The sequence below is a fragment of the Podarcis muralis genome, chromosome 11, assembly GCF_964188315.1.
Source record: "Podarcis muralis chromosome 11, rPodMur119.hap1.1, whole genome shotgun sequence".
Lineage (NCBI taxonomy): Eukaryota > Metazoa > Chordata > Lepidosauria > Squamata > Lacertidae > Podarcis > Podarcis muralis.
In genome coordinates, this window is record NC_135665.1 from 25,380,861 (window position 1) to 25,604,059 (window position 223,199).

At 42.5% G+C, this 223,199-nt stretch overlaps 1 protein-coding gene across 2 annotated transcripts; it reads right to left on the reverse strand.

Annotated features, from left to right (window-relative positions):
- Positions 1 to 13,086: 13,086 nt before the first annotated feature.
- Positions 13,087 to 176,974, reverse strand: FER (FER tyrosine kinase). 2 transcript variants are annotated; one of them, XM_028749596.2, is made up of 20 exons: positions 176,861 to 176,974; positions 168,069 to 168,164; positions 167,352 to 167,618; positions 165,168 to 165,341; positions 164,640 to 164,739; positions 153,141 to 153,324; positions 149,941 to 150,078; positions 146,792 to 146,911; positions 145,088 to 145,210; positions 143,921 to 144,110; positions 110,888 to 110,980; positions 105,997 to 106,200; positions 97,327 to 97,449; positions 83,627 to 83,683; positions 77,401 to 77,516; positions 74,724 to 74,818; positions 54,661 to 54,784; positions 33,096 to 33,250; positions 25,215 to 25,337; positions 13,087 to 20,702 (listed from the first exon to the last, which is right to left on the reverse strand). In XM_028749596.2, exons 3-20 carry the CDS (start codon positions 167,556 to 167,558, stop codon positions 20,557 to 20,559), a joined length of 2,472 nt encoding a protein of 823 aa, XP_028605429.2. In that variant the 5' UTR covers positions 167,559 to 167,618; positions 168,069 to 168,164; positions 176,861 to 176,974; the 3' UTR covers positions 13,087 to 20,556. The 2 variants fall into 2 exon arrangements, with proteins under 2 accessions (XP_028605429.2, XP_077792276.1); XM_077936150.1 differs by having other exon boundaries at positions 110,876 to 110,980.
- Between the last annotated feature and the right edge of the window lie 46,225 nt (positions 176,975 to 223,199).

A 223,199-nucleotide genomic window follows, 5' to 3' on the forward strand; every position in this document is an offset into this window, starting at 1 on the left:
CATTAGCTAAAGTGCTACCTCAGGTTAAGAACAGTTTCAGGTTAAGAACAGACCTCCAGAACGAATTAAGTGGTATTTGTATCCCGCTATCTGCCTAGGTTGCCCCAGCCACTCTGGGGTGGAAAAGAGGTTTACACATACAAATAAATTAAGAGCCAATAATGAACCCAGGACACACTCTCCCCTGCAAAAATGAACAAATAGTCCACTTGGTACTGCTAAAATCACTAAATAGCTTTTTTTTTTTGGGGGGGGGGGAAACACGTGAAATGGACCGGTAGCTGAACTAGCTCAAAAGAGCAGGCAGCCTGGTATTTGTTTCTCTCAGTGCCAACATCACCTACTTCTCCAGGCAGGGTGTCAAAAAAATGCAAAAGCTCTTTGTCTCAGTAGCTTAAAGAAGAGAAATACAGGGCACTGCGTCTGGAGCCCTAGTATGCTCCTCAGCCTGCAAGACCAACCACTGCCTTTATTTGCCTGAGGACAGCGGAGCAGTTTCCGCATGCTGCTTGGAAACACAAATACCTTCTGCTGTTTCGGAGCTATATATGGGAGGCCTATGCTAACGTCAGTTTCAAGTCCCTTGACCACAGGAAATCTATTGTGAAGCCATTTATTTTGTGCTGCAAGACTCTTGAGTGTCAAATTGCTGCTGTCAGCCCTGTAGCTTGCAAGATCTGTTGCCTTGAGGCAAATGCTGTCACTGTGCACCCCAACCCCCCCCCCCCCGACAGGCCTACTCATCGACTAGCTCCAGCAACTTCCAGCTGGGGGAGCGCGACCCTTTCAGAAGCAACTCTGCTGTTGTTGTTACGACTCTCATGTGCAAAGCAGCCACACAGAGATGCCTTTTGGTTGTGTCTGTCATTTTAAGAGATCGGGCTGATTTCCTGCACAGCTTTAAACGGCTCAAGAGGTTCCAGAGAAGCAAGCAAGCAAGCAGCCGATATTCAAATACCTGGAGTGGGTGAGATGATGGCAACAGGAGGTTAATGCTGGTGTACCAGGGCGGTCGCAGTTTTGGAATCTGAATGAGTAGTTAACCAACCTGTTTGTTTTTGTTTTTAAAGCCTTACATAAATGTTTTGCGGGACTTTTCTCCCTCCACCGCTGGCTAAAGTTCACAGAGCAATAAAATGCCAAGGGTTTGGAATCCAATGAAGACTGCACCGCCCTACCAATATATATACAGTGGTACCTCGGGTTACATACGCTTCAGGTTACATACGCTTCAGTTACAGACTCCACTAACCAGAAATAGTGCTTCAGGTTAAGAACTTTGCTTCAGGATGAGAACAGAAATTGTGCTCCGGCGGCGTGGCAGCAGCAGAGGCCACATTAGCTAAAGTGGTGCTTCAGGTTAAGGACAGTTTCAGGTTAAGAACAGACCTCTGGAACAAATTAAGTACTTAATCTGTGGTACCACTGTGTGTGTGTGTATATGTGTGTGTGGTGTGTGTGTGTGTGTGTGTGTGTGGTGTGTGTGTGTATACCATATTTTTTGCTCTACAAGACTCACTTTTCCCCTCCTAAAAAGTAAAGGGAAAGGTGTGTGCGTCTTATGGAGCAAATGCAGGCTGTGCAGCTGTTTCAGAAGCCAGAAAAGCAAGAGGGATTGCTGCTTTCACTGCGTAGCGATCCCTCTTGCTGTTCTGGCTTCTGAGATTCAGAATATTTTTTCCCTTGTTTTCCTCCTCCAAAAACTAGGTGCGTCTTGTGGTCTGGTGCGTCTTATAGAGCGAAAAATACGATATATATATATATATATATATATATTTGCTTTCGTAGATTTTCACGGGTACAGGAATGCAGGTTTTGGTGTCCTCGGGTGTCTTCCCGTGTAAAAGATGGGGTGTCTATATATATATATATATATATAGGGGGGGAATACCACAGGACACTGTTCTTTAACTGATAGGTTGGGACCCCCTGGGTCAGGGCCTGATTCAAGGTGGGTCACAACAGCAGCACTAAACACCATGCAAATAAATGGCAAAATATTAGGAAATGGGTCCCCAAATGCATGTTTGGGTTAAAAGTGGGTCCTGAGTCTGAAAAGGTTGAAGTCTACTGTGACAGGACATGTGTTATCCCAATCTGTTAACACTTGGATGGTCAAAAAGCACCCCACAGGCAGAAATCAATAGATTTCTGGGGATATATTCCCACCTCAAGCCCTTTTTGATTTTGGGCACCTAAATCTGTACTGCTGGAGAAGTGCAGGCAGATAGCGATCCAATTCTAACATTTAAACACTCCAGATATACAAAGAACTTGATACGTTGACAGAGTCCAAATTTTACCAGCCCTTACAGTGTGTTGAGTCCCACTGCCTGGAAGTTAACTCCCCCAGGAGAATGCCAAGGGTCGCAGGCTTAGCAAAGAAACAGAGGCTGGATCTACACTGACCTGTTTCACGTTACCTCAGGTTACATATGCTTCAGGTTACATACACTTCAGGTTACAGACTCCGCTAACCCAGAAATAGTGCTTCAGGTTAAAAACTTTGCTTCAGGATGTGAACAGAAATTGTGCTCCAGCAGCGCTGCGGCAGCAGGAGGCCCATTAGCTAAAGTGGTGCTTCAGGTTAAGAACAGTTTCAGGTTAAGAACGGACCTCCGGAACGAATTAAGTACTTAACCCGAGGTACCACTGTATATCATGCTAAAATGTCACAGGCCATGCTGGTGAATTAAAAGCATTTCATACCTTGTTTCTTGGTAAAAATGCTGTTTCTTTACTGCCGGTTCCTGGTTGCTCTGCAGCTCCCTCTGGTGTCACATATTAATAATGCATTATTAACACTAAAAGCAGAACATAATGTGTCCATCTACAACCCTTAAACCTTCCTTAATGTTATAAAGCATGAGTGTAGATCTGCCCAGAGACAAGACTAAAACATTTGTATTACTTTTTAGCTGGATACCTAGTAGGCATTACCCTCCACTGCATGTAGAGTTGGGAGGAGCTAGACTGCACACTGGACCTAAGATCAGTGTGCTATGGGGAGGCTATTGTGTTCTGCCTCTTGAAGAGATGACACAACACACTTTGTTTAGCTTCACCATTTGCCTAATGGCTCGTGGCTACTAGGAGGGGAAAACACATTCTGTTTGGCTGTGGGCAGAAGAAAACAGCTTGAATGTAACCAGTAGAATAGAAAAGACTGGTGCCTGTGGACTGTTGTTGTTTCAGGCTAATTGGTAATAATAATAATAATAATAATAATAATAATAATAATAATAATAATAATACTGTAATGGTAAATAATTTATTATTTGTACCTCACCCATCTGACTAGGTTGCTCCGGCCACTCTGGGCAGCTTCCAACGTATACAAAACATAATAAAACATTACACATTAAAAGGCTTTCCTATATAGGCCTGCCTTCAGATGTCTTCTAAAGGCATGTAGTTACTAATCTCCTTGACATCTGATGGGAGGGTGTTCCACAGGGCAGGCGTGACAACTGAGAAGGCCCTCTGCCTGGTTCTCTGTAACTTTGCTTCTCGTAGTCAGAGAAGCACCAGAAGGCCCTCGGAGCTGGATCTCTGTATTCGGGCTGAACGATGGGGGTGGAAACGCTCCTTCAGGTATACTGGGCTGAGGCCATTTAGGGCTTTAAAGCTCAGCGCCTGGCAACACTTTGAATTGTGCTCGGAAACACTGTAGGTCTTTCAGGACCGGTGTTATATGGTACCATCGGCCACTCCCAAGAAGCAACGAAGTTCAGCTTTCAAAGGGATGCCCTACTCTGAAATGGGGAACCTCAGACCTGAGAGTTGGATGTGGGTCTCCAGGCCCCCCTTGGGAGTCTACCCAGGCCTAGCTGTAGCTCCTCTCCTGAAGCCACACCTCTCACCGCCCCTGCTTTGTGTCCTCTTTAAGTGTTTAGGTCTGGCTGGAACATGTCCTTGAACTTGGATAATGTCTCTTGCTTGCTTGCTTGGAAGGATGGAGGACAGAGTGGGTTGCCTTAGTCTATGTACAAACTAGCCTATGGCACAACAACAGAACCCGTTGTTGTTGCTTCTTCTTGGTTCTTACTGTTACTGGGATGTCCCCTTGGGCTGAAATGCCCCCCCCCCCCAATCTAAGCTGTAGCTTTGGGAGAGCATCTGCTATCCTTAACGCTAGCACAGTTGTCTAGAACATTTTTCACATCCTCTTTGCTCAGCTTGCATCCAGATTATCACAGTTGCCCTGTAAGTTTCCAGCACATTCCTTTTATGTGAAAAGCAGCCCTGTTGTTGGGGGCGGGTGGGGAGGGGGAGAGAAGGATGCTCTGGAACGTCCTACTGCTCAAGAAGCGGGGGAGTGTGAAACGCTGTCAAAAAAGAGAATAAAATTGGTTGGTCTTGGCAACCCATAGCGGACGAACCGAGCCGTTTTGCTCGTCTGGAGCTCTGCGCCTTGCATTCATTTGGAAGCTAAACAAAATTCGGCTGTGCTAGACAAGGCATGCCTTGGTTTGTCACCGAGCCTCAGCTTTGGTTGGCTCTGTTAATGCAAAGACATTGCTTTTAATACAGGGAAGGCTATAGATTTCCCCCTTACAGGCTTCATACAAGCAGTGGGGTGCGAGGATTAACTGATCTCACAATTAGAGCAGCACCAACGGCAGCCCTTGTAATCTCCGCTTGACTGAATGTCACACATAAATAATGTATGCGCATTTCCCTGCTCTTGTGTCATTTGCAGCCCGAGAGTAAGGGAAAAAAGGCATTCAGGACATTTCTTTCAACGGTTTTCTTTTTTATCCTTTCAATCAGGACAATGCGGCAGCATTCCAGCAGGCTTAACAATAACCAGGGGCATCTATATTTGGACCTTTGGCTGAATTCAGGCAGGGAGCGAGAGGGTGAGAACAAATTAGCACTTCAGAGTCTCTGCCAGCTTGGGTTTTATGAGATCGACTTACCTTCAGGGATTTCACGTAATATCCTTATGACTGTCGGAATAATAAGCTGACGGACGTGGCTGACTTCTCTGTATCATTCTGCACAGCGATGCCAGTTCAGGAGACCCAATAATTGGCTCCCTTCTTATATGGGACGCTTGTCAGAATGCATTTGTTGTTCCAGGAATCTAATCTAAATAGCTTTATGAAGAGTGAATCCGCCTGGATCCGAGGGACAGGAGCATAGACACAAGTTCAATGGAACTTATTTTCTCTCCTGGAAAGGCTGCCAAATCTATTTCTTTTAAACCAAAAGTGGAAATGAAACACCTTGACTAGTACAAATTACAATTCAAACTGATTGTTCAAGACTATCAAAAGGAATCTTCTATCTCGAATTCCAGCTTTCGCAGCCCCATGAGAAAATGAAACTATGAGTGACAGCCACTTTAGAGAGGGCCAAGTACTTCTAATGGCATTACTTTCCCATAGAATTTTATGTTCTCAGGCATGATCACTGATAAAAAAACAACCAACCCAACTTCCAGGAACTGTGTACACAGACTTGCCTTAAGCAGAATAAAGTCAGTATAATTCTTCTGTCCCCCCTTTTTTTAAAGCAGAAAGGCATTATAAGTGACCCAAAGAATGTAAGAAGAGCCCCTCTGGATCAGACCAAAGGCCAACATCCTGTTCCCCACAGTGGCCAATCGGACATCATAGGAAGTCCACAAGCAGGACATGAAGGCAACAGCCCTCTCCTGCTCATGACCCCCAGCAGCTGATATTTGCATGCATGCTGTCTTGGATCCTGGATGGAGTACACAGCCAACATCACACTTCAGGTCAAAGGAGACCTCAGACAAAGTTACCTGCCCTAAATAGAGGTTGCTTGGGAACTTCCTAATATTGATGTTGCCTTCTGCCTTCCAGTTCATAAACTGGCTGTATAAGATAAGCATTTTTTACTTGAGAACAAAGTTGGTTGCTCATCACTTGAACGATTCTATCATGAAAACCTAAAGATCAGAACTCACAACAGACAAGAGTGCTGGATATCCTTTTCAAATACACCCTGAAACATTTATTTCCCTTGGAAGGTATGTGATGGCTTTGCTTAAGCTTGCAATTATTTGAAATATGAATTAATCATTGGCATATCTTATTAACCTCAGTTAACACCAGCTTCTCCATCAACCTACGCTTGCTCAGGTGACCTTTATTTAAAAACCAGTTTATTATTCCAGAACTCTCTCATTCCTAGAACATGATGGATGTGCCTTCCTATCAACATTGCCATATTGGTGAATCTTTTTCTTGTTGATATTTTGATCTGGCACATCTGATCGAGCCTGGCAAAGTTACCGTATTTTTCGTTCTATAGCACGCACCAGACCATAAGACGCACCTAGTTTTTGTAGGAGGAAAACAAGGGAAAAAAAATTCTGAATCTCAGGAGCCAGAACAACAAGAGGGATCGCTGCGCAGCGATCCCTCTTGCTGTTCTGGCTTCTTGGATAGCTGCGCAGCCTGCATTCGCTCCATAAGACGCACACACATTTCCCCTTACTTTTTAGGAGGGAAAAAGTGAGTCTTATAGAGCAAAAAATACGGTATATCCAAAATGGAATAGCCTTGGCACATATGATGGAATTACACTAGCTGACAAGGAAGAAACCTACAAAATAAGTGGAGAAAAAGCCTTTGTCGGAAGCCCAGTGAGATGGACAACCACTTTGGGCAATCACATAATTCCCACCCACTCCTCCAACATCTCCCACCTTGAAAAGGAGTGCTTAGAGCAGTGAAGGATAAAAAATTTAGGGGTGTCTAATTTCTCTGAAGGGGTGGTCTTAATTTACTTACCTGGCTGCAAGTCAGTAGTCTTTCTTTACTGTGTAGAAATAAGTTTGTAGGGGGTAGGCAAACTATGCAGATAAGACCAGATCAGAGTAGCTCTATGGCTTAATGCAATGGGCAAGGCTTCTTAAGTCCTTACAGTATTAAGGCAAAAAGCCTGCACAACATATGTCCCATCTTTCTAGCCCTGTAACGTCTCACAACTTTTATTGCTTTTGCCATGTCCTTTGGTGTGACGAAGTTGTGCCACACTAGGAAGCATTAAGTGAGCTCTTCCCAAGTTTGCTTGAGGTTATCTCTTGGAGAGAGATTATGGACCCTGCTGATTCTATATGGGATCCTTTCCACAATCTTGGCAGAAATACCATTTTCCTAACTTGACTTTCCAAAGAGCTGTGCCCTAAAGGTAATAAGACAGAACACCGTGTTATACTCTTTTACTTTAATACACTGCAAGGGAAACATAATTTCAGTTCTGTGGTGCCTGTCATATTTCTGTAGATTTAGTAAATGGCATTGCTCTGATAACTCTACAAACACTCAAGAATATAAACCATACATCTGGTAATCTGTAAAGTCAAGGTTTCTGATCTACTTTTTCCTTGTCAGTTTATCACAAGGATGGGGGAGGTTGTTTAATTTTTTAAAGCTTTCTTGAGCTGATGTAGTAATTTGTCACACCCGAAGTGTCGCGATTAACATCAAGGTGACAGACCACTTATTTTAAATACTCTTTGAACCCCAAATTCAATAGAAGGAAAAACAACATTGTTTTTCTCTTCAAAACACAACAAGCCTGACCTTTACTGTGTTTTGACATGCACTTTAATTCCTGACAGTTAAATTTAAGGACAAGGAAACTACTGACTGATCAGTAATTCATAAAATTTTGCAAAGGAAGCACACAAAGGGGTTAAATAGCTGTGTTGACTTTTTTTCTCATCCTTGTAAACACCAAGAATGGTGCAAGTTTGAAGAAGAAAAGGTCACTTTTGTCATTTTACCCCACCTTCTCTCTCTCTCTCTCTCTCTCTCTCTCTCTCTGTGTGTGTGTGTGTGAAAGGAAATCATCTCTTGCTTTCATGTGACTCAGAGAAACAGCTTAAATTGTGTTGCCAATGAACACCCAACATAAGCCCCTTCCTAAGAAGACAAAGTTGGCCAGATGTCTCCTAGGGCCTAAACTTGCTGTTAAAAAAAAGAAGTCTTTGTGTGTTTGTCTGAAATGCAAATAGAAGCTTTTGGGGTATTTGAGAAATCATGGCCACACCCTAACTTTTAAAGGGCATGACTCCCTCTGAATAATCCTGGGACCTGTAGTTTACTCCTCACAGCTACAATTGCCAGCACCATTAACAAACAGATCCCCAGGATTTATTGGGGAGACTCGGGCGCTTTAAATACTTGGATTACAGGAGGTGGGGAGGGGCACTTCCTCTCTCCTTGCTGTCTGGAGAGTCAAACCTTCCCTATACCTGTGTTAGTTACATCTGGTATGGTCCTTTACCCTGGAAAAAAGGTAAAGGACCCCTGACAGTTAAGTCCAGTTGCAGACGATTCTGGGGTTGCGGTGCTCATCTCACTTTACGAGCCGAGGGAGCCGATGTTTGTCCGCAGAGAGTTTTTCTGGGTCATGTAGCCAGCATGACTAAGCCACTTCTGGCGAAACCAGAGCAGTGCATGGAAACACCGTTTACCTTCCTGCTGGAGTGGTACCTATTTATCTACTAGCACTTTGACGTGCTTTCGAACTACTAGTTTGGCAGGAGCAGGGACCGAGCAACGGGAGCTCACCCTGTCGCGGGGATTCGAACCGCCGATCTTCCAATCGGGAAGCCCGTCTCAGTGGTTTACACCACAGTGCCACCCCTGTCCAAAGGGTGAACTGCTACAATGCCAGTATGATTTCTTACAGAGAGCATGTTTTGCTTATATTTTTGTTTTAGATTTAACTTCTCAATAATAAGCGCAGGCACAATTTACTCATTTCTCCTGCACCACCTTACTCCATTTTATAGGGAAATCCCTATAAAGGTTAATAAATTCAGATTCTCATTCAGATTCAGAACTCCTTCAGATTCTGGAAGTGGGGACAAGAAGTGTATGACCATAATTATAGGATCTATAGAAACAGCTTGGCCTCTGATGATACAGACTGAGGGGGCTTAAAACACCCCATACCAATTACTTACCCAACCTGGCTTTAATAATGGATTTCTTCAAATAACTCCTAAGCTTTACACAGATTGCTTTTCTAACCAAGGGTCTTTGCAATGACCGGGTTCATAGATAACGTTTTCAGTTAATTAGCCAGAAGACACAAGGCTGTTTCCTATTGGGGTAATTTATCACTATCACTCGACATTTCCTAGGCCAATTCACAAACACTGATGTAGTCCTCTTGGCTTAATAGGACGACCTTACAACAGGGCAGGTGATTTATAACTGGTCTTCCTTGGCTCTTTAAACAGAGCCTGTGGATGAAATATCAACGCAAGGGCTTCCTCTCCAATTTCCATGCAAATATCTGATTTCGTTGCTGGCTGCGTGGAGGTTCAATTTTGGCTGCATCGTGGATGTTTCTTCCAATTGCTACTTGTCCATGAAGAATGGTATGGAAGGTATGGAAGGGTGAACAGCAGGCATGTCCATCAAGCATGGAGGATGCAAAGGGCAGGAAGTAACTCTTCAATTAAATGCTTTTGGGCGTGCTTTATGGGTTGATCCACCTGAGGTATCCCTGTATTTTCTTTTCTTTTCTTGTTCTTACCACTGGAGGAGCAATAGGCTTCTTTGAAGAGATCAGGTGCCCAACTCCCACATTCTCCCTACCAGCATTGATTTTACAGGGCTTATGAACGGCATGCTTAGATGACTTGATCTGGAGTCTAATTGGTTGCAACAGGGTGTCAGTGATGACACAAGCTAAATCTGTGTAGCAGATCACTGCCCTCATCCACATTTCCCTTTGATAAATCTTTATCAGCTCTATGGCTCTCCAAATTTCTGTGTTATCTGAACCGCACTTCTATCTGATTCAGTCCACATGTCGGACACAGTGTTTATTACAATAAGGTTACCAGGTTTTTTTCAATGAATCCGGGGACACTTTTCAACTTCAATGGATTTTGTATGGGGGCTGATTTGTAAATCCGGGGACTGTCCCCGGGAAACGGGGACACCTGGTAACCTTATATTACAAGCTCTCCATATCTTCAAGGTTTGGGTGTCTGCTTAGGACACCAGAGGGAAGTTTTAAAATGCAGCCACTGCACCAAATAATCATAACACATTCCGCATGGGGATTTTAAATTTCCCCAAGTTATGAACTACTGTCATTTCCACTATTTCCATCTTCTTTTCCTTCTGCTGCCACCACAGCTAATTAGCAGGGACTTCTTGGCAGGCTCTACTTCTCCTGACCTTTAGAGGTTGCAGGGTTTGAAAGAGAGAAGTTGTCCCCAGTTTTTCACAATTTTGCCCATTATTATCCAACAGCAAAGTCAAAACAGTCTGCTTAAAAGCCTTGTTTCAAAAAATTCTTCCTATTAGAGATTTTCTCAGCTGGCTGAACCGCTAGTCTGCTCTAGCTCCAACTCAACATCCGTTCAAGACTCAACTCCGTCAACTTAAGGGTCAGGGAAGTGGACCAGGAAAGGACAGGGGTGACCCAGGGCCTGGGATGGCTCATAGGCAGCACTTTGGAGAGAGACAGCAACTATGAATGAAGGGCATCTAGGAGATAAAGTCAGAAGTGAGGGAAAGGGTCAGCAATGCAAGACAGACTGGAGCTCAGATAAACCTTAGACACTGAAGCTTTGTTAAAACACGGTATTAAAAACAGAGTAAAACGACATACACTTTCAAAAATAAGGTGGGTCCCAAAAATATACATCTCAAGTGTGAAAAGCCAGGGTGAAGAGCTGCACCTTCAGCATTTTCCAAAAGATGTATGATGAAGGTGCCAGATCTAATTCTGTAGGAAGGGAATTCCACAGCTTAGGGGATACCACAGATAAATCCCTCTCCTGGGCTGTTACATGCTTCTGAGGGTGGAAGAACAACCAAGAGGGCTCCTTCTGCTGATCTTAGCACATGAGAGGGTCTAAAAGGAAGAAGGTGGTCTTTCAGGTGTTTTGGGGTATGCTCAGTGGTGCTCACTTCTCACTTCACTTGAGATCCTCATTTAAGCAAAAGGAATTCTAAGCACTTTCCTCATTTTATGAGCTTCCCATATTCAGTATGAAATAAAAGAACAGCATTTAGATTGAACTTCAGAGTGCCCAAAGTGCTTCTCTCACCTTTATACCAACCTTGGCAGCCAAGTAAATTACTCTAAATGAAACAGAAGGATGAAGGATGAAGCTAAGAGATAAAAAGTTGGCCACACCTTAGGGGGTTCATTGCTGAGGTTAAAATCTGAATTGGAGCCATCCTTGAAGTCTTTTTCATCTTTAATATAGGGAAAGTCCTTTATTCATCTTTTCTGATCTCAGCCATATTTGAAAAGCAGCAAAAATCCATTAACATCCCCCCAGGCATAGCCTCTTACTAAGAATTTCCTTTCCATCTTCCAACCAAAACTTCAAAACTTCATGGCTTACATCTCAAACTCTTTAGCCATTTCACTCCACCAACACCATGCAACCAAGTCATTAAGGTTTATTTACACAATGTAAGGGCTGGTCAGCAAGAAGTAGGTGAGGGAAGCAAAACATGCAGGGGTTAAAAGCTACAGTCCCCAGCTCAAAAATTTCACATCTACCACTAGCCTAGACACATAATAAAATCCACCTTAATTTTTGCTTCAAACACCTAAGTTGGATGAAGATCAAAGGATTTAAAAAGCCTCATTAGCCTAATAGAAACATTATGTACTTCACGTTTCAGAGATTGTGATGTGCAACCAAATACCTGGGAACCAAAAAAGGGATTTCCACCCATCATCCATCACCCACAGAAGAAGCTGGAGTTGAAAAGTTGTCTCCTAATACTGTTCTTCATTGTTTCATCCATCTCTAGCGTTTTACCCTCGAAACTATATATATTTTTTAAATCAACAAACTTCCAGCCCTGAAAATCCCTTGGGATTTTATATAATTGGCTAAACTGACAGCAAGCATTAGAGTCAGAATAAGACTTCAAGCAGAAAGAAAGCAATGTGGGCCAAGACAGTCTCAAATATTTAAAAGACGCTGGGGAGCTCCGAAATGTCGAATTTCGGAGACCTCTGTCACAAGAAAACAAAAACCCTTCTTCTGAGCGGGGCTTTTAACCAGGATTAAAGTTTACAAAACAAGAGCTGAGCCAAACCTGAGACCTTATAGAATATAAAACATTTCCCAGTGTTGAATAAGTAAATATTTTAGCATAGAAAACGCAAGACTGACCTTCCTTCGTGGACGAATATTTGCAAAGGTACTGCAGCATAGTGTCCTCAATCTGTTTTTGATGAAACCCCTTGGAAACACTTTTTAAAATAAAAAAAAATAAGAGTTTTCTCCGTAACGTTGCTTCTCTTTTTAAACTCCTTACAACGGCATGTTATAACTAAAGTCGGTGTGTGGTTTAAAAATGAAGAGATGAGCTGTCACTGGATATGATGGTATTGTTGTGGCTGGAATTTAATCCCGACTGGCATAGCATCTACCTGCTATGTTGCTATACAGGTCAGTGTGCTGAGGTTCTGTCTGACTCCTGCCCTGACCCTTTTTCCATTGAGATTCCAGAAAGGAGTGACTACGATACTGACCTGTAAGAAAACCCTAAAGTCTCTCAGGTGAGCCCAATAATTTTAGGGGGAAAGAACAAGGTCTGCAATCTGCTGGCTACTCATCCCCAGGTTTATTGTACTGGAGGTTTCAAATTTGGTCACACAATAGATTTATAAAAGCAATATAATACCATTCATTTTATTCTCAGCCTCTTTCCTAATACAGTCGTACCTTGGAAGTCGAACGGAATCCGTTCCGGAAGTCCATTCAACTTCCAAATCGTTTGGAAATCAAGGCGTGGCTTTCAATTGGCCGCAACCCACGGAACCCACGTCAGATGTTCAGGTTCCAAAAGAACGTTTGCAAACTGGAACACTTGGTTCGGGAGCCAAAACGTTCCGACTTGTAGGCATTCGACTTCTGAGGTATGACTGTACTCTACAACGTAATATTTGTTCTCTCATAATTCCTCCGCCCTCCCCAACAGCAAATTCTGAGAACTGGGTGACTAGCATTTATTAGTGTTTGTATAATGTACAATTTATCTAAATGAGGAAGAAAAAGAGTAAAATTAACCCCTGAGCATCAAACAAAATTTGAGACACATCCAATACAAATATTGTACATTTATTGAAAGAATACAGTAAAAAAAAAGAGGTCTTGCTGACCTGTTAGTGGTAATTGGTCCAAAGAGAAAGAGGCCATTCAAAACTATTTGCAGATTTTCTAAGAACACAGAAGATCCCTTTTTTTATATAAACAAAACAGGCTAGGAAAGTGAAATAAGGTTAACTTCAGTTCAAATAGGAATATAAAAAAGGCAAATAAATAAAAGATAAAATGTAGATCTGTTAAAATTACAAAGAACAGGTAACTAATAAGTATACATAAGCTATCATTTTGACTCTTGTTAAAAGCCAGGAAAGCTTCCCTTTCCTCCCTTTTTTTTAAAGCACCTGTACTTTTTGGGAAGATGCAACCCTTTCCAGTGTTATGTATTATCAATGTGTTTCACAAATATATTATTTTTAGACAACAAAAGAGCATAAAAGGTGCTTTACCTGATATTAAACCTGCTGGTGCATATATTGGCACTAACTAAAAAAAAAAAAAAAAAGGAGAGAAAAAGACTCAAAGCCACACCAAAATACATATATGTAAAAAGCTGTAAACAATTGCAGCGTCTACTCAATATATCTAAAATTATTCTACTCTGGTTTGACAATGAGCCCCTATGACCTTACTCAACTTCATGGGAACAGCTAAAAAATTAGTAAACCTAGTTCTGGGCTGTCAAATCAACCATGGGGGCGGGGGTGGAATCCTCCTTGCCTAGCCATGTGACCTTGCAATTGCTTTAGCATCAAAGAGAGAAAGGACTCAGTTCTAATAAGCACAGGCATGAGTCACCAATCTTTGTGAAAGAAAGTTATGGTGGAAGAAGGTCTGCTGCAGATGGCACAGAGTTAAACCAGTAATATGTTCCTGGTATTCCCCTAAGACCAGCCGTGGGATAACATACGGGCAGGATTTGACTGTACATAAAAATCTTGATTATCCTGCTTGTCTATACAGCTGGAAGCCTGTTTCTTTCTTTCTTTTCTGCCTTGTACTTCTATGAATACTCCCCTCCTCCAAAAAAAGAATAATTTCCTGTGCTATTCCTTGATACATTTGAGATCACCTACTCTGATATGTTTCTTCTGGCTCTTACATTTCTCACTTTGAAGATGTACCTTCCTTCTGTAAACTAATCACAGCATTGGCCTCCTTTTCTTGCTTTAGAAAGTTGTTTTTCTTACACGCAGCTCCCCTTGGTTTGGATTGTTAATGGCATTGCTAGAGGGCTTCTCCGTCTTCCCTTGATGTACTCGGCGCCCTATTTCTGCAGAACGAGGAAGTCTGTATTTTGCAATCAGAGCTAAAATAACACCAAAAGATACAAACCTGCCAGTAATTACAGGAGTTCGGCTGGTCCCCACTTCCTAGTGATAAACCTATCACATGGTTTAGCTGTCTTGCACATTTTATCCACCCTTTTTGTCAAATTGTATTTTATGCAGGTTCTGCAGAACATACATAGTTGATTGTATGATGCAAGGCCCCAAAGTTCTATTTAAAGAAACCGTTACCTTAGCTGGACAATTCCTCTGCAATAAGGGAATCTTTTGTAAACCTAAGATTAACTGTTGAGGGCATAGAAGGGTAGCTGCACATCATATTTTCATTAAGTTATGCAGTTTTCTTCCAATATTATTTTCCGTGCCGATTCTATATTTATTTATGCATTTCCCATAAACAATCCAGAATATTTAGGTTAAGGGTCTTTAATATATGTATCCAGATTATGTATTTGGAAATACAGGCCAGGATTAAAAAGCAAACAAACCTACAAGACTAGTTCCATTCGCTTAATGGATCTTGTGCTTATCAAACTGCAGCTTCCCCTGCTGAACAAACAAACTACTTGTCAAAATGAAAGTTTTGACAGCAAATTGCAATGCAATCTGGGGCTCTTAACTGATCAACGAAGTAGCCTGACTCAGTGTCCACAAGCCCCTTGGGCTGTGCCTCCAAGCAGATCTTCAAATCCCAAGATTTAGGAAGCTAGTGTCAAACCAAAACATTACATTTCCTGGAGACCATATATAAAAGGTTTAAAAAAACTTTGCTGACTCCTTTGACGTAACCTTTTCTACTTTCACAACATGTGGCCTGACCTACCTCAAGTGACTATCTGCAGAAATCAATCCCAAAATTCCTACAGGAATATATTTTGAATGAAGATGCAAGGGGCGATGGGATAGGATTCCATAGCATTCTGGACCCTGCACCAAGGTTAATGGTTTGGAGTTAATAACGATCAATCACTACTGAAGGAGGTTTCGCACATAAGATTTTAATGAAAAAGTTTAGGGCCTCTTCACACATTGGAATGGGTAGCATCCAAAGGCTCCCTTCCTTTAGAGGAAAATGCCTTCCATTGGAAGAAGGGAAACTTTGGATGCAATCCAGCGTGTGTATGATGGCAGTAGGTTTACAAACCCATGAAAGCTAAAGCTGGGACTGGCTGTACCTTTCTTCCAAGCGCACATATACAACATATGTAGCAGGCCTATTATTGTCACCAAAAAATGGGGGAAGAAGAAATGGCTTCAGAAAGACTGCTGCCTGAAGCAAGTACATTTTGCATGCCAGCAAGATGGTAGTTTTCTGCATATAAGGCAGCAAATATTTTTGATCCAAGATGAACATTTTGGAAAAAGCACCCTAAAAAGTGAACATGCTGTTCATGCTTATCTTATCGTATCAACTGCTGCATGATGAGTTTTAAAACTGTAAGGTCATTTAAAGCCATCTAGATCTCCTTTACTTTTGCTTTCTTTCTTGTTGATAACTTTCTTCTGAACACAAGAAAAGTTCTTTTGCTTACAAATGCTGCCTAACATGTTGCCGGCTGTAAAGGGAAGGAGAGATGTAACTTTTAGCTATGTACACTCTGACCTTCTGCACATTTTTCAGTGTTTCAAGATCTAACGTTTTAACATCTGAGGAGAGAAAAGAGCCACGTCTGGGCAAGAGTTCAACCAGTTTCTGCCTTAGGTTTCAAGAAAACAGGCGCTGGTGGACGTGCATGCAGATAGCTGAGCTCAGAAGAAAAGTAACACAAGGCCACAAAGAAAACCCCAAACTTATCAGAACAAATATTTTCTAAAACTAAGAAGTGGCAAACTTTAAAAGTATGGTTTTGTGCTTCAGGGTTTATTGGCCTTCTTGCGCTCAAAAATGATCTCTTGTCCATTTACGGTAATTATTCAGAGTGAAGTCGGATTTAGGTATCTCTCTTTGTTTATTTGACTGACAAAAGGAATATAATTATTGTGGTTAATAGAGAATCTGATTTTGTTATTCAAGGGCCAGATTGCTGTATGACAAAACCCCAAAGTCCTGTTTTCTCATTCAAGTTAAGAAAGCAATCTAGTAAGAACTAAAGCTATATGCTACATTAATAGTATGCTTAGAATAGGGTGTTTAGGGACTGGCCATAGTTCTCTAAAATAATAATAAAAAATCATTTTAAAAACCTCCCTCGATTTGGATTGGGACCATGGCACAAGGGAAAGGAAGAATTAATCCTGCTTTAGCTCACACTATTTTCCTTTTGAAAGTACATCCTACCCCACTCAGCTTCTGTAGGGATGAGAGAAGAATGAACTCTTCTCCCAGAGTCCTAATCCAGATCAGGGTCCCCAATAAGTGCTTTTTGTAAAGAAAGAGGCATGGGAAGTCAAAACACCTTACATTGCACCTATTCAGATATTTAAAAAACACATATTGGCCATGAGGAAGAGCCATCACAAGCGATATGAAAGAAAGCTATGTCTCTGATGAAAGCCCTTGCATACCTCCATGTTTTCATCCAGCTAAAAGGGGTGGGGTTAAAAGTTCTTCTTGGTAATTTTTTGAAAGCAAAATGAACTACAAAAAATGTTAGCCAACAGCTTAAATATATAAAAACAGCCATGATAACAGTCTGTGCTTTTTATTACTTTCTTTCTGTAACTTAGTGCCAACATAATGCCAACCAAGGTCACCAGCCAATATGGTCAGTTGATAACCCAGAAGATAAAAACAGAAACACAATAAAACAACTGAAGTGTTTTTTCTTCTTCCTTACAGCTGTTTTCTAACCAAACAAGCCAGTGGCTTATTGCATAAACAGTGCTGTTTGGCAACATTGTTCTAGTATCTGCTTCAATATTTATAAAAGCAAAGAGTTGGCATTTGCTGCATCTATAAATAACTTCATACATCAAATGAAAGGCTTCAAATATTTGGGGACTATAGTACATTGGAAAATTACTGTAAGAGTGAGGACAGTTAAAGGTTCCCTCACACTGTGTTTTTGAAGAGAGATCTTTGTAATATTGCACATTTCAGTAAATGTAAGAAGCCTTTGATTCTCCTAATAGCAATTTATTTGTTTGTTCAAGATTCTAGTTCCATTCAGAATTTGCACTATAAACTCCTTTTTAAAAATCATATTTATTAAAAATGAAAAGTGACTGTGGCAAAGAGGCTCAAATTGCCAAGTTCCAAATTGCACTTTGTGCTGTATCTTTTTAAAGGTTTATTTGTGAAATGCTAACGTGGAAGCAAACTTGCTTCCTAGATAAACACAATTACAGCACTTACAAAGGCCATTAATGTACACTGCTACGGAACGATATAAATGACAATATTTATTTCATATTGCATATTCCCAAGAGAGAGGGTTGGGGTGTGTGTGTGTGATTCTAATCTTGTTCTAAGAGACTAGTTATTTAAATCCTGTAACAAACAACAATTTTATAATAATGCAAAGTTTTTACTTCATTAAGAAAGCAGCTTCAAATGCAGTTTCCCCAGCTTTAATAAACTTCACTGAGCAGGGGTGCATTAGACAGCCTCGTTCTTTTGACCAAATCCTTGCAACTAATAGTTTATGTCTGCATGCATCTGGAATGAATTTAACTTCCTAACATACATAATTCCAACAGGCATTGGCAGGTGTCTTTTTCTAAGAGAGTGATTCACAAGATGGTGTGAAGAAAACTGCCAGTACACTACACTTACTTTTTTTTATCAGTCAACCAACAATATCCCATTAGTTAGTGATCTTCAGTTGACCCCTGATTTTAGGACAGCCAGAACAAATTCTAAATGCTACTGGTATCCCATGTTTGGAAAATGGTTTTCAATTTGAGCAGCAGTCTGACATGAATTGCAAATCTGCTTACATAAATGAAATATAAATAGTGTTTATCCTTTACATCTGTACAAGAACAGGACAGAAAGTCCTGCTAATTGAATTAAGACAAAGAGCTGTCCTTTTCATTGCTGAAAGACAAGAGTACATTCAGAAGACTTTAAAGAAATGGTATAGTCTCTCGTATATAAAAATATTAACACTTAAGACAAAAATTAAGAACACAGTGAATAAAAGAAGGTACATTCTTGCCCTTACGTGAATGCATAGATGAAGACCTAAAGCTAGGTGATTGGTGGTGTTTTCTCCCTTGTGGTGATAGCATTCAGACCTTGTGCATTTTAGATAACAATGCCAATGAATTAAGGCACACTGTTGTGGATCCCTTTAGGGTCACCATAATGAACTAATACAGTATTTCCTATTTGTGTTGAACAAAGATCAGCACATGCCCACTGCTAAATAAAGAAACTGCCAGGCTAACCTATGCAACACTGTATTTTCTTCCCACCCCCTCTCCTTCTCCATTAGATTCTGAACTCATTGACCTGTCCTGGTGTAGTAAGGTGTAATAAGGCAAGAATCACCTGGAAACCCCTGTGCTAGACTGCTAACAAGTCCATCTACAATGGACTCCACTGTTTAATCCAACAATTAAAGTTATCATCATGTTAATGACATCAACTTTTCTAGACTACAAGTATACTTTACCTTGCCCAACATCACCACTCTGTACTATCACAAAAACACACACACAGAAGAGCAAATGTGTTCTGGCCAGCAGGGTCAGCCAAACAGGTAACATGTAAAGCAGTCAAAGACTTCACCTACATCTTGGTCCTACTGTACAAAAGAATACCGTTTTGAGGCTCAAAACGCTTTTTAATTTCCTCATCTCCATTCCCCTGGGCTGGAAACGATCAATGTGCCGACACACTGTGGCCATCATTTTGCTGCCTCTTCAGCACAAGTTGAAACTCCTGCAACAAGACTCATCAAGTGAAGATCCAAGAGGTCAGGATCATACCATCAACTTACACAATAGCCCGGAAAGGGTCTAATTGTAGGAGACCTTGGAAATAATATGTTGATGCTCATTTGTCATTTTGGAGTTTGCAATTTGTCAACTGAATAAACCCAGCAGAATCAGAGCATAATTAGGGAACTTAACTTAATGTTTCGACTTTGTAGTTTGTTCAGTGTGCCAGATACTATATACAGAAGGTAACATTTCCTTGTTAGTTTCCCCGCCATTAGGATCCCACCCCCTGCTCTCTGCTACTGAAAAATACATTCCCCCTTTGGAAAGTGTACATGAAATACATTTCTTCCTTTTTTCTTTGCTTCAGCTGCATATTGAACAGGAACATCAATTCACAAATCTTCCAAAGATCAATTGAGTAAGTCACTTCCCCTTCCCCATCCAAATTCAGTGTTACTGGTTACCTTCATGATATGCCACTCTCCTTCTCAAACATGTTTCTTGCAGACAGCACTTCTGAATGCACACATTCAAGAACAAATATGCACTGCTGCAGCTCATCCTTCTGAAAAACAGATCATCTACAGTGTTTTCCTGATAGATGCATCATACATAAGGCTCACAACTGGATTTATTCTGTGCTCCACCCCCCACCCCCCATAACAGCCAGACCATATAGATTTGCGCTTTGTGAATTGTGCCTACTTTTTCTTGGTTTAAAAAATTGGAGGGGTATAGGGAATATTTACTGTCATGAAATATCTGCTAGAAATATATGCATGCAGTTCCATTCTGTAATCAAACTGTTCAAACAAGATCTTTTAGAGTAAGAATACACATAAATCCAAGGCTGTGTTAGCTGGTATTTTTGTTTGTTTTCAGAGCATTATATTGTATATTCTTTTAAACGGAGGTAACAAAAATGTGCCTGCCTTTGTGCATAAACCACCTGGCATGCACTGTGTGGACTTGGAATCAAAGCAGAGGTAAAGCCCAGAAAAAAAAGATTAGGGAGTTATCTCGCTAATAGAAAGCAGCCAGAGTTCTTTTAAAAAAACACAAAACCTATACACATACTATATGTTGTCTATTTACATATAACCTAAATGACAGCATCACTGTGATCAGATATAAAGCATTTGGCAGAGCTCTCTCTCTTTAACATAGATATCTTTGACATTTTCAGCCTGGCACACTTGAATACAAACCGTTTTTTTTTTTTTTGTTTTTAAAAAAGAATTCTAGAAGAATATTGAAAGAAATGTATAAAAGTGTAGTGTTCATGACATAAAATATTACTTTTCTGGGAAAAGAGAAAAGAGTCCTCTAGTTTTGAGTCCTGTTAACTTCTCATGAGGCCACTTTCTTTTTCAATGCAGAGAGCTCTTTGTGAATTTCGCTGAATTTCGGTCTCATTTCAGGATTGTAATCCCAACACCGTTGCATTATTTTATAGATTTCCTCTGGGCACTTCTGAGGTGCTGACATTCGATAGCCTACCGTATTAAGAAAGACATGGAAAGAAGATGACCATTGAGAAGCAAAAGGGGGGAAAAACCACAATTAAAAATTCAGTGACAAACCAAACTTCCTCAGACTTGATTCACGAAGAATATTTGTGTGCTGGATTTGAATACATTTAAAGAATTTTCACACCACACCAGTCTGCAAGACTGGAATATGAATGGCACAAAAACCTGATTGAGAAAAATGTTTCATTGTCTGGGCATGTAGATCATTTTGTTGCACCAAATATTGGCTCCATGTTCTTAAATCCATCTGGCAAGACCCACAAAATGGAGGATTAATACAATCAATAGATGGTTTTGTGGCACCTTAAAGACTAAGGGTTGTATTTAACGTAGTGGTTAGTAGTGCTTTGTGCAAGCAAAGTGACTTTCACTTCTGCAGCAGGATTCCCCTTGCCCCCTGTTCATCCCTCAATCTGTTCTAGGTTTCTCTCCAACTTTCTGAAGCAGATTTGGAGATGGTGAAAGTCCTGTTTTGCAAGCGGAAGTCATTCTTCTCACACATTTATTTAGTTGACTACTGCCCTAACGGTGTGCACTGTCATTTCTGAAAACTGGCTCATAAAATACGTATCGCCAGGGGTGATGTGGACCCCTCCGATTTGGGGGCAGTTTGCAATTTATATAACAAGACAATCTTATAGTTGGCACATTCCCATTAATTATGAGTTTATTTGGCAACATTCATGATTATTTGATATGTTTTGTACAAATATGAACCTTGCATTCCACTATGAAATATATTTTATGCCACTCATTCTTTTTTAAGCTTTCTGTTACAGTGGTACCTTGGTTCTCAAACTTAATCCGTTCCGGAAGTCTGTTCCAAAACCAAAGCGTTTCAAAACCAAGGCACACTTTCCCACAGAAAGTAATGCAAAATGGATTAATCTGTTCCAGACTTTTCAAAACAACCCCTAAAACAGCAATTTAGCATGAATTTTACTATCTAACACAACCATTGATCCATAAAATGAAAGCAATAAACAGTATACTGCAGTCACACAATCAATCAATCAATCAGTAGTTGAACTAGGTTCCACACAGTCACAAAAACAAAACAAAAAGAGCTGCAAAAACAAAAATGCAAAATAAATAGCAAAAACAGACAGACCTCAACTCAACACTCAAAATGGAAATGTGGCACTCAAAACAGAAGTGTAACACTCAAAACAGAGCATTTTCGGTTTCCAAAAAAAGTTCAAAACACTTAACTTCCGGGTTTGCAGTGTTTGGGTTCCAAGTTGTTTGAGTACCAAGGCGTTTGAGAACCAAGGTATCACTGTATTAATATGATTCTTATTTTATTATCTTGTAAGTTTATTCTTCTCATGGCTACCATTATTATTAGCTTGATGTCTTGTTTGTTTTTGTTTACTGTAAAATACTGTATTTTTTGCTCTATAAGACTCACTTTTTCCCTCCTAAAAAGTAAGGGGAAATGTGTGTGCGTCTTATGGAGCGAATGCAGGCTGCGCAGCTATCACAGAAGTCAGAACAGCAAGAGGGATTGCTGCTTTCACTGCGCAGCGATCCCTCTTGCTGTTCTGGCTTCAGAGATTCAGAATATTTTTTTTCTTGTTTTCCTCCTCCAAAAACTAGGTGCATCTTGTGATCTGGTGCGTCTTATGGAGCGAAAAATACGGTAAGTTTTCTTTAGAAATTCCACCCTAACAAATTTATTATGGCATAAGCTTTTGTGGACTACAGTACACTTCATCAGTGGTATGAAATATTATCCTCAGTTACAGGTATGCATACACAGGACTTTTTTTGGCGGGGAGGTGGTTAGCATTAGGCTGTAAATAGTAGAGGGTAGCGGGAAATGAAATGCAGAAAAGTACAATGATAATTACACAATTAACTGTGGACATTTTTTACTTTTTATTTAGTGGTTTCATGTTAAGCCTCCCTTTGAAGTTCCTTTGAACTGGTATGGCCACTTCAAGGTCATCTACAGAGTGTTCTGGGAGGCTAAAATGACCACCCCCTTGGTTGTTGTGTTTTAATATTGCCATTTCGGATGTCCATTTCATCTTTTGTGTATTGACTGCTCTGCTTATTAGTCTTTAAGGTGCCACAAAATTGTTTTCTGCTTTTCCTGTAACAGACTAACCTGGCTACCCCTCTGGATTAAAATTAATGTTTACCTAAGCGTTAATTGGAATTTTGGGTTCTTTTGCTGCTTCCTGATACAGGTTTTAGCTTCTGATATCATTATCTTTGGGGACGCAGGTGGCGCTGTGGGTAAAAGCCTCAGCGCCTAGGGCTTGCCGATCGAAAGGTCGGCAGTTCGAATCCCCGCGGCGGGGTGCGCTCCCGCTGCTCGGTCCCAGTGCCTGCCAACCTAGCAGTTCGAAAGCACCCCCGGGTGCAAGTAGATAAATAGGGACCGCTTACTGGCGGGAAGGTAAACAGCGTTTCCGTGTGCTGTGCTGGCTTGCCAGATGCAGCTTGTCATGCTGGCCACGTGACCCGGAAGTGTCTGCGGACAGCGCTGGCCCCCGGCCTCTTGAGTGAGATGGGCGCACAACCCTAGAGTCTGTCAAGACTGGCCCGTACGGGCAGGGCTACCTTTACCTTTACCTTTATCATTATCTTTACATTGTGACTGCCTGCCTTTCCTTTGGGGATTTATTCTGAAGTTTTACTGATTTCATCTGAACAACTCTCAGGAAAGTATGCACAGGACTGCAGCCTTAATCAGACCTTCACCTTTCCTGATGTTTCCTTATGCTTCCTGCTCTTTCTTTCTTCTAGCTTCAAGCATTTCTAATCAGGTTTCTCTCTCCTACCCAATCTCATTCTGAATTTGACTCTTCTTGCACACAGCAAATTGTTTTCTTTCCTCAATCAGCTTACAGCACCTTTCCCCTGCTGCTCAAACATGAAAAATCTTCCTAGGAGGCAGAGTCACTGGTCACTCTAAACTAACTATGACTGGCAAGGCTGGAAGGAACAGGCTGCATGTTTTATTATCTCAAAGATAGTAAAAAAAAGGTAAAGGTACCCCTGCCCGTACGGGCCAGTCTTGACAGACTCTAGGGTTGTGCGCCCATCTCACTTAAGAGGCCGGGGGCCAGCGCTGTCCGGAGACACTTTCCGTGTCACGTGGCCAGCGTGACAAAGCTGCATGTGGCGAGCCAGCGCAGCACACGGAAACGCCGTTTACCTTCCCGCAGTCCCTATTTATCTACTTGCACCCGGGGGTGCTTTCGAACTGCTAGGTTGGCAGGCGCTGGGACCAAACAACGGGAGCGCACCCTGCCGCGGGGATTCGAACCGCCGACCTTTCGATCGGCAAGCCCTAGGCGCTGAGGCTTTTACCCACAGCGCTACCCACGTCCCCCTCAAATATAGTAAACTGCTTCAAAAATCTATGGGCATATTGTTGATTTTTGCAATGAGGATCTTAAGGAAAGGATTAGTAATGTGTTGGTGAGTTCCACCACAAAAGGACAGTTCTTTTAATGAGGCCCAAGAAGTAGCAGCTTGATGGAGGTAAGGAAGGTGGAACTAGAATTCCCAATGCCTGAGGAACAAGACTCATGCTGATATGTGTCCCTCTGCCAAACTGAGCTAGATCCATTTATCCCTTTCATATCAGGTCATATAGACATTTAACGAAGAAAATGCTAAAGGAGATTTAAATCAGTTATAACTAACTTTATTACACAGAGCATTCTGTTCAGGTAGTTTGTGTGCCTTGGGCCAAATTCATACATGCTATTACCATCACGGAAGCCACTTCTATCATGATGAAATCCTAGGTCACAGGAGAATGCAACTGAATTCTGGACCCAAATGAACAGAGCCAACTAAATAGGTCCTTCCCACCCTTTCAGGTGAACAATTCGCATTCCGCTAAATGTATGTGTGAATAAGATGTTAAGTTAAGCCACATATCATTCTACGCTATTCCCACTTTGTATTTTCATTACTTCTCATTTTTCTGACCTGACCTACACAATATTTGAATGACATTGGTCCAGCTGGAGGCTGCACTTGATCAACATCACTAAGGGTCCTTTGCCTTAGATTTTATTTAAAGGTATTAGGGAAAAGGACCACAGTCTTGTGGCAACTGAAAATCCAATAAATTTATTGCAACATAGCTTTCTTGAGCCAGAGGCCAGCTCCTCATACGCTTCCCATATTGAAACCAGCTCCTGGATAGTTCTTATGGCATAAAGTTTTTAATTATCAGACTTTTAATTATTAGTCACTGGCCACCCATTTCTACAAAACAGAAATCAAAGACCAAAATAATCAGCTAACACAAAACCTTCTGTAATGTTTCAATAATGTTATTTCTCATGATGATCTATCCCTATTTGGAAACTTCGTAGTTAGATTGGAATTTCTTCACATCAGAGACCTTTGCCCTGAGTCTGATACATCCAAGGCGCACAAAGCATTACAAAGAATTCTTAGTCTTCGATGGAATTAATCATAAATGGTGTGACATGCAGCAATTACCTTTCTCCACTTGTTCCCGTGCTTGCTGATTAGTCATTCCTGGGTATGGACAGACACCTAAACTGAAGGTCTCCCAGAGGAAAATTCCATAACTCCACACATCACTTTCAGATGTGTATCGCCCTACCAGAAAAATAAAAATAAAAATAGAGAGAGGATAGGCAATAAGGAGATGGTACAGTAATTCTGCCAATACATGAAATGCTTACGTTTGAAGCTGTGGTAAGTTTACAGTGGTCCACAGTTGTGCCAAAATAAAAGACAAGGAAACAGATGACACTAGGGAGCCTGGTTAGTTCCTTTGCATCTATTTTGCAATCTCATGACTGGGCACATCCTTGCAAATTATGCTATGTGTATGTGTTCTCTACTTGGGGAATCAGATCCTAAATACAAGACATTAAAACATCCCTTTGTTGCCGGGCATAGGCAAACTCCAGAGGTTTTTGGACTACAATTCCCATCATCCCTAGCTAACAGGACCAGTGGTCAGGGATGATGGGAATTGTAGTCCCAAAACATCTGGAGGGCCGGGTTTGCCTATGCCTGCTTTGTTGCTTTTCGTTGATGTGTACATTTTTTTTTAAAGAAACCTCTCCTGAAACCAGCGATTGTACTTTATCAAAGTAGGGATGGAATACTGCCCTGCAACATTCTCATGATGAATAAGTGTATTGGTGTATCTGGGACATGGTCTTTCCTTGAGCGTCAGACATCCCAGTTTCAGAAATAACATGAAAGCTAGCAGGTGCACATGGCCCTGGCATGTTCCTTTCATGGAGAAAAAACCTTGGGCTTGTCAACCCCTTACACAGAATATTTAGCGTGACACAAGTTCTCCGTATACAACTGTGAATGCACAGAACCTACTTGTGACAGTGGGTACCTAGTGCTGCTATCAAGGACCTTTTCTGGGGTCAGTTTCGCCTTATGCAATAAGTTGATGAGCACAAGATGCTGCCAGCAATGCATTTGACCATGTGCCCCCTGTCCCTCTTGGCTTATCAAATCTAGCAAAAGGGGGGGTTCACTGTCTGGGTCCAGAGTGTGGTTAACACTTTGCTGCAAGAGGGGATGGGTGGTCCCTGCTGCACTGAAAGAGGCAGTGGTACAACTAGCTCCTAAACAAACTGGCTCTGGACCCACCCGGATTACAACAGCTATCAGCCTATCGCCAATACCCACTTTTTGGGGAAGGCGGTGTCCACAAAATTTAGAAGCTAGAGGACTTAATGTATTGCCATTAATAGCAACTGATCATGCATACACAAGACTATGAAGCACAGCATATTTTTTTCTCTTATTCCATTTTTAAAAAAAGTTATGTAAAATATATTTCCAGAACTGGTTTTGTTGGCATTTTGAATAATCTCCGGAGAGGTATATATCCTCAGCACTGCAGAGCAAAGCAGCCAATGTGGTACACACCAGATATTAATTAATTAATTAATTAATTAATTAATTAACTCCTTAATGCCAATATAGGCTTCCAAGGAATTTACAAGTTTAAAAACTAATTACACAGGCATTAAAATATAAGCACCCATAATTAAAACACACAGTTAAAGTACACACTAAAACAATCCCATTAAAACATTAAAGTTTAAACCGTAAGTAAAATATGCAGCAAAATGATTCCATTAAAACAACACGATAATTAAGAAGGGGGATCTAGGTTCAGAGATCAGTGAACTGCCAGTTTAAACAGATGTATCGTCAAAAGCCAGCACAATGCCAATAAGGATAGGTCTTCTTGTATTTCAGCAAGGGGTAGTGAAAAGGCAAACATCATTCCTCAAGCTTTAAATTATAGGCTACGCCAAGACTAACCAGGTTTCATTTCTTCCAATAGCACCTTAAAGACCAACTAAGTTAGTTCTTGGTATGAGCTTTCGTGTGCATGCACACGAAAGCTCATACCAAGAACTAACTTAGTTGGTCTTTAAGGTGCTACTGGAAGGATTTTTTTTTTTTTTTTTTGACTATGGCAGACCAACACGGCTACCTATCTGTAACAGGTTTCATTTGTTGAGCTTGATGCCCTTACTCCAAGCATCCCTGATCACTGACTGTGCTGACTGGGGCTTATGGAAAGTTGTAGCTATGCTACCCCTGCACCAGAGAACCAGCACTTTAACATTATGTATTATTTTTTTACATTTCTATGCCGTCCTTCACCTGAACATCACAGGGCAGTTTACAATATGAAAACACAGAAATACATACCACAGTAACAAACAAAAACAACGCCCCCCCCCCCGCTCCCCTGGCAGTTTAAAAGGCCACAGCTTGCTGAATTAGCCATAGGCTTGGGAGAAGAGGAATATTTTTGCATAGCTCCTAAAGATATGTAACAAAGGCCCCAGGCGAGCCTTTCTGGGGAGAGCATTCTGCAAGCAGGGAGCCACCGCAGAAAAGGACAATTTTTGTGTTGCCGCTGTCTCAAGGAGGAGGCACATGAAGAAGGGGAAGGTTTGTTCTTGTTATGTATTTTGTGTTTTTGTCTTGTATTTTTATGCTGTGACCCACCCTGAGATCTTCAGATGAAGGGAGGTATAAAAATTTAATAAATAAAAAAAGACAAAAGATGATTGCAGATCCAGGTAAGTTTATGTGGGAAGAGGCGGTCCCTGAGGTATTGCGGTCCTGAGCTGTTTAAGGCAACAGAGCCTCTTGTGGCTCAGGGTCAGGTGGGAAGACCCTCCCCTAAGTCAATGACAAGTGAAGGAATCATCATCCCTGTGCTCCACATTGAAACCAGCTGATTGATTGAAATCAATCGATTTGCACACCATTACATCAAAATCAAATCAGATACAAGGTGCTACCCACTGTTGTCCCCCCTTAAATCCTATACTGCGGTTAAATGACACGCATTTAGTTAGGGCCAGCATTCTGAGTTGATTTGGGGGTTTCACCATCTCTATAGTACACCACAGAGCCTCTTATACTTCCATAGCAGACATTATGGCATCACCTGTATCTTTGAGTCATCTGCCTGCAATTGCTATGGGTGCTTCAGACAATTTATTTGATTGCTGCCATCATATCTCCGCAGAACAGGATGGGACTGTATTGATTAGAGCCCTGGCTTTAAGTTCAAAGTCTAGAGATGAAGCATCCAGCTTCTTTGGAAAACACTATTAGATACCAGCTGTGAAAAGGTCAAAATTCCTGTACACCTATTTTGATTCCCTACAGTACCCTCCATGAGGGAGTTTGCCCATAGCTGTCAACTTTCAGATTTGAAAATAAGGGATCAGCAGCCTCGAAAATAAGGGATCAGCAGCCTCACCTGTCCTGGGGACAGTCTACAGGATATCTAACAATCCAGGATAGTAGCGGGAAGCAGCGGGAAATGGTGCTGGAATAAGGGAATTTCCCGCAAAAAAAAGGGAAAGTTGACAGCTATGAATTTGCCTTCTAAGTCAGCCAGCTTGTCCTCTTCTTCCACAGCAGAGGTCCTTTTGAAACCAGTCACATAAGCAGTGGAAGAGTGGCAGGTGCACGGAACAACCAAGAGACTACCTATGTGACTACCTATGTAACCAGTGCCGGATTTATGTATAAGCTAAACGAGCTATAGCTTAGGGCCCCACTCTCTTGCCCCCCCCCCCAATTTCACTATTAATATACTTCTTAATTGTATTTCAGTTCAACAATTACTTTGATAAAATACCTATTTTGTTATGTGCAAATGGCTGTAGATACCTATTAGGTCCATAAATGACCATATAGCATATATTTAACACAAAAAAACAGTGACAATTTGTTGTTGACAACAGACAGCTGGACATATAAAGGGCCCCATAACCTTCAGTAGCTTAGTGCCTCATCAAACCTAAATCTGGCCCTATATGTAACATATAGTAGATGCAAGATTTTTCCACCAGGAGCACTTCAATCTTACCCATGGCTGCTCCAAGGGCAATGTACTTGTGCTGGTCATGGAACCAACTACACTTTGTTGTGTGATGTTTTGTTTGACCTGTGGGGGGGGGGGGGCGTGTCTGAAGAAGCAAGTTCACATGTCCGTAAATATTCTTGATGCTGTGAACCTCATCTTCTCTTTCACAAATTGCAGGTACCTCACAGGTTGACATATGATCGCAACTAGGAATGTTCATCAGGTTTTGTACTCTTTCCAAATGAGGAGGGGGAGTGGTTTTTTCAGAATTTACAAGGCATAACTGGACCCGATTTCCTGCTGAAAAATGTTGGAGGGTATGCAATCTTTTCCGCTTTAGAGTTTTAAAATCTCCCTTGTCACCCCTGCCTCTAAGTACTGAAGTTTTTTTCCCCCCAGTGGTACACTATTTCCAGCTGCTAAATATTTAATATTTTAAAGACGAGGTATGTTGCTCATTACCAGCCTAAATGAAATACATATAAATGTTACTGACAGCTGGGGTTATGCTAACTGTTCTGACCTCAGAAAGTTCTGTTTGCATTTAAAACTAAATATCATTTCATGCTGTTTTAAATTAGGCTACCAGGTTGATAAAGAGCAATTATGGACATTCGCTGTGCTGCTGGTAGTGTGATTGTTCTTGTAAGTCTGCATATATTCTCCTTTTAGAGCTTGGCATCTACTAATTTAACACCTTCCATTAAAAACATTTGGGGACACTAGTTATAAGTAATACATTTCTTAGGTAAGTGTTAGTTATCTGGACTCAATTACCTTTCTCAGCAAGGCCCCCAAAGCATGGCAATAATATACTTGCGTGGTATGCATTAGTGACATAGAAAATTGATAAAGCTATGCTAGAACCATGAGAATATACAGTGGTACCTCGGGTTAAGTACTTAATTCGTTCTGGAGGTCTGTTCTTAACCTGAAACTGTTCTTAACCTGAAACACCACTTTAGCTAATGGGGCCTCCTGCTGCCGCCGCGCCGCCGGAGCACAATTTCTGTTCTCATCCTGAAGCAAAGTTCTTAACCCGAGGTACTATTTCTGGGTTAGCGGAGTCTGTAACTTGATGTGTATGTAACCTGAAGCGTCTGTAACCCGAGGTACCACTGTAATGAACAAAGTTATACAAATGTTCCGAGAAAACTAAGAATCACAAAAGCACTGTAGTTTGGACCAGGGATATAATATTGTTTAGAACATCTCAAAAACAACTCTAAGTATTTGGGTCCATGTCTTCAGCTTTGAAATCCCTCAAAATGCAACATCATGTAAATGCTGATCCCTACATTTAATACATTGAACTGCTTCCCATAGTACAGTTTTACTCCAAGTATTGCTCCTGCAAGTCAGTCATGTGAGTAAAAACATAACATTGGAAATGTGTCACACATAGTTATAACTTGCAAAGAAATGTGTATTTAAAATCATTCCCTAATTAGATTTTATGAAAGCACACTTGAAAGTGCACACTTGTAAAAACTGTAAAGGCATTTAATGTAAAAAAATGGATCTGAGTTCCCTGAACTCTTAACCATAGTTAAGAAATTAGGATTGTCCCATTAACTTATACACGCTTTGAACACTTATGAATGCTCTTCCTTCCCCATTCAGAATTAACCAGCTTCAAATCCTCGTTTCAAAGTCTGATTTAAGGTTTGCCACGGTTTAACACTAACTTCAGTGCAAATACAACTAGGGATAGCATACAAAATTGAACAGGATAACTCCTAATATTGCCCCCTGCCCTGATTCATCATGAAACTACACACTTCCAAAGCACAATCTATTTCAGGTTGAAGTAAGGGATGTGCATGTATCCCTAGACATAACTCAATACCATGGTTAACACTGAAATACAAATTGCTAACAGTACAGAATATTTTGTCTGTGTGTGCATGCACACACAGTAAAATTCAAGTGTCTCTTTTGGTCTATGAGCGTGCATATTTCTTGTTGATAGAGACTCTTTGCCCTTGACAACTGTCTGACAGGTTCAATGGGCACAGCTTTCTATGGCACAGAGAGACACCAACCTTTAACTTTGTTGTTTCTTAAAATCTACACTCTTTCTCTCTAAAAAGAAATTTGAGTTCTCCTACAAGTTTAATGGAAAGCAACTAAATGGTACAAACGTGTTCCTATGCAGAGGAACACCCTAAAATAAACCATTATTTGGTAACTATTAATCAGTTCTTTATTACCCCATTCACAATACTAAAACACACATGCTGTTTCTTCTTTTCCTACTTATTAAGAGTGCCCTATTCCTCCATTCTCACTAAGAGCACTTTGGCTTATTCTATTTTTGTGACCAACTGATCTCGTTATAGGCAATTTTCCTCTTTATAAATAGTGCCTTTATTTATTTTGAAAAAAACAACAGCAGGAAGGTCCATAAGAGTGCTGCGTAAGTAACTCTAAAAGGTTTTTGTGGGGGGCGATTTCGGTTTCTTTCTTTTCCTATGACAATTCATGAGCTGCTAACACAAGTAGTAAGGTAACGGTAAAGGGACCCCTGACCATTAGGTCCAGTCGTGGATGACTCTGGGGTTGTGGCACTCATCTTGCTTCACTGGCTGAGGGAGCTGGCGTACAGCTGCTGGGTCATGTAGCCACCATGACTAAGCCGCTTCTGGTGAACCAGAGCAGCGCACGAAAACGCCGTTTACCTTCCCGCTGGAGTGGTACCTATTTATCTACTTGCACTTTGATGTGCTTTTGAACTGCTAGGTTGGCAGGAGCAGGGACCAAGCAACGGGAGCTCCCCCGTCGCGGGGATTCAAACCGCTGACCTTCTGATCGGCAAGCCCAAGGCTCTGTGGTTTAACCCACGGCGCCACCTGCGTAGTAGTTTCAAGAATAAAAGTCTGAAAAATCCATTGCTAATTTCCTACTCATTTCTATTTACTTTTATTCTACGTATGTTCTCATTTAGTTAAAGTTTATCTAATCAGGATAAGTTACAAGGAAATCTACTACAAAGCTCTAGCCACAAAGCCATAGTGTTATGGCTAAACTTGCATTTAATCAGTTTATTTAAAAGATAAATATACCCTATTTTTCAGGTGATAATCTCCTAGAGCTGCTAATGTTAAAATGTTGATTTTTTTTTTTTATCCAATAGTATCACATAAAAACAGAACAGGAACAATCAAAGATAAAAACTATACATGGTATCTACATCAAAGATTTGAACACACCCACCAAACATCTAGGGTCCAAAGAAATATAAAGTACATCAGAGTCAGAGTCTGCTGAGACAGCCTGGGGATAGCATTTTATAGTCAGGGTACAACAACTGAAAAGGCCCTATTATGCTCCTAAACTGCCTCACCTCCAAAGATAAACTACAGAAGGCCCTCAGAGGCAGATTATAGTAGCCAAGGAGGCTTGTGTGGAAGCAGCTCGTATGGAAGTTTAAAATATGGTAATTATTAGAGATGTTTAATTATTTTGATGAAGCATTCCCTTAAGGGAAAGAGGTGGTATCTAATTGCAGTGGAGTAGCAGCGTGTGTGTGTGTGTGTGTGCGTGCGCACACTAGGGGGCATAGTCCAAGGGCATTTTTTTGAGGGGGTGCAACCAGGCAACTCCACGATAGGGTCCCTCATTGAGGGAAGCAGTGCCTGGGCTCAGCCAATGGGAATGGGGTAGCAGGGGCTCCTTCTCCTTAGGGCCGCCCTTGGGTTGGCCAAGAGGGAGGGGAGGGTACAGTCACCAGCTGGCTGCAGCTCCACTCGTAAACCAGGTCTGACCTGGACACTTCACTGCCCCTCTCCTCTGCTGGGCTCCGGTGCGTGAGTGCACCCCCAGGTGACACGGTTTAATTGTGGTGTCCTAGTTTCTGAGAGAAAGGGAAATCTTAAAATATCTTCTTGCAAATATTTGTACATCTCCTTTATATTTTCAGACATCACACAGCATATTTTGGACCAAAACTGTTAGCAACAGTATTCCCTTACCATAGTTTAAAGCCTCTGGAGCAGTCCATTTGATGGGAATCTGTTTTAATCCTGAAGATGAATATACTCCATCATCTTCTTGACGAGACATTCCAAAGTCGCTAATTTTCAGGACATTGTTTTCGCCTACAAGGCAGTTCCTTGCAGCAAGGTCCCTGTGTGGAAAAAGATGCAGCTTTCATAAATACAATACAAAACAATAATGTACTTTTATATTCAAAACCCAAATCTGCTTGAGCAAGAATGTTTCCTCCCATCCATTCTGTTCTGGGAGAAAACTTCATCCACCACTGGGAATATAAGATCACAAAGCATAATGGCTCCTGGAAAATAAAATATTTTTACTGAAATAGTAAAATAAGTGCATGCAAGGCAACAGAGCACTGTGACCATGCTGCCCTTGAGGGTTATTATTTCCAGCAGAGTGCAGGCCAGTAAATGAGATTTGATGTGGGGAGATAGCATAGCTTGAAGTCAAAGTCTTGTTCTCGGAACTGCCAAGGGTAGAGAAGAGGCAGGGGAATCATATATGATTTAGGCTCACACATGCTCCCCATTATACCAACTGATTGCCAATGAGAAACAAACTCCAAAGCCCAACCCATCCCCCCTGCAACATTCCCAATGTAGCTTCTGGTTTAAAGATGGTGTCCTTAGCCTCTCCTTAAGTCTTTACGGGTTTTGGTAAGGCATAGCCTTACCTGCCCCCCCCAAAGGCTAGAGCTATGGAAAGAACAAAAATTAATCATTTATTAGCAAATAGCTCACAAAGTATTTTAAGTAAATTTGTTTCAACAAATAATACTTGTCAGTTCAAGTCCATTCAAAAATATACCAAGTTGAGTCTATATAAATTGATGGATTTCCTTCTCAGTCACTTAACCCTCACAACAATTCTTAGGTGATACCTTAGGCTGAGAGATAGTGACTGGGTTCAAGGTAATCCAATGAGCTTCACAGCTGCATGGAGAATTGAACCCAGACCTGCTGGTTTAACAGCAGGATAGAAATACAGGGAGAACATAACCCATATCTCCAAGCGAAACAAACAGACATGAAAAGTCGCCTTGGCTCAATTCAATGGGCTCGCTCGCCTACTTGCAAGAGCAGGAAATCAATTGTTTCAATAACAATCACAATGCTGACACCAAACTCAAGGTTACAATTCTGCACCTTGCTATTCACACATGAATTGCATTTCACCTTCTTTCAGGAGCTGAAAGGACTTGCTTCTTCTTCCATTATAATAACAACCAGTGCTATTTTTCGAGAAAAAGAAGTGCTGGAACTCACCATGAATGCCTCTCTTGTTCTCTTATAATGGTAATGGCGTCTACCTGAGAGGTGCTGGAACTGAGTTCCAGTGAGTTCTGGCTGGAAAAAAGCCCTGATCACAACCCTGCTCTTTAGTGATAGAACATTGGCACAAGGTTACCCAGAGAGCTTCATGGCTGACTAGGGGTATATAATTTTTTTTTTTAAACTTTGATATCTGTTTTCCTAGCTTATAAGATCTCTCGATGAGCCAGTTAGAATGACAGATAAGAGGAAACTCTATATTCTGATGTATATTATAGTTGTAATTTTAGTGGCAGCATATAATATATACGTGCGTGAAATTTCTCTGTAAATTTATTACTATAGTCTGCCATCACCCTTAGGTCATCTCTAAGCAGAATAGACATTTACCAAGGTCTGTTTTGTTTTAGTTTTTCCTTGTGTGAGCATACTTAACTCTTCAGATGTTCATTCAAATAACTGATAACTGAATGTGTGACAGAGAAGAGAGAGAAAACAAACAGAATGTTGTGGCACTCAGCAGCACCATTATTTAGTTAATTATTTCTAAAACGTGTATTCTGTCTTTTGGTGGCCAATTGGCATTCCCAGTGAGCCTTACAAAAGAGTAAGAAGAAACATATTGCAAAATAAATAAAACCTCACAGGATAAAAACCCAATCTAGTGAAAACTCGCAACAGCTTAAAAGAATTAAAAACTTGCTGCTTGGATTTGTGGCCAGGTCTGCAGTCGAAGTATTTTCACATCAGAGCCTCACAAGCTCAAATCCTTTATCATTTCAAGGCTGCTCTCACAGTTTCAAATGCCTTTGAGTACTGTGCTAGTGAAAAGTGAACTAAAATTTAAAAACGAAGGCAAAAAGGCTCAGTATAAAGCCGCCTGCAATAGTGAGACTCTTTTCGGCCCACTCTTAAAGGTATTATAAAAGAGCTTATATTTCCATTTGTTTATGAGCACAGCTGTCCAAAGGAAAAATAACATTAAACTATTTTGAACACAAGCATTTAATGTAGAGAATTACAGTTGTAGCATTAGTAGTCATTCCTGAGAAAAGGATTTATGAAGAGTTTGTCATTTGCTTTTAGCACAGACAGATAATTTGCTAGCAGGCAGGTTGCTATGCATAAGTAATGAATTGTGTCTTTGAGGATTATTAAGATTTCTTTAAGGATTATTAAGATTATAAATTATACAGGCTTTTAAATGGAATGTTATTTATATGCAAGCTGGGTACAAGCCACAGACCTATTTCTGTTGTGCTTTCTTGGGTGTAAAACTGATGTTGTTCTACTGAAAGGCAGTAAGAGTCATACTGGTTTAAGTATTGGCACGAAATTACCATCAGGGCAACAGATATGCACATTTTGAATAAATGAATTATTGAACATTAGAATGCAATATCGTGGTTACTATGGATTTACAAATCACTCACTCAAAGGAAGACTTCTTGACAAACCCAACAACCAGAAAAAGCAGACACAAGAATTTGAGTCTCTGTGCAAAGTCACCATGCATGACAATATCCATACTGAGTGACTGCCCCTCTCAATGACTGTATAACGTGTATACAAGTTCCACTTCAAGGAGGGATGATGGGCAGTAGAGAATCTATACCATCCAAGGCAAGTTCTCAAGCACTGTCAGTGGCATTAACCTATTTGGGCAAAAGTCGGACATGCCAGATAGGGACGCGGGTGGCGCTGTGGGTTAAACCACTGAGCCTAGGACTTGCCGATCAGAAGGTCGGCAGTTCAAATCCCTGCGACGGGGTGAGCTCCCGTTGCTTGGTCCCTGCTCCTGCCAACCTAGCAGTTCAAAAGCATGTCAAAGTGCAAGTAGAAAAATAGGTACTGCTCTGGCAGGAAGGTAAACGGTGTTTCTGTGCGCTGCTCTGGTTCACCAGAAGCGGCTTTGTCATGCTGGCCACATGACCTGGAAGCTGTACATCGGCTCCCTCGGCCAGTAAAGCGAGATGAGCACCGCAACCCCAGAGTCGGCCATGACTGGACCTAATGGTCAGGGGTCCCTTACCTTTTAGGACATGTCGGCAGTAATAGCAACTGGTTGCATCATGGGCTGTGAATCTGCATGGATGCTTACATTGCCTAGACTGGGACATATTGAGGCAGGAAGTATATTTTTCCATGGAAAGAGGGATTGTTTGTGGGGCAGGAAAGAGGGATTGGTTGTGGGGCAGGGGACACAGAGAACTGTAGCTCTGTGAAGGGGACTGGGCTCTCTCAACAGCTCTCAGCACCTTTAACAAGTTACAATTCCCAAAATTTCTGGGGAGATGCTATGGAGTGTTTAAGTGGCATAAGAGGGTTTAAAATGTCTGGCTGTGGCCCCAGTGTGGTGCGGTGGTTAGAGTGTTGGACTAAGACTGGGGAGACATAGGTTCAAATCCCTGCTCAACTATGCAGCTCTCTCAGTCTCAGCTAACCTCACAGGGTTGTTGTGAGGTTAAAATAATAGAATTGTAGAGTTGGAAGAGTCCTGGGGTATCATCGAGGCCAACAGCCTGCAATGTAGGAATCTTTCTGCCCAGTGGGGGACTCAAACCCACGACCCTGAGATCAAGAGTCTCATGCTCTATGGACTGAGCTATGTGGGAGACAGAGAACTGTGAATGTCACATTGAACTCCTTGGAGAAGACAGACTAAAAATGTAGCCAAATAAATCATATTTTTTTTAATGACTAATAGATAATGCAGTTAGACTAATAATGTCAGTAAAGTATTCAAAAATATATTCTTATACATTGGCAGACCTGTTAAGAATGAGGCAGTCGCTTGGGAGAATATATCCTAGCAGTTATTTTCAAGTTGTTTTGATGGATTTTGTATCACTTCCATTTCAATCTATAATGTGATTTTCTTTGTTTTTACACACAAACACAAACACACACAGTGTGATATCACTGCTGACTTTACAATAAATTTCTTCTGCCCTTATGATTGTTTCAATGTGCTGGATCGAAACATGAGACTATGTTATGAATAAAGACCTTTTTCCTATAATTCATTTATGTTTCGAAACAAAGGTCTGCAATTCAATTTCTTCTCTGTCTCAACATATTTCTTTTCTGCAGTTTAAAAAACATGCCTTAGCTTTGTCCAATTTCAATAATTCAGCACTGTGTTTGATAAGATTTTATTTTTAGCTGTATTATATGAAGATCCAATCTCAGATATGGCATATTTCCTTCCCTGTGGTGATGCGAGCTGAGGACTTTGTTTACCTGGCAAGTTCATAACCAGACAGTCCTTGATTCTAAAGTCTTGAATACTCATTAGCACTTATTTCATGTTTAGGTTCATGATCCATGTCTGCTATTCATGAAATGTTGCTTCATATGCCAAACCGCTGATGATGCATACTGATCTGAGAAGACCACTTGATTAAGTACTCTTAGCAATAAGTTCATTATATAACTTCCTACATGCAAAATGGGGTGTGTGTGTTTATTTTATCACCCTTTTTGCGAAAGTCTCTGAAAGATATTCTGAGCAATCTTTTCTCTTTATAGCATTTCTGGTCAAACCAAGGGGAGCGATTAGAGGGGGTAACAGATGCAGGCTTAGCTATTGTACCACATAAGTCTATTACTTGGAAGTAAGCTGCTATTACTACCTTAATAGAATGTGAGTTAGTAAGGGTTGCTCTCAAATGTAACATTTTGTCAGAGTCCAGGAATTTGGCAATCAGCCCTTCGAATTGCGAGGACCATCTAATCCTTTTCAGAATACTATGAGAAGCCTGATCTGAGTTACCAGCTTCAAGGTCTTTTTTGCTGGGTCACATTGTATAGTCAGAAGTAAGGGGGAGTGGTCACTTTCTGTACCGAGTCCAATAGAAAAGAAGTTAACATCAGAGTGTAGATTTAGAGAAAAGGATACAATAATCAACTACACTATGACCCCTTGACAAGATAAACGTGAACTTATCGTCACCAGGTTTAAGATAACTACATTATGGGCAATACAAAATTCCATAAATTTTAACCCCGCTCTGTTAGTTAATCTATCCTTAAAGGAGCAGGGAACAGACAGTGGGGTAGGTATTTTATCTCTTCCTTGAAAGCCCAATTGGGATACAGTATTTTGGTTGTTGGCCCCAATTCATGCATTTAAATCACCCAAATTAATAAATTGGGGAGGTGAAATTTTTTGGATACAGTGAACATAACATCTCTCAGCATGTCCCAATTAGCAGTTAGAATTTCGTGGATTAAGTACCGTATTTTTTGCTCCATAGGACGCACTTTTTCCCCTCCAAAAATGAAGGGGAAATGTGTGTGCGTCCTATGGGGCGAATGCAGGCTTTCGCTGAAGCCTGGAGAGCGAGAGGCATCGGTGCGCACCGACCCCTCTCGCTCTCCAGGCTTCAGGAAGCTATCCGCAAGCCTTGCAAGGCTTGCGGGCAGCGCGCGAGGCTTGGGGCGGCAGCCTGCAGCCCGAAGCATGGGGAGCCCTCCGGAGGGCGCCCCGTGCTTCGGGTAGGTGTGTGCAAGGCTTGGGGCGGCAGTCGCGGCGGGGGGGGGGGGGGATAAATTTTTTTTATTCATCCCCCCCCCCCCAAAAAATGAGGTGCGCCCTATGGGCCGGTGCGCCCTATAGGACGAAAAATACGGTACTACACTGCTAGAAGCTCCATACAATAAGAAATGAGATATTCAAATTATAAACTACCACTTTTTTTGATACGCAAAAGTGGTGCCTGTTGGTAATACTCAATTATAATCTATTATACAACCCACGTTGTGGTGGTTCCGGTCCTATTTGGATGGAAATTTTCAGAGGATGATGCTTGGGGAATGTTCTTCAGCTCCTTGGAGTCTTCAATGTAGGGTTCTTCAAGGTTCTGTTTTGCCGCCTATGCTGTTTAACATCTACATGAAACCACTGAGTGGGGTTATCCAGAGGTTTGGAGTACATTGTCAGCAATATGCTGATGACACACAGCTCTGCTTGTCCTTTACATCTGCAGGTGTGGCAGTGGATATGGTGGACATGGTCTTCCCTCGGTAATGGACTGGATGAAAGCCAGCAAACTGAAACGTAATCCAGATAAAACTGAGGCACTGTTAGTGGGTGGTTTCCTAGACTGGATGGCTAGGAGGATGTGTGCTCTTGATGGGGTTACACAGTTGGGCTATCCCTGTCCTGACAGGGGTGGAAGGCAGTCTGCACCACTGAGGTCACTTGAGCCTCCAGAGAAAGCAAAGCATTTGGCAGCAATGTCGTTCACCGGGGCAAGATGGTTTGAGTTTATTATACAGATTCTGGCCAATTAGGTTCCAGGCAAAATTCAAAGTGCTGTTTTTGACATATACAGCCTGGAACAGCTTAGGACTGCAACGCCTCCATCATCATCCTCTGAGGCCCCTCTTCATGTGCCTCCTCCCTGAGAGGTCCAGAGGGTGGCAACACAACAATGGGCCTTTTCTGCAGTGGCTCCCCACTTGTAGGATGCTCTCCCCAGGGAGCCTCGTCTAGCATCTTCCTTACATAACCATAGGCACCAGGCAAAAACATTATTCTGTTCCCAAGCCTTTGGCTAATTAAGCAAGTTACGGACTTTTAAACTATGAAGGAGGTTGTTGTTTTTCCTGTTATTATGGTATGGGTTTTTTTTTTAAAAAAAATGTAAACCACCCTGTGATCTTCAGATGAAAGGCAATATAGAAATGTAATAAATCATCATCGTCATTGTCATCATCTGGAGGGCATGACATTGTGTAAAGAGAGAGTAAAAACTCACCCCAAAATGATTCTTTTCTCCCTATTCCTATGTACAAGACAGCCCTTTATGCCAAGGTTCAACATTTTGTGCTCAGTCTTTTGTTTTGTTCCCAAGTACACTGAAAAATCACTGCCATCCATATAGAAAATCCAAACATTAGCTTAACACTGCTCACTGTTTTGGTAAAAACTGAATGGAAAGTCTGTTTCAATGACAAAACAAACAATCATTTTGCCAACACAATCCCTTTGTTAGAGAAGGTCAGATATTCAGTTTAATACCAAGAGGAAAAAATGGCTATCAGCACTCACATTCTCAAAAAGTGAGAACAATGTGTTTTCATTCAAAGGTGATTTCCACCTAAGGTGAAGCATTTTTAGAGTCCCACTCTGAGTCTACTATACTGTGATAACATGAAAGTTTTAACATCTGCCAGAACGCAATTTGGAAAAGTATGAAGGTCAAAGGAGCTTGATGAAAGCACCTAAAAAGAGCTCACAGACTCAAAACAATCCTAACATAAGTTGGTCATTGTATCCTTTTTCTATCTCAACGATGTGTGATGGCAGGGATAAAATAGCAAAGTTAGCTGTAATAGTTGGGCTTGTTGCAGTTGCAAAAGATTACTGCACATTGGGAGGCATGAGTAATCAGAGTAAGAGAAGCCCCCTAACGAAAAAAGGCCCTAAATTGCAAGCGTTTCGAATGTCCTTATGATTTTTACCACAATGTTGGCAAAAAATATATCTTTGAACACTTTTATTGCATCCTGATTAGGCTTGAGTTGGAGTGATGAGAATTTTCTTTTAGAAAGCTACTACAGATTTTAAAGAACAAATTCTACACCCAAGAGCGATAAAGTATTGTGCAGATGGTGCAAAGGTTAATGGAAGCATTACAAAAATTAATCAATACCATGAAAGACTAAGTTCCAAATCACAATCAAAGTCCAGCCTCAGTTCAGAACATGAAAAGATAGGATCAGGGTTACGTATGGATAGGTTAATCAAATAGATGCAGTATTGACAACTTGGGTAGAACATCTTATTTCATGGAAACAAATATAATAGCTGGGGTGGTTCTCTACAAGAAAAAACAAAACAAAAAACCTTGCAAATGCTTTGTAGAACAGCTGCTAGTCACTAGCATACAACATAGCTAATGGTACTACCTATCATTTTATCACTTAAACAGCTGCTTGAAGATGCTCCAAGTTCATTATTTCACATAAACCACTCCTCTTCTAAGAAGCTCAGAGCAGAGGAGATGCAAAAGTAAGCCATTCTGTGTACCTTAGGTTCAGCAGTGAAACTCCAGAATGCTGTTTGAGACCATTTTCCAGGCCAGCCTTCACCACCTCAGTGCTTTACAGCTGATTTGGACTACTACAACCAGCAGCATGGGGCTGTTGGAAGCTGTAGTTGAAAACATGATGAAGGCTGTTCTAGGCTGTAGAAATGAAGGGGAAACTCAAGGAAGGAAGAACAAACTATAGGAAATTCCACATTAATGAAACAATTTGAAGGTATAGCTTTGCTAAGATTAACCATACATGGAAAACATCTTTGGGTAGGAAAATTATGGTGTAAAAGGGAACTACAGTGGTACCTCTGGTTACATACACTTCAGGTTACAGACCCCGCTAACCCAGAAATAGTACCTTGGGTTAAAAACTTTGCTTCAGGATAAGAACAGAAATTGTGCTCTGGCAGCGCGGCGGCAGCGGGAGGCCCCATTAGCTAAAGTGGTGCTTCAGGTTAAGAACAGTTTCAAGTTAAGAACGGACCTCCAGAACGAATTAAGTACTTAACCTGAGGTACCACTGTATAATATATAAGAGTCATAGAACTGTTTAAGTTGGAAGAGGCCCCAAGGGTCATTGCTACAATACAAGAATCTCAGCTAAAGCACCCCTGGCAGATGGCCATCCAACCTTTGCTTAAAAACCTCCCCCTTTCCTTTGCCGCTCCCTCCGTCCCTCCCTCCCGCTTCTGATTCCTTCCCTCAATACCCTTGTTGTTGTTTTCATGAGATGTGGGATACCTCCATCTTGCTGGCCCTGGAAGCAGGCCTCTCCTTCCCTGTTGGCTGTCCCTAGGCAGAGCCAGAGCAAGAGGCTGCCTGGACTTGGCCCATCTCCTTCCCTGCCTGCTGGGGCCACAATTCTGAAGCCCCCTCGGTGAGGCTATGCAGACTCCAAAGGAGGTGAGAGGGGCGCAATAAAGGAGCCCGCCCTGGAAAAATTGCTCCTTGAGGAGAGGGTGTGTGGAGGACACTATATTCTTTCCTTCCTGGGAATGCCATGCGCACGCCTCCAAGGTTAGGCAGTGGCCAGCACCTTCCTCGGCAGGCACCCTGCCTTGCTCTGCCAGTGAGGGACGGTACTGGTATCCACACCCCCAGTCAGGTGTGTCCCCTCCCAGCTCCATCACAGCCAGGGTCCAAAACATTTGCATCCCTGACCCAAATCCCAATGTTAGTATCTTCCCCATATGCCCTCTCCTTGTGGTGCCCAGGGGCCTGGGCTCTGATCCTGCCCCATGGTGGGTGGTGACCTGGCCTTTGGGGTGGACCCTAGGGTAGACCTCAGCACTGGAATTGTGAGAGTTTTGTTTTCATACTAGAAAGTGGAAGATGTTGATTTATAGTGTCACAAATGGGGAAGGTATGTACAATACAATTTCAATTAGAGTATGTACTGCAGCAAATAAGAACAAAGGACAATGTATTTTCTTAGAACGTGCTATTTCTAAGTATACTCATCACGCTGCTAACAAACATTATTCCCATTTCATTTCTATTTTTCAGTTAGGACAAAACATGCCTAATATGCCATAGTACTTTGAAACATTAATTCCTTTGGTGTCCTGTTGGCCCATTTTTTTTAAAATATTAGCTTATTAGAAACATTTGTCTGGCAGAGTCATAGTTATGCCAACATTTTGGCCAGAATTCAGAGTATGCTTTATAGAGACTAAGCAGCCTTTGTTCTTTGAACGCAGAAAACATTGTTCAAGTCAATATCTTTGGGTAAGAACTCTTCACCCAGTCTGCAACTCTATGCAAAGCTTTCTTTCAATAGCTTGTCCTGACGTAATAATATAAATTGGTTAACTTTGATATTCATACACAAATGTGTTGGTTGCTGTTTTATAAAATATATCAAAAGCAACCAGCTAATTAATTCTTACAGGTTAGGCTTAACTTGCCAATATACATCCTACCTACAAGATCAATAATGGCTAAATGTGGTCTTCCACATCTGAACCCACAGATTCTTTTGCATATCAAAAATTACGTTGGTCTCCTTAAGACAGAAGTGGTTGGATCCAGACTTTAAATAAGCAGAGTTCCACTAATGGGGCATTCCCACAGGCACTTGGGGGTTGACTGGGTGGGTGGAAGACACATTTTCCAGATACCTCCTTCTACTTGTACTCCACCAGCTGCTCCCAGAAAGTTAGGGGACAGTCCAGAGCAGCAAGGGAGACTGCACTGCACTGCAGTTCCTGCAAATGGAAGGAGCCTTCTGTTTGTGGAAAGGCATGCTTGGGATCTAATAATATTAACCATTTCCAAAATTAAAATTTGAAGCCTATTATTGCTGAAGAAACTAGGTATCAACTCAGCCAATGAAAGATTCAGAAGAAGGGGAAACATGCTGACGCTTCAAAAGAATTGAAAAGGATTTTTTAAAATATTGCAGGAAAGCAACTATTCATAAGATATCCCAAGGCCAGGGTAAAAGACAAATTACCCTGGATACAAATTAAAATTTAAGAAAACTCTAACATATGCAACACTGTTCATCAATTGGTCAATCTTCTTAGAAATGTAGCTTAATCTCCTTCATGGGAGACTAGCCCACTTCTGATCTCTTTCCATCCAAGTATAAACCTGCAAGGGAAATATGATCCCTAGCCTCACATACTTTCTAACCAGCGCAATTCCCTGAACAGCAACTGTAAATATTTGGGAATGAGAATGTTACTCTAGAGCAAACAAAATAACCATAGTCTAGACTTCATATCCAATATTTGCTATCCCACAACTTGGCTTACAGGAGAAAGATTACAACATTCTTGTCTTATCTTTCAATCACATTTCCTTGTTATTTTCGCCCCTCTAGCAAGACAGGCTGCTTTATTTCTCTCTTGATAAGTTCATTCTAAAACCATCAGCTTCTCTGAGGTCAATAATAAGTGTTCTCATCCTAGGAGACTAATTGTTCAACAGGGTGAAAGGCACATTTTATGCAGCCAATCAATATTATAGCTTTTAACATAAGCATTTCTTTCTAAGTCCCAATTTGTTCTCTTTTTGTAGATTATTTCTTCATCATCACCACATCATGCTGCGTGACATGAGCACAGTGCAAGCTCTCATTCAAACAAGGGAATTTGGGCTAGAGTGTGTATTTAACACACAAGCACACCCCTCTATTCTAAAGAAATGTTTTGCATAAGTGTTAATCTGTTTATGCAAAGAGTATGCACAAGGAAAAGCACTGCTCCACATGCAGGTGCTTATCTTTGGATCCCAGCCATGGTGTCAGGCTGAGAAGCACTCGGCATGTAATCTGAAAGCCAGGTAATGCACTGAAACTGAACAGACACCTGCAGGAGCAGACAGGGTGGGAAGACATATGGGCAAAGTAGATACAAGGTAAGGAGGCAGGCAGGATCTGCAGTCATAGCTATAGAGTTGAGAAGTGCTCAGACCAAAGAGTCAGATGAAGATTCTGGGGATTTATTGGCTAAGCTCAAACCGCATTGGCCAATTACATCACCAGGAAAACCGCTGAGTCAGCCTGGGCATGTAAAAATAAAAGGCTGCAATATTCCATTTGATTGCACCTCAAAGCAACAAACAGCAGTTACAGGTATAGAAACTCCCTCACCTGATAAAGTGCCACAGTAATGCCAGGAAGGAGTCAGAATATTGCTGCAAGAATTTTGGGCTCCAAGTCCCATAGTTAAGAGTAGATAAAGATAATATTTTCTTTCAGAGAAATTATTAACTAATACAACATCTCATTGCCACCATGGAATTGAGGTACTTGTAACCTTTTGGACAAAAAACAACAATTCCAAAGCTAATATTTTGACGTCCTCATTTCCTTCAAGCAGGTTAGATAGAAATTCTAGTACAGAATAGTTTTCTGTACAGAAAATTAAGCTACAGGATGTGGCACCTGAGAGGAAGAGCTGACAATGTCTTCATTGCAGTTGTAACAAAAAGGACATTAAGTATGAAAATGCAGAAAATAATTAATTCTCCAAAATGGCTAAATGTCAAACAGAGAAATGTAAAGGTTAATTTTCCTAAGGAAATACACTGGCAGATAACACAAACCTTTTCCAGTTCTAACACATTATGAGGGCACAACCAAAAGGAAACAAAACCCACAAATTAATTTAATTGATTGAAATTATCAGATACAAGCCTTTCCCAAGCTTAGTTAATGTATATTCACCATGTTTTTAGACAATGAAAAATAAAGAAGGAACACGGGAAAGATTTGTTAAAGAGTAGCATTACAGGAATAGGACCATTCATAAACCACTATCAAAGTCTGGGGTCAATAAAGTATTCAATAAGATTTACTTCAATTCCATTTAGCAGATTAGCGAGCTAACACAGAAGTATTCTCAGACAGACCCTCTTGGAAGCTTTTTGAAAGGAGATTATTGAGTGAGGTATGAAAGAGTGTCATCACAAGTGGTATACACAACCAAAATATCAATTCAGGAATTACCTTTGCTGGACTGAATGGCAACAAAATGTCTTTGATTAGAGAGGGTGGAATGTGAAGAACTGAACACGAACTACATCCCCTTCATATATTAACTAATTCAATAATACACTGTTTTTATCAAGTTGTCTTTTGGGGTAGAAGAAACAAATTGAATTCCTGCTCATTGTTTAAGACAGACTATGATTATTTTATAAAACAGGAAATGTTCAGTTAGTTTGGTTGGTTTCCCAAAATATTTTCAGTAGAAACCTCAATTATTAACTAACAAACTAAGGGATGCAGGTGGCGCTGTGGGTAAAACCGCAGTACCTAGGGCTTGCCGATTGCATGGTCGGCGGTTCGAATCCCCGTGACGGGGTGAGCTCCCGTCTTTCGGTCCCAGCTCCTGCCCACCTAGCAGTTCGAAAGCACCCCTAAATGCAAGTAGATAAATAGGTACCGCTTTACAGCGGGAAGGTAAACAGCGTTTCCGTGTGCTGCACTGGTGCCGGCTCGCCAGAGCAGCTTCGTCACGCTGGCCATGTGACCCGGAAGTGTCTCCGGACAGCACTGGCCCCCGGCCTCTTAAGTGAGATGGGCGCACAACCCTAGAGTCGGACACAACTGGCCCGTACGGGCAGGGGTACCTTTACCTAACTAACTAACTAACTAACTAACTAACTAACTAACTAACTAACTAACTATATACCATCTGAAGATCACATGATAAGTAAAGGTAAAGGTACCCCTGCCCATACAGGCCAGTCTTGCCAGACTCTAGGGTTGTGCGCTCATCTCACTCTATAGGCCGGGAGCCAGCGCTGTCCGCAGACACTTCCGGGTCACGTGGCCAGAGTGACAAGCTGCATCTGGCGAGCCAGCGCAGCACACGGAACGCCGTTTACCATCCCGCTGTTAAGCGGTCCCTATTTATCTACTTGCACCCGGGGGTGCTTTTGGACTGCTAGGTTGGCAGGCGCTGGGACCGAACGACGGGAGCGCACCCCACCGCGGGGATTCGAACCGCCGACCATGCGACCGGCAAGTCCTAGGCACTGAGGTTTTACCCACAGCGCCACCCGCGTCCCTTCACAGGATAAGATTACAGTATAAAAACACAAAAGACACTACATAACAACCAGAAATACCCCTGACATATTTAAAACACCATAGATTGTTCAATTGGGCAAGAGGAATGTTTTCACCTGGCACCTAGACATACGTAATGACAGTGCCAATGAACCTCACTGGGGAAAGCATTTCACAAATGGGGAAGCCCAGAGAAGTCCTGTTCTCATGCTGTCATCCTCCAGACCTCTTGCGGACAGGACACATAAAAAAGTTCTCAGATGAATGCAGGGTCTGGGTTGGTCCATATGGGGAGAGGGGTCCTTGAGGTACTGCGGTCCTGAGCTGTTTAAGACTTTATAGGTCAAACCAGCACTTTGAATTGGGGCCAGAAACTAATTGGCAAGGCAGTGCAGTAGGGCCAGGATAAGCATTATATGCTCAAACCAGCTTGTTCCGATGAACAACCTGACCGCTGAATTCTGTACCAGCTGAAGTTTCCAAACCATCTTCAGAGGCAGCCCCACTGCTTTAAAGTATCGCTGGGTGTGCAAGAGTAGCAGCTGTGTTGAAATACCTGAAAAGCCAAATTCCCTTCTGAAATAGTTTAAGAAGATAGTGCTAAGGTATGCCAGGATAAAGCGGGTAAGCAACCCTTGGGGTAATGGGACCACAACTAAAAGGGAGCATCAGTGTGGGAGAAAGTGATGCAACAAAACCAGAAATGTACCACTTTGTCACAAATCCCTTGATGGGGACGGGGGAGAATGCCTCAGCACTATGGTTGGAATGAGGTTTTTTTTAAATAAGACCTTACAGTGCTAAGTCAGGCTATTAAAAAAAATTCAAATAACAGCTTTGTGAAATCGAAGAGTCTAGACAAAATGTCTGATAATAGATTCTCTTCCATGAGCCGCGACATTTATAATAATGCAAAGGAAGTAAATCTTCTATCACACACCTAGAGACTCTATCCATCTCTTGTTCTCTGACCTTTAAAATGTGATTATATATAGAAATATATCTCATTATTCAGACCCACTTTAGTCATTCTGATAAACATTTTGAACAGGAGTGAAAGAAAATAATACGCATAGGCAAGCATTCACCTTTACTTGAACTGTGCGCTTGTCTTTAGTCTAAGAAACTATCATCCCTAAGGCAAAATGCAGTGTAATTATTTTGTATATAAGTAATCATCCTACATCAGTAACAATTATCTTGAAATATGGTGTCAACCTGCCATCGAGGCCCCTGCCATGAATACAAACCACACACCGAGTCCATTATTTCTATAAGATACAAATATCAATCTTTTAAAACAAGCTAGTGTGAAAGGAATGTTTATGTCTAATCAATTCCACGTTTGCCCTTATTGCTGGCAGCTTGATCCAATGGATCTGCTTAAGCTGCCACAACTTAAAAACTGTGGTTTGTGCAATATTAGAAGGGCTGGGGCTGGGGGTTTCTCCCCAGATTAACTGGTGCTCAAGAAATGACTGCAAGCCCCATGCAATATGTACTTCAAGGTGAAAATCAAGTGCTAAAAGGCGGCTGCATTGCAGAGTTTGTGCCTTAAGTGGGTGGAGTTGAGAGGGGAATGATTGCAGCTGCAAAGAACTAATGATAAATTTATTCTATGAATCTTGCCTTAAAAAAAAGGATTTCTACATTGGGAAGAAGATTCATGAGATGTCATATTGTATGTAGTCAAAGAGGACCTGGGGACCTTGTTGCTCTCCCAAGATACCATGGGAAGAGCATGAGGGTCTAAAGCCGTGGTCCCCAACATGGGGCACATGCCCCACAGGGGGACAATTTGATTTTTAATGAGGACAATTCCAATTCAAGAATGAGTTACTAACGGTGAATGGCCTTTTAGGCTTCCTCCACGTGAACAGGAGTTCACTTTTTGAATAATAAGAATTATATGTCACGGGGGGGAGGGCATCAGGATTTTAGATATGCTTAGGTGGGTTGGGTACCACTGGTTTAAAGAATTGTGGGCTCTCACAAGAAGGCCCTGTAGGCAAAGTTGATATAAGACTCCAAAAGAACTGAATGAAATATGCAGATTAATGTATTATAGGTAGCCATGCATTTCCCTGGTATAGACGTTTTTTGCTAGGAGGTTGATGCAGAGGGGATTCCAGGGATAGAGACCATAAGTACCCTGTCTCTCCCATCACTACACCATGCCTATTGTCCATATGCTCATAGCTGTGCCATGACTTAAGAGCAGGTCACAGTGGACCAACTAAATCAGGCCTGATCCCTGCAGTACCAGTAGTGTTGGGATTGGGTCCAAGAGCAACCACAAGTTCGCTTCCTATTAACTGAACTTTCTCTGAATTCAGTTTAATAAATCTGAGTTTGACAATATGGGAATGATTACTACTGCACTTAGTCTGAAAAATAAAATATGATTTAACAATGCACATTGTTACATAATGCACGATGGCAAGTAATAATTTTTTAAAAGTTATATTTATGTACCCAACATGTTTTCATTCAGCCATGGATCTACATTATGGCTCTTCTGCAGCCAAAGGGGTTTTTAATGACTCAAATTGCAAATATGATAATAGCAAATCTGCCTGTTCATGCAATTTATGTGCGAAATGATTCCCTATATTCAAGGGAGAAGGAAGGGGAGGGGAGGGGAAATATTACTCTAGAGAATTAAAATTGCTCATTAATGATCAGATGTTATTCTGCTACCTCAATGTCTTAAATGGTGGGGAACTAAGCACTACTGGAACTGTATTAACAGAAAAACTCCATCACATAAAATTTACATAAATAAAGGGCGGGGGGAGACAAAGAGAGAGTTGAGGTAGAAGGGAAGGAGAGCAAGAAATTAAGTGGTATGCTTAGTTTATTGAGAGGCAAAACAAATGCTTTTCTTCAAAGTTATGTTAAACTGCATGTTAAAAATGAATCTACCCTGGCAACTTATTATAACACAACTCTTTCTCCAAGACATAAAAAAGGCCACAATATTGCAATGTCAATGTGATGAATAACTATGGATCCATAACAAATGAAATGAAACAGGATAATGTTCACCTGTCTGTGACCCTTGGTGGATAACACTGCTGTCAAAATAACACTCTATGTAATGTGCTTCAAAGCACAAGAGACAGCTTGAAAACTAATAACTCAAATAAAAAATGCCCAAGAGCACTGTGGAATCTTCCACATACTCTGGTTCAACTCCAGTTATGTCTTGAAGGCCTGTCTGTAGTTTTGAAGGTACATTTAGATGAAACTGTGTGAGTGAGACCCCAGAAGCCTTTGGGGAAATATAAGCAATCTAGACATGATCTCCTGTGCTATGTCTGTACTGGGTAAATGTGAATAGAGAAGCCAGGTAATCTGCAGTCTGTAAAGATCAGGGATATATATTTTATATTTCACTCTTTAGCTACACTAAGATACTTAGAATCATCAATGAACCGTTAACTGTACTAAAAAGCTGTAATCATTTTCAAAGCTTGGGAGCAAAATGTGCACTAGAAAGTGACTCTAGATGGAGCTATCCATTGTACCAAAAAAACCAACAACATTACCTGAATCCTTTCTAACTTGGAAGACATTCTTCTTACACTGTGTGCTCAAAACAGAACACACAGTCCTTCAAATAAAGCTGACGTATACTGCATCAACTACCCGTTCTAGGTACACGTAGATTGCATGTATGTAAATACAGTGGAACCTCAAGTTGTGGATGTAATCCGTCCCGGAGGCACGTCCGCAACTCGAAGCGTTCACATCCAGAAGCGCCGTGTCTGCGCACGCGGCGCGATTTAGCACTTCTGCACATGCTCAAAACATGATTTAGCGCTTCTGCACATGCGGCGAAACCCAGAATTCCATAACTGTCCAGTACTTCCAGGTTGCCGTGGGACGTAACTTGAAAAGACGTAACCTGAAGCGGACGCAACATGAGGTATGACTGTAAAGACTGGGGAGCATCTTCACAAATGAGGACCTTGCTTATCAGTTATATTAGCAATTTCCCATTAATTATATTAATTCCATTTGGGATTAACTGAAGATATGAGCTCCTCAAATCATTTTCTAAAATATTATTTGAACCTCTGTCTTGATGACGGTACGAATATGCTCCAACTTGCCCAAAAATCATGATTTCAGCCTAGTAGTCTTTCTCTCCATTTCTATATAGACAAGTAAGTGTGTGTCTGGAGGAAAGGCACTTTGAATAAAGAGGGCACCCTTGAAGTGATTGCTTTAGTCTGCTGAAGCAAAAATAATAATAAAAAAATAAAAAATGGGGGGGAATCTTTTGGCACCTTCAGACTATATTTGGCATCACCATTTGGTATCCTGCCCCATAATACTGTCCCACCAACATATCAGAAGTTCTGCAGCTAGCATGAAAGGAACCCCATCTCCCTCACCCTCCACTCCCCACCCCTTGCCTTCAAACTCCACCCCACATCTCTATTCCAAACCCACCCACTATCCTCCAACTATCTCCTGTTCCTAAAAGACCTCAAGTCTCTGTAAAAAAAAAAAAAGAAGGTGTTGTGCACAATGTAGCAGGCAGTGAAATAAGAAAACGCTCACCAGTCCATGCAGTGTAGTGGATGGCAAGTGCTGCTAGCTAATGTTGCTGCTCCTCTTCTACGTGGTCATGTTGCCTTTGTGCCAGCCTGCATGGCATCACTGAGCATGTGCGGCCAATTTCCTGTGTATACCTGTTGGGCTCTCAGTTCCACCTCCCTATGCTGCACACTGTGAGGAAATGCATGGCAGCTGACAGGCAGCACTGCACTCGACCCAGGTGACTCCTTTAGTGGACCAACTCAGAGACAAGAAGTGGGCATGGGCTAACCAGGCAGCAGAAGTGGCAAGCACCAGGGGAAAAGCACACCCACCCACCCACCCATCTTCTGAGGGTGATGCCAGGGTCCAAACCTGCACCACAATATCTGTGGCTAGAGGCACTACTACTGCTGTCAATTAAAGCACCAACTATTTTAAATGTGATTTTTGTGGATGACAGCTACCTACTTCATTTGACTGGCGTTTTCACACAAAAAAAAGGGACCAGCATCCTGAACAACAGAACAAGAACAAATCTTCTATTCATTTGAATCTATGGTTGTGGCAGTCTAAGAACTGAATTAGGGTGCTAATGTGAATCTGAAAACTATCCTGAATACCTATTATTTGGGGGTGGGTTAATTTTTATAAACAGTTCCAGAATATTTTGTGGAAGGGCTGTTTATTGTTCATCCTAGTCAGAAGATCAGTAGCTCAAGCATAGAGCACATGCTTTTCATACAGAAGGTCCCAATTTTGATCTTTGTCATCGATCTCTAGAGACAGCCGGGAAAGACTTATATCAGAATCTGTGGAGAGCCACTCCAGTTTATATGGAGGGGCAATACCGAGCTACACAGACTACAGTAATGGTCTGATTTTGCATAATACATGTAAATATGTGGTGAGACAGCAGCTGCTGCTCATCTCAGAGTACAGCCCGACTCACACTAACCTCTCTCCACAATGCTGCATATACAATCTCTTTCATGTACAAAAGCAACATGAAAACAGTCCTTCTTAGGTGGTGGTAGTGTTTTCATAATATCCTACAATACTGATCTTTAGAGTGCAGAAAGGTGCCAATAAAAGCTGCAAGAGTAACATAAATGCAGACCTGGGTGCCTGATGCAAGTGATTCATGGTTTCAGGCAGACAGGTGGGGAACCTAGCAAACTGAAGAGAAGTGGTTTCAAATATGGCTGCTTTTGTTAACAAAACAAAAACAAAAAGGATATTTGTTTCTCAGTCTCGTGATTCTTATCTGAATGAAGCCAGTTTCTAACTCATTGTTATTTAGCGTTCCGTCAAACTTTGGACAAACTCTGTTGAGTCCTAACCATGGTGTACTGAATCAAGCCAACTTCAAATTGTTATGTGAAGGTGGTGTGTTTCAATAAATCATAATTAAGAATAGCTTTAAGTTTAGCCACAATGTGGGGAAGAGGGAATGTGTGCTCAGGCTTATTAACATCAAAGCAAACCATAGTTTCATGCAGGCATAGGGAACCTGCAGCCTTCCAAATGTTACTGAATATACTCAGTAGCTCCACTGAGTATTGCCAATGGTTAGGGATTATGAGAGTTGTAGCCTAAAACAAATGGAGGGCCACAAGTTCCTCATCTCTTCTTTAATGTTACGTCCCACTCTAACCTCTTGAATTCATACCTTAAAATTCTATGTCAAACATCAAATGAGAAATTTATGTAGAAAACATAAACTTTTTCAGCTGAAATTTCACAAATTACAGAAGTCTTTGTAGGGAGGGACAATTATGAACAAAACAACAGTAACCTTCTAGAATGTAGCAAATAGTATAGGAGTCTCTTTTTAGGAAAGAAGGTTTAAGTTGCCCTAGGAACTGCAGAACTGAAGGGAACCACATTCTGCAATATACTTCCCAGAAAAAAATATCATGGAAAGGGTAAGTTGAGACTGACCCCAACTATAGGCTATAAAAGACGCATCTCTCTCTCTCTCTCTCTCTCTCTGTGTGTGTGTGTGTGTGTGGAGGGGGGGTGCTTTCTCCCTCTTTACCAGAAAAAGCCACCTCCAAGTGGTACCAAACAGAGGCACACTTTGGCCCCATTCACTGGCCAGAGGATTTCTGTGTTGTAGGTTTTGTTGTGGTTTTGCAGTCTTGAAGATCAATCATTTGAAAGGGAGGCTACAAAGAAATAAAATCCAATTGTCTCAGGTTTGAGCACTGGTGTTTCTCAAGAGAAACAATGAACAACTTTATTTGAGGCAGGGTTTTAATTTATTAAGTCAATGACCCACAGTCTCTTACCATACGTTAAACTATGTTCTTAAGATAGCATTTCACGTGAAGCACAGCTTGTCCTCACTGACAAGGAAATATGCAAATTATATATTCAATTCAGATGCCACACTAAACTAAATTTATGAGCCTGAGTTCTGAAGGATGCATAATAAAAGCAGATAATCAACAATAATAAACAATGGGTTGCTTGATGTATGTACCTATGGTTTATGTTCTAAACTATGGTCAGCACAAAGTATGATTTTGTCAGGAAAAAGCAGCAATGCAAAAGCAAGCTGCAGGTGTCTGGAATGCAAAACACAATGTTGATGTCTGGGACTGTACTATTGGAAAAAGGGGGCAGTCTATTCAGTGTACTGAGCACCGGATGTTAGCTCAGAGTGTCATCTGACCTGTACTGGAAGTACAGGGGCGGAGTCAGTGTGGTCTTCTGCTGGAGACTGGAGGGTACAGACATGTTTCTCTGTACTGCTGGAATGACAGAAATAAAGAGATGTAAATAGATTTCTGTCTGTCTCTTTTCTCCTCCCTGAGGGAAGCAGGGAGGAGGGAGGAGGGTGTGTCCCTCTCACGTTGAGTGGGATCGCCGATTTGTGACCTTGCCTGTAACCTGCCGGGAGACGCAGCTGGGAAGGTCATCAAGGATCTCGAGCCGAGTGCCTGGTGTGAGGCCAGTTACCTCTGACTGCGGCTGAGAATCCTGACAGATTTGGTGTGCTGTCACAACTGTGCTATACATATTTATTATTTCACAACTGAACCCAGCCATCCATTTATGTTACTACTTAAATATTCACACACTTGTTTAGATATTCGACTGATCAAACTGTAAGGCAGAACATCTGAATTGATCTTACCTGTGTATACAGTTTTTGGATTCGAGATACGCCATCCCAGCAGCAACATCTAATGAAAATTTCACTAGCTGCTTGGTTTTTAGCTCATCCTTCTTCTTTCTTAAAAAAGAGAGGAAATCACCTCCTAGAGAAAGAGACAGATGGACAATGAGACATGACAGGGATGATATTCCCATTTATCTCTCATTAGCAATGCCTGGCTGAACAGAAGGTATTACACTTCAGCTGTGTTTTTCAACCAATTTGTCTGAGGCTAGGGTAAAAAACAACCTGAAAATGCAAAGAGCATATTATTGCCAATATACAGCTTCCTTAAACTGCCCTAAATATTACTCTGCCAGAAGGCTAAAATGGCACATTGTACAGCAACACTTCAGCAGTGGTATATCTGGGTAGAATGCTTGATCTCACATCTCCTGTACATAAATGCAATGTATAACTTGAAAAGGAGAGTGCTATTTGCTGGGGATGATTAAAAAGAGGTGCAGTCAACACCTGGTCACTTAAACAAAAATATGGCAGGGTGGGTGGGAAAGGTTGGATCCAGAGTTGCATTTAGTAGAGTTCTACTGGTGCTGGGGAAACTGGGTAGGATATTGTTTTTGCCAATTCCTCCTTCTCCACTATAGCCCCCCACAATCCTCTCCAAGGTGTTGGGGACGAGGTGTTATTGAAAAGCATGACAGCTGATGCTGGGAGGTTGCGGGAGGAAGGGGACATTGGCAAAATGCTATCTTTTTCCTTCCTCCAAAGAGGAGCCTCTACTGGATCCCTGATCCCCCTTCTCTCAGAGGGGCAAGTCTGGATGCATCCTATGAATGTGACAATAGGCTATTTTGCATAAGGGGTGGTTTCATAATGTGTAATAATTAGGAAGCCTGGGGACACAGGAAGCTGCCTTATACAGAGTCGGCCTTTGGTTCACCTAGGTCAGGGCTGTCCAACAGGTTGATTGCGATCTACCAGTCGCTCAACAACTTTGGGTCTTCCTCCCCAGAAAAAGCTCAACAACTTTGGTCAATCCAATGGATAGATCACTTCCAGGTTTTTTTATAGTGGGAGTAGATCGCAGTCTCTTGGAAGCTGGACTTCCCTGATCTAGATCAAGGTTTCAAGCAGGAGTCTTTCCTAGCAATGCTTGGAGATGGCAGGGATTGACTAGGACCTTTTGCATGCATGTGTGTAGTGTGGCATGCACTGACCCTTTACAGGATAAAAAAAACCCCAAAGACCCATACAACTAGCTTTGTTTCCTTAAGTGCTCTTTGTTTCTTAAATAGCAGCCTGCCAAGGCTCCTTGAAAACATGTCTGGATATAGGAGGGATTCTCAAAAGCAGTTTGTGATAGGGTATTGAGACTGTTCAAAGAAAAATGTCAAAAATCCCATTGGGTGTGCTCAAACCCTACAGGGTCTCTAAAGTAGTTCTTTGGATCCTAGCCAGGGTATCCACTTGCATTTTTATACTGCTCCACCCCAAAGGCTCACTTAGAACTGAGCGAACAAAGCAGAGACAAGGATAACCCCAAAAGACTGAATGAACATTATCTTGAAGAACCAAGTTCACAATGTAACTCGTAACTTAACAGGCAGTCGTAAAAATAACGGCACAGACTTTCACATCTTAAAGCACACAGGCTGTTGTTTGTGATACCGGCCCAGCCGTTATTCTATTCGACGCTTGATTAATTTCAGTGAATCTCTGTCGGGTGAGTTTCGTAGTTTTACACAAAAGCATTCCAATTCCAGATCAGATTTTGGGTGTTCTTACATTACAAGAAATAAAGTATGAAATTATTAAGAGATGGGTTTATTAACAGCAGACTCAATCTTCTAATGCTATAGCCCTCAGATAAGCTGCCGTATTTGTGAGAGGGATTAGCATCTTAATTGACAATTCCTGAGTTTGTGTGGGGTTTTTTGTTTTGTTTTTACCATGTCTTCCAAGGTTCTGGGCTTCTTTAGATAGAAGGACTCAAGAGGTGATGGCTTAATTGCATGTTCTTTAATTAAAGCTTTATAGAAAAACAAGCCAGCCTGCTTAACCCTCTGATTGTTTGCTCACCTATATTGTCTTCTGACAACAGTATGTTATCCATTTTTTTCCTCTGGTAATAGTGTTTTCACAATTCTGAATCATACTTTACTCAAATCTTAACACATTATGGCATTTCATAAAAGCCTGAGAGTAGGTGAATAAAATTCAAACTGTCGTGGCATGAGTCAAACCTATCCCCCCCCCCCCAAAAAAAGAAGGCTCTTATACAGAACCTTCAGTGCACAATTATGATGTACTAAAACAGATATGAGAAGAATTGTTTTATAGCTACACAGGCTACATCTACATAAAACATTACAGCATTTGTGGGGTTATGAGATTGTAAGACAGCTGACAGCCAAATGGCATTTGTTGTTTTTTGATGGTAGTGTAGAGAAATGGTCTTCTTCAGAAGTATCAACAACACTACCCACAAGAGTTTCCCCACCTAGTGATAATGTGGCACAGTACCATGTAAATAGCTTCTGCTAATAAATACAGTTACCACATCTCACTTTTGTGCTGTAAGATGTTCAAGGAAGACAGTTACTAGCTTTACCGTCTGCTGAATGGGCAAGCACAGCAGGTTTAACGCTGCCAGCCTTCATGTCATATTTGCAAACATCTGTGTAATGCAGAGTGGGTCTGCCAACAGGCCTAGTGCCTGAAGCCAGCTACCCATAGGGCACATCCTTCGGGATCCTGCCATCTTCCATTCTATGGACATGACCAAGCCAGTGTAGACGTCATCGAGACAGAAGTACGAACATGCTGGGGGTGTGGGCTTGGAAGAGCACATCTTTGTTTAAGACTCTGCCCTGCCATGTGATGCCCAAAAAATCTTCCTGATGCAGCGCATATAGAAGGCATTGAAGCATCCATACTGGTGGCTGTAAGTTGCCCACAACTCACTTCCATAAAGCAATGTGCTCAAAATGCAAGCCTGGTAGGCCTTCAGTTTGATAATGGTTATTAGCATCACATAGTCCCATACCCTTTTTATTTTTTAGGATTTTTAGTATTCCGGATACAGTGGAGATGTATAATTTAACTTATAACCATGCAAGGAAAAATATTCTGCATGAAAATTGATTTCTTATAAATAGATGGTTTTAATTTGGGGAACATGTAAGACGATACTCATTATTTTCTTAGCTTCTGCAATTAATGCACATATAATTGTACCTCCCCCCCTTTCACATTATTCTATAATGCACGGAGGGAGGGGCATTACTTTTTCTTTTTTTAAAGCACACATTGAAAATAAAAAAGAAATTATCAAGAATGAAGTATAGGAAAGATAGTGTCTAGCTATAATTTCTAAAGTAAACAGAAAAGGACCCTTTTCAGATATTATGTTACTGAAGTAAAATTTAGCAAGGTAAGTATGAGAAATATTTGTGGTTGCTGCTGTTTTTTAATTCTAACAGTTTCAGGGTTTTATTTTGAAATAGTTGTCACTTGCCAGGTAGCTGAGACACCCATATCCCTGATAAGCTCTTGGAGGAGATGGAGTCAGGTCTGTGAAGTTTTAACAGGGCAGGGGATGCGAGGAGGTCTGTTGGTCACAAGCTGTTACCTACCTGCTCGGTGGGACAAAGCATAACCAATTAAAGCTTTCCAGAACCTACTCTGCTTTCTCCAGTGGGAGAAGATGAGAGTACCTCCTTAAACGACATACAAGGATGCTTGGCACTCTGTTCTCTAAGGGAACACAGAGGCTCTGGGAGCTTCTGAAAAGCTCAATGATATATTTGCCCCACAAAATAAATCTTCTGTAGCTTTGCCAGGTCAGGAGCATCCCTGACCCTGAGACCTAGGGGCAGCACCAGGCATGCATGCACACTCATAACACCTTTTTCCTCTTGAGCCCATCCCAGTTCTTTTTCTTCCTCTCTGCTCCTTCCAACAACTGAGCCCTGGAGACAGAACTGTGACTGGAAGAGGGGGCGGAGGGCAGAGAATATATGCAATAATATGCAGCCAGCTCCTGCCAGGCTGAAGCTTGCAAGCTGCACACATACTCTTCTTAATGAAAACGTTTTTTAAAAGGTGTTCTTGCCCACCTGGAGATTCAAGCCCTCCTGCTGTCACCTACTGTAGGCAGGCAAATCTGGAGACTGCAGGTCAGGCCCTAGCAGTCTGGCAACCCTAATCAACAACTTTTCAAAAACAAAGAGTTCTATGGTACCTTAAAGACCTATAAGTTTAATAGTATATAAGATTTGATGCATGCATTTGAAGAAGCAGACTCTGATCTGCAATCTGTTGGGCTGTAACAAATTGGTGTGTCTCTTCTTCTTGCAACAGACTAATATGGCTACCACCCTGTAAATCTATTTTTTAGTAACTTCACTAAATCAGGAATGTACACAAGACATGTCTATGAGTAGTGTTTCAGTATTTACAATTATAACACTATAATTAACAAGGAGGTAACAAAGCCAGATCCTTAGTCTATTAAAAATTACTATTATAATAAGGGAGAGAAGCAGACAATGCTAGATCCATAGCCATTAAAACCAACTGTGCTTCCTCTATCTTCCCATTTATTTTGAAAGGTATCTGTATCCAGTTGTTTATTCCATTTCAAAACACTTTTCAGCAGAGACTACAATTTATTTGTTCAATACCACAGCTAGAATATTTGAGGGAACAAAAATGAAAGAATAAAATGCAAATCTTGTTATGTTCAACTTTTCCCCAATCCCTTTAGGAAACCATAGGTTAAGATTAGTTTCTAACGAACTATGACTTATCAAGAGAGATGTTTTCCCCAAAACACATAGCTTGCTTTAAAACAAGTGTCTTGTTTCAATAAAAAAACAGACATTAAAAATAAAATCAGCTGCAAAGTGGAAACACAGAGCCAAATCCCCAGAACAGACAACCGTAGAAAATTACATTTCGAGGGAAAGGTGGGCAAAGCACTAGAGGGGTTGAATATTATGGTTTAAAGTGGAGTCAAGTGTTTTAATTAAAACTGAACACTATTCCTGCAAACAGTGTCAAGCTAAAAGAGGATAAATTTCAACGAAGTGTGAACACAAGTCAGGGACGAGAAGTCTTGTTATGAAACCTCCTAAGTCATCAGGGATCTCAAAACAACTGGTATGTTCTTGCTTTAAAAGAGATGGAAAGAGATTTTACTTTAATGGTGAGGAAGCAAGGCATTTCATTTAAAATATTTATACTCCACTTCCTTACCAATTAAATGAAGTTAAAACCAAAATCTAGCTAAAATACGTCTGTTTGGGAAAATGTTCATATACCGTAACAAACAGGCAGACCCCACTCCTCCTGAACTCCGTATTTCCATCTGAAAAGCCTTCACAGCCATAATCTCCTAAGCAAGATGACATGTCACCACTGTGTTGTATTTTCTCTTCTGAGCAGAGAAAGTGATGTCTCTTTCCATCCAGCAGAGAATCAAGAGAAGGGTGATGTGATTCACACTCCCCCCCCCCCATCTTAATAGGCCAACAGTTCCCCTGTGTATGTCTCTCAGATGTCCAGGAGTGTGGGGTGGGAAGCATTCTCGCCTGATTGGCTGGTTCTAACTCCTCTCCCCTTCATACCCTCTTGCTGGCACCCAACAGAGATAGATCAGTATTTTGGTAATACCTCGTCTCTGGCTTGATAGCCCAGAGTAATTCTGTCTTCTACTAACTGAACACAGGCTTAGCCTGAAAATGATGTTCTAATATGTGCTGAAGTGGCTACTTTAGGATTTCTGTTTAGTAAGTGCTATAGTCAGTCATTTCATTTTATGGCCCCATATTCAATCCCTGGGAATTTCAGGATGGACTGGGAATGTCACGAATGAATTAACCCTGGAGAAACACTGTTGGCCAGTGTAGACAACATTGAGCTACATGGACCAATTGCCTGACTCAGTATGGCAGCTTCCTATGTCGCTGCTGTTATATATTTATTTATACGTCACCTGTTTCCCTGATGGGACTCAAGGCAGATTACATATAAAAATGAGAACCGCCAAAAACATAGGAAAAAAGGAGAAAAAAGATGGATGCCCCATCCATCTCTTTCTGTGTGCTTAGTTAACCCTTTAATACATAAGGAACTGCTTGAGATTTCTAAACAATTCCCAGAAGTCAGGGAAACACAAGCACTTCTGAGCATACACCAATTGGGTTTTGTTTAAAGTGGCACGGTTCCTTAAAGACGAGTGATCAATAAGTAAGATGTGCCCCTCTTTAGAATATTGAGTACAATGTTGATTGTTGTGCATGTCTCGTAGATTTCTGTTGCCTGAAAAGACTGCAGCAGGAGTGGAAAGCCTAACAAAAATTGCTCCCCATGGTTGCAACTTGTCCCAGGGGTCACTTGCTTTGTAGAATTTCTGCATCCTCAGCCTAGGACAATCATGCAAGTGGCCAGCTAAACTTTCTGCATAGGTAAAGGGAAAGGACGCAGGTGGAGCTGTGGTCTAAACCACTGAGCCTCTTGGGCTTGCTGATCAGAAGGTCAGTGGTTCGAATCCCCGCGACGGGGTGAGCTCCCGTTGCTCTGTCCCAGCTCCTGCCAACCTAGCAGTTTGAAAGCACACCAGTGCAAGTAGATAAATAGGTACCGCTGTGATGGGAAGGTAAATGGTGTTTCGGTGTGCTCTGGCACTCGTCACATCCTCTGTGTGCCAGTAGTGGTTTAGTCATGCTGGCCACATGACCCGGAAAACTGTCTGTGGACAAATGCCAGCTGCCTCGGCCTGAAAGCAAGATGAGCGTCGCAACCCCATAGTCACCTTTGACTGGACTTAACTGTCCAGGGGTCCTTTACCTTTACCTGCATAGTCTTCTTTTAAGTTACACTCAAAACAATATAATTTAACTGAAAAGGGGAGTGGGGAGAAGAGCCACTGTAACATTAGCTGAGAATCCTCTTTTTAAACTATTTCACAGGAACACAGGGTTCAAAAAGCACATAAAAATCAAGTTTTCTTTTACATTTATGAACACAGCTGAAGACACTGATTTGCACCAAAACAGCACAGCAAACTGTTTACACACATTTGGCTCTCCCCCCCCCCTACACTGTCAACATTGCAAACTCTGCTGCTTGTATGGAAAGCAGTATCAGCTGGAGACTTCTAAAAAAATGCCAGCGTAGGGGGAAAATTCTTAATGTGTGAACTTTATAACAGCTGATAAAGAATTTAGCATTACAAAAAATATTTTTGTCAGTAATTCATAATAAAGAAACCACATTTCTGCCACATTTTCTGATACAGGAGGGAAGGAAATACTTTCCTTAATGCAGAGTTAACTGCTCCTAGGAATGTACTGATACCAGACTAGGAGGAAATCCACATGGACAGATGGCCAACACCAGCTGGACATGAATGGCTCTCCATGTCAATGTGCCATAAGATCAACTTACTGTTGTTGTTAGAGAGACAGTGAGCTGTGTGTGCCCATGAAGTCAGTACTTCTTCCCTTGGGCTCTTATCACCCTAAAGCAGTGGGGCTCTCAACTGGTGGTTCATGGACCCCAGGAGGTCCACATAACCCATCCAGGGGGTCCATGGCACCATTCACATAACAAAAACTACCATAGAGATATCAAAAGTAGGGGGTCCATGGCTTGACTTTAGAAAAACAGAGAGTCTGCAGTACTTAGTTAATTGGGAACCACTGGCCTAAAGGAACAGTGCAAAGAATCAGTTACTATGGTCATTTTATTTGCAGGTGAAAGAACAGATCTACAACTTGCCTGAGCTCCTGGATTCAGGCATGGTAGTATCAGCAAAAAAGCAGCCATCGAATGTATTCTTATTGTGACATGAACAGCAGCTTCCTGACTAATTGCAACTGTTTCTGGGTCCAGGTGATGCAACAGTGGAGAAGCACTGATGAGAAAGACTGTATAGAAATCTACCATGGTAACATAGCTACCAGCCCAATAATGCTCTTTGTCTGGCGTTATAACCAAAAGGCAGAGGACCTGTATCAGAAAGAGGAGCATGGAGGTGCTGGTGGGGCAGAGAAATCGGGAAAGCAGATGAGATAATTTTCTAGGTTGAATTTATTAAATTAATGGAGCAGAATTTTCTCTCTATCATATGTAGCCTTATTGCATCACATTGTAGATGCTTCACTATTTCATTTCAGGCCATCCTTCACTTTGCAGCATAAATGCCTCAAGAAAATACTGTTTTATAGGATGCACAGAAAATGTTTTATTCTTAAGCGTTGTTATAGGGGGCAATCTAAAAAAGTAAAGAAATAGTTTATCAGGGTTCCTTCTATGTTTACTTTATTATCTTAAAATAATCTTAAAATTTTTTATCTTAAAATTATCTTAAAATAATTATCTTAAAATGTGTGTATCTGAAGAAGTGTGCATGCACATGAAAGCTCATACCAAGAACTAACTTAGTTGGTCTTTAAGGTGCTACTGGAAGGAATTTTTTTTGTTTTATCTTAAAACATGATTTCATTTATATTAGGATATGCAAAATGTTATTTGTTCTATTCAGTCATGATGTGGCATTATTTATGGATGTAAACAGGTAATTTACATGACTAAAGTGCCAAGTATAAGACATGGTGTCAATTCCTTTTAGACCCTTATAATGTTCATGTCTAGGATGTGAATTAACACTTAATTGCCAACCCTTTAACAAACAAGGGATTATTCCACTGGTAAATTCACACATTTATAGCATTTGTAGAAAAATCCCAGTAATTCATCTTCATAAGGCACAGACCGCATAAATACTTCAAAGCTATGCTAAGAGGATTTCACTCCAGCTCTTTCAGTTCATATCTCTAGCTGTGCAAATTTCTTTGCCTCCTTTTGAAAAACAAGCCTTCATATTGCCATCATGTTACATTTATTTGGAATACATGTTGTGAAGATACCATTTACAATATAACAGCAAGCAGTAAGGATTTGAAATGGCCCATTTATACAGAATAACAATCTATATTGTTTCTGAAATACGGCTAAGTAACTTGATAACAAGAAACTAATAACATCTATTGCAAACTGGATTCAATGGCTTGCATCCTATCTCCCATGCACAGAGCTCTATTCACAGAAAGGGCTGTGTTGCCCCCCCCTTCCCACAGCAGGCCCCTGAAAAATCTGTTTCCAATGCTTGGTGGTCTGTTGGCAACAGAATGTGTTTGCATGTGAGGAGGGATGCAGAAGGAAAGGGATTCAACAAAAAGAAAAGGGGGCACCCCTGCATGAGAGGTTTATTTCTGTTTGCACAGGGGATCTCTGGATGCAAGGAAAGTATTCTAGATCTCACTTGCTCCATGGAATCTCACTTGATTTTCAGGCAAGGTCTCGCTCAAAATCAGCATGATCTTACCCAAAATCAGCACTGCCGCTGGTGGCGCTTCTCCACCACTGGCAGAGGTGAAAGGGAAGGGGCACCCGCAGGAGAACCATTGTGGGGGCCTCACCCTGACCTCCAAGCTGGGCCGGCTCTGCCCTTAACTGTCACCAATGGGTCTTACACATGTAATGATATGGTGCCTTGGTGACTCGTCACAAATCTAAACCTTGTCCCAAACAGGTGGAGCCTTAGAGGTAGACCGAGAGCAGTAGCTTAAAAAGGTTCATTCCTCTTCTCAACCTTTGCTGGAGCAAATTGCTCACTTGGAGCTATCTGTGGTCCCACAACTTCTGACCAGCTTTGCCTCTTTCTCTGTGGGATCTGGCATTGGATTGGAATATGACAGTAGATTATATGTGCAAAAGAGTCAAAGGAATTAACCCTGACATCCTTCTCCCCACTACAAAAACCTTTAATTAGAACTGAGAGTATGCATATTATATGAACTATGCCTACTGGCCCTTCAAGGGATATGCCTGATTCTCTTTAAAGGAGTAAACATGCTCCATCACTCAGGGAGCAACCTAAAAAATATAGTGTTAAAACTTCTCATTTTAAAAACTAATTCTGGCCTTTAAGGTCTGCTAACGAATACAAATGTTATCGTTTCTCAAAACAACATTTACTGAAGGTATCAGTTAAACTAAAGAAAACAGACAGGCTATCGTTTGCTTCCAATGTAAGTGTTGAGTAACCTTTACCAAGTGAGAACTCCTAAGCAGAGCAAGATTAAACTGTATTGTTAAGCTGTGCCTAATGAATTTATCGATTACAGTGAATACTGCTTTTTCAGCACTATTGAAATTACTAAGAATTCTCTTACTTTATGAGCAGAACTTTCTATTAAGGAGTTTCACTCATTCAAAGTGTTTCTAGTTTTCTGGAGGGAAAGAGCCTACAAAGTAATTTAAAATGCCCTCCGTGTTGATAATCATTTTTACATTTACCTTCAACAAAGGGGGGTAGAAATCAATTTTTAAAGTTACATAACACTGAAAAGCATGTTGTATTGCAGTGTTAAGTATAATTTCCCAGCTAATTATAAAAAACTAAGTACATGCCACATCATACCTGTCAGGGGCTCAGGAGCAGAGGCACAGGAGAGGGAGGAAATAGAGACCGAAGGGGAGGAATCTGAAGGAAATGTTAGCGATGACAGCCGTCCGAGGTCTCTGAGTCTCTCCAGCGACTCGGAGGATTCACAGAAAGGGGCTCCCATGGTCAGAGCAAGGGGGGTGCCTAGGGGGACACCCCAGGAAGAAGGGGCAAGAGGGGACTCAGAGAGCAGCAGTTGGAAATCAGGACCAGCTTCTCCACCAGAGCGCAGTAGGGGGGAGGAGTCCCAGGCATCGGGATCAGGCGGCGCACCGCCAGCGGGAGGACATGAGTCAGGATTGGCCACACCTCCATCGGAGAGCGAGGAAACGGTCAAAAGGAAGGTCGGAGACTGGGCGCGCGCGCCAAGTTCAAATGTACAAGAGGGCGGCGCAGTGGGCAGCCCGGATAGGGAGCCAGGTCCTAAAGCCCGCCGAAAGGAGGGAGGAGACTCAGGGGGGTCAGCGTCAGCGTCAGAAGAGTCCAGGACGGAAGGGACCCCGGGGGGTAGAAGGACCCAGAGGAGAAAGGAGAGACGGAAGAGGTGGAGTAAGGTTAGAGTCTTAAACTGGTGTACAGGGGGCGGAGACTCAGATGGAGCTTCGCCGGTCTAGCCTCTAAGACGTAGAGCTGGGGCGCTCCGGTTTGGAAATGGAAACTGTACTTCAATAAAGACTTTTGTACATTACTGCCGGCTAGCGTTGGTCCTCTGTGAGCTGGGACCTGGAGCCAGCTCTGACAATACCCAAAACAATCAAGTTTAGACGTGATGAAAAAAATAGCTTTCCTCCAAATGGCATGTTCTATTCCTCTAGTATTGATCGAATTTCTGCTCCAAAGTTAGCCTTAATATAAATTTGCCATTTGGCAAAATTCTGTTTGCACAAACATAAGGGAATGCAACAAAAGGTCTTCAAAACTCACAAACTCACTGTTAAAGAACACACACACACAGTAGAGCATTTTGAATTTTACAGATTTTTAGGGAACACAGCTGTCTGTCCAGAGGAAGAAAAGCATAAAGTAATTTAAGGCAATGTTAAGTAGAAAATATGAAGGAAATCTGTTTAACGATTTTGCAAAAGAAAACAGGAGTAAAAAAAGTAGGATAATCTTTATATGCCAGTACTTTGAATGCATTTGGGAGTTTTAAAAAAATGACTGGCTTGGTCAAACATGTTGAGTTGCCGGGGGGAAACAACTGGAAATTAGGTTTAAATCTGTTAGGTATGTGTTGTTGTTTGTTCCGTGGACTAATGGTGTTGTCTTGCTGAAAGTCACAAGCATAAGAAAAGCCCTGCTGGATCAGGCCAAAGGCCCATCTAGTCCAGTAACCTGTTCTCACAGTGACCGTACAGAAGCCTAGCTTTGCACTAACTGCTAATATTACCTTGTTTTGGAATTTACTGTATGTTGTTTTGGTCATATAGCCTATATGCTAAAACAAATATACCAAACTTCCCTGTTTGTGTGTAAAATCTTTAACTTGTACTGAAAAATGTCAACCAGCTCTGGTTTAACCCCAAGGTACAGGTTAATTAAAACTGAAGCTCCCACTGAGCTATCGTCTAAGAAGCAGTATGGAGGATGACTCCAGGAAAGAGGACATGTTTTTTCATTGGGAAAAAGGATGTTCTACGATGAAATCTCAGTAAAGGTGTGAAAGCTCACAACCAAAGCTCAGGTGTGGGGAAAACATAACAAAAACACTGATGACTTCCAACTCCATGTATTGACGCTTATCATTGTGATTCTTGTACTGCAACATAGACGAATGACAAAATCAGCATTTTCAAATCATTTTTCTAAGGCTCTTGGAAGCTTTTCAGGGGTCTCTCAATGAAAATATCACTAATGGCAGATGAGTTTTCCCTAAAAGACAGGATGAACACTACTCATCTTCCAATTCAAGGGGGAGTGTTGGATGTGATCTTAGCAATGTTCCTGGTTGATGTGGGTCAACGGAAGACCTAAAAGACCTGGTGTGCATCCTGCATGAACTGGGTGTGCACAAGACCCAGAAAGTGCATGACATTCAGAGGCTTCTTCAGCAGGAAAATCAATGGAGAAAGTGATTTCAAAAAGCAGAGAATCTGAAAAGCACTAAGGGACACGGGTGGCGCTGTGGGTTAAAACACAGAGCCTAGGACTTGCCAATCAGAAGGTCGGCGGTCCAAATCCCCGCAACGGGGTGAGCTCCTGTTCCTCGGTCCCTGGCTCCTGCCAACCTAGCAGCTCAAAAGCATGTCAAAGTGCAAGTAGATAAATAGGTACTGCTCTGGCGGGAAGGTAAACGGCGTTTCCATGCGCTGCTCTGGTTCACCAGAAGCGGCTTAGTCATGCTGGCCACATGACCCGGAAGCTGGCTCCCTCGGGCAATAAAGCGAGATGAGCGCCACAACCCCAGAGTCGGTCACAACTGGACCTAATGGTCAGGGGTCCCTTTACCTAAGTTATGGAGATAAAATGTAGTTGCCTAAAAATCTGAGTATTTAGAATACAAAATTGTGTGCAGGCTTTGGAGCCTAATCTTAATAAAATACAGTCCCTATTTTGCCATGTAAACTATGATATAGCAGCATAATAAATTGCAACGAGAGTCACATCTCATCTCAGTTAACATCAGCTAACATCTCAGTTATCACACACAGTAACATTGCATTGACCTATCCAAGAGTCAAGTGTGCTGTATTCCCATTCTTTTGAAATCCCAGGTACATGGCAAGCCCACAGCAAGTGACAACATTAAGGAATTAATCAGATATCATATCATGAGAAATACAAGATCTAAGCAGCCAATGGGGCAAAGCTACCATCCATAAGATTATAACTGCCTGTCCTTAAAGACAGGATTGCTTCTGAATAAAAGTGTAGAAAATCAAATGAACATTGTTCTAAAAGCTATATCCCATTGATTGGAACAAGCCAGGTTTCTAAAAACACGTGATAGCTACTCCTAAGTATTCCATAATCAACACTTTCTGAACAGAAGAACATCTTAATATTGTTCCAACTAAGCTTTCCATTTTCCTGAGAACACTTCCCACGTTTCATTCTGCTTGATGGGTTAAGTGTGTCTTTTCAACATTCTGACAAATGGTACAATGATTCATGGAATTTTACTCTGCCTAGCTAGAACAGATAACTGTGTATTTGAAACAAATAATGTGCTAAAAATGCTCCAGAGTCCTCTTCTCATGTACTGCCTGACCAGTAGTTTTCTTTGACAAAGCACAAAGAAAATCTCTCTCAGCAGGATCATACATTTCTTTCCAGACAGGAATATGAAATTCTACTGCTCTCTAGTCTCCAAGTGCTGAAATTGTGACTCGGCTACATACCTGAGGGGGTGGGGAGATTATTTGTGTTGCCATTCGTGTCTTTTGTCTTTGTGTGAGGGTATTTTTGTCCTTCACATAATAAGTATTGCTTAGTTAGCTAAAGCAGGCCTGAGAAATGTGGCATTTTAGTGCCTTATTATTGCAGAGCTACAGAACATTGCAAAAACATTTTCAAATGGTATTTTCAGTGCCAACTCATACGGCAACCTCCTTTCTAAGAAAAACGAGTGAGTCGATGCATGCAACAGCCAGTGCCATTTGTCTGTCAGAGCAATAACATCTATATTTTAGTGCCCCTGTATTCCCTTAATAGGCTTGTAGGCTCTGGCATCACTTGCAGGGAAATGACACCCAATGGAACATCTCTCTCCATTTTGCTCTGTGAACTATGACTCAAGACAGGAATAGGGAATAGAATCAGCCCCTGGATTACTGTATTTACTCTTAATGAATTATTATTTTTTTTTTTTTAAACCAACAACTCTGAGATCTTTCTCTTGGGAGAAAGTCATTTTAAACTCTAAATCTCTGTCAGCAACTCCACTTAGCTGTGATATTAACTTAGCTCATGAGGACAACAGTCCAGCGGTTAGCCTGTGATACCCAAGGTGTTTGGTTTTTTCGTTTTTTGTTATTTTTGCACCTCATAACTGAAATGGTAAACAAAGTTATCCTCTTATTGCTTCACAGAAGAGAGCCTGGATTCAGTGTGCATGTGGGTGAGACAGAGAAATATTAGACCATTAGCTTCGATATCTAGAGGGCTGGATAGGCACTAATCAATTTCCACCACAGGTATCCGAGCAAGAATGCACAGAGAATAAAGGCTGCTGGGGAATTTTCTCTCTCCTCACCAAATACTTAATACTCCCTACTGTTTCTTTCCTCACTTGTCCAAAATATAAAGAATGCCACTAACATGGAATCCAACAGCGGTGTTATAGAAATCTGGTAAAGCAGTAACTTCTTCTACCCTCATCATTTGTGTATTGAAAACCTCAAAGCCATTGCTATTAACATAATGACATTTTCCAAAGCAGCTGGGTCTGGAGGCAATCTGCTGCAGACAGAAGGGAGGAATGATAGGAGAAAATGCAGTATCCAAGTTCAACAGTATCATGAGCCTGAAGAGGTTCAAAAATGACTTGAGTAGCTCTAAGCAACCCAAGTGTAGTTTGTCTACACAAGGGTATATTTTAACTAATGTGTCTGGATCTTGAGAAGACTGCAGGTACAGACTCTAGCTAAGGCTGCTGAAGCAAGTAATTTGCAATGTTTACATGAACCCAGAAAGGGGAAACGGGGTCTTATCACTATATTCTCTTTCACTTTCATGCACCCAAAGAAGTACAACTGCACAATGAGCAGCCTTACTTGGTGAAAACTATTGCAAAGTGCTATCACTACCATGAGTCAAATAGCAACACTGTTGAGAAGCTGAGTCGTCCGAGTCTAATACTCTGAGAATATAGTTACAGGTAGGTAGCCGTGTTGGTCTGCCGTAATCGAAACAAAATAAAAAAAATCCTTCCAGTAGCACCTTAGAGACCAACTAAGTTTGTTATTGGTATGAGCTTTAGTGTGCATGCACACTTCTTCAGATACACTGAAAGAGAAATCACCAGACCCTTATATATAGTGAGAGGGTGGGGAGGGGTATTACTCAGAAGGGTGGTGGGAATGGGTGATTGGCTGATAGGTGTGGTAAAGCTGTTGATGACTTTTAATGACTGCAATTGGTCTTACAGGAAAAAGCACACCATAAGCTGAAAGGCTTTAGTTTAAGGCACTTGCCTGTGAGTCTGCAAGTTTCCTTCCAGAGGTTGGCTAAACTGCAGTGATGACACGGAAGATCTGAGGAGGGATGAGGAAGCACAGAGATGTGGAAGTTGGAACTGGGAGAAAAAGGCTGGAGTGAGAGTCCAATGTCATTGATATGAGGACAAAAAGGAGAGAGGTGCGAGAAGCAGGAGGGGGCTAGAGAACAAGTGATGGAAGTATGAGGCAGCAGAAGCGGTGATGGAGAACACGGTACTGAGACAAATGGGGACCTCTGCATGCGTATGTAAAAAGGGGAAGATTCCCCAACCACTGTTTCAACTGCTATGAAGTCAAAATGTTCTAGGGCTTGTAGCAACTCTTGACAGGAAGGCCAGGAGGACTTCTTGAACATGATGGTAGCCCATCATTAGGTGACAAACTGGAAGAGGGGCTCAGCACACAGAAAAGCTGCCTTCTACCGCCCATTAGTCCATGTAGCTCAGTATTGTCTACACTGATCAACAGAGGCTCTTCAGGGATTCAGACCGGGGGCATTCCTAGACCTACCTGGGGGCATTCACCTCTTCCTAAACCTGAGGCAAGACAGAAGAATTACATTTGGAATAAAGTTTTCTCTCCCAGAAACTGCTAGTACTATGATTCCATTAGTTCTGTCTTTGTATATTTTTTAAAAGAAAAAGAAACAAGCAGCAGCTCTCAAATTGGAGAAGGTATTTTTTTTCTTTTAGTTCAGCCTTTTTTTACTGTATAACCTCACACAAAAAATAAGTAGTGGTATAAGATACAATAGCCTAGCCAGAGGAGAACGATAAAAATGTCAACAGTTTCTTATGGAGTATGCTAACAGGCTTTGAACTCATGCAATGTGCAAATTGATATATCTGGCTCCCATTTCAAACAATTAATGATTATTCACCATGATAATAAGTGGTCAGCTTATGCTCTCTCATCCTCATTTGTTTTGGAATATTAGGCACCAAATGAAACATTAGAGCAACCAAACAAAGCATTGTGGAATACTATTTTAAAGTATCCACAAATGGCTAATGCTGTATCAGCAATATTTTGATGGATGAAATCAAAAGGAATAAGCTTTGAAATATTAAAGCTATAAAAAGCACACTGGCATGAATTTTGCAGTTATATGCTGACACTAAAAAACAAACCAGTGATTCAGTAGGGGCTGCATCTATATTAAACCATATGAAAACCATACACATTTAAAAGCTACAAATTAAAAACAGTATTATGTGATTGGTTCCCGGCTAAAGGGCACAGAAGGCAGAAAAATGGTTTCAAAATACATACCCTAAAATATTTCATTAAGAGGATCCCTACTTCTTCATCCTTTCAAGAATACTTTTTTTCTGTCCAGTCCACCTTAAATTTAGTACTTCTTTGAGAACATTATAATAAAGAAAAAACACTGAAATTGTGTCACGAGTCCCCCAGCTCAGACAGATACCTCAGCTGTATTTATGACCTTATAGGACTACTCTGCTTGTGGCAGTTCCTTGCCACTGCAACTCCTGACAGATCATCTGAATCACTTGCTATGAGTAGAACTTTGCTTGGCATCTTTCAAACCACATTTATGATTGCTGCCATGGGCAAAATGGCAGCTTCTACTTACAGAAAAAAAGGCTGAGAATATCTATTTGCCACCAATAAGAGAAGGGACTGGGCAAGGAGAAGCATGTGCCACAAACAAAGCAGCCATGTGCTCATGATCCTAAACAGAGTTGAGGGCAGAAACAATTGAAGTCACACTGGCTGAGAAGTGTCGTGTTTAGAGAAAGATGGCTGCTGAGTTATCATTTCAGCTACATAGGACTGAAACCTGAGCAACTGCTTCCTGACCCCCATCCCTCGCCGTGCTCGTGTCCTCTGTATGTGGAAGCAGTTACAGTCCTGGGAGTTGCTTGCTTTCTGGTTAACTCTGCTAGGCATGCCTTGTTCAACTCTTACTCCAGTTCCAGGTTTCTATCTGATTTCCTGGATGCAGGTGCATGTTTTCCTTCTGTGCCCTGTTGTCACCTTGATTCCTGAGACTCTTCCTCAGGCCTCCCTGCTCCCAACCTCGGCTTGTTCTATTTTAACTCTGATCCTGCTGCCTGCCTCTTGGTTTTAACACTTTTTACCAGTCTCCATCCCACCTTTCTGCAACGTTTTTTTTGACCTTCAGATATTTTGGACTACAACTCCCATCACCCCAGACGATTGCCAAAGCCAGCTAGAACTCTTGGGGATTGTAATCCAAAACATCTTAAGGGCACAATGTTGGGGAACGTTGGGTTTCAGTACGTGAAATCCAGCCCTGCCTCCTGCTTTTTGGTTCCAACTGTTGCACCCTTAAGAAAGTCAAGTCACAATGCTGCAGTGACAGCAGAAGCCATGCCTGGCACAATTCCCTTCTCAAGGCTCTAGACCAAGCAACCACTTCCCTTGCCCTCCATGTTTCTTAAGCAAATTACCTAGCACTCACTCTCACATCATTCAGTTCCTCCACACCATGCGGCCCAAAGACTAGGATGCGGTTCCTTTTTCCTAGTCTCATTACTGTAGCTCCCTTTTGCCTCAAATGCTTTATTCCTCTGCCCTTCCCCTTCCCAGCCCAAATCCAACTATGCATCCTTCCTCTAGTCTCCTTTTCTCTGAGCTTCTCCTTGGCTTCTCTGCACACTGGGATGTTTTCCATTCCACAACCAGCCCCTGCCGAAGCATTTAATCCAGTCTAACTGAAAACGTTTCTTACACAGGAGCTGGACTGCAAGATGAACATTCCATGTCACCATACCACCTTAGCCAATCAAAGGCAGATGCTTCATTGCCATAGGAATAAGATCATATAAATTGGAAGTGACAAGGTGGCTAGCTCTCATGCTGCCCTCCAGGCTTCCGCGAGTTCTTCAGATCTTTTTACCAGACTATTTACACTAGTGGGATGAGATAAAAATACAAATAGTTGTCATTAGGGTCTAACATCTTGCTGCTTTTGGTGGAGGGCAGCCTTTTCTCTTTTAATGCTGCATTCTTAGAGGAGAAATGAAGGAGCCAGCTGCAAGCCATGCAGCCTGGTGAGAAGCCCAGCCCCAGACATGCCAGACTGTTATATAAACTGGGCTGCTGAGGCAAGACTTGCAACTACTGTAGTAGCAAACACTGGGTAAACTTTTTCTCTTTTTTCACAAACCATTCATTCTTATTGTGCCTTTGTATTTAAAAGTATCATTCATTATAGTACTGAATCTGATTACTTGACTTTGTCCTATTTGAATTTGCTTGATATGTTTTGTTATGAACTCCTTGTTTATGATGCTGTATTTTGGTATTGATCATGATCTGCTTTGGTCATGTGTATACCATAGAGAACAAAACATAAAAAACTAGATTAACCCTTTAAAAAAAAGTCAACTCAAAACTGATACATCCAAATTGTATAAACCAGGAACCCAGGGTCTCTGGATGATGTTGGTCAAAATTCCCCATCATCCCTGACCATTGGCCATGCTGGCTAGGCCTGATAGGAGTTGGGAGTCCAGCAACATCTGAAGGCCTATAGGTTCCTCACCCTTGGTATAAACACTTACCCCGTGTTATAATTCCACCCTGGTTTTGCACTCAGGAACCATATGGAATATTAATCTTGTGAGTGATATGGCAACAGCATATTCTCCACAGTTCTCTCTCCAAAAATATATTTTTGTTAGCAAAAGGGGCACGAGGTTCAGCAAAGATTATGAGACAGAAAGCAACTGACCTTGCTTCCAATGACAACACCTCCTCACCTGTAAGTCAAAGTGAGGGGGGAAACTTTGGGGCGGGGGGGAAATAGACTAGTTAAACTAGTCAACAATATTTGTGCACCAAAAGCATTGAAAATACATGTAAGCCCAGGGATGGGGATGTAGCCCAGGTGCTGCTTGACTACAACTCCCAATATCCTTGACCATTAACCTTCTTGCTTGGGACTGATGGGAGCTGGAGTCCAGGAACAGCTCAGGGAACACAGGTTCAGTATCTAGCCTAACCCTAATTGAGAACTTCCCTGTTCCTTTTAAGTGAAAGTGAGGTACTGAATTACTGATTAATTTAATATTCTAGAATAAGACTTTTACTTTTTGCTCTTCACATATGTATTCAGTATGTGGAATGAACATGGAACATCAGATTGCACATATTCCCATGATTCATACTGATTTAAAATGGGATGTGCCTACAAGCTATGACTTTGATACTGTCTCCACCTGCTGGTAAAAACAAAATTATTCTTTGATTCTGAAATAGTGTGCGGATATCAGAGACCTTTCTGTCTCTAAAGAGCAGATTATTTAAACTGAGAAGATGCAGAGGAAGGACAATGAGTATATCCAAACAAATGGGGAGGATTAGAAACCTGGGTACTACAAGAATGCTATAAGAATAAATGAACACATTACCTGGAACAAGCTCCATAACGATATATATAGGTTGCCTTTGAGTGCAAACTCCTATAAGCTTTACCACATTCGGATGGTCATACTGTTTGAGTATTCTGAAAAAGGGGTACAAAGGTTTTATCATGTCATTGTATCAACTTGATTTCAGTTATGTAGGAAAAAAGTTACTGAGCATCTACATGACTAAAATAAACTCAGATGAGTTTCAGTAAACACGAAAAGAATCACATTGTACAACTGAAACCACCTCTTACTAAGAAAGATGGTAAAACTAAAGCTCTTCTCAGTGACAACACACATGAAAGGGGATCATGAGCATGTAGTCATTTACTTTATCCAATACGTTTCACATAAAGAATCCCAGGGTAACTTTAAAAAAAATTAAACACAACCATAGCACAATTTAAGCAAACAGGAAAATACACATCATAAATATTTATACAGGTTCACTCATACCATCTAGAACCAAACACAACCAGATTTCTAGAACGTGCAGGGAAATCTACTTGAGTGCAAAACACTCTCCACTGCACACATCTGCCCTGAACATATGGGAAGCTGTAAGGGGCAGTGTGAAAAAGGGGTGGGGCTAAAGTTGAGACTCTATAGTCCCCTTTAGATTTAAGTTACCCCACCATGCAAGTGATAGGGCTAGAGTGCCATTTATTTTAATCAACATCTACCAGACATAAGTACGTACAAGTAAAAATAGATAGAAAGCAATAGGCAGAAAATCCTGGAAGACATTCGAACATTTCCATGAAGACAAATGGCATGTGATCACTCTCCAGTTGCAATCAACACCTGTGCCTTCTACCATCTTAATCATTTTAAAGATGTGAACAGAGAAGTTACACTGATTCATTTTCAACTTAAGCTCCAAAGAGATGTTCTCATTAACAAATTAACAAGCCGTGTCATGATCTAGCTCCTCATATAGTTCTGGAAAGCCCAGGTGTACAGTTATGCCCCCCCTTCCCCAATGCTAGGAGAGCTCATGATTGCAAGAGCCAGGAGAACAGGGCTTCAAGCTGGTATTAGAAAGCAGCAATTTACTACCTGAAGATTGCTCGAAACCTTTTGAGTCAATCGTCATCAGGATATAGCACGACAGTTTGTACAAGTTACCAAATGGCTACTCTTTTTTTGCACTACCTTAATGCTTGCCTTTCCCCTTGCTCTTTGAAGTTCTGGTATTGTTCCTCTGCCTCTTCCATAAGACCCAAGGCTACACACACTACTCAAGTACCTCTTGATACTTCCCATACCTCATGGCATGGACAAGTAAATCCACTAGTAGTACAGAGGTATATATCCCAATCCATCCCACCCCTCCTCTGCTTGGGAGTGCTGCCACTAGCATAGCACATCTTCATAGCAATTCTACAATTCTGTCCTCTACAGGGCTCTCCTCCCCTAACAGACCCCCCACACAGTCACACACTTGTTCTTACCATGAAGTCTAAGCGCATGCAATCTACACAGAAAGAGCTGGGCTGTTGGATTCCTGGGTGGAGGGCAGAGGACTTTTGCCTTGCCAAGGAACAAAAACATTGGGGCTCTATGCATACAGAGCAGCCAAGAGTGGCACTGAGTTAGATGTCCATGGCTGTTCCTCCTTGACTCCCAATGTACTTGAGAGCACATGGAACCTTTATACCAGGGATGGGGAACCTGTGGGTCTCCAATTCTCATCCTCCCTACTGATGTGCTGGGTGGAGCTGATGGGAGCTGTAGTCCAACAACATCTGGAGGACTGCAGGTTTACCATCCCATCCTTTATACCATGCCTTCCACATTTGATTTGGCAGGCCGGGGTGGGGAGGGAATGTAACTAAAATCACTAAAGATCTGGAGAAAAAGATCCAAGACTGTGAGGAATAAGCAGACCTCAACCAACTGCTTCTCCCACAGGCAAGGCTCAGCTCAAATTCACATTTTATCCTGTCAGTAGCCCTGGGAGGTTCGTTCTGCAAAACTGTGCAAGGATATGAAACCCAAGTCTCACAAACAGCTACCTAACAATTATACCGCAACTGTGGAAACTGTGGCTGAGTTTAAACCTAGAGAAACATTAAAGGTTGTATAATATTTCAGCCAAGTACGGTTTTGAGATAGTTTTCTAGGTGGTTTATCCTTAAAGAAGTAAAAAAAAAACCCCCCCAAAAAACCCACAGAAAACTGTAAGATGTCAATTGAGCCTCAGTAAATAATTCATAATGAATAATTGCTATAGTTCCAGGTTTCTTAGCAAAAAAGAAAAGAGAAAGAGAAAGAGAAAGAGAGAAAAAAGAAAAAGAAAAACCTATGTAGTCCAAGTTGTTTGTAAGGGTAAAAGAGTTTAGTGATGTCACTTACTACAATATTGCCCCAGTAAAATAATCTAACCTGGAATGTTTTCCATTGTATGCATATTACACAATATGGAATTTCTATCAACAGTTGATGGTTATTTTCACCTTTGATATATCAGATTGCATATGACATTTTACTTCTTCCAGGGAGAATTAATTCAGGGAGGGCCTCCACCACCACTGCTAATTTGAAATATATTTTGAAGGGGAAAGTATTGATTAGTCTCAGACAATCTAGGAACTGTTCCCTGTTTTAGAACTGCATTAAATTTAGGTATGTAATGGATCCCAAGTGCACATTTATTCACATTTACACCACTCACCTGGCCTCTGATAAAAACTTTATTTTCAGCTCCTGGGGAAGGTCTTCTTTACATGTCTTTACAGCAACTGGAGTTTTATCTTTCAATATTCCCTTATATACTTCACCAAAATTACCCTGAAATTGCAGATATTACAAATTGTCAGTAAACAAACTTAATGGCATTCCTCAGCAAAATAAAGTTCCACTGTGCAGAAAATATCACAGCTGTGTCAGTTAACAATATGCTTATATAAGCTCGCACAAGGGTTAAAGAAATAGATACTTCCCTTTTTAACTTATGGGAAGAAATGTTACTTTAACGTTTTTGAAAAGCCGATGAAATCAAGCTCAAGGCTTTAGTCAAACACTGCCTTTATATAATGAATGTTTAATGCCTTATAGACTGAACACCCCATTAATTTTGTACTTCGCTCCATCCAGTCATCTACCACGGAAAAAGCAACTTAGCAATGTTTCACAAAAGATTTTGACACAAGAGTGGGAGAAGCACACTTCATTAAGGCAGTCTCTTCCCCCACTGCACCTGCTTATCTGCTTTGCAATGCCCTCTCTTCCCTTCCCATCATCACTTTTCCTCCTCTGTAGGAAGCTAAGCATAGCAGCCAGCCCAAACTCCTTTTCATGACTTCAGAGGGGGAAGTATATGACTAGCCCCAGTCATCTAGCTTCTGTTTATTGGAAGAAGAAGAAGAAGAAGAAGAAGAAGAAGAAGAAGAAGAAGAAGAAGAAGAAGAAAAACATTTTCTCCTAATGGTGGGGGGGAAAGAGAGGAATCCAGCCTCAGTTAGGGCAGTGTTTCCCAACCTTGTGCCTCCAGCTGTTTTTGGACTACAACTCCCATCATCCCTAGCTAGCAAGACCAGTGGTCAGGGACGATGGGAATTGTAGTTCAAAAACAGCTGGAGGCACAAGGTTGGGAAACACTGAGTTAGGGGATCCTAGCGCTCCTCTTTGCTCTCCCTCTTCCCATCAGGGTCTCTTCTGTTTAGACTTCAGCTGCTTTCAGATCATCAGTTTTGTAGGTGGGATTCAAGCACACGCCGGCATGTTCATGTTGCACACTTATGGAACAAACCCACTTCCATCTACCCCCCCCCCAAAAAAAACCCCACTCAGAATTTCTCCTAAACATAATGAGAAAAGGGAATGTAATGTGTGAATAATTGCTTGATGCAAAATCAAATAGCCTCCCTACAAACTTGCTGCAAAGAGTTCAAGATGAACTCTCAATAAATAGGATGCCTAGAAGGAGGTTTTGCGCAAGGGTTGTGATTTACTGGGACAGAGTATGTTTGGAGCCACCAGGGGTGAGCTTTCCCATCTGCTCTTGAGTACAAACCCTCATAAGGAGCTGCTGCTTAGAAGGTGGCTGCCTAAGGAGTAGGGACCCTCTCAAGGAAAGTTGCTTTGCTTTCTTTGACATTTTGGGGAGACTCCATTTTGCTTTAAGGCAGATGAAAGGGTGTGTTTGGATGGGGGGGGAATGTAAATATGCCACTAATATATTGTCTTAAACTTTTGTAAATTGTGTTTTATTGTGTGGGTTTTGCATTTGCTTTTCTTTGAGAATCTCCTTGGGGGTCTTTTTCACTGAAAAGTGCCACAGAGAATTAAAACATAACACATAAAGGGTTGTAAGTGGCAATACTGCTACCGCTAAAATGAATGGCAAGGCAGGGGCTGAGAAGTCTAAATGCCCCTCTCTTTGTTGGTGGCAACTGGGATGTGGAATCTGCTACCAAGTAAAAATTAAGGCAGAAGGTGTGCCCTGATTTCTAATAATTTAGCAAAATGCTGAAATTAAGGTTACTTAATAGTTTGTACCAAATGGAACAGAATTATTGTCCATCTGTCATTTCCCTTGGCTGATGCTTCTTGGACAGTTATAGCTTTTTGCAGAATAGCCAGGAGGTAGAGGGGATGACATCTTAAGAGCTATCAGCTTAGCTGTCAATTGCTCTTCATCCAATACCTACGCATTTCACTTTATACTTGGGTGTAGCTGATGGTCCTGCAGGAAGGAAGGAATAGGACTTACAAAAATAACTGGATTTCTAAGTTGTTCAGGAAGTTTGGTAGACCTGCTTCTATTGACATTTGCCACAGGATATGGAATAATTAGGTAGAGGAGCTGAAATAACACAACTTGAAGTAATTTAATCACACCGTGAAGTCACTTTAATCTAAGCCATTCTAGCCTTGAGGTACATGATCCAGTTTCGTCCAAGACTGAGGAGGCGGTATTTTGAGGAAAAGAACATGGTGGTATGGATGATTTTAAGTTTCTTCTTTTTAACAACTTAGGCCCAGTAGTCAAGGGACCTGAGTGGCCTGGGAGCTACAGAAATGCCTCTCCTTCCAGCATTGCAAGAATATAAGAAGCCCTGGATCCCAGCAGGAGCTTACAGGTCAGGTCCTGCTACGGTGGCCATGTGTCCTACTTCATACAGGACTATCATCTATTTGAATGGATGTCAGGGGCCAGTCCTCTGTTTAGAAGGGAGGACCTTTTTCTGCCTCCCACTTTCAGCTACTCTCTGAAGACTGGAGAAGAGACCCTCTTAAGAATATTAAGAGGGAGAGGGAGGGGAATGACCAGACCATGTGAAAAACGAACATAATATTTTAGTTGCAGTTCATTTATTTTCAGCTGTGTACTCCTGTTATTTAAAAAGCGTGCCTAGATATTCTGTTGTTGTGCCCATAACTAAGGTGCCATTTAGCTCCTAGCTTTCATATCTCAGTTTCTAACACTGTTCACAACAAGTGGAGAGGAAATGACTGTTTCAGCTGACATTTCTGGCAGGCCGATATAATAGGAGGTTGTTTCTTGTTTTCTATATTGTGCTGTTTTATTTTAGGGTTATTGTTTTTTAAAAAATGTTTTAATTCTATTTTAGCTATGGCATTTGGGTGTTCCTTGTACCAGAGATGCTCAACTATAAAAATGAAAAAAAAATGTAAGTCATCCCTTAACTCAGATGAAATAAGCTTCCTAAGGCCACATCCAGAGAGGTATCATGAGCTGGTCTTAGGCTCACATGTTCTGTTGCGTGATCATCCCAAGTGGAGAAACCAAGAGATCCCATATTTATTTAACTGTAAGGTAAAGGTCAAGGTAAAGGGGCCCCTGACCATAAGGTCCAGTCGTGGCCGACTCTGGGGTTGCGGCGCTCATCTCACTTTATTGGCCGAGGGAGCAGGCGTACAGCTTCCAGGTCATGTGGCCAGCATGACTAAGCTGCTTCTGGCGAGCCAGAGCAGCACACGGAAACGCCATTTACCTTCCCGCCGGAGCGGTACCTATTTATCTACTTGCACTTTGACATGCTTTCAAACTGCTAGGTTGGCAGGAGCAGGGACCGAGCAACGGGAGCTCACCCCGTCGCAGGGATTCAAACTGCCGACCTTCTGATCGGCAAGTCCTAGGCTCTGTGGTTTAACCCACAGTGCCACCCATGTCCCTATGTAACTGTGGGATCACACAATTGAGTTTCCCCTGCATTATGGGAAGGCTGGCCCTACCATGCAGTAAGGGAAAGTGATTTCAGGTGACACTGTGTCAAGGTTCTGGTGGTGGGGAACAGATGAAAGCTGTAAATGGAATCTAACAAGGTGGGGGGGGTTGGGTTGGAGGGAAACACCATTTGGCCTCTACCTTCAATCCACAAAAAATCTTAAGGTTGGCACTGATTGGGAGCAAAGGGAGATATGCAGAAGAGGAGGCATATTTCCACTATTTCTCCAAATACAATCCATGGGCATAAATGAGAGGATCCTTACTTTACCGTCCAGGGGTCCTTTACCTTACTTTACCTTACCTAGTCAACACAGACATTAATAACATGGATGAGTAAGTAGAAATTATGCTCAGCAGATCTCCATATGATGTCCAAACAAACCTGAAAACATCCTACACATGCAGAAGCCTCCCACTGTCTTGTGTGAGAGAAAAGTACAATGGGAAGCTGCTGTGCATGCAGTGTGCTCCCAGCATTTGGCTCACACACAAAAGAGTGCAGGGAGTTCACAGGCCAGGCTCTGTGTTGCAGCTGTACAGCACAACCCAAAGAAAATTAGGCATCTCTAATTACCATTTAATTACGCGGGTGGCGCTGTGGGTAAAAGCCTCAGCGCCTAGGGCTTGCCGATCGAAAGGTCGGCGGTTCGAATCCCCGCGGCGGGGTGCGCTCCCGTTGCTCGGTCCCAGCCCCTGCCAACCTAGCAGTTTGAAAGCACCCCCAGGTGCAAGTAGATAAATAGGGACCGCTTACTGGCGGGAAGGTAAACGGCGTTTCCGTGTGCTGCGCTGGCTCGCCAGATGCAGCTTTGTCACGCTGGCCACGTGACCCGGAAGTGTCTCCGGACAGCGCTGGCCCCCGGCCTCTTAAGTGAGATGGGCACACAACCCTAGAGTCTGTCACTGGGAGCTCACTGGGTCGCAGGAATTCAAACCTCCGACCTTCTGATTGGCAAGTCCTAGGCTCTGTGGTTTAACCAACAGCGCCACCCGCATCCCTTAAATGTATTAGTTTACTGTTAATTATGTTGCTTTGAATGTATAGTTTATATTTGACTTTCTTCCATAATGTTTTATTCAGGATTGTTTTAGCTGATGTTTTAATGTGTTGTAAACAGCTTGGGGACTTTGTTCTTAAAAATAAAGTGGTATAGAAATGAATTATTAATTATTATTATTATTATTATTATTATTATTATCATCATCATCATCATCATCATCATCATCATCATCATCATGTGCTAGTTACTGGACACTATGTGAGTTCCTCCCCCTAAATTCTCCTTTGTCCTGCAGCTTCCAGCAAGTAAGTTTTGCCCCTTCATTGTTTTGATACTGGCAAGAGCATGCTCTGCCTGGTGGGCTTGAAGGTTTATAAGCAGAAGTTAAATGGCCATCTGTCATGTATGATTTAGTTGTGATTCCCGTATTGCAGGAGGCTGGACTAGATTATCCAACTCTACGATTCTATGATGGTATGAATTTCAGAAAACAAAAACCGCAGAAGGGGGTGAGTGAGGGGAAAACATGTGCTAAAACCTAAAAAGCAAATAGCAATGGTGAAAAAGGAAATTATGTAAAGATATGAAACTAATAATGCACAGCAGGTTGGGAAGCTGTTTTACTTAAAAATGATTCCACCAAAATTAACTGCTCTAGTTTACTGATCTGATTAATATACAATATTTTTCCATCTATAAGATGCCCCCTATTTTGGGGGGGAGGGACGTGGGTGGCGCTGTGGGTAAAAGCCTCAGCGCCTAGGGCTTGCCGATCGAAAGGTCGGCGGTTCGAATCCCCGCGGCAGGGTGCACTCCTGTTGTTCGGTCCCAGCGCCTGCCAACCTAGCAGTTCGAAAGCACCCCCAGGTGCAAGTAGATAAATAGGGACCGCTTACTAGCGGGAAGGTAAACGGCGTTTCCGTGTGCGGCTCTGGCTCGCCAGATGCAGCTTGTCACGCTGGCCACGTGACCCGGAAGTGTCTCCGGACAGCGCTGTCCCCCGGCCTCTTGAGTGAGATGGGCGCACAACCCTAGAGTCTGTCAAGACTGGCCCGTACGGGCAGGGGTACCTTTACTTTTACCTTTATTTTGGGGGGGACTCCAAATTAAGAAAATGGGGAGGATTGCCCGGAGTTGTTGAGTTTTTTGGGGGTGGGGGGAATTGCCGGAAATTGCTGACAATCGTACACGTCGCCGAGGACACACAGCCACCAAATCACCAGCAGCCCTTCCAGCAGCCACCAATCACCCACACTATCACCACTTACAATCTCCTCCTCGTGGCTGCGACCAATCGCCCAACTCCCTTCTGCACTGCCCATGTATAAGACAAGGGCTAATTTTAAAGCTAAGCTAATTTTTTAAATTAAAAACCCTCATCTTATAGACAGAAAGTACGGTAATATTTGCATTACAAAACAAAGCTATTTTAAAATTATTGATAACGTAGGACATATTTTTTACTCAAGTTAAGCACTTTTCTATCCTGCTCATGCTTAAACCTCTCTCACTGAAGTAGGTCTTAAAATCTGCTTAACTTTGGCTGGGTCTATTATATGACAATTTTTTAAAAAATTGCAATTCTGCTACAAAGCAATGTTATTATATACTGGGTGGTGGAAGAAGCCCACCATCCTCAATATCACAAGTATACTCCAAGGCTAAGGTGTACTTTTCCTCATTAAGAACAGATGTTTACTTACTTTGCCCAGTAATTCTCCCAGTGTGACATCTTCATGATTGAGAATCCATTTTTTATCCTGCAGCAAGAAATACACAGCAGTGTTTAGTCTACAAAATACTGCATTCCTATAAAACCTCTGTGAGCTAGCAGGAATAGACCTATAGGGATGATTCAGTGAGACTATTCAATCAGCAACATGCTAAGAACATAATCTCAAGAGTAAGCTGCTACTACACAATAGGATGTTAAAAGCATGCTACAGCAAATTTCTATCCAAAAATTAAGGCTTAGGTGTGATATCATAACATACAAAATTGCATGCTTTCCTTTATTAAATTCAGGGTAACTCTACCACTGTTTTTTAAAGAAAGTTTTTCTTTTTAAAGAAAAGGTTATGTAAAGGAACTTTATGGAAAAGAATATATTTTTAAAAATTAAACGCTAGTCAACCTAAAAATGACCTTTCTCTGGCACATTCAGAAAACGGGTTCTTTCTTCTACAGATGAAGAAACTGAGTGTTAGCATCTGCTAAACATACATGAAGCAAGTTCCAGTAATATCCATTAAAAAAAAAAAAAACCATCAATGGCAAGAGTTTACACTAATGATCACATGTAAACATTCTATTATGGAATATGCATTACATGACAGTAGTGGCTGTTAGCCACTCAAGCACATCAATTTCATCTGGCACAAATCTCTTTACTTCCAACATTTTCCTATTGGCCATTATTACCTTTCCATGTAAATATCTATTTAACAGCTGGACACACATGAACAAAAATTCAATATATAGTATGACACACTGAAACACATATTTTGGAAGCATCTCTTCACTAGGCTCATAGGGGGAAATGAGGTTTGGAGAGAGAGAGAGAGAGAGAGAGAGAGAGAGAGAGTGAGTTTTGCTGGTTATGTTTGAAACCTCATTTATAAAACTAATCATATCAATTAATTTGAGCAATTCTCTATTAAAGAGGATACGGTGATATTTATTTTGACAAATATAATTTCAGATATCTATTGTTGAGACATATATTTGCTATTAATAAATGATATTTGTATTTTGAATCACTAAGCATCTTTTGACAAGTTTGCTTATTCCTTATGAAATTATTTGTTTCTCATTTATTTGAACCTAACAGTTTCATTTCCAAGATGGATCATTCTTCTGATACCCAGAAGCGGATGTCAGAAGCCAAAGACCTTTATACAATCAAATTAAGTTGGGAAATGCAATTCATACTAATTCACAATTTGCTGATGATAGTCGGTAGAAGATATGGGGAGCATTAATTACACTGTTACTTCTGCTGCCTGTCTCAATAGCATTAAGTACTCCTAGGCCACTAGTTCCTGGTTAGGGGCACTACTTAAAGTTGTTCCAAGACTATTTAGCAGAAAGGTTTCAGAAGGTGATGCTAGGAAACCATCTAGCCTCATGGAAATTATTCCAGGATGTTACAGGATTATGTCTTGTCCCCCATGATGTTTAGCACGTACATGAACCTGGTGGGTGAGACTGTGGGGGAATTTGAGGTGCAATCAGTGATCACCAGGAATATGAATAAAGTCCCCTTAAGTCAAGCTGAGAAATGAAATTCATGGACTCTTAAAAGGCCTGCTCCAGCAGAAGGTGAGTGTTTAAAGCCCTTGAAGACCTTTGGAGGCTGTAAGTGATTCAAAATGCAATTGTAACAGCAAAGATTCTGGTTCAGCGTAGCTTCTGGGTCACATTACTCCTGCTTCAAAACAAGTTCACTGGTTTCCAGTTTGCTTTCAGGTTCAATTCATAAGAAGGTTATAGGCCCTTTTAATTTAAAGCTTCAGATATAAACCTGAACAAAAAGTGTTAGAATGAACTTTAGATGCAATCCCAACTTATCCCGTTCAACCTTCAGAAGCATGTCAGTAGACAACTTTTCCCAAGGGAATGATTCTTAAAGAGCTGCCATTCTGCATCAAGTGTCTCAACAGAAATGTCACACAAAGGAGAGGCTAACTGCTTTTAATTAAATACTTCAGAGAGAATGAGTTACCATAAGAATTAGAGCATTCACCCTCCCTACATAGCAATTTTGTTTCAAAGTCACTCAGAACCAGGAAGGAAGAGAAATAAGACCGTTAGCATTGAACAGGACAGAAAAGCTAAGAGTTGAGAACTTGTAAGTAGAAAGACTGCTGTCGACTTTGGTCCAACTGATTCTGCAGGTTTAAGTAGTATTTCAAGCAGTACCTGCAAAAAAGTAGGATCTAATTTCCAAGAGCATGACCAGCCCTGATGCAACAGATACGTGCATAACTGTTGCTGGCATCAACTAACATTAATATTGTTGAGAACTACATTTCCTGACTCCACAAGTTCACAAGATTTTTAAAAAATAAAAATAAAAAATGAATTGTGGGCTTCTTTTTTTGCATTATTATAATGCAGCCCCTTTAAAATGAAGAACAGTGCTTCCTAGGTCAAAGGTAAAAAGCCTCTCTCTCACACACAGCAGTTTTTAACGGTATCTTTAGTAGGTATGGGATATGTAAGGTAAAGGGACCCCTGACCGCCAAAGTCCAGTTGCGGACGACTCTGGGGTTGTGGCGCTCATCTCGCTTTATTGGCCGAGGGAGCCGGCGTACAGCTTCCGGGTCATGTGGCCAGCATGACTAAACCGCTTCTGGCGAACCAGAGCAGTGCACGTACAAATGGGATAAAAGAAAAATACAGTGATACCTTGGGTTACAGATGCTTCGGTTTGCGCAATTTCAGGTTGTGCACCACGCCAAACCCAGAAGTACCGGAATGGGTTACTTGCGGGTTTCGGCGCTTGCGCATGCGCAGAAGCACTAAACTGTGCTTTGCGCACGCTTAGAAGCGCCAAATCGCAACCTGCACGTGCGCAGACACGGTGCTGCGGGTTGCGAACATGCTTCCCGCACAGATCACGTTCGCTACCTGAGCATCCACTGTACAATGGGATATGTACTTTCCCATTAATTGCTATGTAGCATTTTCAAAAGCGAATAGCACCTATTTCTGTCCTAATGTACTCCTATTTCAAGGACACCAATGGTAGAGCATCTTCAATGTTCCATGTTCAATCCCTGGTGTCTCCAGGTAGGGACAGGAGAAAGATTCCTTACTGAGCTAGAAGGATCAACAGTCTGACTCAGAATAAGGCAGCTTCCTCTGCTCTCCGGTGCGGTAATGAGGCCAGACCCCATCACGTATACTTTTCCTTACAGCAGTCACTCTGTATTCTTTTTTGCTCCATCAAACTGACTAGAACTCTATAAAGTCAGGAAAGAATCAAAGTAACCTCCTTGAAAAAGTAACAGGAACATTTTCTTTGAAGTATTAACCTGATGATCTCTTAGATTGGCAATGAAAATTGCAAAGAAGCGAGGATGTACTGAAATGAAAATAAATGGATTTTCATATATTTCCATGTTTTAAACCACCGGTGAATGACTTTTTAAAAAATACTGACAACATGGCATTTCAAAGACTTGTTTATGAAGAATGTATCTGATATATAATCCTTCAGAGGAATAATTAAACAAAATGGCACTATAAACTGCAATCAAATCAGCTGTCAGAAAGTGTTACCACTATTTATATTAGCACATTAATCATTACCTGTGTTTTTCTTCCCTTTTGTAAGCCTTTCAGTCAAGACTGCTTTATTATACAAGCTTTGCACATTTGTTTCAGTCAAAATTTTCAACCCCAGCAAATATCTCCATGCTAAAGGATTATTCAGAATTTCATCTGCTTCCACAGTAATGTTCTCATGTGTGCTTAAAAAAACTCACTCTATTGACTTGTATATGCAAATTTTGCTGCCTTGTTAAAGTCGGTTTCACAAGTCCTCAGTAACTGAATGCTATTTAAATGGTCTATAAATTAATTCCATTATCCATGAGTTGTCTTGAATAGGAAGCCCACGTAGGCATTCTATTTTATATGCATGGGTTGATTTTAGGCCCACAAAATTACAGTGTAGACTTGTTTTTTTCTTTAAAAGTACATCTGCTTCTCTAAGACCGCATAATAATATCCCTTCTTTCACTATAACTACTAGAAATTAATCAGAATAACTACAAAGTCTAAATACAAGGCTCTTCTTTCAGTCTGTCTCTCCACTTTGATCCCATAAACCAACTTGGCAAAGTTTGTATTAAGATGTTTAGTGCGGCCACAAGGCATTATTTAAATCCCAGAACTGAGTACAAGCTTGAGCATGTATTGGTGTCACTGCTCTCATTCAGCAGCTTCAAGCTGACAGAGAAGCACAAATAATTGTCCATCATTAGTCAGACAACCTCTATTTGGTTGGTGACAACTTCTTATTGTGGGGAAATGTACAGGCAGTTATGAGAAAGTGGTCATTAGGAGGCCAAAAGGAGAATAGCAAATTGACAAGGTGGACTGGGTTGACAAATAAAAAAAGTTAGTGATGGGTCAGAATTATGCCACTGGAGAATTAAAGAAAAGGGGGAAAGGTGAGGGTGGCAAGCTGAGAATGAAATGCTGGAAACAGATATGGGCTTTGAAATGGGCAATTCATCCATTTTTCATTATAAGAGGAATATAGACTATCTTTTCCGGCTGTCTCCACCTGCTCCCTGGCTTTTGGAATATGGGCACTGCCCTTTTAAATATTTCCCTCCTGATTTATCAGGCAGAACCCCACCAACTCTCAGCATAAAGAAAGAGGAGAAGGGCTGGCATAGGTGTTGCCCAAAAGTGCTTTTAGGAGCAAGATTTGTGACCAAAGTTGGAGGACAGAGGACTGAAGTACAGGAAGGAAAAATGAAAGGCAGAAGTGGTGGGACAGCTGTAACAGTCAAGACAGGAAGTGACAAGGAGTTTTTAGTGGTAAGACAGAAATGAGTGGGCTTCTGCAAAAAGTTTTAGGGAAAGGCAACATGAAGTGGCAACAGATTTCCAATCCTTTGCTTCCAAAATTTAAAGCCAAATCCAGGTTTGTGTGTTTGTTTATCTGGTCAACAAGGTGGATATGGAGAGCAATCAAGAATGAGGTAGCTTACATTCACTGATGAAAATTTCAATTGTGGACATTTAGAATTGGCAATGCTGACAAGCAGGACAACACACACCAGACAATTGGGACAAAGGGTTCAGGAAGGGATCAACAACCTTTTGCTCTGTTCAGCCACATGAGCTCTGCACTACTCTGGAAGATTCTCCCTCCCCATAGTGGTCGCTGCCAAGCCACATAGTTTGGGAAGATCCTCTGGTGCTCACAGGAGAATCTTCTGTGGGGTGCAGAGGGCAGCAATGGAGGGGAAAGGATGGGGAAGTCTGCTTCTGCAAGCTTTCTTCCACTGCTTTTAAGATCATGCATTGACATAATTAGCTAAGAATCCTTCTCTCCAACCCAGGCCAGTGACTCTCAATAGGAGTAATACCTGTGGTAACAACTAGCAGAGATCAAACCTCAAAATACAGCTTGTTATTCTGAAAGTTCCCACCCAGTTCCCTTCTATCATTCAGCCATCTCAGTCATTCTCTCAGCTCTCCCTACAGCCTAGACATTTGCAGCTGTTCTTCCCTAGATCAGTCACCAACTTCCTATATTTCTCTAAATATAAGGACTCTAATCAATAAAGAACGTTCAGTCTCATTCATTCAAACCTACAGCGGGAATATCAACACCAGTACTGTGATCCAATAAGTTGCTAATGGGTCAACTTGACTTTCTGATCTTCAGTTTTGAGATTCTGCTTTAACAGAGTATTGTGCTCTTTTTTTAAAAAAAAAATGTTAATTCACTATGGTTTCAAAAGCTGATAGGTTGGTTTGTTTGTTTACAGCCAAATTGAGAGGGGAGGGGGAAGAGACCACAGAAGCCTTTCTTCCAATAAATGAACACTTTCCTCTAAATAATGACTTCATACTGCATTACAGAACCTGCACAACTGAAAAGAAAAGGGAAAGAATAAGGATATCAGAAGGCAACATGTATAGCTTCTTCTTTTTCTAGTTATCTCTTCCCCTTCACAAAAGGTAATTTAAAAATGGCTGCAGAGAAATATATTGAAAATAGGTTTTTGCTTCCACCTTCCACTGAAAATAATTTACTGTAGGGCCAGCAAAAAAATCACATAATGAAAGAAAAAAGAAAAGTCAATCTTCCATTTTCAATATTGGAAACAATTACACCTAATGCTTTTTTATGGACATCAAAACCATCACAGCACATCATTATTCATCGAAAGTAGGTATTCAAATATCATTTGTCAAAAGTTGCTGAAGCAGAGGAAGAAATGAGGGTAAATAACAGATGCGTACCTGTTGATACAATCTGTGACGATGGAAATGAGAAATGATCTTGTTAGGAAAACTATATTTGATGCCACCTACAGTAGTATCTCTAAGAGGGCACATGAATTTCATGAATCAAAAACTCAATGTCTGAGGTTTCTCCGATGAAGTGCAAAAATAAAGGTAGATAGCAGGAAATGTATTTCATAAAAATGTATGTGTTATGAAGAGAGATTCAGAAAAGAAAATCTTTCAAGGACTCTCAACAATTCATGGCACTGAAAAAACTGCTTCAGGGACCGCTCTGCATCATCATCATCAAGCATCTACTGCCATTATCTTTGTCTATTGCAGAAGGAATATGAAAATTAAGGTGCAAGCGATACCTTTACAGTGGCATGCATTAGTTATTTCCATCTAAGCATTATTTCATAAAGAGCATTGTGAACCCCAACTTCTAATAGACCAAAGTACAAGTCAGGTTTTAGGGTTCTGCCCACAATGCCCCAACTATACAAGTAACTGGCACCAAAATATGAAGTCTAGGGTGCCTGGCATTGTTGCATCCTCATTTCAGTTGCTGAGGCTGGTATAGATATGTCCTAGTGGACAGAGGTTTTATGGTGCAGTGATATCTTGGCCACATTGTGCCATGTCCAAGTTCAGATATCAAGTAGCTTTTAATCAGGTACAGCATGAAACTCTGTCAGCAATGAGGACCCACTAGTTCCCAAGGTCTGAGGAAGAGGACAGGCAGCCTGTTGTCTCCATTAAGCAAGGTAAGAGCATGCCAGTTTTAATGTTTTCTCCCAGAAAAGAAGAACAGCTGGCTAGGTGTGCAGAAAAACGTTTGTCAAGCTTTTAGAAAATATGGGCAGCTAAGAAATACATGCCTAAAAACTCTTGAGTAAAAGACCACAAACTAGGCACTTCAAACTGAGCTGGGGAAACCTAAGAGAACCATGCAACAGGGAACCATACAGAAATACAATATTCCTTTTCTTAGCCTTGGTGTTTTCAAGCTGAAATCAAGGGCTGGATAAATAATTGCTTAGTAAATGCAATATTAAGGTCTCCCACTTCACTTGTTACCGTCTACCAACTGTGAGGGACTACAAGTACCTGATGTCCAACTGCCAAGTTCACTAAGGGTAGAATCCCAGGACCAAAACAGCACCCGAACAAACCCTTTCCTTTTGTTTCCTTCCTAATAACACATATACAATTTCGAAACTGGATAGACGAACGCAATGCTTTCTATTTCATAGGAAAGACATTTCATTTGATTCCTTTCTCAGACCCTGGAAACTCCTTTTGAAACAAACGTAATCATTTATTTCACTATATTTCATTTTAAGTTTCCAAGTAAAAGTGCCCAACTGTTCGGCTCCATTGTATAATCAATGGGAACATAGCAGCAGGCTAATAACAAAGGCTATTGCAGAACAGTATCTTTGACAGGTTAAAAAGAAGGCAGTTTTAAGTGAAAAGTTCAAAAGCAAACACTTCACCTTCCTGGCTCTATTGTTTCCATTACATTATGCTACATTCTATATTGAAACGGCACAGGATAGAACACAGTCAAGTTCTTTTTTTAAAAAAAAGCACACTTGCCAATCTATTGTCAAGCCCTTATTAGGGGGCTCAAGGTACTGAAGCTGGTTCCTGATGCAGGACTACCAATACCAAACGTTCCACATTGTACTAGGTAGGCCTACAAATATTTCATAAGCTGTCTTATTCTTTTTGTTGCATTTGTATATAAAAATAAAAGAGCATTCCCTCTCTCTATCCCCTTCCTCCAATTCACAACCAAAATCATTTTTTTCCTATAACTACAGTTCTCCATCTTCTGCACAGACAGACATTTGGGTGTGCACAGCACAGACCTGAATGTGGAACAGTTCTGTAGAAAAGCAGACACTATATAGTTGCCCTCTTGGCTGACAAGCTTTCTATAAGCGCCAGATAGAAAGCACTCTCCCACAAGGAGAATTTTCTAGTCTATCTGTTCACAAAATCTTTCTGTGAATGAGGCGTGTCCCCTCTTACTACTGGCTGATTTTGTGGGGGGAGCATTTCTAAGAAAACTCTGGCACTTGGAAGATTTAGGGAAGAGAACAGGAAAAAAATATTTTATTTTACAACAAAATTGGCAAAACTAATGGTGTGTTAGAATTCTTTCAGGAAACAGTTAACTATATATGTTGAAATTGGTGGATGCCACAGGCTTCTAAACAAGATGGCAAATGTACAGCTTATATTTACTTTGGTTCCTTAAACTAATTGCAGAGATGTTACAGCTTAGGTCTTAATACTTGGGTTCTGAAACAAGTTGGTTGTTGTTTAGTTGTTTAGTCGTGTCCGACTCTTCGTGACCCCATGGACCAGAGCACGCCAGGCACCTCTGTCCTCCACTACCTCCCGCAGTTTGGTCAAAAAACAAGTTGGTACTTTCTGTCAATTTCCCAACCTCCTATAAATCTCACTCCTGTAATGTAAACAAGATATTCCACAGACATTTTGATGTCGTCAACAAATTTCAAAATAAAAAATGTTTGGTACTGCTACCAAAAATAATGTGTATGTTAATCTAATTGAAAAACTATTCCCTGAATCTGATTTCTTTTCCTAGATCTTAGTTTTGTGAACATTAAAGATGAAGATATCTAAATTTATTTTGAAATGTATAAAGGTACATTGATATTAACTTTTAAAAAGTATCCAGGATAATTTAATATCAGCAGCACTTTAAGGTCAAATTAGAAAGCCCAAACACCAGTTGTGCTGAAACAGACTTTTTATTATTTAAAACTATTAGCATATACACTCTGGGGCTAAATGGTTGCACCAGTAACAAATTAAGCAAGTAATGTTGCCTCCGAACACTACAAATAAAAAAATACTTGTGCATCTTGTTAAATGTCCTTGTCCCTGCAGATTTGGACTAGGCAGAGCATATTGTAAGACTGTTATTTGGGGCATAATTATAAAAGTTAGCTGCAAAAGGTAAAAGGTAAGAGAAGGTCAAACTAATTAAGCAATAGGTTTTTGGTTTGCTTGCTAAATAGCGTTATTTCTGATGCTCCTGTTTGACTTTCGCTTACCAAATGGTTTATTATATGCATAAAAAGAAGAATCATAGAACTGTAGAATTGTAATGTACCCAAGGGTCATCTAGTCCAACCCCCCTGCAATGCAGAAATCACAACAAAAGAATCCCTGACATATGGCAATCCGCCCTCTGTTTAAAAACCTCCACTGAGATTTAAATGCCAGTTACTGCTTTATAGCTCTACAGATAAAAATGAAGAAGGTCGCTGGCAAATTCACATGAATTTCAAACAGTATGTTAACACAGAAATAATCTTCCCTGTTCTATATGTCATATGCAGCAACCTTCTCCCCAAAGCAAATATGTATGAAAATTCTTTAATGTCCCATAACAGCATGGCCACAATGTAGTAGCTTGGTTATTCCTGTTGGGATTGTAAAGCAGGATACAATTAAAACAAATAAATATTACAACTGGAAAAAGTTACAGAAGTTTTTGTATCCATTCTTCTTTTGCTGGGACTACTTCTTCTTTCCATTTTTGGGCAAGTAACATTCTTGCCACTGTAGTCACATACATGAATAAATTTCTATACAGTTTGGGTAGTCCTGTTCCTATAACTCCCAAAATTATAATACACCAAAAATACTTCCTTTTATATGGAAAGCAACAGTTTGGACAAATCTCTTTGCAGGGTGCTAGTGACACATACGTATACACCCAACCTGTAAACTGATGCTTTAGGTCAGTACTTTGGTGGTAATAAAAATACTGAAAAGTAAAGTGTCAAGAATGGAGAGGCTGGCTCATATGGGAAGAATGCAGTTTTTCAGGAAACCTGATCCCAAGTCCAGAGGGCTTTGTAAATAAGAATCAGCGCTTCGATTTGTGCTCAGAAGGCGATCAGCAGCCAGTGAAGCTGTTAAAACATGACGGTCACTTGCCCCTTGCAACATCCTAAACCAGTTAAAGCAACCCTACAAAAAGTGTGTCTCAAAAGTTCAAATGGAATGTTAACTAATGCATGCGTCACCACAGTCAATCCGACATCTCTAGGACCAAGGACAGTTGGTAGAATAGCCTTAAGTTGTACAAAAGTACTCCAGCGCAGCACCAACACAAGGTTAAGGTCAAATCCTGGACTGCACCGAGACCACAAACCAAAGCCTTCAAGGAGAATGCAACCCCAATTCAGGCCAAGCCATATCCCTTTTTCCTGGTCAGACTTTCTCCTGACACCTCTATCTTGTACAGATAAAGCTTCAGTTAGTATGGACATCTAACAAGAGAGGGCAATGGAAAAAATCTGAAGAAAACTTATTAGAGTTGCTTCCCTGCTTCCCTCCCAGATATGCGCGCAGGTTCATTTCACTTTATCAGCTGTTCTGCAGAGGACCACCAGAGAGTGCAAGCTTCAGTCTGTAGGAATCAGCATAAACAGTGCCTTTACTCCATTCAGCTTTCAGGAATAATGTGATATGTGTGGTATGGAAGCAGACAAGCTAAATTTGATATACTGTACTGGAAAATTAGGTGAGAGAGAGAGCCAGCAACGAAGGTGCATATGAATGCAGACATGAGTTAAAAGTTTCTCTGTGCAGCATCTGGAGTGGAATCCTATGAAGTTTCATGTGCAAGCTTTGGAATATCTTCTCCTAGAGAGAAACCCGTTGCCCCTCTTTATGATTTCCCACCATCTCACTTTTTTATCAGCAGTCTTCTAGCCTACCAAGCTAAACATTGTTTTATTGCAATGGTGTTGCAAAATCTGGGAGACAGCTTTTGAAAATTGGCTTACTTTTTATGCAGGACAAGAGTGAGCATTGTGGAATAGTGGAACCCTTTTATAAATATTTAGATTATTCAATATAATATCCAACCTTACACTCTATTTTCACTTATAGAATGTTAGAGGATGTAATTTATTGCTTATATAATTTCCTGCTATATAAGAAATAAATAAAACAATCCCTCTAAGGACACTAAGTTTCATTATATGTACTATTTTCCTTACACTGTCTTACTGGTACCTTGATAATATATGGTTATTTTTCACATTTTCTATTTTGGGGGTTTAATTATCTGCATCATCATCAGGAACATTGACAATATCTCTATGAATATTTATGTGGTAGCTTTTGTATAAGGATTGAAAATTAGACTGGCTTTGTACGTCTTCATATTATACCACATTTTATTTTTCTAACGAATAAACAAAAGTAAATACTTTTATTTATTTGCTGGGTAACACATCTGGTTGACCACTGTGACAATGGGATGCTAGACTATATGGGCCACTGGCCTGATACAGCCAGCTCTTTTGTTCTTACAACTTTATGCTGGTTTTTAGGGTGCTGTATTCGTGTCTTTTAATTTTTAAATTGTTTTGGGGGCGTTTTTGTTTTTAGAATTGGTTATAATACCCAAGCATCACTGCTGTTTTGAAATGTACATTTGGGTATATATATAGAGAGAAGTAAAATAAACATGCACTGCAGTGCTGCCAGCAAACTGTGCTGAGCTTGTATATCAGATCAAAAATATGGGTTTCATAAAACAATTCTTCATGAAATAAGCCCAGTATTTCCCAAGATTCAAGCCACTTGCTCATAAATTGTTGAAGAGTCCAAAGGTCTGTCTGTCCTTTTAAAACCTTCTCTACTAAAGTCAATTAAAATAGTTATAATGATGTGAACAGAAGGAATATATGGCTATTGGAGAGAAGCTTTTCTAAAATGAAATGAAATAAAATTAGGCACCTGTATACATTAGGTATGGCAAAGGGTGGGAACCTACACAGTCTGTATCCAACGTATCAAGCTACAACTGATGTGACAGCTACAACGGTCCTTGTACCAGGAAGGCCTGACCACAGCAGTTCAGGTACTGACGACTTAAAGCTGGATTGTTGCGATGCACTCTGTGTGCAGCTTCTCTTGAGCTCGATCTGAAATCAGTGGTTAGTGCAGAATGCTGTAGCACAGTTGCCGGCAGGAGTGAGGCTCTGTCTGCATGTAACAACTCTGCTTAGAGCGACACCGGTTGCCCATTTGCCAGCAGGCCAAGCTCAAGGTGTTACTATCAGTATATAAAATCCTTATCAGCTTGGGACCAGTTTGCTTGCGGGATCCCCTTACCCCACTTGACTGCTTCAATCTGTGAAACTGATACTGATACAGGTGACTTGTAATATTTGCTCTGCACCTGTAAGAAACTGCTATTTTAGTGTGGCAACACTGACACATTGAAACTCCCTACCTACTGACCAGTGTCAGAAACTAAGATATGAAAGCTAGGAACTAAATGGCAGGTTAAATGGTTATGGGTGCAACAACGGAATGTCTAGGAGCGCTTTCTTATAACAAGAATACAAAGCTGAAAACGAATGAACTGCAGCTAAAATGTTATGTTCATTTTTCGCATGGTCTAGTCATTCCCTCCTTAACCCCCCCCCCTTAATATTCCTCAGAGGGTCTCCCCTCCAGTCTTCAGAGTAGCTGGAAGTGGGGAGGTAGAAAAAGGTCCTCCTTTCCTTCCACCCTGCAGTTTTAATCTGAAATCTTAGGTGCAATACTGCGCCCAGAGCTCAGAAACTGTTCACGCTAATGAAATTCCCTGTCACAAAATGAGCCTAGAACAATTGGAGTTTCGAACACGGCTACTGACATCAGGCAGGTGCCTCAACTGTACTCTGTTCAGTGGCTGTTTAAAACATCTTTCTTTATGCAAGCTCATCCTGATATGTAGAAGTTTGATGTGCTTTATTTCATTTTAGTGACCATTGGCTTTAATAATCGTTTGGAATATTTTGAATAACTGTTTTACCAATCATTTTAATGTTTTGTTTTTTATTTTTGTAAACAGCTTAGACGTTTTCTTACAATCAAGTGGAATTTAAATTTTGCAAAATGAGTAAGAAAATAAGAAACTCAGATTGGAAAGTAGGCATGTGGATTAGATCACACTTCTATGGACTTTTCCTACCATGGTCCACTCCTACTTATGAGGCCGTAATTGTTTTGTTTGTGTACTACATTTTAAAAGTGTGGATTTTTTAAAGGATTTTGCCTAACAATATGTAGTCACATTTGATGGAGCAAACTTAACCATCTACTCATGTTTTCAGAATGCTGAGACTGAAATGCTAATTGAAATCGGAACTGCAATGTGATTTATTCAGATGAACACAAGTTTTAAGATACTGCAGTATTACAGAAAGTAATGAATTAGTTATCTATTAAACCTACTGGGAGTGAAATTCACCTACCATAAAACACTGAGATGTCATATTGAGAATTGCAGGAAACTTGGGAGGAAAGTACAAAAAACACCATACAAAATTGAATCATATTTATTATTAAAATAATTTTATACACATACCTTAACAACAGGATTCAGCAGAACGACACCTGATTTCTTTGTAATCACCTGTTTCGTTGTGTAATGATGTTCTATAAGCTGAGGAATAGTTGAAAACCCCGTCCCTTCAAATCGATACTGATTCTATAACAAAAAGAAATGAAGAGGAAATACAAAATTTTAACAGAACTAACTTTTACAAGGGATAAGGAAATGTCTGCCTTTTCCATTGTTGTTAGGTGGATGGTATTTCAAGGTGCTCGGAAACAGAGTAAAGGGTTCAGACCCATGAAGTTGAACATGTGTAATTTCTGAATTACAAAAGCACGGTGTAACAGGGGTTAAACTAAATTTCAGTTCTACTGGTGTCAAAATAAGAATATGAATAAAGGAGAGTTATTTTCACTAAATAAACTTAGTTATATTTACATACTTCTGCTCTATTTTAAGACAAATACCTACAGTGGCTGATAATTGAAGCCAAATTGTAAATTGATTATAGTTTAAAAGATGAGACAATATTTACCGTATTTTTCGCACGATTGGACGCACCGGACCATAGGACGCACCTAGTTTTTTGGGGGGGAAATAAAGGAAAAAAATTTTCCCTTTATTTCCCCCCCAAAAGCAGGTCAGGGAAACCGAACCAGGTCGAGGAACAGCGGGATAGTGGCGCTGCGCCTCCCTGCTGTCCCCCGAGCTTGTGGGGCTGGCTGATGTCTGCCTAGCGCGCGGGGCGCTCTGCTTCAGGGCGCCCCACCCGCCGGGCGGCAGGCTGCTATCCGCAGCTTGGGGAGCCTTGCGGGGAACTGCTGCAGGGCTCCCCACGCTGCGGATGTATGCCTGGCGTGAGAGGCGCTCTGCTTCAGGGCGCCCCACCCGCCGGGCGGCAGGCTGCTATCCGCAGCGTGGGGAGCCTTGCGGGGAACTCCTGCAAGGCTCTCCACGCAGCGGATGTGTTCCCGAAGCGCCGGGCGCTCTGCTTTCAGGGCGCCTGACGCTCCGGGAAGCAGGCTGCTATCCGCAGCTTGGGGAGCCTTGCGGGGAACTGCTGCAGGGCTCCCCAAGCTGCGGGTGTATGCCTGGCGCGAGGGGCGCTCTGCTTCAGGGCGCCCCACCCGCCGGGCGGCAGGCTGCTATCTGCAGCGTGGGGAGCCTTGCGGGGAACTCCTGCAAGGGTCCCCACGCTGCGGATGTGTTCCCGAAGCACTGGGAGCTCTGCTTTCAGGGCGCCCGACGCTCCGGGAAGCAGGCTGCTATCCGCAGCGTGGGGAGCCTTGCGGGGAACTCCTGCAAGGCTCTCCACGCAGCGGATGTGTTCCCGAAGCGCCGGGCGCTCTGCTTTCAGGGCGCCTGACGCTCCGGGAAGCAGGCTGCTATCCGCAGCTTGGGGAGCCTTGCGGGGAACTGCTGCAAGGAGACCTTGCCGGCGGAGACCTTGCCGGCGCCCAGAAGCTTGGGGCGCGCTGAGCTCCGCACGCCCCAAGCTTCGGGATTAGCGCAGTGGTCCGCTAGCCCTGGGAGAGCCGCGCGACGTCGCGGGGCTCTCCCAGGGCTAGCGGAGACCTTGCCGGCACCCAGAAGCTTGGGGTGCGCTGAACTCCGCACGCCCCAAGCTGCTGGATTAGCGCAGTGGTCCGCTAGCCCTGGGAGAGCCGCGCGACGTCGCGGGGCTCTCCCAGGGCTAGCGGAGACCTTGCCGGCACCCAGCAGCTTGGGGCGCGCTGAACTCCGCACGCCCCAAGCTGCTGGATTAGCGCAGTGGTCCGCTAGCCCTGGGAGAGCCGCGCGACGTCGCGGGGCTCTCCCAGGGCTAGCGGAGACCTTGCCGGCACCCAGCAGCTTGGGGCGCGCTGAACTCCGCACGCCCCAAGCTGCTGGATTAGCGCAGTGGTCCGCTAGCCCTGGGAGAGCCGCGCGACGTCGCGGGGCTCTCCCAGGGCTAGCGGAGACCTTGCCGGCACCCAGCAGCTTGGGGCGCGCTGAACTCCGCACGCCCCAAGCTGCTGGATTAGCGCAGTGGTCCGCTAGCCCTGGGAGAGCCGCGCGACGTCGCGGGGCTCTCCCAGGGCTAGCGGAGACCTTGCCGGCACCCAGAAGCTTGGGGCGCGCTGAACTCCGCACGCCCCAAGCTGCTGGATTAGCGCAGTGGTCCGCTAGCCCTGGGAGAGCCGCGCGACGTCGCGGGGCTCTCCCAGGGCTAGCGGAGACCTTGCCGGCACCCAGAAGCTTGGGGCGCGCTGAACTCCGCACGCCCCAAGCTGCTGGATTAGCGCAGTGGTCCGCTAGCCCTGGGAGAGCCGCGCGACGTCGCGGGGCTCTCCCAGGGCTAGCGGAGACCTTGCCGGCACCCAGAAGCTTGGGGCGCGCTGAACTCCGCACGCCCCAAGCTGCTGGATTAGCGCAGTGGTCCGCTAGCCCTGGGAGAGCCGCGCGACGTCGCGGGGCTCTCCCAGGGCTAGCGGAGACCTTGCCGGCACCCAGAAGCTTGGGGCGCGCTGAACTCCGCACGCCCCAAGCTGCTGGATTAGCGCAGTGGTCCGCTAGCCCTGGGAGAGCCGCGCGACGTCGCGGGGCTCTCCCAGGGCTAGCGGAGACCTTGCCGGCACCCAGAAGCTTGGGGCGCGCTGAACTCCGCACGCCCCAAGCTGCTGGATTAGCGCAGTGGTCCGCTAGCCCTGGGAGAGCCGCGCGACGTCGCGGGGCTCTCCCAGGGCTAGCGGAGACCTTGCCGGCACCCAGAAGCTTGGGGCGCGCTGAACTCCGCACGCCCCAAGCTGCTGGATTAGCGCAGTGGTCCGCTAGCCCTGGGAGAGCCGCGCGACGTCGCGGGGCTCTCCCAGGGCTAGCGGAGACGTTGCCGGCACCCAGAAGCTTGGGGCGCGCTGAGCTCCGCACGCCCCAAGCTTCGGGATTAATGCAGCGCTCCGCTAGCGGTGGGAGAGCTGGGTCTCCCACTGCTAGCGGATAGCTTCCTGAAGCCTGGAGAGCGAGAGGGGTCGGTGCGCACCGACCCCTCTCACTCTCCAGGCTTCAGCGAAAGCCTGCATTCGCTCCATAGGACGCACACACATTTTCCCTTGCTTTTTAGGAGGGAAAAAGTGCGTCCTATGGTGCGAAAAATACGGTACATTTGCCCAGTTTGAATACGCATATCCTAGCTTGTTGTTGTTGTTTAGTCGTTTAGTCGTGTCCGACTCTTCGTGACCCCATGGACCAGAGCACGCCAGGCACTCCTGTCTTCCACTGCCTCCCGCAGTTTGGTCAGGCTCATGTTTGTAGCTTCGAGAACACTATCCAACCATCTCATCTTCTGTCGTCCCCTTCTCCTAGTGCCCTCCATCTTTCCCAACATCAGGGTCTTTTCCAGGGAGTCTTCTCTTCTCATGAGGTGGCCAAAGTATTGGAGCCTCAGCTTCACGATCTGTCCTTCCAGTGAGCACTCAGGTCTGATTTCCTTAAGAATGGATGCGTTTGATCTTCTTGCAGTCCATGGGACTCTCAAGAGTCTCCTCCAGCACCATAATTCAAAAGCATCAATTCTTCGGCGATCAGCCTTCTTTATGGTCCAGCTCTCACTTCCATACATCACTACTGGGAAAACCATGGCTTTAACTATACGGACCTTTGTTGGTAAGGTGATGTCTCTATTTAGCTTACTAAACCATAATTTAGCAGCTGAAAGTGAGCATCAAGACAATATACTTTTCCGGTCATCCCTTCCCTGTACATTCTCTAAAACAAGGAACTATGGTTTAATGTCAATTTACCAAGCAGGATCTTAAAGTGCCATATTCATATGAGAAAGCTGATTTCCAACTTACTAAACTATGGTTCAGCAAACCAAGAAATGTTTAAAACTGGGCCCATGTAAATATATTTTCTGTAACAAAGATTAGTAGAAACTATATAAAAGGTAACTTATTAAGATCCTTCGTATTTGAATAACCTGAAATATAATCCCTTATGAATGGAAAGCAACGTCATTGTTAAATGATGTTCAATAGTCAAAAACTACCAAATGGAGCAAGAAATAATGGTCCCAAATTATTAGTTCTTTAAAACCAACTTTCTCGTTTCCAAATAAAATAGAATGCATCTCTTCTAGTATTGTGCTATCCAACCGGATGTCAATGGATAATGTCTACATGTGGAGTTTAGTGAACTGCGTATATAATCAAAGAGGACATTTTTGGCTTTAATCTTTTTCATCAACCCAAGCAGCTGGGTAAAAGGACTAGCAAAGTATTTAATAGTTTGCTATCCCTGGAAACACACTGGAGATTTCACAGGGAACTAGAAGATCAAAACACATAGGAAGGTTTCTCTTGTCACCAAAAATGAAAATCAAAATTTGGAGGATGTCTCTCACAGTTGTTTTCAGAAGTCTCTGCATACAATATAAATTATGAAAGAAAACTGCATAAAAGGCCTCAAACAAGGAAAGTACATCATTATACATAATATGCTTTCAGTAGTGTTTCCCACCAAGAAGTATTGCTTTTAACTGTTGTTGAAACAGTATGGTCTACTAACAGTTTTGAACTGGCTCAGCCAAATTCTTTCATTAATGCAAGTCTTTGAGACTAATGCTGAACACTGGTAAAAGCAGCTTCACTCCCTTGCTCTGCACACAGACATACAAACCGATTGCACAAAAAACCATCACGGTGACACACTCTAGTATCACAGTACTTTCCATGAGTTTTTCGAGGCACAGGAAGATGAAAATTAGCCATTTCTGTTAGTGATATATTACCGCTTTCTTTTAGTGACATATCCCCAGAACTACAGAGTTATAATCCTACTCTGGCAAAGACCAAATTCTTGAGATATCAGAATATTATCCCCCCAGTTGTGCTGCAGCCTGCGGAAATGCGGAAGTCTATCTACCAAAAACTGGGGAGGGCATTTTCTGTTGTGGCATCATCTCACTGCTAGAAATAAGGAAGGGACCAATTCTGCTGAGTTTCCAGCTCCAGACTTGTTCACCCAAGCTGGTTATTGATACCAATGTCATAGAATATTGTGTGGCTACTATGGATGTTGTTATTTCTAATGTTTTTATTGTATTTTAATGGGCTGCTTTTTAATGTATTGATAATGTATGTTTTGTAATCCCCCTGGGATTTTAATGAAGAGCTGTATCAAAATGTTTTAAATAAATAAATAGAATACTCCATACTATTTTTCAACCATTCATTTAAACAGGGACAGGCTTTGCATATTGCTTTATACAAAGGTACCATGAGTGGCGACAGCAAGAGACTTGTGATGTGGTCTTCCACAACTTTTATTAAAGTTAAATAGCATTTGATTCAGATTGGGACTGCAGTGCTGCAGGAGGGAAAGGTTTAATCCAGTTTTCTCCTAGCATGGATAATCGTCAGGGTGATGGGAGTTAGTCTAAATCATCTGGAGGGCACCAGGTTGCATAAAATTAGTTGGGCCCTTCCCCTACTCCATTTTCCCCAATGAAACCTGTGCTCTAAATGTGGCTAAATACCCACAAAGCATTTCCATGAAGGAGCGTCTCCACCCCATCGTTCTACCCGGACACTGAGGTCCAGCACCGAGGGCCTTCTGGTGGTTCCTACACTTCGAGAAGCCAAGTTACAGGGAACCAGGCAGAGGGCCTTCTCGGTAGTGGCGGCCACCCTGTGGAACGTCCTCCCATCAGATGTCAAAGAGAACAACAATTACCAGACTTTTAAAAGACATCTGAAGGCAGCCCTGTTTAAGGAAGCTTTTAATGTTTGATGTATTAGAGTATTTTAATATTTTTCTGGAAGCCGCCCAGAGTGGCTGGGGAAGTCCAGTCAGATGGGCAGGGTATAAATGAAGAGAAGAGTTTGGATTTGATATCCCGCCTTTCACTCCCCTTCAGGAGTCTCAAAGCGGCTAACAATCTCCTTTCCCTTCCTCCCCCACAACAAACACTCTGTGAGGTGAGTGGGGCTGAGAGACTTCAAAGAAGTGTGACTGGCCCAAGGTCACCCAGCAGCTGCATGTGGAGGAGCGGAGACGCGAACCCGGTTCCCCAGATTACGTGACTACCGCTCTTAACCACTACACCACACTGGCTTATTATTATTTAATTATTATTATTAATAATAATTATTATTACTACTAAATAAATTATTATTATTATTATTATTATTATTATTATTATTATTATTATTATTCCATGTCCCTTCCCTCAAAAGCAAACAAGAACTTGGGAAAGTGATTTTTAACAGGAAAACAGCACAGGGGGTCGGGAGTGGTTTAATCCCTCCCATCCGTGCAAGAATCACATGCTGCTCTGAAAAACCGATTACACTTTTTCTTAAATAGTGAGATATCCAGTCATAGACCTCCTACCATCTTTGGCTTGGCCCCTTTTTTGAAGTAAATACCACCCCATGGTTCTGTGCTCACAATTAGTGGTGGAGATTAAAATTCCAATTTTGCCCATAACCCAGCATGATAATAGCAGAAAGTTGCATCCTTTCATTTTCCATCTTCTGAGGGGAGCATACTATGAGATTTTGAGTGTGTTTCCTTAGACTACGGAGAACAGTTGCCATATCCCACACCGATATTCTCAAAATGAAAACATACTTAGCCCCCCCCCCCATGCTTTTTAATATGATACAGATTTTCAAGCCGTTATCAGCTCCTCCAGTTTGACTTGATCAGTTTTAAAATACATACTGCGCCAAAAAAAATTTGCATGCAACACTTCTGAAGCCTAACTATGAACCCTTAGAGCGGCACTATTCATTTCCACATCTTACAGGAAAAGGTTTTGTTTTGTTGTTAATACAACCCAAAAGGGCATTTGCAAGTCTTTCTCCAACTCTAACACACCTGTTTACAATTACAGCCCACGTTAACTCTAAAAATAATCTCTGTAATCAGCACGACAGTATGCAGCACAGTTATCTGCAGCAACTTAACACACTCTCTTGGCTTCTAGCAGCTCCTGAGGAGTTGAGTCATATAATTACTTTATAGGGCTGAAAACATTCCAGCAATACTTTACGGAAGTGTGATGAAAATATGGGTCCACGTAAGGGCAACTATGATCTTTATCTGAAGTCCTGTAAGCCTACACATAAATGGAAAAGGGGCGAGTCAAAGGATATGGAACAATCACTGCAATACTCATACTCTAAGGGCAGCCAAAGGGACGTGGGTGGCGCTGTGGGTAAAAGCCTCAGCGCCTAGAGCTTGCCGATCGAAAGGTCGGCGGTTCGAATCCCCGCGGTGGGGTGCGCTACCGCTGCTCGGTCCCAGCGCCTGCCAACCTAGCAGTTCGAAAGCACCCCTGGGTGCAAGTAGATAAATAGGGACCGCTTACTGGCGGGAAGGTAAACGGCGTTTCCGTGTGCGGCTCTGGCTCGCCAGATGCAGCTTTGTCACGCTGGCCACGTGACCCGGAAGTGTCTCCGGACAGCGCTGGCCCCCGGCCTCTTGAGTGAGATGGGCGCACAATCCTAGAGTCTGTCAAGACTGGCCCGTACGGGCAGGGGTACCTTTACCTTTACCTTTAAGGGCAGCCAAACCATGGCTCACCCTTGCCTTTAAAAAATACTTGGATCACCTGCTTGATAACGTAGAATGTGCAGAAAACACCGCATCAATCCTCGGTGTTCTCTTGTTTTCCTCAAGATAAGAAAACAAACTTAATTATATCATTTCCCCTTCCTTTAAGGAGGAGTGGGAATGAAAGAGAACATGTATAATATATCATTGTCACAAAGATGGAGCAAAATTGTTTTCTATTGCTCCAGAGGGCAGGAACTAAACCACAAAAAGACTTTGGGCTAAACATCAGGAAGAGTGTGAGCTATTCAGTGGTAGAACAATGGTGTACTGTCCTTCCCGGACATCCTGTAATAGTGAGCTAACAGGAAGTTTCACTAAATGACATATGAGGATCCCCTCAGCTCTATGAGACAGTTCTGAACTTCTTTTTGTCACCTGAAAGTGACAATAATGTGCAAATTGCAGCAAACCATGCCCATGCCCCTTCATAGCCTCAAGTTCCCTCTTATCTGAATGAGGATTGTCAGATCTAGTAATTACCCACTTATTTTGTTCAGACAGTGTACTTTCGAATGTAAGATGCTGGGGGGGTTGGGGACCAAGAACACAAGGATGTTACCTCCTCACAAGGTTTCACAAAGGCTGACTACAGTTGGAAACTGAATGTTGGACTAGGCAGAGGTCTTAGGTCTGATCCAACAAGTCAGCTCTAATGGTTTGGGTGGTGGTGTTTTTAAAACACAGATTTCAGCCGACACTGCTTTCTCATCCTCAAGGGGCACCGAATAAACATCTCTCCAGGAGGCTTGGAAATAACAGTGCTCTATACAGGACTTTTTTAAAAATCTAAAACAAAATGCACTGTTTTTGATACCTACTAAAAACTTCTTTTGCTTAGAAAAGTCTACTCAGAGACATAATTTTATCACACGTTTGTTTTTAAAACAGTTTATTTTTTCTATATGTTGTTTCTTTTTTATTATATCTGCTTGTTTTTAAAGTATGTTGATTTTATTGCTATTTTTGATGAATGTTTTATGTTATTAAGAAGCATTATCAATCTTCTAAAATATAAATAAATAAATTTCACACCATACAACCATTAAAAAGACACAGGCTGTGCCACTGAAAAGGGGGGGGAAATCACCACAAACCTACATCAGCATATTGTATGATGAAGTGTCTCCGTTGCGCATCTGAAAACACAGAAAGGACGTATTCACCAGGCTTGCCATGACTCTCTCGCACCAAGAAGTCTCCTTGCTGCTTTAATAACTCTTGAGCTTCTATTCTTGGGATTGCACCATGATACCAATCTTGGTCTGCCAGAGGTTTCTCACTGGTTGATATTACATCAAAGAACTTGTGGGAAAATATGAAAAAAGAATGAAGGTTAGTAAATATAGGTTGTGTACATTATGCTTTCATTTAAATTGCAGTAGATATTAAATAACTGCTCTGAAAACTGTACATTTATTAGTGAGTGAACTAAAGTGGGCATAGCTAACCAGCTATAGAACCAAGCAAGTTTTTGTTGCTGTTGTTGCCAAGTACTTACTTTCAACGTAACAAGCAGAGCCATGCATCAGAGAAAAGTTGAGAAAAAGAAATGAAAGAAACATCAAGTGGTGCAAATCATATAAATGCTATTTAAAAATAAAAAACAACAGTGTTTTACTCAGGGCTGTTGAAACGTTCTTACAGTGAAACATTTCCTCCCTTTCTAATGCATTTGATTTCTTTCTTTCTTTCAGGATAGGGTCAATTGTCTAATAATTTGTGCTTCCTGTTTCCTAGCCACAGCAAAACACTTAGCTCTCCACATCCAAAAACTCCAAGCAAATAAGCCACTGACATTCAAAAAAATTCAAAAGCAATTACCACAAACCCATCATATTTCCTAATGCCTTAAACAGGTTATCTATCTATTCTCATAAAAACGTGCCCAGTTATTAAAATCTTAAGACATCATCTCTGAGAGAGTCCATCTGAGGGTAAGGACTTTTTGTTGATGGCACCTCATCAGCAGAAAAGGATTTTTTGTTGATGGCACCTCATCAGCAGAAATTCTTCCCTATATCCATTTAGCTGGTATCTGCCTTAATGGTTTTAGGTAACAGATTAAAACATTTCCATTTACCCAGGCATTGACAGCTTCAAATTTTAATTGTGCTTCCATGTTTCCCCCCCAGTTTGCTCGTATATATTGTTACTATTCTCTTCTATCCTGCCGGCTTTATTTATAAGATTCTTTTAATTATGTTGCAGATCATCCTGAGAAACACTTTGAAAAGAATCAATCACAGCATAAACACATAGCTACTCCTCTGAAAAATTTTAAGTCTGTTTAAACAAAAACAACAGAGTCTTTTGGCACTCTAACTATCAACATATTTATTATTACATATGCCTTCAAGGACTGGACTATAGACCACTTCATCAAATGAAAGAAGCATTAGCCTTGCGTCTTTGTGTCAAGCCACTAAGATGTGTCTTACTCTTCAAGGCAAGGCAAACATTTATCACCATCACCATGTGAGAAGCCGATTCTTATTTGATTAGATCAAACAAAATCTTTCTGGCTATGACAGTCAGCTAAACCCTATTGAGACATTCCCTCCTTGAAATTAAGACTACATGGAAAGTGTTGGGGCATATTTGTTGGTCATGCTCTGGCTGTTGTACATGCTACTCGTCCCACTTCCATGCTGTCCATGTGTTGGGGACTCATCTGTAAAGAGGAAGCCTCTTGGCAACATATATGCTTCCCCTGTGGTTAGGTACCCTTTTGAGCAGTATCCCTTACTGGGACCCTCCTCTAATGCATGCACAGGAGGGGTGGAGACAGCAGGGAACAGGTCTAAAGGTGAAGGGCTAGCTCATGAAGCCCTGTTCTTACACAATGGTACCTAACTTGCATGGGGAACGATGCCCAAATAGGGCTTGAATCTTAGAAGGAAACCAATCCCTAAAACCCAACATATTTTGAATCATTTCCCCTGAAGTTTAAGTAGGATACATCTGATTCAGATTAGTGAACAGGAAGTACCAAGATCCCAGGGTTCACAAAAACCAGCATCTCTGATGTGAATTGTAATAATAATAATAATAATAATAATAATAATAATAATAATAATAATAATAATTTATTATTTATACCCCGCCCATCTGGCTGAGTTACCCCAGCCACTTCAGGTTACTTATTCTCCCTTTCCAAGACCTGCATGTAAACAGGAACTAAATCTGGGCCCATTTGAGAGCAAAAGCTCTACCACTCAGTCTTTTCCCCTAAAAGGAGTACAGAGCATTGGCATGGAAACTTCCTTGTATCAGCTGAGACTATTTGTCCATCTGGCTCAGTACTGTCCAGCAGTACCTTTGTATGGTCCTAGCAGGAGACCTTTCCGATTAGCGGCTTAGTCATGCTGGCCACATGATCCGGAAGCTGTACGCTGGCTCCCTCGGCCAATAAAGCGAGATGAGCGCCGCAACCCCAGAGTCAGACCACGACTAATGGTCAGGGGTCTCTTTACCTTTTAAAGCTCTTAGCTGGAAATGTCAGAGATTGATGCAAAGCATGCACTCTACCAATGAGTTATGGTCCCTCCTATTAGAAATGTCACAACTGAACATGAAAAATGCTGAGCAGTTTCATAGTGAGATATATAGCCTGTCTATGAGGGGCTAAAACATATTAAGAAAGAGAGAAAAGTATTAAAATGCTTCTTTCCCTCTTCATATAAGATGAGGGGCAAGAATACAAGATCAAGTTTTCTTGAAGGAATTACCACCTTGTAGCCTTGTAACCAGTTGATAAAACTAAGTGAAATGCAGTGAATTGGCTTCCCCCTGCTGCTGATTACTCAGTTGTCTCAACCTATTTGTCTTGCTCATATCCAAAAGCAGTTTTGTTTTGAGTCACTTTTTTGGGGAGGGGGTTCTTTTTCAAATTAGCCATTCTAACACAAAACACTTTGAAAGGAAAGCCCTGCTCTCCATTGTCCATTTTTGTACAAAGATACTCAAATGCTTCCTTAGATATCTCAAATGACTTACCGTATTTTTCGCTCCATAGGACGCACTTTTTTCCTCCTATAAAGTAAGGGGAAATGTGAGTGCGTCTTATGGAATAAATGGCGCTGCGCAGAGAGGTAGAGCTGCGCAGCGCCCCTTCAGCGAAGCGGGAGAAGGAACGGAGCCCCTTCTGTTCCTCCTCCCGCTTCGCTGAAGGTGCGCTGCACAGCTCTCCCTATCTGCGCAGTGCCTCTCCTTCGCAGGAGAGCCGCTGCGCAGAGAGGGAGAACTGCGCAGCACCCCTTCAGCCACACGCCTGCCTGGAAGCCGGAGGAGGAACAGAAGGGACTCCTTCGCAGCGAGGCGCCTGTCCTGCAAAGCGGGAGGAGAAACAGAAGGGTCTCCAGCTTCGCTTGAAGGGGCGCTGCGCAGAGAGGGAGAACTGTGCAGTGCCCCTTCAGCGACGCGCCTGCCCTGGCTTCTGTCTTAGCAGCGCACAGCCTCTTCGGGCAGGGGGAGCTTTCATCCTGCTGCCCTGAAGAGGCTTGGCGCGGTTATCCCAGAAGCCAGAACAGCCACATGGTATCCCTCTTGCTGTTCTGGCTTCTGGGATTCAAAATATTTTTTTTCTTGTTTTCCTCCCCCCCCCCCCAAAAAAAAAAACCTAGGTGTGCCTTATCATTTGGTGCGTCCTATAGAGCGAAAAATACGGTAAATCCAGGGGAAAAAATTATGTCATTTGGTGAACAAACTACAAAAACTGCAGCATAAAATGACTTGTCTTTTCAGTAATTGGACTGAGCAAGAGGGATCAGCCAGGTAAATTCTGTTGTTATCAGTTATGCATATTCAAGTAGGTGAGTTTTCACTGTTTTGCAAGATGCATATTTTTAAAAGCTCCATCCCAACAGGGATTTTGCCCTATTGCATCAGAAGCTTTCTTCTTATTCCACCTTGGCCTTTTGTTGTACTCCAAACCATATTCCTCTTTCCCGATAAATACAAATAAACCTCTGCCTGAGCAACGGGCCACATTTAATGCCTCCTGTACTTTCAAATGCTTGATCCAAATATCAAGGATAAGAGCAGCAAAGAGTACCAACTCAGCAGCGAAATTCCCCATGAAGGTTATTCCAGTACAGTACAGAAGTACTCAACAAATGCTCTACCCACATCGCTGCATGACAGGCTCTCTGCTGAATAGCCACCATCACATAAATGTTCTACCTGCCATACCTAATAGCAGAACTGGCAGGTGGTGGCAACCTGTATCTGCAGAATAAGTTCCTCAACTGAAAGCCACAATAAAGCGACATATCTAATTAATTAGGAGCTGCCAAAGGACTCAAAACAGGAAGATTGCACATAACTTATTTTTAAAATCCAATAACTTTAAAACACTTCCACATTTCCAGAACAGCACATGACAGCCAGTACGCTGCAGTTGGAGTATCAGTCTAAGACCAGGAAACCCAAGTACAAATCCTCTCTTTACCTACTTTTTCGATGACCTTGAGCAAGTCACTACCTCTCTTTCAGTCTAACCTGCCTCATAGATTCGTTGAGAGGATAAATGGGATGGAGAAACATGAATACTATTTCTAAGGAGGGATGATGACCACAATAAATCAGAAAATGCTTTGGCTACTTCACCATGCTAACTGTCTCATGTTAGGACAGGGATGGGGAATTTGTAGTCCTCCAGACATTGCAGGACTCCAACTCCCATCATTCCTGACAATTTGCCACACTGGCTGGGGCTGGTGGGAGCTGCAGCCCAACAACATCTAGAAGGCCACAGGTTTGCAGCTGGTGTGTTACAGAATGGTCAGGCCTTTTCCTAGAGTTGCTGGAATTGACATTGTTTTGGCTTATACAGCTGTACCTTTTTCTTCAATGCTACTACCAGCTAGACAACCAACCACTTTACATGTTAATATTCTTACAGCAACTACCAGAATGTTATGCACATAGTGTAAATAAGTTATTTTCCTAAGGAAAAAAGAATGTGAGAATACAGTACCTGTGGACTTACCGATGAAGAGCCCAACATAGACTTTGGAGATCTTATCATTCCAGCAATGGAGTGCCGAATGGTATCAAACCGGGAAACTTTATCTTTCTTATCCTAAAAAACAAGGAGGAGAAAAGCAGACCATTAGAAATTAAATCAGCTATCCTTTGTAGATTAAGTACTCAGTGCTAGGTGGGGTTCCTGCTTTATCAATAGCACTGGGTAAAATAAATTATGAAACTTTGGCAACTTCAATAAAAACTCCCTGCCTGTTTAAGCCATAAACTTTAATACTTTTTCACAGTTTAAAAAGCAGCATGAATAAGTCTAAAATCTAACACAATTAAATCGTGTTTCCCCTATTTCTATTAAGAGTCACAAGATGCACTCAGTCCCTTGAGTGTATGGCATTGGATGGAACAGCAAAGAATTTACTGTCATTCCTATAATGGGAATGTTTGCACCCCATTAAATTTCCACAGAAGGTTTTGCTTTCTTCTTGTCCGCCATAAACAGATGAAGATCTTCTGTGCCATTTGTGGAACTTCCTCAGAGCAGAGGGAGCTATAATTTAGTGAGCTTGTAGAGCAGTGTGAATCTGGAATTGTTAAATGATGTGCTGTTTTACAATAACTTTACTGTCATTATTGGCTTTGCAGAAGCATAACTATGCACCTTGGGCCCTTAATTTGGACAAAGGCAGGTTCTACAGTCCTCTGTTTAAGCAGCCACTAACATCGGTAGACTTTAAAAGGAGATCAAAACCATTCATGGAGAAAAGGGTTACTGAAGACAACTAGCCTTGAGAGCTGGGTACTATCTCCAGTAACAGGGAGAGCTGTGTGCTTATTCTGCATTATGGCCTTACATTATGCATTACATGTTATAGGACAAGTCAAAAAATACAATTGGCATGTTAAGGTTTGATAGAAGTAAATTCAGTAATAGGCACTCCTGTGCTTCTAATAGCTCTAACACTTAATAACTGTTTTGGTGACTAAAACACAGCTTGATAAACAAAACTATATGCATACATATAAAAAAGAAGCCACTAACATTAAATATATTATCATTATATGATAATATATTTCAGGATGTCAGTCTCTGGTAAATGGCACCTTGTACCATCAAATGGCAATGCAAAACCCAGTTACTGGCACTAAATAAAAATATAGAAACATCAACTGTTTAAATCAATGCCACCTCACATTCCTGTTACACATAATTGTATAGGCCTAGGTACTTTAAGTGTATAAAGCCCTAAAGCTACTTTCTGTAAAAAATAAAAAAATCACACTGTATGGCCAAGGGTATAGAACTGCTAAGAATAAGGACACACCAAAATAGAAAAAAGGCTATTACATATGCTTGAAATACATATGCATTCAAATGTTCATAAAATTAAATGAATAGCATTAAAAAAAAGTTTTCTGTAGCTCACATTTCAGAACTGTGAATGGTGAGTGACACATTACTTACATTGGCAATATCACAGCTTGACTTATTATTTACAGTCATACCTCGGGTTGCAAATGTGATCCATGCAGGAGGCACATTCACAACCTGCAGTGCCGCGTCTGCGCATGACGCGATTTGGCGCTTCTGTGCATGCGTGTGATGTCATTTTGTGCTTCTCCGCATGTGCCGAAACCCGGAAGTAACCCGTTCTGGTACTTCCGGGTTCAGCGTGCTCCGCAACCCAAAAACACGCAACCCGCAGCGTTCGCAACCCAAGGTATGACTGTACTAGATCTTTTAATGCGGGTTGTACAACTGGTTCTTACATTATAATTTACAGTTTGTGGAGAATAGTCTCCGGAGAATATTCTCACCTTACATCACTATATATGCCTAAGGCTGTATCTGGCAGTACCATTTGTACCCACATAAATCAGAAGCAAGGGGTTGTGGTCAGTGAATCTTTGCACCTGGAAGACAGCACACTTCCTGGAACATCCTGTTTTGTCCACAAACTGCTACCACACACTATGCAGGGAGTCACCTACCACAACCACAAGTTTCTTCCTCCTCTGAGGAGTGGCAGGAATCATTCTGTACACTGTACCTTGTACAGCCACCTTGGCGTGTTCTGAGGTCTGCAACTGCTTTACTTGCTCCCCTGGCCCAGAATCAGAAAATAGCTTCCAAGCAGGGTAGGCCTTTGGGACCTCTAATCTGGGCCTATTTCTTCCAATTCCTGCATTCAGGCCAATATAACAAATCTTCCCTTACTGTCTGTTGGAGCATATGTGGATATTATTGGGATAAGTTACAAAGGTAGGAGTCCTGCGGCTTGAGAACTTCCTACTCTTTCCTCTCAAGTTGCTTTTTCCAGAATGCAATTCCCTTTCCCTGAGATAATTTCCTTGGAAAGTAGCAAGTGTGTTATCAGCATATTCATCCACTATCAGTAGCCTTGTATCTGAAGGGGTTAGGTCAAGAATGAAAAATGACTTCTCCAAGTTCATTTCCTGAGTGTTCATACTGGTGTGAAAACAGGTATCTAAAGCACCAATCTTGATCGATGTCATTTAACTGATTAGCCACTGAATCTGACAGGGACATAGAGAGTTCAGACCTATCCCCATCTTTGCTGTACCTCACCAACTTGAGTTTCCTTGCTGGTAGGCCCCCTCCGCAGGGCAACAGCTAGAATTCCTGTCTCCACTAACCCAACCAGTATACCAGTTATGGCATTCAAACCAGAAGCTTCCTTTTCCAATGCATTCATTCTGCTAAAGATTCCCTCTGATGTTTGTTTTGTCAAGAGACACTGGTCTCGTAAAAGTTCCCACAATGAAGCACAGGATATTACCAGAGATGACAACAGCAGATGCAGAAATTAAATTCTGCATCCAAGTAATCTTGAGGCAGCATCCAACTCATACCTGTTACTTCTGCAAGCAAAATTCTCACAAAATAAAATGTCTTCCTCCTTTTAAACGGTATCATGTCTACACAACATGTCATATCAATTTTAAATTACAATCTGTCCGATAATAAAAAACAGGCTGCTCTGAGTCCACTGGTGGGTCGATTTTATATCAATGGATTAAATGGCTACTTTAAAAACCGCTCACTGCATTACCATGGATACGGTGCCTAATTTTGCCTCTAGGTCTGCCAGGACTTGGGATGATCAGCTCATTTCACGCACCTCAGGTAATGACAAGATAAAGGGTCTTCTTCAGATAAACGAGTCATGGGGATTAGCAGCAGCTAAATGACTGCTTCTCATATCACTGAGGGGGAAAGGGACAAAAAAACGATGTGTGCATGCTGATGAGTTTTCCTACAAATTCATCCCAGTAATGCCTTAATTTTACATTCACTAACATCCCCCCCCCCCCCCAGAAATGGGCATCTACAATGATGGTCCTAGCTCTTCTGTTTTGCCTGGAGTCATTAAACACATACATTTATTTCATTTACAGATATTAAATCCACTCACTTCATTATTTTCCACACACGGTAAGCAGAGAAGTTGCCAAGGGAAAAAAAATGCTACTAGATCTTTGTTCAATACAGGGAGGTCAGTTAAAAGCTGCTGCCAAGACAGATACAAAACGGTAACTCTGCATGAAACAGATTGCATCATGTGCATCCAAGCTTATCAGCTAAGACAGGTATTCTAATGTGGCTATTTAGCAAATGGGTCAAAAGAATGTTAAGAGTTCATTGAGGGGGGGAATGCTAGCATTCTTATAGCATCCCCCATGTTCTTCACAGCCATTGAGAAGCCTGATATTTGAAAGTATGTGGCCAAATTCCATGTGTTAATACAGATAAGTGTGAGTTAAGTGATTGGCCATCCCAGTCTGTCCAGAAAGATGCCATGCTCAACAGTATAAAAGCCACTGAGAAATCAAGTGCATGGAGCAAGGTTGCACTCCCCTGTCCTTCTCTGTATACAGACCACCCATCAGGGGGATGATATGGATTTGGTCCAAACCCACACTGGCATGGATCCAAATCATCATCCAGGATTGCCTGCTGTTGTTCCAGCAACAACCCTCTTCAAAACCTTCCCCCAAAAGGAAGAATTTGAGACTGGAAAAATGCATTGGGTGCTTGGCTAGCTTTTTTCAGTAGTGGCCACACCACCACCTCCTTTAAAGCAGCAGGCATCACCCCCTTAACACAAATACGGTAAGTAGTCACCACTCCCTGGACCCAACCCCAATCATCACCACCATCACCACCACCACCAGCAGCAGCAGCAGCAGCAGCAGCAGCAATACAAGACCTGTCTTTCACCATGTCCCTTGGTAACCACAAATTAAATCAAGGAAGAAAATCACAGAAGGAAATGTACAAAACAAAGAGATAGACATAAAACAGAGCAGCCTTCAATAACCTGCCAAACTTTATTACGCCCTCAAGCTGTCATTTAAGTTTCTGCCAAGTCTCCCTAAACTCGACTCGGCTTCAGCAGTAACTAGTTGCTTGAGAGATGCTGCCTTCAAGTCCTGATCCTGCAAAAATGACATGGTATGTCCAGGGGATAACACAGTCTTGACACTTCCAAAGAGACTGCATGCAATCAGTAAAGTATACAGTACTCGTGGAAAATGTAGTTGGAAAAGTGCTAACACAGCTTAAATTAATATCAACATTAAAATACAGCTAGGAACTAATTTTTCACAGGCTTTGAAGATTAAAATGAGTAATGACTGGTAAATTCCCCCTCCCCACATGTTGTTCAGAGTTGGCTTACTCTTTCCACTTCTTCAAAAAAAAAAAAAAAAAAGCCTCAAGTGTTAGCTTGGGTGGAGAAACTGAGATTTCTCTTTCAGCATGTAATGTTGGAACATTATGAGCCACAGGGATCTCTCCATCAGCCTTCCCTACAGTCTTCCTGTTCCCTAAGACTTATCTTTGCCCAAAAAAGGAGGAGGAAGAGGGGGGAATCACTAACATGCTGGAGCAGAAGCAGAGGCTTCATCTTTGCAACACAGAGAAACCATTGTCACAGAGAAGAATGGGGAATGTATGTTCCCGTGCCTTCTGGATCAATTATTAGGAGTAGTGGACATTTTTCCTTGCTCATTGGCACTGACACACCATACAAACACCCAGGTCTTAAGAGATGAGGCCTCTACCACCAGCCCTCTCTGCAACTCGTCCCCCACCTTAGCAAGAATAACTTTGGTAAGGGTAGACAAGAGGCAGGAGGACTGGCTGGCAATAGGGAGGACTGGCAATAGAACCCGCAACAAACTGGAAGGAGAATTGGGCTTGCCTCACAATGAGTTCAGAGTTTCACAGCTGCAGGAATTAACTCCCCCCCCCCCATCCCAAAGTCACACTATAATTAGGCATTGATGGTGCACCCTTCCATAGTTTACATTATGCTTCTGGTTGGCTACTGTGGGGAAAGAGTTCTAGACCCTTGGTCCAATCCAGAAGAACTCTACTTATGACTTCAATGGCATGTAGCCTAATTTATACCAATATTATGAAAAAGCTGGACAGCTTTTCAAGAAGCTTCCAGATGGCACTCATGCTAACATTTAAAAGGCTGAGTCACCAAACACATTCGGGATGCTGAGAAGACAGTGTTCCTGAAGGCCAACTGTTGGCTTTTTAAAACCAGCAGCTTCAAAATGAAAGAATATGCTTGCCAATGCATACAACTTCTTTGACTAGAAATAAATACTTGAGATGAAGCCACACCCAATCTGATGATGCAGTGCACCATCAATAAAATATGCCTTGTAAAGGACTGATTTCTAATATTTTTATCACCTTTTAACAACAACAAGAAGAAGTCTCAATGCACTCAATGCACCCAGGAAAGGAGAGTGACACACCTGGCACTTTCCTTGGTATTATATCAGTAAAGAATGTACACAAGCTCATTACAGAATACAACATCTATGGTCTCCCATATAAGACAGTGTGCACACATCAAATGGTATGATCAATCTCCCACTCTTTTCTTCAAGCTAGAAATTATGTACAACTACAAACAGCGACAACCAGGCCAGAGGAAGCTTGAATATGCAAAATCTGGTTAAAAGTACTGAACTCCAACAACACATGGAGTTAACTGGATGCAAATATGGCACTATCCCTTGGATGAACTCCATTTACCAAGCAACACAGTACGCAAATCCTATTTATAACACATATCTAAAATTGAAATGTAGATAAGCACTTCAAAGTGACACTAATATCATTTCAATTCATCCACCTAATGTACTTAAATGTTCTTTCCAAAGCAATTAGCAATTAGAGCTCCTTCTAATACTTTCTCAAGGTACAGAACATACAAGAGGCAGTGTGTTATAGCAAACAGTGTTGCATCTGGACTAGGGAGAGCTGAGTTCAGATTGCTGGTCAGCCATGAAACTCGCTTAGGTGACCTTGGCAAGTCAATGTCTCTCAGTCCAATTTAATTTACAGTATTTTTAGGAGAAAAATTTTCCCCTGATAGGGAAGTTGTTCCAGCCCTTTAATTATGGTTACCCTTTCCTCAGTATTGCACACCTGCGATTATCCCAGTATTTTTCTCCTAAAAATATTTAATGTTTAGAGCTTTTAGGGGATTTTTTTTGGGGGGGGGGGAGGCAAATAAGAAACCTGCTAAGAGGCATATAAAATTATGCATGTGTGGAAAAAGATATTTTCCCCTTCTCCTCTTATAATACTAGAACCCAGAGTCATCAAGTAAAAAACAACAACAGTGACAGATTCAGGACAGAGAGAAATAAGTTGTTCTTCACACAGCGTATAGTTAACAGAATTTGCTATCACAAGATGTAGTGACAGGCACAAACTTGGACAGCTTTAAAAGAGAAATAGATATCAAAGGCTATTGATAATGATGGTTGTCTTTTCACCATGGCTGTAGACCTCTGAATATTGGAAAAGAGCCAATGTAACACCAATTTTTAAGAAGGGATCTGGTAGTGGGAGAATCCTGGAAATGACAGGCCGGTTAGTTTAACATCCATGAAAACTGGTGGAAAGTATTGTTAAAGAAAAGAATTAGCAAACATATAGAAGAACAATCCTTTTGTGCCACTGTTGTCGTGTCCTGAGCAAAGGAACAGTGGGACCGAAGTGTTCATATTCATAATAATGCAGAAAGAGCAACTAAAATGATCAAAAGGATGGAAGGGGTGCAACATTTGGTACTCTTCGGTTTACAGAAAAGGTGGCATGATAGATGCTAACAGAATTATGCATGACATGGAAGAAGTGGATAGAGGAAAAATTCTTCTTTCTTTCTCATAACACCGGAACTACTGGACATCCAGAGAAGCTGAATGTTGGAAGATTCAGACAAAAGTGCTTCTTCATGCAGCACAGTTAAACTATGGAGCTCGCTCGCTCAGGAGGCAACATGGATGGCTTTAAAAGAGGATGAGACAAATTCATGGATTAGAAAGCTAATGAATGGCTACTAGCTGTGATGGTCATGTTCTGCCTATACAGGTGCTGAATACCAACTGCTGGGAATCACAAATGGGCAGCGTGCTGTTGCACTCAGGTCCTGTTTGCGGGATTCCCACAGGCATCTAATTTGTCACTGTGACAATAGACTGCCCAGACCAGATGGTGCGTTGGCCTGATCCAGCAGCTCGTCTTACGATCATAAACATGAGTTGGAGACCAATATTGCACTCCTGTCCAACTTGTGGTCTTCACAAGGACACCCTGGGTTGGCCATTGTTAGAATAGAATGCTGAACTTTATAGGCATCTGGTCTGATCTAGCAGGAAACTTCCTTGCATTCTTATAACAATGTTATCTCCAAGTCAATTATACGCAAATTATAAAATGCTTAAGTAATATGTAGGAAAACACATAGGATTTTAGATGCTAAACTTGCCCAGGACAGCCTTTGATATTGTAAAGACAATTGTAGACAGATTAGATATTTGAATAATCACTCAGGGTAGCCATTCATGTGTGCTCCTGCATCTTCCCAGTTGGAAAACTTCTCCAATATAATCAGAACAAAAGAAATACATCTGATGTTATTTCAAGGATTATGATCTCTCCAACTTGGGGGATTGCTTTTTTGTATGTGTAATTCATGTGAAAGAGAATGAAATCAATTCCTCAGTTGTTTGTTTTTTCAATTTATTTGGGTTTTATTTTTTGTCCTCACAACCATTACCTCACCCACAATGAATTTAAATTGTATTATATTTCTTATACATTACTGCCTCTGGAAAAAAATATCCTAGGTTGCACAAATGGGGGCAGCCTGTTCAGCTACTGAAGGAAATGAGGTTCCTCTACAATATCAGTTTTGCACAAGCATCATGGGAGAAACAGATAACCTAATCTTAAAAGAAGCCTATACACTACAAAGGCAGTACCTCATTTCAATTCAGGACAAGTCATGTATGTTGCAGCATTTATTTGCACTAGCTCACATTTGGTACTAAATTCAAGTAACACAATATAGCTGTTAAAATACCAAGAGTATTTATTATGTTTCTTAGCCCGACAGCATATATTTTAGGTGAGATACAATTACACAGTTTAAAAAGAATTGAATGCAGACACCAAAATAATTAAATCAAGAAAACTGAACCAAACAAAGACATTGCCAGACCAAACATTATAGCTACAGTAATCACAAACTTGGAGGAACAGGTCAAATCCCAACTCCCATTAAAAAAACAGTTAAATGATCAGTATCGGAAGTTCATTTAAAAGATATAAAATAGTGTAAAAAGCATTCAAAAATATTACAATGCTTAGGATTTTTTTTTAATGGTCTTTGCCTGGCACTGAAAAGACATTGTTGATGGAGGTGAGCCTCTCTGGGGGAACATTGCACAAATGGGGGATGGAAAGGATTCCAGTTTTGCAAAGAGCTCACAAAACACTACCATTTAATTCATATATTTATATCTTGATGCATGATCCATTTTTTTTGTATTGTACATTCTTTACATTTTTACATCTTACTATTTCTGTACCCCCCATTCTTTTAGCTTATTACATCTGCTGGCGGGGGGCGGGGGGGGAGAGAAAGTGAGCTGTCTTGAGTCCAGGGGCTAGTAAATCTTCTATTTAAGAGAAGGAGTGGTTCCAGCCCTAGAAAGCCCTGTAAAACTTGGGACCTTGCTATCAAGAACCACCTCTTTTCCATATATGCTTTAAGATAATCTACAGCAGGGGTCCTCAAACTTTTTAAACAGGGGGCCAGTTCACTGTCCCTCAGACACTGTTGGGAGCCGGACTATAGTTTGAAAAAAATATGAATGAATTCCAATGCACACTGCACATATTTTATTTGTAGTGCACAAAAAGATCCCTATCTGGAACTGCTGCCAGTCAGTGTAGGCAATACTGAGCTAGGTGGAACAATGGCTGGAAACTTGCTTAGGGCAAAAGGGTAGGAGGCTGAGGACATCTGGAGATTTTATGAAAGGTCCTTACAACATAATGCAATTTAGTCCCATATGATTAGGCAATTATAAATAAACGAGTCTCTCCCCCCCCCCCACCCTGAGAAAAATGGACTCAGATAAACTGGTTTGTGCACTCAGATAAACTGGTTTTTGGGTAAGATACTTTGGTCATAATAACAGGCTACATCCAACTGAATCCTACTTAGGGCAGATCCTTTGAAATTATTGTCTGGATTTTTAATTCATTTCAGTAAGTCTACTCTGAGTAGGACTAGCATCCGAGTAAGACTAGCAACCGTGGGGGGGTGGGAGAGAGAGGTGTAAATTTACATAGTAGGAGGAGGGCAAATGAGGGCTGAGAGCAAATGTGAAAGGTGATTCTCAACAGGGTCCCTTCCAACTCTACAATACTATAATTCTAGGGCAGTGATCCACCCAGTTGGAAGTGATTGCCCAGAGTTGTTGAGCCTTTTGGGGGAGTATTGGCCACAGTTTTTGAACTTTTTTTTTAGGGTGGAGTGCCAACAGTTGTTGAGCTATTTATGGCAGGGATTAGCAGGAGTTTTAAAGCTTCTCTTAGGGGGAAGAGCACAAAGTTGTTGAGCTTTTGGGGGTGGGATTGATTAAAATACTCACCCAACAGTACGCAACCCTCCCTCCTTCCCACGTTAAGCCGCAGACACGGGGAATAGAGGCTTTCACAGTGGCGGAAATGGGACAAAGCATCGGGGGGGCACGGAGTGATCGATCAGGAGCACACACGGGATCACTTTTTTTAACACTATGCATTTCAGGGTTTGGGTCCTGAGTTGAGGGAGCTTTTGCTTCTCTCCTTCCCTCCCCCTGCCTCCTTCCTGTCCTCTCCCTGCCTGTGGCCAGCGCCAAACACTGCTCTGTGGGGCTTTCGGCGTGGTGCCTCCTCTGAGGAGATCCGCAAGTAGCAGAGGGGGCTGCCAAGGTAGAGGCTTGGATCAGATGAACACTCACCTCGTTTGTTCATGAGCAAGCCCCTTGGAAATTACCCTGGTTGCAAGCGCATTTCAGAGCTTGTAATGGGGAAATGGAGCAGCGGAGATTCTGTGCCTCCTTCCATTGAGAATAAGGCGGAGGTGCTGGCTCTTCCCGGGCGGGGCGGGTTCAGAACCCTGGTGGGCCGGATATGTCCCACAGACCTTAGTTTGAGGACCCCTGATATACAGGGTCCCTTTTTAAGTGCCTTCTCAGTACAGTCATAAAAGATAAAGGGAGCCTTGACCATTAGGTCCAGTTGTGGCTGACTCTGGGATTGCGGCGCTCATCTCGCTTTATTGGCCGAGGGAACCAGCGTACAGCTTCCAGGTCATGTGGCCAGCATGATTAAGCTGCTTCTGGAGAACCAGAGCAGCGCACAGAAACGCCGTTTACCTTCCCGTCGGAGCGGTACCTATTTATCTACTTGCACTTTGACGTGCTTTTGAACTGCTAGGTTGGCAGGAGCAGGGACCGAGCAACGGGAGCTTACTCCGTTGCGGGGATTCAACAAGCCGACCTTCTGATCAGCAAGTCCTAGGCTCTGTGGTTTAACCCACAGCGCCACCGCATCCCAGCAGTACAGTCATACCTCGGGTTAAATATACTTCAGATTGAGCGCTTTCGGGCTACACTCCGTGGCGACCCGGAAGTAACAGAATACGTTACTTCCGGGTTTCGCCACTCATGCATGAGCAGATGGTCAAAATGACGTCACATGCATGCGCGGAAGCGGCAAATCGCGACCTGCGCATACGCGGGTGCTTCAGGATGCGAACAGGGATCCAGAACGGATCCCGTTTGTATCCAGAGGTACCACTGTACGAAATACAGAGGGGAGAAGGCCTTTACAATTTAATGGAGATATGTAGATACAAATTAACAGATTGAAAAGGCTACTAAAAGGAATTGGGTTCACAAGTCAAGCTGAAGCGATTTTATCTTGCAAATAAAAGTTTCAGTTGTGAAACGTATTAGCCACATTAAGGATTATATAGTCATGAAATGAAATCATTGGTTCATGACGTTGACATCTATTGGAAATACAAACATGGCAGTTGAAGAGTAGAGAACTGTTATGAAAACATTAAAACCAGTTGCTTCCTTGCAGGGCTAGCTCCCTGAACCTTCAAAACTTAACACCAGCTTCACTTTTCAGTCCTTAACTAATGTAATGAGCTCATACCCTGATAAAGACAAAAAAATATTATCAGACAAGGTGATCTGTAATTAGTTACCTTTTTATTTAAATAGCATTGTTAATTTGCCATTTCCCCCCCAAAAGCTTTCTACAGTTGACAATTTTTAAGTCTGTCACATGCAGAAGTGTCTAAACAAGCTTTAAAACTACAAAGTTGACTCAGTACATCATATACGCCAAGAGCAGAAAAGCATGTTGTATTTGCTAACTGGAGACTGTGTTGAAATGAGCTACCTACAAATCAAACCTGACACAGCACCAAGATCTCCTAGAGAACGAAAGGGCGATTAAAGAGGATTTGAACTGAATAAACATTGCTTTGCCTGTGCACACCCTTGTATCCTGTGGTGCAATGGATCAGTGTATCTGGCTGTTAAACAAAAGGTTGGTGGTATGAGTCCACCCAGGGATGGCTGTGGAAACGATTCCTCCATTGCGAGGGGTTGGATTAGATGACCCTAGGGGTCCCTTCCAACTCTACTATTCTATGATCCCTGGTTGTTCCTGCCTGGACTATCTTGACACTGCCTAACAAAGACATCCCAGTCATTTCTCCAATAACTCCAATGTAAAAATATGATGGGCTACTGTAGAAAGGCAGACAAGGTAGAAAGAAAAAGGAAGATGCAGAGGGAGTTCGGAATGTCACCCACATACAGATTCATTTTCTTCCTAGTATTTTCATTTATTCTCCATAGGGTATAGTATAGTCATTCACAATCCTGACCGTCATTCTCAAAATCTACTTATTGGCCATAACCCAGAAAGCTATTTCAGCATACCTATGGGCTTTAGCCTGCCAAGTCAGGCTTCTAATTACTTATTTAAATACAACATGGATCTCACATCAGGCTGCTATTAAAATCCTGTCCCTACAAGTCTTCAAAGGAGGTTTGTAATGCGACAAAGAGGAATGCTGGACAGGAAACATGAATACACAGACATGATGTGACATTAAGCTTAGTTGCAGGATTCTCTGGGCTATGGCCATTTCGTTTCATTTTCTCTGTCATCAGAGCATTGCCAAGCTTCAGTCAAAGACATATTAACTACGTCTTGAACATCTTTTAAATCCAACAGAGACCAGAAATGCCTCCGTAATGTTTTAATGCTAGTGTCAATGAGCATAAACATTCACAACCTTCACATTACAGTATTATTTATGTATGGGTGTGGGTGGCTATATCATACATACACAGTGGTTAACACAAGGAAACAGGTAACTGCCATAGAAATGGGAGCATTTCCATTTACTGAAACATTCTCCTTAGCCCATGGAATAGCCTCCTTCTATAACATTTAAGAATTCATTTTTTAAAAAAACTTGCTGCATATAAGAAAAGGACTGAAAATAGTGTGGAAAGAAAACCCACCACCTGCTTTATTATAAAGGATAGTATTCAACACAGCACTAATGTGAACATACCATCAGCGTAATAGTTTCTCCTTGCACAATGGAACATTCTCCTCTCCCTGTGTATCCCCAATCCTCCAGAGCAGATCTGAGGATGGCAAAGGGAACCCGAATTGCGGGGGTGGGGAGGGGGAGGGGGGAAATTCCATTGCACCAGTGCTAATTTTTGTGTTGAATACCAAATATACCAAATATTTTGTTGAATATCACCTAACGAGACTCTAGGTAATAACAACAAACAGCCGATGTACATAACCGTTATCTTACAGTTTAAAGATATGCATATTTAAGCAAGAGGAATAAAACCTAAAAAGATGCAGTCAGCTTCTTAGCACTACTGAAATATTTAATAAGTATCCAAATACTGCAGAATATCAGTTACATGCGGGGTAGCAGAGCTTTGTTCCATGAGCTCTTTACTTGCGTTCTAAAACTACATTTTCAATATGAAAAACCTACAGCCAATTAAGGTGCCTTTGCAAACATCATGCCTCCAAGCTACCTGAAATTACCACCTTCCCTGTGAATATTTCCGCACTTCACAAGGAAGAAGTTTATTAAAAATCTAGTTAGATATGACTATCTTGCAGGTCTACCTTCTGCTTAGAAACTCATGTGGAGAGATACTGAAAATTCTTTATCTCAGTAAAACAGAAGCCTGACGGAATTAACCCTGATCAGCTTTTGGCGAGATAGGGAAGGAAATGCACTCTTAACCAGTTTAGCTTTTTACATTAACTGTATTAAAGGATAAATCTTACCCTTTCATACGCTGAAACAGAAAGAGATATGCAGACTGAACAGATTAAAAACCAAGGTGGCTGTTTCTGTCAGGCAGTCAGCTCAGCAAGACTATGAATACATACTTCATCAAGCGGTCTATTTGTAATAGCCTAGATGTACAATGTTTTGTTACACTCTGATTTCGTATCACCTGTAACACGCAAGTCCCAAGATTTTGAACTGTGAACTGAAAAGGAGAAACCTGGATGTGCAGCCCATCTATATTTGTTTACTCCTGAGTACTAGGGACCGATCCTTTAGGATGGCAAGCCCTTCTTTGTGGAATCATCCCTGCCGACTTTCAGGTGTCTCCTGAAAACTCTGTTATTCAAGCAGTCCTTTAGAACATGAATTTCTTTCCCCCAAACTAGTTATTTATTGATCCAATAGTAATTTTGCATGCTGTATACCCCCTTGCTGTATTTTTATAAAAGTACAGTCTGTTAATGTTGGAATAAATACATAGTTTGTTGATGTAAGTATAGGAATTTTAATAGTAACTTTTTTAAAAAGTGTGATTGTTATAATTTCATATCCTCATACAATCTGGTGTTTTAAGTTGTCAGTCACATGACCTCTCAGCCATGGACACCCTTGGATTTTCTGCTTCGACTCTACCTTGCTAGAACATAAAATGCCTTCATTCCTATCCCTACCATCGATTTGTTTCTATGCAGCAGAAACCCATTCTATTCCCAGAAAAGCTATTGCTCTAGGCATCGAGATCACCTAAAATATTCACAGAGGAGGTTATATATATATTCTGTGTATTTGCATGTTTGTTGCTTACACCCACATTTCCTTAGGGAGAAACAATGGTATTCACAATTTCACCATCATCACTCCAGAAAGAATAAATAAAAAGCTGAGGTATATTTATTTAAACATATCTGCTGATGGTTTTGGTGTGATCTTGCTACCTTAGGAACATAAGTTGCTCCCAGAAATCCAACTGTGCTATCATATGCTTACAGCAGAAGCTTACTGCCCTGCAAAAGTAAAAAACTACACACACAGACAGACAGACAGAGAGAGAGAGAGAGAGAGAGAGAGAGCGCGCGCAGGGGGTGGGGGGGAAGCAAATGAAACAAACCTATCAAAGTATATGAACTTCTTCAAAAATTCTGCATTACCTCCACATTCTTTTTAACACGGTAAGTTCTTTCCCTGCATCATTTGAACCAATAAGCTAATGGCCTGAAGAAAAATGGTCAACTGCCCTGGGATCCTTTTTGGGAGAAAGGGCAGGATTGAAATGAATTAAAAAAAAAACAAGGGCCAGAGCTCAGTCCATCTCTTTCCTTCAGCATTTAAGGCTGCCATCCTAGGCACACGTACTTCACTGTGAAATCCAATTAACTCAGAGGGTCTTACTTCTGAGTAAGCATGCCTAGGATTGCCATGTATGTGACCTATAGCTAGGGATGGGGGAGAGATTTTATTTTGTTTACATTTTAATGAGAAATTACCCAACATGCACCAATATGCAAACTGAAAATCAGCCACCCTTTGATATTCACACTTCTCCAAATTTTACAATGCAGTTCTCCAACCAAACTAGAGGGGTTGTATTCAATGTTCTCTGCCCATCACCACAAGGGTTCTTGAGTGTATTTTAATATTGTGTCACAGAAGAGTCCAAAACCATAGTTGTGCTAGAAGAAATTCACTATGCAGCTGATGGTGCACAAAGTTACTAGCAAACTGCTTATACATTCAACAACATTTCACTGGCACAAAATATTTCAGTAGCAGAACAAATGTACTGACTTTACCTTACCACTACATTGGGTACAATCAGTGACTACAAGAATGCATTATATGAGGAGAAGTTGTGCATTAAAATGCAAGTACTGGTGAAAATAACAAAATGTGTATTATGGAAGATGGTTTTCAGGTCTGTGTATTAGACAAATTGCATACAAAAATGTGTTTATTAGGAGAAATCCACATTCAAATGTTCAAAAAAATTTTGTTAAGCAAATTGCTGCAGAAATGTGGAGAACTAAAGTTAAGATTGAAAAAAAAGAGAAATGAGGGAACCAAGTCTATTGTCCTCCATGTTTCTCACATGAGCTTATATCATAGTTCAGAGAGCAAGCAGTTTTATATTGAGCATTAAAATTATATATGAGTTTTCAGGAAACCATTTAACTAATGTACAAACATTAACACCTAAAAGGTTTAGCCTAATTCAAAATATTAATTCATTCATTTGTTTGCCATTTCTCCACAAGATTATATTGTTACAGAAGGCTCTTTTTAATAGAGTTCAAGAAACAGGATAAACAAATCAAAATCATGTTCTTGAGATGAGTAACCTGAATAGCGTTTTATGGGTCTTTACATTTTTTTCCAAGTAAGTTGTGGAGAATCCTCAGCGCTCACTGGTTTCTTTATAACAATGAATACTGCAAGAAGAGCTAGAATGATATCTCCTTATCAGGAAGTATTCTTAGCTGGGAAACTGGAATCCACAGCTGAATACACGCCCCATGATCAGCTATGAACTATCGCAAACTGTGTTGCTTACCACTTGCCTTTCACGCACAAACACTTTCCCTTCATCTTTCAGGCCCAAATTCAGATGGGGAGGTTGAGGTGCCTGGAATGAAAAAATATTTCCCATATTGTCCTGGTCCTGTACTGCTTTCATGAAGCACCTGAGGCTTATTATATGGCTGTAGGAATCCTCCTATGAGTTAAGCCATGGGTAGGCAAACTAAGGCCTGGGGGCTGGATCCGGTCCAATCAATCTAAATCCGGCCCACGGACGGTCCGGGAATCAGTGTGTTTTTTAAAATGCATCTCTGGGTTATTTGTGGGGCATAGGAATTCGTTCATTTTTTTTCCAAAATATAGTCTGGCCCCCCACAAGGTCTGAGGGACAGTGGACTGGCCCCCTGCTAAAAAGGTTTGCTGACCCCTGAGTTAAGCCGTGCCTAATGCCTATGTGTGTCTCACGGTTTGTTTCAGTGTGGTGCAGGGTTTCTGTCTGATGCAGCAGACACTGGGTTTGAGTGCTAGAAAGTGCTAAAAAGGGGTGTTAGTATGGAGCAAAGTGTAAGGGTTCATGTGTCTGTGTCCCTGTGTGAGATGGTGTCCCTCATGACAGTTCCTCAGGTTTCCGTGGGTCCAAAAATGTTGGCAAGCCCACATCTAACCATTGTACAATGAATAAGCATTGCACACAGCTTCCACTAGGTAGCTCCCTCTGCAAACACTGTAGTCCTGGCCAAAAGTATGCTTTAGAAACCAGTTTTGTGCATCGCCAGCCTTGCTTTGCTGAGAAAACGTTTAACTTTTGAACCTTTGATCATAACTTCACCAAACCAATGAGGAACTACTATCACCAAAAAGCCTGGATGAAAGTACAGCAGTGGTTTTAATAAAACTGGATATATGTGGCTGTTTTTTAACTGTTTTTACTCCAACGTTTAATGTCAGTTTCCAGCAAAAAGGGTCAGTGTTAATTCCCAGCATTGTATCTGTGGCAAATTTTATTGGATCAGTTTGAGATTCAGCAAATCTGTACACCCCCATCAGGTCAGTTATGCTTACCACCTTTCAAGTTAATGGGTAGATAGGTGCTGTTTTTATAAAATGTGAAATCTTTTTTCTTTTTTTGCTACTTCTGTGATTCTACTGGCCTTAACTAATGGGGTACTCCTGTGCTGCTTCAACAGGTTACCCTAAGAATACACCTTCAATAAGAGAAGGTTGGATCCAGACATCAGCTCAAGGAACACTCACATGAATAAAATTAGCAAAAGAACAACAACCCCAACCTCTTTGTACTCAAGACAGCCAGGTCAGATCATAGCCATTGAAATTATAAATAATATGAACACAAGGCAAACAAATACAAATCCAGGTTAATATTCCTTCAACAGCTTGACTCAGCACAAATGGGGGTGGGGAGCAAATTTCAACGTTGCACCATAAAATTATGGTGCAAATCATTCTCTTGAGGTAAACACTTTTAGAATCTTACCGAAACTTTGGTGCTTCCTGTATTTGTAGAAGGTGTGAGGGACTTAGAAGGGACCGCAGGAACCAGAGCTTTAGAGGAAACTGGAGGAACCCCAGACTCAACTGTCCCATGTGCAGTATGGTGTTCATGGTCTGGTTTCTCCTCAAACCCCGGACATTTGCTACATTTTCGGGCCATAGTGGATTCTAGTATGCTAAATATGATTGTCCCCAAACAAAAACAAAAAAATCTAGCTGTGTGTCAGCAATCAGGAATCTCAAATAATTCTCTTGCGATTCTGCTAATTCCTAAACTTCAGACATACAATCTTCAACTCAACTGTACCCAACTTCAAATCAAGTCTCCAAATCTTAGCAAAATAGTCAGTTTATATCTCACTCCATCTGCTGCCAGACAAGGTTATTCTTCACCCAATAACAAAAATGTTGCAAGCGATCAGTCATTTGCTCTGCTTATTTATAGGCTCGCCGTAATACAAGTCAACAGCTTTTTTTAAACTCCATTCTGATTTATAAAGGAAGCACTTTCATAGTACTTAAGGCATTACTGAAATGCTTCCATTGGTGAGCAGGTGTTCCAGGCTATGCTCTTGAGCTTCCAGTTACTGTGGTGATAGAATGCCCCAGAATCTGACAGAGTTCCTGTGTCACTTTAGATATGAAAATTCTACTCCTGGAAATGCTTAGAACACTTGCATGCATTTGGCTGTGCTGCGGCACACTGTAACCCTATGGTACATGGATATGGATATGGAGATATATATATATATATATCTTAAGGAAATGTTTAAACAGCAGTCTCCAAGGGCGAGTGTGTTTTAATTAAAAACAACAGCAGCAGCAAACTAAAATATAGCACTTAAGCAAATGCACTGATTTTATTCGGAGATACCAAAAGAAAGAAAGCCTTGACAGAGCGTGGGGATAACACAAAGCAGTGCCAATTCCAGGTTCTGATGAGCTTTCGGGCAAGTTGCTATCAGTGCCCCCCTCTTGTTGCTGCCCATCCACTTGCCTCTTCCACCAGGTCCGACCCAAACCTCTTCCCTGAGGGAGAGGACAAATCATGCAAAGGTGACTGGCTCCTTCTCCTCACCCATCCCAGTAGCAGCTCTCTGGGAAAGGCCAGCCGAGAGCAAAAAAAAACACCACGGAAGAAGAACAGCAGCAGCAGCAGGTGCTTAAAGCATTGACAGTAGGCTCTCTACAGGGATGTGGGCCTGACCATGTGGCTGGCAATGCTAATCTTGTCACACGGAGTATTGAGCCTCAAAGAATTATCGCCCAAAACTGAAACCACAACCTTGTGACCAGCTGATCTCTGGAGCAGAGTAGATGGATTGGCTTAATTCAAGGTGATTTAAATCAACAAGGAAACTGGTTGCTTTAACAGCTAAAACAAACTTGGTTGTCACTCTTATTTATCTAGTTATTCATTTTATTTGTATCCCACACTTCTCCTAGTAAAACACCAAAGGCAACATATATAACAAGAGATAGCAGATACAACTAAAACATACACAATAAATATAAATATCTAAAAATGCCCAAGTAAATAAGTAGACAAAGTATAAAAGCATCACTGAAAACACTTAAAACTATTTGAAAGCACACACCCACAAAAGTACAAGATGCACCTTAGAAAACCCTGCCCCAACAGCGTTGGAACAAAAACGCATTTGCCTACCAGTGAAAAGAAAGCAAAGAAGGAGCCAGTCAACCAAGTTCCACAATCTGGGAGCATCCACTGAGAAGGCCCTCTCTTATGGCCTCAACAAACTAACTGAAGTATTTGCACAACCAAGCAATGCAATCCAAAACTATGGACCTAAATGCTTTGCTCATGCAGCCTGTCTACTTCAGAATTATATCTGCTTTGAGACAAGGGACAGATTTCACTCACTTGGAGGTTGAGGCTGTAATCCTTTATCTGGAAGAAGCTTCTACTGAACAAAGTGAGACGTGCTTCTGAATCAGCATGCATAGGTTCAGGTTATAACTTGGGTTTCTAAGAAGTAGGGTCTGGGAGCTTGGGGGGGGAGGAAGGTTGTGTTTTTCAACGTAGCAGAAAGTAGATGTCCGAGTTCTTTTTAAGAGTCATAATGTATCAAAAAATTGTAAACTGAATTCATTACAGAGCAGTTGGAGAATAGATTTAAAAATAAAAATAAAAATCAGCCATAAGAGCTCAGTGCATGATCCTAGTGAGATTTAGGACAGCAGATCCTAAGTCTGTGGGCCAAACAATATGGGATGTTGATCTTTGCATCTATCTTGAGGGCTTTAAAAAATACAAGTAGTATTGGGTGGGCAGGTGGGGGAGAATGTACCGTATTTTTCACTGCATAAGACACACTTGTTTCCTCCTAAAAAGTAAGGGGAAATGTCTGTGCGTCTTATGAAGCGAATGCTGCACGGAAGGAGGACAGATGGGAGCCATGGCTCCCGTCCTTCCCTCCTCCACTGCTCGCTTTAAAGCAGCAAAGCGGAACAGAAGCCACTTACACGGGTGTAAAGCAAGCACAGAGGGAGCCCTGTAATCCCTCTGCCCCTGCGCTTGGCCGCCCCACTGGGATGGGTGCATGCGGGCACGCCACCCCCTTGGGACGATGCTCACGTGGGCGACGTCCCACATCCTCACAGGTGACGTGCCACCACGCAAGACCCTCCCTCCGCCACTGGTCTTGCCAGGACAGTAGTGCCTTCCTTTGCAGAAGTGTGAAATTTGAAGGGCGGCTGTGGTTTGGTCCTTGTGTTGTGTATGAAGGTGAGAATTAGGTAGGTTTGACTTTAAATGGGAATTGAATCAGATTTCTCCCTCATTCCTCCCTCATATGAAAGCCCCCAGAGCTCTCTGCTATGAACAAAAAGGAAGAAAGTCCCATTTCTTTTGGCTTTATTAAAATAATTGTGTAGGGCAAAACCATACAGTCCTTAGATCTAAGAGACTCAATGTGGGAAGCTCATATATTTCCATTGCCTGCCCCTCTTACTAGGGGATAAAGTCTCTCTTCATTTGTTAATAAGGGCTGCGTGGTGCTGCTTGCTGCCACTGCCCAGGAGAACTCCCCTGAGTGAGTGCCTGAGGGCCCTGCCCCTTCCTGCCACTTACCATCTGGCCGGGGGTGGGGCCTGAGGCCTCATAAGGACTGCGTGGTGCTGCTTGCTGCCACTGCCCAGGAGAACTCCCCTGAGTGAGTGCCTGAGGGCCCTGCCCCTTCCTGCCACTTACCATCTGGCCGGGGGTGGGGCCTGAGGCCTCATAAGGACTGCATGGTGCTGCTTGCTGCCACTGCCCAGGAGAACTCCCCTGAGTGAGTGCCTGAGGGCCCTGCCCCTTCCTGCCACTTACCATCTGGCCGGGGGTGGGGCCTGAGGCCTCATAAGGACTACGTGGTGCTGCTTGCTGCCTGCTGCCCAGGAGAACTCCCCTGAGTGAGTGCCTGAGGGCCCTGCCCCTTCCTGCCACTTACCATCTGGCCGGGGGTGGGGCCTGAGGCCTCATAAGGACTGCGTGGTGCTGCTTGCTGCCACTGCCCAGGAGAACTCCCCTGAGTGAGTGCCTGAGGGCCCTGCCCCTTCCTGCCACTTACCATCTGGCCGGGGGTGGGGCCTGAGGCCTCATAAGGACTGCGTGGTGCTGCTTGCTGCCTGCTGCCCAGGAGGACTCCTCTGAGTGAGTGCCTGAGGGCCCTGCTCCTTCCTGCCACTTACCATCTGGCCGGGGGTGGGGCCTGAGGCCTCATAAGGACTGCGTGGTGCTGCTTGCTGCCACTGCCCAGGAGAATTCCCCTGAGTGAGTGTCTGAGGGCCCTGCCCCTTCCTGCCACTTACCATCTGGCCGGGGGTGGGGCCTGAGGCCTCATAAGGACTGCGTGGTGCTGCTTGCTGCCACTGCCCAGGAGAATTCCCCTGAGTGAGTGTCTGAGGGCCCTGCCCCTTCCTGCCACTTACCATCTGGCCGGGGGTGGGGCCTGAGGCCTCATAAGGACTGCGTGGTGCTGCTTGCTGCCTGCTGCCCAGGAGGACTCCTCTGAGTGAGTGCCTGAGGGCCCTGCTCCTTTCTGCCACTTACCACCTGGCCCAGGGCGGGGCCTGACAGGCCTCACTAGGACAGTTGTTACTGCCGGAGAGGCACAGAGTGTTTTTAAAATGTTTTTTAAAAAAAATTTTCTTTTGGATTTTTTGTATGTGGGGGGTGGGGGTGGGATGGATGTTTGGTTGGGCTGGGGGAATTATTTTTTATTTTGATGTTTTTGTAATTTTTACATTTTTTGTATTGTTTTATTAGTTTTGTTGTTTGTTTAAGGTCTTATTTTGTTCTTAGGGGGAGGGGTCAGGGCTGCCGGGTAGTGGGCCCCAGCCCACAAAATGGCTGGGGCATGTTCCACAGGGAGGGATGCACTGGGGCAACCGATCTCAGTGATCACGGGTAGGAGGAGGAGTTACGCTAAGACTAGACCATGTCGTTACAGAGGGGGCAGGTTTAGTCGTTGTCTGAGGACTATTCCTGCCTCCGGGTCTGGTCCTGACCGGATGGATACTAGAATCAGCAAGGGATACCCACATGATCTGAAGGTGCTGCTATGCAATGCCAGGTCAATGATTCATAAGACCACTGCCATCCATGACTTGATCATGGATGGAGGACTTGACCTGGCATGTGTAACAGAGACTTGGTTGGATGAAGCAGATGGGCCTGTCCTTGCCGCTGCTTGTCCACCAGGTTTCTCTTACGCACAGCAACCCAGGTCATGTGGGCGGGGAGGGGGGGTTGCAGTGATTTTTAGGAAGTCATTAGTTTGCACCAGGCGTCCTATTGGGAAGACCCAGTTTTCCGAGTGCATGTTCTGGAAGTTGGGCAATAGGGGCAGTACAGGATTCCTTTTGGTGTACCGACCTCCCCGCTGCACCAAGGATTCCCTGCCCGAGCTGCTTCAGGTCGTGGCGGATGTTCTCCTGGAGACACCTAGCTTGGTCGTCCTAGGGGATTTTAACATCCATGCCGACACGACCTTACAAGGGGCCGCTCGGGACTTCGTGGAAAGCATGGCCTCCATGGGGCTGTCCCTGAATAAGTCTGGCCCAACCCATAGCCACGGACATGCCTTGGACCTGGTGTTTACCTCTATGGATGTTGGTGATCTGACACTAAGTAAAAGCGAAACGAAAGAAGTGCCATGGTCAGATCACTTCCTGGTGCAACTGGACTTCTCTGCGACCCATCCCCTCTGCAGGGAGGTGGGACCAATTCGGATGGTCCGCCCCCGCCACTTAATGGATCCAAATGGTTTCCAGAGAGTGGTAGGGGATGCTTTATCCCATGTTGATGGCCTTTCAGCTGATTCCCTGGTGGCCCGCTGGAATGTGGAGTTAACCAGGGCTATTGACTGTTTGGCTCCGAAGCGCCCTCTCCGATTGCATGGAGCCCGGACAGCCCCGTGGTTTTCCATGGAGCTGAGGGCAATGAAACAATCGTTGAGACGGCTAGAGCGCCGGTGGCGGATAACTCATTCCGAATCTGACCGGACACAGGTTAGAGCTCAACGTCGAGCCTACCAAGTGGCGATAGCGACGGCGAAGAAGAATTTCTTCACCGCCTCTATTGCATCTGCAGAAAACAGCAGCAGGAGACTTTTTCAGGTGGTTCACAATTTAGCGGAACCACCTGCAACATCGGGGCCCAGTACGGGCCACATGTTCTCCTGCAATGATTTTGCAAAGTTTTTTGCAGATAAAATCGCTCAGATTCGGGAAGAAGTAGACTCCACCGTGGGAGCAGGACCGGGGCGGGAGACTGCTAGAGTTCTGTCTAGTCAAGTTGAGTGGGATCAATTCCAATCTGTTACCTCCGAGGATGTGGACAGACTGCTTGGACGAGTGAAACCAACCACCTGTCTCCTGGATCCTTGCCCATCCTGGCTTATAAAAGCTAGCCAGGAAGGACTGGGCGATGGGCTTCGTGGGGTGGTGAATGCTTCCCTCCGTGAGGGAGTCTTCCCAGACCCACTGAAAGAGGCGGTTATTAAACCGCTTCTTAAAAAACCATCTTTAGATGCGGCCACGATGGCCAACTATCGCCCAGTCTCAAATCTTCCATTCTTGGGCAAGGTGATTGAGCGAGCGGTTGCCGAACAACTCCAGGCACGCCTGGAAGAAGCGGACCATTTGGATCCCTTCCAGTCGGGATTCAGGCCTCATCATGGGACTGAAACTGCCTTGGTCGCACTGGTTGATGATCTCCGGCGGGCTAGGGACAAAGGTGAGAGCTGTTTCCTAGTTCTGCTGGATCTCTCAGCGGCGTTTGATACCATCGACCATAACATCCTTCTGGACCGTCTTCAGGGGCTGGGAGCTGGAGGCACTGTTATACAGTGGTTCCGCTCCTTCCTCCTGGGCCGGGTTCAGAAAGTAGTGGTGGGGGATGAGTGTTCAGACCCCTGGGCCCTCACTTGTGGGGTGCCTCAGGGTTCGGTCCTCTCCCCCATGCTTTTCAACATCTACATGAAGCCGCTGGGAGAGATCATCAGGGGATTTGGGCTGGGTGTTCATCAGTATGCGGATGATACCCAGCTCTACCTCTCTTTTAAATCAGAACCAGTGAAGGCAGTGAAGGTCCTGTGTGAGTGCCTGGAGGCGGTTGGAGGTTGGATGGCGGCTAACAGATTGAGGTTGAATCCTGACAAAACAGAAGTACTGTTTTTGGGGGACAGGACGCGGGCAGGTGTGGAGGATTCCCTGGTCCTGAATGGGGTAACTGTGCCCCTGAAGGACCAGGTGCGCAGCCTGGGAGTCATTCTGGACTCACAGCTGTCCATGGAGGCACAGGTCAAATCTGTGTCCAGGGCAGCTGTTTACCAGCTCCATCTGGTACGCAGGCTGAGAGCCTATCTGCCTGCAGACTGTCTCACCAGAGTGGTACATGCTCTGGTTATCTCCCGCTTGGACTACTGCAATGCACTCTACGTGGGGCTACCTTTGAAGGTGACTCGGAAACTACAAACTAATCCAGAATGCAGCGGCTAGACTGGTGACTGGGAGCGGCCGCCGAGACCATATAACACCGGTCTTGAAGGACCTACATTGGCTCCCAGTACGTTTCCGAGCACAATTCAAAGTGTTGGTGCTGACCTTTAAAGCCCTAAACGGCCTCGGTCCAGTATACCTGAAGGAGCGTCTCCACCCCCATCATTCTGCCCGGACGCTGAGGTCCAGCGCCGAGGGCCTTCTGGCGGTTCCCTCATTGCGAGAAGCAAAGCTACAGGGAACCAGGCAGAGGGCCTTCTCGGTAGTGGCGCCCGCCCTGTGGAACGCCCTTCCAGCAGATGTCAAAACGATAAGCAACTACCTGACATTCAGAAGACATCTTAAGGCAGCCCTGTTCAGGGAAGTTTTTAACGTGTGATATTTTACTGTATTTGTGGTTTTTATGGAAGCCGCCCAGAGTGGCTGGGGAGGCCCAGCCAGATGGGCGGGGTATAAATAATAAATTATTATTATTATTATTATTATTATTATTATTATTATTATTAATGACAGTGATGATGGTTCTTAATGCCACTGTTGACTACTGTTCACTTTACATGGTTGAAATATTATTCTAATATACCAGTAGTTTATTAAATACAACATTTGATTCAGAATATTTTTTCTTGTTTTCCTCCTCTAAAAACTAGGTGCGTCTTATGGTCAGGTGCGTCTTATGGAGTGAAAAATACAGAAATTAAATAATACACACAGTTAAAATGACCCTAAAAACCAAGCACCAACTCTAAAGATGCTGCCTGAGCTAAAAACGCTGCTTAAGCTATCCCCTAACACTGATGTGCTGTAGTCCAAAACATCTGAAAGGCATCAGGCTGGCAAAAGCTGCCCTACCAACTATGTTCTCTGTATTAACTGAAAAGGATGGTGATGTGACATTAAGCAAATGGTAGAGTCCATTATTTTCTCCCAGCTTGACCTTATCTGACTAATCTCCCTACTGAAGTGTAGCAAAAGTATGCCTCGTTATAATTTGGACATACATTTGTGATTTAAGGCAGTCTCCTTTAGTACAGAGAGAAACTCTCTTTTTGTTCTCTTTGGTTCTCTTACCTTATGGGTAATTTTTTTGTTCTAAAAAACAAATTTGTGAATTAAATAAAGGTTTTTCTTCAAAATCATACCTTTAAGCTGGCAGTGAGCTCCACCTACTGGCAAACTGACCCAGATATGATGGATTTTTATACCTAACATTCCATCTTTGACAGAACTATTGTTTTTTGTCGATAATATGAACAATTTGAGATGGACATTGACAGTGCTTTTTTTCTGGGGGGACGCAGGAGTACGAAAACCCCTAAACATTTTGTGAATCCAAGTTTGGCCTCATTGAGGGGCAGTATTTCAATATGAGTAGGAAAATGAGACTACCCCTAAACATTTTTTTAAGCACTGGACATTGATACAGATTCACAGAGTGTCCAAGTACGGTAGGTTTTGAGTCAGCTATCTTCATAGCAGAGTTTCTGATCCTGACTTACTCCTCTAAACCTGTTTTTCTCAAACCGGTATCCTCCACAAGTTTTACCTACAGTTCCCATCAGTCCCAGCCAGTATGCTATGTTGGACATGATTGATAAGGGATGCAGCCATAAACATCTGGAAGGTACCAGGTTGGGGAAGCGGCCCTAAATCGCAGTTAAGACTTCCCACATAAGGCGCAGCAGTTGGTTGAACAAGGAAGTGAAACTTTCCAATTTCCTCCCCATCACAGTAGGAGTCAAAGGCTTGTACATGAAACATTAAATCACAGATTATTAGCACTACATCAAAACCTGGCCATTATATGATTAAATCCATATCACACTTTTATAAGACACACTTCTCTTACAAATCTTATAGAACGATGGATCAGAGTCTCTCTTCCGCTATGAGACAGAAGAACTGACATTTAGCTCCTTTGGAGCAGGTTTTCAGACCAGTTGCACAGAGAGGAAAGCAGGCTACAGAGAGAAGGCAGAACCTGCAATGGTTGTCAGAGCTGGCCACCTGAGTTTGCTATTAGCAGTAGTGCCTCCCCACTTCATCCCCAATTCTTCAAGCCCTCTTTTCCCTGTTGTAAATCTGTCCATTCTCCACCATGTGTTCTTAAGAATTGGGAAAGGAAGAGATCAGACATTGGATTTGGTAGTTCTGGGACCCACTTTTGGCAGGCTTTTTACTCCATCATGTAGGAAACCTTTCGTGGTAAAAGCACCAAAATAATTTATAGTGTCTAGACCTCTTTGTCCTGGTTTCCTTCCCTGGTCATCTAGGAACAGCAGAATTATCCTAACTTCCTCCAGAATGCTGTCATGAAGTCATGTTAACATTGTTTTCATTCCATACATTTGCATACCCTCATTTCTACACAGAGTTCTAATGTTATTCCGCTTTTATTCACTTTCTTGAAAAAGTGAATTTGATGTTCCCACAGTTTATTTGCTGCAGTAATGAAATATAGCTTCCAAAAAGAAGATGAATACTTTTATTAGACAGTCACTGATTTAATGCCAAGATGAATATTTCTAACTTCAGCTTCAATCACAACCATTCTTAAGATCTCACTTTGAAATTCTTGATATAAAAATGCTGACAAAAATGTTTTTAAGCAACTTTGAGTTTCTCTTTTCTTTTCCCCCAGTGTTCATTACTACAAATCACCAAACTGGATATTATTTGTTTCACTGGACATGCAAAATTCCTATTAAGTGTCAGGTAAGTACATAAGCTGAATACAACACACACAACCTCAAAGTAACAGTTTTATGAACTAAGTTTTTCCAAGGAAAAGCTACCAAATACAAATGAAGTTACTATCCCATTTTAAATCAGGAGCAGGGGGTACACAGGGAACCTGATCCCATTTCACAGGAGGAAACTGGAAGAGGAAACAAAGATTCTAACAAGAATCTTGAAATTTCACATTCACCATGCAATCATGAGTGAGCATGATAAAGTTATGTCACATTTTCTCTTCCCTGCAGAATCCTGCCCTTAAGGTTAATAAACACAAAAATGCTATGACTACTTTATGAGAGAAAGCTGACAGAAACTACCTACAAGATCAAAATGTTGATATCTGCAGCATTTATTTTATCACATTTATGCCCTACCCTCCTCTTAGGTAGTCAGGGAGTTCAGAGATACATGGAATTAATATATTTTATCTTCCCAATAGGCCAGTCAGAGTGGTCACCCATCAAGCTACATGCAGAAGCAACAGGTGCTTAGCCTCGGTTTGCCCAAATTCAACACTACTACACCTGCAGTTCTCAACTTTCCACACCTAGGAAGCACCTTTCAATGCAAATATGCATTATGGGACCCACTTATTTATTTTACCATATGCAGAAATAGTGTTACAGGGGCAGCCCACTAAATGCCAAGCTATGACCAACTTGTGGGAACCAGCCTACCAGATGAAGGTCAGTGCCAACAGTGACATATAGCAAGGTGACAGAGCTCTCTCAATTCCATAAGGGTAATCAGTAAGTGGAAGCATGGGAAACAAATTACAATGGTAGCTCGGGTTACATACGCTTCAGGTTACAGACTCCGCTAACTCAGAAATAGTACCTCGGGTTAAGAACTTTGCTTCAGGATGAGAACGGAAATCGTGCTCCAGCAGGAGGCCCCATTAGCTAAAGTGGTGCTTCAGGTTAAGAACAGTTTCAGGTTAAGAACGGACCTCCGGAACAAATTAAGTACTTAACCCGAGGTACCACTGTAATGTAAAATACAGTCCAATTAACCCCCTAGGAAGTGATAAGGTTGGGTTCTGAGCATTCTCTCTCTCTCTCCCCCTCTCTCTTACCCTTTCCTTCACTGTGAGATGGAAATGAAATACAAGGAGATCCTGTGTTTATCTGAAAGAATGACTCACACTCTGATGAGGGGAGTGGGGAAGAGAGCAACACAAAACCAAGCTCTACCCCATTCACTCCTTAGCTTCCATGCTGTATTGGAGGGCAAGTAAAAACTGAGCAATAAACCCTCACTAAAAACATTTAAAGTATTTAAATGAATGTCAAACTGAAACCCGTGCAATCAGTAACACTCTAATTTATAATAATGATATTAAAAAAAACCTGATCAAGAACCTATTTTACAGATACACTAAACCTTATGCTGCATCTGCATACAGAAGCTTTGCATAATTTACTTAAGGATAGTTGAATAGCAAGTTTTTTTTATGCTGCTGAATGTATATTTTTGTGCTCGACAACACTGTAAATTCCTAAAAGAATGCTGCAGATCATAAACCAGAAATGCGTAAGGCATTCATAGTTGTTTAAGTCAAGAAGAATTAAATAACAAAATTGAAAAGCTCAAAAGGATGACCTGCTTTGCAATGAAAACAACAATTTAACTTCTAATTAAATAAATACTTTTCATTCAGGAGGATCATTATACGTGGTAAATCTGAAAAGCTATTCAAAAATGACTAAGAATTACAGCATGGTGAGATAAGAGAAAAGGTTATATATAATTCACCAACAAAATACTTTTGTTTTATCGAAGAAATACTGATAAATGGATGATCAATCACAATCATTACAGTAAAGATGTGTTTAGCATTCTTCTTTGAATTAAGGGTAGGGGAACCCCATCTTACAAAGCAAAGATAGAGAGCACTAATGTGGGGAGTAGTAGTCATTTGTACACAAGTATCACGAGGTAGGAATGGATTCTTAGCCCCTCCAGTGCCCTCCAGTCCCAACACTCCCTGTTAATACTGTCCCGGTCCCCTTTTCCCTCTGAAAGCTAGTCTCCAAGACTAGGGTGTGTAAAGTCCAGGAAATGTAAGGAAATGCTTAGAGGTATGCGTGTGAAATGTAAGGAAATGCTTAGAGGTATGCGTGTGAAATGCTCCCACATCAAAACAGGCACATATTTGGCGAAGTGTGTTTCCATGAGGATCAAAAGGCTTTCATTTATCTTTCCTGGAAGGGAGGGAGTATCACCCAGTTTAAGAGCTACTAAGCTGTATCTTGTGTCGCCTTCAAAAGTCCACACAATGGTGCTCTCTGTTTACATAGGTGAGGCTAGCACCCCAGGCATTTTGGCACCCAAAGTAGTTGCAAGCTGCCTCTATGGTTAGTATGGCCACGGCAATATTATCAGAAAACTAATTTACTTTTTCTTAAGTACTGATACAGCAACCCTTTCTTCCTTCTCTGTTAATTTTCTTTATACAGTGGTACCTTGGTTTACAAACTTAATCTGTTCCGGAAGTCCATTCTTAAACCGAAACCATTCTTAAACCGAGGTGCGCTTTCCCTAATGAGGCCTCCCGCCGCCGGTGCTCTTCCACCATTTGGATTCCGTTCTTAGTCTGTGATAAAGTTCTCAAACCGGGACACTATTTCCAGTTTTGTGGAGTTTGTAAACCAAATCATTCTTAAACAGGACTGTTCTTAAACAGAGAGATCATCAGGAGGTTTGGGCTGGGTGTTCATCAGTATGTGGATGATACCCAGCTCTACCTCTCTTTTAAATCAGAACCAGTGAAGGCGGTGAAGGTCCTGTGTGAGTGTCTGGAGGCGGTTGGAGGATGGATGGCAGCTAACAGATTGAGGTTGAATCCTGACAAGACAGAAGTACTGTTTTGGGAGGACAAGAGGCGGGCAGGTATGGAGGATTCCCTGGTCCTGAATGGGGTAACTGTGCCCCTGAAGGACCAGGTGCGCAGCCTGGGAGTCATTTTGGATTCACAGCTGTCCATGGAGGCACAGGTCAAATCTGTGTCCAGGACAGCTGTTTACCAGCTCCATCTGGTACGTAGGCTGAGACCCTATCTGCCTGCGGACTGTCTCGCGAGAGTGGTGCATGCTTTGGCTATCTCCCGCTTGGACTACTGCAATGCGCTCTACGTGGGGCTACCTTTGAAGGTGACCCGGAAACTACAACTAATCCAGAATGCGGCAGCTACACTGATGACTGGGAGCGGCTGCCGAGACCATATAACACCGGTCTTGAAAGACCTACATTGGCTCCCAGTACGTTTCCGAGCACAATTCAAAGTGTTGGTGCTGACCTTTAAAGCGCTAAACGGCCTCGGTCCAGTATATCTGAAGGAGAGTCTCCACCCCCATCGTTCTACCCGGACACTGAGGTCCAGCACCAAGGGCCTTCTGGCGGTTCCCTCACTGCGAGAGGCCAAGTTACAGGGAACCAGGCAGAGGGCCTTCTCGGTAGTGGCGCCCTCCCTGTGGAACGCCCTCCCACCAGATGTCAAAGAGAACAACTACCACCAGACTTTTAGAAGACATCTGAAGGCAGCCCTGTTTAGGGAAGCTTTTAATCTTTGACATATTACAGTATTTTAATATTTATTTGGAAGCCGCCCAGAGTGGCTGGGGAGGCCCAGCCAGATGGGCGGGGTATAAATAATAAATTATTATTATTATTATTATTATTATTATTATTAAACCAAGGTACCACTGTATATATATTTTTCCTGCTACACTATACCTAATTTATATTGCAAACTTTCTAGCAGAGGCCCTTATCAAATTAGTTTGTCCAGAGCAGCATGTACATCTCATGTTTTGCATACCAATAATAGTGACAGGGGAATGAATGCAACTTTGGCATTTGAAAAACAACTAGATGGGAAAAGAGAGGGAGGGTGAAACAATAGCCAGTATTGAGACAGTATATTTGGACATGTTTATGGGAAAACAAGCATGCCCTAATGGAGACAGAAATAAATTATATCAAATGCACATTTTCATATGCATGAGATATAGATGTCATGAAGTCTTCTCTCCTGCAAACCAAGATGTCATGTTGACGTGATGCAGACAGGCAGAACAAAAAAATGAGAGAAAATTTTCTTCACCAAACACAAGCTCCAAACCTCTGCATGTTGAGAAAAGCCACTCAGAAATTTCTAGTGAATCGCTCCCACATATTGATGCATGGTTACCAACTATAATAAAATGAATTATGTCTTTTTTGTTTTATCTGCCTGCCATGAAACAGAAGCAATGCTAAGCCACACAATTTCATAGATATTATGAATTAGAATTCCTGTGGGGATCCAGAGATTTATATCCTACTCCAAAAGGTAAGAGCATAACTGAGTCCCCAAAATCCATATAGTCCATTCTACCAGGATAGTCAGAAACTAATAAACCAGCTGATTAGGAACTGCCCTCTTCCAAAATAATTTCTTTTCCTGCCTCGTCTTCAGGGCAGAGCTACAGCTTCCAACCCAGTGACCCTATGATGTCAGCAGGAAATCCAGGACCCATACCGTGCAGAAATAATGCCTCCTCCACACAAGAGCTGAAGGCATCTATCCTTCAGGGTGCTGCTTTGCAAGTGACTTCTCTGTAGGGAAGCCATTTGCAAGGATCACCCCGCACCACACAGGATCAATGCCACTGCTCAACAGCTGTGATGCAGAGGCACTGATCAAGTGGGGTATCAGGCAGGAAGGGAGGTCACGGGACATTAGGCTCCTACCTTCTCTCAAAATAGGCAGCTGTCAGTCACAAGGAACTCAATGCACGCCTCTTCTTCCTGCCTGATGCCTTATCCTGGACAGCACCAGGTCCCTCTGGGTCATTCAACACAACCCACAGGAATCTGTGGCTATCTCAGCTTGACTTGTGCAAGGCCTGAATCCTTCCAAATAGGCACAACGTGGCTCAGGATTCAGGACTTAGTCAAATCTGGTTCACAGCCCTAGTAATTGGAAATGTAATGCTCTGGACAAAGAGGATATAGTCATAGCTATCATAGTCCATGAAGCCTTGAAGCAGCCCTTCTGCAATTAGAACTTAGGCAGTAGATTCACCAGACACACAGGTCTTCTGGCCCCAGACTTCCTCACTATGTTAATAAACGCTGCCCTTTCATTTAAATTACCACAATCGTTTCTGAATTTCAATCTATACATATCAATTCGCTTATGCAAGTTTTATGCAAACCTGTTTTCTCTTTGGTCTTGATGCGCTACTAGCCACCTTAATTTTAACCCAGCTTTAAAGCAATCTATCGAGTAAGATCCTCATTCTTAAGTTCTCTTTGTATTTACAGTTGCACCAAAATTCATTTAAAAAACATTATTTTAAAAAATAAGATCCTAATTCATCAACGTATCATTAAAGTAACTCTAGAGTGAAACAGGATGCCTTGTAGTTGTGCTGTATCCTCCAGTTAACAGTCACTGCTAGTTGCAGCCCCATACAAGTACACCATTAATGCCACTGTTATACCATAATAATCACAGGAATTACCATTGAAGAAACTGATCTGGCATCCTCCTCATAGTTTACAACAGGTGGCGGTTCTTTCCCATCATTTTCTTGCACTTTTTGTTCTAGAAGTTCCTTCTGGGCAGCAAACTTGACTTCAGTGCATCTCAATTGCTGAACCGTTTGCTTCAATTCTTCCAGTGTCTGTTTCTGGCTTAATAGAAGCACAACACTGAAAATGAACAAGATAAAATTAATTTAGAGGGGGGGAAACCTGAAGTTAATTTCTCCTCTCAAAAAACATGGATTTCTGGGTGAGGATGCTGACAGGTCCTTTGAGCTACACCGTCTGTTTTAATTTGTCTTAGTTTTAAAGTCAATTGGCTCAGCTGTTCATGTTAATTGCAACATGCAGGCAAGGAGCTTATCTGTTTTACTTTTACGTGGATTTAAAAGTCATATATGTTAATTATAGGAAAGGCGCTGAGAGGGCAACTTTTGATTCGGCTTTCAGCATTCTGCTGATAAGGAATTTTAAAGCTCATCTCGACTGAGGGATATTCTGCAATTTTAATGGTTTTAATATGGTTACCACACAAGCACAGACCCACAGTGCTTAAAATAAATCATCTGGGACTCCATTGTCCAGAAATTTTGTCCAGAAATCCTCAACTGGAGCAGCTAGGGCAAGGGAGATGGAGGTAACTACAAAGCAATTGCAGCACGGTGTAATTTATTTGCCTTATATGGACAGCCCTGGTTCTTTACATGGCAAATGTGCAAGAAATGGGGCTGGGTATGCCTTATCCCAAGTAAGAGGTTTTGCTAAAATATTCCTCTAATGATAGCTTACCTAACTGGTCAATAGATCCAGACTTGTTAGGAGCTAATACAATTAGGAACCTTGCTTTTAAACATCTACATTCCTCCACTTAATAGTCGGTCACTGACCACCAGGATATGGTCAGATTTAACTTCCTTACTGGAGCAGGTCTGTGGTAAATTTCCCACAGCATTTATACATATTTATGGGGATTTTAATGCCCAAATTGGAGCAATTGTGGAGGGCCTTCTGCTACCTTGGAATATATGTTCCTAACAAGTTATAAACAAGTCATTTGCATACAGACAGGCTTGCTTAAGTATTTTCAGATATGAGATCCAATCATGGCACACTAAAACTTCATGACTTTTTTTTAAAATACTCACTCAGATTTCCTCTCACAGATCTTAGAAGATTCTTCTATCTTTTTTTCTAATTCCAATACTAGCTCTTCCTTGTTTAGAAGCGTCTGCTGTGTCTGAATCAGCTCTTCTACTACTGTTTTCAACCTAAGGTTTCAATGAAAAAAATTATATATTCATCTCACAAATATATATTGCATACACTTAGCAACTCCCTAGTGTTTTCATCAGAATACAGTTGAAAATGTAAGAGAGAGCAATATACACTTATATGAAGCCATTCTAGATTTTTCATATCTATGAACACATATCCATCTATTGTTATTATTTGCTTATATTACATTGATTGGGATACATTCTATACCAACTATAGCCCTCCAGTTGTTTTGAACTATAAATCCCACCATCCCTGTGCACTGGCCATGTTGGCTCAGGCTGGTGGGATACTTGCAAGTTCAACAGCCCATTCACCAGCATCATCTGCACCTTGGTTTCCAAATGCATAAAGCCTTTCCTGCAAAAGTAAATTGTTGCTTCTTTGCCTTAACAAAAGCAGGAACCAAGCCACATTGATCTTATCATGAAGAAGAAACTTTGTTTGCTGATCGGAATTGATTCCAATAAGCAAACAAAGTTTATTTTTCTGCCAATAAGATCCATGGGGGTTTAAGGCACACACTCTTGCTAGGCAGAGTAGAGACCTTGATATCATGCTTAGCCTGATATCGTGCTGGGTCTCTGTTCTGCCTAGTGAATCTCCCTACCTCGGCAAGGAAGCTTATTGTTATGCTGGATCTGTCTCTAGCCAGAGGCATGAGGCTTGCGCCTTGCAGACTGTGCAGGAAGAAAGCAGCTTTTACTACAAAGTAAAGCCCTTTACTCTGCAACATTAGCTGAGAGGCAGCAGGGGCTTATGCTTTGAAGATCTGAAGGCAGGAAATGGTCATCTACCCCCCTGCCCATATGGGCCAGTCTTGACAGACTCTAGGGTTGTGCGCCCATCTCACTCAAGAGGCCGGGGGCCAGCGCTGTCCGGAGACACTTCCGGGTCACGTGGCCAGCGTGACATCGCTGCTCTGGCGAGCCAGAGCCGCACACAGAAACGCCGTTTACCTTCCCGCTAGTAAGCGGTCCCTATTTATCTACTTGCACTTAAGGGTGCTTTCGAACTGCTAGGTTGGCAGGCGCTGGGACCGAGCAACGGGAGCGCACCCCGCCGCGGGGATTCGAACCACCGACCTTTCGATCGGCAAGCCCTAGACACTGAGGCTTTTACCCACAGCGCCAAATGGTCATCTACTTTGCAGTAAAGGTTTGCTTTGCAGTAAAGTGCTGCTTCCTGCCTGCTGGGTCTGCAAGGCCAGCTGGGTAGTGCATTCTCGATATATTACAGGGTGGAAACAAATATGAAACCTTTATCGCGGTCTGGAGTTCATACCGGTAGGAGACAAAATATTGATATATCACTCACCCCCTGTAACAATTCCCCACTCTACTAAGCTTACTGATCATTACACTACAGTCACTTTGCTCATCTACCTGGTCAACAAATAGGAACATAGGAAGCTGTATTGCAGTGAAGCAAACTCTTGTCTATCTAGCTCAGTATTATCTACACCGACCGGCACAGCTCTCCAGCTTTCACGTAGGGGTCTACCTGGAGATGCCAGTAACTGAACCATATAAGGCAAGATGGAAAAAAATGAGAAAGGAGGCTAAGTTACTTACATCGTTTGCAAACTTTCAGCTGTTAAATTATTCCACATAATCTCATTAGCTTGGAGATTTTCATTTTCTTCCAATAAAGATGTATCGAACTCTATTTCTTGTTGCGCAACATCTGGTGTCCTTTACAGATGCAAAACATTGATTGATTTGATATAATACTCAAAGACACTTCACACACAAGTACAATATGCTATTCGTAGTCTACAAAAATACAACTGCATTTAATTAAAGGAAGCAGGATATTAACATATCACAGTTGTTCATAGGCGCTGTTGTGACTCTATATGAATACAGGTCCCACAAATGGGATTTCATCTGAGCTACAAGGACTGCTTGTTCTAGGAACTGCCAAAGGTGGGACACAGACTAACACCAAGCATCTGAAGTGGGAATGACACTGTATTCTTCTTCCATACCAGGCTGGTCAGCTACAGGCTGTTAGTTCTGACAATTATACTAAGATTTAGTGGAAGGACCATATATTTTATATTTAAAACAAGCGTAGAAAAAGTAAGTACTTTTATGAACTATGTACCCATAGCTGACAATGACCTTTGCCAAAGTAGTGGATTTCCTTTGTCCATGCCCCATCCCACTAACCTCTTGCCTGAGGAACGGGTCTTTTGTCCATAAGAATTTCTAGTCTGATCCTTGAAAGCTCCTTCTCTGCAGATGAAATGGCTGCAATCTACACCAATCACACGATCAAAGGAGGACCAGTTCATACAATTGACAGCTCACACAGGTGGCTCACATAGCTCTGGTGCAACTATTCACTTGTATGAAGCAGTCCCTCAAAAAGGCTGGGTAATTTAAACCACACTGTCTCAGATGCTGCTGCACTAGGAGCATGCATGTGTGGTCACCACCCAATTATCTGCTGTTCTACAGTGTTGAAGACAATTTTCCCATTCCCAGCTCTAGGTTAGTAGGATGGGTTAATGGCTCTGCCCACTGAACAAAGGCAGGCAGCAACCTTTTGGGAGGTAGGGCATCCATCATGCAGTTCTGCTCCTGCTTTCGATCAAAGTGCAGCCAGTTGCCATTAGCTCCTGCTGATTTCTCAAGTTCTTACATTTTTATTCACTTTTTTGTCTTTCCAAATAGCTTACTGAATCATTTTACTCAGTACTTCTCGGATTTAAGTTTAAATCCTCAGATTTAACTTTAGCTTCTTTGTGTCTTTAGTTTTCACAGAGCCCCCACCCCACCCCACCACTACCCCAGAATAGATGGAATTTAACAAAAGCTTCTATATATCCCCCCCCCCATACATTAAGCTAAGAGAGAAAAGGAAATCCTTTCCACTACAGCAACAGCCGTTTAATATGCAAGACAAAGGGAAAGGGATCTGAGAAACCTAGAGAAAGTGCAAGCCCATCTTGCTTGCTTTTGGCAAGAAAGCCATTTTTTCCTCTTCCAGCAAGCAGGAAAAATCTCTTTATCGGGGATTCCTTCCCAAAAGAGAGTCTCAATTCATTTACAAAAAACTGAAAGGAGAAGGAAGTAGAACCTGCCAATTCACATCAATGGCTGAAAACTCTCCTGCAGCACCCAGCCCACCAGAGGTACAGTTTCTTCTGTTCCAGGGAGGATAGTGGGGTTAGATACTTGGGGAGGGGGGAAGCGACCCTCCCTCCTCTGAGGCTGATACCAACTGAGAAAAGGAAAAGATGCAAGAAGGACTTTAAAAACTGCTTCCTTGCAATGCTCTGAATCACATTAGTCCTTCTCAATCATCAGATAAAGAGGAATTCAGGGGGTTCCAACCCTCCTTCCCCCCAAAACTACCACTGACCAGGGTTTTTCAGGGGTCCATTCCCCCCTCAGAGCCAGCTCCTGCTCATACCCTACAGCTGTCTGAGGACCCGCTCAATCAAATCAAGCAGGCTCTCCTGCAACAACTCTCAGCTCTTGCGTGCTCTTCACCTGCTCAAGCCAGACGTGCTGGCAAGGGATTTATGACCTCAAAGACAGTGCCCAAAAGGTTCTATCTCAGCTCAAGGCAGCCTAATGTACCTACCACTGAGCTTGCTTCCACCAGACCTCAGTGTCTCCATTCCTTTGGTCTGGGAGAGGATTAGAATCCAATGACTCCTTTTACTAACATGGATTAATACGAGGATGTATGGAGTAACACACCACACACAAACACCAACAATTCTCACATTGGCTATTTGAGGAATCTCATTACATTCCTTTATTATGCAAAACTTTAGCTACCTTGGAGTTTAACTCCCCCCCCCCCCCCCCGCAGAGTCATCTCCTGCTTCCACTAAAACAGTGGCAGTACTAAAGGAACCACAACCTCCTATGTCTGGAGTTCCGGTTCCAGCTCTCTTCTTGACGGTTACAAAGGCTGAATGGGATTCAACCCTCCAGCATCAGAAAGCAGTAGTGCTCGCTAAAAACTTATACTATTTAGATTCTGATTTCATGGACTCCTTAAAACTGCCCAGCGTAGCTCTACCTATTTCCATTTCAGTTTCTAAAGCTCTGCTTCTGCAGGAAGGGGACTCTCAGCTGAAGAATGCCACCTACACTGCGCCATCCACAGGGCCTTAGCCAGAAAAGTAGTTTGCATAGACTTGGTGTCTGCACATGCATCCTTAATGCAGGTGGATGATCGTCTAGACAACCCTGATCAAGATATGAGCCGTACCCGCCAAACCTTACTCAAGCTACACTGTTCAGCTGCATTCACTGCAGATGCTACAATGGATACTATGTCCTTGTAGCTGGTGTGGTGGCCAGATGCACTCTGTGGCATCTACACACTGGGAGGCAGATATTCGGTCCTGCGTTAAGCTCTCCATCACCTGCTATGTGGGTGGCGAACTTCTTGGAGAAGAAACCCTGAATGACTCTATAGTTGAATCCAGAGACAAACACAAGATGCTGCTCACTGGCAAGACAGACAAGAAAGCCAACAGGAGATATTCTCCATATTCCTACAACCAGTTCTTTTGGAACTTCAGGCAACCAAGTGGAAAAAGAGACGCTACCTCGCATGCTGCTGCAGGAGGAGCATGCATGTGAAGCCACCACCATATTATCTGATGTTCTACAGTGTTGAGGATAAATTTATTTAGAAAAGATTATAGTTTGCAATGGTGAAACAACAACAGCAGTTATAAATATACATTTACCTGTGAGCCTCTATGAAACTACTGTACTCAGAACCAGGGTCTAACTGTTCAACAGATGTTTGGATCTCTTTATGAACATTCACTATTTCTTCTGTTACAAGACTGGTGATCTGACTGTATTCTTCAAGGATACCTTTTCTGGAGAAAAGAAAAATACTATGTAAGTATGTCTAGAAAACCTTTTAGTAATTTATAAACTAAAAACATGAAGGAATGGATGAATTCTTGTTTTTTAACTCTTCATTAACTCCTTGGATAATTAAGTCTTATTTATATATGACATATGCTGCTTCATAATTTTATGTCTTGGTATTGCAACCTTCCCAAGGGCTCCAAATGCTTTTTATGAGTAGGCTGTGAAGAGCAAAAGTTCTTAGGGTACAGACATATGAACAAGAGGTGCAATCTGCTTCCCTGCCCTTCTGTGAAGATCACAGTCTGTGGATCAGATTCTGACACTCTCTCTCTCCCTACCTCAGTGCTTCAGATGGGCTGTCTACTTCCTGGCATGCTCATCCTATCAAACACTTGTTCAGCTCTTAAAATGTTTTATTTTTTTACAGTGTTTTTAAATGTTTTAGAAACAGTTCTGAAAGGGGAGGAAGTTATTTTACAGTGGACACAACAGCCAGACAATTAGGGCTTTGCACAGTTTGCTTCTGAAAAGGGACAGGGGAATTCCATAATTGACACAGGAGCCATCCATTCAGCAATGTGACAAATCTAGTTTCTGCCAGGAACCAGATGAACAAGTTCCCTCAGAGCCCAGTCTGGGAAAGACAATCATGTGTCTACACTGCGCAACAGTGATCACGCTTCAACCACACACTCATCATTCAAGATAGGTACATTGGTATGCAGCCTATCCTCACCTGTGTGATACTTCAAAAGCTGGAAAGGGAGGTGAGAGCAACCCTGAAGCATAAGCAATTTCCCTTCTGCTCCTCCCTTTCCTTCTTTAGAACTACACATGGGGAACAAGCAGATTGCAAGAAACATGCCATAGCAGCTGCTCCATGTTCCTCTTCTCATTTTCAAACCACCAACGAAGGGAAAGAGAGAAGTGAAGGAAACCACTATACCGCCCTTCTTATCTCTTCTCCTCTGTCTGCTATTTCTGTTGAACTGAAGAAGGAAATGAAAATTCCCTTGAACCACACATCCTGATGGTAGACATTTATCTAGCATAATCTACCCTGCTCACCAGAATATAAGAAATTTGCTGTAGGTTCAGCTGAGCAGGATGACTTAATAAAAATAAACACTGAATAACTGAATTGCACTCCGCATGCTACAATATATTCACTGCTGCATGACGCATTTTCAAAGGTTTTGTTTAGAGTGAGATCAATTAATCAATCAAAACATAAAACCTTTCTCTACTGGGTTGTCAAATATTCAGTACCATACCCATAAAATTGAGCAGGCTAAGGACAGGTCCGAATCAAGAGTGATCTGGAAGTCCCAGCAACTGCAAGAAGGTTTCTGAAGAGCCAAATGAATATCAGACTGATTTGAGGTTTCAGAACTAAACTATAAGAAGGTTATGTCCTTTTAAATAGGCCCATCTGCACAAGTCAAATAAGCAAAGATTTGCATCAGTGGGTAAATCCCATAGTATGCATCCACAAGTAGAACAGACTTCCTCTCACACAACAGGACTTTCCCTTCCTTTCTTCTCACCCAGCAGCCTCTTGTGCTCCCTGCAAACTTCTGCTGAAGAATCCCCAGAAGAGGAAGCCCTATCGTGAGAGAGGAAATGTTGTCAACCTGTGGGATAGACACCATTGGATTTAATCCACTGGTACAAATTGTTCCCCATGAAATCCTAAGCACTGAACAGGTAAGAGCACGAAGACAGAATTTCTATGCTTAGAGAAACAATGCTACTCACAGCTGCCAAAACAAGAAAAAGAGCAAAAGTCACAGAATAAAGAACAGGGTCAGTTGCTTTGGGAATGGCAAATGCGGGCTCCAATTTAACAATTTACTTCAAAGTAAATTAAAAAATGCAACCCTGTTTGTCTCAAAAGGCCCATTAATATTTTAGCAACTGTTTGAAGAGGGAGTAACCTGGTTTTAGAATATCTATAGAAGCTGTTGAGCTGGGGAGACCTTAAGAGTCTTTTTGTAAGATTATGCTGTCAAAAAGGAAGACCGAGAGCAATTACGGCTATCCAACCCAATTAATAAAAACTGAACAGCCAACAATGACATGGAATGGAAAATATTGTTTACATACTTTTATAACGCCACTTTTCAGATCAAGCTTCCAATGTAGCACTGTTTAAAGTTCCAACAACCAGCTTTCAGATTGCAACAGCTATTTTATTTCTGCTACTTCTTGCGGGCATTTGCTGATTTTACCTCATGAGCAATTCAGGCAAGTAACAGCAGAAAACAGAATCATCCATTAAAAGCCCATGAGAATAAAATTATCTTCTTCACTTGATGCACACACACACAAAGTTGGTGCTGACTACTGTCCCTGGAGAGAATGTTCCACAATGAGGACTCCACCATTAGAAAGGCCATTTCTGTGTTGACTACTCAACTCTGAGGGCAGTGACACCGAGTGCAGGGTCTTTGATACAGGCCCAAGTTGGCAGAAAGTGTTCCCTCGGATACTCCCAACCATAAAGGTAAAGGTACCCCTGCCCGTACGGGCCAGTCATGACCGACTCTAGGGTTGCGCGCTCATCTCGCTCAAGAGGCCAGGAGCCGGCGCCGTCTGAAGACACTTCCGGGTCACGTGGCCAGCGTGACGAAGCTGCAACTGGCGAGCCAGCACCAGTGCCGCACACGGAACGCCGTTTACCTTCCCGCTATAAAGCGGTACCTATTTATCTACTTGTACTTAGGGGTGCTTTCGAACTGCTAGGTGGGCAGGAGCTGGGACCGAACGACGGGAGCTCATCCCGCCGCAGGGATTCGAACCGCCGACCTTATGATCAGCAAGTCCTAGGCACTGAGGTTTTACCCACAGCGCCACCCACGTCACCCGCGTCCCAACCATACAATGCTTTATAAAACCAGCACCTTAAATTCATGTTTCTATCCTCAGCTGCCACTGTAGTATTTTGGGAGTAGCTAACAGCAATGGATGCTATTTTAGGCTACCGCTACTTACAAATAACAATGCAATGTGCCCAGGCAGCTGAAATATGCATGGTTTTACAGTAAAAGAAAATGTGTCTTACAGTGCTTTAACCATTTCTTCTTGCATCTTCTGCAAGGAGTCAAGGAACAGAGGAAGTGTAGCGTCATAATATTGGTGCTGGTGTAACTGTGCTCCTTTCAGCGCCAACACATACTGATTGTGCAACATGTGGAGTTTCATAGTAGCTTTATCGTAACGTTCTTTGGCTTTTTCAGTCTCCTTTCCTGAAGAAAGAACAATGGGAAGGAAAATCCATAATTATTTAGGGATGCAATAAAAAAAACTTAAGCAAGAGCCAAAGTTAACCACTTTTAACTACCATTGATTTCAATGGTGCAGGTATGCATATGACATAACCCTGTTCCACTGAATTCAACAGGGCTTTAACATGATTAATTGTTAGGGCTGCACCCTAAACTTTGCTCATGATTTTATTTCTAGCTAAATACACACATGGGCAGGGATCCAAAGAGATACTTAAGTACACCCTAGGTCACCTCCCTTCAAAAGCAGTTTGCCATGCAACACACGGTGCCTGCAATTGAGAAACACAAGCCTAGAGAGATAGTTTCTTGGGGGTTTTTTGGATCCAAGCCACCACTTCTGTTTTCATATCTGCTCTCTAATGCAAGCTATTAACCTAGTGAGACCCTTAAGTTCTTCTGTCAATTTCTAAAGGCTTTAAATTCAATTTCTTTACTTTAGCTCTCTGCCTTACCAGGGTGCAATGAGTTCCAATTAGTGCTAGAAACAGATTCAAATAACTGCTAGCCTTTCAATTTTCAAAATGAAAGCAGGCTCTGCCTCTTTGCTTCAGAATGCCAAGGTACAATATATAATTTGTTGAACTGGGCACAAGCTACCCTAATTAGAGCTTTCTGAATCACCATTTTTAAAGGTTTAATATATTGCAAAAAAGTTTACACTATGCACTCTTTATCTTTCTTTTCTTCCCTTTTTTAACACTGAGTTTGAGGAACAACTGTATTGGATGTTATGTTCCTATTTTGATTTTTTTTCCTCTCATACAGCAGCAGAGCTGCCTGCATATTTTGTTCTCAGCTCTACGGTCAACAATATGAATTACACATTCATGAAGGGTAAGGTGTTATTACATTTAGTTTGCAGTGGGCTAAAAAAATCTCATAATGCAGTTACCTGAACATTTATTCTCATAATATACATTCATATCTCAAAGTGTTTTTATTCTGAGGCATCATTCAATTACAGTGGTACCTCGGGTTAAGTACTTAATTCGTTCCGGAGCTCCGTTCTTAACTTGAAACTGTTCTTAACCTGAAGCACCACTTTAGCTAATGGGGCCTCCCACTGCCGCTGCACCGCCGGAGCACAATTTCTGTTCTCATCCTGAAGCAAGGTTCTTAACCCGAGGTACTATTTCTGGGTTAGTGGAGTCTGTAACCTGAAGCGTATGTAACCCGAGGTACCACTGTAATTGTTTTTGTCAAAGTTAACCATGACATAAATCATGATTCTCTATCCTATACAAAATAGCAATTGCAAGTAGTAAAATAATGCAACCCTTTGCTACTCATAGGTATAACACACTGAAATAAATGTTAGTGTACAAAGGATTACAGCATAAACAATTGTAATTGATTTATACAATAATATATTCTAAATACTTCTTAACTATCTAAGTCATTTTATTACAGCCAATGACTGATATCAGGATAAAATCACCAATTACCAAGTTTAAAATCTCAGAATAAACTAAAATAAATAAAATTACAGCAATTAAAGTGTGACATATAATGACCAGCACTCAGAACAGATGGTCATCGCTAGATCAGAAGGGTTCGCTTCTGACGGATAAATGACCAACCAGAACTGCTTTTTTATGTATATTTCTTAAATATGGATTATTGGGACACAGCAGGGATTCTCTATTATAGGATATAATGTAGAGTAAAACTGGAGGAATCCCATCACAGAGCATTTTACGACATGAATTCCAGAGCCATGTTTCTCACTTCCTTCACCATGTGATTCCGACAATATAAAATCCACTCCCCAAGGGCCTATTCAAAATGTGTTTCATGACCCGTTGTCCAAACGTATCCAGTGAGAAGACCAGATACATCTCAGAGGGGAGAGCATTCCACAATCTGCCACCATCACAACAGAAGTCTTCTTGTGCCCTGCTGCCCCACAAACCTCACACTGCACAAAACTGAGAGCAGGCCCTCCTCCCCTGTAGATCATGACACCAAGCAGGTCTATATGGAATGAATAGCTCCTTCAGAAGAGCTTTGAACTCCAGACCCCTGTTCAAAAATTACTGGAAACCCCAAATTGCTGGCAGCCATATCTAGGGGCAGGTGAGCGTGCAGAATCTGTGCAAAATCCTCACATACAGCTGCATTTACACAGCACACTGTTTTATGGTCAAGTCTCTGCACACTGGGCTATTAATCTAATACTAGTGTTAAAAGAGAACAACAGTAGGCATCTCGGAACACTTCCTAAAACCAGAGAACTGAAAAGGTGACAGGAGCTGAGAGAAGCTGCTGTGGTTAGAAACTCCCATATGCTTCCTGCCTCTGCGGCTTCTACAATGGCCACAGCAATTTTGATACTTAAGAAAATACATCTGAGTATAATGGTACATGATCCATTCCCTACTTGGATTTTGCAACCATGTACCCATTAGTGTTGTCTTTTGTCCTGTCCCCTGCGCTCACACACACACACACACACACACACACACAGCTTACCCCATAGTTTGAAAACTACAGCCTGGAAGATACACCGTAACATTTGAACATGCCTTCTCACAATGCTCAGCAATGATATGGCTCCACTAACTGTATTGTCATTTGTGAGGCAACTGTTATGACACCATCACAAATAACGTTATTTCTACAATCTCAGAAGTATTTAAAAAACCCCAGAAAGGTTTGCATTCATCTCTATTTTGCCCTCAACGTAGTTTTGCCTTCTGCTTTTTAAATGGCTTAAAAGGCATTTAAATGCCATATAATTGAGGATCCTCCAAAATATATTTTCAGAATTGGATGTGCATAGACTATTATCAGCATAAACCCACGTTTATAGCATAGTTTGCTAAATTATGCTGCGAACAAGTTTTCAACAATACAAGATAATCAATCATCTGGCGATATTGTTGAACCTGGAGAGATAACATCTCATTTGTGGATGCAGGGAAAGGTCTAAACCTAATTATATACCCAAGCACACCTACACTACATAATTAGATCGAAAAATGGTTTGATAGTCCTGGCTTTCTGAGAGTGTCGGGGTCAAGGAGCACCAGCCTCTGCAAAGAATTACAGTAATTTCCTGGGTCCTTCAGATAGAAGTCATTACTTAAGAGCAAGTTAGAAACTGGTTTAGATTTGTAGCACAGATATGCTCAGGTATGTGTAATTCAAACAGCTGGCACGTTTGGAAAAGAGGCAATACTCCCACAAAAATTTAGGAGCAATACTGAGAAAGTAAGGAAAGTGATGAGGGGCAAATGCTACAAAATAAACCAAGATTAGCTACAAGGGCAACTAAGTATGAAGACTAGTCACAAGCAAAAGTGATTTTACAAAGGAGAGAGTTTTGTAAAGTTTAGAAGCAATGGACTAAATTCTGGCACTGCAACTCATTGCTGGGAACTGCATATGCTGATTTTTCCACTATGCAAACAGAAGCAGCCATGTCCATATTAAGTTGCAGCACTGGTATAAATCTTCCAACATAAAAGGAACAAGAATATGTGCGCGCACACACAAAAATTTATCTATGCAGCATAAATATTTATCTAAATTGGGCAAAATTATTTCCACTTCGTAAAATAGAAAGGGGGGTAATCTGATATATATATATATATATATATATATATATATATATATATATATATATATCAGATTACCCCCCTTTCTATTTTACGAAGTGGAAATAATTTTGCCCAATTTAGATAAATATTTATGCTGCATAGATAAATTTTTGTGTATATATATGCTTTCGTAGATTTTCACGGGTACAGGAATGCAGGTTTTGGTGTCCTCGGGTGTCTTCCCGTGTAAAAGTTGGGGTGTCTAGGCGACGTTTCGACGAGGTCTCACTCGTCATCTTCAGGCTGGTGCTTTCGGCTTCTTGTTACTGGAACAGAGCAGGATCTCAGTGTTTGAGTTCCTATAAATACTGTTGAGGAGGTGTGGTGTATAGCCTCCAATGTTCTGGGCAGAGAGGAAGTTCCCAGGCTAGTGTGCTTTTTCTTCTTTTGTTCCTTAATTACTTGAGAGATATCTTGAGTGATTTCTTGAGTGATATCCTGAGTACCACTTAGGTGGGTCATTAGGTGTGGATTAGTTGCTAAAGCCTTTGTGTCTTGACCTCTTGAACTTTGTGAAGAGTTTTTCTGAGAAGATGGCTGTACTGCACTTAGTTGTGCTCTGGCTTGGCTTCGTGTGTAGGGGCGAGCTGTGGTTTTGTGGCCTGTGCCAGCCAGATCTGTGTAGGGATTGCAGGGGGGTGCAGCATCCGGAGGTGCCACCATGGTTTGGCTACTGGATGGTGTCTGTAATTTATCTGTGGAGAGGGTCTGGGTTTGGGTCTGGTGTGGTTGATTGGTGATGGCGTTCTGTGTGCCTCTGGATCTGGTGTCAGTTTTGTGGGGAGGGCTAATTTCCAGATGTCTGGCAAGCGGGATGTGTCGTCACGCTTGTTCATGTTGTGAGGGTGTTTCTCTATCTCGATGGCTTCCATGATTATTCTCTTGTGATGATGTTCCATGTTAAAGAGCAATTTGGAATCTGCAAAATTAATTTCGTGTCCTGTTTCTTTCATGTGTTGGAAAAGAGAGGAAGTTTTTTCTTCTTTTTTGACGGCATTCTTGTGTTCTGCAATACGTGCATTTATTCGTCTGTTTGTTTGTCCAATGTACGTGGCTGGGCAGACTTTGCAGGGTATTTCATAGACCCCTTGGTTTTCCAACTGGATTTTATCCTTGGGGTTTCTGAGGATATTGGCTATTTTTTTGGTTGGTGCAAAAGGCTGTTTTGATATTGTGTTTATGGAGGATTTTGCTGATTTTATCTGTAGTGCCCTTGATATAAGGAAGGAGGGCCATGCCATTGTTTTCTTCTGTGTCTTGGTTTTTGGGGGGTGTTTCTTTTTGGATTAGCTTCGTAACCCTGTTTTGCTGGTATCCATTGGCAATTAACACATTTGAGAGATTCTGTAACTCAGTTGTCAAGTGGTCTTTGTCAGCCAGGCGTTTGGTTCTGGAGATGAGAGTCTTGGCTACGGAGTTTATTTGTGCAGGGTGGTGGTGTGACTGTGCATGTAAGTAGCGGTTGGTGTGTGTTTTTTTCCGGTAGATAGTGTGTCCTAGGGAGCCATCAGGTTTTTTGTAGATTAGGACGTCAAGGAAGGGAAGTTGGTTGTTGGCTTCTATTTCCATAGTGAATTGTATTTTGGGGTGTAGGCTGTTGAGATGTGTGAGGAAGCTATCCAGTTTTTCCTTCCCGTGTGGCCAAATTACAAAAATACATTGGACAAACAAACAGACGAATAAATGCACGTATTGCAGAACACAAGAATGCCGTCAAAAAAGAAGAAAAAACTTCCTCTCTTTTCCAACACATGAAAGAAACAGGACACGAAATTAATTTTGCAGATTCCAAATTGCTCTTTAACATGGAACATCATCACAAGAGAATAATCATGGAAGCCATCGAGATAGAGAAACACCCTCACAACATGAACAAGCGTGACGACACATCCCGCTTGCCAGCCCTCCCCACAAAAACTGACACCAGATCCAGAGGCACACAGAACGCCATCACCAATCAACCACACCAGACCCAAACCCAGACCCTCTCCACAGATAAATTACAGACACCATCCAGTAGCCAAACCATGGTGGCACCTCCGGATGCTGCACCCCCCTGCAATCCCTACACAGATCTGGCTGGCACAGGCCACAAAACCACAGCTCGCCCCTACACACGAAGCCAAGCCAGAGCACAACTAAGTGCAGTACAGCCATCTTCTCAGAAAAACTCTTCACAAAGTTCAAGAGGTCAAGACACAAAGGCTTTAGCAACTAATCCACACCTAATGACCCACCTAAGTGGTACTCAGGATATCACTCAAGAAATCACTCAAGATATCTCTCAAGTAATTAAGGAACAAAAGAAGAAAAAGCACACTAGCCTGGGAACTTCCTCTCTGCCCAGAACATTGGAGGCTATACACCACACCTCCTCAACAGTATTTATAGGAACTCAAACACTGAGATCCTGCTCTGTTCCAGTAACAAGAAGCCGAAAGCACCAGCCTGAAGATGACAAGTGAGACCTCGTCGAAACGTCGCCTAGACACCCCAACTTTTACACGGGAAGACACCCGAGGACACCAAAACCTGCATATATATATATATATATATATATATCTCAGAAGAAATACTTTTCTTTAAAGTACCCTTATTGAACTAAGCAAGGAATTTTATATGAACATCCTAGAAGATACTACTTAGTATTCCTTTGAATGTCTTGTACAGTTGCACTTCCAATGCCCACATTTATTTTTAAGTAACATTTCAACTGGATCAAAGAGAGGAACAAATTCTGCTTGCAAAATATTTTTGGTCAGCTTGCAAATTAGTCTTGACTGTGCCATATTAAAAAGAATCTCATTAATTGGACATTAAAATTAATCTTTATCTTACATGAGAACATCTCTGTCACTTTTCTCGACACCTAAACTTCAGCATTTTAAAAAATTACAAGAATGCCTTGGCCTCAATTAAAACCAGGGAGGAAATAACTAAAATCTTCCTTAAGTCAATAAATTGGATTAAATTTCCAGTCTGTTACGGTTTAAGTTCAGACATATCCACTTAATATGCATATCGATAATTTAAAACTAAATCCAGCAGTTATTCTGCTCTCCTTCCTGCAGTTATTTCACTGATCTTCTTGAACCACCTTCCGAGTTCCAGAATGTGTATATACCATTTCTATTACTGTTTTCCTGGATGAATGGTGAAAAGAGGACTAATGTAGGGTGGAGGGGAGGACACAAACCATATGAGGATTGGATCAAGCCCAAATAACTTAATTCCTTCCCTCCTTGCACCACTCATATCTCACTCACACTCCAGATGCTAAGGTAAGCGAAAGCAAACAATCCGGTGCTTAATGTCACATCTAAATTTGGACAGGCTATTAGCAGCACTGTAGGCAGGCAAAATAAGAAATAGATAATGCTCAAGACTGAGTGTCAAACAGCCAGGCTGACATAAACCTCAAGAATCATAAAGCAACCTTCCTAGCTCCACCTTAACCTGAGAAGCCTGGAAAAGGCTCAAGCCACACTCAATGCCGCTCATGCCATAGCAGCATCAGTGTGCTCTGCCAATACCATGCACTCAGTTTTCTTTTCCAAAATTCCACACACTCTGTGCTGTGCCAGGTCCACATGGTGGCATGCAACGATATCACACATTGTGGACAAAACCTGGCAGAAAAACTAAGACCATTATTTGTCCAACCTGCTGCACTTTTTATTGAAAACTAGCTGAAGTGCCAAAATACGCAGGATATAAAATGTTTTAAAACAGGGATGGCTTTATATTTCCTTTGAATGTCAGACTTAGAACTGGACTGAAGTACAGTGAGTACAACGAAAAGCATGTTTATTGTCAGCTTCAGTGTTCTAAGTGCTGCAGTTTTACTTTTTTTTGTAACAAAGCTGAAGACAGGTGCACACATGTTCTATTTTTCAATAAAAGATGAAGAAAGGAAGAGATTCCTCTTTTGCTTTAAAATGGTTTCACAAAATGTTCTAATTATAACTATGGCCATCACCTGTTGCTAATGTTTAATATAGTACAAGGTTGTGTGCAGTATGTCAGGCCACAAAGACCATTATAGAATTCCATTACACAAGTTCAATTTGTACAAGGAAGAATGCTTGTAAAACTGTTCTAGCTGTCAAGCTTGTGAGCAACCACACAAAGAGTGTGCAATGCACCTACTGAAAGCCAATTTCATTTCCCATCTGAGGGGCTTTGCGGTTGTGTATTTTCCCCCACTGCCAAAAGAGAGACCAAGTCTCAGGATGCTGATAGGTATTTACAGATAACCCATCACAGTTCAGCCGAAAGGGTCTTTTTCAGGGGCTTTATATACCTGCAGAGATATCTGGAGATTATCATTTTAGTTACTGCTTTGAGTTATTGAAAATATTTTCAATAGTACATAACGCTCTTAGTCAAGGCCTTTTGAATGAAATGTGCTGGGCTACCAATAAATATTTATCAGTATCCTGAGACGTGGTCTCCTTTTTGGCAGTTTGTTTTGATGGATAATTTCTGGGTTTTGTTCTGATATTGCCACCACTTGCCCATTAAAACACTAACCCATGTGTGCAAGTTTCAGATTCATACCACAATAGTATGAGGGAAAGTTAATTTGTTGAAGAAGCCTGCCAATTGAACCAATACCAAGTAAAGCCTGTCATAGACAGAAAAACAGAAAGAACACGATGTTAAACTTTCCAAGTTACAAACACAATGGGTGTGTTCACAAGCCACAGTAAACCAGATGACTCCTGTTTTGCTCCTCCTCACTAGTGAACTGGAGCACTGGAGCAGCAAACCACAATCCTCGGCTTAGCATTGCACTCAAACTGGATTATCATGGTTCGTTTCACTCAAGCAAACTAGGATTGGTAAACCAAGAACAAACTTTCTGATCATGGTTTGTTTGGAGTAAAACAAACCACAATCCCGGTTCAGATGCAACTATAAGCCAAGAGTTGAGGTTTGGAGTGAAGTGGGAGTAATCTGCACATTCATGCTAAACCATTCATTGTGGCTTGCTGTAACATTAGAATGTAATCAGTGGAACTGCAAGTCTGGAGTACTGTTTATTCTAGTTCCTATTTCTGCCTCCCTAACAAGGGCAATCCTATGCATGTCTACTCAGCAATACACCCCACTGAATTCAATGGGATTTGTTCCCACATAAGTGGCTGTAGGGTTGCAGCCTAATTCTTCTAAATAAATTTTGCACTTGTCCCCAAGAGATGTTAGGTTCTAATGGAAACCAGATACAGACAGAATCTAATTTTACTGTTGGTAAATGTTCAAATGCCATTTAGCTAGCATTCAATATCCAAGCATATTTATTAACAACTTGTATCCTGATTTTCTAGGGACGCAGGTGGCGCTGTGGGTTAAAGCCTCAGCACCTAGGACTTGCCGATCGAAAGGTTGGCGGTTCGAATCCCTGCGGCGGGGTGCGCTCCTGTCGCTCGGTCCCAGCGCCTGCCAACCTAGCAGTTCGAAAGCACCTCAGGGTGCAAGTAGATAAATAGGGACCACTTACTAGCGGGAAGGTAAACGGTGTTCCGTGTGCTGCGCTGGCTTGCCAGAGCAGCGATGTCACGCTGGCCACGTGACCCGGAAGTGTCTGCGGACAGCACTGGCTCCCGGCCTATAGAGTGAGATGAGCGCACAACCCTAGAGTCTGGCAAGACTGGCCCGTACGGGCAGGGGTACCTTTACCTTTTTATCCTGATTTTCTAGTTCAAAACCTGAACTCAAGGGGGCAACATTAAACTTGAAGATATTAAAAGAACAAACACACAGGCCCCTCATCCCTACACAAAATGAAAGCAGCCTGCAAAATAAATCCCTATCTATGGGGAGGGAAACATGTCAAAACAAAAATATTTTCATGTAATGGCAGAATGCTATCAGATAAGAACAAGAACCAAGAGGACCTCCCAAGGTAAAGAACTCTATGATTCCTGCCATCCATGCCTAAGGTGGGACAGAACACAGAAGAGAGTACATATTTATTACAAAATCTATTTCTCAAATAACTAGATAGCAGTTCATTCAACTTCTGGTTAAAGGGTTAATTCAGTTTGCTGCCCATTACAAGAATCCAATCTGTTATATTTTGTCATCATGAAGATCCTGAAGACATAAGAATTGATGGCGTCATAGGAGCTGAAGGTTCATGCTGGCAGCCCCCCAGGTGTGCACACACCTGCAGGACCACTGTCCCTGAGCAACTCCACCCTCACTGGCACCTCCTCACCTCATCCCTGTTGTGACAAGGATCCCAGGAGGATGCCAATGCCAATGCCTCTGCCACCCCACCCCTCACAAGCTACTACCATCATGGGGAAACTCTTGAAACTTGCTGTCAGATCATGTTAAACCACTCCTACTGCCAGAGGTTGCTGCATCACATGAAATTAGCAAAGTCTGCTCCTGAAAGTGAGCAGATCAACATATTAGCTTTGGCTCAATGCAGACAACAACAGACAACAACTGAAGAATGCGTGTACATATTTGGCAGAACAGGCTGCAACTTCAAAAATGTGTCCACAAAAATGTTGCCTACAACTTAGTAGCTTTCTGTAACTCCTTTGAAGAGTATGTTTATGAATTTATTGCTGTCATAACTGCTACATTATTCCAAACTAATCATTTAAATACTTCACTTGTTTATACTTCTGAGGCCTTTATTAAAAATGCCGGTTACAGCACCACACTGGGAAGTTAATACAATTACTTGAGACCATTACTTCAAAACCCTTTTTTCAAAGTCACTCCTTCAGTACAACATCCCTAGTAAGATAACCACATTAGTTGAACATTAAAATGCACTGATCTGTGTCCTTATCAAGAGATTCAGATAACTCTGCTAAATACACTCATACTTGTGATTATTTGTTGACATGCTGTATTTCTGTTTTTGAATAAAGTAGTAATGGGTAATTCCTAGGTGACCAATGTAACATTTGCCAGCTTCCTTAAATAATATTAGCTAAAACACAAAATATTATGTTTGTTACTTGGATGAGTGTATTCTCTAAAATCATGAATAAAATAAAATCCATCTGAAGCAATATATACAAAGTATCATGAGCAAGTGTCAAACATGGTAATTTTTATTGGAAACTGTGGGAATGGGGTTTTCTGGCAAATGTAGCATTTCATTGATAGGCACCCACAAATATATGACTCCAGAGTAAGACTTTCTGTGTTACTATGCATTCACAAGTTGGAGGTCAGCATCAAGTCAATGTGTGAAGTTGAAATACCCACAGTATTTTTTAATGTCTTCTTTTTAATTTTCCAATTTTATTTTTCACATAAAAACATAGAAAGTTACCAGAAAGATACTTATACAATAACAGTAAGTGCAATTCTACATAGATATATTAAGCTAAACACATAATTTAGAAGGACCGTATTTCTTTTTTAGGTGCAGCTAAGGAGTTGTGCAGGTCAACATTTGAAATATAAGAGACTGTAGAAAAAGCTCAAACAGTTGCTACAGACAAGAGAGGCTGTCTAGGATTACCTGTGGGATGGGATACAGCTGTATTCCACAATGATTCCAACTATCTAGCCAATTACTTAGCCACTAATTTTTCCTGTTTCTATTAAGGTCTTATTACACATGTTGTTTCGAGTGTTTCATGAAAGGGTCACAGCAGATACAAATGGTAGTACTATTTATCATTAAGAACCTACCTTTAGACAGAGCTTCCTTATACTTCTCTTTTGCAGAATTTACTTCCTTAATTAATTGTCTATAAGTAGATTTTAATTTTTCCAACTCTGTTTTTGTAACCTAGCAAGAAAAAACAAACAAACCAACAAGAGCTGTGTGAGGACACTCTTTGGAAAGAAAAAAGGTGTTTCAGCCATGTGCTGAAAGGATGCACAGCCTGTCCTACACAATCAGACACAGCAATTCACACTCAAACATTACTATTCCTTAAGTGGAGCACTACCAAGCAGAAGTATTTGGGCTGCTTCAACAGACTAGCACTTGAGCTGACCCTTGGATTATATTTTTGAGAGAATAAGGCACAAGGATACTATTTAAATATTGTTTAATTCAAATTATTATTCTATTCCAGTAAAAGTGCTCAATATAAGGTGACATTCTCTCAGAAATCCACCAATGCCTTTGATCACAAAGCAGCGATGGGTGATTTCAGTTGCTAAATTTGTTCTACAAACTAAAAAAGTCAGAATAATGATTGAATGAGATACCTTGAACATCTCTGCCTCAATTTGCTGGTAAACACCTATGTAACTCTTCTTGATTTGTTGCTTATCTTTGATCATCATGGTAAGTCTATGTAATGGCCCAGCATTCAAGTCTTCTGCATGCGTTTTCATGATCTTGCTAAGCTGTTCCGTTTGCTGCACAATGAGCAGCCAGGACTTGAGAAAACAAGAGATGAGGGCTTATTTGTTATTGTCTATTAGATTTTTTTTTACAGTAGTATGTAGTACTAGATACATAGCAATAAAGATCACTGTACAGTAGGAATAAAAACATCTGACTGCATTTGTGGATTCTACACACAGAACTGTCACCTGACAATACAATTATACACAAAATTGGTGTCATATTGCAAACACTTACCAGTTTTAGGAAATAAACACATTGAAAGGAAATCATTCTACTACTGAATTCCTGCAGACCGTGGGGCCAGACACTTTCTCTTAGCCTAACCTACCTCACAGGGTTGTTGTGAGGATAAAATGGGGAGGATGTAAACCATATAAGCTATCTTGAGCTTCCTAGAGACAAGAGGGCCAGAAATGTAGCAATAAATGAATTACTGGAAGGTTTGAAGTACAGCTTAGATTTAGAAAGAGACAGCGGGCACAATAGGCTACATTCACAGCATAATTCTGTGCATGTTTGCTCAGATGTATATCCTACTGAGTCCAACAGGACTTACTCTAAGGTAAATGGGTACAGGACTGCAGCCTCAAACTACAGAATAAAACTATTATGAAACAGAATTGAGAGCCTGAATTGAAATTGGCCTGATACATGTTTTGAATAGAAAATAAGAACTTTTCCTCCCAAGAATCTTTGGGTCATAAAATGATTTATCTATTAATTTAATAAAACTGTAATTGAAGAACAGAGATTGCAAAAGTGATAATAAATAAAATCTGCAGCAAGTGTCATTAATGTTCCAAATAGACCCCCCAAAGGTAGCTGAACAGAAAAGGCGAAGGAGATATTATAATGAAACTATCATTCTTACAGGGAAAAGAAGCCACGCTACTAATGCTCAACTTTGAGTGTAACTAAAAGTACTTCTATTTATCCACTAAACTGATTTATATTGCTAATAAACCCAACTGAAAGCAATGTGCAGTTCTTATTCCAATGCATATTATTAACATGTTATTTCATTTTACGTTTTTGTGAGCTGCATTTCATTAATGCCTTGAGAAGATGAATCTGAATTAGAAAAAGACCACATGGTTCACAAGCAGATGTCAAGATAAACCAGCCTACTCTGTTAGCAGCTCAAGTACACAGGTATCATAAACTAACATAATTCAATCAATGCCACAATAGGTACAGCATACCTGCAAACAGTGTTATATCTACTGTTTTTAGAACATTTATCCTGTAACGTAAAAGGTAAAGGTGAAATTATCCTGTAAGTCAGGATGGGGGGGGGGGGAGTTTATTACCACTCTTGCAGAATGGCAAATGTAATACAGGATGGGGAAAGCTACAGGACACAGCAAATGGAAGAGACCAGAGAGGTCCAACTACGCCATAAGAACATAAAGTAAGAACAGTCTGCTTTATCAGGTCAATGGCCTATCCTATCTAATTAATCATCCTGTTCTCACAATGGCCAACTAGCTGATGGTGGAAGTCCCGTAAGCAGGACATGAATGCAGCAACACACTGCCCACCTGTGATTTCTAGCAACTGCTATTCAGAGATATACTGCCTCTGACAGTGGAGGCAGAGCATAGCCCTCGTGGCTAGTAGTCACTGTAATGATTTTCCAAAGATATGGAAAGCAGAGACTGAGAGACAACTGACAGCAAGGGAATGCAAACCCATTGCTCTGGGCTACAGTGAGGATGTCTGCTAGGAGAGGCAGTATGAACGTCTTTCAATCCATAGAGTCTGAAATATATATATGACTTCAGTTCAGAGACTGCCAACCTGATTAGTCTCAACCCAAAAACATTCCCCCCTCCAAAAAAAACCCTTTACTTTAATGCCATCCAAACATACAGTGAAATCCTAAGGGTAGCTATATAAGTCCAGCCAATCAATAGTACTTATCTCCAGATAAGTATGTTTAGGACTGCAGCCTTATTACACCTCTTGGCCATAAAATTTACTATTTGCAAATCAAATACACAAAAATGTGATCAATTCAAATTCCTCATTTTTCTTACCTTAGATACATTACTAACATAATCCAGTTGTGAAGTACTCTCTTTATCAACCTGATTGCAAAGATTCTGTAAAGTGGATGCATATTCCTTGTCACTTTTTATTCTCATGGCCATAAATTTCTTCACCGTTTCTAGCAGCCGTAATTCCCAATCTTGCAGTTTTACCAATGCTTCATGAGAATACTTCAGGTCACTTCCAAACCCCATCTTTTATAAGGCACTAGATTTTCAAGGGCCACTAGTGAGAGATTCTTCTGGTCAACACATCTGTAGACAGAACAAGACTAATGAGAAAGATGTCAAAAGCAGAACCTATTAATGCTATATTTGCATGGCAATGATTCTGTGTCTCACTAAGACACTTAAAACAAGAAGTAAGCTCAACTACACTCTAGAAGAGAGGCAGTTTGTGACTTTGAAAGTGTTTAAATTATCAAATTAGGTCTCCTCCAGTCCACAACCATCACCCACCCCTGCCAGCTCCTTCTACAAAAGGAGGAAGCATACATTTAAAAGGAAGCACAAATATCTCTATCAGCAGCATGAGTGAAAAAGCTGAAGTGAAATGAGACAGGAGTTCTAGTTAGGACAAAACCTCAAAGCATTTGCTGGGAAATTCTAATTTTTAACAACTGCTGGTAAGTGCCCTAGAAAGGACATACCAGAAAAGAATGAAAATGACACAGACAGAAAGAGAACAAAATTTAAGAAACGTACCTTTAAAAAAAGTTTTCTTCCCACAAATTTATTTTCCAACACTTGTGCCGTGGTCCTTCGTCCAGCACTTTCAATTCCCTCTTCCGGTTATCCTGTCTATACAAAACAAAAATATTGTATGATCTAGTTTGCCTACAACACTAAAGGAAACTTCATGAATCCTGAAGTAGGAGACACTGCATTATCAGGCCTTCATGTCAGCAGAAAGAAATACTTATGCCTGATCATTCACACCAACTCCAATAAGGTTCTTCGCCGACTTTCATCAGATTGGGAATCCTGTTGCTGAGGCCACCAAACCCTCCCTCTGTTCTACCAGACTTGCTGCTGCTCGCTGACATACCTCTGGCTCCTCCAGGGAGCCTTGCTTTTTGCTCAACACACCTGCGTATTCTTTGGCCTGATCACTTGCAGGGACCAAAATGTAAAAGAGCAAAACTCCCACCGGCTTGCAAAACCTCATAATCACAAAGATCTGCACACTGTTAACAAAGGCCCATGAAATTCACTTGCTTCCGTTTCTGTCAATATAACTATATAAGTACATAAAAACCACAGTTGCTCTGTCTCCCTGACCATAATAATTCATATCCTTTACAACTGACTGTCAAATATTGAAGTCAATAGCATTGTGCCAGAATTCTATACGTAGTAGACAAAAAGAGCAAACAATATAAATCCAAAATGTACATTCCTGAAACTTGCAGGGGAAAAACCCCACATTTCTCAGCAGACTCAGTGTTGACCAGGGATGAAACACAAACAGTATAAAGCAGGTTCTTCAATGTTTGGAAGTGCCCCATCTGTATAACCCATGATAAAAGTACCTTTGCTAAAGACTCCTATGTAAATTTAGCAGGCATGGAGTAAGAGAAGAGATCTTCTTATGAATCAGTAACCGGTTTAGAAACAGAACGGAGAGAGTAGGAATAAACGACTGGTTCTTTCAATGCAGGGACATAAAAAGCACAATCCTGCAAGGATCAGTATTGTGATCTGCGCCTTTTTGGCTTTCCCCCTGAATGATTTAGAGCTTGGGTTGAGGAGTGAGATAGCCAAGTTTGCTAATGATGCCCAATTGTCCAATATGATTAAAAGAAAAAGTTGCAGTTGGCAAAGGGCACTTCTAGCCACTGAGGCTACCTGAGCCTCCAGTGACAGATCTGGACTTCACTGGCTATCACCCCATATATCTGTACTGACAATAGAATTGCGTGTTTTAATGTCTCATGATATTGCATTGTTTTTATGGTTAGCAGTATTTGAACTTCTTTATAACCGCCAGATTCCTCTTATGGTTAGAATACTTTGTATAACACAGTATTGTGATTATTAACCCAGAACAAATAAAACATTTCATTTTTCCTGATGTCAACAAAGATGGATTTAGTTGCCACTTGCAATGGCACAAAACAGAAATGGCAGCAACAAATGAAAAGGTTTGCTTCAATAAATAATAAAACAAAACAGTGTCTGAACAATTAGACTTCAAGTATTATTGGAGAAATTAACCCCTATTACATATGACCAAAACAGTGGATTACTACAATTCTACAAAATTATGAATTATTTTTTTTTTAATTACTATAGTGACAGATAAGGGCAAAGGCCCATTTTTTGCCAATACTCAAGAACACACTCTTCTATTCTCAGTTTTATGCAACCTGGCTTCTAATAATTCAGATTTGACTATGCATATAAACTGCCCTATACTTAAAGTTCTACCATAGGATTTCTTGTCATAATCTCTTCTAGTCACTCGTATTTTTCCTAGATGAAGCGGCATGAATAAACTGCTAACTAATAAAGCATCATCTTATACATTAAAAATGCTATAGGTGTAACCGTTCTCTTGTTCACAATTTGGGTGTAGCAGTCAGTCAACATAAGCATCCATAAATATACATAATGTACTCTAGAATACCGTTATTACTTCCTCAACAGCAAAGTCAGAAGTTTGAAATGCCAAACTATGATAGTCTATAAAAACTGCCTGCTATTGCTTTTATAGACTACTTGGCATGGATCCTGACTTTGCTCCTTTCAGTAGGAGCATTCCCTAAGTAGAAGACCCCATTTCAATCCAAGCCTCTATGCTGCTGTTGTGGAGTCACTGTGCCTTTTATGATCCAGATGCATAATGGAGCACTATCCCAGCACTGTACAGATCAGCAATGTACTGGATATAGATGTTGTAAGGTTGTGTGATCAAATAAAAGTCCCATTATCAGAGTTCTTTGAAAGTGTCAGCAAGTATATGGATAGGGATGGATACTTGAGACTTGCAAAACGTTTTTGACAAGGTACCTCACTAGATTCCTGTCTAAACCTAAGTCATGAAATAAGAGAAGAGGTCCATGAAATAAGAGGCAATGTGGAATAATACATTTGTTTGATTTATTCTCGTTTTATGGCATCAATTTAGCTGTTGATTCCAAAGTGCTATTCTTTAATGCTATCTCTACTTCGGGGAGAGGGTTTAGGTTGGTAATGATATTATTGTTTATTTAGTTCTGCTATATTTGAAAATCAATAAAATATGGTTTAAAATAGAGAAGAGGTCCTCTGTGGATCAAGAATTGGTTAAGCAGCAGGAAACAGAATAGGAATAAATGGGCAGATCTCCAAATGGAGGGATGTAGAATGTGGAGTCCCACAAGCATCAGTATTGGGACCTGTGCTTTTTAACTTGCTCATAAACAATAGAACAAGTTAGGTGTCCTAGTTTGCTGATGATACTAAATTAATCAGCACCCTTAACAAACTACAGTTCCCAGGAGTCTTTGGCAGACACCACAACTGTTTGAAATGGTATGATACTGCTTTAAATGTATAGTGCAGATACAGCCTTAGCTTAGAAGCAGAGATATGAAATAACCTTTTGTCTGTGCATGCAGTTCCTTTGCTCCTCCCTTCTCACAAGCCACAGTTAAACCAGGAAGTCTCTAATTAAACCAAAACTTCCCCATTCCATTCAAACCAGGAAACTATAGTTACTTGTTTCTATAGGAAACTAGTTACCGGAGAACATACACCAACTTCATACTATGATGTGAGAAGCAAAGGGCACCTTGAACTGTCCTAACAAGCTCATAGGCTTAACATTACATATTTTGTAGGAAATAATGTAACCGGTGTTGAGGAATAGTGGATAAAGCAGCCATGCACGGTATCCACACAAAAGTACAAGAGAAATTTCACTCAGTAAGCTTTGCTTTCTGATCTATCATGTGCCAGGGGCAAAACTAGGCTTTATTTCTCCTGGGTCAAAGACCCAGTTTGGCATCCTGCATGCACATTTATGTACACACACACAGGCTAGGAGCCTTCACCCGGAGGCTTCACCCAGGGCAAAAAAACCCCCAGCTAATTGAAGTCAACTGAAGGCCCTCATTATTGCCATAGTTTGCAGGGTCAGTGCTCCCCACACAAGCACAGAGATATGATATAAGCCACTGGTGAGCTATAATGTGAAGGGCCTTGAACTACTGGAGACAGAGTGCCACTGCTTAATCCAGACAAAGGGAAGAGGAGTTGCAGACTGCAGTTTGCAACAATTTTAATAATATGAAGTTACAATTCCTTTGGTTGTACAGTCAAACCTTGGTTCTCAAACGGCTCCGTTTTCGAACGTTTTGGCTCCTAAACACCAAAAACCCAGAAGGAAATGCTCCGGTTTTTTAACATTTTTCGGAACCTGGATATCCGGCACGGCTTCTGCTTGAGTACAAGAAGCTCTTGCAACCAATCGGAAGCCACGCCTCAGTTGTCGAAAGTTTCAGAAGTTGAACGTCTTTTGGATCGGATTACATTCGACAAACAAGGTTTGACTGTAACCAGTGCTATTTTTCTAGAAAAAGAGGTGGTAGAGCTCACCATGAACACCTCCCTTGTTCTCTTATAATGGCAATAGCGCCCACCTGAGAGGTGCCAGAACTCAGTTCCTGTGAGTTTTGGCTGAAAAGAAACCCTAAAAGGTAAAGGTAAAGGTACCCCTGCCCGTACGGACCAATCTTGACAGACTCTAGGGTTGTGCGCTCATCTCACTCAAGAGGCCGGGAGCCAGCGCTGTCCGGAGACACTTCCGGGTCACGTGGCCAGCGTGACATCGCTGCTCTGGCGAGCCAGAGCTGCACACGGAAACGCCGTTTACCTTCCCGCCAGTAAGCGGTCCCTATTTATCTACTTGCACTTAGGGGTGCTTTCGAACTGCTAGGTTGGCAGGCGCTGGGACCGAGCAACGGGAGCGCACCCCGCTGTGGGGATTCGAACCCCCGACCTTTCGATCGGCAAGCCCTAGGCGCTGAGGCTTTTACCCACAGCGCCACCCGCGTCCCGAAAAGAAACCCTGGTTGTCACCTAATCAAAGGAGATATAAACAGAGTTGGGGCGATAACACAACCCTATTTAACACCTGATCCCACTGTGAATGGTTCACTTTGAGATCCATTGTAATCTGCGATTGTTGCTGTCATATTATCATGGAGAAGCCAAAGGATGTTTACAAATTTACCTGGACAGCCAATTTTCAGAAGGATAGGCCACAGGGCATTATGTTTTACAGTGTCAAAGACCTTAGTCAGGTCAATTAATGCTATATACAGGGGTTGGTTTTGCTCTCTGCATTTTTCTTGAAGCTGTCAAGCAGTATAAATCATGTCCACTGTCCCCCCCTAGAACATCAAAAACCATTCAGGAAAGCTAGCCTCAGATATTGTTAGAAGACAGTTTGCTAAGATCCTTGCAAGAATTTTGCAGGTCACAGCTAATAAAGAATTGCCTCGATAGTTTTCGCACTCCATTCTATCACCTTTTTAAGAGAGATTGATAATTTTGGTATCCCTAAAGTCCCCTGGGATCGCCCCTCTCTCCCATATTTTTTCAATGAGTTTGTGAAGCTGTTGGTTAAGTTCAATTCCACCCACTTGGAAGACTTCAGCAGGTATCCCATCAGGTCTGCTGGCTCTGTTGTTTTTCATTTGGTTAATAGTTGTACACAACTCTCTCAGATTTGGAGATACTGCAAGCTCATCTCTAATTTGTTTTTGCAGAATTTGTGAGGACCGCAGCAGCTACAGGGGAGTTGCAGTTAAGGAAATACTGGTAATGTTCTTTCCAGCACAATGCAATAGCTTCTTCATCTTTTAGAAGTGTGTTACTGTCTGTTGAACATAAGGGGGGGCATATGCCATGATTTATTGGCCCAGAGATGGTCTTTGTGGCTTTAAAGAAACTCTGTGCACACTGAATGTCAGCTAAGTGCTGGATCTCTTGAGGGTTTTTATTTTATCCAGCAGGTGTTCTTTAGCTCTCAGGTTCTTCTTTAAACCTTACCCTTAGTGTTGGCATAGGGTTTTTTTCTTAGTGGCACAGTTTCTATTTCTTTGCCAGATCTGAAAGGCCTTCCTTTTCTTGTCAATAATCTGTTCAATCTCACTGTCATTCTGATCAAACAAGTCCTGGTGTTTCTTGGTTTGGTATCCAATAGTGCCCCCATCTTCATATCCTACATACCCCCACAGCCTTGGAAAGAGCTGTGACTGAAATGTACCTAAACTTACAACACACCTCATGGCAAATGGGGACAGGAAATTATGTTAAGGGCCAGGGTTAATGCTTTGGACTCAGTAATCAGAGACTCTGATTTTTACTCCCATCTTAACATTATTGTTCTGGTTTTAAATTGATTATAAAGACTTTTGGAACAGACTATGGTGGTCAATATATTACAGAATATTGACATCAACTGGTGATATTGGCTTCTGCATCTCAACACCATCTGTCAGGTTGATTTAGAGCAGGGGAAAGAACCTGTGGCCCTCCAGGTGATGTTGGATTCAAACTCCCATCAGGCCCAGCAAGCATGCCCAATGGTCTGGAACGACAGCAGTGGTAGTCAAACATCTGAAAGACCACAAATTTTCCACCACTGTTTTAAAAGGTATTTTCACTTCAGTTTTCAAAGGCCCATGTTTGCATTTCTAGGGAGTCACCCAAGTATTCAGAAATGACTACTTTGTTTTTTGGGTGGTTCCATTTCTTTTATAAGCTGATAAGCAGTCAACCAACTGAAATTGCTGTTACAAGCAATGACAGACCAACCCAAGTTTGTCAGCAGAAGCTAAGCTTTCTGTGGTTTACTTTTATGTATCAAGGCATTTTCTTTTACATATCCAGGTGCAGAGAGAATTCCATGTGGGGGGAGTATTGGTAACATAGGAAGCTTTAGGAGTCGGACCATCAGTCCCTATAAGTTAGTTTTGTTTGACTGGCAGCAGTTCTTAGGGGTTTCAGACAGCAGTGACCCAACATTGATTTTAACCCACTCTGCAAAAAAACACATTTAACAAGTTGAAACATTTTATTGCTTTGACAGCAACATGTTCTTCACAGCAGTTAACCACTTGATATTTTAAGTAATGCATCACATTTGAATCATTTATGATTCAAATTGATTCCATTCTTATTTTTATTATGGATTTTGTGTTTTTTATATTGTATTTTTATATTGTGAACCACCCTGAGATCTATGGATGAAGGGTGGTATACAAAGTTAATAAATAAGTAAAATAAAAGCAATTATATTCACAGTATTGAATCATAGAACCAGGAAAATGTATGTTCATCTCTCCCCGCCCGCCTCTCCGAGTTCCTCTGTTCAGCACCAAATTTTGACTAGTGAAGTGAAGCCTTATCTTTCACATAGATGAAACCCTGTCACCATTTCTGGAAGGAGGTAAGCATGCTTAGGAATCCCATAGTCCATACGGTAAACAGGGGTAAGTGTTCACTGATGGGTGGAAGGCCAAGTAACCCCAAAAGTGCCTTAGAGTCCTACCTGCCAGTCCCAACCACTTCCCCACTTAGGGGATTACTCTTAACCCCTTCTCAGGTTCCATCCCAAGTTCTGAGCAGCCCTTAAGCAACACACATTTTGGAGACCCCCTCCCACCTGCTCACCCACTAGCCAGCACAATCCTCAAAGCTATGCCATCAAGAGAGAGAAAGCAAACTAGTAGGCACAGGTTACATGCACTCTCTAAGGAAGGCATGGACAAACTTAGCCCTCCAGCTGTTTTGGGACTACAACTCCCATTATCCCTAGCTAACAGGACCAGTGGTCAGGTATGATGGGAACTGAAGTCCCAAAACAGCTGTTGGACCAAGTCTGGCCATGCCTGGTCTAAGGGAAACATTTGGGGTGGGGTGGAGGAACAGGGCCTATACAGAACTGCCCAGAGATAGTAGCGCCACCACAACCCACTTGCATTTGTGTTAATCTATACCATCCTAGCCCCTAGCAGAAAAGCACAAGTAGGCAGAGACTACACAAGAATCAACTGCCTCACCATTTTAGTCACCTGTGTCCTCATTCTTGGTGGTTCAACAGCAGAGATTGTGCAGAGGGCCTAGAGTAAGGCTAAAAGGCAACTGAGTAGGGACAGCAGCAGGTTCTGCTCACTCAGATGTCTCTCAGACAGGCTGAATGATCCCTAGGGGAAAAGCAGGTAGAAGCATGTAGCAGTTGCTCCTCTCATATTTCTGTGCATTCCCTTCAGGTAGTGCAGAAAGGACTAAGCGCAGGGGAAGCACAGCAAGCAAGCAAAAGGAGGGAAGAAATTACTACCCCTGCCCGACTGCTTCCATCCCCAACTAGTATCACAGCAGGTAAATTGGACTGCTGCTCCAGATCACTCACTGGTTCTTACTGTTTGGGTGACAGAGCAGTGGCAAATGGGCACAGGAAGGGCTACCCAGAGCTAGTAAATGGAAATGGCCACCACCTCTACTCAGATGCCTACCAGCACTGCCTTTGATGGGCTAAACACCACTCACTTTCATATCTCCGCTTTGCTTTCTAAGGTCAGCTATTAAGAGAAAGCAAGAGGGGAAACGAATCTTTCAGGCCTTCACATTACAGAGCATAAGCAAATGAGCAGAAGAAGCTGCTGCTCTTGCAAGGCCCAGCTCTACCTTCTTGCAATTCAAGCCCACCACTTCTTCCCACTATGCCTTCACTTGTTCACTCTGGCAAGAGAGAAAAGACCCACTCAAATGCCAAGCGGGCACTTCCCGGTGCTCTTTCCTGCAGCAGCCGCCGCAGGAGGAGAGGGTGCTGCCCTTTGCATGACCCATAGCAGAGAGCACTGGTCAGGCCCGGCGGGTGGGGGGAGTGGGTCGCGCCTCCTCCACCCCCGAGTCTGAGGTGCCAGTCTGCCCCACAGGGCTGCTGCCGGCTCCGCCCCTCCTCCTGCGGCCGCTGACAGCCTGGAAACCCAACCCCGGAGCTTCATTGTTCCCGGCACTTCCTTCGCCCAGGGGTCAGGCGCCCCACCAGAAGGCGAGGCAAAGGAAGGACCAAACCCACCCGCGGCAGGAACGTGGGGTGCAGAAGAGAAACCCGCCCCGCGCGCCCCCGGAACTGTCTGCAGCTGCGCGGGGGCGGGTGAGGCACCTAGGAGGGACCCGCCCCCCAACCTCCCAAAACAAACGAGCCCAAGGAAAGCCAGGAGGAGGAGGAGCAACACCACCACGTCCTCCTTGCTTCCTCCCTGTCGCCCTTTTGAAAGCGCCTCCCCCCCACACCTCAGGCCTAGGCACCCCCTCACGACCCCGGCTCCAGTCCCCTCGCCTCAGGCCCCTGCCACCCGCCGGCCGCAGCCGGAGCACCAGCCCCACCCGAAGGACAGGCGGCCCCGGCCCCGCGCGCGCACCCGCCGCCGCCACTGCTGCTATTCTTAATTCCCTTATTCTTATTCCCCTTCTCCTCATCCCCAGCATCTTCCACCTACCTGACAAGCGGAGCCCCTCCACCACAATACGCCCGTCGCCGGCCCCGCCTGGCTCACGTGACGGCGCGCCCGGGCCAATCCCGCGCCCGCTTTGCCCACCCCGCGGGCAGCCAATCGGAGACCGGTGACCCAGCTGCCGCCGGGCCAGCCAACCCCGACGCTCTCGCGCGCGATCCGAAATGGGCCTAGAGCCGCGCCAGCCAATCGGAGAGAGGCGAGGAAAGAGCCGCTGCTCCTCAAACCCCGCCCTCGCGCCGTGACGGCTGAAGACGTGAGGCGTCGGGGAGGGGAAAGCGTCGACTTCCTCTCAGGGAGGGAGTGGAGCGGGGATCGAGTCCTGGCTGGGAAGAAGCCGGCGGGGATGCCCGTCGCTTTCCTGCGGCCGAGCCCGGTCTCGATACGCGCCGCCGGCAGCTGGGTCCGCCCTTAGTTTCGCTTGGGCGGCTTACTTGCTTGGGAAGAATCCCAGCTGGAGACTGATAATAATAATAATAATAATAATAATAATAATAATAATAATAATAATAATAATAATACCCACTCTGGGCGGCTTCCAGCATGTATAAAAACATGGTCAAACATAAAAAGCCTCCCTACCCTATACAAGGCTGCCGAAGTGCAGAGTAAGCCCGCTCGGGTCTCATGTACAAGAGCGCAGGAACGATCGCGCGGCTCCTCCCGTGTTCACGTGCAGCCCGTTCCGACGAGCGTGTTTGCACTCAGTTCATCGCGGGCACTCCCGGGTCTGCGCGCACAGGCTGGCTTGGGGTTGCCCTTGAGAAAGACCGGTATCAATCAAGCACTGGATTCTCTATTGTTTGAACGGTGATCAGCAATAAAACAACAACACCTTTACGTTGTGGGTTGTGTTGTGTCATAGGCGTTTTCTGTGGACTAGAAATCCTTGCACTTCCTTTAAAAGGTGTTCACTCATCCTGCTTAAGGGTATACTTGATTCTGCATATGCACACACATACAGGATTAAGCTCCATTGAACTCAGTGGAACTTACTTCTGAACGGACATCCGAGGGGCTTCAAAGCTAGCGTTCAAGTTACAGATATGAGAGAACTATAATAAAAAGTTTCATGGCAAAGCTGGAACAACCAAATTACTATTATACAATATCCGAGGAGCATTTTAACATATCCCTCCGACTAAGGTAAAATGCCCCAACTATTAGCATAGAATAAAGTTTTTGAAAGGGCTTAATTTAAAAAATAACTATTAAGTAAAGAGGGCCTTCTAAAGATGAGACTGTTAGATGATCTCTCATTACTAAGTGGCTAAGAGAACTGTGCCTGATCTTGGGAGAGAAGAAAAAACCACAGGAGACAGCCCTTTTCACTCAAACTGGAATGGGTAGAACATGTCTCTGTTTTTTAAAGGGTATGTAAAACACTTCCCACATTATACTTGCAAGCATTTTAATACACTGGTTACTGTAAATGTCCTTCCACTTGTGGATCTGAATATTGTTTATTTTACTTCCCTTCATACCTGGCAACATAAAATAGAATAAACTCATAAAGTTGAAATATGGTACACATGTAGCCTTAAAGCACACTTATCCCATGTTGTGCTTAATGGTTTTTGTATAGCATAGGACTTGAACCATAGCAGATGAATCGGTATGGGCAACTATATGGTTAAAGATGCCTTTGAAATCTTTTATCAATGCAGTTGAGGGAAACAAAGTTGACATTTAGATGATACCGGCTGGGCATCAATGAGGCTGACTGAGACAGCTGCCTTGGAAGCAGAAGCCAAGGGGCCCTGCCCTTGTGCCACCAAAGAAGCGGGTGCAGGCAAGATCTTGTGAGACCCCCACAGAATGTCATAAAAGCCCCCACAGAGGACTCAGCTAGATTGGTAAAGAAAAAGTGTTGTATATGCATTGTGTGACAGCACAATGCAAGTGTTGTATATGCATTGTGTGACAGCAGCCACGAAATTAAAAGACGCCTCCTTCTTGGGAGAAGGGCAATGACAGGCCTAGACAGCATCTTGAGAAGTAGAGACGTCACCTTGCCAACAAAGGTCCGTATAGTTAAAGCCATGGTTTTCCCAGTAGTGATGTATGGAAGTGAGAGCTGGACCATCAAGAAGGCTGATCGCCGAAGAATTGATGCTTTTGAATTATGGTGCTGGAGAAGACTCTTGAGAGTCCCATGGACTGCAAGAAGATCAAACGCATCCATTCTTAAGGAAATCAGCCCTGAGTGCTCACTGGAAGGACAGATCGTGAAGCTGAGGCTCCAGTACTTTGGCCACCTCATGAGAAGAGAAGACTCCCTGGAGAAGACACTGGTGCTGGGAAAGATGGAGGGCACAAGGAGAAGGGGGCGACAGAGGACGAGATGGTTGGATAGTGTTTTCGAGGTTACCAGCATGAGTCTGACCAAACTGCGGGAAGTAGTGGAGGACAGAGGTGCCTGGCGTGCTCTGGTCCATGGGGTCACGAAGAGTCGGACACGACTAAACGACTAAACAACAACAACATGCATTGTGTATGCAATATAACACTGTGACACCAGATGGCGATGTGGAGTCCTGTCTTTCCGTACCGGATTTCCCTGTATGAGTTTACAATGCGTTTAACCGAATCACTTCTTTGACATGTCTAGATCCAGCCATGATCTCACAGGGCAACACCTTCCGGTTTCTCTCCAGGAGAAACAAAAGGAGATGGGCCACCCCCTGGATGTTACACCAGCGGAGCTGGGGTGTATAAATGATAACTTGTCCACATGGTGTTAGAGGGGTTGTGGACAAATTAGTACATTCTTTACTATGTGGTGCTTTGTCCTGTAGTGCAAACTTTTTGGCTCAGGATTTTTCAGACAAAAATTATTGATCAACTTGCCTACCCAGATCTGGGCTTTGCTTTCATTTGCCTCTTTCCTGACTCCATGCATAGACTCGTGCAGTTACTTCTTTCCTTGAAGTTGCAAGATTGGAGATAGCTCAGCATTGGAAATATGCCTTTCCATTTACAGAGCAAAGCTGGTGGATAATAATAGGGTGTATTGCCTTGGCTGAAAAACTAACTCAGCATCATGGTGTCTTTTAGGGTAAAACTAAGATAGATAAATTTGATATTGTACAGCAAACATTCCTATGAAATGTTACTCCAGATCCTTTCAAATCTTTCTGCCAGACCTACCTAAGCATTAGTTTGTTCCTAGAATAGCAGTCAGGACAAGTCAAAAGCCTTTACCAAAATCTGCATCTAATGCCCTTTGATATGTAGTAGCTTGTCTTTTGTATATGTGGGACAGTTTCATTGTTGTTGGTTACATGTTGCTCTTATGCATGCAACTGCTTGTAATTGTTAAGCAGAAAATTTGTGAAATAGAGAGTAATTCTAAACAATGAGTTTTTTTACAGCTAATAACCAACGGTCAGGCTAGGGCGGGCATGTCCAAAGCGGGTCAATTTAATCCAGCCCCCATGGCAGTAAAATACTAAAAAAAGCTCATCAACTTCAATCCTACAAAAAAACTCAACAACTTCGGTCTGCCCTCACACATGTTCACTTCATCAAATTTGGCCCTCCTTGGGAAAAGTTTGGGCACCCCTGGGCTAGGGCAACACTCTAGCAAAGAGCAAGCAAAATGATTTTACTTCTACTACTATTACTACTAATTGCATTTATACAGTACCTTTCTGCCAAGGCACTCAAAGCATATGCGTGTTGGAAGTACTGGGCTGTGGAAGTTCCCATTGTCCCTTTATATATATATTTCAAATTTCCAGTAGCAGGCCAGGATATTCATCTTGGTTCCATAAATTCTTAATACAGTTGCTATATAGTACTAAATCCTGTGGAGCTTGGCATTGGGTTTTAACAGTGCTGCCAAAAATGGTTCGCTATGTAAAAAGTGTGTTGTGCAAGTTAAAATAACTGTACATGTCTTTACAGGACCAGCCTTATAATTGCTTTAGCTATCCTGTTTCAAGCTGTGAACATTTTATTAACACTAGCAGTTGGTGCTCCCCAAATCTTATCTACCCGCTCAAAACCATTCTGTCCCAGGTTGCTTCCACCCGCGTGTCTTTTAGGGAGGCATTAATTTTTCATAATGTGTAGTTAAAACCGTGGTTCTAAGCAGCACATTATAATACTATATATTCTCTGACAGTGCTCATCCCCATGATAAAGATTATTCTACAGTGTTTACTCAGGACCTTTATCTTCAGCAAAGGTCCCCTACAATTTTAATGAGAAGCTTCCTCCTTCTGATTTCTCCTTAATATGGCATTTGTGATCACCATGGGAAGGTTTAATTACTGGCTTCCCCACCTTTTATTTTATTTTTGTTTTATTGCAAAATAGTGAGTCTTGAAGAGAAACCCTGCATTTGGCACATAATGGTAGTCTACCATGTGAAGAACTGCACCTCATCTCACATAATGGCTGTATAAGAGTTATCTTAATAATGACTTTAAAGGCGGGGGGGACACATTTTCAGGATTAGGACCAAGTGTAGCAGAATGGTGTAGAGTTTTTGCATACCTAGACCAGAGGATGTCATGGTTGTGGTGATTATATGACAAAATTCCAGAGATTAGTAGCATACCCAAGGAATATCTTCCAAGATAACTAAACTGATCTGATGTCTCCAATCTTTTGTGTGTCACTTTCATAATAAGTATAAATGTTTCTAATATCCCTTGAGCTACTGCAAATAAATATATGTGACAATAGGAGCGTGGAAACCTGTCACAAATGAGAAATCATTATAATCAGGGGCCTCAGGCAGAGAGAAACATTACATAGAAAGTTGTTGATTACACAGATTCACTGCATCTGTTATTGCTTTTGAATCTTGGGAAGTCTGGTGCTATATTCTGGGCTAGTGTAATGAGTTTAAAAATGAATGTTACAGCACCGCCACTTGCATATAAGATTTTGATATCGTCAGGGCGGGACGCGGGTGGCGCTGTGGGTAAAAGCCTCAGCGCCTAGGGCTTGCCGATCGAAAGGTCGGCGGTTCGAATCCCCGCGGCGGGGTGCGCTCCCGTTGTTCGGTCCCAGCGCACCCCAGTAGATAAATAGGGACCACTTTATAGCGGGAAGGTAAACGGCATTCCGTGTGCTGCGCTGGCTCGCCAGATGCAGCTTTGTCACGCTGGCCACATGGCCCGGAAGTGTCTTCGGACAGCGCTGGCCCCCGGCCTCTTAAGTGAGATGGGCGCACAACCCCAGAGTCTGTCAAGACTGGCCCGTACGGGCAGGGGTACCTTTACCTTTTAACGCGGAGCAGGCAAAAGGTAAAATTGGGATCTCCTGATTGCAGACGATTTGCAGTAGAAGATGATTTGCGGTAGAACTGCTAAATGTTTAACTAACAAAAACAAAAAGTGAGACTCACAAGTAAGCAAAAAAAAATTAAATGTGTCAGGACTGACAATGTGCTCATACACAGGCTGAATTAGGAATGGTTTACGGGCTCCAATTGGTTTGAGAAACAGTACATCAAACAGTAATATCTTCGGCTGTACACACACACTACCTTTAAAGCACATTTGAAGCACATTCTTTTCTCAAAGAATTCTGGGCACTATAGTTTACCCCTCACAGCGACATAATTCCCAGCAGCCCTTAACATAATACAAGGCCTATTGTTGTATATAACAAGTTTAATAAATGTGTTTTTCTTTATCGATGTTTGTAGCTTATTTTGCCATAAGGTTTCCATCGCAACAAAAATCTGTTTTGATTTCGTCTTCCTTCTTCCCACTGCCTTTTCTTTTGGAAACTTTTTTTAATTATCAACAATCTTTCCCTCTTGCGACAAACAGTTTGCTCTCCCTTACTCCCAATCACAGTCAGCCATGATCCAGGGATGTTCATTTGTTCTCTTCCCACAATCAGCATCCGAGTCAGAAAGCTGCAAAGGCTTGTGTGGTGATCCACAAACCTGCAAATGCTGTTTATCCAGATAGTACAGTGGTACCTCAGGTTACATACGCTTCAGGTTACAGACTCCGCTAACCCAGAAATATTACCTCGGGTTAAGAACTTTGCTTCAGGATGAGAACAGAAATTGTTAAGTTGTGGGCGAACATATCAGACGACACAGCGATTCTTCAAACAGCTCTTCTTTATTCAGATGTCAGAACGGAACTGAGCTGAAGGGCTCAGTCAGCCTGCTTATATAGAGCTCCAGTACAACAGTTACTGTAGCAACTTTCTAAAACTATCCAATCACTGAACGTCATTTTCGATCCTTCATTTGCATACAAACTATCCAATCAGTGAACGTCACTTTCGATCCTTCATTTGCATAACTATCTACAGTATCCCCCTGCTGGCCCAGGGTGAGAACTTCAATACATAACAGAAATCGTGCAGCGGCGGCGCGGCGGCGGCAGTGGGAGGCCCCATTAGCTAAAGTGGTGCTTCAGGCTAAGAACAGTTTCAGATTAAGAACAGACCTCCAGAACAAATTAAGTTCTTAACCCGAGGTAACACTGTAAAACACAGGCAATGAATGAGCACACTGTAGACAAAAATGGTGGTACTATTCTATCTTGACCTCTTCATTTATTCATTAAAAGGGTTATATACTGTTTTCCATATAATTATCAAGGTGACATCTAACTATAAATTCAACCATATAAACATTTACGCATTTGACTAGGACTTGAAGCCATTGGTTAAATGTCTATCACTGAGGTGTTTTTTCATTAAGAACAGTAAACAACAACAACAACAACAGACCCTTGCAATCTGGAAGTGTCATCAACTACTCAAATTGTCCAAATAAAATCAGCAGTTTTTGAGATGGATGATACTGCAATCAGTCTCGAAGCATCACTTCGACATTTTAAGTTAGAATAATAGGGCTGCTGCACAAGAATATAATATAAAATAATGATATTTATAATATAAATATGCCTTTTTCTGCTCGGTACAATCAATGAATCAAGGTTGGTTTTCTTTTTACTCATCTTCATATTACTTCAACATTGTTTTGTAATTGTGAATCCTTTCTGCCCTTGACTACTTTTCTCCCTTTTTCCATTTCATTGTCTTCAATTCCCAAACTCAAGTTGCCATAGCTGCTGCATGGAATTAATCCTCTTGCTAAAAAAACTTAAGTTCTAGGGGGGGGGGCTGCTTTGCATTGCATTATTGGAAAGAGCAGCTTGCTATGAGAACAATATCAACTTTTGAAGAAAATTACATGCCTGGAAGGGGAGTATAAATGTAAGAGGCAGAGAGTGCCTCATTATCACTCCTTCAAGATGGTAAAAAGCAAAGCTCAAGTCATTGCAAATCCCAGCATAAAATAATCTCTGGGACATACTAAAGAATGCTATTATACATGTGGCAGCAATGTGTAGAAGTTATTGGGAAGCAGGGGAGCACTGCAGGCACAGATTCTTGTGAGAAGTAAGACAATACATTAAGACACACACACACCCCAAATCCCAGAGTTTCAAGCAGAAATTACAATCACTGGAGCGTTCAGTCAAGGGATAGCAACTTCTCTCTGCCACCTCCCTCATCATCGCAGTGCTTTTGCTAATCCATGTATGAAAATGTTCATTTCTGATGTGATATAATCACAGACATTAGCAATTGGCAGTTCTGGCTCAAATCCACTGGCAGCAAGCCACACGAAATGCATCCGGCCATGGTAAATAGCAGGCTGCAAAGGGGTAAGCATCAAGTACCTGGTAGACCGGGTGTCAAACAAATTGTTAGTGGTCGATCCTCCAGACAGATGCCACCAGAATTAGATGAGAGCTCCTTCTTGCAGGGAAAGTGTGTGCAAGACTGTGCGTTTGAATGTGGTAGGCAGGAAGGAAAGTCTATCAGGCTATGGAAAAGGCTACCAGGCTGCTGTGGAGAAGGGGGGAGAACGGTCAATTTTCTGTCACATCCAAGGGCACTTCCAGGTTGCCGCTGTTTCAAACTGAAATCCGATCACATATTGGCCAATTGAGGTTGTACAGTTACAGTTGCTTGAGAGTTTTCCCGAGAGATCAGACCTTGAAATAAGGAAAAGGACAGAAAAATCACCGGAAAGCGTGGTTAATGCTTGCTTGATGCAATGTCGTGTAACAGCCCCGCAAACAAATCGGGATGAATGCTCACTAAATAGCCAACATCACCTAACCTTCCTGCAAACAAGTGAGGATGGATGTTCAATGAACAGGTCGTCTGGAGGTGCCCCAAGTCTAAAACATTTCAGTTCCACTGTTTGCCCTACATGCAGCAAGGACGCCAGAGATAGTATACAGTGGTACATCGGGTTACATACGCTTCAGGTTACAGACTCCGCTAACCCAGAAATAGTGCCTCAGGTTAAGAACTTTGCTTCAGGATGAGAACAGAAATCGTGCTCCGGCGGTGCGGCAGCAGCGGGAGGCCCCATTAGCTAAAGTAGTGCTTCAGGTTAAGAACAGTTTCAGGTTAAGTACGGACCTCCGGAACGAATTAAGTACTTAACCCGAGGTATCACTGTATATGCATCAACACAAAAACACAGGCAGTTCATTTTTTAAAATGCACCAAGCATCCCGCCCCCCGCCACCCCATGATAGTATCAGAAAGTTTTGGCTGCATGCTAACAGCAAATCAATACCATCATAGGCTAATAAGAGCCTGGGGGGAAATGTAAGCTTGTCACTTTTAGTTGGTGCCTAAAAGGTGTCAGTGAAGGCACCAGGGAGACCACACCAGGGAAAGCATTCTGTAGATGGTGGGCCACAACTGAAAAGGCCCTTTTTCGTGACATCATCTGTCAAGCCTCCAGGGGCCTGGTAAAGGATGTCAGATGAAGATCTAACTGTCCAGGGAGGTTCACATTAGGAGAAATGTTCCAGAAAATATTGCGGTCTTAAGATATAAAGAGCTTTATGGGTCTTTTCATTGAGCTCAGAAGCATGCCGATTTATTATGTTTTAATGCATTATACTATTTATTTCATTCAATGTCTTCACTGTTTTTAATGAATATTTATAGTTTTTTCACCATTTGCTAAATTGACTCTTTTTCAGTGAGATTTTGACTCTTTAGCCATGTGCTCCCTAGAGAAACTTAATACAGAGGTAATAAAGAACTCGGGACGTGGGTGGTGCTGTGGTCTAAACCACTGAGCCCAGGACTTGCCAATAGGAAGGTTGGCAGTTCATATCCCTGCGGCGGGGTGAGCTCCTGTTGTTTGGTCCCAGTTCCTGCCAACCTAGCAGTTCAAAAGCATTTCAAAGTGCAAGTAGATAAATAGGTACCGCTCCGGCAGGAAGGTAAATGGCATTTCCGTGCGCTGCTCTGGTTTCACCAGAAGCGGCTTAGTCATGCTGGCCACATGACCCGGAAAAACTGTCTGTGAGCAAACGCCGGCTCCCTCGGCCAGTAAAGCGAGATGAGCACCGCAACCCCAGAGTCATTCACGACTGGACTTAACTGTCAGGGGTCCTTTACCTTTAATAAAGAACTCATTGTTCAGGTTGCATGCCCAACACCTGGCAGACCACAATATGCTAACATGACAAAATGTTAATTGCTTATAGCTGTAGGGTTGGGGAACTGTGACCTTCTTACAAAGTGAGGCTACAACATTTCCAGGAGGAGCTTCAAAGAAATTAATGGAAACATCCACAATTTCCTCTTAAACAGAGAGATCTGTAGCTCTGCCCCAAGCATCTGCATAATTCAGCACCTGTGACTCAATAGCGTCATAATAAATGCATAAGTTGAATTAAATTAGTTATTTTTAAAAAAGTTGATAAACTTTTTCACTTCTACACTGGCTATTGGATAGAAGAGGGAACATCCCAGAAGGGGACCGATTTGACACGGGACACCACTGGGTGGTGCCAAATTTATGATGTTTATTCTTGCCATCTCTGTGGCACTGTCTTTCCTTATGCAACAGGGTGCACTGAACATTTTTCTTCCACATTCATTTTGAATTTCTTATGTATCTTGTTTATTACCCAGCCTCATACTTCCACAGAGCCAGCTGTCTGAAAATGGCACTACAGGGAATCCAACATAATTTTGGTGGAGGCTGCAAAGTCACATTCATCTACAAATTCACTTGATGGCTTATGAGGGAAATAGGCGTCGTCATATGCAGAAAGAAAGCCTTCATTTCTTTCATCTTGAAACTTGTCGTGGGCTTGGTTCTTCATTTAGATTATTGGTGTTGGGCCTTACAGTGGGCAAATGGCAAATTACTGTCATGGGCACAAACTAGCTCTCTATAATTCCTACCAGACAACTTAGATTTTACAACATTTCTTTGAGACTGGTATTTTTAATTACTTTGAAGCTGCTGAAAGGCACTAGTGGCCATAGAGAGCTCCAAATGAAATCTTGCATTGAGAAGTAATTAGTACAACAGATGCATTGTACAACTGTAGCCTCAGAAATACTACAGGTTTCATTGGCAGTGAGTCTGTAAAAAGTTTACAGTGCTCAGCAGTCCACATTACTGAAAAATTGAAATAATCACCTCTTGAGCGTTTCCTCTTCTGCTTTAATAGGTAATAATTGCTTTATTTTTAAACATAAATAGTGTACATAATAGGATTTTGCTGGTGTGAAAAAGGTAGAAGATAAAACGTAATTAAATCTATCCTTTATGCTTGTAGAACGAATATACTATATCCCTGTTTGGCATTAAAACTTTACTTATCTTCATACTCATAGCAAATAAAGGACTTGCTGAAAAATCAAAGTTAGGCAGCACTAGTTATGTATTCTACATTGTTTTAATAACAGAGAAGTTCATAATATTTAAAATTTTGTCCAAAAGTACATTGTAAAAGGCAAATTTGCTCTTTTAGTCTAAACTGCAGAACTACCTAAATTAAGAGTGAGAATTAGACTACAGTTGCCTTAGCAATGATGACTTAATAATAACAATAAAAGGTCAATGCAGTCCTATGGATGATTTCTTAGGGGGAAAGACCTACTGTATCTGATAGGCTTACCCCCTGGAAATGCTGCAATCCTAGGCACACACACTTCCTATTGAACATAGTGAAATTTACTTCTGAGTAAATATGCCTAGAACTATGCATGGATGTCCATGGGGGAAGGAAAGGAAGGGAAAGTTCTGGTGCATGGGCAGAAGTCTGTTCTATTTGTACAAGGACTGACAACTAGGAAGCCAGAAGCACATATAACCAGCAGCAGAAACCTCCAGTAGCTCACCAAACAAAGCAGGAGATTGGGAAATATAAATGGGAAAACCAGCCTCACTCAACTTTTGCATGGCTGTCAAACAATAATGGTGGCAGAGGGAAAAGAGAGGGGCATCCCAGAACTGAAACCCTAATAATAATAATAATAATAATAATAATAATAATAATAATAATTTATTTATACCCCACACATCTGGCTGTATTTCCTAGCCACACTGGAACTCTCCCAACAGAATATTAAAAACATGGTAAAACATCAAACATAAACTTCCCTAAACAGGGCTGCCTTTGGATGTCTTCTAAAAGTGAGATAGTTGTTTATTTCTTTGACATCTGATGGGAGGGTGTTCCACAGGGCGGGCGTCACTACTGAGAAGGCCCTCTACCTGGTTCCCTGCAACCTCACTTCTCGCACTGAGGGTACCACCAGAAGGCCCTTGGAGCTGGACCTCAGTGTCTGGGCAGAATGATGGGGGTGGAGACACTCCTTCAGGTATACTGGGCCATGGTTGTTTAGGGCTTTAAAGGTCAGCACCAACACTTTGAATTGAGCTTGGAAACATACTGGGAGCCAATGTAGGTCTTTCAGGACTGGTGTTATATGGTCTTGGCGGCCATACTCCAAACATCAAACAGTATGTCCACTTGGGCACAGCGACAGAAAGCAGTCAGGTTGGAATTGCGGGTCAGGTGTTTTCTTCCGGTCCCCAGCCACATCTCAGAACCTGGGGTCATCACCAAAACATCAAAGCCCATTTTGTTTATGGTGTTATCCTGTGGGCAGAGGTGAGGGCCCTAACATCTCCAGATACGGATGGGTGAGATCCCTGCCAGAAAGACTGGAGAGCCACTGACAGCCAGTGTAGGCGGTACTGAGATAGATGTGCCAATGGTCTGACTAATTATATGGCAGCTTCCTATTTTCCTATGTGTTTCTCTCCTATTTCTTTCTCATCCCTCTGCTGCCTCAGTCCTCTAGATCTGTCAGAAAAGGTAGTCAAGTTTCCCTCGTCTTTGTTTGCTGTGACTGGGGGAACGGGATATTGTTCTGTACAGTTCTACATTTTCCTGTACAATTGCTTTCAGAGTTCTGTGCAGTTGCACAGTTCTCTCCATGGGTGGTTTGGTTTTTTTTAAAGTAATAACATGCAAAATGACAACTCTCAAGAGTGTCAAAACTGCTGCCACAGAATGGGATTTAAAAACGTTATCGAAGGCTGCTGGGAGGCTCGCTTGCTTGAAATAATCTACTCCTGGGTAAATACAGGTTTTGCTTACATTTTCACAGTTGTTTTAAAATCGCTTATAGTGTATATAAAAGCAATTGAAGCCCTGTGAACTGCCACAGTGATTTGCAGAAAACACTTCCAGGCAAGTCCAGATTCTCTCTTCTCCCCACTCACACAGGAGTTCTTTCTCCTAACTTCTCTGATTGCTTTTCCTTTATCTTCCCATATTTTATTTTGCAATGGTTGCGCTTGAGGAAAAGCAAAATTCTGACCTGCTGCTGCATAAGCCGCCTGTTAAAGCAGACACTAAAAATATGATATCGCAGCTGAAATGCGGGAGCAATTGAAAGGGGGTAGGGAGAGGTGGGAAGCGTTGATGAGACTCATCAACAGGCCATTATCATTTATTTCCTCACCCCCAAACCCCTCATTCACACACTTGGCTTGGCATTGGCTTTTGTCTGCTTTTGACAGGAGGAAAGCTGCTGATTACACCATCCCACGCAGCGGTGAGAGAACTAGGCAGGAGTCCCAAAGGGGGAATGTGGATACTAGGCAGGAGTCATGTGACTGGGGCATCTTTGGCTGTGTGGGTCTGGCTCAGCTCCCTCCCAAAGCCATTTAACTCAACAAGCCCATTACAGCCAAACAGCGAGGTGTCAAGATGACCCCGAGCTAAAGTTAAGGGACTGCCAAGGTGATATTAACATAATCATAATTATCAAAATGGGTACTGTTCTTCCTTATAAATTTCAACAACAGCATCCTTTTCAGAATAAGGAACCAGCCCACATATTTGTTTTGGTTGCTGCTCCTGCTGAAACACTGATTGGGTTTGCTTATTTTATCCCATCTTTTCCTCTGAGGAGCTCAGAAAAGCAAACGTGTTTCTTCCTATTGTAATGACTCACACTTGTGTGCATGAAAGGTTGATCTGAGCTCAAGTTACTACTACAGCGGGACCTCAGTTTTCGAACGTCTTCGACTTCTGAACTCTGAAAACCCGGAAGTAACTGCTTCGGTTTTTGAACGCTTTTCAGAAGTCGAACGTGCCACTCGGCTTCCGTATTGAGTTTTCCGGAAGTAAATGCTTTGGTTTTCGAACGTTTTGGAAGTCGAACGGTCTTCTGGAAAGGATTATGTTCGAAAACCGAGGTACCACTGTACTTGGAGAAAATCTGTCAGACAACTGCTCTCAGACACATTGGAAGTTCACCACTTTCGCCACCCCACAGGAGGCCCAATTATGTGCCCATGAATGTACATCTTACCCACACAGTGAACCTTGCACCATTTGCTTTCTCCTGACATGTTTCACTGTTCAGAGCTCTCCAGGAAACTAGTAGTCTGCTTGAGCTCCACAGTATCAGAGAGTGCAAAATTGGGTCAATTTCCTGCCATGCCTCATGAGGTGAGACAAGGCCTCAGTAGAATGTCCAGTACTGACTAATGGGAAAAAAATCCCCCCTCCCTGGATTCAGGAATCCATTGGCTTCCGTGAGCCTCTGGGGGTGACCCATCTTAAGAAGTCCTGCACCTTTCCCCACATGGCCTGACCTGCACCTCCATAAAATAACTTGCTGCCCTCAGGTGTGGTGGAGGATGCCATCCTGTGACCAGTGTTGAAATATGATTCCACTGCCTGCCTGGTTGGCTTTTGTGCATGGAAATGAGACACCATATTGTGCTTTGCCTCAGACAACAAAAGGTCATAGCTTAGCCTGGCCCCTAGAACTAATGCAAGTGCAAGTTCAGGTTGAAGGTGACACCACAGGAAGAGAAATCTGCATGTAAAGTTGCCATGTGAGGTACCTTTGCGATAAAAAAAAGTCACTTGAGGCTGTTTTGTCTTCTAGAGCTCTCTCCCCCGCCCCTCGCTTTTTCCTTTCAACAAGGAGGGAATTGTTTACTTCATTACATAGTCTTAACAGAGATGGACATTTGCTATTTTGTGAATTAAAGCAATGCTAATTAAATTGATCTTCCTGCCATTCTGTTCTTTGACCATCTAGTCAGCCCTCCACTCTTTTGTGTTGTGTGTGAGAGAGGCAAAAATAAAGAATATTGGAAAGAAAACATTTCCAGAAAACCAGCAGGTCAGTAGCATTCTCATACCAAGTCATTGATTTTTTTAAAAAACAAAGTTTTAGTTGACACACAAGCCTGGCTTGCGAGTTCTAGAGATTCAGAGAGGGATGAAACCTATGGCCTTCCAGATATTGTTGTACTCTAGTTACCATCCTCCCCAACCAGGGAAGGTGGGACTTGGAGTTCAACAACATATGGAGGGCCACAGATTCCCCAACACTGTTCTAGGTGCAGGAGGCCCTGGAGCAAGCCGTGAGCTTGCAATAATCCCCACCCTCAGGTCACACAAATTGTCCACACTGATAAACAAGTGGCATGTGTTCTATGCTCTTGTCACATGCAGAACTGAATTTCTCTCCCCTCTGCATGCTTCTTTGGCAATTGTTGAATAATAGGATCATGTGGGAGAGAGAACACTAACAACACTAATGTGAAAATAGTTGATTGTTGTTAAGCCAACCAGGCTTAACACACACACACACACCTTAAATATATGCTTAGTGACATACAGATAGATCACAAAGTGTACCCCAAATGTACTTTTGATACAGTTTCATTTCATTCATTCCATAGTTAGAAGGTTTCAAACCACACATTGCATAATCATCTTTGCCAATTAATTACTTCAAATGTCAACTAAAGATCAAGGCATTAACGTGCATCTAGCACAGGTTTTTTAGTGTGATTAGTGAGAATGACTCTTCTCGGCACTTTTTTTCTGGGGTACTCAAGGGTACGCAGTACTGATAGAAACTTTCCCCCAAAAAAGTTAGGGACTGACTGTAACAACTTCATGGTGAGTACTGGCACCTTTTTTCCTTAAAAAACAGAAAGAAAGCACTGACTCTTCTGGAAATAACCAATGGGGGATTATGTTTCATTTATCAGAGGTGGTTTTAGGGCAGCGCAACCGGTTCGGCCACACTGGGTGCAGTGCTGCAGAGGATGCCAGAACCATGCTGTAGAACAGAGTGCGAAAGGCTGGGGGAACCACCAAATTTTAGTGCCACACAGGATGCCACTGAAATTTGAGAGCCCAAAGTCCACCACTGCATGCATCGTGTACAGATTTCCCACTTGTAATTTTACTTTTTTTTTTTTAATGAAGGTGTCTGAAATTTGGTCCTTTGGTTACAATACAGACCTCTTTGCTATATTGCCACAGTATGATGCTGTTCAGCCTTCAGTGAATGAGGCATACGGACATAGACAAATAGAAGATTTGTAAACATTGCATTCAGTTAAGTTTCAGCATTTCACAGCCTTTCCATCCTGTGAGTCTCCCCGCTGATTTGTGAGGACATTTAACTTATAAATGAACTATAATCCTATGTCACCTGGGAATACGCCCCACTGAACTCAATGAGACTCACTTCTGAGCTGCGGCATATAGGATTGCACTGTTAGAAACAACACACACACACATTTCCCAGAAATAATGACCTCGGGGTCAGCTATTTCCTGGCAGATATTGACCATCTGAAATGGCTGCATTTGTCTTGGATGTTGATCCCAGTGTTAGCTGCCAGCAAATTCTTTTCCAATTGGTCATTATGTCTTAGTAAACTAGAAAACAGTACGAAGAAATGAGACTCAATCTGGAACTACTAAACTATCATGTATTTCTGTTGCAAAGTTGTTCTGTTTATACACTCCTGGGAAAGGATTCTCTTGTGCACTAATGCGAGCACTTGGGCAGCCAGCCTGTTATAAACACCAGATCCATTAGCTGTTTTTTGGTCACATCATTAGGATTGGCACAAGTTTGGAGTCTAACTTACACCAGCTGGCCTGACTGTGGTCTCTAAGGAACCATATGCCAGCTGAGAATTAGTAGAGCAAGGCTAGCATATCAGCTACAGTAGGAAAGTATAAATAATGGCAGGTCATTTGAATGACAGTATTCTAGATTTATATATCCTACATATACAAAGCCATTAACCAAAGTGGCCATTGTCTTTCATATTTGTTAAATGATCCAAACACGTGTGTGCATCATCTCAGGCATTCTGCAGTCACCTGGCCAAACAAAGACAACATGATCTTCACCTGTGTGCAGAATCTTCTCATCTTCTCAAAGACAAATTTACTTTTCTTGTAGAGTGTGAATGTGTCTGGTCATTGCTGATAAAATCATTACCATCCTCACTATACCTGCCTCAGCAGTTTCAGTCTTGTATCAATCACTTTAAAGTTTGTCATTTTATTATGTTTTTATATGTGCTGGAAGCCACCCAGAGTGGCTGGGGAAACCCCACTAGATGCGTATAAATAATAAAATTATTATTATTATTATTATTATTATTATTATTATTATTATTATTATTAGTGAAATAGAAGTTGATAGAACAAGGGTGGGATGGAAGTTGCATCTACAGAGACCTTAGCTAATATGAATAGTCATTGTAGCAGAAAATAACTATTCCTACTCTTTCAGGAGTAGTGAGACTTTTGAGGTCGTGAAAAAGAAAGTCTCCAAAATTAAGGTGGCCTAGGCTAGGGTATTTGCAAGCTGTTGGTTGATTTAAAGGGCAATCCTATGTATGTCTACTCAAAAATGAGTCCTACTAGGTTTAATGGGGTTTACTCTCAGGGATGTAACTGACTGATAACATGCTAATATTGGTCTTCTTGCTTCTCAATATGCTGCTCTTTGGAATCCATGGGACATAAGCTCCTTCAGATCTCTTTAAAATCAATGAGACTTACTAGAGCATGACAATTTCCCCCCACTGATCTAACTGTAATTGTCATGCAACCCATTATATCCAACCCCTAAAACTGCAAGCGAGCCCCACCTGGCCAGCTATAGAGTTGGGTTGTGGGTCCTTGCTTGCCTCAGCCTCCTAGAGCGTCCCCCCTGCTGCTTCCTACGCTTCACAGCCCACCGTGTTCATGGCAACAGAGGCCCCTCGGGCTCTGGTGATGGGTCCGGCTGCTCTGGTTCCTGTTCACTAATCCCCACCCCCTCAACACCCCCTGTCACCCTGTGAATACTTCCTTCCTTATCCCCTGCTGGCCCCGGTGTGTCCCAGTCCCAGCCCTCCTCCCCGTTATCCTGTCAGTTTGTGACAACAAAGTTCATTTTGATCTGTTATGTCTCCTCCTCATTCCCTCTGCACCTCTCACTCTCTGCTCTGCAGAAGGCAGAAATCGACACTTTACACTGGAAATAAATAGTATAGAGATAATCAAGATGGTAATATTAGCATAAATCTGCTTCATTTTGAATTTCCCTGGGTCTGCTCATTAACTAGCTGATGTGTTTGGGGTGCCTCTGTATGAACATGCAGGCAGGCAATGCGTACTGTGAATGTAGCATGTCACACAGTCTAGAACACCTTCGTTTTGGGCTTCAACATGGATGCTGTAGAGGCATAGAATATCTGAAACTAAAGTATCCCACATCCCAGGCTAGGGAGTCCAATTCCTTGGGTGGCTTTATATATGTATCAATGCCACCTTGTGGCCAATAGAAACATCACTTCTTAAAAACCAGTGTTAAAAAGGCTTCAAGATTTACAGTAATAGATTTTTTTTTTTGGTTTTCGATTTCCATGTTGTTGCTGGCATCTGTCCATCTCAAGAGACAGATAATCTTCTGCATGCACCAGTGTACATGTGGGGACTCTCTGAGATTTTTGTTAGTTTGTTTGTTTAGCCATTTAGTCGTGTCCAACTCTTCGTTACCCCATGGACCAGAGCACGCCAGGCACTCCTGTCTTCCACTGCCTCCCGCAGTTTGGTCAAACTCATGCTGGTAGCTTCGAGAACACTGTCCAACCATCTCGTCCACTGTTGTCCCCTTCTCCTGGTGCCCGCCATCTTTCCCAACATCAGGGTCTTTTCCAGGGAGTCTTCTCTTCTCATGAGGTGGCCAAAGTATTGGAGCCTCAGCTTCAGGATCTGTTGTTCGAGTGAGCTCTCAGGGCTGATTTCCTTCAGAATGGATCGGTTTGATCTTCTTGCAGTCCATGGGACTCTCAAGAGTCTCCTCCAGCACCATAATTCAAAAGCATCAATTCTTCAGCGATCAGCCTTCTTTATGGTCCACCTCTCAGTTCCATACATCACTACTGGGAAAACCATAGCTTTAACTATAGGGACCTTTGTCAGCAAGGTGATGTCTCTGCTTTTTAAGATCTGCCTAGAATTGTCATTGCTTTTCTCCCAAGAAGCAGGCGTCTTTTAATTTCGTGACTGCTGTCACCTAATGCAGTGATCATGGAGCCCAAGAAGGTAAAATCTGTCACTGCCTCCATTTCTTCCCCTTGGGAATGCATAACTGGGCACAAGTGAAGCCATTCGCTCTCTCCATGTATTCTTATAACATTGAAACTGGGTTTCTCTCTATGGACGAAAGGGTAACAGACAAACAAACACACCAGTTTCACCCAGGCTGCACATTTTATTTACAAGCCAACAAGAAAATAAATCAGTTGTCACCTTTCTCCTTACCTTTCTCCTTTTTTGCAGGGTCAAACATCATAGGAAGAATGTGAAATACTGCCTAGATGTCGCCATGCATACAATTTGACAAGGTGGGGGGGGCCTCTTTCGGACTTGATAAATGTTTGTGGAGGTTTGGCATCTGCAAGCCAGCTGCCCCCTTTCCAGATGTTCATATCATATCCAAACAGAGCTATGATCCCTATAGATTTAGTTCAGCCAACTGTCATCCTGATTCCATCAAGGCAGAGCTAAAAATAAACATCATCGGTTGTCTTTGTTTTTTGTTTTGGTTTTTTTGAAAAACACCCCTTTCTGGGAAATGGCTTGACATGGCTGAGGCACGTACAGAAATAAAATGAAGCATTTCAACACATTAGGAGTACATAGTCTATATTCCACCATATGGTACTCTGCTTATGTGACTCATTGCTCCCCCACACCTCTCTTGATACATGCACATATAGCAATGCTCCTGACTCTAGCAGAAAAGTTCAGGAAAAAATGGCTGCAACCAGCACTTTTTTGAAACCCTCAACCCCTCTGCCACCAACATGTTCAGACCACCTTATCTCAGCATAGTAAGCTGCAATGTACATTGGCTCTTTGCCCATGGGACAGTTCCACCTCTCCTCCTTTTGCATCTTAATCAAATGTGAAAGCAAGCCATAGTTTCCCATTCTGTCTAAACCAGGAAACTATGGGCGGAATTAAATGTTGCGTTCTTTTTAATCGTTTTGTCAATGTAAGTATTTCCGCTTGCTGGACAGAATGACCCCTCTTCTCCTTCCTTGCGCACCATTCTGGATGTTCTGCCTTCCCCCCTCAACCAATTTCATGTTGTGCATGCGAAGGAGAGCAGAGAAGCCCCACTGTGCAAGCAAAAGTCCTTGCGTGGGCTTCCACTAGCAGTTCTTGTCAGCTGAATCCCACCCTATAATTACCAGCATCAGAAGAAACCAGAGTCTTAAGTCAAATTAAAACCATGATTTAAGATCCTGGTTTGTTTTTAATCTGGTAAGTGTAGGTTCCCGGTTCAGATGACTCGGGGAACTATGGCTAATTCTGGGTTTACTTACGGAGTGCCCTGAAAAGAGGAGAGTAACAGCTACATACACTGTTACAAGGCCTGTGCATATATCAGTGTATTAGACTAATATATGATAATCTGATCAGGGCCACTGATTTTGTTAGAGAAGGCTATGTGCTGGTCCCATGGGTTAACCAAGAGGCGAGGTCCGAGTCCAGTCCGAGGTCGAAGATGCAATATGAAGGCAGTCCGTAAAAGCTGAAGCTGGGTGCACGGCAGGGAGCCAGGAGAGGTCAGGAGCGCAGGCCGGAAAGCAGGACAGGGTTCAGGCAGGAACTGGCAACCTACAAAGTTGCTCCCGCAACTTGGGACTGGGGCCGGCCGGCTTTTATCTGCCCCGAGGCATAGGGCGGCCCCGATCCTCTGGTGACTCGCCTCTCCTGGCCTGGAGGTGAGCACTCCTCCTGCGGGAACTTAGTTCCCTCCGCCTCTCTGCCCTGAGCCTCTGCAGCTCAGGAGAGGGCTGAGAGTGGAGCACCTGCAGGCGATGGGTCCTCCATCACCTCAGGAGCCAAAGCAGATTCAGCTGGAGCCTGCACCTGAGGATCCAGCACAGGTGAGGACCCTTCAGGCTCAAGCCCCAGCCCCGGCTCAGCTGGTTCTGGAGGCGGGGAATCCTGTGCAGGCTGGGATTCCTCAGGTTCAGCATCCGAGTCCGAATCCCAGGCCATCACAGGCTAGGAGTCATTTTTGAAGCAGAAGACAATTCTGGCTACAGCACTTGAGCTTCCATGTCTCTTTAGGAATACGATTAAGAAGTTACTTGCAATAAACAGAGAGTGCCTAATTAATGTCACTGCAATGAACCTCCCTCCCATGATTCAGCTCCATGAACAGTCCCCTTAACTGAGTGAACCAAAAGGCAGCATTGCTCATTCAGAGAGAACATCTTCCAACAGTTTGGGAGCAAAGACAGCACACACACACCTGCTTTTGGAATCAACTTGAAGTTACATAATCATAGCCTGTAAATTGGTTGCATTTTGACGCTTCATGTTTGATTTTTTGTGTGTTTTTTGTTTATATTATTTATGTACTCATGTGATTTGTTTTTATATATTTATTGTTGCTTAATTGCGTTACTTGAATGGGACGCGGGTGGCGCTGTGGGTAAAAGCCTCAGTGCCTAGGACTTGCCGATCGAAAGGTCGGCGGTTCGAATCCCACGGCGGGGTGCGCTCCCGTCGCTCGGTCCCAGCGCCTGCCAACCTAGCAGTTCGTAAGCACCCTCGGGTGCAAGTAGATAAATAGGGACCGCTTACTAGCGGGAAGGTAAACGGTGTTCCGTGTGCTGCACTGGCTCACCAGATGCAGCTTGTCACGCTGGCCACGTGACCCGGAAGTGTCTGCGGACAGTGCTGGCTCCCGGCCTCTAGAGTGAGATGAGCGCACAACCCTAGAGTCTGTCAAGACTGGCCCGTACGGGCAGGGGTACCTTTACCTTTACCTAATTGCATTACTTAAAATGGGGAATTATTACTATCACCAGCAGCCATGTTCATTTTGTCTAGTGTTGAATGTGGGATTTGTACTGCATTTTAAAAATATATATTCATTTTTGTTGGCATATGTAAACTGCATAGAGATTTCTGTTGAAATATAGGCTGTTATACAAGGGAAAGGAAGGAAGGAAGGAAGGAAGGAAGGAAGGAAGGAAGGAAGGAAGGCCTGGAATGGTAATCAGTATGGTGTAGTGGTTAAGAGCGGTAGTCTCGTAATCTGGGGAACCGGGTTCGCGTCTCCGCTCCTCCACATGCAGCTGCTGGGTGACCTTGGACTAGTCACACTTCTCTGAAGTCTCTCAGCCCCACTCATCTCACAGAGTGTTTGTTGTGGGGGAGGAAGGGAAAGGAGAATGTTAGCCGCTTTGAGACTCCTTAAAGGGAGTGAAAGGCGGCATATCAAATCCAAACTCTTCTTCTTCTTCTTCTAATCTAACAATCCTATACATATGTACCTAGAAGCAAGTCCCACTGAATTCAGTAGAACTTGCTTCTGAGAAGACATGCCTAGGATTGTGCTGTCTGATACATTACAAAAACTACCATATCTCACACACTAATATAAGAAGAGTGTGTGGGACGAAATTTAAGGAGGAGCCACAAATTCCTGTTCTAAATTAAATATCTTAATGGGCTGCCATTGGAACAGATCCCCTCCTTCCTGCCCAGTAAGTGTAGATCACTTTGTCAAACACAGATAAGGAAATAAACAGCAGCTTCCTAATCTTTGGCCCTGATAGTGAAGTTCACACTCATTCTCAAAGACACAAAAATCACATTGTACAGAGAAATTTTTTTTTAAAGCCCACATAGAGATTGGCAAACAACGTAGCCTTGACAGACAGACAATTCATAAGAATCAAGTGAGCTTGCATTTTCTATTATTCCTGAGCAGCTGAAGACTGATGGATGAAAAATACCCTCGGGAAGAATATTTCAGTTGTATGATGTTGAATTAATTTATGGATTCTGATATACAAAATCTTCTAGAAACTTATGACATGATCCAGCTATTTAGCATATGAATTTAGGTTTGGATGAACCTTGTGGAAATCAGTTTTAGAAGACTTCTTGTTGTTTAGTCGTGTCCAACTCTTCGTGACCCCATGGACCAGAGCACACCAGGCACTCCTGTTTTCCACTGCCTCCCGCAGTTTGGTCAAACTCATGCTGGTAGCTTCGAGAACACTGTCCAACCATCTCGTCCTCTGTCATCCCCTTCTCCTTGTGCCCTCCATCTTTCCCAACATCAGGGTCTTTTCCAGGGAGTCTTCTCTTCTCATGATGTGGCCAAAATATTGGAGCCTCAGCTTCAGGATCTGTCCTTCCAGTGAACACCCAGGGCTGATTTCCTTCAGAATGGATAGGTTTGATCTTCTTGCAGTCCATGGGACTCCCAAGAGTCTCCTCCAGCACCATAATTCAAAAGCATCAATTCTTTGGCAATCAGCTGCCTTTATGGTCCAGCTCTCACTTCCATACATCACTACTGGGAAAACCCAGTATATAAAATTTTATATAAAAAATTATTTATATAAACTACAATATATTTTGGGGTGCAAAAAGCAGAACTCCCTCTCCCAGTTAAGCTTAACACGCAAGCTGCCTTTTTTTCACAGCATCCTCATGTTGGATCAAGGCTGTTTTCCTTGAGTTAATTTCTCACATCCCCCAACTTTCTTTCCTGATCAGTCACTGCTAGCTCAGACCTCATCAGCATACATGTGAAACCCTTTTGCCTTTAATGGCCCATTCCCTGCTTTTGTTTCCACACACAGAAACACACCTGCCGAGCATTTGTCTTAGACACCCCTCCATCCATCCAGGTGAATCACCATTCAGGGAACCACCCACAGTCATTAAAAAAACGTTAACTTTCTTTTGCCAAGTCCCCAAGCACCCATACCCAGTGACTGAGCCAGCCACACTCGCAGCAATATTTACATGATGAGTTTGCTTCATATCAAGCAGAAGATCTTGAACGTTGCTTCCCTGCCTGACCTCTGGTCACCCGGGAGCTTTGCAGAGGCTGCTTTGAAACTGCTAATGTTTGCAGGGCTGTGTGTATGTAGATAGAACTATGACAGAAACATTTGTTCCAGGTTCTGGGCGACTCTACACAGAAAATCCAGTGTGTCTTAATTCTGTTGTGTTTATTCCACACACACACACACCTCTGCTTTGCAGCTAACAATGCAACATTCACAACTCAGCCATTCAAAACTGGCTTATTGCTCCATCACTTTCCCACCAAAATACTACCTGAAAGGTGATGAGCCTGAATTAAGTGATACTTGGTGCTGAGTAGAGTTTAAGGTCATTGCCATTTGCGGTTGGACTGGATACAGGTGTCAGGCACCAGAACTCAAAAGTTGCCCTGCTCTCTCTAGTAATTGCATCTGAACATTACATATAATACTTTTATCTCATCTTATTTAATGATATATTTTTTCCAGGAAAAGTAATGGCCACGTGCAGTCACGCCTCACTTCTTATACGGTATATGGTTCTTACCTTGCAAATTCAAGAGTTGTGCTTATTCAGGCATACTTGAGGGGGTACAAATCTAATACACACACACACACACACACACACACTTTTTGCAGTTAGGGAAGTCATGGGATATGCACTGAAAAGTATGAGATGAATGATTAATGGAAGGATGTACAAAAACCCTGCAAGCAAATCAGGATAGATGCTCATTGTCTTCTAGTCACCTTGCAAACAGATCAGAATGAATGCTCAGTTAAGACCAAGCACAGCCTTGCTCTTGTGTAGGTTTTGTGCTGGCAAATAAGGATGAATGCTCAATAAACAGGTCACCTGGAGGAACCAGTTAGTTCCTAACATGCCCATTAACCCATTGGCTTGTAACCTGAGGGGATAGCATTGATCTCTATGGTTTTGACATGCAGTTGAGAACTACAAACGCTTTGGATAAGAGCTAAGGCCCTGAGATCGCTTGGACCTCATTTACTTGGAAGAATATCACCTCAATTTCAGTGGTGTTCATTTCAAAATAAGCATGCTTTCCGTCGATGCCTAAGAGCGCAATCGAAGCCCAGATCTGCCAGGCTGAGTTTGGGATAGGCAGATCTTGGCCAGGGCTATGCAACATTCCAGCTGAACTAGGGCTATGCTCGCTCAGCCAGCCAGCAGTAGCCCAGTGGGGTGAGCAGAGCTGGCCCACCAATGAGACAAGCTGAGGCAACTACCTCAGGCAGCAGGATCCACAAGGGCAGCAGATCTGGCCTCCAAGAAATGTATGGCCTGCTGCTGCTGCTGCTCATTGGAAGCCAGCTCTGCCGCCATCTTGGCAGCCCTGTCCCCATCCAATGGCACTGCTACAGTATCTTCTCAACAAATAGGAGGTGCTGCTGGTCTCCTCCCACCCACAGGGAGAAATTGGCGGGACTGCCCTATGGGGTCTTCTGGGCTCTGCAGCTGTCCAGAGTGACTCAGAGTGGCCCCTTCCCCACCACCCCACAGCTTCCTTTGATTCCCACTTCAACCGTGGAGTGAGGTCGATTTGTCCCCCCACCTTGTTCCCAGTCTAGATCTTTATTCCCTCCTTGTTTCTGATGCAGAGCTTCGCTCAGCCCTTCTTCCCTGGCAGGGGGCAGAGGCAGCACCATTTAGTGGTTTGCCTCAGGTACCAAAATATCTTAGGCTGGCCTTGGGAGTATCTCCCGAAAACTTAAATATTTGCGAAGATTCACGCATAAAGCTTTTGAGACCTTTCTTCACGAGCAGCTCCACCACCTTTGCCCCAAAATGTCTGTATGCAGAGAATTCCCTCAATACCCACTTCAAGGGAGAAGATTCTGCTCTTGCTAGTATGCGACAAAAATATCCAGGGAAAATGATTTTATTTTAAACAAACATGTTGTTAATTATTTAGTTTCTGGCTTCATTTATTATTTAAAAACTAACACAATGCTGAGAGGCATTATTGTTGCGACAAGCTGAGATCTCTCTGTAAAAATATGTCAGTGGTTTTTCCTAAGTAGCTATACTTAAAGATACACAGCCCCTTGCAATGACTAACACCTCACGTTTTGGTATATAATCAACTCCTAAAATGAATGCTTCTTTGAAGTTTGATCTGCGTGAGGTTTTCAGAACACTAGAAATTCATTTTTCCTGGAAGCTTACATTGCAATCCTAACCATGTTTTCTCAGAAGGAAGTCTGACTGAATTCAGTGGGGCTTATTACAAGACAAGTGAGGTTTGGACTACAGTCTTGGGCTGGCGTGTATTTAGGCTAAGCAACCCTGAATAGGGAGGTTTTAAATGTTCGATGTCTTACTGTGTTTTAATTTATTGGAAATCACCTCAGGTAGGGTAACCCAGTCAGATGAGCGGCATAAGTGGTGTTGTGTAGTTAGATTACTATCAAGGTTAGATTACTGCAATGTGTTAAACGTAGGGGTGCCTCTGAAGACAGTTCGGAAACTTCAGATAGTGCAGAATTCGGCAGCCAGGTTGCTCACCGGAGCAAGATGGTTTGAGCATGTTACACTGATCCTGGTCCAGCGCTGGCTACCAATTAGTTTCCAAGCCCAGTTGAAAGTGCTGGTTTTGACCTATAAAGCCTTAAACTGCTCAAGACTACAATACCTCAAGGACTGCCTCTTTCCCTATGAACCTACCCAGACCCCGATATCAACTTCTAAGGCCCTCCTTCATGTGCCCCCTCCTCAAGAAGTTTGGAGGGCGGCAACACAAAAACGGGCCTTCTCTGCAGTGGCTCCCCTTCTGTGGAATGCTCTCCCCAGGGAAATTTACCTGGCACCTTCATTATACAATCATACCTCAGGTTACAGACGCTCCAGGTTGCGTTTTTTTGGACTATGGATGCGCCGAAACCTGGAAGTACCGGAATGGGTTACTTCTGGGTTTCGACAGTCACGCATGCACAGAAGTGCTAAATCACGCTTTGCGCATGCGCAGAAGTGCCGAATTGCAACCCACGCATGCGAAAGCTGCAGGTTGTGAACGTGCATCCCGCATGGATCACGTTCGTGACCCAAGAGTCCACTGTACACCTTTAGGGGCCAGGCAAAAATGTTCCTTTTTAACCAGGCCTTTGGTTCATTTGACTGACATCCTATGCCCTTTTAAAATGTGGTATTTTTTGGGAGGGTGTTATTGGGTTGTTGTTTTTATTTTGATTATATATATTGTGGTTTTATATTTTGATTTTGTTCTGTGAACCATCTTGAGACCTCTGGGTATAGGGCGGTATATAAATTCAATAAATAATAAAATAATAATAATAGTGTAGTGTTGCTGTCTGTCCTTGCCTTTAGTCCTTACAACAAACTTATGAGGTAAATGAGGGCGAGACAGTGAGTAGTAGCTTAAAGTCACCGAGTAAGCTTCGTAGCTGAGTGGGGATTTGAACCCGAATCCCCTGTGTCCTAGTCCAACACCTAAGTACAATATGAAACTGGTCCTTAGTATCTTTCAGTATAATCCTATGCATGTCTACTCAGTACTAAGCACCAATGAATTCTACGTGCCTTAATTCCAGATAATTGTGTGCAGCAGGGGTGAGGAAACTGGCTCTACAGATATTGTTGGCTTACAGCTCCCATCATCCCTAACCATTGGTCCTGCTGGCCAAGGCTGGTAGGAGTTGAAGTCCAACACTATCCTGAGGGCCACAGCCCCCCCCCCACCTCTATTGTACAGGACAGGGACTTAGAAATGTTCCAGCCACTCTATGAAGGGACTGAACGAGAAATTGATGTTTAAGGTGTTTTTGGATTCCTGTCCTCTCTCAAGAGTCACATTCCCCACTTAGTAATCAAATGAGGCTTCTGTTCATTTGAATGCTAGCATGCAACCAGCCTTATTCAGCCAAGGTCAGTTATAAATCAAATGGATGTCATTTCACAAAGCAGCCCAAAACAACTGTACTCCATTATCTAAATGGGAAGCAGAGTTGTTAATGGGTGTCTGAGGGCTAAAATCAATTTAGCTTACAGGCACTCAGCTGTTAGAACAGTTGTGAACATGTCGGAATCTTAATAAACAATGATTAGTATTAATATTATACAAGTTTTGAAATGGAGCAAGGGTATTGAGTTTCCCCACTCCAATGGCTGAATCAGAGGTGCTTCCTGCCTGAAAGTCCCATCACAGAAATCACAATGGCATTGTGGAAGCTTTATTCACTGTTTTTATGGCAGAACAGCCACAAAAAGGAGAGTCTGAAGAGTGCCCACATCCAAGCAATATAGGTTCCTGCCAGTCCAGTGGTTCATCACAGGAGTAATGGACAGATGGACAATCCAGTGTGTTTGTCTAATAACCGCCTTCCTCTCTGCCTCAAAGGAAATACCATGAACGCTTAACTTCAGGGAAGACATACAAATGGTTGGTGGAAATTTTAGTGACAATCTGCCTTTTCCGCCCCCATCCCTCAAAATAGCAGACACCGCACCAGCTTTTCCCAATCTGGTGCCCTCCAGATGTTGTTGGATTACGACTCTTAGCATCCCTTGTAAATTTGCTGCTCTTATCACTAACCCGGCGTTTATTTTTGTAATGGTTTCTAGCTAACTTTGCAATAGTGACCTTTTCCATTTGTGTACGTCTTTGAGGGTTTTCTTTTTCTTAAACAATCAAGGAGTATATACATTTCATGAAATAAATAACATAAATGCTGTAGCCTGCCCTCCTATGATGAAAGGTAGGTTTTAAATATGACTAATAAATAAAACAAACTGGAATGGGGCCTCACAGCTGCCCCTGCCCCTTGTCTCCTTGAGATACCACAAGGTGAATTCAGCTGAATGTTCATAAACACTCTACACACTTGGGGCACCGACTGAAGGGGGTGCCTCCATGTTCTCAGCTAACCCATCCAGACTGGGCCAGTGGTATGCATGGTGTCAGGTACTGTGACCAGTGGCACAGCCCCTCTCCCCATTTAGCTACAGCATATCTTATTCAAGTGGATAATGTGTGGAAACAGCTACAACTTACCTCCAAACCAGAACTGGAAAGCCCGTAGTTGGCTATGCTCTCTAGAGCCAATGGGAATTGTAGTTCAGAAACATCTGAAGGGCCAAAGGTTCCCCACAACTGGCTTGCACAAAAACATTTGGAAGTATATGTAATAACTGCATGAATCAGGTGTTTTCTACAAATGACCTCCTAACTTCCCAGGGTCTACCAGCTGACCTATCAAGGTTCCATCAGACTCCACCTCTTAAGACACCAGTTTCTGCCTCTTGGCTTATCAACTTCATCTCTCAAATGAAACCCGCCACACCCTTTGCTGAATGGTTTGACAAGATTGGTACACTAGTAGGCCCCCCACTGTTGAGAGGCACCAACATCAGTCCTTTGCATACTGAAATGTTGATAGTATGCCTTGATTTTAGACATAAATATAGAGCCTACAGCTATGGTGCATTATTTATTAGCCACTGCAGATGATATGGCCCTTGCAATTTTCTCTCTCTCTTGGTTTTATGTGTGTTACTTTACTGCATCATTTGAAAGGATATGCAATTTAAATATACATGAAATAACAGCAGTTTCATAGCAGCCTTTTCATTTAAAGTTAACTTTGAATTAGCTGGCCTTCAGCTGTTCTTTTGCAGAGAAAGCAGAATGATGCTTTCTGCTCCGAAGTTGCCTCTGTCTGTATGCTTACCTTTTTACAGATGTGTGGTACCCACGGAGCACATTATCTTGAATTAGTTCTGCGGCTCCCGTTTCTTATAAAGAATAATCAACAGCTATTATATCTCGACAGGGGTCTCCTGTCTGTGAGGCTTGCGAATTAGGTAGGTATTTTATCTGAAAATTCTACTAACGCTATTTATCACTGACTTGCTTGGCAATGATGTTTTCAGATTCAGTTCACAGAACTATATATTTCAAGTGTCACGGAGATCTATCAGTATTCAAATATTCTGAACCGAATATAAATTAACCAAGCTATTTGATTTGGTACCAGCGTGAGAAACCCCAGTAATCAATCAGCAAAGATATTAGACAAATTCTCAGCATCAGAGGGAAATGTACACATAATGAAAGTAGGGCTCATTTATGAGAATTGTGTAATACCTCCAGAACTAGAGGCAACATACCGTATTTTTCGCACCATAGGACGCACTTTTTCCCCTCCAAAAATGAAGGGGAAATGTGTGTGCGTCCTATGGTGCGAATGCAGGCTTTCGCACCATGCCTGGAGAGTGAGAGGGGTCGGTGCGCACCGACCCCTCACGCTCTCCAGGCTTTGCACACCTCTCCGCAAGCAGCGGGAGCCCAGCGCTGGGCTCCCGCTGCTTGCGGAGAGTTGCCAGCATGCCGAAGCCTGCGCGCGCTGAGATCAGCGCACCCAGGCTTCGCGGACCTCTCCGCAAGCAGCGGGAGCGCTCCCACGGCTTGCAGAGAGCTGCCTGTTTGGGGGCTGGGGTCGGGGGTCTCCCCTTTATTTCCCCCCAAAAAAAACTGGGTGCGCCCTATGGTGCGAAAAATATGGTACTTCTGTATACCAGTTCTGGTGGAACTACAGTGGGATATTTGTCCGATTTGTTGGTTTCCCATAAGGCAGGGGTTGGAAACAAGTGGCCTCCAAATGCTGTAGAACTCCAACTCCTATCAGTGCCAGACAGCATGGCTAATCCTGGTTCATAGTAACAGGACAGTTTAATCTTGAAACTATATTCCCCGTGTTGGAACCTGTGACACCGACCCTGGAAAAGCACACCGACTGTGATGGCCTGGGATTCGGACTCGGATGCTGAAACTGAGGGATCCCAGCCTGCACAGGATTCCCCACCTCTAGAACCAGCTGAGCCGGGGCTGGGGCATGAGCCTGAAGGGTCCTCACCTGTGCTGGATCCTCAGGTGCAGGCACCAGCTGAGTCTGCTCTGGCTCCTGAGGTGATGGAGGACCCATTGCCTGCAGGTGCTCCACTCTCAGCCCCATCAGAGGAAGCTGAGGTTGCCTCTGGGTCCGGTGACCCTCCAGTCTCTCCTGAGCTGCAGAGGCTCAGGGCAGAGAGGCGGAACTAAGTTCCTGCAGGAGGAGTGCTCACCTCCAGGCCAGGAGAGGCGATTCACCAGAGGATCGGGGCCGCCCTATGCGTCGGGGCAGATAAAAGCCGGCCAGCCCCAGTCCCAAGTTGTGGGAGCAACATGGTTGGTTGCTAGTTCCTGCCTGAACCCTGGTGCGATGGCCTGGGATTCTGAGTCTGAGAGTGAACCGGAGGAATCCCAGCCGGCACAGGAGTCCCCGCCTCCAGGGCCGGCTGAACTGGGGCAAGGCCTAGATTCTGAGGAGCCTGCACCTGTGCCAGATCCTCAGGAGCAGGCACCAGGTGAAACCATTCTGGCCCCAGAGGTGCTTGAGGACTCAGTGTCTACAGGTGAGCCTCCCCCGGGGCCCAGTAACCCTTCGGCCTCTCCTGAACTGCAGAGGCTTAGGGCAGAGAGGCGAAGGGAACTGGTTTCTCCCAGGAGGAGTGCTTGCCTTAAGGCCAGGAGAGGCGGGGCTCCTGGGGGCCGGGACCGCCCCTGGCCTTAGAAGAAGATAAAGGTCAGTCAGCCCAGTCCCAGGTTGCGGGAGCAACGTCGTTGTGGAGTACTTGTTCTGACCTGGACCTAGATCTGCATTTCCAGTGTTCCTGTTCCTCGCCTGGCTTCCTGCTTCTGACCTTCCAGCGTTCCTGTTCCCGCCCGGCTCCCTGTTTCGGACCTTCCAGTGTTCCTGTTTCCTGCCCAGCTTCCTGCCTCTGATCTTCAAGTGTTCCTGACCCCGCCCGGCTCCCTGTTTCGGACCTCGCGTCTCATCTTGTGAACCTCTACCCGGCTAGTGACTTAGGACTGAACTTTGGCTACGGTATTAGTACCTCCCCCCCCCCCCGGGACCAGCACACCTGTCCTGCTTTTCTGCCAGAGCTCCTGACCCGCCCTGGCTCCCTGCTTGCATGACTGTTCCTGACTTCACCCGACTCCCTGCCCTGCACCCAGCTTCAGCTACTATGGACTGCCTCCATGTTGCACCTTTGACCACGGACCGGTCTTGGACCTCGCCTCTCAGATAACCCATGGGACCAGCACACCGACCTTCCTTAGAAAGGAGAGAGGCCAGAAAAGAAAGACAGAGGAAGGCACACTGGGACCAGGTGTGGGCAAGCCAGTGAAACAGCAGTAGGGACTTTGAGAGCTCACACAGAAGATGACTTGTACAGACTTCACCACAAATGAGGGTCCATGGGGCACAAGAGATACCTGGGAGTAGATTAATACATCAGTCAGATAGTTTCAGGCTGGAGCTTCAGGACCTTGGATAGTTCCAAGTAGAAGACTTGTTTCAAGGATGTTGGGGGACCAGGAATCAGACTCCACTTCAGGTGATGAAGCAGAGGGTTTTGAAACAGGAAGGGAAGGGCATTCAGGGCACACCCCAGAGTGTTGCTACCAGGGGACTCTGCAGGACCGTTGTGGCCCTGGTCAGAGGATGTGGCTCTGTCAAAAGACTCAGTGAAGATCCAGTGCAGACAGAGACTCCTCAGCTCTGTCACAGCAAGAGACTAATCGAAAGGGCTGGTTCCTGTAAGTAAAACAGCATGGACAGGGCTCACAATTAGGAGGCAGCTGTGCCGATGCTATAGAGGGCTGAGGCTCGGTTTGTTCTCTGCTGAAGCAGCACAAGAGATTTATGGTTGAAGAGCACAGCTTGAGCCACAGCATTCAGCAGGAACCCCCCTACATCCAGCCTTGCTTCAGTCTGCTGGTACCCAGCCTCAACCTTACTCTGTATCCCACATGAGTTTTGCCTTGCCTGAGCACAGAGCACAACAAAATCAAATGTGGACCAGGCACTCCATGTCCTGGCCCTTGCTACTCAACCAGGATCTTGAACTCATTTCTGCTTCTGCCCAAATCCTTAATGTTTCAGTCAGTATGATATGCACGCAAGGTTTAAAAGGGAAAGATGATGAACTGCATGGCTAAGCATAAGCAAAGATGTTGGTGCAACAAGCAACACCCCCTCTCTGTTTTGAAGAGTGGGGCAGGCACAGCGCTTAGCACAGCAAGTCCTAGGAATGGGCAAGCAAACAGGTACTTCTGTGGGTGGAACCTGAGCAGTTTGTGCCTGCACTGGCATCTCTGTGACCCAGGAGACAGAGGGGCAGTCAGTGCTGGCTTGGCATCTGAGTTGTCAGCAGGACTCTCTCCTGAGGAGCAAGACTAACTGACAGGGAGAGGCACTGAAGGCAAGAGTTGCTGGAGGTGCTGAGCCAAGGGTGTCCAGTAACACAAGGGTTAATGCCCAGCACTGCAAAAGCCCACTTCATATGATTCTTTGACTCTATGGGGGGGGGGGGGAGAAGAACCACACCAACCAGGTCTGCATGGATCATGCTTGATTTATTTTCATGGGGCAAGCCAAGCTCCATACGAGAGCTAGCAAGTACATGAATCATGGCTTCTCTGCAGCTATTCAAGGCACAAGTACACTGTCATTTTGCATCCAGGCACCCTAGCTCAAATATCTTCATCTGATTTACTTTCTAGCTATGGTAGGTTGTTATTGATTCACCTTTTCACAGGCACTACACCTATAAATATGGAATCAGTTCATCAATATCTTCAATACTGTCTCCCGTCTGCAAGAGAAAAGAGCAATCTAGTGCAGCATCCTTCATTACTCTTTAGCAGTAGATATGGTTGTTATTCCAAGATAGTGGTTTGATTTATGATCTTTCTGCCTTTGAGGTAAAATACTAAGAAACATTCATGCGATAACCAGAAATTAGCATGTCAAAGCAACACTACTCTTTGATCTCTACTCGATATTTTTTAAGTGTCCAAATGTAAGCATACAAACTAAGTTGTAAGAACCAGGGTGGCCAACATTCTGTATTCAGCATGAAAATCTTTGATCCCTGCTGGATATGAACATCTGGATATTAACATTTGCATCGTGCCTGAAAGCTATAACATTTAAAAAGAAAGCCACACTTACAAAGTCAGATATTTCATTATGCCCTTCAGGAGCACATCATTAACACAACTTTGTCCAATTAGAGTTTATACTTGGGAACTAAATTCTATTCTACTCAATATATTTGTGCAGAAGAAGCTGTAATTTCAATGTGCTACAGGTTTCGTGCCAGTATCTCCTGGGGTTTCTAAAATACAGACATTTAAAAACTGGTCTGTTGTGCTGTGCCCTAAAGCATCTCAGTAGTGCTGAAACTGAGTCTAATTAACCTCCTGCTAAACCTAAAATGTCAGGAAGGAATACCACCAAACCCAAATGCTTGCGGGGAAAACACATTAGACATGGGTGGAATTAGTTATTCTAGATTGTGGGCCAATTATCATGAAAGCTAACACAATCATAGCAAGATTTAGTCATTTACTCATTAAATTTTTTCTTTTTTAAAAAAGGCCCAGATATCATCAAGTATGAATTATACCTTATCATAACACCACAATGCAACATGTTTACATCAAAGGGAAGTCTCACTGGGTTTCACAGGATTTTCACCCAGGTAAATATGCATTGCATTGCAGTCCTGATTAATTTGTAAGCATTCCCATGCCTAGGGAGACTTTCATCACTTTCCAAAAATATTTACATGGTAACTTAGTTCCTGTAATTATGACAAGCGGGTTTAACAAGTCTGGCTTCACTTGTCTCAGACCACTTACTCTGGAGTATTCATACTGACCACCAAAGGACTACCACAAAGAAATCATGTATCTAGTTAGGTGCAACCTGCTGATGATCTAGCACATGACCAACACATAAACCTGAAAATTATGATTTAATTATTGGCTGTGCTCAAATTTGTGCTGTTGCAACAAGATATTTCATTAAGGTTTTGGTCATACTCCAAATGATCTCTTTGTAAACATGAGCGAGCCAACTTTATTATAATCTTTAAATAGTTTCTTCCCAGAAACTGAAATAAATCCATTTTAAACAACCCAGCCAGTTATCCTGGTTTGGTCTCTCTAAAATTGTAGTCCTGTGTATTTTTTTATCAGGAAGTAAGTCCCACCAAACACAGAGGGACATATTTTCAAGTAAACATGCATAGTGTTGGATTGTAATGTACACTTACTGGGGACTAAACCTCAGTGAATTCATATGGAATGACTTCTAGTAATCATGAATTGCGCTGCACACAACAAAGCTGAGTCGGGTTAAACTGAGTAGGAGGAACTGGTCCAATATCACCCCGTGAGTTCCTTGGCTGAGTCAGGACTTGAACCCAGAACTCCTCAGTCTAGGCCTCTTAATGCCCCATCTCTCTCCTCACACTGGATCTCCAATGGGGTGCCTCTAATCACAATGTGGTGGCGGCGCATATGAATTTCAGTATTATGCAGCCAGCTTTATTTTTATAAAAAAGGAATAAATAAATATAATAAAATCAACACTGACTGTATTCTGTGCATCCTACAGTTTTAGTTTCCCACTTGTTTATTTAAGTGACAGGAGCAGGCAATTTCTGTCAGCTGCATTAATATTTTACGTGTGCGCAAAGGCTTCATCCACAGGGATTCCGCCCTCCCCCAAATAAATAAATAAATAAATAAATAAATAAATAAATAAATAAATAAGCTGTTGATTAAAGAAGTGAGTTGTGGGGATCATTTCCACAAACAACTCTCTGATTTAACATGGAGGAATCATTAACTTGTGATATGCAGCCTGTCGTCCTCAGGGAATTTAATTCAAGTTTTTCGCTAGCCTTCTCAGGTCTTGGGAACAGACTGGAAATGGTTTGAGAAGAAAAAGAGAGGGCATTACTGCTGGGCCCTTTTCACTCTGTCACCGGAGTCACAAGAAAAAACAGCTTCTTGTTTTCCAGACTGAATTCACCCGCAGTCTGCGCCATCAAGATGAAATGCAATGCAAGGAATCATAAAAGTTTACTAATGTCATATTTCTCGAGAATTTCCCTTCAGCAAATCTCTGACGGAGCTTGATTCATCCTTACTGGGACTGAAGGCACTCCAGGGTGTGTAATTATTCACTACAGCTTACTTTGATTGAATAAATTAGAAGCTACCCCAACAGTTCCAGAATGATATATGGCAATAACATTCTTTTTAAAAAAAAATGTCTAAAAAGCACAAATGGTTGAGTGAAACATTCTTTATAGTATATTCATGCCAAACCTAAGAATTGCCTTGATCTTTTTCCAACTGCCACCTCATAACTTTCCATTTGTGGTGCAACAATCTGGAAACACGGGTGGCAAGCAACTGAAAATGCAGCTCCTAAACTCTCCTCTGCCCATGTCCAGACACATTAACAGCTGTATGAGTGCCACAGGTTGCCAGATTAAATTCACGTGTTGGTGATTCACGTCAAAGCCCCTTGCAGTCTGGGCCCTGGATACCTGGCCAGAGAACCTTCTCCCATACCTGCTTCCTTTTGTGTGATGAGTCAAGCAAAGAGACAGGAGAGACTCGGAGCCAGAGGACAAAGCCAGAAGGCAAGGCAAATCAGGAGGCAGGACAGGATGTGTAAGACTTTGTTTTTCTGGAAAGGCCTAGCTAGAAGAGGAAGCTATCTTATACTCTTTCCTCTTTAGGAGGAGAAAATGGTTAGCCTGGGTGGGCGGAATCAATTTAGGACCTGATGGTACCTCACTGTTGCAACCTGCAATTTGGTGGTTTGCCACATGGGGCAGCCACACATTGATCTAAACGCTCTCAGGGCTTCATGGATAAACAGGCTGAGCTTTACTTGCACATCTATGCACCACCACCTTGCCAACCTTCTCCCATCCAGGTGAGCTGCAGTGACCCCTGCAGTGGCAGGACGGCAGCTACTGGGAATTCCCTGCCCCGGCAAATTCATCTAGTCCTCTCTTCATTTTGGGGCTAGGGGAGTCACCTGTTGGATGTCTCCCCCAAACAGCTGTCATTTGGCCTGTCTTCTGTTTGATTTGGCTGTTCTCCCTCTGGAATGTTTCCTGGATTTCATTTGATTTTTAATGTGCTTTGAATGGGTTACTAAATAAATGGCATTTATTGAGTTTCTCGGTGTTATGTGCATTGAACACACCATTATGAAGTGGAAAGGCAGCATAGATATTTTGTAATAAATAAAACAAAATGTAAGAGCTCACAAATTGACTAAGTACCATATCGGAGCAAGTGGTCTGCTCTCTTGGAGCTGTCCAGGGTGCTGCAGGGTCTTTCTCTGACTGTTCCAGGTTTCTGGTCTATGGGCCTTCTTTGGCTCCTGACTGAAGGCCAAACTACACATTACATTAAATACACTTCTTAAATGCTGTAATACTGCAAACTTTGTTTTGCAGAGAAAGCAGCTATGGGGCTCCAATCTGGTAATGTGCTGCTATTCTGGATTGGGGGCCTGCATCGCTTTCCTGCTTAACCCCCCCCCAAGTGCTCCTTTCCCCCAAAGGATATTAAAAGTATGACCAATGTATCCTGAAGTTTAGCCATAATTTTCTGAGTACACCACTCATGCTGGCATCCTCAGATGACCTGGTAAGTTAGCCCAACCCAACTCCCTTGTGAATCTATTCCTACCAGGACTGGACAATTCTCTGAATTGCACAATTGTCTCAACACATAAATGCACTTCTAAATTCAGGTTGTTTTTTTTAACCAACTGCCATTACATTCCTGTTATAAGTGTTGTTTCTGTTAAATTATGCACAGAAATGCTGAGTTTTTAATCACTTAATATCTGGGTTTTCCAACTATCTCTTAAAAATTAGATACAAGTAAAGCATTTATTGTTGGGATGCATTTTAAATGCACCCCAGAACCACAAGCCTAGCACATGGGAAACAAACAACCCAACTTGCAGTTTTATCTACATCCCAGAGCCCTCAGTACTTACTCTGACCATACCCTACAATAGTGGAAAAACAAGGAAGTAGTGATGGGGGGAGGGGGAGGGGGAGAGGGAGAGGGAGAGAGGAGAGTTGAGCTGGGTATGTTTGTGTAGTTCTCATGTTTTCACTCAAGACTGCAAAAGTTTGGTGCAAGCAGAAGAATGTGGACATCTAGAGACACACAAGAAGAAGCCTGCTTCCAAGTGTGAACAGCCTTTGCACTTCTGGCTTTGAAGATGAGTAGCACGCTCCCTGCGCACTCTTAAGTTCAGAGTTTGTAATAAATCTTATCATCAGCCTGTTTCGACTTCAAAGGCAATTAACAAGCTCCTAGAAGTTCCTTATCTCCTACTTGTCACCAGCAAGGTGATCAATGTCAGCCAAGACAAGTAAAAAAGACGGTAGGTCAAGCCCCGACCAGCCCATCCTCCCACTCTGCTCCCACTACATGCAGCAAAATAGCAAAACAGAAAATGGAAGAGGCTGGGAATGAGAGAGAGATGGTGTTGGAGAGTTTCATTGCTGACACACTTAAGGAAATTGTGTCACAGACTAAACGCCTGAAACCAATGCAAGATAAATTAACTCAGGTGGATATCAAGGTTTCAGCCTTAGATGCAAAAATTGCTGATCGTAAGGAGGAAATATCCAGCCTGAAAGTTGAAATGGCTCAGATTAAACGAGATGTAACAGAAATAAACACACAAGTGAATTGTGAAAAACGTTTAGCTCTCCAGGAAGCTTTGGCAGAACCCAATTGTAATATCTTGAACGACAGAATAACAGTCCTGGAGAAATAGGCATGCAGGCGCAACCTTCGCAGAGTGGGCATTGGGAAAATTCGAACTCAAGGCAATCTGCCAGTGTTCTTGGAGGACCTCCTCAGAAAACTGCTACAAATTAATCAGGCCATTAGAATCCCAATTCGACAATGAATTGCAGTTTTCACACAAGACTGCAAACGTTTTGTGCAAGCAGAAGAATGTGGACATCTAGAGACACACGAGAAGAAGCCTGCTTCCAAGTGTGAATAGCCTTTAGCTCAGCGGTTCTCAACCTGTGGGTCCCCAGATATTGTTGGACTACAACTCCCACCATCCCTGAGCTCTGGCCTTGCTAGCTAGGGATGATGGGAGTTGTAGTTCAACAACATCTGGGGACCCAAGGTTGAGAAACTGGATTGGGAAACTGGACATTTAAGATCCTCTAGATAAGGAAACGTAGCAGTCATAAAGTAAGAGAATAGGCATTCTCATGGAAATGAGCATACTCGACCCTCGTCATCCCAAACATCTGTACAGGATTAATGCTACTTACTAACTGTGCTTATGAATTATCTGGAGTCAGGGCTGAGCAGCGAGGTAGCCAATTGTTGTAGATGCCATCATTTAGAAACAAGAGGATATAGTTAAACTGCATGATAAAAGAACAGGTGATGTGATTCAGTGTGAATTAATTTGCACTAGGTTCAAATAAACAAAAAAATAGAATTTAATGTTATAATTTAATTCAACACATAATTAACTTATTGCCACAGGATTTGCTGAAGAGACCAACAAAATCATGGAGGATGAATTTTCAATGGCAAATACCAATGACTGCGGGAAAGATATATAATCTCATTGGAAGCTGCCCTACACCAAAGTAGACCAGTGTTACAGGTGGCAGTCTTCCTATCTCTACCTGGAAATGCCAGAGACTGGATATGGGACTTATTGCATGCTGTACCATTGAGCTATGCGCCGTCCAAACTCCATGATCTGCAAGCTTTTAAATCTCTAAATATCAGAAGCTGGGAATAAGTAAGACAGGATGGCCACTACCAATATATTCTGCTTGTTAGCTTCTCTCAACAGCATCTGGTTTGCTTATGCTGGAATGCTGGGCTTTATATATATCAGTAAAGGTAAAGGGACCCCTGATCATTAGGTCCAGTTGTGGCCAACTCTGGGGCTGCGGCGCTCATCTCGCTTTATTGGCCGAGGGAGCCGGCATACAGCTTCCAAGTCATGTGGCCAGCATGACTAAGCCGCTTCTGGCGAACCAGAGCAGTGTACGGAAACGCCGTTTACCTTCCTGCTGGAGTGGTACCTATTTATCTACTTGCACTTTGATGTGCTTTCGAACTGCTAGGTTGGCAGGAGCAGGGACCGAACAACGGGAGCTCACCCCGTCACGGGGATTCGAACCGCCGACCTTCTGATCGGCAAGCCCTAGGCTCTGTGGTTTAATCCACAGCGCCACCCGCATCCCAAGAAATATCAGTACTTAGGTAAATTAAAATGTTCCAAGCCTAACAACGTTATTTATTTTGTTTCTTCCCCAAAACAGTTGGGGAATAAATTCCAAGTATAAGATTACATCAATGAGACAGAACTCTCCCTCCCTTTTCTTTAAGTAAAAATGCTGGGGTGGGGGGGAGAGGCAAGTGCAGGCTGTAAACAGTACATTACTTGGTCTTTCTGCCTAATGGCTAGGAACACTGAAATTGACAAGGTAACAACTAGCCATTCAGCCAAAGGTGCCACATAATTTGCTGTAGCCCAGCAGCTTTTTCACTTGGAGACAAAATCCATTAGTAATGTTGACACGAGGGAATAGAGGTCAGCACACAACCATCTCCTTTCCAAGTTCACGATGCTTACTTAATGGGACAAGACAACCTCATTAGTCCTTTTAATCTTTAGAAAAACCAGATCATAGCAGCAATAAAATCTGAATCTAAATGAAAGGGAAAACACTCGTTTCCAAAGTATAATATTTTAAAAGGTCCAAATAAAAACATTGCTCTTTAAAAAGACAAATATATAACAAACTCTAATCTACCCTGGCTAGGTTTTAAATCTTTGGAGAATCACACTTTATGCTTCAACGACTAAAATTCATGCTTTCGTCATCAAGAATTAAAGAGTATTAACAATGGTATGCAATTTTCACTTGTGCCACTGCCAATTAAAGGTAAAGGGACCCCTGACCATTAGGTCCAGTCATGGCTGACTCTGGGGCTGCGGTGCTCATCTCACTTTATTGGCTGAGGGAGCCGGCGTACAACTTCCGGGTCATGTGACCAGCATGCCACTGCCAATTATTTAATTCCAAACATCTCTACAAGTTATGGAATGATCATTTCATTTGATCTATAACTGTCTTCATGGACTTTTACTTTAATTCACAACTTTATCAGCCAAGTAACACGTGTCACAAGAAAATAATGTTTATGATGGATTATAGTTTTGCAATATTCACATTCTTACACTGCAATCCTATACATGCCTACTTCGAAGTGAGGCCAACTGAGTTCAATGGGACTTATTCTAAGGTAAGTGTGTGTACAGGACTGAAGCTTTATTCTTGCAGTTCTGAGAGTCTGCTGGCCAGCTGGCTTTGGAAGGATGAAGTTCTTTGAATGAATGAATGAAAATTCTGAATGGACACTATTAAATGTGTATTCTGACAGTATCTAGTATATAGCTTATCTAACTGTGTGATCATTGAGTTACACACACTCGGTCATTCCTAAATAGGATAGGATCACTCCACTCCACTAGCCTCATGAATTTATCTTGATGTTACACTACTGATTCTCAGTGATAATGGTGGTGGTGGCAGGTTTGGGATCAACGAAAAGCGTCGGATGACTGTAGCCCACTTCCTCTGTCTGTGCTCCCCCTTTTTGATCCCCTGATTCCAGCCACACCAAGGCTCTCTTTATTAGTTTTGGCTTAAATACCACCAACAACATCCAGAAAGTTCCAGAATAACATCTACTTCTGCTTCATTGACTACGCAAAAGCCTTTGACTGTGTGGATCATAGCAAACTATGGGGGGGGGGGGGTCTTAAAGAAATTGGAGTGCCTGACCACCTCATCTGTCTCCTGAGAAATCTCTATGTGGGACAAGAAGCAACAGTTAGAACTGGATATGGAACAACTGATTGGTTCAAAATTGGGAATGGAGTACGACAAGGCTGTATATTGTCTCCCTGCTTATTCAATTTATATGCAGAATACATCACGCGAAAGGCTGGACTGGATGAATCCCAAACCAGAATTAAGATTGCCAGAAGAAATATCAACAACCTCAGATATGCAGATGACACAACTTTGATGGCAGAAAGTGAGGAGGAATTAAAGAACCTTTTAATGAGGGTGAAAGAGGAGAACGCAAAATATGGTCTGAAGCTCAACATCAAAAAAAACGAAGATCATGGCCACTGGTCCCATCACATCCTGGCAAATAGAAGGGGAAGAAATGGAGGCAGAGGCATTTTACCTTCTTGGGCTCCGTGATCACTACAAATGGTGACAGCAGTCACGAAACTAAAAGGTGCCTGCTTCTTTGGAGAAAAGAAATGACAAACCTACACAGCATCTTAAAAAGCAGAGACATCACCTTGCTGACAAAAATCTGTATAGTTAAAGCTATGGTTTTCCCAGTAGTGATGTATGGAAGTGAAAGCAGGGCCATAAAGAAGGCTGATCACCAAAGAATTGATGCTTTTGAATTGAGAGTCCCATGGACTGCAAGAAGATCAAATCGATCCATCCTGAAGGAAATCAACCCTAAGTGCTCACTGGAAGGACAGACCCTGAAGCTAAGGCTCCAATACTTTGGCCACCTCATGAGAAGAGAAGACTCCGTGGAAAAGACCCTGATGTTGGGAAAGATTGAGGGCAGAAGGAGAAGGGGACGACAGAGGACGAGATGGTTGGACAGTGTTCTCGAAACTACTAACATGAATTTGATGAAACTCTGGGAGGCAGTGGAAGACAGGAGTGCCTGGCATGCTCTGGTCCATGGGATTACGAAGAGTCAGACACGACTAAATGACTAAACAACAACATCCCAGGAGAGCGATTTCATTTCCTTCTAGTTGGCAGTGCAATTCTCAGATCTAAGTCCCATTGACTTCAATGGGGCTTACTAAAGAGAAGTGTCTGTAAGGATTGCAGCCTTCAGTTTGTTAGCCTTCTCTGCGACTAGACAGCCTACCCCCAAAATGTATATATTCGCTGGACTTAAAGCATGCATAGCAGAGCTATAGTTTATATTTATACGTTGAACTGCACATCTGCTCAGTGTAATCTTTTGCTGGCAATGTGGAAATTTTGTTGTTTATAAAAATTAGCTGCGTCAGTTTTACACACTTCTGTGCTAAGAACCCTGGGATACTTTCTCTTTTCAATAAAAGAGCATGAATTGAGAGCACGAAAAGCACCTTGGATTGGGTGGAGACAGGTCCATGCAATTCACAGGAAATATTTCTTCTATCATTTGTGCACCAATTGAAGTGGTGAAGATTTCTTAAGGTTAGACATCCTTCAAAGCTTGGAAGAATGATCTCTTTTGCAATGATCACTGAAATAATGCCAAAACCAATACAGAAGAGATAAGAAATTATGGATTTTAGTCTTTCCCTTCTGTATCTTAATTAGAACTCTACTTCCTTATAGTTCAGGAACTTTTCTAGGTGATGATTCATAAATCATATGGCAGGACATAAAAGACAATTGCCTAAGGACTCAAAGTAAAGCTCTATCATTTGGTAAGCACTTCTTTCCATCTTCAAAGATGAAAACATACTTGGCACAACAAAGCCCTGAGAACATTTTATAACAGTGTATGTGGCTTAAATGGTTCTTTTTTTAAAGTTAGCATTTTGAAACCCAGTTAAAAGAGTACTCTAATCATCAATTCTGGACACCAATCCTAAAGAGGCTTCTACATTTGTAACCATGCATAGAAAGGGAAAAGAGGACAGAAGACTTTCTGTGTAGAGATGAAGCACGTACTAGAAGCTGGGAACAGGAACAAAAGAGTGTACATGTGCGTTTATAGGGGCTGCTGCTAACAAGTGCATATACTCCTGTTTACATGTTACATGGTGTTTGCTGGTGCCTGTGTTCAGCTATGTTTATGTTAACTGTTTCCCCCCTTAGATATATATTGTTCAAACTCTTGGCTAAGCAGACAGGCGCTATCTCTCCTGCAACATTGGTTTGCTGCTTCATAAAGCTTTCATTTTTAGTTTATGAGCACAACCCATAGCTAACAGGTGCCAGGCGTGCCACTGAGATTTGAAAGCTGAGAAGCAAATTCCACGCACCAGTTAATGTCCCGTTTCTCCAATATTCCCCCGTACTATTGTTTCAATTTTCTTTTTTGCTACATTTCCCCAGTTTAGATTATTACCTCCCTGAGTCTAGTGTAAAGGTTTTTAACTAGCAGTCTCACAGCCATGCCAGCAATGGCTCCAGAATCATACTTGGAAAAAAGAATCTGCCATAGTCTCATTCCCTTACACTTACATTTCCTACCAAGTGAGGAATTTAACCCTAGCAGGTGCAGGGATAGATACATTGCCTCTGTCCCTATTTTAAAGTGAACTGAGCTCATTTGCACCTCTCAGACTGCTCCCTGGATTGCAATGTAATTATTCTGCAGATTACTCTCCAAATTTTGCAATACAGCTAGCAACTTAAAAATAAAAATAAATGTACCAAAATGAATACAAAATGCATATTTCAGGACAAAGAAATACTTAGAAATGCATACTCTTGGGATAAAATATGTGTTTAAATATGTATTTTGTGATAAACCTATTTAAATATGATTTTTGGGTATAGATTTTAAAAGTTCAGATTAATGTGCACATGGATGGAACAGACATATGCGTGAACACATGCAAAATTCATTGCCAAAATCCAGGCACTCCTTTGACATAATTGTGAAGGGCTTCAGAACATTTTGCATTACACCATAATCAGTAGATAATTTCCTTCATGAATATAGGCAGAGCAGACCAAATTGTTTTAAATGCCATCATCAAAATGTATGTTGCTGACTCAGATAGTTATTCAGCATTTGAATTTAGAGAATGGTCTTCAGTTCCATCCTACATGTTCAGTAATTATATAGAAATGGATAGTTAGTAATAATTTGCTGCTGACATTAAAATAACAAGAACTCCTCTCTAGGGAGGCCAATCACTCCTGCCCCACCCGCAAGCCTTTATTTCACCTTAAGCTATGCTGCCATCTAGTGACAAAGTAGATAAGTTACAAGCCATAGTCTTTAATTTTCCCGTTATTTTTTGTAAAGTACGGTGGTACCTCGGTTTAAGAACTTAATCCGTTCCGCATTCCGGAAGTACGTTCTTAAACCAAAACTGTTCTTAAACCGAGGTGCACTTTCCCTAATGAGGCCTCCTGCTGCCGTTGCCCTTCCACCGTTCGGCTTTCCTTCGTAGACTGAGGTAAAGTTTGCTAACTGGGACACTACTTCCGGTTTTGCGGAGTTCGTATACCAAATAGTTCGTAAACAGGGCTGTTCTTAAACCGAGGTACCACTGTACTCATTTTGGCCTTTTAGAAAATATATATAGATAGGTTCAAAAATAGAAGTTGGGTTTGGGAAGGTTTCAATAATGTATTTGGTTGGCATGCATATTTGTGGTATGATAAGGTCAAAGCACACAAGGCGTTTAAAAACCATATTGTAAGAAAAGCACTGTTTAATGTCTGGATAAGATATAAGGATCTGTTAGAAAATAAAACCCCAAGATGGCTGTCACCTATGGAGGCAAAGGCCCAGAAAAAACTCAATATGGAGGCCAAATGGCCGAAGTATTGGGAAATTTTGGAACAAGAGGATGACAGATTAAAATTACAGAGCTTTGAAAAATTAAAAAACAGAGTGCGGAATTGGCTCCATTATTATCAAATAATGGAGGCATATAATCAGGATAAAAAATTAGGTTTCCAAGTGGAAAAATCAAAGCTGGAAACAGAATTGTTAGACCCTAAAGTTAAGAATTTGTCAAGAATGTATAACTTGCTGTTGAAATGGAATACCCAGGATGAAATGGTGAAATCTGCTGATTAAATGGGCACAGGATGTTGGACATAATATTATGATGGCTGACTGGGAACAGTTATGGACCACGGGTATGAAGTTTACGGCATGCAATGCCTTAAAAGAGAATTTAATGAAAATGATTTACAGGTGGTACATAACACCAGTCAAGCTTGCAAAAAATTATCATTTGCCCGATAATAAATGTTGGAAATTATTAGTGATTGCGGAAGAGCAGGGAAGGAGAGTGATATTTAGGTGATCTTATCTTGAGGTGAAAGGGATGCGGGTGGCGCTGTGGGTTAAACCACAGAGCCTAGGACTTGCTGATCAGAAGGTTGGTGGTTCAAATCCCCGTGACGGGGTGAGCTCCTGTCGCTCAGTCCCTGCTCCTGCCAACCTAGCAGTTCGAAAGCACGTCAAAGTGCAAGTAGATAAATAGGTACCGCTCCGGCGGGAAGGTAAACGGCATTTCCGTGCGTTACTCTGGTTCGCCAGAAGCGGCTTAGTCATGCTGGCCACATGACCCGGAAGCTGTACGCCGGCTCCCTTGGCCAATAAAGCGAGATGAGCGCCACAACCCCAAAGTCGGTCACGATTGGACCTAATGGTCAGGGGTTCCTTCTTGAGGTAACACTTCTAGAAGAAAATTGATGTTCTTTTGCTGACTTTAAATTTACAATCGATAAGGGAAGAATGCCAGTGATTTACAATGAAAGGAGATGGCTATCAATGGCTTCCTGTCATGGACTCTCTCTAGGCCAAAATTGAATCTCCCTTCTCAGAGGCAGGCTGGTGGTGGTTGTTTTAAAGGGGGTATTTACCCTGATTAGCATAGGGTCTCCAGGGTTTCAGACAGAGAACATTCCCACCCCTGGAATGCTGGGAACAGAACCTGCTGGGGATGCCAGGGTTGAACCCGAGACCTTTACATGCAAAGATGATGTTGTGCCACTAGCTACAACCTTTCCTCATAGGCAGCAAGCCTAAGCATGCTCATATTTGAAAGTAAGTGTCCATGGCACTTACTTCTTAGCATGTATGGGTAAGGCTCAGGTGACAAATAATCTCTTCTGTAAACTAAA

Bases quoted from the DNA above. Each gene is read 5' to 3' on its own strand.
- FER (XM_077936150.1), bottom strand. From the start codon at position 167,558: ATGGGGTTTGGAAGTGACCTGAAGTATTCTCATGAAGCATTGGTAAAA. The intron at 144,111-145,087 runs GTGAGTATTTTA...GTTCATTTTCAG, and splicing joins ATCTGTGAGAGGAAATCTGA to TGTTGTGCTTCTATTAAGCC. The intron at 97,450-105,996 runs GTAGGTTTGTGG...TTTTTGTTATAG, and splicing joins TCATCATACAATATGCTGAT to AATCAGTATCGATTTGAAGG.